Source organism: Sitophilus oryzae, unplaced genomic scaffold (assembly GCF_002938485.1).
Source record: "Sitophilus oryzae breed Bouriz unplaced genomic scaffold, Soryzae_2.0 scaffold_926_pilon_pilon, whole genome shotgun sequence".
Lineage (NCBI taxonomy): Eukaryota > Metazoa > Arthropoda > Insecta > Coleoptera > Curculionidae > Sitophilus > Sitophilus oryzae.
Genome location: NW_022147557.1, coordinates 1399588 through 1652811, shown reverse-complemented (window position 1 = coordinate 1652811; position 253224 = coordinate 1399588). Strand labels below are relative to the sequence as shown.

Here is a 253224-nt window from a genome sequence, read left to right as displayed (position 1 = left end):
AAGCTTTTCGTTAAATGAAAGTTATATTAAAAAATCTATTTTTAAACCAAATTTTCGCATGATTGAAATGATTATTCATGCTTAAAGTTTTTTGGTCATAAAGGCTAATGGAAATGTTTTTTGTAAATAATTATAAAAAATTACCCCCTACGAAGACTTTATTGTGTATTGACTGCAAGTATTTTTTCTCTATGCGGTGGTATTAATATATCGATTTTTGATGATAGTGCCCTCTTACCCGGTCTAATTTTTTGTACTTTCGGAATCAGGGTCCCCATATCATGTACTGTACTTCCATCCCTGAAAATTCAGCTTGTGACAACGGTATGATTGTGCAGTAATTAATTTGTTATCCGATAAGTAGTTGTCGTTATATAAGTTTAATCATCTTATACCTCTATAACGGTAGGTTTTGGATTTGTCCCCGATTGGTTTGTTAAACAAAAATATACTGGGAATATAAATGTCTGTTACAGGTTAATTCGTTAAAGAAATATGTTACACACATATTATTTTAATAATAATAGTATAATAGTAATGGCTATATTATGTTATAACACATACATATGTATTGAATGTACTTATTTTAACCAACGCATTGTTTTGTTTTTTTAATCAAAAACAGTGATTCTGTAAGGGGTGTAACCAGGAGTATATTTCGTAACCTCTTACGATATAAGAGGGGGGACACCAAAGTGTTTTATTACTTAATGCTTAAAATTTAATAATATATTTGTACATAAAATAAAAATAGACTAGAAAGTCAATTAATTAATATTGACGTAATTGCTAAATAAGTACAAGATTTTTTTCTAATTATTTTAGTGTATTTTTAGACACCTAATTATAAAGGAGAGATATCCAACCATTGCATTATTTTACTCACAAATAAATGTTTTATGGTTTTTATTATAAAACAACGATTAATTTATTATACACCCCTTAACCAAACACTCCAAGGAGGATATTTCATGACCCCTTATTTAAAGTGAACAAGCTTTATTAGTCAATGTTTTAATTACCCAGCGTCTTTAATAAAAATCTAATGTACTTTTTCATAGAAATGATCTGACATAAAAGCAAATTTTATCAAAAAACTTTTGATTATCTACAAGGAGTAAACCGCTAACAAATGTCTGTATACTAATGCCAAAGTAATGCCAAAAATACAAATTAAATACCTAAATTTCTCATATAATGCCTCACTAATGCCAAGCTGATTCCAATATAATACCACTAATACCACGAATAATATGTAACACATTTGTTTCACGAATTAACCTGTAACAATACTGGTTGGTACATGCACAGATTTTTTCCTAGGTAACTTAAAAGTCGTTAAAAAGTCTAATTATATTTAAAGAAGATATAATTCCAACAAATTACATTATAAGGCCAATAATGCACAAGTAATACCATTAAAATTTTAGCGCTTTTAACTTGTGTAACATATTTCTTTAACGAATTAACCTGTAACAATAGTGGTAGGTACGCGCACAGATTTTTTTCGCTAGGTAACTTATTAAGTCGATAAACAGGCCTATAAAAGCTATAACATAGGTAACTAATATTTATAATTTAATTCGAGTTTTAATCTCAAATAATAAATGTTTTTACTGGTGTATTTCTCAAGTGTTCATTATTAAAAAGTAGATATTCTTCAAATTATGCGAAGTAATAAGTAAAGTTTCCGGTGAGACCGCGTATATGTCACCGGATTCTGATTAGTATAACGACTAACGACTTTTTCTATAGAAACAGTTTTTCTATATTTTCCTTAAAAAAGCACTAATTTTTTCTTATTCTTTAAATATTACAGTGTTTCTTTTTCCTAAAAATGTTACTTAATTTTCGCTTAAATTATAAAATCACAAATGGAGGAAAATATACGTTATTGAATAAAGTTTATACAAATCACTTTACCATAACAAAAAAGTTAAAACATGTCATGGCGGAAGATATTCAGGTGGCATTTCACACATTTATCTATTAAAATCGAGATTAAAATAATAAACTTGCGTAACATGTTATACACGAGATACAAAGTTTCAGAATCGATTAATACGCAATACGCTACGCAGTCAACTTATTCCTATGCGCGATGAGCGTCTTCAAGACTCTTCCTTCGGCCAGGGTCACGACGCCGCCGAAGAGGAATCGGCCTACGTTTGGCTAAACAGGCTGGACACGGTGGAGTACGATATTGGCGAGTCTGAATATTTATAAAAAATTTGCAAAGTAAAATATGTTGAAAAAAATAATTAATCCATACATATATAAAAGCTCAAAGGGTTTTTTGTTGCATCCATTCCGCCGAAACCGCTTTACAATCTTGATGATTCTTTTTTTAAATGAAAGGTACATATGTGTAGATTTGTTATGAAGTATTTTATAGTGCTTAATGGCTATTTTTTTGTGTAAAACTACTAAATACTAAAACATACCTGAAAACACCTACACACAATACTCCAGAAATAAATTATTTGTCATTGTCAGTGGTGTGTCAGTTAGATTTATATTACGTTTTTAGATATTTTAGAGTGAGTTCATGCCGCCAGCTTTAGATACATAAATATTAGCACAAAGGTTCGTTTAAACGACATTAGTGAATTAGCTACACAAAGCGATTTTAGGGAATTCATCCTCTTAGAGAGTAAAATTATCTCGGAACAGTTTGTTGTATGAAAATTCCTTACTATTTGGTCTAGAAGAATGGAATCCTACAAAAAGAATTAAGAAATTTTGCAATTATAAACTAAAAGTTAGTAAAAAATTTTTATAGAGAAAAAAAAAAAAAAAAAACACATAAAAATTGGCACAAAGTAAAGCGAATTTATGAAATTTATACACTTAGGGAGTAGAATAGAGAATGAAAATTTGTTGCAATGAAAATGTAATACTATAACATTATAAACCAGACAGTATAAAATTCTATACAAGGGTTTATTTAGTGACATCATAACGAAATATCTCTTCCTCAATTATCCTTTTCAAAGAATAAAAATAACCTATAAAGAGAGTATTAGTGCTCTATTTTAAATAAAAAAAGATGAAAATAAAAACATCTATATGCTCACTAGCTCTCTATAAAAGAAGTAAAATCATTTAAATCAATGCATGAACGATTCGAGGTGCAACGCGAACGTAGTCGCGAGAAAAAGCTGGTAATTTATTAAATTATTTTATTTAACTGATTAATTTTCATTGAAAAGTGAATTTTTGTAATTCGCCACTATATTAGTTAAAAAACTAAGAAACTCATATCATCAATTTAAGTTTTTGCGATTTTGACTTATACTTTTTACAAAATCTGAACACATTTTAAAAGAAAAAAAAAAGTTTTTGATAATATTTGTGTAGATTGGCTACAAGTTGTATAACATAAATTTCTACGACCGGTCTACCTAGTGGTCTGCAGCATCGCCTTATGGTGCAAACGTGGGCCTGTTAATCTGTGATGTGACGCACAACAGCTAAGAAAAACAGAAGCGTGGCTAAGAATTTAGTAATTTAAAAAAGTCTTTAGATACAGTAGTAGGTATTAAAAAGTTTTGTGTTTAAATGGGTTTGCTCTTAACAGTTAAAAATTATATCGTAAAGTGTAACTTTTCGTAAGAATTCTTTATCTGTCATTGATCATGATCTGTCATCATGTTAACCTGATGTTTGTATGTTATTTTGTTTTTTCTTTCGAGGTTTTTTTGCTTGCTTGTTTTACGGATAGGTGCGATCGCATACCATATTGGATAAATGTTTTTATTTAATGTTAACACTACTACATTTTCAGTGAATCTAAATCTGTTGTTTTTTGTTGCTCCGCTATTTAAACATATGTATGTAATACACTCATATTAACACTAATCATATTTTTACGTTTTTATTCATCATTTTCAATGCCCCCCCGGTTGCATCTTTGTAAAGGACTGTGAATTTTTTTCAAATGGGAAGGCGGGTCAAATGGCGCCGCAATGAAAAGAGCTTTCTATTCTCTATATTTCCCCGCCTCGTTTTTGAAAATCGGTCGAGTCATTGAGAAAATATGAAGGATTGAAATTTGAAAAGTTCATTTAAACAGAGTAAATGATAAGGATAAATTCCTTCGACCAATTTGAGTTTTTTTCTTATTATTTCTAGATGTTTACGCATTTTCTCACTTGCCACAAAGTTGAACGATCAGGTGCGGTAATTGCTAGATTGCTGTTCTGTGACTGGTGCGTTGAAGTTCTTCTAAATATCGTTAAACTGATCCACAATAGAATTTCCAAAAATACCAGCCCACACGTTCAATTTTTGAGGGTTTTGTGTGTGCACCTCGTGAAAAACCTTGGGGTTGTCCTCAGCCCAGTACCGACAGTTGTGCGGATTAACTACATCGTTCAAAAAGAAAGTACACTCATCCGAAAGACACACATTAAATAGGAAATTATTATCATTCTCCACTCGTTCACTCATAGTTTCACAAAATTGCAAGCGACGATCAAAATTGTGTTCGTTGGGTTCTTGTACCAACTGAATTTTGTAAGGGTGGAACTTGTGTTTTTTAATATTCTCTGGACATTTGTTCGATTCACGTCGGTCTTATTGGCTAATTTTCTTGTACTCAGCGTACTATCCATCGCAACTTGGCCCAATACGAATACCTCCATAGCTTCCTTTACTACAGGATTTACACTCTGCCTCTTTTTATTCATAACGGAACCAGTTTCGCGATTTTGCTACTAACTCGCGAACAATTTTGCCATAAAGGTGTTTGTCAGGATGGCGTTCATTGAATATCTGCGCAACTCGATTGCCACATTCATGATTTTTAAAATAAAGTTCGATTATTTCCACTTTTTCTGCAAGTGAGTATACCATAATAATTGTTAAAAAAATTAACGATATTAAGAAGAACTTCAACGCATAAGTCACAGAACAGTTATCTAGCAATTACGGCACCTGATCGTTCAAACTTGTGGTAAGTGAAAACATGCGTAAACATCTAGAAATAATAAGAAAAAACAGCAAATTGGTCGAAGGAATTTATCCTTGTCATTTACTCTAATAAACGTTTATATAAACTTTTCAAATTTCAATCCTTCATATTTTCTCAATGACTCGACCGATTTTCAAAAACGAAAAAGCCGGGAAGTATAGAAAATAGAAAGCCCTTTTCATTGCGGTACTACTTGGGGGTCAAGTAGTACTTTGTGGCAAGTGAGAAAATGCGTAAACATCTAGAAATAATAAGAAAAAAACTCAAATTGGTCGAAGGAATTTATCCTTATCATTTACTCTGTTTAAATGAACTTTTCAAATTTCAATCCTTCATATTTTCTCAATGACTCGACCGATTTTCAAAAACGAGGCGGGGAAATATAGAGAATAGAAAGCTCTTTTCATTGCGGCGCCATTTGACCCGCCTTCCCATTTGAAAAAAAACTGGGGGATGACACTCCCGCTTAGAGGGTTGAAGATTTTGCAATCATTTTTAGGGTAAAAGTTGTCCCCGTCACAAACAAAATTGACGTGTTTTTGAATTTTCTGAAAACAAATTACTCTGGCCGTTATGCTTTGCAGAACGTTTTCGATGGGCCACCCTGTATATCATCAAAAATATAAAATGTGCAAATATGCAAGTCTCGCAACGAAATTCTACTACAAAAAGAGAGAGAGATATCATTTGAGATCTCAAGTAAACCCAATCTAGTTATTTTGGTTAGTATCTATGAAAGCACCTATTCAATATACCTATATTCAATATACCTATAGTTCAATATACCTACAGTTCATATATTTCTAAAAAAACATCCTTGGAAAATACAGCTTGGGAGAGAGGAATGAAAGAGGAGACCGTTTAATCGAATTTGCCATCAATAACAGCTATTCTATAATGAACACTAGATTTAAACACCACATGCGGAAACTCTATACTTGGAGAAGCCCTGGAGACAGAACACGGAATCAAATACACTACATATTGACCAACACCCGCTGGAAATCCTCCATTCAAACAGCACGTACATTACCAGGGGCAATATGTGGATCAGACCATCAGCTCCTATTTGCCAAAATAAAACTCAAACTCAAAACACCCTTCAACCACATAACACCAACAAGATTAATAAAAAGAAACAGCGAAGAAATTCTCCAAGGAACCCAGGCTTTCCTGACTACCTCAACAGAAAATACAACAGCCCAAGAAATATGGGAAGCTTTCAAAAAATGCACAACTGCACCAGGGTCAGAAAAAGAAGATCAACCGATAAAACGAAAACACTGGTTATCGAACGAGACATTCCAGAAGACAGAACACTTCTCCACCGGAAAGGCATACATACAGAAGAAGAGAAAGAAGAACTAAAATACCTGAATAAGACAATAAAGCAAGGAGCAAGAAGAGACAAACAACAATTTTACTCTGATATATGCAAAGAAATCGAGGGACACAGTCTAAATAACCAACCAAGAGACCTCTTCAAAAAAATAAAATATGTTACCAGGGACTTTAAAGCCAGAAATTGGGCAATCGAAGATCAAAATGGAACTTTAAGAACCAAAAAAGAAGACATTATTGAGGTGCGGAGATCATATTGCGAAGATTTATACAAAGACAGTGAAGAATATAACTATGTCGACCACCACGAAAATTCAGAGAAAGAACCGGACATCCTTAAAAGTGAAGTTGAATTGGCCATAAACAAATTAAAATACCATAAGGCACCAGGTTCAGATCTAATGACAGCAGAAATAATAAAAGCCGTTAAAGAACCTTGATTAGAAATGCTTCATCTGATCTGTAATAAAATATGGCACACAGGAGAATGACCCGACGACTGGACACACTCCACCATTGTCACTCTCCACAAGAAAGGGAGCATAAGTGCAGCAACTATCGTACAATTTCCCTCATCTCACATGCCAGTAAAGTAATGTTGCAAATTATAAATGAAAGACTGAAAGCTTTTCTAGAAAGAGAAAGTCCAGCAGAACAAGCAGATTTCACCAAGGGCAGAGGTACTCGGGAACATCTTCTGAATATGCGCCAAATCATAGAGAAAGCAAGGGAATTCAACATCTCTCTTTATATTTGTTTCGTAGACTATAAAAAAGCTTTCGATAAAGTTAGATGGCATCACCTGTGGAAAATCTTAAAGGAAGTGGGGGTACCGCAACACCTTATTTCACTTATCATTCAGTTGTATCAGCACATTACAGGATCAGTTAGAATACTGGATTCAGCTTCAAAGGAATTTTCCCTCGAACAAGGAGTCAGACAGGGGTGTATATTGTCTCCTCAACTATTTAACATATACGGAGAATACATAATGAGAAGGTCGCTAGAAACATGGGTAGGAGGCATTTCAATAAATGGCCAAAAAATAAAAAATCTACGCTTTGCAGATGATACAGCACTACTCGCTAACAGTCATAAAGAGTTAATCAATTTAGTAAATAGAGTAGAAAACGAAAGCAATCGGCTCGGTCTGGAACTAAATACGCAAAAAAACAAAATTATGATAGTTGATAGGCAACATAACAACCATCCAAATATAAGTCATATCGACCGTTTTGAAGTCGTTAAGTCATACATATACCTAGGATCACTATTGACAAATACAGGCACATCGGAAGAAGAGGTGAAGCGTAGATGCAACATGGCAAAGCATAGCTGTTGGGAGACTGACCAAGATCTGGAAAGACCGCCAGATTTCAGGAGCCACCAAAAACCGGCTAGTCAACTGTTTGGTACTCCCAATATTGACGTATGGCTGCGAATCGTGGACTCTCAGGCAGGCGGAACGTAAGAAGATCGATGCTACCGAGATGTATTGTTATAGACGTATGCTCCGTATCCCATGGACTGAACGCCGTACAAACGTTTCCATTATAAATGAACTTAATATTACTAACAGGCTTTCCTGTAAAATCCGACTAAAACAACTAAAATATTTTGGACATATAATGAGGAAAAGTCCGGACAATATGGAAAGACTCATAATTGAAGGCAAGGTGGAGGGACGTAGACCACGTGGCCGCTCTCCAACTCGATGGATAGACCAGATCACGACTACCTGTAGCAAGCCAATGCACGATGTCATCGAGATGACAAAAGACAGAGGCGCATGGAGAAAAATAATCCATGATGTTACGCTGACCACTACACTCCCTAATAGGGGTCAGGACTGAAGAGAGAGATAGTTCATATCCAATAAACTTTTAGTCACGTGATTAAGCTTGATTGGCACAGCGTACTTTTACATTATTTCTTTTAATCAACATATTTTAGGAAAGAAACGTAAATTAATTATAAATATATAAACAGTTATTATTTACATCAACAAAACTTACCTCCTTAACAGCACTCAAGGGGCATAAAGGGCCATTACTACCGCTTTCGCGTTCAAACTGTTCTAATAAAGTTGCGATGCGTTTTTTACGGCTATTAAGCTTACTATTAAGCTATACTTTGCACTAAAAGTGGTTCTAAAAAGAAACTGGAAGAATTAACAATCACTGTTCGACTGCAAGGTCTGCTAGTATTTTTTTTGGCATAAGGTATAACAACACAATTCATTTAAACCAAAAACTCATAACTCAAAACTAAAGGGTCAAAACGAATGACAATGTCAGGAAATAAATAAATAAATATGACAACTTGACATTTTTTACAGCAGAGCTACCACCTGAATCCCCAGCGGGAAATTTAAATTTCAGTTGGTCAGCCTGGTGCTGAATATGTCCATGGTTGGCAACAATGAATTTAAACATCGCGCCCTCCCTCGATTACGTAACTAAAAGTTTAATTGGTATCGAAGATAGATACAGTGACTATAAATCTTGATTGAGGTAATTGATTAGCTAACTATTTATAACAAAGTTGTTAAATACACTAACTAAAATAAATGATTTGAAAATAACTTTTCGTAGTGGAAGAGAACTGCGTTGCGAGACTTTTTGAATTTTATGTTTTTGATGGGATTTTATTTTCAGCCAAATAAAAATAATTATATTAACTATTCCTCTTTACTTAAAATATACCTACATAGTAATAGGCTCAATAGGTACAATCAATAAATGCAGTCTTCATTTGTGTACTTTTATAATTAAAAAAAATCTCAATCCTATTAGTGAGTGTGGCGACCTTTGATTTTTCGTCGGACGCAAAGTGTAGGTCAAAAACGTGTTCGTACGTACTACATTTGTGCACGTGTATTTGACACGTGTTTGTGAAAATGAACGCTATCCTGCATTGAATTCGCGATTATTCGGGTTTGTAAAAGTCAGTATTGCACATTAATTATTTTCGTTGGTAGTCACAAAACTAATTTAATATAAAATAAAATATAAATATAAAAAAACACAAATATTTTATTGATCCTCATTTAAAAATTAACTAGGGACGGACTGTGGTAAATACGTATAGTATAGTTTTGATTTCGATACATTTCTTGCAAGTATTTTTAATATATTTTTTAAATTAAGCAAAATATATTTTATTTAGTTATTTCTCTTCAAATTCAAATTTTACTCGTGTTAAATTACCATTAAGGTTTACAATCATTAATATTATCCAAGCATTTCAAGATACAAAGTAAAATGAAATAAATATGTAGCCATTATACAAATAAAAATAGAACATTACAGATAAAATACCCACGTTAACAAGTTCTCCACAACACAAAACAATTAAAAGATATTTGATTAAGAGAAATTGAAAGAAAAATGCTCATCTTGCAGGTAAGGCCATTTTCGGTAAAAAGAATGGCTGTTAATTTGAAATCTCTGTTTGTGTAAATTCTTAAAACATTCAGGCAGTTCATTATAAAAATTTTACAGACCCCGGATCATTCTGACACCTTCTTAGACGCCAGTAGTAGTTACAATATTATTCTTGTTTTGTGTATTATAGTCATAAACTGCGCTGTGAATTGTGCATGAGTCTATTTTATTCCTTAAATCTAATAGGTTATGATAAATATAAAGAGAACTCTTGAACTAAAGCGTAATTTACACGTGTCAAAGCAAGTTACTAAATTAATTTAAAACTAAACAAAGTGTAGACCTAAAATAAACTAAACAAAGTGTAAGACTAAACAAGTGTAGACCAGCCAATTTAGTCAAGTTCATTAGTAAAGACTATTAGCGTTGAATTATTAATAGTTAATTTTGTCTCTTGAATAAGTTTGTAGAAAAATATCGTGAAAGACGATGCTTATGGGATACAAGGGCTGTCGTTTATAAAAAATAAACAAGCTCGCAACTCGGGACATAGCGTACAAGGAAATTGAGGAGATCATGGGTATAGAAGGATTCCGGATTTCATGAATTAAAAAACAAGTACAGACGTGAGATTCGCTAGTTGTCAAGAAAAAACAGAAAATAAAGCATTTATTAAATCGGTAGTAGGTTCGAAGGATATTTATGTCCCAAGTGTAAAATCCCGTTTAAATCAACAACTAAGCAACAATAAAAATTAAAATAGACGTCCACTAAAATGAACGGGCTAAATTTTAGCTACTTGATTTAGTAGCTTGCTTTAGCTACATAATAGGTGTAACTGGGGCTTAATAACAAATTAAATAATAATCCGGAATTATTTAAATTGATATAGAAGATCAAACAAAATGCAATAATATAGAGGTTGTTGTTAAAAAATTGGTCAAGTGCGAGTCGGACTCATGCACGAAGGGTTCCGTACCTACCATTCATTCTATACAACGGTGAACTTTATTAATATACTTTTTCCGATTGCTTCAAATTTTGGAATGCCATTATAAGTAATTTAAAATGAAAACTTACATTACTAAAAATTGTATTAATCATTAATAAATATGTAAAAGTAAAAAATAAATGTAAAATTAAAATTAAAAACGATTAAAAAAAGTCGCCTTGGCTAGGATTCGATCCTGCCTTACTACGGCTCAACGTTATAGCAGTGTAAAGTCCTAACGCTTTTAACCACGCGGCCACCGAGGACTTGAAGATTCTATGTAAGGCACTGAGAAGGATCGCTTCAAAGGAGGGCACCGCGCTACCGATCGGAACCGACCAACGGTAGCAGTACTTAAGTGGAATAATAATAACCTCTTGAGGTTATGAATACGATCTTGAATTGTATAGACTGCTTGTTCTTTAAAGATATTTCTCTCTGGGCCGTATTATAAATTTTTAGTAATTTGAAGGTAGATTTTTGCAAATAACTTTGAGATATTCTCTCTTTCTCTTCAGTCCTGACCCCCATTAGGGAGTGTAGTGGTCAGCGTAACATCATGGATGATTTTTCTCCATTCTCTGTCTTTTGTCATCTCGATGACATCGTGCATTGGCTTGCTACAGCTAGTCATGATCTGGTATATCTGAATCCAGTATTCTTACTGATCCAGTAGTGTGCTGATACAACTGGATGATAAGTGAAATAAAGTGTTGCGGGACCCCCAGTTCCTTTTAGATTTTCCAAGGGTGATGCCATCTAACTTTATCGAAAGCTTTTTTATAGTCTACGAAACAAATAGAAAGGGATGTTGAATTCCCTTGTTTTCTCTATGATTTGGCGCATATTCAGAAGATGTTCCCGAGTGCCTCAGCCCTTGGTGAAACCTGCTTGTTCTGCTGGAATTTCTCTTTCTAGAAAAGCTTTCAGTCTTTCATTTATAATTTGCAACATTACTTTACTGGCATGTGAGATGAGGGAAATTGTACGATAATTGCTGCACTTATGTATGCTCCCTTTCTTGTGGAGAGTGACAATGGTGGAGTGTGTCCAGTCGTCGGGCCATTCTCATGTGTGCCATATTTTATTACAGATCAGATGAAGCATTTTTAATCCAGGTTCTTTAACGAATTTTATTATTTCTGCTGTCATTAGGTCTGAACCTGGTGCTTTATGGTATTTTAATTTGTTTATGGCCAATTCAACGTCACTTTTAAGGTGTTCACTTTTCGGTTCTTTCTCTGAATTTTGGTGGTGGTCGACATAGTTATATTCTTCACTGTCCTTGTATAATTCTTCGCAATATGATCTCCACACCTCAATAATACAATTTTATATATTAACCTATTCCAAATAAAATGAAATTCTAGACGACATCGGCAGTACGACTTTAACGACTCTTTAAAAATATCTAAAACAATATTGGCATAATAAAATCATCTGAGGAGATAATATTTGACCTTTTCAAAATTTCCAGGGGATTTCCTATGTATCGTGTTCCGATGTACCACACGGTATATTAAAATAGAGTTAAAAAATTAATATAAAACCTCGAATATATTTTTTTTTCTTCGTCAAGTCTTTGGAAGTAGGTATCCCTATTAAAACGGCCTAGAGAAAAAAAAAGTCAGTAATTTGTTAAGATACAGCCCTTATATTTCCATTATACATTAATTAGGAAAACTCCACCTTACACATTTATTTTCTCTATTATTAACAGTGGTCGGACATAGCGCAAGCAGTAGTATGTCGATCTGCGGTGCGGGAGATGGGATGGTACTTGGTTCGATCCTCAGCCAGTACGGTCGCTTTATTTATTTAAATAAAAGTGATGATTTATATAAATAGAGCGACCAGCGAGCCTCCACCTTAAGGAAGGCAATGGCAAAACACCTTGAGTATATTTGCCTTGTACAGCCTCTCAAATAGTGTCGTTCAGATTCGGCGATAAACTGTAGGTCCCATGTACTTGTGAAACACTAATGACACACATCACAAGTACATGCTAGAGGTAGCTGACGCGCGACGCTCTGTATAGAGTATGGCACTGTAAGAAGTAAGATTATTAACAGTTCCCAAGTTACAGTTGATGTAGTCAAAGATAAAAAAATAATTTTTAGTATAAACATAATATGGCATCACGCTGGACGTGAATATGTTGATAAACTCGTAATTAGTAAACTGATTTAATGATAATCTAAAACGTCGTTAACTTAGCGACTTCCTCGATTTTATGACATATCATCAACCAAGATATTTTTTGTCATCCTCTGTTCGTTTTTAACGGTATATAAAATCCATCAAACAAAAACTTCCTACAGGATGGATTTAAAGAAATAATGTTTTTTCTTCTTTTACAGGTGATTAGAAGACAACTAGAAAATTACTTTGGTCGAATGGATTAAAATATGGGTAAGTTTGCATGCAAGTAAAATGATTCAAATAAAATAAATTTCATGAATAAATATTTATTATATATTTTTTTATAAAAGTTTGTACAAGTCTGATAATTTTTGAGCCAAGGAATATTTGTCCGGATATTTTATTATTAAAAAATGACAAAATTCTAGTAAATTACAGAATGTGATAGCTGTTGATTCTACCTTTTATATGAACTTTGAATCATCAAGAAATATTAAATTTTAGCAGAGTTGTTAAACAATTTGTCCTATCAATCAATGATACGCTTATAAAATCTATCTCCGGAGCTTTAAGATTTGTAGAGAAAATTCAGAGTTGGATCGGTATGTTCTTCAGGTTACCATTATCGTAACGTCACATTACACTGCATTGGATACTCTATACTATACTAAAAAAAGTTAAATAAATGTTAAAAAGTTAACGATAAAGTCCTGGTTTTAATAAACATTCATAACGATAACCGAACTAACGATATTAAAGAAACATCTGTAATAATCAAGTATACAAACAGAAAAAAAAAACCCTAATATTTTGTATTGCTTCCCTTGGCTACTACAACTGCCTGTATACGTCCGTTTATACTGTCATTGAGGCTGTATACCGGGTGCGTCTCAAAGGTGGCTCACCCCTATAACTTTTTTATTTCTTTAGATAAAAAACGAGATTTGGTAGGTTAGTATATGACGTAAATTAGGATTGATTGATATATTCAATTGTTTTTGGTCACTTCCTGTTTCACCGGAAATGACTACAACTTTTGATTTTTAAATGGTACTCTCGGCATTTTTTTACTTTATTCGATAGAAAATGACATTCTGGATATAATGACATATTTTATCGTATGTCAACTTTTGACATTTTCGCTTAAAACGAAATTGAATTTTAAATTTCAATTCAGAGTGCCATGGCTATGTTAAAAACACTAATTCTTAATAAGGAGCCTTGAAAAATAGATTTGATAGTCTAATGTTTTTAGTGCCTTGTCCTGGCCAGTTAGAAAAAGCTCAAATCGTATTTTAATAATATCTCAATTTTTCAAATGGAACGAGGATGGCTCGTTAGCATATTTGGGAAAAGCATTTTTTTACGAATAATTTGACACCACATACTTGGTATTTCGAGTCAAATTGTTGTTACGAACCGCAAGTTATAATTTCAAATACACCAGATGCCAAAATGTCAAAAGTTGACATATGATAAGTCATTCTATTCAGAGTGTTATTTTCTTTCGAATAAAGTAAAAAAATACCGAGAATGCCATTCAAAAATCATAAGTTATAGTCATTTCCGGTGAAACAGGAAGTGACCAAAAACAATTGAATACGTCAATCAATCCTAATTTATGTTACATACTAACTTACCAAATCTCGTTTTTTTTAACTGTAAAAATAAAAAAGGTCTTGGGGTGAGCCACTTTTGAGACGCACCTGGAATATCATATTGCGTTATGCTTTCCCATTCTGCTTTAAGTACCAAACGAAGTTCATTTAATGAAGTTGGTACCACTTCGCGACCTCTAAACTTCCTGCCAAGCATTTCCCAAACGTCGAACACGATGGACTGTTCATAGTGGTATTATAGTTCACAATAATCATCAAAGCCGCCTTGTAATATTGGAAAATAACTTCAAAAAGAAATGGTTATTGAAAAAATTGCAAATTGTTGGTGGCAAGTTCATTTAGATCTTAAAAAGTAACCAGAGCATGTATTCACATGCTCCAAAAGACAAAATACTCCTAAAATTATATTTTATGAAAATTTACACAGGAAATTATTGGGCAGGGTGTCTTAAAATTAAGGTAAAAAAACAACCCCTCTGGCAACCCTGTATAATATGCCAAATGCTAAAGTTTATAAAAAAAATGAGTTTACGAATTAAAGTTGATATATTTATATACAGCTTGCTAAAAAATTCATGAAAAGAAAGCTAAAAATAACAAAAATATAGCACTTTAAATTTGACCAAAAATCTCTCCGTTGCGTTTTTTTTGAATCTAAGTATATAATCGATAAAAATCGAATACATATAAATGGGTACAAAAACATACATTGGAATATTTGATATGATCACGTGAGAACGAATGAAATAATCAGGAAGAAAGAAAAAAGGATTGTCGTTTTTCTCCATTGTCACGACAAATAGATTTAAAAAGCCATTTTCACGGCGCAAAATAAGGAAGCAGACAATGTGTTGCATTTATGGATGCGCCACAGATGGCGTGATAGGCGTTTGTATATTTATTAGTAAATTATCCGCGTACGTCAAACCGAATTTATGGCCTATGGCGAATTCATCGGACTTTCGCCCAAGATGGGCCGATCTCTTCTACAAATACAGTGTCGATCGATTCGCGATGCATGCGAATACAAATGAACCGCAGTATTTCAAGGTGAATTAATTGCTGATGTAAAAATATACGTGTAATATCGTCGAAGAAAAAATGTTTATTGTTAATTGTATAAACAGGCCTTTTTATTACTTTACATAAATGAAAATTGAAATAGCATATTAAACAACGAGTTTTGAAAACGACGTTTTGCACACGAGTTCGACAGTTTGTTGGCTCGAGGCGCAGGCAAGAGCCACAAGTCGAACGAGTGTAGAAAGGAGTTTTCGAACGAGTTTTTTACGCTATTTTTTCTACGACGACAACTTAGCAGCAGACTCACTCAGTTTTTGCCAGTTTTGTGAAATAATTTGCGATGTAATGATGACACTTTTCTGACGGCTGCGTTGTGTTTGGCGTTTCAGCTAAATATTGGAGGTTAAAAATGTTAAAATTGACACATGTCGTGTGCAAAATGACACATGTCGTGCGCTAAATTCTTAGCAGACAACAGTTTGCAAAACGCCAATTTCAGATCGAGTTTGCCGTGTATCAAACTGCATTTTCGAGGCTAGTCGTAGAAAAAACTATGTGTTGGTATCGAAGTTTATGTCACCTGTAAACGGTTAAACTGACTTGAATGACTTTTATTTTGAAACTGGCTCATTCAAATGAAGTGAGAGTTTATAATCGTGGTATGAATGACTGATTGGCCGAATCCTCTGCAATGATTAAGACTAATCGATGTGATAGTTGTTGCCAGTTGTCGTATCGACTTTGTGATAGATTGTTTTACGGTCTTTATGGTTATTCCCAGCATATTTCATTCCATTAAGCGTTGTGCGACCTCCATTTTTTTAAAATGTCCGTTTTAAGAGTTCAGGCTTCACATAGATCATGAATGGTAGGACACATTGGTCGAATGTTTTCTTCTTTAGATAAAGTGGTATTCTATAATTGAATATCATTAAGTTTCTTCCATAAGTACTCCATGCTAACTTAATCTTTCGGTTGATTTCTTATAGTAGAGATTTTTATCTGTGTATTAGTTGTCTCAAATATATACACATGGCCGAAATTATTGCCTATATCGTTTAAAAATATACGGAAATGAATTTAAAGGATCTTTTTTTATACATAGCTTTGATAATCTGTAATAAACATTTTTTTGTTAAAATGGATATGGTAGAGAATGTTTATCGTTCAGACCCAATATTATTACAAATTCTTGCGCATTTCGAATTGTGGTCTCTTGGGAATCAGAAGAAATTTGGCCATTGTTTTGGCCTTAAAATGCCTAGAAACATTATTTCACAGTTTAATAGAGTCAGAATAGTAACACTGTCTCAACCGGGCTACCGGTAAGTTGCAATAGCTGAAATTGTAGGAGTTAACCATAGCGCTGTTTCGTTTCGATATTAAAAAAAATCAGGGAGACAAACGAGGTTACAGACCGGCCTGGAAGAGGTAGAAAGAGTGTGCCAGACCATCAAATATCCCTAATTGCACGACGCAATCCCCTGCTTTCTAGTACTGCTATTAAAAATGAGTTAGCTCGCCTTAAAGGAGTAAATATTTCAAGAAAGACTATAGCAAGAAGACTCCATGTCAGAGGATTACATTTAAGGAGGCGTCTACGTTCCGAAGCTGTTTACACCACAGAATTACGGGATTACAATGGGCTGAGGAGATGAGAGCAAATAAACCTAATCGGAATTTCGTCTCGTTTAGTCATGAAACAAGAATAGGCCTATTGTCAGACTCGCGACGAACTTTGATCTGGAGAGCATCTAGAAGACAAGCACGCTTGAATGCAGCTCAACCCCGTGTCCCGTTTCAACGGGGAAGCATTATGATATTGGCATGTATAATGCACGGAACTCGAACTTTTCTTGTTTTTATTGATGGCACAATGACAGGTTCCTCATATTTTAGAGACGTTTTAGAGCCTATTGTGCTTCTATTTCGAGGGGCAGTGGGGATGGATTTGTTTACATGGACGATAATGCTCCTCCCCATTGCACTTTAGCGGTTCGCGAATTTAGTGAGGAAGAGGGTATAAGAAAACTGTGATGGCCACCGATGTCTCCAGATATGAATGTGGTCGGGCATGCTTGGGACATGCTAAAACGCCAATTGCCAAAAGGAATGATGCCCCCCGTACCTTAAATGAATTGAAAATTGCTGCGCACGAAACATGGGTAGCCATTCCTCAACATCTTCTGGACAACTTAATTTCCTCAACATCTTCTGGACAACTTCTTCTGGACAACTTATTCTTATTTTCAACTTAATGAGCATGCCACGTCGTCTCACAGCTTGCATTGAGGCCCGAGGAGGCAATACAGACTATTAGTTATGAGAAATAATTAAAATTGTTTTCAATATTTTCTATTTAAAATGAAATTTGTTTTTGTTGATTTTTACTCATTATGAAATAAAATTATAATAACAGCCTAGTTGCACTTCGATTTTGAATTTTATATTAGTTAGTAGTGTAGAAAGCCAATATGTCCAAAAATATACTGCTTTCTTCTACTATTTCTAGATTGTATTATTTATTAGAATGTCTTTCCTGTCTACTAGTTTGTTGTACATTACTTTAGTTTTTGTTAAATGCACTTTGAAACCTACTTGATTGCTTGTATTTAGTTCGTTAATATGTGTTTGTAGTTCTTCAGGACTATTGGCTATTAGGACTATGTCAACAGCGAATCTTAGATGGTTAAGATATTCTTCATCTATTTTTAGTCCTTTGTTGGTTTAGTCTAATTGACGGAAGATTTCTTCTAATGTTGCTGTAAACAGATTTGGGGATCTTGGCGTCTCCATGTCGTACTCCTTTGCCAGTTGGGAACTCTGGGTTTGTTTTATATATCATTACTCTTGCTTTGGCTTCCTTGTATATATTGGCGAGAATTTCTATGTTAAGCCTGTCAATAGCTTGTTTCGCTAGGGCTTCTATTATTGCTTTAGCATATATCGAGTCGAAAGCCTCCTCAAAGTCTATAAAGGCTATGGCTAGTGGAAGTTCATATACTTTTCTTCGGCCGATAGTTTCTCTTAGCGTGTGTATGTGTTCAATCGTGCTGAAGCCGCTTCTAAATTCTTCTATTTCTTTGTTTTATTTATTAAGATTAATCTTGATCATTATGCACAGTAAAATATACAATGTTTAGAAGGGGAGCGAGGAGGGGTGTTAATCACAGCGACCTCTACAGATCTATTGTGTGTTCCCCTTTCTTGAGTTATAACGAGTTATAACTCATCATAGTCTCAGGGCTTTAACAAAAGCCAGTATCTGAGACGGCTCCACAGAGGCCAGCTCTCCATCCTCGACATCAGCATTATGCACAGTAACACGCAAAGAAGTTTTTTCACAATTTGGAAATGCCTGTAAGTTTTAAAGTTTTTTACAGTGTAGAGAATTCTTCTAAAGGCTTTTAAAATACAACGACTAATGTTGAACTTATTTTTACAGCTTCTTTTAATTTAACGATATCGCTATTTAAAATATGTAACTGTAAATGCATAAATTATAAAATTTTGATCTATATTTAAGAAGAACGAGGATTATATAGAACTGACTGCAAAAGATTTCGAGGAATCTTTAAACGAAAGTACTTAAAATTCAAGACAGCCCGTCGGTAAAAAAAGAGAATCAATTTCGGCCTGATCCGCCGTTGTTTTCATGGCAACGGTTGATTTCGGGTTACGTCTCGACGAATTTTACCTCAGGCGAATGTTTTAAATTGCTACAAGACAAGGCGCTGGCTAATGGCAATTGTCTGAACTCTGTTTCTTCACTGGAATTATTTCAATGTTGTTTGGATTAGTATTTTCCGTTGATATAATCCTTGTTATATGAAATATTTAAACCTAAGCAGTACCATTTAACATCTTTACTATAACAAAAAAAATTAGCCAAAATGTGAAATCAAAACTCTAAGCAGTACTTTATTTATTGCAGTTTAAAGTTGTCCTAAAATAACCCCAGCTGTCGGGGTAACTTTGGGACAGATAAATTTTACAGAAAAATTACGTAAATAGCCGTACTGAGGCATTTTGTACCAAAGAAGGATATACAGCTATATAAACTACCCGTCAAAAAAAAACCTCCAAACAAAAAGGGCACAAAAAACTAGTACCAATTTCAAAGTTGGATTTCTCGCGAACCACTCATTAGATTTTGATGATTTTTTTTTAAATTGTAAATTAATTCCTTCTTAACGGATGCTACGTCAGAAATTTTTATTCCGAATTTATTTTGAGCATATACAGGGCACAACAATAAGACGAAGTTTTTTACCTGAACTTTGGAACACACTGTAGGGTGCAGCACCTATAGTAGCTATTGCTAAATCAAATCACATTGTAGCCTCATCTTTTGTGAGCATTTTTTTTTTTTAATCACGACATTATCTCGACACTCTCTTATTGGAGATACACTGTTTTAAAACGAACGTCTCGGAAAAATGCTTCGCAGGCAGAAAGTTTTATATATAAATAATCAAGGCTACATAGGCGAAAACGGTATTTGCAATATGAAAACGACTATTTGCAATATGACAACAACGGTTGTCAAATTAAAAAATACCATTATTATCAATACGAGCAAAATCCATATACGGATTTTGCTCGTATTGTGGCTTTAATTGAGGGTGGCCGAAGTCAACGTTATGTGTCCGATACCCCGGGCATACCTCAAACAGCAGTCCAGGATGCCTGGAATCGGTATATGGAAACGGGAAATTTCACCAGGCGAATGGGTTCCGGAAGAAAACGGAAGACAAATGCATTGACGACCGCTTTATTGTCCTGAATACTTTACGAAATCGTAGAATTACAGCGTTTCAGAATCAATATTTGCTACAAGCCGTTCGTAGAACTCGAGGTAGAACTCAAGTCAGTGAGAGAACTTTTACAACGAATACGAAAAGAAAACAGCTTGTCTGCAAGGAGGCCTGCCACAGGACCCCAGCAGCTGGGCCAGTAGCTGTCACTTCCAAGACATCGTCGAGCATGTCTTCAGTTTGCACGTTTACATGATGTGAACTGGTTTGGTCGCGGTTTTGCCTGCAAAGCACTTTTACGAGACGTTCGTTTTAAAGCAGCGTATAAAACAAAATGCCCACAAAAGATGAGACTACAATGCGATTTGATTTAGCAATAGCTACTACAGCTGCTGCACCCTACAGGGTGTCACAAACTTCGAGCAAAAAACTTCGTTTTATTGTTGTGCCCTGTATATGCTCAAAATAAATTCGGAATAAAAATTTCTGACGTAGCATCCGTTAAGAATATATTATAGGAATTAATTTAAAAAAAATCATCAAAATCTAATGAGTGGTTCGCGAGAAATTCTATCTCTGAAATTGCGACTAGTTTTTAGTGGCCGGTTTTTTTTTTGCCGGTGAGTGTATAATACTAAAATAAGAAGACTAGCTGCTTTTACTAAAAGAACTAACATAAATAGATTAGTTACACAGAATCTAATTATTAAATATCCATCATAAAAATAAACAATATTTTTCTAGATAGGAACAACGAATGTTAGGACTTATGGTCTAAAACAACATTAAAGCAAAAAATGTATTATTCTTAAATAAAAGGTCAATGTATGTGCACCCTAATTTTGGGGATCGAATAACTCCATCAAAAATATCCTTGTTTCATCTTTTAATCTCTGTAATTCCGTGATCTGGATAAACGCCAATATTTACGAGACATATTTCTTTTCTAAAAACATCCTATTACTGACATTAGGTGTACTTTTTCACAGTACTAGCCTTAATAATTAAAATTCACACATACAATAATAGACTAAATAACTACTTTAAAAAGAACACTTTAATTGTCATGTCCAACTTTAATACAGAATGATATTCAGGCTAGGATACATACTAAATAATTCGAAGGGCGACTTTGAAACAGTACAAAAATTGGAGCGCAAAAATAGAATTTTGTCTCGAAGCAAATATATTTTCCAGTAAATAAAAACTACAAACTACAAAACAAAACAAAAAAAAAAAAAAAAAAAAAAAAAAAAAAAAAAAAATATGATTAGTGTTAATATGAGTATTACATACCTATGTTTAAATAACGAACTTAACAAAAAACAATGATTTAAAGATTCACTGAAAAGTAGTAATGTTAACAGTAAAAAACATTATCAATAATAAGTATGCGATGGCACCTATCCAAAACAAACAAGCAAAACAAAATAACATACAAAACAGCAGGTTAACATGATGACAGAACATGATCGATGACAGATAAAGAATTCTTACGGAGTTACACTTTACGATATAATTTTTGCACTGTTAAAGGTAAACCCCATTTAAACACAAAACTTTTTAATACCTACTATCTAAAAGACATTTTTTTAAATTACTACAAATTCTACACGCTTCTATTTTCTTGGCTGTTGTCACGTCACGTCACAGATTAAAAGGCCCACGTTTGCACCAAAAGGCGATGCTGCAGACCACTAGGTAGACTGGTCGTAGAAATTTATGTTATACAACTTGTAGTCAATCTACAACATTATCAAAACTTTTTTCTTTAAAATGTGATCAGATTTTGTAAAAAGTACAAGTCAAAATAGCAAACTAAATTTGATATGAGTTTCTCAGTTTTTAACTAACATAGTGGCGAATTACAAAAATTCCTTTTCAACAATGAAAAATTAATCAGCAACAAAATAATTCCTCCTAATAACAAATTACTAGCTTTTTTCCACGACTACGTTCGCGTTACACCTCGAGTCGTTCATGCATTGATTTAGATAATTTTAGAACTCTTTATAGAGATCTAGTGAGCATATAGATGTTTTTATTTTCATCTTTTTTTTATTTATTAAGAGCGCTAATTATAGGTTATGATTCTTGAAGGATAATTGAGAAAGATACATTTCGTTATGATGTCACTAAACAAACCCTTGTATAAAAATTCTATACTGTCTGGTTTATACTGTTATAGTATTGCATTTCGTACAGCAAACTTTCATTCCTCATTCTACTCCCTTAAGGGTATAACACCTCATAAATTCGCTTTATCTTTGTGCCAATTTTAATGTGTATAATCCAGAGGTCACCAAGTTTTATATAAATTTTACTAACTTTACCCATTTGGTTGATGAATTTCAAAAATTCTTTCTACCTTTTTTGTAGGATTTCATTCTTCTAGACCAAATAGTAAGGAATTTACACCAAACTGTTCTAACATAATTTTACTCTCTAAGAGGATACAATTAAAAACGTTTTGTGTAGTTAATTCACTAATGTCGTTCAAACGAACCTTTGTGCTATAATATTTATGTATCCTTTTACATAAATATTTTAAAAAAAAAAAAACTAAAATATTCAAAACTTAATAGGACCAACTGACACACCACCGACAATGACAAATAATTTATTTCGAGGTATGTGTAGGTGTTTTTCTGTTTTAGTATTTAGTCGATTTACACACAAAGAAATAGCCATTAAGCACTATAAAAATACTTCATAACAAATTAATATATCACCTTTTCATTTAAAAAAAGAATCAACATTTGGTAAAGAGGTTTCGGCGGGATGGATAACAAAACCCTTTAGCTTTAAGGTGGCTGATTAATTATTTTTTAACATATTTTACTTCTGCACTTTATAAATATTTAGACTCGCCAATAACGTACTCCACCGTGTCCAGCCTCTTTAACCAAACGTAGGCCGATTCCTCTTCGGCGGCGTCGTGACCCCGGCCGATGGAAGAGTCTTGAAGACGCTCATCCGCGCATAGAAACAACTTGACTGCGTAGCGTATTAATCGATTCTGAAACTTTCTATCTCATGTATAACATGTTACGCAAGTTTTATTATTTTAATCTCGATTTTAATAGATAAATGTGTGAAATGTCACCTGAATATCTTTCGCCATGACATGTTTTTTTTGGTAAAGTGATTTGTATAAACTTTATTCAATAACGTATATTTTCCTCCACTTGTGATTTTTAATTTTAAACGAAATTAAGTATAACATTTTAGGAAAAGAAACACTGTAATATTTAAAAGAATAGAAGAAATTAGTCTTATTTTGAAAGGAAATATAGAAAAACTTTTCTATAAAAAAAAGTCTTTATACTAACCAGAATCCGGTGACATATACGCGGTCTCAGCGGAAACATTACTTATTATTTTGCATAACTTGAAGAATATCTACTTTTATTAATGAACACTTCAGAAATACACCAGTAAAACATTTATTATTTGAGATTAAAACTTGAATTAAATTATAAATATTAGTTACCTATGCTGTTATAGCTTTTATAGGCCTGTTTAAAGACTTAATAAGTTACCTAGCGAAAAAATCTATGCGCGTACGAACCACATATTACAAGGTTAATTGTTAAAAATATAGCCTCAAATTAAAAACGCCAAAAATTTTAATGGCATTAGGTACTTGTGCATTATTGGCCTTATAACGCAATTAGTTGGAATTATATCTTTAACAGGCACTAGACTTTTTAATGAGACTTTTTAAGTTGCATAAAAATCTGCACGTACCTACCACTGTTGTTACACACTGTTAAACAAAATGTTACATATTTATCAGAATAGTCAGTGGCATTATATTGGAATCAGCTTGGCCTTAGTGGGGCATTAGAGAAATTTAGACTAGAAAAATCCAAACCTACCGTTATAGGAGGTATGAGATAATTAAACTCTATATAATGACAACTACTTATGGGATAACAAATTAATTACTCAGCTAGTTCAGCTACTGTCAGGTAGAATATACCTAGAGACCTACACCTACCTATGAAGTAGGTAGATTAAAGCTTATTTTGACTTTACCTCTCAATTCGGTGTCACAAGCTGAATTTTTTCAGGGATGGAAGTACAGTACATGATATGGGGACCCTTATTCCGAAAGTAGTACAAAATTAGACTGGGTAAAAAGGCACTATCATCAAAATCGATATATTAATACCACCATGGTGGTAGACAACAATACTTATTTTTGGTCCAGTACACAATAAAGTCTTCGTAGGGAGGTATTTTTATAATTATTTAAAAAAAAAAAAAAAAAAAAAAAAAAAAAAAAAAAAAAAACATGAATAACTCATTTCAATCATGCGAAAATTTGGTTTAATATTCTTTTTTTAATATAACTTTCATTTAACGAAAACGAAGGCCTAAAATGAAAAAAAGAAACAATTTAAAATTTTCGCTTATGTCTTGACAAGGTATCAAAGCAAACCCATATTTTTTGCTTTTAAACCAAAGATATATCAATAACAATTAGCGATGTAATGGTATTTGCGCGCGCTGGCCGAACTGCCGCCGCTGCGCCGAGATTTCCTATACACTTGTATATATGACGTCATGGTGTGGCAATGTAGCATTTTAATTCGATTTGGGTTCCCTTATATAGGATGTATGAACATTAATGTTAAAACGTTTTTTACGTAAAATAAGGAAATAACAGTGTTCTAAAATATACTAACTAGTTTTCATAGAACTTTACAATTTGTATAGCGTAAATGACCTGTAAATACCGTATTTTGTAGTTGAACTTTTGAAACGTTAATAAACATTATTTATCGTTATTTGTCGCATTTTATACCATTTAATAGCATATTAGAGATAATCCAGAGCTTTGAAAATGATGAACTATACCGGTGTCTCAAAAGTGCTCACCCCTATAACCTTTTTTATATTTTATCAGATAAAAAACAAGATTTGGTATGTGTTAATATGACATAAATTAGAATTGATTAACGCACTTTTACACTTTTGATTTTTTAAATGGCACCCTAGGGATATTTTATGCCGGCTGTGTTAAAAATACTAATTTTTAATCAAGGAGCTTGGAAAAGTAGATTTGATCGTCTAATGTTTTTTTTTTTATTTGATTTATGAAAAATGTCTGAAATTTCCACTTTTTTCAAAATGGAACGAGGGTGGCTAATTAGCTTATTTGAAAAAGCATTTTTTGTGGAATAATTTGGTACCACACCACTTGGTATTTCGGTCAATTGTCGTTATGAATCGCATGTTGCAATTTCAAATAAACCATATTCAAAATTGTCAAAAGTTGACATATGATATGTCATTCTATTCAGAGTATCGTTACCTGAATAGCAACAAACACCGAGCACCATTTAAAACAAAGTTATAGCTTCCGGTGAAACAGAGAGTCACTTTTGAGAGGTGCACCCGGTATATTATACAATGTGAAAATATGAGATGTACGAAAGTTATGCTGCAGTCACAAAGATACACAGTTTGTTTGTGTACCTACCATCAGTTTCTATAAAAAATAAAAATAATCACAATATATTTAATTTTTAAAAATTTCTAAAATATTCGGAATTTTTAAACTTTGGCATGGCATTTTGATCAGCATCAAGCTTTGAAAATTTACCTCCATTTAGCCGACGTCGTCGTATTTCATTTACTTGCTATGCTCCGATGATGAGGCCTGTGTTTGTGGACGCCCGGTACCCGGTACACAACAATGTTATTTAGTGTCAGTAGCGGCGAGGGTTTAATAATTTTGAGTACACAATTTAGAAAATAAATTACATAACCACGCCCAAAAAAAAAAAAAATTTTTCTGCTATGAAATGACAAAAGCCAGAAAAGAGTGATGATATTTTCCGCAATTAGAAAAACATTCAGTCAAAATATTAAAATAATATAAAATATGTAACTGATTTTTAATGAAACTGATTGTAAAAATTATAAGGGGTAAAAAATAAAGAATACAAAGAAGCAGCTTTTTATAGGACTCTGCACTGTGCATCTTCTGAAGAAATATATCACTATGAAGTTGTAGTATGACCATGTTTAATAAATCATCACATGGATTTTAATTATTTTTTGAACCTGTATATCTTATCCAACATCCTGAAGAAATAAGATAAAAACCAGACTCAACAGAGACTCTTTCAGTTGCAATTTAAGTTTATTAGTTTTCTTTATATATTTAAAATTATAATTGTGATGAATGATGTGCATTAAAATGCATAATACTATTTTAAAATAAATTTGTATCAAATTATAAAAAAATATTATTAATCGTTTTATTGCATAAACAAAAATGAACTGTCTTAATTGTTGTTGTGATTATTGTTAATGAAAAGCATGCTCTAGGAAGACGTAAAATATTCCTTTTCCCAATGCCAAGTTGCATTAGTTATGCATTTATGCAGGATTGTTTGTGCGTCATTTTTAATTACTCAATTGTCAGATGATCTTTTATAGCTGCATTTCTTACCATATCAGATTCAATTAGTTATTGATACTGAGTAAGCCAAAAATGAAAACAAAAAAAGATAATATTGATACTATCAATAAGTACTACTTTTGTATCCACCCAGCTTGAAACTAAAAGAATGACAGACTTTTATTTATTTTGTTTATACAACGTTTCGCTGGCTCGTAGGTATCACTGAACGTTATCAAGTGTGAACTAATCTAAATTCTGAAACTACTGAGCTTAAAAACTAGAGTCGAGCACTCACCCGCGAAGAAGTTATGTGCAGTCAAGCATGAGGTTGTTCACTGAGAATACCCGCATTGGTTTTATGAGTTGTTGTCGTATTGTTGAAATTTCCATACTTTCAAAGATTTTATTATTGCTAGATATGAATACCGCTTTTAAATTTGCGCTTTTTCCAGTGATGTACCCTGTGGACAACCGTAAGCCCAAAGGGACCATTTTGTTATGCTGCTTGACCACACACATGATCTGTAATGCCTGACTTCATTGTTTTACCCCTTTACGTATGTTTTTTGTTTGTCGTCGCATGTAGAGGACGTTTGTTTCTCCGCAACATACGACTATCTCAATCTGCAAGGTACTGGTAGATGCACTCTTCTCTTTGGTTTGATGATTCCGGATTTGTTAGGATACTTCTTAGAGTATCTCCAGACTTAAAAACAGAACACAGAGAGAGAGAGAGAGAGATCTTCCCAAGTTGAGCACCTATGAAATAAAATAGACTTGCAATCTTGTCGAGGGATTTTGCAGAGTAACCATTCTGAAGAAAATAGGGTTTTTACTACCTATTTCATAATTCAGAGATTGTTGGTCACTGCATATAGTGATTGGCAGACAGAATTTTTTCTTTGATTTAGTTACTTCGTGAATTGAGATGACTGAGGAAGGACTTGTGACCGAAACGTTTTGTGAGCAAAAATAAATAAAGACAATGGAAGTCTTTGACGAAATTTTTAGTTTAAATTGTATTAAATATCATATGTATATTAAATTCAAAAACTTTTCCTTTGGTTTTATCTTTGAACCAATACAGTTTAAGTCGAATTCTTGAAGGAACAGAAATCGTTGGTAATCTCTCAATGATTATTTTAGTAACACTATTTACAAAGAGACAATTATTTTTCATTAGGAAACTGTAATAAATAGCAGTGATTCTTTGGTATTAAAAATATACTATATTTGCATACATACTGCCATTACTCGCTGACGAGTGTTTGACACGCATCAGAAGATGGTCACGCAAGGCTTTTTTGTGACTGAAAAGCCGGATACGTGATTTTATTTGCCTACCGCACTCTGGACATTCAAAAATTTCATTACTTTGTTGCCACTTTACCTTTTGGTTGTCGCTGAGTTTACAATATTTCTCCATTGAGTTCTAATATTGTTTCCTTTCCCACCTATATTCTGCATGCTGTTACCTCTTTAAGTTTTCGTGAAATGTCCGTATCTTTTGAGTTGTCCACCTCTTGCCGTCTACAAGCTCACCGTAAAGCGGAGACTTTATATGGTTTTCTTGCATTCTGCATACAGCCCATCTTAAACGGGATTTTACAACCATGTTTAAAACAATGGGGAGCCATCGGATTCTTAAGACTTGTCTAAGGTGTCTCTGCAACTTGGCACGCTCGTCGGCAGCCGGCACCGTTTGTGTTAGGTTTCGTTCTGCTATAACACAGGTCATGATTGTAAAACCTTAATTTTCAGAATGCTCTGGAGGCGCTGCTAATCCTGTGAATTTCAGAGTCGATATTGGCCTTTTCCGAAATGAAACTGCCGAGGTAATTGAATTCGCTACATATTCCAATAGTTCCTCCGGATTTTTTTAGCATTGTTATGATCTTTCGGGGGAGTGCCATTTGGTTTTTCTGATGTTTAGCTTGGTCTAAAGCTTCGTATTAAGGTATATTGTCGCGACCCCGTTTTAGAGGGTTGCGGCTAGGGACGTTTTAGGTATCGAAGATCATTAAAACAATCAATATAAAACAAAATATAAATTTATATTAAAGAATTAAATACATTAATTTAGGTAGGAGAAATGTCAAACAGAATACCTTTTGACCAATAAAATATACTTAGAGAAAAATATATAAAAAATATAAACTTACTTACTGTCATTATGATACTTTGAGAACTCAACTCAACTGAACAGCATGACTTCTTCATTCGTTCTCCCAGAGAGAGCCCTCGACTCTCCTCTGATTTGCATTTTTTTAATTATTCTCCCATATTGATATTACAACAATAAGAATTAAACAAAGTTCACCTTCAGATTTTAGTCTGACATCAACTTGTTTTAGCGCTTAATTTTCATTGTGCAATGGTTTATGTTTATAGAAATATATTTTATTTAATATACTGGGTGATTTATTTTAATGATAAATACTTAAATTCTTGCTCTTGACATTTCCTCCGGTCCTGAAAAAGCTGGTCCCCAGCGTTAAATATAAAGAAAAGGATATTAAAAATAAATTACCTGTATAATACAATAATGCAATAAAATAAAAAAAAAAATTGTGTTGTGTTATTTTATACATATAAATAATAAAACTTAATAACAAATAGACTACATAGAATAATATTTCTTAGAGGCAATGTAATATAGTGATATAAAAACAATGAAATATAAAAAAAAAAAAAAAAAAAAAAACATTAATTAAATTAATTTTTTTTTTTTTTTTTTTTTTTATTAAAAAAATCTTGATACCATTTTGTACTGTTGGGAGCAAATTTTCTGCTGGGATCTTCCAATGAACTTTCTTGGGGTGCTTCTATCAGCTAAGCAATGCACACACCAGCTTCTACCCTTACCTATAATGCATGTGTTCCTAGTTGCATGGGTTTTTCTGTTTTCATGGTTGGTGGTATACCTCTTATACCACTGTATGGCAGGACCTTCCAAGAAATTTCCGAGGTATGCTATTTTCGTCTGACCAGCCACACAAAGTTTGTTCTTTTCGTATTTGAAGGAATAGTATTAATGTTGTTGAATCTGTTCTAGGATCGAAGGTAGGTGGCTGGACAAATTTTGGTGTTGCCGGGTTCTTGGCTTCCGCAAAAGTATTTGCTATAGTAGAATTAGCGTCCAACATTTTTGTAAATATTGTAATGTGTTTGCAACTAGAGCCCAGTCATCAGCGTATTGAAATTCTGTGATGAATTTTGTACGTGTTTTTGCCCTGAGCCTTTTATGTTGAACAGATCACACGTATCTGTATATAACGCCCAATCCTCCTGCAGTTTCAAGATTATTATAGTACTCTTTGTCAGTAAATAGCATGCATGCAGATTTGTGTTAAAATAGAAAAATGAAGTTAATAAATACTATTAAAAATTAAAAGATTGTTTTAGTGAATGCAAGATTTAGTAAAATCATGTTTTGTTATTACTGCGTATTTAAAATTATTCAGGATCGTGAAGCAGCCAACCGAACATGTTCAAATAAAAGCAAATTATCCAAGAAGCTCTTCATATTTCCCTTTGCTCTATCCGCATCGCCTTTTTGATTTATTACCACCTGCACAAAATAGGGATATGTTAAAATCCGAGGCACTCTCTTAAGAATCCGTGGCATCTCGCGATGCGTATATACACCTTGAAATATATATCTTGCAGCCATCTGGCATGTCTTGGTACTGCCCATTTTGCCGCGAAGTTACCAGCGCGTAATTATAAAAGTTATTCGCCTTGTGTTTCGAAGAACGCACCAGTTTAGAGAAAATATGTTCTCTTTTAGGTTATTATAATAATTTGATTTATTGTAACAGTTTTGATAAAGCTAGTAGGAATAGTCCTCAAATTTACATATTTTTAATATGATATGATTAAAAAAATATTAAATTGATTAATTTATAGTCTAATTAGAGGTATACCAACTATCCAAGTATATTTGATATCAATTAAACTTTTAGTTACGTAATCGAGGGCGAGATTTTTAAATCCATTGTTACCGATCATAGTTCTGCTGTAAAAAATGTCAAATTGCTACATTTTTTTATTTATTTCCTGACATTATCATTCGTTTTGACATTTTAGTTTTTGGTTTAAATAAATAGTATTAGTGTTGTGATACTTTAAGCTTAAAAATGTTTACTACCAGGCCTTGCACTGACTAATTAATAAGAGGTCTAATTAATATGATCCTAGTATTCAAACTGCATTAATTAACTGTGATTGATTAATAATAATTTCTCCAAATAGTAAAACTCTGAATTTTGTATGTGTATTAGACAGTGTGGTAAAAAGTAACACCTTATAAATTTTATTTCGTTTTTTTTATTTCAACAGAGACGTTCATTTTCATAACTTATTATGGTCACAGTTTACAGTTATGGTATTGATTTTTGAGTCAACTTCACATTTATTTAGAATAATTCATTAACTAAAACAATTAAGTAATTAACTAAATTTTGGGCGGAAATAATGGTGGTATATTAATAATTAGTAATAATTGGTACACTCTTTTACAAAGATTTGAATAGTTTTCTTTTTGTAAACAAATAGGTTTGCAATATTATTATTTTTGCTACCAGTAGATTTTCTATATATGTTGCTTTGTTGTTTACTTGTTGTACGAAAAAATCCTCGAAAAAATCTAAAATGTCAATATTCCATAGGTATAGTAATAAATGAGGTCTAAATTATGAAAATTAATTTTCTACAAAAACTTGAAGAGATAGGTAAAGAATAGTATAATACAATTTGATATACAATTATATTGTGCATCTGATTCACAGAAAATATACAGGGTATTCTATTTAAATTAAACAAGTTGTTGCTGTTTAAAGCTAGTAATTATTTAAAATAAATTTGTTGACACTCTGTATAAGGTACTATAATTTTTATTATTGCAACACAATATCTGATGAATAAATAATATTCAGTAAATATTTAGTATTAAAAACTTTAATACCCTTGGGGAAACGAAACCTTAAAATTTTTACTGCAATTTAACAAAATCGAAAATATTTCAAAAATTTTAAGTTTCATAAACCTTGATCAAATTTACCTTTATTTTACTCGTATAATCTAAAAATAGAATAACGTACAGGGTGTTCTATTTAAACAAATACAACTATAATATTTTTTACTTATTTGGGAGACTTTGTATCTTGTAAAATTAGTTTTAAATTGTAGCTCTAATAGTCCTTCAACGACCCCAAAACCCAAACTTACAATTTGTAAAAAATCTAATCGATTAGCTACAATACCTGTGTCGTGGTGAACAACCCTGTATAAATCACTAAACAATTATAACATATTTTCTAAAAAATATTAATTTGAAAAAACAATACGCTTGAATTCCCTGACTTACAGTTTTAATTAGTTTGATACTGGAAGGGAAATTCGAAACAATAATCCTACGCATTGACCTGTAATTTTCAGTTGGCTTGACTATTTAGCAAAAAGTGAAAACAATTTATACTTATTGAGCCGATCGGTCGACTATTTGATTGCATGTGAGCGCGGCTCCATAGGAATATATTGTTTACAAATATGCAACTAAATGATCGGCCGATTATAAATTGCCTGCAATCAAATATTGGGCCGATCAGCTCCATAAAAATGTATTGTTTTTACTTTTGCAACTAAATAGTCGACCGACTAAAAATTACATGTCAGTGCGTAAAATAATTATCCTAAAAAACTTGCAAGAGAAAGGCAGAAAAATGCATGCTTCATTTAGAAATATGTAATAATTACTTTTATTTTAACCACATATATGTAATACTGACATTACTGACTTTTAAAAAATTTGAAAGTGTCAAATTATCTACATTTCTTCCCTCTTCCATTTCCCTCACCCATTTCCCTCACTCGGTTTTTCTTATTTCTCGCCTCATCTAATTAAGCAAAATATTCTTGTAATATCTTTATATACTTATCTAACATCAACAAAAATAAACAAGAAGATTAACAATAATAATTGAAGATTTTAATACATTTATTTGTTGAAAATGCTAGACTTCTTTGGCTTAAAACCTACATTCTGGCGTTTTAAAAAAGCGACGAGTTTGTGATAGTTTGATATGTCAGTCTTTAATTCTAGCATTATTACTTAATTCTAGCATTGTCCGTATCATGCTGTACGTAGCCCAAAGTGTAGATGGCTTTTTCTGCATTGCTGATGGCTTTTATTGTCTCGCTAAAATATGCCATCAAGACTGTCTCCGAACTGGCAACTCTTTCGGCACAGCATTTTTCATATACTTTCAATGCATTTCATATCGCCTCCTACTTTTCTCTGGAAGTAAGCTTCTGCTCTCTTGCAGCTTCTGCAAGTTCTGGTGGAGTATCAATATTAAAGTACTCTTCATTATCAGAACTTTGCGACAACATTCTGGCTTTCTATGTTATATAAATTCTAAAAAGCGAACGAGAAATTCAAAACTGTCACTTAGTTATTTGTTTTGCTGTTGTAAGTTTGCGCCATAACAACCACTGCCACTGGTACCGGTAACTAAAGATATGGAAATGCCAAAAGAGAAAACGACAAATTTTCGCATTTTTTTCAAAATAAAATACTGTCCCTATAATTTAATTAATGATGTGGTTGTAAATAAAATAGTATACAAACCTCGGAGGAAAGTTTTCATTATTGTCTCGAGATTTAGTTAATCTCTCGACAGTAATGAAACACTTCCCCTCATCCGGTATGTAATATACTATTATTCAAATATGCTATAGTTGTTTTCAGTAGTGTATTTTATCTTCTCTCTAGATAAGATAGAAAGATTTTAACCGTAATACCATACAAAAAAATATTTTTTTTGTATGTAAATTTTATTTTTTAGTATGTAGTGATTTTTATTTTACTTCAATTTCTTTTTCAAAAAATCTTTTACGCATTAAAAAACAAATCCCACAATCTGTCACGAATCACAAATTTCTGTTTTATTTCAATGTAATTTAATTCAACTACTGTTGATTCCGAGCGAAAACCAGTAGAAAAGAATGGACAATATAAAAGACACGATCTACGGTCATCGATCAACTTCACTCCCTTGCGTTGAATCGTTTTGGTACGGTTGCAGTCTACTCTTACTTTATCCATCATGGGCTTATCTGAGTTTTTCTGATCTCGAAGAGTTCACTTACTTTAGTACCCACACAATACGAGTAAATCAGTTGGTGGGCATGGGCGGAGAAAAAAACATTTTTGCCTTGGGAAGATTTATTTTCTCTGTCCAATGATTCCATTAATTAAATAATTCTTTTTTAGGAAGGTAATGTATTTTTATTTAACATTGTCTTAAAATATATATTTTACATGCTTGATTTCAGTCTGGAATTTTACACTAATTTAACTAAAAGTTTTACACTTAATAAGTCTGGTATTTCCTTTTATTCCTTACTAGGTCTATTTTCTTCATTGTAGAATGTAGATTGTATAGGAGGAAGTAAGTTAACCACCGTGACCTTATAGATCTATTGTGTCCCCCTTTCTTGAGTTATAACTCATCATACAGTCAGTAATTTTACAGAGGTTAGTTCTCCATCTCCGATATTAGTCGTTATGGCAAAGGTTATGGCACAAAATGGTTGTCACCTGGGCGTACTCAGATGGGGTGTTCTGGTGTTTCCCAATTTTCTACTCCGAATCCACATTCGCCGATTTTCTTAGCTTCCATCTACTGAGGTGTTCGTTGAGGAGATAGTGTCCTGTTAGAAGCCCCATGACGATCCGAAGATTGTTCTTACTTAAATCACGGAGAATCTTTGATTTTTCTCGGTTGTAAATCCTGAGAAATTTCATCAAGTGTCTTAGATCGTTGGACGATTTCCATTCCAGGTTACTAATGGAGTCTTCCAGGTTGAACGCCTCGTTAGATTTCTCCGTAACTTCTTTTGGAATCATATTTTTATTATTTATCGACACTATATCATCATTTTTTTAGTAAATTCCTTTAATAGCACTGACTTTTAAGTGACTCGTAGACTTTGACATAATAAAAGTAGAACAATTGCCGTTTCGTGGATATCCCAAAGATGTGTTACATTTTATGTCAGGACTGATAATGTTTGCACCTTTGGCTTCTATATTTTCTCCTTAAATATAAAGTACTTTCTACCCATCAATTTGGATTTCTAAGTAACAGTTGCACAAATGATGCTATGTTCGACCTTTTTAATAATGTATACTCTAGCCTGAATAACCATCACTCTACAGCTACAATTTTCTGTGATTTCTCTAAGGCTTTCGACTGTGTAAATCATAATATCTTAATTAACAAATGGCAATACTATGTATTCAGGGGAGTGGCGATCGAATGACTCGAAGTCATATCTTGGCAACAGAAGGCAGCTCGTGAGGATTGATACGTCTATGTCTTCTTGTAAGCCTATAGAATGTGGTATCCCTCAGGGTTCAGTACTTGGCCCTATTTTGTTTCTGGTGTTTATCAACGACACTGCAAATCTAGATATTAGCGGTAAAATCTGCCTCTTTGCGGACGATACAAATTTCACTTGGACCGGCCCGGATGTTACGGCACTATATAATACTATATCCGGTGACTTGCGCACCATTAAATCTTGGTGCAATTCTAATCTCCTATGCCTCCACCTTTCAAAAACTAAAGTTTTGTCATATAAAAGTGCTATACAACCTTTTGTAATTAATAACACCACTATTGACGTCGTGAACTCTTAGGACTTGTAGACATTGAATTCTTAGGACTTGTAGACCACTCGTTAAAATGAGACTTGTACATCGAAGTTTTATGAAAGAAACTAAGCGCTGCCGGTTTTGCACTAAAATCAGTTTCTAAGGAACTTAACTCATCAACCTCTAGAATGGTCTATTATGCCCTTTTTGAGTCGCATCTCGTTATGCCCTTCCATTCTGGGGTACTTGCTGCGCGACAAAATTTGATCGTATTTTTATACTTCAAAAAGAGAGCAGTTCGATACTTATTGGGACTAAATAGTAGAACTCACTGCCAGAATTTCTTTAAAAATTTCAAAATACTGACTCTTCCTTCCTTATTCATTTGTGTGTGTGTGTGAACCGTTTGCCTAATCCGCAAGCACATATCTGCTATTCCGGAAAGGCCTTCTCTCACAACTATCCACTTAGGAATGCGGAGCACGATATGTATCTGCCAACCTCGAGCTCAGAACTAGTTAAGGGCTCAATACTGTACAATGCCAAGAAAATGTACAATCATTTGCCTTTGAATATAAAGTCACTTTCATTCTTTCCCGCATTTCGCAAAGCTCTGAAATCATACTTACTGGAGCTCCCGTATATAGCGTTTAACGCCTTAGCAGTAGCAAGGTACAGTTTGTCATGCTAGAGCCGTTGGGTATACAAGGAAGATAATGTGGCTAGCACTACGCTTCAACCTCCTATTATTACCTCAGGATTGTGAATCCCAAGTACTCATTTAAGGCTGAGTCGACCTAGGTACCCAAACTATTTTTATTTTAATAAAAATAGTCGGCTGATAAATGCCGGGTGTAGGATTCGAACCCACTACCTTGAGATTGGTAGACGAGAGCCTCTACTTCTACGCCACCGGGCACCTACGTTATATATGATTTTCGAAATAAAAAATCCACGTATGCATATAGGATATTAAACCAATAAAAAAGTAAAAGTTTTTTTTTTATCAAACGAAGAGAAAAAATATAGAAGATAAATATATTGCTTCTTCTTTCTTAAGACGTTTGCTTTCTACTAAACCATTATTTATATCATTAAACATTGCGTAGCTGCTACAAAGACATAAACGAATCCCTTATAGACTTTTTATGTAATTCTATATGTGTTGATCTAACCCAGAAATCTAAAAAAAAAATATAGGAAAATACGGCATCGAATCTAAATCTCACAGTTAACTTAGTAGTGGGCGATTCCTCTTAACTGTAATTTTTATGTCCAGTCATATTTCCCCTCATTTTTCAATATTGCCTACTCTTAATGAAATGTTTGTATCAATACAATTCTTAGGACCATATTTGAAGCAAACTTATATTGAAAAACAATATCTCACTTATATTCAATTTAAATGTGGACAATACGTGTCATGTCACTTAAAAGTTTTTTTTTTCCAGTACCTATACCTATTTAACATTGAATTAATGCTTTGATGATAATTGTGTCATCGTTTTTAGTCACTTTTTGAATGGCAAGAATTAGGTTTCAAACGCACATTACTGAACCAATGTATGTTTGAAAATCGGTCCACTGTGCAAAGACACACCAAAAACATTAGTCAGTTCTGAAATTGATTTAGTACACCTACTTTTGCAAACTATGTAGTTATTTGCTGTAAGAAATGAACCTCTTCTTAAAGGTACATCTACATGTTTTAAATCTAGTACCACATCAAATTGACGACGGTGTACAGGGTGAGTCAAATTCGACGCTTTTAAAGGGAAACACCCTTTTCTATAGGAGATAGACGAAAACCAATATCTGTGTCTGGAGTTCAATTTTTATCAAAAACATGGTGGTGAAAACCGCACATTGATATATGTTACCGTTTATGAGTTACGGGGTGTTTTTCAAAAATGTGCATTTTTAACAAATCGCTGTAACTTTTTTTCTATGGAAAATTTTGTATTTTTGTGAAAACTTATTTCTAAAGCACTTTTTTTGCGTAGAATTTAATGGTTTAAGTATATTTTTTTTAAAGTTAATAATTTAAGAGTTATCAACAGAAAAATTGATTTTTTATTTGGGACACCCTGTATATTTTTAATCAAGTGAAAAGATGTTAAAATTGCCTTTCCAAAAATATAGCACACTTGATATTTTGTTATAGTTCTCTTCGAAATACAGAATTCTTATAAGTTCGCCACTTTTGACTAGTAGGCTTTGAACCCATTATTGATGACCTGCCCCTAATGGAACTCGAAAATATATTTTTCCAGCAAGACGAGGCACCGCCTCAGAAAGCTGAAATTATTAGCAAATTTTTACAGCCAATTTCGAGAATAATTGAATAGCTAACTAAGATCTCAGCCGTTGGCCGTCGAGGCCACCGGACTTAGTGCCTCTTATCCTTAGTTGATTTTTTATCTTTGCGGAAGAATAAAGGTCCTTATTTTAAAATTGCCCGAATAATCTGAACAAGAATTAGAAGTACTTAGCGGTTATGCGAAGGTATCTTTCACCCTCACTAAATTAATGAATTCCGCGAGAAATGTTCAAAAACTGCCCCGTCTGTCCATAAGAGAAGACGGTCGATATGTCGAACACCTGTAGCAAAATCTCATGTTTTGGTTTGCTATTTATTTTTATAGTTATTAGATATGGTTTAAATGTGTTGATGTTGGTTAAATATATTTTAAATTGTTATAAAATTCTGCATCTCTCATAGCAAATATTATTTTCGTTTTAATTGATGCTCACAGCTAGAATTTTTTTGCATTATAGCCGGTGCCGTTCAAAGCCTACTTATTTAAAGCGGGCGAATTTTTATATACTCTATATCTCGAAGAGGAATCGAGCAAAATATCTAGTGTGTTATATTTTTGGAAAGGTAATTTTAAATTCTTTTCAATAAAGTAAAAATATATAGGGTGTCCCATATAAAAAATCAAATTTTCTGTTGATAATTCTTAAATTATTAATTTTAAAAAAATTATACTTAAACCATTAAATTCTACGTAAAAAGGCGCTTTGAAAATGTTTTCATAAAAATACAAAATTTTCCATAGCAAAAAAGTTACAGCGATTTGTTAAAAATGCATATTTTTGAAAAACACCCCGTAACTCCGAAACGGTAACAGATATCGATATGCGGTTTTCACCATTTTGTTTTTGACAAAAAATTGAGCTCCAGACACCCATATTAGTTTTTGTCTATCTCCTATAGAAAAGGGTGTTTCCATTTAAAAGCGTCGAATTTGACCCACCCTGTACATATATGCCTATTTAATTTTTTTGGTTATGTAACGAGTGCTTTGTTTAGTCACTTGTATCGTCGAACTGCTTTTTAATCCATTTCTGCTTTTGATTAAATCGGTGTGAGAAACTAGCTATGAAGCTATAAAATTTTTGTTTCGGGAGAGTTGAATAACTGGGAAAGTTGAGTTATTGAATGTTATTGCACTCCCAACAACGCGTTCTTCTTTACGCGTTAACATTTTTTTCAGCAATTTTATTATCATTTGAAATTGTCACAACAATTGATTCTTTTATCACTTATTTTTTAAACAGCGTTACATCACACAAACCTCGTACCTGAGTGTTTTAAAGTACATTCAGGCTGAGAGCGTCGAGCGTCGCGTCGCGTTTGCGTCGCGTCCGCGTGTCGAAATGGGATCAAATCACTTAACTTAAATTAGACCGTTCAGGCAGACAGAGTCGCGTTTGGCGTTACGCTAGCGTCCGCTGAGCGCCGGGGTTCGAGTACAATGGGGCGGACGCGATGCTACGCTCGACGCTCTCAGTCTGAATGTACCTTTATAGTTCCAACAAATGCACTAGCAAAAAAATTAAATACTTAATTATTATGACAAAGCCACGATTTCAATATTATTTTAATGCGATCAACATGAACAGAGACGGCGCGCGGCGTGAAAAACAGCGAAAATTTCTGATTTCTGTCGTATGACCGCTGAGGTCGGAATTTTTAAATCAACTGAAATGTACCAAGCCTATAGTTGCACTAAAGTCATCTTGAACTTTAATTTTTGTTAAAAATAGAGTTATAACTTAAAAAACTTAGTTTTTAAAAAGTTATAACTTTAACAGTAAGAAATTCATAAAGTTTCTCTGTAAAATTAAATAAAATTGACCAAAAATGTAACAGTTGAAATATAATCACCCTACAATACCTACTTACCGTTTCACGAATCTCTCGAAGATCTCGATAAGCCACTACAGCGCAAAACTTGTTTTGTTTATCAACAACACAGATACGTTGTTCTGAATTTTTTTCTACGCCTAATAACATTCCAGCACGTTAGATAACCAACGGGCCGATGTAATAGACGAACTCAGTTCTTGGTTCTTCCGAGAACTGGGGCCTACTTAATTATATACCCTTTCGTTTTTTTACTCTACACCTTGATAAAAAATGTTGTTCTGGTTAATTAGTTTTTGAGGATTGCGTGTTGAAAAACCTTAAAGTCAGCTTGGAAGTAATTTTTAGAGACAGGGGCGGGGTTCTTCGGTTTATTTATGCGAAGGTAATTGTTGGAGTTAACGTCAAAACTAGTCAGAGTTCCTGCCCTGAAACCCTAGATCATATTATTCACATTGGCTTTATATAAAGCCTGTGGTCAATAGCTACCTACGCAAATTTTTATTTTCTTTTGTCTCATTATACAGGGTGTTTCAAACTGTATATTTTTAACTGAATTACTATATCACATGGCCAAAATTATTGTATATATCGTTTAAAAATATACGGAAAGGAATTTAAAGAATTTTTTTATGCATAGCTTTGATAATCTGTAATAAACATTTTTTTGTTAAAATGGATATGATAAACAATGTTTATCGTTCAGACCCAATATTATTACAAATTCTTGCACATCTCCATTTGTGGTCTCTTGTGTTTCAGAAGAAATTTGACCACTGGTTTGGCTCTAAATTCCCAGAAACATTATTTCACAGTTTAATAGAATCAGAAGAGTAATATTATCTCAACAGGGCTACATATCTTAGAGACGTTTTAGAGCCTAAATTGTACGTCGATTTCGAGAGGCAGTGGGGGATGAATTTGTTTACATGGACGATATTGCTTTTCCCCATCGCACTTTAGCGGTTCGCGAATTTTGTGACGAAGAGGGTATAAGAAAACTGTGGTGGTCACCGATGTCTCCAGATATGAATGTGATCGAGCATGCTTGGGACATACTAAAACGCCATATTGCCAAAATGAATGAATCCCCCCCCCCGTACCTTAAATGAATTGAAAATTGCTGCGAGAGAAACATGGGAAGCCATTCCTCAACATCTTCTGGACAACTTAATCGAGAGCATGACACGTCGATGTCGTCTCACAGCTTGCATTGAGGCTCGAGGAGGCAATCCAGACTATTAGTTGTGAGAAATAATTAAAATTGTTTTCAATATTTTCTGTTTAACATGAAATTTGTTTTTGTTGATTTTCACTCATTATGAAATAAAATTATAATAACAGCCTAGTTGCACTTAGAATAAGTTTAATAATCATTATTAAACTGAAAAGCAATATATATATATCATCGATTTTGGATGGAGTTGGATGGAGAAATAGGCCGAAATATGTAAATTTGGATAAATACCACGTTAATTTATGACATAAAATATAGGGTAATCCCTTTGAAAAACTGGAAAAAAAAATAACATGAACTTGTTACCTTTTTTCGTTGTTTGTTTTGATTTGCTTCACTTTTTTAGCCAGCCCTTGATCCGATCTTTCAAATTTAAAATCAAACAACAGCAAAATAAAACACTAGTTCATCATTCATCACAATGCACCAAAACACGTTATTTCTAACACTGTATGGGCGTCTCGCTAACCATCTTAGCATTATCATGCATATCATTATCAGATGATTAGATCCTTTTAGATAAGTAAAACTGTGTTTTTTTGTATTATGAAAAAAAAGTTTCAATACTTACCATCTGCCTTATAACATATTTTTTGTTTAGTTTATAGCTTTATTCATTCAGATATTAACCAATAATAATGAAGTTGCTTTCTTAACAACAGACGAACAGAAGAAAACGAGAATCATTCAGTTCTATCATTTTGAGATCTCCATTCAAAACAAGGTGAATATTCAACGAACCGAAGAATCAGTGCTGACGAACAGTTTCAGTTACAACATATGACTTATCAGGAACTAAGGATCGAAACGCAATTTAAAATTAAAATGAGATTATAAGAATGACTTGAAACTTTTGAAACTTTTTGAAGCATACTTATTATGTTCCTACTGATCAAAAACTACATTTTTTGTTCTTTCATGAAACAGTTGCTTTCAATTTAAGTAATTTCCTCTAATGAATATAAAAGACATAACTTTATAACTAATCCCTTTTCATTATTGCATATTTATTCATTTTACTATAGTTTTACATATTAGTATTACGTACATTTTAGTATTAGTACATCAAAAGACCTATTTTAAGATAGTAGAGAAGACATGTCAGACTTAAAGACAGAAACAGGCCCATCAGTTTTAAAATCTGAAGTGGAAAAGCCATACATCAAACCAAAACAATAAAGCAAGTGGACCACATCAAATATATAATGAATGGCTAAAATTGTTAAACAATGAAAATATAAATGAATTTAGTGTGTTGTTTAATCAGGTATACGATACTGGTCATATTCCAGCAGACTGGCTAAAATATGTCTTCATTCCTTTGCCTAAAACAACAAATGCTAAAGAATGTTCAGACTGTAGACTTATCATTCTAATGAGTCATGTGCTCAAACTACTTCTACACATTCTCTAAAAAAGAATTAGCAACAAGTGCGAAGAAGCTCTGAGTTCAGAGCAATATGGTTTCAGACGATGCATGGGAACCAGGAAAGCACTATTTATCATGGAAACGTTTCTGCAGAGGTGTTGGGAAGTAAGAAGACCGGTATACCTATACTTTATTGATTTTAAAAAGCCTTCGATCGTCTCCAGCACAATGAGCTAATATCAAGTCTGCAGAACATCCAGCTAGACGACAAAGATATTACACTGATTTCGCATTTGTACTGGAACAAAACAGCTACTATTACTGTGAATAACAGAATCTAGACCTATTAATATTAAACGGGGCGTGAGACAGGGGTGCATACTCTCTCCCACCCTCTTCAATGTTTTTTTCAGAAAACATATAAAAGGAATTAAAGGCCTAAAAGGAATTGCAATAGGAGGAGAAATAGTCAATAATATCACATATGCCGACGATACCGTAATTATAGCAGAAAATCTCGTAAATCTACAAGAATTGGTAAATAGAGTAAATGACGCTTGTAAGAATTGGGGGCTATCTATTAATCTAAATAAAACTAAATATATGGTTGTGAGTAAAGTAGATGTCGACGAGACCTCATTATTGTAGAATGGGGAAACGTTGAAGAGAGTGGCGAAGTTTAAGTACCTAGGCTGTTGGATTAACCAAAATATCGATTCTTCATGTGAAATCAGATGTCGTATAGAACAAGCAAGAAATACATTTAAGAAGTTTAAGTCGCTGGTCTTAAATAGTTCACTAAACATCAAAATACGGGAGAAGTTTACAAAGTGTTATTTGTGGTCGATCTTTTGTATGGATGTGAGACGTGGACACTTAATAAAAAGGATAAATCAAATCGAAGCATTTGAAATGTGGACATATAGAATTAAATCTGAATATATTCTAAGCATGCTTAGAATATCTTGGACCACCCGAACCAGAAATAAAGAAATTCTTTTACAGCACGACAGACTACTTCTGAATATTATCAAGCGACGGAAACTTGAATACCTTGACCATATAACCAGAGGACCTCGATATGAATTTCTCCAACTAATCCTTAACGGAAAAATCGAAGGAAACAAGTGGATTGGGCGCAAGAGGCTTTCGTGGTTGAGGAACATGCGGCAATGGACAGGCGTGAGAGCGGATGAATTACTCCATGTAGCGCAAGATCGAGAGCGATACAGAGATATTATTAGCATGACAGTCGTCAACGTTCACTAAGAACATGTCACTTGAAGAAGAAGTATATTAATGTATTTTGGATGTAATGGCAACTCTTCAATTCAAATAATCCTTAAAGAAGAAAGCATTCGACCAATGTGTACTACCAGTCATCACCTATGCATGCGAAATCTGGACACTTAAAACGGACATCATAAGGAAACTGCAGATCGCACAACGCTCAGTGGAACGAAATAGGCTGGGAGTAACCAAGAGGGACCGTAAAAGAATAGAGCGGATACCCCAAAAGACCCAGATAATAGATGTCATTCACAGAGATAAATCCGTCAAATGGCAATGGGCATGACGTATTAGATTAGTACCCACGTGGAAGTAACCTTTCGGAGGTTAGGTTAGGCATGCTAAATTCTAGTTTGCATGCTAAATTCAAGAGGTTTTAAGAGTTCCTACTGGTGTAAAGACATAAAATAATATGATAATCAAAATAACATTTATTTATTGACTTGCTTCATTACAAATACCAAACATAAACATAAAATATATAACATGAAAAAAACATAAAACACGCAAAAAACAAATTAATAAAATTTATTAATATTTATTATTATTCAATTCTAAAAATAATTAATAATAATGAAAAAAAAAACAGTACGTATAACAGTGATTACAGAATATTTGTGTGTGCTCAAAACATACAAAATTGGGTGACTGTACAAAGAGTAACGAGTTAGTCTGTTTTCCCGCCTTCACTTTCCGGCGCATCACAATTCAGTAGTGTATTTTCATCTGGTAATACTGTGTTCAGTGCTTCAGAATCTGAAATATATTTTTTAGTATCAGAATTTGTTTTGGGCCCTTGTCTTTCGATAATATCCACTTATCGTTCTTCCTTTTCATCGTCATGTTCAGTAGTTAATTCGTTATCTTCGTTCAAACAGTCTTGCATGAGCTGTTAAGTCGTTAAGTCAATTATTCACTTTTTATCACAATTCCTCATTTTCAAGTCAAACAAATCAGTAAAATAACTTAACCTTGTTCGACATTATAAAATTATTGATGTAAAAATAGTATCACCAACGGTCGCGCGCGGACTGACACTCCGCATATGAGTATAAAAAGATACTAACTACCCTAAACGATGTGCAAACGTACACTTCTCATAAAATCTTCAGAGACAGGGAGATACTAAGCGGCGCAGCATCTGATGTTTCCAGATTTTCGAATTATCGTACCTGCGGACTGTGAGTCCACGCGCGACCTCCGGAGGGTTAAGAGACCTAGAGGAAGACCAAACTTGAGGTGGGACCATGATATTAGGAAATTAGCAGGGATAACTGGTTTAATAACGCATAGCCAACAATAGACAAAGTATGCTACACTATAATTGGTAATGGTTGAATAAGATGAGAGTGGAAATGATGATGATGATAATCCTAATACCGCATATTATATTTTCTCTACTTACAACAGCTACATGTTCTAAATTTTTCAAAAATTAAAAGAAAAATTAAATTATATATGAGATATTCTAGTAGCTAGCAGAATAATTCTTAAATCTAATATCACCAAGATTATTGAAATAAATCAACTGTTTCTATTAATTAATCATTTCATACAACTTACACGCTGTGATTAATTGCGGCATTTTCAAGCAAATCAAATTTAATACATCATTACGTAATGCTAGATAGATCAATCCATCTTAAATAACCCGGTGTAATAGCACTTTATCATTACAGCAGCGAACAAAACCATACAGTTTTCATTAATTATAGGAAATAATTAAAAAATTAAGAATAGAATGAGAGCAAATTAATTTTACATCCAGTTATATAAGGCGTGTAATTTGTTAATTGTTCAGAGTGAGATTTTTAGAAAACGTTATGTTGTTCGATGGTGTTGCTTTGAAACAATACAAGATGTTTTAGAAAATTATTTTAATAACATTTTTACTCTTGTGATCAATTAGTAAATTAGTGGAAAAAAACTGTACAAGTAGAGCATGAGATTTTTTAATATTATCTATTTTAGATATACAAGGTGAGCCTTAAATAATTATAAATATTTTTAGGGATGGTATATTTCGATCCCAAGAACACGTTTTTGAGATTTTCTTTCGCAAAAAAAATTGTTGAAATTAGTATTTTTTTTTTAATTTTCCTGTATATTTTAGAAAACTTTTTAGAACCGCCTGTTCACCGTAAATTTTCCCACGGTATAATTTCTTAATCTCTGATATTATCATGGTTACGGCGTTACCCTATGATTACGGCACCAAAACGCATGAAAATACAGAAATAATTCTGTGGCTCTCATTTTTCTGACATTAATATTTTTTTTAAGTTTAAAAATTGAATAACTCGTTTATTTTGGACTTATTTGAAAAAACGGCGAAGAGGAAATATATTTCTTTTATATATTTCTTCTAACAGCCCTGAAAATATTTAGACTCGCCCTGTATTATATATCTACAGAGAAAAATAATATTTCCGATATAATATAAATCTAATATTATTGCCGATTGTATTCGTAAAATGCCATACAATCCAAAACATTGCAGACAAAGTTGGCTTCGAAATCGTCATTTTATAAAATATGTCATTAGTAAATGGTGAACCTGAAAGAACTAATGACAAGATATATAAACGGTGAGCCAATACCACTAGCTTGGAAAGAAGCGTGGATAACACCAATCCACAAAAAGGAAAAAAGAGATGAATGCTCCAATTATAGAGTAGACTATATGGAAAGATACTGCGAAATATAATTGAAAGGAAGTATGCACCGTATGAGGTAGAAGAACAGACAGAGTTCCGTACGGGACGATCGTGTATGGACCATATATTCACTCTGGTATATATAAATGAAAAAAAGTAGCAACCAATAGAAATGTGCATCTGCTCTTTGTTGACCTCACAAAAGCGTATGACATCGTTCCGATGCAAAAGCTCTGGAAAATTTTCGAAAAATCCTCTATAAACAACAGCGATAGAAGCAGTTAAACAGCAATATAATGAAGCAACATCAAGAATAATTAATATTTAAGATCTACCTGAATGAAGCCCTAGAAAAATGGAGAAGATCCTGCAGAGGAATGGGAATACCACGTAACGAACAAACAATTCTATATAACCTTCATTTTGCAGATGATCAAGTGATAGTGGCTCAAGATAAGGAAGACTAGATCTACAATTTATGACAACAAGACTTTTAAACGAGTATGAAAATTGGGGGCTGTTGGTAAGTACGTCGAAGACTAAGTACTTATGTATGTATAGGCCAAGCAGCCGAAACTTTCAAATAAATAAATTATTAAATAAATGCCTTTATTGTCAAAAAATTTTACAATTTGTAGACAAAGGTAAACTAAACAAACAAAGTAAACAAACAAACAAACAAAAGAGAATACAAAACATTATACAAATAACATTGTCAGTCTTATTGTTTAAAATAAACATTTATAAATGTTTACAATGTCATTGTCATGATTTGTAGACAAAGGTAAACTAAACAAAGTAAACAATCAAACAAACAAAAGAGAATACAAAACATTATACCAATAACATTGTCAGTCTTATTGTTTAAAATAAACATTTATAAATGTTTACAATGTCATTGTCATGATTTGTAGAGAAAGGTAAACTAAACAAAGTAAACAAAAAACGAACAAAAGAGAATACAAAACATTATACAAATAACATTGTCAGTCTTATTGTTTAAAATAAACATTTATAAATATTTACAATGTCAAAGACTAAAAATAAAACAAAATAAAAATAATATTCAAAAATAGTTTTTAGTAAATATCAATGACTTCTAAATAAATTTATTTCGATGTCATTGGTAAATATAGCAATAGCAAACATTAGACCAGTGTTTATAAGATCAAATTCGATTATCAAAATATAAGTCATTTGCGGCGTAGAAAGCCTTGTCTAGTAAATAAGATTTCAATGCTTTGCGAAATGAAGAAAATGATGTTATGGATTTGTTTTTTTTTTCAAATGGCAGGTGCATTTTTTTCGAGTTGTATAATATTGAACTTTTAACTAACTCTGAGCGTGGGGTAGGTAGATAAAGATCTTGCTCCGCGTTCCTGAGAGGACAAGGGTGAGATGGCCTTTCTTGAGAAGCTGATACATGCTTACGTATTAGGCAAACGGAAGGCAACAAAGGAAGAGTTAATATTTTTATTTTTTTCAAGCTTTCTTTTGGAGCTTGAAAATGCGGTCAAATTGAGTCGCACAACACGTATCCCAGAATGGAAGGGCATATCTGAGGTGCGACTCAAAAAGTGCATAATAAACAGTTCTAGCCACTGACGAGTTAAGCTACTTAGAAACAGATCTTAATGCAAAACAGGCAGAGCTTAATTTTTTGGACAAAGCATCGATATGCATGTCCCATTTCAGAGAATTGTCTACAACAAGACCTAAGAATTTTACAGATTTTACGAGATCAATGGTGGTGCTGTTAAGTACAGGTACTTAACAACACCACCATTCAAGAATACTGAAAGGTAAAAAAGTCATCGGGTGCCTAAACTCAGTATTATGGTCCAAACACATCTAATATGAGAAAAAACATACTATTTATAATTCCATCTTAAAAAGTATATGTAGTTTTATATAGATGTGAAACATGGCAGCTCACTAATAGAATGGAACAAAGACTATTAGCACTCGAGATGGACTTCTGGCGAAGATCTTCGGGAATATAAAAAATGGAAAGGGTACCGAATAAAAAGATAAGGGAAAGTATGTATGTCCAGCAAACCATAATAGATGAAATAGAGAGAAGACAGCTGGTATGGTATGGGTATGTAGAAAGAATGAGTGAGGACCGAATACCGAAGAAAGTATTGAAATGGATACCATCATAAAGGAGAAAAAAGGGAAGGCCAAAAGTAATATGGATCGGAGGAATACATAGAGCTATATTGGAGAGGAATCTTCATCCAGTGGATTGGGATGTATTTTAATATTTTATAAAGGAAATGTCCTTGTATTCCAATGTCATACGATGCTAGTTTTTAAGGCCTTTTTGTGCAGAGGATGTTTTTTAGTTAATTGACTCAGTCGTAAGTTGTTTTTTTCTGTTATACAATTTTAAAATGTTAATGCCTTTTTTATTTATACATTTTAGAAACTGTCCTGCTGATGGGAAGAAAATTCTCGAAAGCTTGACAAATTTGAAAAAGTAGTTTTATTAGCCTATGTGGTGATTATTGACTGCATCCTCACTTAAATTTTGAGTTTTTCTATATAGTAGTGAATAGTATTGATCGTCACTTCCAAATTCATCTTAATGCCGGCCGTTTTCGATTATACGATACATTTGAATGCCAATATATATTGATATTATTAAGTCAAAAGTCCTTTGATACTTTCTAACCGTCGAAATAAAACTCTTCAAAATATGCAGTGATGCTATATCTTATTGTTCTTGCTTCTTTTCTCTTTTGAAGTTCCTAAAACGTTTATTAGCAATTATTGAAGTTTAAATATGTCATTTTATTATTTAGTATAATGTTGTTCGTTGTATTAGTTTTTTGTATTATGTTTTAATAGATATTTGCGTTTTTAATTAATTATTTTAAGTTTTTTTTTCACAAATTTAGTTAAGGTGATTTATGTTGTTTGATGTGAATTTTAAGTTATCTATACTTTTTTCTTTGCTTGTAGAATGTCGAATATTTAGCAGGGGGCTTAATCACCGCGGCCTTACAGATCTATTTCGTGTTCCCCTTTCTTGAGTTATAGCGAGTTTTTGTTTGCTTGTGTTCATGTTAATTTTCTCGTGACTGATTACTTAATAATTTCATATTATTTTCATTAAAAAGTCCAATTTTTTATAGATTTTACTTGATATTCTTTAACCCATGAGTGTTGGCTAACTTTTGATTACCAATATTTTTTTTAAAGAAAGGAATTTTCATTTCATCTCAAAACCTTTTATCTTTTTTTTTGTTTCGTTTCTTTGACTTGTATACTATATATTTTTTGTTTTTACCTTGGCTTTAGGTCGTTGGGGTTGCAAAGATGTTTCTAGATTTTGTTCATTATTTTTTTATTTTATGACGACGTTTCGACAGTATATGTCTTTTTCAAGCCTCTTTAAGTACATAAAAACAGTCAGTTAAAATCAATAAGATAAAATGTCAAACTAAAAGGTCTTACCTTGAACGTAGATTCTTACAGAGTTAAAATTTGTTAAAACTGGACAACACAATAACACATATTAACTATTGTTTTAATTGTTTTTGGACATCACACTTTACTATAGAGCACGTACGTATTTCCTAGCAGATCGCTCTGTATAAAACACATTTATCATTTCAAAACCCGATGTCTACTGTTTTTAGTGCGTAGAGGATCGACAGATATATTTTGCTTAGATTTTTTAGGTCTTTTTTATCATTTACCGCGTTTTTGTAGCGTTTTTTTGTATCTCCACCATTTCATAAAATCCTCTCTTTTTTTGGTGATTTTCTGTTTTTAAAATTTTAGTTTTATTAAAATCGAATGTATGATTTTCTGTTGACACATGATTTGTGAGGGCGGTTACATTTTTTTATCATACTTGTGCCCTTTCAGTCTATTTTCTAACCATTGAGAAGTTTGTCCTATGTAAACTTGGGCGCAGTTCGAACATGGAATTTCATATATAACATTGCTTCGTTTGTTTAACGGTGTTACAGATTTTAGTTTAGAGAAATTATTAGCTAACAAGTTATGTGCTTTATGACAAATCGTTATATTATACTTTTTGTGTAACCCTTGTAATTGTTGAGACAACCCATTTACGAAGGGGAGCGCAATATATCGTGTATCTTTTTTAATCTTTTTATTTTCTATTTGATTTTGATTGTTTTTTGTGTTTAAGAATTTTTGGAGTCTATCTTTGAATATTTTGTTTATTAGTTTTTGTGGATGGTTATTTTCTTTTAATGCATTTTTTGCTTTTTTTATTGCAGCATCTCTATATTCTGGGTCGGATAGCCGAATTGATCTGTCCGCCAAGCCAATTATCACCGATCTTTTTTGGTTAGCTGGATGGTTAGATAAAAAATTGAGATATCTTGAGGACAAAGTTTTCTTTGTATACCATTCGGTTTTTATGGTTTGATTGGTATGATGTAAAGTAATATCTAAGAAGTTAATTTTTTTATCGTTCTCTATTTCTGGCGTAAATTGAATATGTTTATTATAGGCATTAAATTTTTCTTCTATATACCTAATTTTTCCTTTTGGTATAGCTGTTAGACAGTCATCAACATACCGATAAAAAAAGGGTATTTCAAAATCGATATCAGATAGAACCTTACTCTCCAAGTGTTCCATAACCATTTGCGCTGCAACACTAGAAATTGACGCCCCCATTGCACAACCCTCAATCTGCTTATAAATTTGGTCTTTATACATAAAGTAAGTTGAATTAAGTGTAAGTTCAGTAGCTTCAATAAATTCGTTCATCGGGATATCAGTGTATTGCTTAATTTCGTCCCATTTTTCTTCGATTACCTTTGTTACTAATTTAATTGGGATACTTTAACAAATTTTAACTCTGTAGGAATCTACGTTCAACGTAAGACCTTTTAGTTTGACATTTTATCTTATTGATTTTAACTGACTGTTTTTATGTACTTAAAGAGGCTTGAAAAAGACATATACATACATAAACGCCGTCATAAAATAAAATAATTAACAAAATCTAGAAACAGCTTTGCAACCCCAACGACCTAAAGCCAAGAGTAAAAACAAAAAAAAAAACTTTTATCTTCTCTGTCTACAATATAAGAGCAATATGTAATATTAGAGAAATACATTAAAATTACTTTGTCATAAAACGGTACGTGAATATATTCGAGATTTGTGCAAAAAAGCGAGAAAAAGAACAGCGTATTTTACTATTCAAGGAAGAAGAATTATAGATAGGTTTACGGTGTCACATAAAGTAACTGCAATTTTTACAATAGGTCAGTTGGCATCCTTGTAAGTCTATTTGGATGAATTATTTATTAGAGAGAACCGTGTAAGAGTTCATCAATAGGCAATAAAACTTGCTGCTACTTTAAGTTACTTTCGTGAATACGAATTGAGTAAGAGTTTTTGTCAGATACTAAATAGGATACTTATTTATTATAATTTTGACCACAAAACTAAATTATATATTTTATGCTCTACCGATATTTATTATACAGGGTGTCAAAAAATGGTGTATCTAACTTCGGTGGGTAATTCTACAGATAAAAATAAAACAAAAAGTTCTTATAAACATATCCCTTAAAATGCCACCCGAAGAAGTTATAGCCCTCGAAATGTTAAATAAAAATAATATATTTTGTTTATTTTTAAGAACATTGGTAAACCGTTTTTCGTAATATTTGGTACTCTTTTAAATGACACCCTTGGAATTTTTTTACTTAATCCATAGAATATGACACTATGAATAGAATGACATATCATATGTCAACTTTTGACATTTTCGCATATGGTTTATTTGACATTGTAACATGCGGTTTATAACGACAATTTGAGTCGAAATAGCAAGTGTGTGATACCAAATTATTCGTAAAAAAATGCTTCTTCCAAATATGCTAATGAGCCACCCTTATTCCATTTGAAAAAAAAATGAGATATTAAAAATAGGATTTGGGCATCTTTTAACCGGCCAAGACAAGACACTAAAAACATTAGACGATCAAAACTATTTTTCCAAGGCTCTTTGATTAAAAATTTGTGTTTTTAACACAGTCATGGCACTCTAGATTGAAATTTAAAATTCGTTTTTAAGCGAAATTCTGTATGTGATATGTCATTCTATTCAGAGGGTCATTTTCTATCGAATAAAGTAAAAATATACCGAGTCTCTTGGTAAAAATCGCTATGAGCAACCGTTCTCAAGATAATATTTAGAATGGAAATGGGCAATACATATCATTATTGACAAAAATAAACATGTCGAGTAGAGATAGTTATTTGACTGAAATAATTTGGGAAACTTTTTATTTTATTAAATTAATCATATTTTTTTCGAAAAAATGATGATAAAACAGTTTCTCTTGAACTTTTGGCACAAAAACATTTCAAATTTTTGATTTCAGTCTAATAACCATTTAGTCAACATGTTTAATTTATGTCAATGACAATATCTCGAGATTCATTACTTGTAGCGATTTTTATCAAAAGACATTTTTTACGTCAAAAATGTGGTAAATGTACATTTTTTACTCGGTAGTTTTATACAGGGACGGACGAAAAGTTATATTACTTTTCAAACCAGATAAAAAATGTGTAGCTGGCGCCTTCTACCAGTAGGAGTCATATTCACATCAAAATCAAATTTCTCATGTGAAAAAACTCCCAGTCACTAATTTTCATTCAAATATTGACGTTACTTCAGAAATTATTTAGAAAAAATCGAATTAAAAATAAAATTTCTACACCCTGTATCTCTGAAACTAAACATTTTAGGACATACATTTATACGAACTTTCTTACTTATTTTTATCTGCAAAATATACTGTCGAAGTTTCCGGAATACAGTTCGGACCACCCTGTATATTATTTTTAATATTTAATTATATTTAACCTTTCGAGAGATGGTTTGGTTTGGGAAGCATTTTAGGGCATATAGTCATAGGAACTTTTTGTTTTATTTTTATCTGTAGAGTCACCCATCAAAGTTAGATACACTATTTTTTGACACCCTGCATAGTTCAGATAATACACATTTATATGACACAAACCTTTAGTAAATACATTTCTTTTAAATTACCGCAGAAAATACCAAGCATACATCAAGCCACAGCTACGACAAATAATTTACATAAATACTTTTTCTCTCGGTCATAAACATATCTTGTGTTGCTTTAAATAAACAGATAAAAAATGTGTAGCTGGCGCCTTCTACCAGTAGGAGTCATATTCACATCAAAATCAAATTTCTCATGTGAAAAAACTCCCAGTCACTAATTTTCATTCAAATATTGACGTTACTTCAGAAATTATTTAGAAAAAATCGAATTAAAAATAAAATTTCTACACCCTGTATCTCTGAAACTAAACATTTTAGGACATACATTTATACGAACTTTCTTACTTATTTTTATCTGCAAAATATACTGTCGAAGTTTCCGGAATACAGTTCGGACCACCCTGTATATTATTTTTTTAATATTTAATTATATTTAACCTTTCGAGAGATGGTTTGGTTTGGGAAGCATTTTAGGGCATATAGTCATAGGAACTTTTTGTTTTATTTTTATCTGTAGAGTCACCCATCAAAGTTAGATACACTATTTTTTGACACCCTGCATAGTTCAGATAATACACATTTATATGACACAAACCTTTAGTAAATACATTTCTTTTAAATTACCGCAGAAAATACCAAGCATACATCAAGCCACAGCTACGACAAATAATTTACATAAATACTTTTTCTCTCGGTCATAAACATATCTTGTGTTGCTTTAAATAAACCGCAAGCTGAGTAGCAGCACCGTTAGAGCTTTATTTTAATTATATTATACAGTGGTAAACCCGCAATCTAATTTGTTAACTTATAATTATTATACATACCCAGGTATTATACGATACTATAATACGGAGTAATACATTAGCGGTTGTACGGAAAAACAGAAGAAAAATAGAGTGAAAATATGCAATTTACAGTTTTATTGCTTACAGCTCGAGATTTAAATGTGTTTTTATTAGTTAAAGGATATTACAGTAACAAAAAATGATGAGGAAACTTGGACAGAACAATGCTGGGACAGGATGTGCGGGTTAAAGAATGACTTAGGAAATGATTAGTCTTTCTCGAGGTTTTAACATTGAGTCAATTAACCGTGTTTTTACGCATATTACCTTAAGCTCGTTTGCTTCTTTAAGTAATTTTGTAATCTGTTCTTTAAATACTTGATAATTACTTTTTTTTAACCGTTTCTAATAATCAGACATTCAAATTTTATATTTAGTTTAACCGAAAGAATTATCGCAAAATAAAACACTAAATCACCAAAATACACCAAAACACCTTTACTTTTACACTGGACGCGAGTTTCGCTAACCATGTTAGCATCAGCAGCAGATGATTATAAACTAAAATACAATCTACAATTGGAGCGTTTATATACTCGCTCAGTGGGCACAGAGCGGGCGTGGCAAGATCTAGCCAACCGAGTCAGAACCCACCGAGCGTAACAGTTAGATTTCCGCCACTAGAGTAGCAGGAACAAAGAACTTGAAGGAATTGGACCGTTGTCTCTGTTCATACTATCTTTACATTTATTAATTCTGATGCTTTCATATGCATCTAATTGCCTGTAATTTGAGACTTGTTTAAGTAATTTTAAGTTATTAAGATCTATACAATCTTCTTTATCAATAATAGGTTCGGCAACGCAAGATTTATCAGGTCTATTATATCTTATCTGAGGTAAATGTTCTTTAAATCTAGTTAATATTGATCTTCTAGTTTGCCCAACATATTTTTGATTACAATCTTTACAAGAAATTTCATAAATACCCGACCTTTCCAGTAGAGGTGTTTTATCCTTTGGATTACCTAATAATTGTTGTAATTTATTATTAGCACTGTACACAAGTTTATAATTGACATTCTTAAAAATTCCTTTTAGACCACGGGATAACTGTCTATCAAACGGTATTGAAAAATATTTTGACGTATCTTTCTATTTTTTTTTCCTTTTTTTCTTTATATAGAAAAAAATCCAAATTCATGTTTCCGGGGTTAAAATATATTATCCTAAAAAATATTGGCACTTATTTAAGACTCACCCTGTATAATAATTTAATCCACAAAAATTGTTAAATTATGCATTATGCGTTCTCAAAGGAAAATCTGCAGAACACCAATTTGACACAAATTAAAATAACAAATATATAACCAGAACGGAATTATATTACAGTTTCTCTGAGAATACCTCCCAGCTATAAGGAAAGGCTTAAGGCCTCAATAATTAAAGGTCTGAACACAAGGAAGTGGCGTTCGGTTTCCATGTTTTTCTATCATATTCCGCCGAGAATTCTCAGGCGAAAGCTTTTTAAAAGCCTGTTTTTACCTGTAGTGCATCCTGGTAGGTAAAGCAGGTATTACGTTACATAGGTAGGTCATTGTTATGCGTGCTTTATATTCCTCTGTTATTAATAAATATTTCAAGTTGCGAAGTGGGTGGCGATAAAATGCTGTAATAAATCAAGATTAAATATCGTATATGGTTAATGGAAGTGTGTGCTAGACAAATTTATATATGTTTTAGTAAATTCTGAATTCAGAACGGTTTACGAGACTTGTATTATGTCTATTATGTTAGTTAGACCTTTATGGCGAGTTCATTTATGGAATTAAAGGGAGTATGTTGCCACTGAAACACAAATCCGAAAAATTAAAATGATAGGTTTTTAGGATTAATAAAAAACGATATAAAATATGATACATCGTAGATTGTATGGGAGGGAGGAATTTAGCACCTTATAGATCTATTTTGTCCCTCTTTATTGAGTTATAATTTATCATACAGTCTCAGGGTTTTAACAGAAGCCAGTATCTTTGACAAAGTTATACAAAAGTTAGTTCACCAAAGGTAGTTAGGTACCAAAGGTTATGGGACGAATGGTTGTCATCTCGCCGCACGCAGTGATGAGGTGTTATGGTCTTTCCCCATTTTCCCCCCATGTCTTTGTATATGATATCTATGATGTCTGGCGTATCGTCACCGTATTCCGTATCGTTCAGGCCGGATAATTTATTTGACGCGCTTGGTGTAATTTTTACGTTCTCTAGTCAGCAACGCTGTTATCGTTTCACTGCTTCTGTGGAGGGCTGTCAAGATCGTTTCAAGGCGCCTCTCTGCGCTGTGGGTCACTTTTGGTTTGCCCGTCTGGCCTGTCGGACGCCATTAGTCCCAGTTTTTAGAAATGGTAATTTAAATCTTGCTGTATAATTTGAATCAGCTGCCATTTCGAAGCTACAGGTAAAGATCAGTTATTATCTTTTATAGATTCGATATTATTATTGAATATTTTTAGGGTAGAGTTTTGGATTGGCCCACCTTAACTCGTATTTGTATTTTGCTGGCACATTGGTATTCTTTCGTTTTGTTCTCCAGAATGTTACATGGAAGAAAGGACAGTTTCTTTGTTTATTATTGAGCCTTCGGAAGTATTTCGAGGTAGGTTTACTGTGTATATTATACCTGGGCAGGTTTTAAACACGAGTTTCATGTTTTTAGGGTCCAAGGTTATGGTCCAAGTTACGGACATTATTCTATGGTTGGATGTCCAAGTTACGGACTGTATCTTATGGTTGGATGTCCAAGGTACGGGCATTATCCAAGGCCCTAGTAGTATCCAAGGTACGGGTAGTGTTCCCATGTATAGTTCTCCTATGGACAGGTGTCCGATATACGAGTGCCCACTGTATGGATAGTTTATCCTATGTTCAGAGTGTCCCAGCGTGGATGTGGTGTAGGCCCCATGCTGCTTCGTCGCCTAATCGATAGTTACGGCTGTATTAGTTCATGGTGTCCTCATCCTGGCCTCTTTTGTTGCATTGACCGAGAGACAGTACAGAGATACGAGTCCCACCTCATGCTGTTACTGTTTGAAGCAGGATTGCCTCAAGAACAATCAGCTAAGTTTAAATTTAAGTTCTGGTTTTATGTTTTACATTTAGATTTTCAGTCTCAAAACAGTAAAGTACACCTTAAATATAAAGTACACCTTAAATAATATCGTACAAACTTTACGTTTAGTGGTTAACCTGTTTATGTCAGATTAGTATTTAAAATATAATTTAGATCTTAGTTTCTTTGCGAATATTACGTTTTGTAATAGTATTACTTTCTATATATATTATTATTGTGACATTTTGACAGATGATTTCTAGAATCTACGGCTTGAAACATCTCAGATTTAATATCGTATAAAATATAACAAATTAAATAAAGTAATGCTATCTTTCATATATTTTCTATAACTTTACATGTATTGTATTTTATCATAGTCAGTTTTCATAGAACATATTTAGTACTATTTTTAACATAACTTTCTTCGACATTATAACCACTATAGTTGCTAGAATTCTACAATGTTATTTACCATCAAAGAACATCATGAATAAATATAGTCATTAGTTTTAAGTATTATACAACTGTGTTTTCTTTCTCTGTTCATGCCTGGCGCCCAATATTTTTTTTTTCTTATTGTTATTAATTAGTTTTCTTTCCAGTGAAATACCTTATCCACGACTGCTCTCCGATGAAAAGCTGCCGTTGGCAGTGGTAGTTGTTTAAAAAACGCTATACTACCTTATTATTATTACTTAAAACAATCCAGAAATTTCTTCGAGGGTTTCAGACCGTTGGAGGATTCGTATTCCTGGAATCTTCCAGGTTTTTGAGTTTTGCTTTAAGTTGGTTTTCACTTGGTAAGCAACGTTTCCGCTTGCAAACCGGGGTTTACACTATAACTCTTTTATTGAAATGTATATTTTATTATTTATTTTAATATATTACTACACATAATTGAGTTAAACTTTAAGTATTTATCTACTTCCCTAAAAACTCCGTAAATTAAATAGTATTCAGATTATCTAAAAGCATTTTATGGTAAAATAATTTAACTTTTCGACTATTGAAGCATTGCTTGGTTTAAAATTTCATCCAAAACTCGGGAAAGAGGTTACCTAATTTAAATACACTATGCAATTAATTGAAAAAATAATTATGAACAAATAAGTAACTATTCATTCTAGAATCATTGTCTTTAATATTCTCCATATTTATATTCGTCAACTCATCACACCTGCATGCTCCTGCGATTCCCATAATAAGTGGTGTTTTAATCAACAAAAACTCACCGTGCGGGGCTTCTTCCAAGAATTTGTTGATGTCGTTACGTTCCAGGGTTTTTGATTTCTTTAGCTTATGATCTTCTTTCTTGATTTTGGGAAAATTTATAAGTTTTGGAAATTTGGAAATATTAATATTTTTATAATTGTATTAACTTGTTGCCTTCAACTTAATATTGTATTAACTTGTTGACTTGAGCATTATTGTAATTACATTGTATTGTTATTTTGAGCATTTATTTAGTCCATAAGGATGATGGAACAAATTTCTTCTGTAGTTCAAAGAAGTAAGCAAGCAAGATAGTTTCGTTTATACCTTTGATATGTTTTACTTTCATCCACTCATAGATAAAGGAAATACATTTAGATTGGAATGCCCGTCAAAATTTTAGGTCGCGACCGCTGTGCGCGATCTGGCGCTGCTATAGCGGTTGCTAAGAACAACCGCAAACAAAAACAGAAATAATTTTCTCTTGTCCATATTTCTTGTCAAAGTGAGAATCTTCAAAAACTATAAAGTCTTTCAAAATCTAAACCGCTCTCATTCCGAAAACTGTGTAAAGCGTCCCATTTTCAAAGTAATTATTGCTATCTTGTGAGTTTAATTTAAGTTTTATTTACTCAAACCCGTGATAATTGTGAAAAAGTGGCATTAAAAACTTAAACGCAAACTTAGCACAAACCATCGTGCAACGTGGATAACGTCGGCTCCCAATGTTTCATAGGTACTTCATACATCTCCCTATATCAAATAAAGTTTCTTGCATGCAACACACTGTATTTTATTTATAAAATTAAAAGAAAATAATAATAAATTTGAATAAATAATATTTGGCGATATAATTCCGGAAAAAGCCGAACCGCTAAAAGCCGTTGCAAGAATAGCGCCAAATAGTGTTTACATTGTCCTTATGGGCACTTTTCAATCTAAACTTGTTTCATTTATCTATGCATCCACTATTCAAACGCCTTGAAGTCCCTATCATATACGCCACGAGACTTTTCTGGCAGTATTTGTACTATAGCCGCCTCCGCCTGGTTAATAATTTCTTGTGGAAGACCTTCCTGGAATTATTTTTCTCTAAAATCTGACTTGCTAGTTGATAATTAACTATATTATCGTTAAAAATCGCGATTTATCTAAATTACGTCTTAATATCAGTACTATTTATTATTTACAAAAAAAAACAAAACGCACATCTATATTGCATAGTAACATAAACGCACCCTGATAATTTATTAATTCGCAAGAATGAGAGTAGAACTGGTAGATCCTTTTAGATCAATTATTCTTTAGTGATTGGACATGAAAGAGTTCTGCTGTTGGATAAATTTTGTGAAGCACTCACGTGTTAAGAAAATTAATATTAATCAAAATTAAAATAGTTATCTATGGTACTAGTATGTTATCTTATATATAAGTCACTTGAGAAAATTAGGCCAGCTAAACATTTCCCAGCGTGACTTATATGTAACATAATACACTAATACCAAAAATAACTATTTCAATTCTGATTAATATTAAATTCTCGAATTTCCCGCGAAGCTACATTATAGGTTAGAGTTAACGTAACAAAAACACCTAAAAAATGACGGTAATACAGAAGACGAACAGATAAAACAATGTAACATCTGCCTGTTGGTTTTGGTCACGGTCTACCGGACAAGAGCGACCGTTAGAGCGAGACCGCATACGTCAGACGGTGAACGAACACCGAACAGAAACAACAGTCAGTTATGATTGTCATAAATCAGACGACGAGTCTTTTGGACGAGGACATGACGGGACAAAAAGGGAGAGCACATCCGAAGGGATGGCGAATGAATAGAAGAAAAGACAGTTATCAATAAACATCGCAAGCAATTGAAAGCATTGTTCGGTTTTATTAAAGTAATACGTCAAAACCGTACGAGGTGAAGTAAAGTTTTTTGTTATTGTACTGGTTTTGTTAAATTTCTGTAGAATTTTTCATAACTTTTTCTGGCAGTTAATATAGTTAAATTCTGCGTTAAAATTGATCACTTTCAAATATATTATAACGTTTTTTAAACATTACCACTGCGAACGGCAGCTTTTCATCGGCAGAGCAGTCGTGGATAAGGTTTTCACTGGAGAAAAAACTAACTAAAAATAATAACAGAGAAAGAAAACACAGTTGTCTATTACTTAAGATTAATGACTATATTTATTCATGATGGTCTTTGATGGTAAATAATATTGTAAAATTTTAATAATTATAGTGGTTATATGTCGAGGAAAGTTATGTTAAAAGTAGTATCAAATATGTTCCATGAAAAAGACTATGGAAAAATACAATACATGTAAAATTATAGAAAATATAAGAAAAGTAGCATTACTTTATTTAATTTGTTAAATCTTATACGATGTTGAATCTGAGATGTTACCAGCCGTAGATTCTAGAATCGGTTCGGTTATTCATCTGTCAAAATGACGCAATAATATATACAGAAAGTAATACTATTACAAGATTTGTAATGAAACCTAAGATCTAAATCATATTTTAAATACTAAACGGACATAAAAAGGTTAACCACCAGACGTAAAGTCTGTACGATATTATTCAAGACTGAAAATGTAAAAGTAAGATCTGAACATAAAATTAAACTTAGCTGCTTGTTCGTTAGACAATCCTTCTCCAAACAGTACATCATGAGTTGGGCTAGTATCTCTGCACTCCCTCTCGGCTTCACCGTTGGCCAATACAAGGAAAGGGGTCATACTGGGAACACCATGAACCAATATAGCCGCAACTATCGACTAAGCTTAAAGATAGGAGCAAAGCAGCATGGGGCTTACGCTACATCCATACTTGGGCAATCTATACATAAGACAAACTATGCGTACTTACCGTACATAGGAAAACTATCGGTACCTTGGACCCTAAAAATACGAAACTCGTGTTTAAAACCTACCAAGGTGTAATAAACACAATAAACCTACCTCGAAATTCTTCCGAGGGCTCTATAATAAACAAAGGCACACTGTCCTTTCTTCCATTCAACATTCTGGAGGACAAAAGCAAAAGAACACCAACGTGCCAGCAAAATACAAATACTAGTTTAGTTGGGCCGATCCAAAACTCTACCCTAAAAATACGCAGTAATAATATCTCATCTTTACCTGTAGCTTCGAAATAGCTGATTTAGATTATGCAGCAAGATTTATATAATTGCAATTTCTCTAAGCCGGGTTGCTGATGGCGACAGACCGGCAAAACCAAAAGTGAGGTTCAAGCGCAGAGAGACGCCTTGAAACGATGTTGACATACCTCCACAGAAGCAGTGAAACGATAACAGGGTTGTCGACTAGAGAACGTTAAAACTACACAGAGCGTGTCAAATAAATAATAGGGCCGATACTGAATCCGGTGACGATACGCCAGATATCATATATCATATATAAAAAGACATGTGTAACGAAACAACATTTACACAATGAGTGGAAAGTGAAGCAAAACAAAAGAAATAGGAATATCAATCTTGCATAAGTCTATCCTGTAACGTTTTTCATAAACATTACCACTGCGAACGGCAGCTTTTCATCGGAGAGCAGTCGTGGATAAGGTATTTCACTAGAGAGAAAACTAACCAGTAACAATAAACAAAAAAATTTAGATATTGGGCGCCAGGTATGTACAGAGAAAGAAAACACAGTTGTATATTACTTAAAACTAATGACTATATTTATTCAAGATGGACTGTGATGGTAAATAGCATTGTACAATTTTAATAATTATTATAGTGGTTATATGTCAACGAAAGTGGTGTTAAGAATTGTACTAAATATCTATGAAAACAACTATGATAAAATACAAGACATGTAAAGTTTAAGAAAATATATGAAATGTAGCATTACTTTAATTAATTTGATATATTTTATATGATGTTAGTGCAATAATAATATCTATAAAAAAGTATTACTATTACAAGGCGTAATGTAATGAAACCTAAAATCTAAATCATATTGTAACTACTAAATCGACATAAATGTTCTTAATAATCTAACCACTAAATATAGTCTGTACGATCTTATTTAAAATGTACGTTATTTAGTTAAGACTGAAAATCGACTGAAAACCAGAACCTAAATCTACACTTAGCTGTTCTTAATAATGTAATCTTGCTTCAAACAGTAACAGCGTGAGGTGGTCTTGCATCTCTGTACTCGGCCACCCAATACAACAAAAGGGGCCAGAATGAGGACACCATGAATTGGAACAGCCGTAACTACTAACCAGCTTATGGATGGGAACGAAACAGCATGGAGCTCAAGCTACATCCACGCTGGGGCACTTTATATGCAAGAAAAATCATTCCTACTGGGGACACTCGTCCACAGGACATCCGTACTTAGGATAATGGTACAAGGGAACACTACCCGTACCTTGGACCATAACCTAGAACTATAACTTTGGAAATAGACCGTCCATAAGATAACGGTACAGGGAAACACTACCCGTACCTTGGATACTACTAGGACCTTGGATAATGCCCGTACCTTGTAAATAGTCCGTACCTTGGACCCTAAAAATATGAGACTCTTGTTTAAAACCAAACAAGATCTAATAAATAAAATAAACCTACCTCGAATTACTTCCGAGGGCTCAATAAAAAACAAAGAAACTGTCCTTTCTTCTATGTAACATTGTGGAGGACAAAAGAAAAGTACACCAACGTGTCAGCAAAATACAAATACGAGTTAAAGGTGGGTCAATCCAAAACTCTACCTTAAAAATATTCAATAATAATATCGAATCTATAAAGATAATAACTCTAATCTTTACCTGTAGCCTCGAAATGGCAGCTGATTCAGATTTTGCAGCAAGATTTAAATTGCCATTTCTAAAAGCAGGATTTGCAACCGTGCCGCAACCGGCCAAAAACAAAGTGAGGTTAAAACGCAGAGAGGGGCCTTGACATATAACAAGGATCTTGACAGCGCGCGCCTTCACAGGAGAGTGAAACGATAGCAGGGTTGGCGACTAGGAAACGTAAAAATTACGCCAACGTGTCAAATAAATTATCAGGCCTGAACGATACGGAATCCGGTGATGATACGCCAGACATCATATAAATCATATATAAAAAAAACATGTAACGAACTAAAAACGTTACAATCCTTTTCGTTCAACATGATTTCATGCGCACGCACCAAATAAAACGATCTGATTCGTCTACTTCATTGCTGAACGCCTGCGCACTATTTTAAACTCTAAATATATTAATAACGTATAATATTTATTTTTTTTATCGGTAATGGCATTATTTCAACCTGTTATTTTAGATATTCATCATATTTTATAGATATTCATCATGTTTCTTGTTTTTGTTTAAATATGTCAGAGTAAAGGCGCGAATAGTCAGACGCCAAATTGATTTACGTAGTAGATAGAAACTTATTCAAATAAGTTATTGCCGTTTGAAGCTAATAATTATTTAAAATAAATTTTTAGTGTCCCATTTAAAAAAATACAACTTTGATATTTTTTACTTATTTGGGACACTCTGTATCTTGTAAAATTATTTTTAAATTGTACCTCTAATAGTCCTTCATTGAACCCAAAACTTACAATTTGTAAAAATCTCATCGTTTAGCTACAATACTCCGTGTCGTATGTGGTGAACAACCCTGTATATATATGATCACTTTAGAGTAATAAGCAATTATGATACAGAATGATGACTACTTAAAGTGGTAAAGGAAAAAACTAAAGTCGGTAATGACTTCTGGAGAAAGAAGCTTATATAATACGAAAGAAGTTTTCATATTACTGAATAGAACATTTACCATACGATGGAAAAAAATGGCGTCTAAAGCGGCTACTGAATGACAAGCGATGGTAATTTTGGCGAGGGCAAGCCCTAGACGCAATTTACTTCGCCCGTACTCTTCTTTATTTTTCAGTGGCGATGGCGCTTACTGCCAAACATTAAGAGTCTATTACATTAGTCCGAAAAAGTAACAAAATAAGCGTTCGGCATTTAACGTTTTATGTAAAATTGGCTAGGTATTTTTACAAAAATGAAGAAGGAAATTGAAGATAAAGGATTATACTATATCCGTATTGTAGGACATTTTTAGACAACTTCTTTATTTCTAATATTTTGATGGTCAAACATCAACCAAATATTCCTTATGTTTGGACTAAATTTCCTCGAAAATAAAGATATAATTTAAAATTCCGTGACAATACGGAAATTGATTGAAGTTTTGTGATTGCAGTGATATATAATCTTTAATCTTAATCAAGCTTTAATTAAAACACGTGTGTTTGGATATTGGGTGTGGCTTAACACGACAGGAACGGGCTAAGCCTTAGGCAGATTTCTGAAATATAATATATTATATTTCCTTCGGCCACACACCCGCTTTACTCGACTCCTGAGAGCGACCCGAAAGTACAGCGTAATATATTCTTAATAGTCCATTACCCAACCTTCGACATTCCCGACATTTATTCATCTTTAACTAAAGACCACTAGTTCACAGGAGACAAATCGGGATTCACTACATACTACCGACACAACCTCCTTTTCGGTCTCTCAGAAAATATAAAGATCCATAGAAAGAGTTTTAGTACTTCTTCGTGCCAAAGCACGCGGTTAGTAACCGTGCGATCGCTGGCGGTTGCTGTTTTTAGACGCGTCGAAGATGGCTCGCATAGTTCGGACGAATCTCAGTGACTCGTTTTTATTGTTACACGGTGCCCGTTTTATTGATATTGCCACGGTTTTATATATGGACATGGTTTTTGCACGACATTATCGTCTAGAAGATACTGTTTTGGCACAGAAACGCATTGTTGGGTAATTGCATTACATTTAATAACTGCTATTAACATTGTTCAATTAACTACAAACCTTACGCGGTTTTGTTTTATTGCGATTGACATTTAATATTATCACTTATACAGGATGTTGTGCCATCAAACATGTACCATTTTTTTTATATCAATATACCGGGTGCGTCTCAAAAGTGGCTCACCACTATAACTTTTTTATTTTTTCAGTTACAAAAATGAGATTTGGTTTGTTAGTATATGACATAAATTAGGACTGATTGACGTATTCAATTGTTTTCGGTCACTTTCTGTTTCACCGGAAATGACTACAACTTTTGATTTTTAAATGGCACCTTCAGTATTTTTTTACTTTATTCGATAGAAAGTAACACTCTGAATAGAATGACATATCATATGTCAATTTTTGACATTTTCGCATATGATTTATTTGAACAGGGGATTTGTAGCTACAGGGGATTAAAGTTTTTATAAAGCTAAGTCCTTTTAGAGATCCGAATGAAATTTTGAAGATAACATTTAATATAAGATAGAAAACAAATTTCTTGCAGTATAGGTATATAATAAAATTATATTATTGCCACTTAACTGCTTATATAGAAATTTAATTCTACGCTGTGTTTGTCATAATGTGGATCAACCTGCTCTCACTACCGGTTTCGGAGCCCTACTCCATCATCAGGTGAGCTTGGGCAGATCCACAAAATGACAACCACAGCGCAGAGCTAGTTAATTCGGACTTGTCGGAAAGTGTCGGTTAGATGCGTGCAATGGTAGTACTTTCGTACTACCGGGGCGCAACTATCGATAGTAAAAGGATGGTAAAACGCTTTTTTTCAGGCAAGCCAAATTATAAAATAGAAAACAAATTTCTTGCAGTATAGGTATATAAAAAAATTATATAAGGATTCTTGCCACTTAACTGCTTATATAGAAATTTAATTCTACGCTGTGGTTGTCATAATATGGCTGCTTATAATGTGACCTGCTCTCACTACCGGTTTCGGAGCACTAAAAAAAATGCGCCACTGATTTTTTTTCTAGTTAATTGTTTTTGTTTAATTAAACAATTAAATTAAATTATTCTAATAGCAACCTTTAAAAATTTTTAACAAAATGAACACTGCAAAATGTTAAATGTGTATTCATTGATTCCTCATAAAAAAAATATGCGAAAAAGTTCATATAAACATGGGTACGAAAATACTTACTTTTAAAGTCATTTATTATATTTTATAATTAATTTTGTTAATTTTAAGTAGCACTAAACATCAGTGTACACAAATACATACAATTTAAGAATATATAAATAAGAATAAATAATTTTTTAATTTTATTAATTGAAATTAATAAAATTGCATTTATGTCATTCAGGAGACCGAAATCGACAAAATAGCAAGAGATATCTTTTATCGGCATTATACGGTCTACACAATTTTGCTACCAAGAGAAAAAAACGTCAGTGGCGCACATATCTTTTTAGAAAATCATTCCAATGATAACCCACATGCACGCCCCTGGTGAATATGTCGACACTTTTTTAGCATTAAATTATGGTTCTTGGTATTAAGCGGTTATAGGTCATTGACAAGGAGCTATATGGAAAGTTCAGTTGTCAATTGTTAGATTTTTTTTAAAAGGTAGAAATGAAGAATGTAACCTAGGAATAAGAAGAGGACCACAATATATTGTGGTAAGGAATCCTCTTCTGATTCCTAGGTTACATACTTCATTTCATAGTGAAAATGTCGTAGTGGAACAGGCTGATAGTCACCTCAAAAATCTAATCTAATCTAATCCCAATTATACAGGGTGAGTCCAAAATAACCGAGTTATTTTACTTTGAAAATTATAAAAAATTATTTTTTTTTTAAATTTTGAAAAAGATCACCACTGGATCTTTTATGGGATTTCTTCCATGTAAATTTAATCTCTACCTATGTTGCCACATTATCAAGATATTATGTTTTTAAGAGAAAATGAAAAAAAAATCAAAAACTTCAAAATTTTCAATTTTTTTTTTGCGAAAAAATCCTTATAGACGTGTTTTTAGGGTTGAAAGGCAGCAAAGTCATCCCCTTAAAAATATTTGCACTTATTTAAGAATAATTAACCTGTCTAATTTTTCAATTAATGATATAGGTGAGGATGTGTTCATTATTTCCGTTTAATAATGGTATAACACATTTTATTAGGATCAATTAGATTTGTTATCTATAGCGTTAGTTTGTAATCCGATTAAGATTATTTTAGATTGATTCTAGAATATACAGCTATGATTAGGTTCCCTAGTTATACCACTCACAATAATTTTTTGAAGTGTATAGATAATAATTTCTAAAGTTTTACTAGTACGCAAAAATAATAATTTTTAAACAAATATTTGACTTCCACTAAAGGTTATAACAATTTAGTGGCTGATATTTATTCATTAACAATTTGATAGATGTTAAAGAACTGATGATATGTGATCGCTGAATGAAAATACATAATTAGTTACCGCTTTGTACTTATTGGTCTTTGTGTAGTCTATGGGTGATGATAATAGTTCAAATATAAGAAATTTGAAGGAAAATTGAAAAATGCTGTTAATAAAAATGACGATTTTAGTGAATATAGTGACATTAAAAAATGACAAATGTTTAAATCGTATCTAATCAAAGTAATTTATATAAAACATTGACAGTATTGGTCACATATGGAGTAAGAAATAACCAAATTAAAATTATTTTTTTTTTATTTTTACGATTATATTTCCATAACATTCCTTTTGTAATAAATTGAGTCTTTTTTCAGATTGTATCGACTTTGGTGTCATATGGTGATACACACGACAGTACAATGACGTCATGACGTCACCAGCGCCATCCAGGAGCCCCATCAGATCTCGAAGTCAAGCCAGTAGACGTACTAGAGCATCTATTCAATCGGATTGTCCTCCAGAAGCAGATCCAGATCCACCTGGTGAATCTGGTCCTGGATTAGGACAAAGAAGTGCATCTCTTGTAAGCTGAATTTAGCTAAATAGATATAAACGATACGGATATAGGCAAATATGTTTATTAAGTATTAATTTTAAAACTGATCAAATTAAAATTTCTAAATCATACTTAAAATCAATATCGTAGAAAAGAAAAAAACGTACTGAATTTTTCTTTAGCTATGAAATACTTAGATCAAGGGGAAATTTTTTACAAGTGTATATTGGACAATCCATGAATGACTTGTAGTTTATTATGTTATGCCAATTTTACTCAATTGACAAAAAATATTCTCTTAAGTTCCTCAAATGGCTTGTCTATTTGATGATATTTTTTTTACTTAATAAGAATCTAAGGAACACTCAAATCACACTCAAATACTTATACTTACATCTAGATAGAGTTAAAGTGTGTAAAACTTCAGCTTCAGGTATAAAACAGTCTTTATTGTTTTTTAATCTCATTGATATTGTAATGTCATATTTATATTGTTTTTTGGCAGTTATTCTAGCAGAGATGGTTTTAATGGTAGAAATCAATTTCTGGACTTAAAACCATTTCTGCTAGAGTAACTACCAACAAACACGCAAACAATAACAACATTACTCTTCAATGACAGCCAAAAACAAATATTTTACCAACTACAAATCTATAATAATGTATGTTATCAAAGAAAAATGTCTAAAATTAAGATAGAAAAACAATAATCCTATCGTAGGATTATTTTTCCAATGACAAAACCTTAATATTTTGACACTCTTCGTTATGTAGGTTAAGTTATTATGATATGTTGTTATGATACATAATAATAGTGCTAATAGGCCTAGCACTACGACAGTGTCAAAATAAAACTGTGAATTAGTATTTAAAAGCATGTAGGAAACTACCTTGTTATATCAAGTGGATAAATAAACAAACAAAACAAATCTAATTTGACAAAAGAAAGCGTTTGCTTTTCCTAATAGCAACGTGTAAACAAACGATATTTCTTGTTTACAACAGATGGCAAAGGTACGCTACTGTAGGTACATTAACCATAAGGAAGTTAAAGATAGGAAGTTGGAAAAAAATATGGAAGCATTCATATATGTTAACATGTAATAAATTTAATAATTATCTATAATCAATGATGTTTACAATGATAAATTAATAAAAGGTTCAATTAAAGTGTAATAATTGATGTAGGATTAATGATAGTTATACAATATCGCAATTAATTCAATATATTTTTACAAGCATATAGTCGAATCACTGGGAAATTTGGATTTATCAATAATTATTAAAAAGTTATATAAAATACATGATTTGTTATTCTTTGTATCATTAGAGAGGTACAAAACCATTCCAGTATACTTTAATTTTCTAAAAGAAAATATTATTTATTACTATTTATATTACATTAACAATGATTGAAATAGGTATAGATCTGATTTTGCTAATTTGGTTGCAATAAACTTAAGAAATTCAAATATTTATCGGCTGATATTACTAGCCTCAAAACAAGCATCAAATTAAATAATAGAATTAGTTTTTAGTATATATTATATATAAATCCGTTTTCCATAATGATGTGAGAGTATTCACAAGGAGATGAGAAATAGTTGGATGGATTTATCTCTTCAAAAAAGTCTACAAAATAAAATAGTTATTTTTTGTAAACACTGCTGCGTCAATCCAAAGGAGCCTAATTATTGTCAGCAGTGGTTTACTAATAAACAAATTTGCCTAGCGGTCAAAAAAATGTTTAACGTTTCAGGAAGTATATTTCTTCCCGTCGTCGGAAGCAAAACCACACAAAGAACAAAAAAAAACATTTAAAATGTCTAAATAAGAACTATTCAAGAACACTTTAGTATTTTTTCAAACAGATACGTCTAAAAAAACTAGTGATGGGAAAAACCGATTAATTTCAATAATCGAATATTCAAGTTTCAAGCGATTGCAATAACCGAGTGGTTAAAAATACGGTTTTTCACCCATCGCATTTTCGCTCAAGTTATCCCATTACTAATAAAAACCGTCGACGTTCGGTTAAAATGACATTATACCAAGTTAAACTTCAAAATTTACAAATACTACCTGATAACAATAATTAATAAGGTAAAACCAAAAAGCTTCAAACTTTCGGTATGATTATTTTCAAGTTATTTTAATTTTTACTTATGTTTATTTATGTTATGTTCTTTAAAATCAAAAAAACGATTGCCAGACATTACTAACCTCTATAGATGCATGAGCAATTTATTTATTTTTGTTACATTGCATTAAAAAAGCCTCTTTTCTTTTTATTTTAGAAGCTAACGCTTTTTTCATTATAATTTTTGCGTTGTTATAATCCACTGGCCCGTGTCCAATGTATGTATTTCAGTTATCGATGATAGTTCCGTATATGTATATATATAATAACTTGTAAAATATTTAATACAATTAAGTTTCGACACAATGTAAATATCTTCAGTTTTGTTTATCTATGTATAAAAGAAATAAATAAATTGCTCTTTGGTTATATATGTAATTATGAAATTGAAGTTTAGTCAGTGATACTTATTAATCTGAATATTAGTTCAACCGTGTCTTAATGAATATATTAAAAAATATAATATTGCAATATGTAAAAAACACGAAATACACACGCTTGTGCGAAAAAAGTATTGCTCATTTTATAATCATAACAAAAAAGAAACAAGGCGTACGTTGCAAAAACATCAAAATTGAAACAATTAAAAACATCAATATCCTTTCTACAAGAAGATTCCTTCCTAAGGATCTAGATTTGTGGAGGTTCTCCGTAATTAACTTTATGATTGTTCATCAGTGGCGTACTTAGTTGAAGAGCTTAGAGTATCTGATCATCATAAGGAACATTAATTGGTTTTAATAAATATATTTAAAGTGAAATTAAAACAACTTTTGTTACACGTCATCAATGATACCATGCATCGTCTTACGGAGTTTGCTGGTGGTCGTATTATGATGTGCAACAAAAGTTATTTTAATTTCCCCATATATATATTTTTTTAAACAGCAGGTTTAGTTATAATTTCAACTAAGCTAAGAAAAAACCTCAAATTTAACTCTCTCAGTTACTGTTTGATCGAGCTCAAAACAACAATGTAGCAATTTATTTTCGATGTATATATTATGTATTTTGAATATTTTTATAAAGGAAATTCTTTGTGATTACAAAATTAAATGTCAAATGATGTTAGTTTGTAAGGCCTTATTGTGCAAAGGATGATTGTTGTTTTGTTAATTTACTCATTCAAACTGTCCTGATGATGGGAATAAATTTCTCGAAAGCTTGATAAATTGAAAAGTAGTTTTATTAGGATTTTATAGGCTATAGATTATTGACTGCATCCTCACTAAAATTTGATTTTTTTTAATTAAAAAGCAAAATATTTGATACCTCATATTCGTAGGTAAATTATTAATTGCACACATTCAGTATGGTTTTAAGAATTAAATAACAATATAGGATACAAAATCAAAATTTTAAAAATGTTTAAAACAAAAATTAGATAAGATAGTATTTTTCGAGGTGGCTTTTCAAGGTTTTTAGGTCCTCTTTAGTCATTATGTAACATTCTCCAGTCCTATACTTTTCAGAAAGTATAGTAACTTGGAGACTGAACCCTCCATATAAATCTTTGCCAATGGCCAGTCATTGCCTAGTACAAACAACCGCATATTTGACAGGCTGTCGCAGCGAGATAAGATGTGTTCTGTCTTCTTCATACTGACACAACTTGCACATGGCTTTGTCTGTCAATCCCATCATCACAGATGCATCTTTGATGATGGCATCTTTAGATGCCTATTCAGCTTTGTTATTAGGCTCACTACAGCTTTGTCTGTTTTTATGTCTTTGCTTATCACTATTGCCGTGAATTCTGGCGTCTATGACACTATCTTCCATAATTTTAGAGATTTGTTGGCCACCCATCATATTGCGGCCATTCTTGTGACTGTTTTTGCAGCGCCGCAGAAGGTTTCTGGGCTGGGGAATAATATTTATGAGTCTTATTGTTTAGCCATTTCATCTGCATTTTCCTTACTCTTGTGACCCGTCCACCCTGATACCCAGGATAACTTAATATTGCTATGCTCACCCAGTGCATTTAGAGCACACACACACAATTCCACACCTCCGATTGTGAAATGTGACCTCCGGTTCCAAATTTTTTTAAAGTTTAGATATTTGATAAAAAATACATATTTTAAATAAAAATAGCAAGTAGTTATATGTCTGCACATTACTGATTGAATAACACTCAATTTTGAGGTTATTTTTAATAATGAGACAATTCATGCTTATAAAAAAAATTATGTCCAATATATATTGTAGAATTTTTGTAGAACAAATCAGGACAATATAATGCGGTTCGATTTCCTAAAGTATATATCATCTAAAATAGACTAGTATCCAAATATGGGATAGTTGTATTAACATAAACCACATAAAACCGTCACGAACATCTGGTTGCGTCTCGATACACACGGAAGGATAATTAAGAAAGTTTTATTGTAATATCTCGTGTTTTACGTTGTTTAACTATTTTGCAGATACCTATACGTATTTTTCACTATAAATTTATGTGAAATCCACTGCATTAAAGCTATAATTCATTCATAGACTCTGGGTATTGACTAAGAGGAACGAATATAATTTTGTCTTCTATAGACTTATCTATATGTATTTTGCAATTGTTTTCCCTGATTCGTGGGATCTAATGATAATGATAATCATCATCATTTTCAGCTTATTCAACCATTTCCAATTATATGTAGCGTCCCTTATATTCAGGTATTTTTTTTGTAATTGTTGTCTGGCTAAGGGGGCTTAGTTATCCCTGCTAATCTCATCATAGTTCCATCTTAGGTTTGATCTTGATCTATTAATTCTTGCCAGGTATCATGACCATTACCACTTGAGGGATTTGATTCTGTGGATGACTCTTGCCTGGGTCTTTTTTCGTATTCGCTCTATTTCTTTAAGGTTTCGTTTGTTATTTCCAGCATATTTTCTTCCATCCAGTTTTGTGCGACTTCCAATACTTACCTTATAATGTCTTTTTAAGTATTCAGGTTTTGCATGCATAGGTCATATGACTAGTAGTAAACATTGATCAATTTTTTTCTTCTTTAGATAAAGTGGCATTCTAGATTCGAAAATGATCTAGTTTTTATGTACTTCATTCTAATTTAATTGTTTTGTTGATTTCATGTAGCAGATATCCCGAGCTTTGTATTAGGTAGTTGTCCCAAATATTCTTCTACGATTTCCTGTAGTATGTTATTTATTAGAATGTCTTTTCTCTCTATCAGTTCGTTGTACAGGGTGTCCCATTTTGGTTGAAATCATACGGTATCTCCGTTATTAGTGAAGATAGAAGGGTGCGGTTTGCACAAACCTGTCTCACTTTTTTTCAAACGGAAGATGCCGTAAACAAAATTTTCATAGCCCTCTTCGTTTCCGAGCTACAGGGTCTTTTTGAAAATTTTGCAATTTGAGACACCTCCTGTATCTCTGTTATTGTTAAAGCTATCGAGAAGGTGAAAACTGTTTATTGTAGAACTTTTTACGTAGAATACAGTGCCGTAGTCTGTTTTTCTACAAAAAAAGTATTTTTGAAAATATGAACTAAAGTTAGCGATGGGAACTATCGAATGAATTAGACTATCGAATGGTTAATGAATGAATGATTTCAACTATCGAATGGTTTTATTCGAATAAAATCATTCATTCATTTGTATACTAAAGCATATGTGACAACCTCGCCGTGCGACTAAATGGTTATCGTTGAGCCACGACTATCGAATGCTTTTGATAAATGAAATGTAGTATTCGTTTGATTTTTGTATGCGTCGGTGCATTATTAGTTCTTCCAAATGTTTATAACTTCGCCGTATAAATACTGTGCTATTTTTGCGTTTATTAAAATAGTTAAAATACTAAAATAGTAGTTATTTTTTAATTTTATTTATTGACGATTGTGTGCATGTGCAGGTGGTCAAAATTTTTCCGAAAATTTGTGTGGTTTTCCGTAGTCCGATCTTTCAATTATTTAATTTTATATGGTATATGGTCTATTTTTTAATGGGAAATTTTGAGAAGTAGCAATTTTTAAGAGAGATGAGATGAACTTACAATTAATTTTAAAAATACATATTTGTATTTTAGATGTTTTAATAATATGAATTACTTGAACTTAATAATCAAATTTAAGTAATGTGGTTGTATAATCATATTTAAGTAAATGGTTATCGAACTCAAACTATGGGGTGAGAAAATTAAAATGAAAGTTTTACACGTGCCAATTTAAAAAAAAAGTTAACGATGTTTATATTTTGTTTATGCTAATTCTCTTACATGTAGTTTTTTGCGAAGAAAAAATATTTCATTTATTTTTTATAGTAAATGCCAGTAAAAGTAAATATAATTTTTAAATAGTAATATAAAGCACTTAATATAAATAATTTTGATTTCTAATTTTTTATTTATATTTTCCTTCCATTACACTGCATGCTTAGAAAATTAATAAATGTTTATATTTCATAATTTTAAAATTTGTTGTTAATATAACAAATTAGTTTTGTAATTATTATTATTTAATAAACCAACGTTGCCAAAAAATTTAGAGACTATATTATTTTTAAATAGGATCTAATATAAATAATTTTGACATCTAATTTGTTGTTTATATTTTGCTACTTCTTAAAAGAAAATATTTATATTAAATGATTTTAAATTTTGTTGTTAATAGGTATAACAAATTATTACTGTTATTATTATTTATTAAACCAGTCTTTGCTAAAAAACATTAAAAATAATTTTCCTACATCCAAAATAACAAGTATTATTGCAGTGTAACAACAGAATATTAATAAAAAAATGCAGAACATATAGTATGTCTATATATTCCCTAATTAACTAAAGCCAAACAATAATATTCTTTGCTAATATCAACTAATACCAAAATATGGCAACAGCGCCTTTCATAATGTATTTTCTGTGTAAATACTAGCACCTCAATAAAAAAAATAATGTGTCCTTATCTATATCTGACTCCGCAAAAAATCAAAATCTTCTTTCATAGCATTGCCTGGCATTGCCACCGACCGCTGTCGGGTTTCTCGGAAAGAAACCTACGTCGCCGAGCGACAACTAAAATTCAGTTAATATTTTATTATAATCGATCCTGACGAATGAATGAATTTCATAAATGAATGAATTTTATAAATGAATGGTTTTTGCTGCCGAATTACTAGAATACAATATTTCAAGGCAGATGACGGATCTATTCGATAATTTTTATTCGAATAGTTTTCAACGAATGTTTTCTTACTAACTATCGAATTATTCGAATGAATTGCAACTATCGAATGTTTCGATAGTATTCATTCGATAGTTCCCACTACTAACTAAAGTTATGTTTTTTTAAATGGAGCACCCTGTATATTTATAAATCATATGATCTGTCTTGCCATAAGCTTCTCAAAAATATATGTCACTCTATATTTATTTTCACTATTTACTGCAATATTTAAAAGTTTTTATTAAAAGATCATATTTATTAGTAGGCCATGATTGATAATAAAAGAAACTAAAGAATTATTAAAAAAGTATACTGCTATCTGTCTCTTATTTTATTTTGGGAGCCGCTAATAAATTCTTTATATATTAGGGAAACTTAACTCTCTACCGCTATTTGTAAATCTTGGAATACGTGTATACGTAAGAATAATCTATCGTATCGGAAATTTTGGATATTCCTTGAGCCAATTTACGTGAAATATACTTCAGCAAGATGGGAAACATTCCCCCTCATAACTATGGAAATATTAGAATACTGTTAAATTATTATTTTTCAAATCAATGAATTGGAACCAATGAACGCATATTGATAGCTTCCTCGATTCCCGGATTTCGCCGTTCTCGATTTCTGATTTTGGGGATTTTTGAAATACGAAATATATCGTGGGCACTACAACAATGTCGAACACCTGAAAAATGCTTTAATAATTCAAGATTTATATATTTGCAAACCCATCCCGTTATAAAAAAAAAGAAAAATATATTCACAGTTTCAGTGGTAACAGTTATTTCAAAAGTAAAATATATTAATCCCAAATAAATTTTAATATGTGTATGACTATTTTAGTAAATACCATTTTGATTTTTGTTATTTATCACGGCGTACTAATAAGAAAATGATATATTTTAAATATTGCAGTAAATAGTGAAAATAAATATAGAGTGATATATATTTTTGAGAAGCTCATAGCAAGACAGATCATATGATTTATAAATATACAGGGTGTTCCATTTGAAAAAACATAACTTTAGTTCATATTTTCAAAAATATTTTTTTGGTAGAAAAACAGACTACGCCACTGTATTCTACGTAAAAAGTTCTACAAAGGAGTTTTCGCCTTCTCGATACCTTTAACAATAACAGAGATACAGGGGGTGTCCCAAATTGTAAAACTTTCGAAAAGACCCTGTAGCTCAGAAATGAAGAGGGCTATGAAAATTTTGTTTGCAGCATCTTCCGTTTGACGAAAAAGTGGGACAGGTTTGTGCAAAACGCACCCTTCTATCTTCACTAATAACGGAGATACCCTATGATTTCAACTAAAATGGGACACACTGTACATTACTTTAATTTTTACTTAATACATTTTGAGACCTACCTTATTGCTGGTTGTATTTAGTTCCTTGATTTGTGCTTAGATGGTTAAGATATATTCTCCACCTATATTTCAATGCTTTGGTAGTTCAATTCTTTTGAAGGAAAATTCGTATTCCTGCATGAATAATGATCTAAGGTTATAACCTGATTAATATATACAGTTCATACCAAATAAACTTTTAGTCACGTGATTAAGCTTGACTGACACAGCGTTGCCCACTTTTATATATTTTCTTTTATTCAAAATATTTTTGAAAACAAAAATAAATTAATTAACAGTTAAACAATCAACAAAACTCACCTTCTTAACAGCACTTGCGGAAAATAAAGGGCTATTACTACCGCTTTCCCGCTCAAAATATTCTAATAAAATTGCGATGAGTTTTTTGCGGTTATTAAGCTGTATTGCACATTTTGCACTAATGTAGGTTTTAAAAAGAACAATGTTCAACTGCAATGTCTGCAAGTAAACATTTTCAAGCTTAAAGTATCACAACACTATTTATTTAAACCAAAGACTCGTAATACAAAACTAAAGAGTCAAAACGAATGACAATGTCAAGAAATAAATAAATGCAGTAACGTGACATTTTTTACAGCAGAGCTACTATCTGAATCCCCAGCGCGAAATGGTTGGCAACAATGAATTTAAAAATCGCTCCCCCGATTACGTAACTAAAAGTTTAATGGTTATGAAATATAGTTATAGAATTAGTTGAAATTTATTATAAGTAAACGTTTACAATCTAAAAATTAAGACAGAAATGCTAATAATCTTCGCTACGCTACTGATTCTACAAGACCCGACAATAGGAGCCAGCTAATAAGAAGAACGTATTTAAAACTTTAACTAGTTAAGGATTTAATTTAGATTTTAAGCTGCGTGTTAATACCGTCTTTTGTACCTGTGTGACTTGCATCTCTCTCGGGCTGTTACGTGGAATGAGGATGGCGATAAAAATACGGCCCCGGCCAGTCTTTTATCTAAATTGAATGGGTTGCTTGGGTGGTGTTTATAATGTGCCTCGTCGCTTATCGAGAAAAATAGGGGATTGGTAATGTAACGAGACGGGAGTGACGTATTGAACTGATTGGCAGATAACATTGTCCTAAAGGGACACGAGAAATTTGGTTTTGCTTTTTATATATAATAGACACGATATACGATGTGGCTTTTCTGTATTTTATTCTTCTATAAGGGAACATAGACTATAGTCTGTCCAACGACAAGATCATTGACAGTGATAGATGTGTCTGTAATTTTAATTTCAAAGTAGTTTATTTTATTTTACAAAGAAATAAGTTGGTACAATTGGAAAGCATAGCAGGAAATTAATATATTTAAAATTTGACTGACAAGTGATCGCTTCAAAATATTGTGAAAAAAACTGTATAAAACTGAAAAAATGCAAACGAGTTATTTTATTTAAAAAAAAACGGTATGTGTTAATACAAAACAAACAAGAACAAAACACCAAATACCAAACCAAACCAAACCAAACTATTTCTTACTTTCAAGCTTCAAGAAACTTCCCGCATTTATTATTATATTTATCAATATAACTTTTGTACAAATACAAATTTGTAATATTCCACAGGAATAAATAAAACAACACAAATAAAACAAACTATTTTATTAATAATAACACGAAATATTATACCTTAAAGGTTGATTAATTAAAAAAAAATTAAATCATTTTTAAATCATCTTTTGACATTATTTTTCTGCAGTACTAAAATCCATTATTTACCTATCGTGTGATGTCGATATTTTACAGTTACTCCAGTTTTTAATATATGTTTAGTACCATCCTTGCACCATATACGAGATGCACTTATCTACGACGAGATGGTATACAAACTATATTGATGGTAACTTTATTGGTGTATAAGACTTTCTGCCTGGGCAGCGAGTATTAACTATAAACTGTGCTCTGGGTCTACAGTTAATTTTCCTTCGATTTTTCCTCCACTTGACTTCAAAAGACACAAAACATACGTAATAACACGAATCAAAATGCATCATCTTCCAAAACGCAGGGTATTTAACATAAGTTGACAAAAAATTATAACCTATAATTTGGCAAGACATTGACAAGCCTCAAAAATCTAAAGGCGAGTTCATACGCATCGGCGTCCGTTTGTCGTTCATCGTTCCGTCAAACCAATAAAATTGAAATATGATCTGCCATTTTTGAAATAAACCAATAAAACTGGTTAATTAACTGGTTAACTCGTTGATTATTGGTTTGAAATAATTATGACAGTGTCCTCCAATGAAAATGCGAGTTACTAACTCTAAATTATAATTCTGAGCTGGCAAATGAGCTAGAAGTTTCACCTAGGCCGTTATTCAGAAGCTATCGATGAAAATATGCATGAAATCAAGGATGGTACAGTTTCAAGTATATTATAGTGATCTTTTTAGTTGCGTATGGCAACAGATCGTTCCCTAGTGTTGCCACAAGCTTATTTTTCATCGGAGTAGATTATCACGAGATAACAGGGTGAAATTGTTTCACAGAGGGGTAGATCTACCCTGAACGGGGTAGCTGTGGCAATACTGCCGCTATCACTTTTCCTCTCGCTAGCTCGCGCGTCACGGCCGTTTCGCATGCAACGCGCGGCCGTCACGGCCGTCTCGCGATCGTCGTTCAGGGCAGTCTGTCACGGCCTTGAATTTTTACTCCCATCGCGCGTAAAGAAGTTTCCCTTCAAAAACCCGGCAAACATTCCTTGGCCCAAAAATTTTCAGATTTTTACAAACTTTTAAAATTTTCAGTTGTTCTTAGACTCTCTTTAAGCAACTCAGAAAGTTTAGAGAACTTGTTTAATCACATTTTAATAAAAAAAAAACAACTATTTGTGAGTGGCCATTTTTGCTTTTCTGAGATTTACGGAAAGTGTCGTAAACAAAAGAAAATTCTATAATAACTTTATAAGTAACAAACAACAATGAGGAGTTGGAAATCAATGATAAAAGTTCAAAATTACCTGCAATATCTCTTGCAATTCTTTCAGAGTATATTGTTCTTTGTCCATTTTCCTCGATATAATGAACTACCTTTACCATTAAATCTGAAATATCGGCATCTGCACCAAAAAATCTTGAGAAATAAGCCAATCAGTGAAAATATAAATGTATATAGGGTGTCCCAGGCTGAGCGTGCATTAGAAGTTCCTGGAGAACTACAACATCTAGCTCGGAGATTTTTTGCACATCATAGTTTCACAACGGGATCTATCGAATAAAAATATTTTCAATATGGCTGCACTTCCAGAAATACCGGAAGTTGACAGCAACTTTCTTATTTTAAATGGGTACCCTCATTTTTTATTACATACTTAAATTCTCTGTAAAATTTTATGAATTTTAATATTAAACACTCTATATCTGACATTGACTGTTTTTGAGAAAAAAAATATTTAAAATTTTTGAACGAAGAAAACTGCCTGTCAGAAATTTGTGTATAGCCTAAACGTCAAATTTAGTCATTGCCACAGTCACTGTGCCATAAAGAGAACACATGTGGCTATCTATTTCAAAAATTAAATTTTTCGAATGTCATATAATAATGGCCGCAGCTGTCATAGAATTGAGCGATTTAAAAATTATCATAAGTAATTTTTTTCCAAAATTTTTTTTTGTCAATACAAAACAAACAAGAACAAAACACCAAATACCAAACCAAACCAAACCAAACAATTTCTTACTTTCAAGCTTCAAGAAACTTCCCGCATTTATTATTATATTTATCAATATAACTTATGTACAAATACAAATTTGTAATATTCCACAGGAATAAATAAAACAACACAAATAAAACAAACTATTTTATTAATAGTAACACGAAATATTATACCTTAAAGGTTGATTAATTAAAAAAATTTTAAATCATTTTTAAATCATCTTTTGACATTATTTTTCTGCAGTACTAGACTTTCTGCCTGGGCAGCGAGTATTAACTATAAACTGTGCTCTGGGTCTACAGTTAATTTTCCTTCGATTTTTCCTCCACTTGACTTCAAAAGACACAAAACATACGTAATAACACGAATCAAAATGCATCATCTTCCAAAACGCAGGGTATTTAACATAAGTTGACAAAAAATTATAACCTATAATTTGGCAAGACATTGACAAGCCTTAAAAATCTAAAGGCGAGTTCATACGCATCGGCGTCCGTTTGTCGTTCATCGTTCCGTCAAACCAATAAAATTGAAATATAATCTGCCATTTTTGAAATAAACCAATAAAACTGGTTAATTAACTGGTTAACTCGTTGATTATTGGTTTGAAATAATTATGACAGTGTTCTCCAATGAAAATGCGAGTTACTAACTCTAAATTCTAATTCTGAGCTGGCAAATGAGCTAGAAGTTTCACCTAGGCCGTTATTCAGAAGCTATCGATGAAAATATGCATGAAATCAAGGATGGTACAGTTTCAAGTATATTATAGTGATCTTTTTAGTTGCGTATGGCAACAGATCGTTCCCTAGTGTTGCCACAAGTTTATTTTTCATCGGAGTAGATTATCACGAGATAACAGGGTTAAATTGTTTCACAGAGGGGTAGATCTACCCTGAACGGGGTAGCTGTGGCAATACTGCCGCTATCACTTTTCCTCTCGCTAGCTCGCGCGTCACGGCCGTTTCGCATGCAACGCGCGACCGTCTCGCGATCGTCGTTCGAGGCAGTCTGTCACGGCCTTGAATTTTTACTCCCATCGCGCGTAAAAAAGTTTCCCTTCAAAAACCCGGCAAACATTCCTTGGCCCAAAAATTTTCAGACTTTTACAAACTTATTCATTTTTTCAATTGTTCTTAGAGTCTCTTTAAGCAACTCAGAAAGTTTAGAGAACTTGTTTAATCACATTTTAATAAAAAAAAACAACTATTTGTGAGTAGCCATTTTTGCTTTTCTGAGATTTACGGAAAGTGTCGTAAACAAAAGAAAATTCTATAATAACTTTATAAGTAACAAACAACAATGAGGAGTTGGAAATCAATGATAAAAGTTCAAAATTACCTGCAATATCTTGCAATTCTTTCAGAGTATATTGTTCTTTGTCCATTTTCCTCGATATAATGAACTACCTTTACCATTAAATCTGAAATATCGGCATCTGCACCAAAAAATCTTGAGAAATAAGCCAATCAGTGAAAATATAAATGTATATAGGGTGTCCCAGGCTGAGCGTGCATTAGAAGTTTCTGGAGAACTACAACATCTAGCTCGGAGATTATTTGCACATCATACTTTCACAACGGGATCTATCGAATAAAAATATTTTCAATATGGCGGCACTTCCGGAAATACCGGAAGTTGACAGCAACTGTCTTATTTTAAATGGGTACCCCCATTTTTTATTACATACTTAAATTCTCTGTAAAATTCTATGAATTTTGATACAAAAAACACTCTATATCTGACATTGACTGTTTTTGAGAAAAAAAATATTTAAAATTTTTGAACGAAGAAAAATGCCTGTCAGAAATTTGTGTATAGCCTAAACGTCAAATTTAGTCATTGCCACAGTCACTGTGCCACAAAGAGAACACATGTGGCTATCTATTTCAAAAATTAAATTTTTCGAATGTCATATAATAATGGCCGCAGCTGTCATAGAATTGAGCGATTTAAAAATTATCAAAAGTCATTTTTTTCAAATGGAAATCCACTTTTTATTTCGCTAGTGAAAAGGCTTTTCAATTCGTTACTTTTTGACTATACATGTTCCTATACCTAAAATAAATTGTTTTTAAGTTATTTAAGATTTAGTTTTAAAGCGTATATTTTCTTGATTTTAACCTTAGATTAACAATAAAAAAATTTAACCAGTTGCCTATGACTTTAAACGTTAAGTGATGTAAAAGAATAGATCTGGCCATTTCATATTGTGACGCTTTGTTCAAAAAGCAGCATCATTTCCGAGACAACTTTGCGCTATTTTTTTTTCGATCATACGGAATATTATGATAATAATATCAACTATTAGATATCACTAAAAACAAAGCTAAAGAGGGAAAATACGAGATATATTTTTATAAATACACTTTTTAAACTTTTAAGAAGTATTAATTAATATAGCATTAATAATTAAGTATTTATGACATAGGAAATTAAAATAACTCGTTTTCTGACAGATGGAAATACATTTTCTGACCGTTTGACACTTAATGTCAAAGGAAGCTAGATAAAATCAAGAAAAATATACGTTTTTAAATTAAATCTTAAATAACTTAAAAACGATTTGTTTTAGGTATAGGAACATATATAGCTAGAAAGTAACGAATTAAAAAACCTTTTCATTAGTGAAATAAAAAAAGTGGATTTCCATTTGAAAAAAATGATTTATAATAATTTTTTAATCGCTCAATTCCATGACAGCTACCGCCATTATTATATGACATTTGAACAATTTAATTTTTGAAATAGATAGCCACATGTCTTCTCTTTATGTCATAGTGGCTGTGGTAATCACAAGTTTGACTTTTAGGCTATACAATTTTTTTTGATAGGTAATTTTTTTCATCCAAAAATTTTAAATATTTTTTTTCTCAAAAACGGTTAATAGTAGGTATAGAGTGTTTAACATCAGAAACTTCTAATGCACGCTCAGCCTGGGACACCCTGTATATAAAAAAAGTTTGTAAAAATCTGCAAATTTTTGGATCAAGGAATGTTTGTCGGTTTTTTTAAGATTTGGAGAGAAAATTCAGGGTTCTTGAAGCCGAATATCTCGAAAACTACTAATTCTATGTAAAAAATGACAAGGTCTATTTTTGTAGGTAATAATTATCTAAGCTTAATTTTTTGTTCCAAGAAAACTTTTTTAAATTGCATATTTTGCCAGATATTTGCGAAAAACTGATTTTTCAGCCATTTGGGGTGATTTTCGCGGCTAAAGCTGGCCGAATACGGTGTTACAATTTTTTCCCTAAAATTACTCCCCAAAAGGTACACAATCCGCCTGAAAAGTCCAGGTCGATGAATTAGGCCATGGTTTCAACCTTCATTCACTATATCTGAAATTTTATAAAAGAGCAGCTCACAATAGAACTCAATGGAGAAGAATTGTAAACTCAGTTAACAGCGACAACCAAAAAGTAAAGAGGCAACAAAGCAATAAGATTTTTGAATATCCGGAGTTCGGTAGGCATATAACATGACGTATCGGGCTTTTCGTGACCATCTTCTGATGTGTGTCGAATACTCGTAATGGCTGTATGTATGTATGTATATCTGAAATTTTATAAAATAGATCTAAAAACCTAAAAGGGTGTGCTTGAATAGTTATATTTTTCCAATTATATTGATTCGGATTGCGAAGGACTGGTTGATTAGTTTTATTTTTAGCTTGCATTTCAGCTCAAGAATTGTTGTTACCATTAAGATGAAGAAGTCACAAAATAATAATTCGTATGTTGTCAAGCTGCAGAATTATTCATAATAAACTGCAATAAACTGTTGCCAAATTGAATCTGATTTCTTCGACATTGAAAAAGCTGAATATTTCCGCGATGCGTGGATTAACTAATCCGACTCGATTATCCAAAGAATGCGAAAACGAGGTTAAAGCAATTATATTACGCAATCACTAACTTTTCGTGATTTAATAATCGTTTATAATGATAGTAATTTAGTAGTTTCTCAATGTAGGAGCGAGCAAATGAGTTTTATAATACATTTTATTGTTCGATGAAATGATACTAAAATAGTTATTATCCTGTAATAATATCTTCGTTCCTGCTTAGTTTTCTTTACTGTTTTAGGTGGCTAATGGTTAGCCTTATAGTTCCGCTAATACACTTAGATGCAAAAAAACGCAAGAAAGAAAATTTTGGTCAAATTTAAAGTGTTAAGTATATTTTTTTTAATTTTTAGCCCTTTTTCATGATTTTTTTAGCAAAGCTGTATATAATTATATAACCTTTTATTCGTAAATTCAGTTTTTTATAAACTTTAGCATTGGGCATATTATACAGGGTTAATCGAGGGGTTGTTTTTTTACCTTAAATTTGAAACACCCTGTGCAATAATTTCGTGTGTAAATTTTCATAAAATATAATTGTATGGTCAGAACCATATCTTCTGAGCATTTTGTTTTTCGGATGATGTCAATACATGCCTTGGTTAATTTTTAAGAGCAATCTTTTCAGTTATCATTTTTTTAAAGCTATTTTTCAGTGTGACAAGGCGGCTGTGACTATGAACTGCCCATCACATTAGACGTTTGACAAATGCTTCTAGAGGTCGCGAAGCAGTACTAGCTTCATTAAATGAACTTCGTTTGGTCCTTAAACAAGAATGGGAAAACTTAACGCAATATGGTATATGCAGCCTCAATGACAGTATGAACGGACGTATACAGGCAGTTGTAGCAGCCAAGGGCGGTACACAAAGTATTAGAGTATTTTGACAATTTTTTTTCTGTTTGTATACTTGAGTATTACAGATGTTTTCTTTAATATCCTTAGTTCTGTTATCGTTATTAATATTTATTAAAACCCGGACTGTATCGTTAGTTTTTAACGATTTTTTTTACAGTGTAATATGACGTTACGACAATAGCCACCAAAACCATCTCGTCGTATTAAAAATTCAATCAAAAAGTCATGATAATTAAAAAAAATGCAAATTGATCGTTTTCAGTTAATTTCGCTCTTAAAAATTAACCAAAGCATGTATTGACTTGAATCAAAAACAAAATGCTACAAAGTTACAGATGATTGTTTTAAATTTAACAAGATATTTCGTTTGTTACAAAATACCGTAAAATTTACAATTGGGAGTATTTGCCACATTGCATTATATGGTTAGTATTCTAAGGTCACCTGAATATTACCCTGTATATGTAGCCTGGCAGATTAAGACTGAGCAATGCAAATACGCCCAAATAAAAGATTCAAATTACGAGCCAACGAACTGAGAACATTTTTCATGAAAATAGCACCGTGTACAATAGAATTACGCGAAGGAAATGCGCTGGGAAACGGAGAAAAATACAAGCTCGAGAAGCAGAGAAACGTCACGTTGAAACCGTTGTTAAATCGGTAAACCAATATTTTACTACGAAGATTAAGTACGGAAAGCAGATAGTAAAATTGCAGAGAAGCCTTTGTTGGGGTGAGGCAAGGGGACTTGTACAGTTTAAGTGCATGATACGGTACCGGTCTCCATACTTTGTTATCGCGATGGTGCTATGGAGATCTACTTATTACGGAGGCAGTATATTTTACTTAAGTAGGTAGTATTCGTTGGTATTGAAAATTTATCGAAGATTACAGTAGGAGGAGTATCAATAAATTTGTCTTATACAAATATGCGACAATATATTGTTACAATAATGACCAAAATAATATTAATCAAGTAAGTCAGACACAAACTTGGAAAACTAACAATTTTGTACAATAAACATATTTTCTAAATGTCAATTTGCTCAATAAATAACATTGCTACTACAAATAACATTGTTGGAAAATACGGGCTAGGAGCGAGAAAGGAGTGTGGAGAAAGATTGATAGAATTTTGCCAAGACCACAACATGACAATTACAAACACTCTATTTAAGTTGCCTAAAAGAGGATTATATACCTGGAGATCCCCTCAAGACAATGGCATCAGAATAATTCGGAACCAGATAGATTTCATTTTTATAAAGCAGCGATTTAAATCATCTGTGAAAAGCGCAAAGACGTTTCCAGGCGCAGGTATTAACTCAGATCATAATCCTGTTGTTGCAAATATAAGACTAAAATTAAAACTTACTGGAAAAAAATCATTCATATAAAAAAATAGACATCAAGATGTTGAAGAACGAACACGTAAAAAACAGAGTAGCCCAAGAAGTTAATGATGCTTTTCAGGAAGTGAGGAACAGCGAAGAAGATATAAACACTACCTGGAACGCATTAAAAACATCCTTAGTTAAAGCCACACAAACACATTTAACTAGCCTAAAAACAAAGAAGAACCAATGGATGACGGACGAAATTCTCCAACTTATGTACCAGCGCAGAGAACACAAAGGTCGAGATGCTATAGCGTATAAACGTTGCAATAAGGGAATTAATAAAGCACTAATCACAGCTGAAGAAAAGTGGATATTAGAGAAGTGCGTGGAATTAGAGGAGTTGCAAAAGAAACACGACTCATTTACATTACACAAAAAAATAAAAGAATTAACTGGACCAGCACAGCGTTTTTGTCCTCTAACAATCAGTAACTCAGATGGTACACTATGTTCAACCGTACAAGAAAAAATACAAGTATGGGAACAATATATGAAATAACTTTATAATGACTATAGAGAAGAACCAACAGTAAGACCAACGGTTGATCAAGGACCAGAAATTCTCAATAGTGAAGTATTGCAGGCAATTAAACAACTTAAAAACAACAAAAGTCCAGGCTCTGACAATATATATCCAGAAAAACTTAAATTAATATCAGAAGAGAACGTAGATATACTGACTAGGCTTTTTAAGAAAATCTATGATAGAGGAAAAGTAACTGATGACTGGCTCCACTCAACTTTTGTACCGCTTCCGAAAAAACCATCAGCTCGACATCTCAGTGACTAAAGACTTATTAGTTTAATGAGTCACGCACTGAAAGTATTACTTAAAATAATACATAGCAGAATTTATAAGAAGTATGAGCAAGAAAGCGGCTATGAACAGTTTAGGTTTAAGAGTGGATTGGGAACACGGGAGGCCTTATTCTCTTTACAATTGATGGCGCAGAAGTGTACAGACCAACAAAAACCAATGTATGTGTGTTTCGTAGATTTCAAAACAGCATTCGATAGAGTCAAACATACGAGACTTGTTGAATGAGTTGGGAGTTGACAGCAAAGATGTAACACTTCTGAAAATATATATTGGCAACAAACAGCCCACATGAAAGTTGAAAATGACAATTCCAATCCAGCCAATATACAGAGAGGAGTAAGACAGGGATGATCTGCTCTTTCCTTCGTTATTTAATGTTTATTATGAGGCGGGAAGCTTTCTCTTCAACAGATTGTGGTATTAAAGTCAACGGCGAAGTCATTAACAACATTAGATTTGCCGATGACAGAGTTTTTATTGCCGACTCTGATACTGGTCTCCAGAGTTTAGTGGAACGACTTGAAGGCTCCTGTAAGAAATACGGGATGAAGATCAATTCCTCTAAAACTAAAGTCATGGTAATTGGAAAGAACCAAAATGTACCAATTCTTATTAAAATAGAGGGCAATACCTAAGAACAGGTCTACAAGTTCAAATATTTGGGGTTCTGGATAGTTAACACCTTGAACAACGACGTGGAAATAAAAACCAGAATAGAACAAGCGAGAAATTCTTTTATAAAAATGAAGAACGTCTTGAAGGTGCCCGGTCGGCGTAAAGGTACAGGCTCTCATCTACCAATCTCAAGGTAGTGGGTTTGAATCCTACACCCGGCATTTCATCAGCCGACTATTTTTATTAAAACAAAAACTTTTCTTTGCCAAAATCGGCGAAGACATGTCGTTCATAAGACCAAACGTATCACGAGTAGGATTAATTATATTTTATGAAATGTTTGTTACTTACTTACTCTCTTTGACTTTCTAAAATTAGTTGTGATCTTATGCTTTCTAAATTACATTTTCAGTTTTTACAAGTCATACTATCCTCAAAGTTTATTGGCTTTGAGACCAAACCTTTCATATGTGTAATTGCCAATGATTGTGTGGTGGATGCAGTCTACAAGATCCATTGCTTGCTGCGATCAGACATGAACTCGGTAGCTATATTTAGCTCAAAAATGGTTATAACATAACCACAGGAATGTCATCAAGTATTCATTGACGTCATATACGTCTTCTTCTCATGAAAATAATATCAAATTAAACTGACTCGAAGGACACGCATGGTGCGGTAGTAAAAAAACTGATATGTTGGTTAAGACGGTTGTAGGCTGATTATTAAACCAGCTTCTGCCTTAATAGTCTGTAAAGATGGCAGACTTATATATTGCAGTCCTGATTTTAATAAACTTTAATAACGATAACAGAACTAACGATAATAAAGAAAATGACAGACAGAAAAAAAAAATTGTAAAAAATACTTTAGTATTTTGTATTGCCTCCCTTTGCTGCTATAATGTCGTATACGTCCGTTCATACCATCATTGAGGCTGCATATACCGTTATGCTTTCCCATTCTTCTTTAAGAACCAAGCGAAATTCATTTAATGTAGCTGGTACCGCTTCGCGTCATCTGGAAAATGGAAAAAAAAAAATTAAAAAAGAATACATTCTTCTATATAGACTGGTGGTAGCAAGGCGGCTGCGACTTCAAGAATAAAGTGCCTGAGAAAGCCCACCATGATGAGACGAAACGTCGCATAATAAAAAAAAGTTTCCATTTTCAATTAATAAAAAAAAACCTCATACCCAAGAAAGGAGAAAAAAAATATATATATAAGTTTATAAGAAACTGAGTTTACGAATTAAAGTTGATATTAAAAGCTTGCTAAAAAAGACATGAAAACTGGGCTAAAAATAGCAAAAATATAACACTTTAAATTTGACCAAAAATTGTCTCTCTCATTTTTTTTGCACCCGAGTGTAGTCGCAAAAACCCAGAAGTCCGTTGGAGAAACAAAACCTTGTAATTTTCCGTAATTCTGGTTTCCCTATCACTATCTATAGAAAAAAATGTTACCCTTGTTAAATAAACGATTGCTTTATATTCTAAGGCCTGTTCCCCATAAGGCTTTATTTTCTATAACACAAAGCAAAAAGTATCTAAGATGCCCGGACCAAACTGAGAAAGTAATACCAACCATATACGGCGTATATACCGTAAGGATACCGTATACATTTGGGCTCGTTACAACTGGCAACCGTGACTAGTGTAGTGACCGGTCCCCTCGACGACTCTATTAGTCGTGGGGTTGAATGAATCAGTCTGAACAATGGGGTGATAAATTCTATAGAGAGTGTCACCACAATGCAAGGCTGGCCGATGGGTTTTACCTTATAACGTTTGCTGTGAATAGATCGTAAGCCTAAAGTAGTTTATATTGGCTTAACAGGCCTATTTTATTTAAGTCTATAGAATATAATAAATATAGATTTTTCTATGGAACAGTTCTGGTTGTAGTATCCTTATTATTTAAAAAAAAAATCTAGTAATAGCTCTGCGTCAGCTATGTTATGAAATGAGAGTTTTTATCGATATTGTCAAGGTGTATTACTGGTTGCATAACTGCATACTGCTAAAAAATCGCAACATGCCTTGAGGAACCTGGCGCATTCGCCAGAAAGTAAAGAAAATTATAGAATTCTTTAGAAAAATCTAGAAACAACCGCCAGGGGGTATATAAGGCCCGCGCTTTGACAGTTTGAAGTTTTAAAGTTTGAAGTCTGAAGTCTGAAGATAGTCTGAAGTTTGATAATACCGCGAAATACCGTTAGAGTAATAGTAGTTGCATAAGTTGTGTTGTAAATAGTATAAGTTGTGTGTACAGAGTGAAACAAATAAATTCGTTAAGTATTTTATCGTGAGTTTAAATAGTGGACCCACGGAATCCGTAACAATTGGTGTCGGAAGTGCGATTTAAGTGGATTTTGAAGATTTTACACCGAATTTGGGAATTTTTATGGTTGGTACGAGACAGCAAGCGAAGAAAATGGAAGAAGTAAGCAAATTATTGGGAGATTTTATGGAGAAATTAGAGAGAGAAAAGGAAGAGGAAAAATTACGAAGTCAAGAAGAACAGGACCGGCTTGAGAAAATGTTGGGTAATTTGGAAATTCGTTTCGAGGAGCGACATCGTAGAGAAAAACAAGAAGAACAGGACCGGCTTGAGAAAATTTTCGAAGATTTGAAAATTCAACGACAACAAGACAAACAAGAAGAACAGGACCGGCTTGAGAAAATTTTAGAAGATTTAAAAATTCAGCGACAACAAGACAAACAAGAAGAGCAGGACCGTATTCAACAGAGTATCGAAAATTCGGAACGAAGACAAGAGACCCACTCCAAGAAGTCGAAGAAGATCTGGAGGAGCGCCTTCAGCAGAAAATGGAAAAATTAGAGATGGACCTACAGAAGACCAAGGTACAAGTAAGGACACCTGGCGTTTCTGGAACTGCGAACCTCAAGGCACCGACCTACGATGGACAAACGACCTGGACAATGTACCACCGTCAGTTTGAAGCAGCCGCCGCTGCCAACGGATGGACCGACCAGGAGAAAGCAGCGGCACTTGTCATCGCGCTGCGTGGCCCTGCTCTGGAACTGCTGCAAACTATTCCTGCAGCGCAACAGCAGGAATACGAAACTTTGATTGCTGCACTGGACAGAAGATATGGCGACCAACATCGACGTCAACTTTACCAGGCCCAGATCAAGACACGCCTGCAGAGGTCCGGAGAGAGTCTGCAGGAATTTGAAGCAGACTTACGTCGGCTGGTACACCTAGCGTATCCTGAAGCACCGGAAGGATTTAGGGAGGAACTCGCTGCTCAGTGCTTTATCAGCGGACTGAGGGACAATGAATTACAGAGGGCGCTGCAAATATCGCGATTTTCTACCAGCAGCGAAGTACTCGTCAGGGCGCTGGAAATAGAAGCTGCATTTAGCGCCATTCCTAAACCGAAGATAGGCTCGGTAACGGTTGAGGAACAGCCAAAGAGTTCTCACATACGTTTGGAGGAGATGTTTAATAAACTATGTGAATTACTAGTGAACAAGAGAGTCAACAACACCCAGACAGAGAACCAAAGAAGATTCCAGGATATGAGGTGCTATGGATGCGGCAGGAATGGCCACATCAAACGAGATTGTCGCATCCAAATGCGATTCCATTCACCATCCAGAGAACATCGGCACATCGGAAGATCCCAGGACATAAGTTGCTATAGATGTGGCAGGAATGGCCACATCAAACGGGATTGTCGCATCCAAATGCGATTCCATTCACCATCCAGAGAACATCGGCACATCGGAAGATCCCAGGACATAAGTTGCTATAGATGTGGCAGGAATGGCCACATCAAACGGGATTGCCGCGTCCAAATGCGATTCCGTTTACCATCGAGAGAACATAGGCACCAGGAAATCAACACTAATGAGCGAGTATTGGCTGAAGAAAACAGAGCCCCTAGGATGTTTTCCGTTAGGAGTCTAGGAAAAACCGCTGACAGTTTGGTGATCAACGGGAAGGTCAATGGTAGAAGAATTCGAATGACTGTGGACACAGGCGCTATGGTATCGTTGGTGCGGATTAACTCAGTGCAAGGATTGAAGATGATGCCTCTTAGAAGAAGAGTGTATTTACGTACAGTTACGGGGGAAATGGCCGTTGTACGGGGAGAGGCTTTCATGGAATTGGAGTTAGGGAATTTGAAGTTTCGGCATAGCATTTTAGTGGCAGACATTGAAGATGATTTTATCATGGGTATGGATGTGATCAGTCAACATGGTTTTTCGTTTGATCACCATAGAAACATCCTGAAAATCGGAAATGAGGAATTTTCTGTATCTAAAGACAAGAGACCAGGAAATATGGAAGAAAGATCATCGAAAATTGTGATGATACCTGGTGATACCAAGAAGACTGTGTTCGGGAAACTAGAGAAAACTGCTGGGTGCCGTGTAGGACGGGTACAAATTATCGACAACGACCTAGATCGACGACGAGCTACCTTGGACAAGAAAATGAAACATCGCGAAAGCACTATCAGAATAAGGAATTTTAAGCTTAGAACTGACGAACCATGGACGACGATACAATTGAGGAAAGATCAAATGGAAGATCCAGACATCGGAGCAATACTACGGCTCAAGGAAGGTAACGGCGAGAGACCACCGTGGCAGGATATTGCGGACAGAGGGCTGGTTTTCAAAGCTCTCTGGGCTCAGTGGAATTCACTGGTGATTGAGAATGGATTGTTAAAGCGCACGTGGGAAAGTGCGGATGGCAGGACAGTAACAACTCAGTTACTGGTACCAAGGAAGAAAGTTACCCAGGTATTGAAAGAAATTCACGGTGGTAGAACTGGAGCCCACCTTGGGGTAAACAAGACCTTGAGCAAGCTGAGAGATCGCTTTTACTGGGTGGATTATGGCGAAGATGTCAAGAAATGGTGTCGACAATGTAAAATTTGTGCAGCCAGCCAAGGACCAAGCACTCGATCTGGAGGAAAAATGGAACAAGATAACGTTGGACTGTTGTTCGAAAGAATCGTTAGGAAGGAAAGATTATTGGGAATTCATAAGGCCGTGAGAAGTAAGATTACGCTAGCCAGTGACCGGATGAAAGCTCGTTACGACCTCAGAGCTAATTCTACGGGATTTCAACAAGACGATAGGGTATGGTTGTATAACCCACAGCGCAAGAAAGGAAGGTCCCCAAAGTTAACTCCAGCATGGGAAGGTCCTTATACAGTCATCAAGAGGATAAATGATGTTGTGTACCGGATTCAACGCAGCCCTAGAAGTAAGATGAAAGTAGTTCATCTGGATCGATTGAAGAGATACCAGACAGGAAACCTTGATCGGGACGATCAAATTTGAGAAGGGGGCAATATCAAGGTGTATTACTGGTTGCATAACTGCATACTGCTAAAAAATCGCAACATGCCTTGAGGAACCTGGCGCATTCGCCAGAAAGTAAAGAAAATTATAGAATTCTTTAGAAAAATCTAGAAACAACCGCCAGGGGTATATAAGGCCCGCGCTTTGACAGTTTGAAGTTTTAAAGTTTGAAGTCTGAAGTCTGAAGATAGTCTGAAGTTTGATAATACCGCGAAATACCGTTAGAGTAATAGTAGTTGCATAAGTTGTGTTGTAAATAGTATAAGTTGTGTGTACAGAGTGAAACAAATAAATTCGTTAAGTATTTTATCGTGAGTTTAAATAGTGGACCCACGGAATCCGTAACAATATTTTCTACCGCGGAGAGTTGTTATTAGTAACTTCTTATTTCTAAAACTACAATGAATTGCGTGCCACTCACTCTTAGGCTCTATCCCTATACTATTACAATTGTTGTATAGCGTTTTAGTTTGTTTCGGTGGCATTCAGTAAACATTCGGTGGCATTCAGTAAACGGATGACTATATATTCTGCTATACTCTTCCCGGCGATACCTTCAAGATTGACGAAGCTGTAACTTCCGAGGGAACAATTCCGGATGCCATAGAAAGCTGAACAGCGGTATAATGGGAATACTTTAGATTTTTTGCTGAAAATACATAGTGTACAAAAAAACGGCGTTAGTGGTGGCTTAGGGATTATGATTGATAACACTTGAAAAATGATATTGCAAAAGTCATTGATCGGAATTTCCCAGTTAACTTGACCCTTTTTTGGTTACGTAGTACATATATTTTAAGTAATTTTTTATAAAGCCAAATTTACCAGAAAAATAATTTTCTGAGCAATATCTGTTTGATTTTGTAAATCTATACGCTTTATTTTAATTCCGAAAATATTCTAGACACGCTTGAAATGTAGGTGATCGTAATAATTTGCAATAAATCACCAAGAAATTATTCTGCAACAGAACCAGTTCGTAATACAATCTTGCGTTTAAGTGATAAAGGTTAATAAATTATTCTTTCAGCCAATAACGATAAAAAAAAACAAGAAAAACATTAGCCTACGCTGCTAACAAGGCGCCATATTATTACCGCCATTGTGTTACCAACACGCTGACCCCAAATGTAAATAAGATTTATTAATACCTCGCCATTTTACATGTTCTCTTTTTCCGCTGCGAATTGTTTCCTCTGTGTCGATAGCCTGATGATGTATGTTCTTATAATATGATGGATGCGAAGTAAAGAATATAAGAATAATATGTATGGAGATAGTTTATAAGGAAAAATAGATACGGTTCTTGAGAGTGTTGTTTTAAAAGATGTGTTTCCGTAAATCTGAATGCATTTTAGAATATAAACAACCAAAACAAAGGAAGGAAGGACCTGATTCTCAAGCTCCTCAATAATATAAAGTCGTTTATTATTTACTAGTTTCGGACTAGATTTTTGACGTAGCTTAATAGGCCTGCCCAACAGATCGGGGAAGTTAGCAACTCATTGAAAGCAGGAATTGTAAAATATGATTCTGCTTGGGCTGCTACAATCCTGCTTTACCCTGCTTCAAATTCCAACCCAGCCACACCTACCAATTTTGAGCTATAGTTGCTTTTATTTTGGTTGCTGACTTCCCAGTTGGCAACACATGAGAAGCAGGATCGCCAAAACTGGTTCCCGCTTGCGCTGCTATACCCCTGTTGCATCCTGCTTTAAATTTCATCCCAGCAACACTTGCTGTTTTCAAGATACAGCAAGTTTAAGTCTGATAGGTGACGTCACACGTAGCAACATAATAAAAGCAGGATGACTGAGACTGCCAGAGGATTACGTAAGAATACCCATGGGCTCATTGGGGATGTGAACTAGAAAAAAAAAACATTAAACAAATATATCTATGAAAAATGAAACTTTTATTAAACAAAAAACTAAAAAAAAACTAAATCACGAAAGATGACCATCACGTGACAATTTTACTGTTTATCAAGAACAATCGATACCGCCAATTCAAATGTGTTAGACAGTGACAAAAACAAACAATCCAAAAGCGGCGTCAAAAATACTTACGTTTCTTTAAAAAAATACAAAATAACACTAATCACACTTGTGAGAACTATGAATTCAAATTCATAGTAGAAAACTGGGAAATTTGAGGTTATTGTTCGCTGGTACGTTAAGGCGCTTTCGAATGTCACACTAAAAACTCTAAAGTTACTCCTGCGAACACTGAACCTGCCTTATTTTGTTCAACTGTTCGGAATAATTATTTATGGCTTGGAAGCTTATACATATTTAGGCAAATAAAGCAAAAAAATATCAGCCTAAGCTGAAACTTATCAAGTTAAAAAAAATCATTCGTAATTTTAATGTGCGACTGTTCCTAATGTTTTCAAAATTGGTAGGTGGGGCTGGGTTGGGATTTGAAGCAGGATAAAGCAGGATTGTAGCAGCCCAAACAGGATCGTATTTTATAATTCCAGCTTTCAATGAGTTGCTAACTTCCCCGATCTCTGCTCAACTGCGACTTTTTCAGATCTATTAGTTAAAGATTAAATATTTTGTAATTAGTTGCAAAATGAATCATTTTGCATTTGAGCTTTAGTTTTTGCATTCTGTTTTAATGGCTGAGACGCGTTTAATGGCGTAAACCGCCTGTTGATATTTTCACTGCCAACTGAGATACGGGGTCTTTTTGAATTTTTTATTATTTTGAAAATTGCCCATAACATTTTATTTTGCGGAATAATAAAATTCTGTAAAAACATTCTTAAGTCAGATTTTTAAGCACAATCCAGTGGCGTAGTCAGTTTTTTTCTATGCGTGCTCTTTTTGTTAGAAAAAATAAAAAATAATTTTTTTTAAATGGAAATCATAGTTGGCTATGAACTTTAAAAAATGCTGGCGTTTAACCCTTCCGAACGGTATCAAGTTATGGGTATTTATTTCTAAGAATGAGAGCAATATTTGGTTTTTTATCTTTATATCGAAGCGGGCCTTGATTTTGTGTTGACCTATTTGCCTAATTATTTTTTATCACAATTTAATATTCTACATTATTATTTATCTGCCTAGAGCCCCTCCTTGTTGAATACACAATAAACATATTTTGCGCACAGTTACAACAATTTACTAGACAAACTCTCTCGTCCCAATGGCTCTTCCCTTATATATAAGGTTTTTTAATTGTCCACATAAATAAAAGCGAAAGGTGTTAAATCACAGGACCACGATATGGGGCCCCTTGTTCCAATCCATTTCTCTCTAAATTTCTCATTTAATAGATCAGTTATAATCTTGGCTTTTTAATTGTAAACGGTAATACTAATATAGAATGTTGATTTACCTTTTCAGAAGTCTTTAATTATGCAGATAAATAATAATATAGAATATTAAATTGCGATAAAAAATAATTAGGCAACTAGGTCAACACAAAATCAATATTATATACTATTTTTTTTTCATTCTTAGATAAAAATACACATAACTTTATATCGTTGGAAAGGGTTAAACAAAAGCATTTTTTTAAATTCATAGCCAACTATGATTTCCATTTAAAAAATTATATTTTTTATTATTTCTGACAAAAAGAGCAAGTATAGAAACAGGCTACGCCACTGGATTGTGCTTAAAAAAGTGCCCTAAGAAGGTTTTTATACAAAATACAAAAGTTATGGGCAATTCTCCAAATGGTAAAAAATTCAAAAAGACCCCGTATCTCAGTTGGCAGTGAAAATATCAACAGGCGGTTTAACATACGTTTAAACGTGTCTCAGAAATCGAGCCCATGACATCTATGTCGGTTTTGCTCTATCTAGTCAGGAAATAGGTTTTCTCTGTTAAAACAGACTAATTTCGACCACCCTGTACATGTTGTAATTAGTGACTTAAAGAAAATTTGCTTCGTTTTTATTGACTAGTGATCATCATCACCAGTTGCGAAATGAAATCTTTCAAGACGTCAAAGAATTATGAAAACATGACTTTAAATGTGAAAAATAAAAAATATATTTTTACAGCACTCATATTCCATATCGACAATGAACTTTCGATTCTATAATTGGTAAACCAAAAAGTTTAATTAGAATTGGCAGCCCATTCTATATAAACAGTAAAGAATAGTAAGTAATTCGAGTTAATATTCATTTAATGAGTACACATCCAACAAGCAGATGATTATAATTTTCGCACTTCTCACACACGAAAGACACCAAAAACGAACAGGAGAAACTAGACTACAACAATCGTTAGCTTCGTTTTCACTCGACTTTATTTGTTTAATTGAAACGAATATGGTTCTGAGCGACGATCTCAAAAGGAAATCTCGCCGATACGCCACTTATTTTTACGCTATGGAAAGCGAAATTATTTGCTAAATTATGTCGCGCAGATCGGCGACGGATTTTTAATTTGTTTTCACTTTTTATTTATTTTCAGACGACTCTTCAGCCAGCCGTTAGACCGCCGAGAATGGCACAGTTGGAGACGCTAGAAGCGAAGGTAAATACTTACAGACTAATTTATTTAAGTATCGTTAACGGTTATTGGATACTAAAAGTGTAAAATATAAAATATGGATACAGGAACAGATAATTTTAAATATATCACTATCGGTAATCCAATATCTCCCACAAACTTATGATTCGAAATAATAAAAAAACATGAGCGCCTTCACTTATCTGAAATTCGGTATGTTTTGTAAAAAAGCTATTACCACCGCTATTACATTATAAAGGGTTGTTCACCACATACGACACGGGGTATTGTAGCTAAACGGTTAGATTTTTACAAATTGTAAGTGTAAGACCCTGTATATTTTACCTCATAATATTCAGATATATTTTAAACGCCGTAACAAAATCACACCAATTTTGTCAAGCGAGGCTTCAAAGCTTATCGCTCCAGATTGTTTAGACTACGTAAGGGCAAGCGGCGATAATATAAAGAGAACGCTGGTCACGGCACTTAAAAAAATATATCTTAAGGCTCATAGTTTTTTATGAAAGACGCACACAATATCGGAGAGGTTCAGTTTAATATTTAGGTGGGCATTTAGTTGCTTTTGAATCTTTTGAAGAAGTGGAGTGTCGGTAAATGTTAATTTAAATACGATTTAATAATTAATTTAAATAGTTAAAAAATTGTGACAGTGTTGAGGCAGTGTTAAAGATCCATTAAAAGGTGAGTTGATTCACTGAGTATGCATTCTCTACATGTTCTGTTTTAATTTTATAATTGATTTATTTAAGAGTTATTAGTTAAAAGAGTCATCTTCTTTATAATGATTTGTTTGTATCTGTAACTGAAACAGACCTTTGCGTTTGGTGTCATTGCACGTCTCAGTACAGGGTAAATATATTGTTTTTAAGTTATTATTAGTATTGGCAAGGGTTCACTATTTGGGTGGCAAGGGTTCACCAGTTGTTTATAGAGCTAGTGGCAAGGGTTCACTAGGCTGGTGGCAAGGATTCACCAGTTATTTAAAGAGTTAGTGGCAAGGGTTCACTAGGCTGGTGGCAAGGGTTCGCCAGTTATTTAAAGAGTTAGTGGCAAGGGTTCACCAGTTGTTTAAAGAGCTAGTGGCAAGGGTTCACTAGACTGGTGGCAAGTTTTCACCAGTTGTTTATAGAGCTAGTGGCAAGGGTTCACTAGACTGGTGGCAAGGGTTCACCAGTTGTTTAAAGAGCTAGTGGCAAGGGTTCACTAGGCTGGTGGCAAGGGTTCACCAGTTGTTTAGACAGCTAGTGGCAAGGGTTCACTAGGCTGGTGGCAAGGGTTCACCAGTTGTTTAGAGAGGGCTCTTCGCGTTTAGTGCCGTAAGATATGTTTTTGGACATTTGTGAAGGGGTGTTTTGCGTTTATTACCCGTTGTAACATTTGAACTGTGATATTTTACCTTAATAATAAATATCAGAATTTTGTAGGACCGGCATACTCACAAAGATTTTTCTTTTCAGGCAAGTCTATGTCATGAACCATCCTGAACAAGAACCTGCCTTACCCATAGCCGTTCGAATTAAAGTTTGGTTTCTTTTAAGTTTTTGTTTATTTACCAATGAATATTTTATATTTTTTTTAGATTTATTAAATTCGATTAAAATTTAATATGCTCAGGCTTTTTGGTACCATAGAATTTTTCAGAAGTGGGATAATAAAAGGTAGATCCTAGGTTCTGGATGGTCGTGACATTTTTTTTACAAATTTAGTTTCTTGATATTTAAAGATATACCGACACATGTGGTAAAACTGGCCACATTGCCAAAGAGTGTACGGCACAGAATCTTTGTGTGCACATTTACAGTGTACGACACAGAGTAAACTTAATGAGCGAAAGTGTAACTATTGTAAACTAAGTGGGCACATTGAGGCAAATTGTTATAAAAAGGAAAGGGAAAATACTAAGCCGATTGCATGACTAGGCACAACAGATGACTTATAAGAAGTATTTTAAGGGTATTTTAATCAATGATAATAGGACAAATTTATTGCTTATATATATTTAGGAAGTTCGTGTACGACAATAAGATTAAGTAATTTAAATACTTTAGGAATTAGATATGATATATGTGCACGTAAATGTTTTGGACAAGAAGTTGCAACCACTTTGGGTTCTATTCAATTGAAAATTAAAATTGACCAACTAGAGGCAGAAGTAAAGATTAAGATAGTAAAAGATGATTTACAAGAATTTCCTATTTCAGTTTGGTAGACATTTTACAGAACTACCTCACGTAATAATTGTTAAAGATAGGACTTGAATTAAATTTCTTAAATCAAAAATTACAGACGAACTTCAAAACATCGACCCAGCTTTTCAATTAAAGAAAGTTAAATTGCATGTACATCAGACACAAATGTTCCTGCAAGCCATGCTGCGAATATTCAAGTTTATTGTAAAAATATTAAAGGTGACCGTTTTATTGAAACAGTAGTATTGTATACAAGAAAACAGAGAGTATAATATAATACCTAATATTATTATACGGTTTTTTCCTGGAAAGCTAAAAGTTTTATCGTGTATTAATCTTTCTGACCAAGACATCATTTTCCGCAATAACAAGGTGTTAGCAAGAACATACCTAAGATTTGTATTTCTGAGAGATTCTTGAACAGGTATATTTATAATACTGATATGTATATTTTGTGTAGGTGATAAATATAAAATGAGTTTATCACTCTTCTTTGGGATTATCAATTAAAAATATAGCTAGAAATTAGCAATATAACACCAAAAATATAGGTGCTCTTGTCAAATATAAATAAGCAGATGAAAAGGTTAGCTTTCAGTTTACTGATATTTAAAATAGCAACTGTGTGCGATAGCTTCGAAACGGTTGTTTTACTGCTTTCATATAGTATGGATTATTTTTAAATATTGAATTAAGTTAAATTAAAAAAAAAAATATTTTTGTTATTTGACTAAACATGTGAAGTAAATCTAGATTATTATCCTTAATTGAGCAGTCTGTGTGTGTGACCTCAAATAAGCCAACGATTAAGAATAACCTAAAATACTGAAATAATAACTTTATTTTCTACTACATGAAAAAAATAATGCGAAAACTCTATATCGGTTATATTTATATGTGGAAACTGTGTTTTACATTTAGTCAATTGTTACATCCACTCGTATGTAGTGTAAAGTTATCCACTACATATTTTGTTTAAATCAGAACTTTATTAAAGGCTAGCAAAACTAATATTTTTATTTTCAGAGTCGTTTCTGATTATTTTTTTTGTGAAATTTAAAATATTGAAAGTAATTTTTCTAGAAATATAGCAATGATAATTTGTATAGATAAGTTTAGTTTCTTTTTAAATAAATAAATAAATCTTCTCTTGAGCTGGTCGAAATAGAAATGGTTTACCAATAAAATAATTTTATAACAGTAAACGAGAAGAACAATCTCAACCAGAAATTATTACCTAGTAACTAGTGTTTTTCTTGACTTTTATCCAACAAATTTGTCAGATAAATACTTAGTAGAGTTAAACTAAACTTACTCTAAAACGTGTTCAAATTTATATTTATTAATAGTTAAATTTAAACATTTTTTTCGAAACTGCGAAGTCTAATAATTCAGAATTATGAATTTGTGGCATATCATGTTATTACAATAAGTCCTTCAATTGTATAAGTGCAAACAAGGCAATAACATCTATGCAAGCAAAGTTTTAGTTTCAAAGTTAAACTTGCCGGAGGTACTACAGCGACAGTCAAATGACAGATTACGCCATCCGATTTCTAACAAAAATATCATTCGTTTAAGCTTGGAACATTAGCTGTTGTTGAAAGTCTAAGAAAATTTATAATTTACCTATTGGATATATATTTTTTTACTCCTGTAGCATATTGTAATTCGTTAGAGACAGCCAAAACAAAGAAGGATATGATTTCTCGAATTGCTATATGGTGGCTGGAGTTTCAAGAATTTTTATGGTAGTGTACACACTTTGTAAAAGAATGAAACACATAGACGTCTTAAGTCGCAATCCTTGTGATTCACATGCCTGTGAGAAAGTAATGCGTAGAGAACAAGCTGACTGGGTTTTGTCAGGGCAATTAACAAATACCAAGATATCCGCCATTAAGAATATACTTCTGTAGCCTTCTGAAACCGAACACGAACACCAAGTTTATAAAAATTATTGTTTACGTAACGAACGGATCTATCGAATTACGGCACATGGTTTAAAATGGGCAGTCCCAAAGGGAATGCGTCACCAAATTGTCCAAGTAGCTCATGACGAGTTTGAGCTGAACCTATGATGTAGTACATATCGATCATCTGGGTCCATTTCCGAAAAGTAAACATTCTAATTTATATTTAATAGTTGCCATTGATGGTTTTATTAAATTTTGATTTCTAAAACAAGTAAAGTCTACAAAAACAAAACATGGTATAGTTTACCTTAAAGATATTTGTTCGACCTATGGCATTCCCAAGACTAATCATAGATCGAGGAAGTTGTTTTACATCCAAAGTTTCCAAAAATGTCTGTCAACAAAATAATATTAAGCATGTTCTTAATGCTGTCGCTACTCCACGTGCTAATGGACAGGTCGAACGTTTAAACCGAACAATCCTTGACGTTCTCCTTGCCTCAACATCCGAATAAGGGCTTTGGGACGAAAAGGTAAGAGATATTTAATTTGGTCTCAATACTGTCGTTAATAAACCGACTGGCAAAACACCAAGCCAATTACTATTGTCTTAGTCCCCAAAAGGTAGTACTGAAGGCACTGACAGCATCTTAACTAATGATATTAAGCAGATACCATTAGTCGTTGAAAACCTAATCGAAGCAAGACGCGAGGCAGCTGAAAATTTTATAGTCGCACAAAATAAACAAAATTAGCCTTAAGCTATTTTAAAGCCTTAAGCTATGAGATTAGCCTTAAGCTATGAGAAACCGATTAAAGAACCAGCAAAAAAAAACCGATTAAAGAATCAGCAAGCAACAGGTATTAATCGAAAATTGACATCTCCATATGATGGTTCAATGGTTATACAAGTAGTACTACCGAATGACAGATATGTAGTAGCAGACATGTCAGGGTCGTATAACTCGTAGGGTAACCTACGAGAATGTGTTCGCAGTGGGTCGAATGTGTTCTTGGGTTCCAGTTGGTGGAGGTTTCTCTGGCGAATCCGATGAAGCTAGTGATGAAGAAGGGTTGGTTTTGTTAGATCCAGATGAAGCTGCTACTAGCCAACTCGAGACGAGTTGATAGCAGGATGGCCGAATGTAAGACCCTGTATATTTTACCTCATAATATTCAGATATATTTTAAACGCCGTAACAAAATCACACCAATTTTTCAAGCGAGGCTTCAAAGCTTATCGCTCCAGATTGTTTAGACTACGTAAGGGCAAGCGGCGATAATATAAAGAGAACGCTGGTCACGGCACTTAAAAAAATATATCTTAAGGCTCATAGTTTTTTATGAAAGACGCACACAATATCGGAGAGGTTCAGTTTAATATTTAGGTGGGCATTTAGTTGCTTTTGAATCTTTTGAAGAAGTGGAGTGTCGGTAAATGTTAATTTAAATACGATTTAATAATTAATTTAAATAGTTAAAAAATTGTGACAGTGTTGAGGCAGTGTTAAAGATCCATTAAAGGGTGAGTTGATTCACTGAGTATGCATTCTCTACATGTTCTGTTTTAATTTTATAATTGATTTATTTAAGAGTTATTAGTTTAAAGAGTCATCTTCTTTATAATGATTTGTTTGTATCTGTAACTGAAACAGACCTTTGCGTTTGGTGTCATTGCACGTCTCAGTACAGGGTAAATATATTGTTTTTAAGTTATTATTAGTATTGGCAAGGGTTCACTATTTGGGTGGCAAGGGTTTACCAGTTGTTTATAGAGCTAGTGGCAAGGGTTCACTAGGCTGGTGGCAAGGGTTCGCCAGTTATTTAAAGAGTTAGTGGCAAGGGTTCACCAGTTGTTTAAAGAGCTAGTGGCAAGGGTTCACTAGACTGGTGGCAAGTTTTCACCAGTTGTTTATAGAGCTAGTGGCAAGGGTTCACTAGACTGGTGGCAAGGGTTCACCAGTTGTTTAAAGAGCTAGTGGCAAGGGTTCACTAGGCTGGTGGCAAGGGTTCACCAGTTGTTTAGAGAGCTAGTGGCAAGGGTTCACTAGGCTGGTGGCAAGGGTTCACCAGTTGTTTAGAGAGGGCTCTTCGCGTTTAGTGCCGTAAGATATGTTTTTGGACATTTGTGAAGGGTGTTTTGCGTTTATTACCCGTTGTAACATTTGAACTGTGATATTTTACCTTAATAATAAATATCAGGAATTTTGTAGGACCGGCATACTCACAAAGATTTTTCTTTTCAGGCAAGTCTATGTCATGAACCATCCTGAACAAGAACCTGCCTTACCCATAGCCGTTCGAATTAAAGTTTGGTTTCTTTTAAGTTTTTGTTTATTTACCAATGAATATTTTATATTTTTTTTAGATTTATTAAATTCGATTAAAATTTAATATGCTCAGGCTTTTTGGTACCATATAAGTTTGGGGTTCATCGAAGGACTATTAGAGCTACAATTTAAAAATATTTTTACAAGATACAGAGGGTCCCAACACCCTATATATTGTTCTATTTTCAGATTCTACGATTGAAATAAAGGTAAATTTGAATAAGGTTTATCACACTTAAACCTTGCCGTTTTTGAAATATTCTCAATTTTATGAAATTGCAAATTAAGGCTTTGTTTCTCCAACGGTATCATAGTTTTTAATACTAAATATTTACTGAAGTTTATTTATCGATCAGATATTTTATTGCAATAATAAACAAAATACTACCTTATACAGAGTGTCTACAAATTTATATTAAATAATTACCTTCTTTAAACGGCAATAACTTGTTTAAGTTAAATGGAACACCCTGTATATTTTACGTGAATCAGATACACAATTTAATTGTCTATCAAATTATATAATACAATTTTGTACCTATCTCTTTAAGTCTTCGTAGAAAATGCAGTTTCTTATAATTTAGACCTTATTTATAACTATACCCATGGAATAATGACATTTTAGATTATTTTTACAGATGTAACAAATTTTCAAAGGGTACAGATACTAATATTGTCGATATAGCTTATTTCATTAAAAAGTAAAAAAAAAACTGTTTAAATATTTTTTATTAAAGAGGACTAAAATGATCCCAGTATTCAAACTACATTAATTGACTGTTTACGTTTATTAATAAAAATTGTTCCAAAACTGAAAAACTGAATTTTGTATGTGTAAGACAGTGTGGTAAAAAGTAACACTTTATAAGTTTTATTTCATTTTTTGACGAATGATTATTTATAACAACACAGACGTTCAATTTCACGACTTATTATTATATTGACTCCTGAGTCAAATCCACATTTATTTAGATTAATTTAATAATTAAAACAATTAAGTATGTAATTAACTAACTTTTAGGCGGAAATAATGGTGGTATATTTAATTGGTATACTCTTTTACAAATATTTAAATAGTTTTCTTTTTGAAACTAAATTATAAGAAAATGCATTTTCTGCGAAAACTTGAAGAGATAGGTAAAAAATGGTATAATACAATTTGATAGACAATTAAATTGTGCATCTGATTCACGTAAAATATACAAGATGTTCGATTTAAATTAAACAAGTTATTGTCGATTAAAGCTAGTAATTATTTAATATAAATTTTTAGACACTCTGTATAAGGTAGTATAATTTTTATTATTGCAACACAATATCTGATCAATAAATAATCTTCAGTAAATATTTAGTATTAAAAACTTTGATATACTTGGAGAAATAAAGATTTAATTTTTTTTACTGCAATTTCACAAAATTGAAAATATTTCAAAAAAGGTAAGGTTTAAGTGTACTAAACCTTAATCAAATTTACCTTTATTTTTATCGTAGAATCTAAAAATAGAATAATATACAGAGTGTTCCATTTAAAAAAAATACAACTATAATATTTTTTACTTATTTGGGACACTCTATATCTTGTAAAAATATGTAGATTGTAGCTCTACTAGTCCTTCAACGAACCCAAAACTTACAATTTGTAAAAATCTAATCGTTTAGATACAAAACTCCGTGTCGTATGTGGTGAACAACCCTGTATACGTATTATAGTATACGAATATGACTGATTGTTGACGGCTACTATAAATCACATATTCACTAACAATAGAAACCTCTTTGTATGATTTTTTATTTAATACAGGGTTATTTTATACAGGGTGAGTCTTAAATAAGTGCAAATATTTTTAGGGCTGGTAGATCTCGATAAAAGAAACATATTTTATCTTTGTCGTTTGTCAAATTAGTGACTGACTGTGAATTTTCAGTTTGAAAATTAAAAAAAGTAATTTTTTAAATCTTGAGAACCACCGGATTTTTTCTGTAATTTGTTCTTCTAATTTTAATCTACTATCGATGTTGTCACGTTTTTAAGATATATTTTTTCACTGAAAATTTAAAAATTTCAGTTATTGTTATTTATCATTACCCACCGCCACCCAAAGGCTTCTAATATTTTAAATGTAAATAAAAAAAGCTTACCTCTGATATTTAAATAATGATGGGAAAAACCGATTAATTTTAATAATCGAGTATTCGGATTTCAAGCGATTGCCGATTGATCGCTCGAGCGAAATATCACTCGTATTTAAAAATACGGTTTTTCGCCCGTCGCTTGTTGTAGGTACTCTTTAACGCTAAGCGCCAAGCAGTAAGTTGCGTGCGTAGGGCACATATTCTTTCGGTGATGAATGGCAAGTAGCAAGCGACGAGCGATTCGCTTGATCGCTTGATTTAGTTTATTTCAAAGCATTGTCGATGTAGGTCGTAAAATTTTGTCCCTCAGATACGCAACGGATAAATATATATACGGCGTCGTATAAATTTGCTATGTATGTAGAAAATTCGCTCGGCTTTTTATTGAGTATGTCACATTAAAATCGGATTTCAATTTATTTCACTCTAGGATCGCTTGCGTTTGTCGCTTGTAACCCGTCACTTACATCGCTCGTTGATAATCGATGTCGGTTATTTCAATAATCGAGTACTCGAGCGAATTTCGCTCGCCTAACCTGACACCAAAGGTTTTAACCCTCAACTGTAATATAAAATAGGTACGAAGAGTACGACACTTAAAATCGGGTAATAACAATTTATTATACTCAAAACACACGTTTTAGATATTCGTTATTACAGGTAGAGTTGTAATAATGTATGCTATAGTACCGAAAAGTGTAATTGTATACGATAGCATGTTTTGGTGTGATGAATTTTAAGATGACTAGGGATACTGCAATGAAGTAAAAGTTGATGAGAATATATTTATTTTTGTAAAAATTATTTTTTTTTTTCATATCAACATAGGTCCGATTCTGCTTTATTTCGTAGCTACAGGGTGTGAAAATCTTAATAATGTTTCTCTTTTTTATAATTTTCTTCCAAGTACTTTTAGTAATGCGAACGAAATTTTGAGGGTAAAAGTTACCATTCGTGTTACATATTTTAATGCTAAAAAAGTGTCGATAAATTCATCAGGGACGTGCATATGGGTTATCACTGGAATATTTAAAAAAAAAGCATATGCGCCACTGACTTTTTTCTTTTGATATTAAAATAATGTAGACCGTTTAATGCCAATTAAAAGTTATCCTTTGATATTTTGTCGAATTCGGCCTCCTTGATAAGATAAACGCAATTTTATTAATCACAATTATTAAAATTAAAATAAGATTAATAAATTATATATTTTACCTAATTTATTACAAAATATTATTACTATTAGTTATTAATACTATTAGTCCACCCAACAACAATTTCAAATAAAACAATAATGGTATTTAAGATAATTACAAAAAACAAGTTTTAAAAAGTTTTACCATCCTGTAACTCTAAAACTATGCATTTCCATAGCCATGTTTATAGGAACTTTTTTTATATTTTTTTGTTGACGAATCAATGTGTACTAAAACTTTCGCAAGTTAATGATATTTTTTTAAGATTATTAGAAGACTTGGATCAAAGCAAATTAATAAAATTGCGTTTATCTCATTAAGGAGGCCGAAATGAACAAAATATCAAGAGACAACTTTTAATCGGTATTAAACTGCTGACATTATTTCGCTAACGAGAGAAAGAAAGCCAGTGGCGTACAGCTGGTTCCAATAAAATTGAATACAATTTAAAACATATTTTTATTATTTCGGGCAGTATATTCTATGATATCAGTTCCCCATTTCTCTACTCATGTCATGCTGACGTTCTGAAAAATGTATTTGCCACTTTGTCAAAAGCAAAGTTGTTTTATACAATGTCACAATAACCTTAACATGTCAAAATACGGTATGATCGAATAAAGACGGCGTCAGCGATGGCTATGAAATGACAATCGATGACATTTCCCATATAAATTTACATATAAAATGACAGCGATCTTCATTTCATAGCCATCGCTGAGGCCGTTTTTATTCGATCATACGGTACTTGACACATAAATATACACTGCCCAAATATTCGAAAAAAATGTGTAAAGAGCCGTATTCATTTTTTTTGGAACCAGCTGTACATGCTTTTTTTAAAACAAAATTCCAGTGATAACCCATATGCACGTCCCTGGTGAATATGTCGACACTTTTTTAGCTTTAAAATATGTCGCATTTATAGTAACTTTTACCCTCAAAATTTCATTCAAAACGCTAAAGGTACTTGGAAGAAAATTATAATAAATCCAAAGATTATCAAGACTTTAACACCCTGTAGCTACGAAGCAAAGCAGATCGGATCTATGTTAAATATATATGATGATAAGTCTTACTTTTACGTGAGAATCTCCCCACGAGAGATGGCACATATTTTTGAAACACCCTGTATAATACTATTGTGTATATCAGAAAGAAAAAAAAGCTGTATACTTTATAACAGAGATCGATAATTACACAAGATTTGCAGCCCGACCCTGACCACGACTACGTCCAAGGTTAAACACATACTCACGCTCATCCCCATTAAATGTATGGTACTCCAGCTCCATAAATTAAATTTATCGAACGTACCGAACAAAACGTGCACGTTTTCAAATTAGCATGTCGTATTTAACTTATCGTAAAACCGTAAAAGCTGTTAAATCGAGACTTTTTTGTCTTTCTGGGTGTTTTTCTGGTATTATTTCTGTGTTATAGTGTCTGTTTTGTAGTAATCTTACAAAATGTAGGTGGTACTAATTTAAGGAATTAATATAATTAATTCAATTAATAGTTCATAAAATCACAGAAATTATTTTGGTATTAGATTATTCAATTATTATCTGATGAATTAAAGTCTTAGAATCTAAGATAGGATAGTTTGAGGATTTAAATATTATGTATCTTTGAATAATTCCAACAGACAGTTCTAGATTGGTCTGTCATTATTATCAATAATTAGTGATGAGCTGTTTTAGTCTTGGACCTACATAAAAACAGGGCAAATATTCCTTGACCCAAATTTTTTCAGATTTTTACAAAATCCGGTGTTTAACCATAGTAATTTGTTGTTATTGTTAATATAAAATTCAATAAAGTACTCCTACAATACAAAAAAATGCGACGAAGTTACAATTAAGGAATAAATAATAAATCAAATTCAATACAAATTTCACTGGTTTGAAATGACGTGTAGAAAATTGTGACGTCACCTATCAGCATTTGACTGAATAGTTGACAGAGGGCGCGAGCCTCTGAAGAATAATATTATGGCGTGTCTAGTTCTCTGCTACCGTATTTACACCATATATAATAACTATGGTTGAACTCCGGATTATTCATATTTTGTCTCAAGATTTTTTCAACAGTTGTTCTTAAAGGGTCTCTTTAAGCAAAAAATCTTGACAAATAAGCTATTAATAGTGGAAATTTGGAAAGTTAGATAGAAATGGCTAGAGTTGAGGGAGGCTTTTGTTCAGCAGTGCACAGAATAAGCTAAATGATGATGATGATCAGTGGAAATATGAATAAGTTTGTAAAAAATTGACAATTTTTGGGTTAAGGAACGTTTGCCCGGTTTTTTTAATATCATAAAATATGACAAACTTCAAACAAGTTCCAAAATTTGATAGCTGTTGAATCTACCTTTTAAATGAACTTTGAATCATCAAAAAATATTAAATTTTAGCAGGGTTCCTATCAATCAATGATACGCTTATGAAGTCTACCTTCGGAGCTTTAAGACTTCAGAAAAAATGAGAGAAAATTCAGGGATCTCCGGAGCGGAATATTTTGAAAACTACTAATTCTACGTAAAAAATTATAAGGACCATTTTTCATTCCAAGAAAATTTTTGTAAATTGCATGTTTTGCATAAATTGCATTGCATTTTTGCGGCCAATGCTAGCACGGCGTTACAACCCCCCCTAAAACTACTCCCTTAAAGATACACGATCCGCCTAAAGAGTGCCGGTCGACGAATTAGGTCGAGGATTCAACCTTTATTTACTGGACTATAATGATTTAAAGATTGTTTAAAAAAACGCAAGCCTATAAGAGTCTTGCAACAAGACCAAGACGAAGACTAAGAATACTTATTAGATTTCAAGACCAAGACCAAGCCTGTCTTAATTTTGGTTTTGCATTTGCTTGATACTTGCTTGATATTTTCTTGTAATTTTAAAATCTGACATCTATTGATGTTTTTTTTTTGGTCTCAACAGTTACTATTACAGCTTTATTTATTATATATTATATTGATCAGCTAAAGTTCTACCGGTTCATAAAAAGGATGACCTCCAGAGAGTTGACAATTATCGGCCTATTTCCATACTCTGTAACTTTTCCAAGTTGTTTGAAATTATCGTTTATAAGTCCTTGTTCTCGCAGTGTAGTTCCAGAATATCTAATGACCAACATGGTTTCTATTCTAAAAGATCATGTATTACTAATCTCTGTGCCTTGTCACACTTTGTTAGTTCAGTTCTTGATGAAAGGGGTCAGGTTGATGTGGTGTATGTACTGACTTCAGCAAAGCATTTGATCAAATCGATCATCAGATCTTGCTAGCGAAGTTAAGTGGTCAATTCAATTTTCTGACAGACTGACAGCACTCATGTCCTCATATCTCATTGATCGTCTTCAGTTTGTTGAGGTCGAGGGTTACCGCTCGGACACATTTACTCCAACTTCCGGAGTTCCCCAGGGGTCCAATCTCGGCCCACTACTATTCAATTTATTCATAAATGACCTCTTAACAAGCATTTCCAGCTTAAAACTGGCTTATGCCGATGATCTGAAGATCTACTGGCAGATTGACGGGCATGAGGACTGTCTTTTCTTGCAAAGCAATATTGATAGAATTAACCAGTGGTGTACTCAGAATCGATTGAACCTCAACGTCTCGAAATGCTGTGTCATGTCATATCATAGAACCCAGGTTCCCGTGCAGTTTGATTACAGTATTGCCAACATATACTGTCTAGAAGGACAACGTTTAGGGATCTGGGTGTCGTATTTGACGACCGACTAACCTTTATAAGTCATATTGATCAAATTGTTGCGAGTTCGTCAAGACTTCTTGGCTTTATTATTCGTAACTGTAAACTCTTCGTAGGTTCTGAACCTCTCAAGCTGCTCTATTTTTCGTTGGTCAGGTCAAGGCTGGAGTATGGATCTTTGGTATGGTGTCCAATCTATGAGTGTCATGTTGCATCCCTTGAATCAGTACAGAGGCGTTTCTTAAAGCAACTGGTGTTCAGGGAGGAGGGGGTTTACCCTGTTAGAGGTGTGGATCACATTGAGCTGTTGTCTCGGTTCGATGTGCAACCACTTTCCTTGAGAAGGATCATTCACTCAGTAACTTTCCTGTGGAAACTGCTGAATGGTCTTATAGATTCCCCAACTCTTTTGGAAACGATACCATTCCGGGTGCCACGACCTGCCTCCAGAGCGAATACCACTTTTGCGCTTCCTCGAGCCAGAACTAACGTTAGGTTTCAGGATCCGATTTTCACCATGTGTAGCAACCTTAACTCTGTCTCCGTTGACTGTGATGTGTTTGACTGCTCTGTGGGTCATTTGGTCTCACTGGTGGGTGGGGGGCATTAATGGTTAACTATTGTTTATAATAGTAATTTATAATTAATAATTTGTTATTGTTGTTATTATTATGATTGATTCATTTAGGTTTAGTTTTCTCTTTTTGTATTTTTTTTCTTGGTTTTTGTAAATTTGATATTTAATGTTTAGTAACAACCTATTGTTTAGATTGTATTTCCTGTAAGTGGGCTCTAATTGCCTGTTGGAAATAAAGGCTATTATTATTATTATTATTATTATATTATCTATTTACAGCAGAAGACTAAGAATACTTATTAGACTTCAAGACCAAGACCAAGCCTGTCTTAATTTTGGTTTTGCATTTGCTTGATACTTGCTTGATATTTTCTTGTAATTTTAAAATCTGACATCTATTGATGTTTTTTTTTTGGTCTCAACAATTACTATTACAGCTTAACAACTTCTTAAACGGTTGACAATACAAAAACGGAAAAAGGTTTGGTTTTAGGCAGTGTAGTCAGCTTAGTTTTAGAGCTCATGATTTCCAAACTATTAATGATGCAAATATGCCTCTTAGTGAAAAGAAAGTGTTACATGAGAACATTTAAACCGCAAATTACCTCATTTTTAAATTTTGCCAGCTGAGTTTGTTCGTGAGAAGGGCGACCAAGTGATCTAATGAGACCAAAAATACACAGTCAATCCCAATATCGATACCTTACTTTGAAAAACTCGTGGCTAAAAGGTACTGTGGCTAAACGTTTTCGCAGGAGAAACAAAGAACCTTATTCCTATAACCTATATAACCAAAAGATTTCGATAAGGTCTTTATCGAAATAGGCTATACTTAAGTATAATTTTTGCCAAAAATTGAATTTTTGCCCTATTGAAATAATAATACTATACGCCTATTACATAGTCCTTGCGTATTTTCTTATCCGTAACCACCTCTAATTCGATTAGGCGCCCAATCCACTCATCCGTATAATCTTGAACAAACACGATCCGAATCAGTGCACGATTCCAATTTTTACGATTCAATAAATATTACACTTCCCTTTCTATTTGTGTCTCTTAAATCTATAAAGCAATAAGTATATAAATAGATTTTATCGATTTCTCGGTTATTACATTACATTAATTTACCGACTACATGAAAACAGATAGTTAACGTAAAATTAAGCAATTCAATGGTAGTTTAAAATTATTTTCAGTTAAAATTGGTAAATTATGGACAATTTGCAAGAGATAAATAGAATACGTGTTTCAATGGAGTTGTCATGTTCAGGAATTCGCCAGCTTGTTTCTGTTCAATTGAGAATGCCAATGTTTCGGATTTTAGGTGTTACGTTTCAAATTAGATTTTCTATATAACGATTCTTTAGTTTAGAAGTATTTATACTCTGTTTTTTTTCTCAGGTAAGATTTCGACAGACGATGACAGAAGGAAAGCAGATGACGTCCTATACCAATCTATTTATTTTACGAAAAAAAGTTTCTAATAATTTTTAAGTTATCTATGGATGGGTTTAAATATAAATCCGTCATGCGTCGTGTCTTGTTGTTTTTAACCAGTTTTATTGGTTTATTTAAAAAATGACAGCTCGTATTTCAATTTTATTGGTTTGACGGAACGATGAACGACAAACGGAGGCCGATGCGTATGAACTCGCCTTTAGATTTTTGTCATTTTTGACGCTTGTCAAAGTCTTGCCAAATTATAGGTTATAATTTTGTGTCAACTTTGTTAAATACCCTGCGTTTTGGAAGATGATGCATTTTGATTCGTATTATTACGTGTGTTTTGTGTCTTTTGAAGTCAAGTGGAGGAAAAATCGAGTGAAAATTAACTGTTGACCCAGAGCACAGTTTATGGTTAATACTCGCTGCCCAGGCAGAAAGTCTTATACACCAATGAAGTTGCCATCGATAAAGTTTGTATACCATCTCGTCGTAGATAAGTGCATCTCGTATGGTAGAAGGATCAAACTAAACACATACTAAAAACTGGAGTAGCTGTAAAATATCGAGATCACACGATAGGTAAATAATGGATTTTAGTACTGCAGAAAAATAATGTCAAAAGGTACTGGTTTAAAAAAATTAAGATTAAAGTTAATTAATCAACCTTTAAGGTATAAAATTTGGTAGGTGTTATTAATAAAATAGTTTGTTTTATTTACCTATGTTTGGTTTGGTTTGGTTGTTATTTATTCCTGTGGAATATTACAAATTTGTATTTGAACATAAGTTATATTGATAAATATAAATCATAAATGCGGGTAGTTTCATAAAGCTTGAAAGTAAGAAATAGTTCTTTTTTATATTTTTTGGTATGTAGTGTCTTGTTCTTGTTTGTTTTGTAGTAACACATACCGTTTTTATTAAATAAAATAACTCGATTACATTTTTTCAGTTTTATACAGTTTTTTTCACAATATTTTGAAGTAATCACTTGTCATCTTGTCAATCAAATTTTAAATATTTCCTGCTATGCGTTCCAGTTGTACCAACTTATTTCTTTGTAAAATAAAATAAACTACTTTGAAATTAAAATGACAGACACATCTATCATTGTCAAGGATCTTCTCGTTGGACAGACTATAGTGTTAATTATATATTGATGATGCTGCGATTCAATGCATTGAGAAGTTATACTGGAACCAAACAGCACAAATAAAATTGTCCAATACCATGTCCAATTCCATACAAGTTAGAAGGGGGGTGCGACAGGGTTGCATGCTATCTGCACTCCTATTTAATTTATACTCAGAAGCTATTTTCCAAGAGGCTCTGGAGGACGTGGAAATAGTCAAAGTTAATGGAGTGTGGATTAATAATATTCGCTATGCCGACGATACCGTCTTAATTTCAGACAATATACACGACCTACAACAACCGGTCAACAAGGTAGGAGAACAGAGCAAAGCAATGGGTTTAAACATCAACATTAAGAAAACCAAATTTATGATAATATCCAGAAACCCTCTATCTCGAACATTTAACTCTAGGCCCATAGAAAGGAGTAGATAAATTTAAGTACTTGGGTATCTGGCTCTCCGAAGATTGGACATCAGACAAGGAAATTATATGTTGCATCGAACAAGCTCGGCAGGTATTCTTGAGATTTCGAAAAGTACTTGTCTGTTCTGATTTAGAGCTTAGCCTTAGATTAAGATTCGTAAAGTGTTATGTGTGGTCGGTGCTCCTTTATAGTATGGAAGGTTGGACATTAAAAGCAGCTACCATCAACAAGTTGGGGGCTTTCGAGATGTGACTATATCGCAGAATCCTGAAGATACCTTGGACGGCTAGATTGACAAATGAAGAAGTTCTCAGACGTGTTGACAAAGAGCGTGAATTGTTTGAATTGATTAAAAAGAAAAAAAAACGCATACCTGGGGCATATAATGCGAAACCCCAAATATCAATTCTTGCATTTGTTGATCGAAGGCAAGATCGAAGGCCGGACGGGTATTGGAAGGAAGAAAATGTATTGGCTGAGGAATATTAGACAGTGGACAGGGCTACTCGATGTTCAGTCGTTTATACACACCGCCCGGAACAGAGAATCAATGGAAAATGTTATCGCAAACATCAATTAATGGATCTGCACTAGAAGAAGAAGAGCATTCTACGTTACGTTAATTCTAACATAGTAATAAATTTATTCATGAGCAATATGTACACTGCCCTTTTTATTCGTAACTGTATATATTTTGGGGTGGCTATCTGCCTAATACACTGCAAACTTTTCAAATCAATAGTGATCCTTTTCTGATATCTATGTTGCGTTCTCCAATCCTGTCCTATTCAAATAGTCTAACAACTTGCATGAAGACTGAAACCTCCATATAGCTCATTATCAATAACTTATCATTATCCAATACAAAGAATCGCACATTGGCCAGGTTGTCGCACTCACAAAAAAATTGTTCTGTAGTTTCTTCTTCAGATTGAAAAAATCTGCACATGGCTTTTTCTGCCAATTCCATGTCTTTAGATGCCTTTTAAGTTTAAAATGCCTTGTTAGTAGACCCACTACAGCTTTGATAGTCTCCTGTCTTCGCTTCTGAGGTCTGTCGTAAATTTTGGAGATTGTTCTTCTATAAACGTTATCGCCTATTTCTGCCTTGATCATTTCTTTCTTCATTCTATAGATTTGTTACCTACCCACTATTTAGTAGTCATTCTCATACACCTTTTGCAATGCCGCAGAAGGGTTCTGGGCCTGTGAGTGGGAATGACCTTGTTTAACCATTTCATCTGCCTTTTTGTTACCTTGGTGAATCCTCGTGCTCCGGAACCCTTTGTTAATAACTGATTTTATTGTTTTTTTTAACTAATACCTTAAATTATATTAATTTAACAACTGACTGTTAGTTAAATTAAACAATTCAATGGTGGTTTGAGTGATTTGCAATTGAAATTTATAAAATATTAAATTTGCAAAAATGGGTCATGTATATTTGTAGAATGTAGAATGTTTAGGAGGGGAGTTAATCACCGGGACCTTACAGATCTATTGTATGTTCCCCTTTCTTGAGTTATAACGAGTTATAACTCATCATACAGTCTCAGGGGTTTATCAAAAGCCAGTATCTGAGACGGATCCACAGAGGCGAGCTCTCCATCCTCGACATCAGCCGTACCAAAGTTCATGGCACGAATGGTCGTCGTTTCCGCGCGCCCAGTGATAAGGTGTTCTGGTGTTTGCCAATTTTCCCCACACGAACGGCATTTGCCGTTGTTCGCCGTGTTCTTTGCTTAAGTCAAGGAAAACCTTTGATTTTTCTCGGTCGTAAGTTCTTTGGAACTTTTTCGATTGTTTTAGACCGTTCGAGGATACTCATTTCAAGTTACGGATGGAGTCTGCCAGATTCTACAGTTCCGCTTTCAGTTGGTTCCCGTTTGGAAAACAGAACGGTTCTGCTCCAGTTTGTGGAGTGTTCGCTCCTTTTCTTGCTATATCATTTGCTTTTTTATTGCCTACTATCTCTTGGTGAGCAGGCACCCAGAGTAGGAGGACTTTATTTTCTTTGTCTAATTTGCCGTGCTTCTCTAGGCATTATTTGGCTAACTTTAAATAGACGGTTACTGAGTTGATCGCATTTAGTGCTGCTTGACTATCGGATAGGATGGCAATTTTCTGTTTTTGATAGTTCCTATCTAAGAATCTTTGGATAGCGTAAATTTCTGCCTGAATTATACTGGGATAGGTGGGTAAGTGCCCATTGGTTCTGTGTATTTAGTTTTCGGCCCAAATACTCCTATCCCTGTCCCTGCTCTGGTTTTGGAAGCATTAGTATACCACGTTATGGTATGGTCTTTTAAATGCTGAGTAAGCCATGTATATTTACTGCTACAATAGAATATTTCAATAAAATTTTTATTTCAGAAATTCGTAAATTTGTTTTTTCTATTGTGAACATATTTCTTATGTCTTAATTTAATTTGTAGTATTTTTAGCAACGCAAACATGCCCATGTGTGTACTGATTAAATAGTTCATTATTTTAGAATTATTTGGTTTTATTAATATACTGACTATTACGGCTATATTATTTAATTCTACAACATTTAGAAAAATAATACTATAAGTAATAATATTTCTTTAACTTCCTCTAACTTAGTATAAACCAAAATAATTATAAACTGTACAGATATTTAATTTATATATAAATAAACTGATAAAGACTGAAGCATTAATAACTAATTGCAAGACAAATTGTAATTCTTAGTGTTTCATTTTGATTACTTCTAACTCAGGTTGTTTTACTTCGATGTGTAAAAACTTTGTGAATTCTTCTTACAAAATAACTTTAAAAATTAAATTTTCGTTTTCTCTTAGTATTATAAATAGGAAAATTGCTAAGTATTTATATATTTCAGTTTTTTTTATTATAAGGTTAACATGTTTGAGACCGTGAACAATCAAGTCGTAATTAAAAAATGGGAAGTCTTGGGGTTATTGTATTTAGAGTACTTCCATATGCACCCTCCTTAATTTATAACAGCCCCATCATCTGACAAGTTCATGACAAATAAATAGAACCACGTCACCTTTTTTCGTATGGTCTGATTTAGTGCATAGAAATTTTAAAACACGTTTAAATTAAGGGTGCCTTTCAGTAGTGAAAGGGGTGAGGATTTTTTACACACTCGCACCAAGGGTCTGTAATTCGATATGTTTGCTTATATGTATTAGAAAATATTACAAGAGAAAATAAAAATATTTTTTGTGAATCGAAATTGACAGTTTTTGATATTTATTTGAGATTTGAAATAACATTCTTTTGGGCACTAGTATCTAAAAGTGACACTTGTTTAGGCACTAGTGCCTAAAAGTAAAAAATGAAACGTTAGAAACAATGAAAATATTTATTTATTGGTAAAATTATTTAAATTATTAAAGTGAATAGATAAGGGGCATCCAACTTTTCGTCTCTAAGACAAATGCAAGTTGTAGGAGTCGGAATAAGTAAATTTCTTCAGGAAATAGGCTAGCAATACCTTTTCTCTGAAATTCTCAACATGTTTTTCTTTGACCCAGGTTTCAAAGTTGTTGTAGGTGGTCTCGTATAAGCTTTTCGACTTCTCGGGCACTATAACGTGGATAGCGCAGTTTTCATTTCATATAGTTTCAGCAGCTTGTTGAATATCCAAGGACTCGTCATTATCACTCATTTTTTCACAAAACTTTGTAGAAAATACGGCGACGTTTGAACCTGACAAAACTTTGTCGTTAAACAATGCATAAACAATGCCTTAGAAACCGATTACCAGAACATTTTAAAAAATGTTTAAAAATAAATAATAATAATCGCATGAAAATCTCAAATTATCCGCTTTCACAAAAAATCTTGTATGGAATTCGTTGCGAAAAGAGTGTTTTAAGCACTTGACGCATTGTCCAATTTTGCGTCCCGTGCTTAAAACACATTCATTTTACAATTTGTTGCATAAATAGCTATTTCGGATTTTTTTCTGATATTCTATCTATTATGCAGAGTTTTAATCAGGTTTTATGATAAAAATTTATCTAAATTTAACTTACCAATTCATAATATATCTAATTTAATTTATTAATCTCGGATACTTTTAAAAGTGTCATGAAGAAAGGTATAACATAACCATAGTTTAATAATTCCTTAAACTGTGATATAACCAATGTAAATATTATAATAAGGCAAATATGTTACTAGTATGGAGATCATCTTTAAAATTATATCGGGTGGTGCATTTTTCTTGAAACAGAAAATGCCATGCAATTTTTGAATTGTCCAAATATTGGCTCTCCTGTTGGTTTGATGACTAAGTCGTAAATAGATATTTTAAAGGTCTGGGTATACCAAATTTGAACAATTTTGGACAAGGCGATTTTATCTAGTTTAAAATGCATCTATTTTTAAATTAAAACTGAATAGGTAAAACTAGGCAGATCTTAATATGCCAGCCTAGTGTTTCTACTCCACCCGGTATACTTTGTTAAACACCACGTTGTCTTCTAGCAAGCCAATAGAATGTGCAGTACTAGGCCCTAGTACTATGGCTAGTATGGCTCAGTACTAGGCCCTATTTTGTTTCTTCTTTTTATTAACGACATTGCTAACATAAACATCAGTTGTAGAATATCTCTTTTTGCGGACTACACTAGCTTCACTTGGAGCAACAAGGACGTCACGGCACTTCATAGGATTATATCAAATGACTTAATCACCATTATATCTTGGTGCGATTCGAACCTCCTGAGTCTCAACATTTCTAAAACTAAAGCTTTGTCGTAAAAAAACTCGCTGCAGCCTTTTGTACTTAACAACACCACCATTGACGTCGTAAAATCTGTAAAATTCTTAGGGCTTGTTGTAGACAATTCTCTGAAATGGGACATGAATATTAACGCTTTGTGGAAAAAATTAAGCTCTGCCTGTTTTGCATTAAGATCTGTTTCTAAGGAGCTTAACTTGTCAGTGGCTAGAACTGTATATTATGCACTTTTTGAGTCGCACCTCAGATATAGGTATATGCCCTTCCATTCGGGGGTATATGTTGTGCGACTCTATTTGACCGCACTTTCAAGCCCCGAAAGAGAGCTGTTCGTGTGAATATTCACTGGGACTAAAAAGCAGAACTCATTGCCAGGACTTTTCTAAAAAATTGAAAATATTAACTCTTCCTTACTTATTTATATTTGAATCCGTTTGCCTAATACGTAAGCATGTATCAGCTCCTCAAGAAAGGCCATCTCATACTTATCCACTCAGGAACGCGAAGCAAGATCTTTATCTATCTACCCCTCGAAAAACTCGAAAGAAAAATACACAATCACCAGCCATTTGAAATCAAATCCATAACATCATTTTCTTCATTGCGCAAAGTATTGAAATCGTATTTACTAGACAAGGCTTTCTGCGCCGTAAATGACTTATATTTTGATAAGCGAATTTGATCTTGTAAACACTGGTCTAATGTTTGCTATTGCTAATTGATATATTTATTTGTATTATATTTACCAATGACATCCAAATAAATTTATTTAAAGGTCATTGATATTTACTATAAACTAACTAAATATTTTTGAATATTATTTTTATTTTTTTATTCTTTGACATTGTAAACATTTATAAATGTTTATTTTAAACAATACGACTGACAATGTTATTTGTATAATGTTTTGTATTCTCTATTGTTTGTTTATTTGTTTACTTTGTGTTTAGTTTACCTTTGTCTACAAATTGTAACATTTTTTGACAATAAAGGCATTTATTTACTTCATTTGTTCTAGGTTGTAATAGAGTAAAATGTTTTATTGTGTAGAGCAAGGACTATCTCTGCCATCTACTACGAAAAATTTTTGCAATAATCGCTGCAACCTTGACACTATAAAACTTACGTAAAAGTAATTCCATGACACTTTGTATTAAAGACAATGTAGCGACATATTTTTTTTATAAAAGGCAACCATCAGAGAGAGAACAACAAAAAAAAACACGAAAATATGTATGTATGACCTATGTAAAACATTTCCAAAGCACCTTTTTACGTAGAATTTAATGGTTTAAGTATAATTTTTCTAAAATTAATAATTTAAGAATTATCAACAGAAAATTTGATTTTTTATATAGGACACCCTGTATATTTTTAATTTATTGAAAAGAATTTAAAATTACCTTTTCAAAAATATAACACACTTGATATTTTGCTCGATTCCTCTTTGAGATATAGAGTATATAAAAATTCGCCCGCTTTAAATGAGTAGGCTTTGAACGGCACCAGCTGTAAACCGGCAAAAAAATCTAGCTGTGCGCATCAATTAAAACGAAAATAATATTTGCTATGAGAGATGCAAAATTTTATAACTATCTAAAATATATTTAACCAACATCAACACATTTAAATTATATCTAATAACAATAAAAATAAATAGCAAACCAAGACATAAGACTTTGCTACAGGTGTTCGACATATCGACCTGGATATTCTGTTATGGACAGACGGGGCAGTTTTTGAACATTTCTCGCAGAATTCATTAACTCAGTAGGGGTGAAAGATACCCTCTCATAACTGCTAAGTATTTCTAATTCTTGTCTAGATTATACGGAAGAATAATGAACCTTTATTTTTCCGCAAATATATCCATAGGATTAGATCCATGGGCACTAAGTCAGGCGGCTTCGACGGCCAACGGCTGGAATCTTGGTTAGCTATTCAATTATTCTTGAAATTGGATGCAAAAATTTTCTGATAACTTCAGTGTTCAGAGGCGGTGCGTCGTCTTGCTGGAAAAATATGTTTTCGAGTTCCATTAAGGGATATCATCAATAAGGGGTCCAAAGCCTACTAGTTAAAAGTGGCGAACTTTTAAAAATTCTGTATTTCGAAGGGGATTATAACAAAATATCAAGTGTGCTATATTTTTGGAAAGGTAATCTTAAATTCTTTCAGTTAATTAAAAATATAGAGGGTGTCCCAAATAAAAAATCAATTTTTTTGTTGATAACTCTTAAATTATTAATTTTAAAAAAAAATATACTTAAACCATTAAATTCCACGTAAAAAGGTGCTTTGGAAATGTTTTCATAGAAATACAAAATTTTCCATAGCAAAAAAGTTACAGCGATTTGTTAAAAATGCACATTTTTGAAAAACACTCCGTAACTCCGAAACGGTAACAGATATTGATGTGCGGTTTTCACTATCATGTTTTTGATGAAAATTGGGCTCCAGACACCGATATTAGTTTTCGTCTATCTCCTATAGAAAACCGTGTTTCCATATAAAAGCGTCGAATTTGACCCACCCTGTACTTAAATGATGGCAAAAATAAAAGACTTACATTATATTTTTAGGGCCACAAACAAAAGGAATTGTCTAATTAAAACACATATAACAAAATGATAACAAATTATAGTTTGAAAAACGTTTTGATAATAATTTGATAATATTATGATTGGCGCTATGACAACGACAATATTTTTTGAGAATTTGACAATAGTATGCAATGGCCGTTGGTAACTATGGAAACTACAAAAATTCTGATTTAACGCCATCTGGCAATAACTAGTAGCAACTTCTTAACCTAAAAATTAATTGCACTACCACCTAACGCCTGAGGCTGGAATTATTTTATTTGAAATTTCCGTGGAAACGGTGGAACCGCTTTTGCTATTTCACCCTGGATGACGGTTAATTTTGACATTCGATTTATGTTTACAGGCGCCTACTATGTTTCTATATGCAAAATATAAAAGACAACCCTCATGGTTTTTGATGATATTTCTTTTCATTTTATTGACAAATAAATATTTCGTTTCCGTAAAAAAACTTCATATAACGTAGATTACACAATATTTCCTAAAGAAATGGTACACATTTAATTTTATAACATCCTGCACTGGAACTCACAACGCTACGTAATGGTTTCCGTTATCATTTACCTTTCTCAGTGCTACTAATTTCTCACCTTTACCTGTCGAGTAAATGGTAACTACTGTTAATAAAACCCAGTTAATTAACTAGAATAAAAACACACTTAGACTGCTAATTTGAATGGAGTTAAAGAAGATTGTTAATAAGTATTTTATCTAGTGATTATACAGCTGTCGGTTTCTAATGGAAAATCTTAATTAATTAATATTAATACGGTGGTGATTGGTAAATATATTTTTTTTCAAGGCAATTTAGTAGCAAATTTTTGATAAAAAATGGCTACTAAAAAGGCTTTTTGTCAAAATTACTTACCATAAACTAAAATAAGGAGAGCAAATTATAATAAGAGGTATGATATGCTTATAAATATTTATTTATGACAGAAAATGTAAAGTATGAGACAAAAAATTAAAACTATATTTATGATTTTTTTGGGGTAATCATGGGATTATGGAGAAAATAGGATTGAAAACTACACTCAGATGCAAAAATAACGCAACGGAGAAAATTTTAGTCAAATTTAAAGTGTTATATTTGTGTTATTTTTATCCCTATTTTTATGAATTTTTTAGCAAGCTGTACAGGGTGTCCCATTTTGGTTGATATCATACGGTATCTCCGTTATTAGTGAAGATAGAAGGGTGCGGTTTGCACAAACCTATCTCACTTTTTTGTCAAACGGAAGATGCCGTAAACAAAATTTTCATAGCCCTCTTCGTTTCCGAGCTACAGGGTCTTTTTGAAAATTTTGCAATTTGGGACACCTCCTGTATCTCTGATATTTTTAAAGCTATCGAGAAGGTGAAAACTGTTTATTGTAGAACTTTTTACGTAGAATACAGGCGTAGTCTCTTTTTCTACCAAAAAAATATTTTTGAAAATATGAACTAAAGTTATGTTTTTTTAAATGGAACACCCTGTATATTTATAAATCATATGATCTGTCTTGCCATAAGCTTCTCAAAAATATATATCACTCTATATTTATTTTCACTATTTACTGCAATATTTAAAAGTTTTTATTAAAAGATCATATTTATTAGTAGGCCATGATTGATAATAAAAGAAACTAAAGAATTATTAAAAGTATACTGCTATCTGTCTCTTGTTTTATTTTGGGAGCCGCTAATAAATTCTTTATATGTTAGGGAAACTTAACTCTCTACCGCTATTTGTAAATCTTGGAATACGTGTATACGTAAGAATAATCTATCGTATCGGAAATTTTAGATATTCCTTTAGCTAATTTACGTGAAATATACTTTCAGCAAGATGGGGAACATTCCCCCTCATAACTATGGAAATATTAGAATCTGTTAAATTATTATTTTTCAAATCAATGAATTGGAACCAATGAACGCATATTGATAGCCTCCTCGATTCACGGATTTCGCCGTTCTCGATTTCTGATTTTGGCGATTTTTGAAATACGAAATATATCGTGGGCACTACAACAATGTCGAACACCTGAAAAATGCTTTAATAATTCAAGATTTAGATATTTGCAAACCCATCCCGTTATAAAAAAAAAGAAAAATATATTCACAGTTTCAGTGGTAACAGTTATTTCAAAAATAAAATATATCAATCCCAAATAAATTTTAATATGTGTATGACTATTTTAGTAAATACCATTTTGATTTTTTGTTATTTATCACGGACTAATAAGAAAATGATATATTTTAAATATTGCAGTAAATAGTGAAAATATATATAAAGTGATATATATTTTTGAGAAGCTCGTAGCAAGACAGATCATACGATTTATAAATATACAGGGTGTTCCATTTGAAAAAACATAACTTTGGTTCATATTTTCAAAAATATTTTTTTGGTAGAAAAACAGACTAAGCCACTGTATTCTACGTAAAAAGTTCTACAATAAGCAGTTTTTGCCTTCTCGATACCTTTAACAATAACAGAGATACAGGGGGTGTCCCAAATTGCAAAATTTTTGAAAAGACCCTGTAGCTCAGAAATGAAGAGGGCTATGAAAATTTTGTTTGCAGCATCTTTCGTTTGACGAAAAAGTGGGACATGTTTGTGCAAACCGCACCCTTCTATCTTCACTAATAACGGAGATACCCTATGATTTCAGCCAAAATGGGACACACTGTACATAATTATATCAACTTTAATTCTTGTACTCAGTTTTTTTAATTTTTTTTAAGTTTAGTATTTGGCATATTATACAGGGTTACTTGAGGGGTTGTTTTTTTACCCTAACTTTAAAACACCCTGTGCAATAATTTCGGGTGTCAATTTTCCTAAATTATAATTTTACGGTCAGAACCATGAGTCCTGAGCATTCTGTTTTTTGGATCATGTCAATACATACTTTGGTTAATTTTTAAGAGCGAAATGAACTTGCCACCAACAATTTCCAATTTTTTTCAATTATCATTTTTTTTGAAATTATTTTTGAATATGACAAGACGGCTTTGGTGATTATTGTGAACTATACACTATACTATGAACTGCCCATCATGTTCGACGTTTGGGAAATGCTTGGCAAAAGGGTTAAAGGTCGCGAAGCGTTACCAGCTTCATTAAATGAACTTTACTTGGTTCTTAAAAAAGAATTGGAAAACATAAAGCAATATGATATATGCAGCCTCAATGACAGTACGAACGGACATATACAAGCAGTTATATCAACCAGGGGAAGTAATACAAAGTATTAGGGTATTTTTTACAATTTCTGTTTTCTATTTGAGTACTTGGGTATTACAGATTTTTTCTTTATTATCCTTAGATTTGTTATCGTTATTAATGTTTATTAAAACCTAGACTGTATCGTTTTTAACGTTTTTTAAATTTAGTATAGAGTATCTAATGCAATGCAATATCACGTTAGGACAATAGTCACCAAAACCATCCCGTCATATTAAAAAGTTACATCAAAAAGTAATGATAATTGAAAAATTGTAAATTGATCGTGATCAATTCATTTCTCTTAAAAATTAACCAAAGCATTTATTGACATGAATCAAAAAACAAAATTTTCTGGACTCATGGTTTTGACCGTAAAATTATATTTAAATTTAAACACGAAATTATTGCACAGGGTGTTTTAAATTTAAGCTAAAAAAACAACATCTCGATTAAACCTGTGTATTATGCCAAATATTAAAGATTATAAAAAACTGAGTTTACGAATTAAAGTTGATATAATTATATACAGCTTGCTAAAAAAATCATGAAAATAGGGGTAAAAATAACAAAAATATAACACTTTAAATTTGACCAAAAATTTCTCCGTTGCGTTTTTTTTTCATCTAAGTGTATACTCTGTTTTTTTTTCTCTGGTAAGATTTCGACAGACGATGACAGATAAAAAGCAGATGTCCCATACCAATCTATTTATTTTACTAAAAAAAGTTTCTAATAATTTTTAAGTTAACTATGGAAGGGTTTAAATATAAATCCGTCATGCGTCGTCTCTTTTTGTGTTTAACCAGTTTTATTGGTTTATTTCAAAAATGACAGATCGTATTTCAATTTTATTGGTTTGGCGGAACGATGAACGACAAACGGACGCCGATGCGTATGAACTCGCCTTTAGATTTTTGACGCTTGTCAAAGTCTTGCCAAATTAAAGGTTATAATTTTGTGTCAACTTTTGTCAAATACCCTGCGTTTTGGAAGACGATGCATTTTGATTCGTGTTATTACGTGTGTTTTGTGTCTTTTGAAGTCAAGTGGAGGAAAAATCGAGTGAAAATTAACTGTAGACCCAGAGCACAGTCTATGGTTAATACTCGCTGCCCAGGCAGAAATTCTTATACACCAATAAAGTTACCATCAATAAAGTTTGTATACCATTTCGTCGTAGATAAGTGCATCTCGTATATGGTAGAAGGATCATACTAAACACATACTACAAACTGGAATAGCTGTAAAATATCGATATCACACGATAGGTAAATAATGAATTTTAGTACTGCAGAAAAATAATGTCAAAAGGTAAGTGTTATTATTAATAAAATAGTTTGTTTTATTTATGTTGTTCTATTTATTCCTGTGGAATATTACAAAGTCCAAATTTGTATTTGTACATAAGTTATATTGATAAATATAATCATAAATGCCGGAAGTTTCATGAAGCTTCGAAGAAATAGTTGGATATCTCTTCAACTAAAAGACATTTTGGGATGCGGTTTGGACCAAGTTTTAGACGAATCTATTGTGATTAAGATGCTGATGTGGTTTTCGAAAATATATTTAGCGAATTCTCGTATACAGGGCGTTTTATAGCAGCGTGAAAATTTGATCAAGAATCTTTTTTACCGCAAATTTATAATTATTAAAAAATCGAAATTTTTATCAAGTACGACGAGTCTGTATTGAAATTAGAAAAAACAAGTTGATCGTTTTTTTATTTTTTTTTGGTCTAAGGAAAATACGAAGTTTTTTCGAAAAATATGCATTTTTAGTCATACGTATGGCCCTAAATGGTACAAAAAGCTTTGTACATGCTGCATATGCCAAACAATTATTGATATAGAGTATATCTAAAAGCAGATAACTAACACAAGTTAAAACAAAACTTCAATCAGAATAATATTTTTATTTATAAAATAAGTAGATAAATTATAATAAAATTTAACTTTATTTAATATTAAATATATTTTTTGAACACCCTGTATACCTCGGTGTCCTAATTTCTGTACAGCTAGTTTAAGATACACGCTATATCAATATATTGTGGGCCTATGCAAACTGTACAATGCGTTTAGGACCCGATGTATGACTATTGTTTACAATCCGGCAATTTTGCGGATCCGCGGGATTGATTGCTTTAATCCCGCGGGGTTGCGGGATTGACATTTTGGTGCGGGATTGCATACCCTAATTACACCATATCTGCAAACCTTCAACTACCGAAAAGAAACAAATCACGGACTAAAAAATTTAACAGGGGTGATCAAAATATCGTCTCTTCTATACTATTTGCTCTGTCTAAAAGAATAATTAAATTCATAGTAAATAGTCATATTTTGATTGAATAAGTTTTTCAGCATTTTTAGGGTTCCGTATCCAAAAGGTAAAAACGGGAACCCTATTACTAAGACTTCGCTGTCCGTACGTCTGTCACAAAAGTCTATCTTATGAACTAGACAGTTGAAATTTTCACAGATAATGTATCTATGTTGCCGCTATAAGAACAGGTACTAAAACAGAATTAAATAAATGTTTATAAAAAAGTACTTTCACTAAACATTATATTTTAAGAAAGAATTTTACATAGAATCTCAATCAAGTCCTCGGTGTCCGCGTGGTTAAAGCGTTAGGACTTTACGCTGCTATGACGTTGGAACCGTAGTAAGGCAGGTTCGAATCCTAGTCACGGCGACTTTTTTTTAATCGTTTTTTTTTAATTTTTATGTATTTTTACATATTTATTTTTACTTTTTACATATTTATTATTGATTAATACAATTTTTAGTAATGTGTTTCTTCGTTTTTTTTTAATTACTTATACGCGCATTCAAAATTTCAGCTAAATCGAAAAAAAAGTTTATAATAATATAGTGTCTAATGTTGTATATAGATAATGAATGGTGCGGAACCCTTCGTGCGCGAGTCCGACTCGCACTTGACCATTTTTTTTATATATCAAACGATGAAGTTACTTGTACAGTTTTAGTGAATAATGAAAAACTTGAAAAAAATATGTGTAAGAACGAAATATCAAAAAATATACATTTAACAGAGATAAAAATCAAAATGTCTGCATTGTTGATATAAAACCACACTGAAACTACAACTAATATACTATATAATGTGATATATCCGACGATTTATTAGTACGATACATCGAACAATACACGCAAGTTATCTCCTACAACAGTCCATTTCACACCGGCTTATCCCGAGGCGTCGTGTTCAGTGCCCGGTACCACTTTTCCGTTCGCGATGCAAACAGACAGAAAGAAAACAAAACCACCCACCCGCAAAACCGTATCTCCTCGTAAACCGTGGAACCCCCGCCTGGGTACCCATCGGATGGTATCCGAGACACTCTAATCTATTCCATAAATCTTCTCTGTACGGTACATACGGTACAGCTGAAGATCTGCGCGGATTGTATCGAAATGTTGGTGTACCGAATGCTATGTCTACGAATTTCTGATTTTTGGGAATGCTATTCAGCAATATAACTGAAACTTCTGCTAATGTTGTCAGTTAAACTCTAAGAATATACCTAGCTAGAAATAAAAATGGACTCTGCCATACTGAAAAATGGTCCTACAGAAGTAGCGCCATCTATTGGGCTTGTTTTAAATGGATCGAAGCGCGGGCTTTTTAAATGAGCGTATTTATTGAATTTTACTCTAAAATATATATATATATATATATATATATATATATATATATATATATATATATATATATATATATATATATATAAGCTATATAAACCGCTTATAGGTTATATATATATATATATATATATATATATATATATATATATATATATATATATATATATATATATATATATATATATATTTAAAAATATAATTAAATTTAATTATTAAATCTTATTTTTTTACACAAATTCAACAATACTAATAACAAGTATCGTTGGGATGTGTAAAAAATAAAAAAAAACTAATTGTATAAAATTAAAGTATTTCACAACCAAACCAAACCAAACCAAACCAAACCAAACAGTTTACTTTTATTTAATTTACCTACACTAGTTTAATAAGTAAGTATTTATTATTTCATCAAGAAAAATAAAGAAGTAGTTCTTTGGTTTATATTACGATGACTTGTGGATATATTTGATTTTCTGAAAAGAACCAATTAAGGCAAATTCATTTTCTTCACTTCCAACGACAGGTTTTTAGGTTTTTGTCTAATAGGTTTTTCATATACCACACTATCAGCTCTGCGAAATAGGAAAAGTAGCTTTTCAAAGGAACGCTTGTCAAAAAAATTCTTATTTGGATAACTTTGAGCATAAACTCTTCAGGCCGGCAACCAATTGTCCTCACAAAATAAAATCACTAAGTTCTAGTAAAATATCCATTCCTTCCGCTAGCAGATACTGCTTCATTTTTCTTGATAAAATAATAAATACGTACTAATTAACCTTATTGTAAGCAAATTAAACAAAAATAACCTGTTATAAATTTAAATAAAGTCTATAAACTAATGTCGATTTTGAAAATAGCTACTAACTGTCACTAGAAAATTGTCATGGTGACACCAGCCATCTTGAATACAATTTTATTGGAAAATCGCTTTTTATTCAAAATCTGAGCCAGATAGGTATAGGAACCACTAACATAGTTTGAAAGAGCATTAAAATCTGCTTCGACTTATTTAAAAAAATACATAGTGTTGCCTTTGAAATAACAAAGTTTTTATATAAAATATATCCTTAAAATAAATCAGTAATTTTTGGTACCACTGTATAAATTTAAGGAAGCAATAATAATTTTCATTTTTATTCAGCATGCATATTTAAGTATCTTTAAATATCTCAAAAACCAAAGATTTTAAACATATTTAATCCCTATTATAAATTCCTTTTTTTGGTCCCATGAATCCAAAAATTAAATAAAATACCGGGTGTTTCATAAGAAAAAATATAACATTGGTATGGATCTTAGTTCTGAAACACCCTGTATATTTCAAATTAATTTTAAATTGTGCACATTACCTCCCCACATACAGCCATAAAATATTTTGTTTCTGCATCTTTCCGTTTTCGTATAATCAACCGAAGCGAATGAGGTGCGCCACCCTGTATTACCCGAGAAAAAAAAAATAGGAGGATAACCTCCAAAGAGAAATGAGATCCCCCCATCAATAACATAAAATGTAAAAAAATGCCTCGCAACACAATTCTTCCACTATAAAAAGTTGTGAGATCTCTGTAAGGCACCTATTCAACAATTTTCTTATAAATTGTTAGTATCAATATTAGTCATCTTTATTTTTGTAATAATTATAATGACTCGGCAATTGCACAACACTATAATTATAAAAGAATAATCTATAAGCGAAATAAAACTAAAAATCACCACAATACACAAAAACATTTTACTTTTGCATTGGACGTGCATTTTGCTAACCAAGTGTCTTGGTGTATTGTGGTGATTTAGTGTTTTATTTTGCTGTTGTAACACCAAAAGTTCTAACCCCTAACTGTAATAATCTATCATTTCGATTACTAAGTAAATCTAAACAGTGCCCTTAAGAATAAAGTTTTTTAATTAGTAGAGAATTGCAATTGCCAAGTCATTATAATAATTACAGAAATAAAGATGACTAATATGGAAACTAACAATTTGTAACAAAATTGTTGAATATGTGCATAAAGAGAGACTAAATAAAACAAACTGACTTGGTTTTACATGAGATCTCATAACTTTTTATAGTGGAAGAGTTGTGTTGCGAGACTTGGCATTTTTTTACATTCTATGTTTTTCATGGGATTAGAGGTATTTCTTTACAAAGTATCACTAATTTATTACCAACAGATCTATAAATTGTCACACTCGTTCAGAGAAGAAGACGTAGGTAAAATCTTCAGACCACAAGTCTGCTTTAATCCTACGATCACCCGAACTCGTTTCAGGGCAAGGTGCTATCAAATTTCCAATTTACATATGCATATAGCTTTATACGCATCCAGATATCGTTATATTCTTTACAACATAATAAACGAAGCATTTACGATTGGAATCTTCGAAACAAGTATATTGCATTTCTCGTAATGAATTTTCTTTAATAATATCCGGAGGATTTTTAGAAATTTTAATTGAGTAGGTGTGTTTTTATGTCTTTATCCGAATATAGGTCTTACGTGTATTTTTAGTTCTAAATATTAATTCTGTAAGCTCATTCAGAACGAAATTAGTGGTTCAATTATACGTTATGCTTAGAAATTTACGATCATTCGCAATGTCTAAAAAAATACAGCTAATGGTGCGTTTATAGGTTGCTTAGAAATTTAGGGCATTCGTTCGCGCTTTCGGATCCGTTCAAATTAAAAACTTATTTTTCGGCGAATGAATTGATCCATTTGTGCGCGCACAGCAGAGTTGTGTTGGCGAAAATAATGGACGATCAAGAAATAGTCGAGGCTGCAGTCATTGTTATGCACAGCTTAATTATTAAAAAGGAGAAAAATCGAAAACATCGTCGCTGGTGGCAAACCCAAATTTTTAGAAATCGATATAATTTACTGCAACAACTTAGTATCTGAGGAGGGCTATGATCAGTTCAAAAATTTTACAAGAATGACCAGACCCGACTTAGAGTATTTACAAAATTTAATAACACCAAAAATTACGAACAAAAGATACAAATTTTAAAATAGCAATTTCATTAATATCGACATATTCAATATTAATTTTATTTACAAGATCTTGCCATGCGTTTTTTTTTTTTTGATTTTTTAATAATACAAAGAATGTTTAACATGCCATAATATAGGCAACTTTTCATATTCTTCAATTAATGATAACGAAGAATCATTGATCCTCTCGATAATTTTAATAAAGAAAACGAAAAAAAATCACACACGCACGCACGAATGCAGACAAAACAAATTGCCGGTGCAAACTGAGCGTTCGCGCACACATAAAATCCCTTTGAGCACCCACCAAAAACCGACACCAGACGGCTCACGTTCGCGGCTGCTCGCGCACAGACAGATCCAGAGTGAGCGTGCGCGCACAGCCGTTTACACTTGAGCATTCGCAGAGGATCAGTGCGTGCGTGCTCAAGTCTAAACGCACCATTAAATTAATAGAATATTCCAGCAACAGCTTGCGATAGTCAGTGTATCCATTTAGAAAACCTAATAATTAGCTTATAAAAGAATAAATTTTTTGTTTCCAAACACAATTTCTCTTGGCGGAAGATAATTAAAGACCAAAATATCATTTCTCGCAAATTTTGACATATAATTGATGGCAAAATTTAAAAGTTTGTTAACTTTTTCTTCTAATTGAGAATTACTACCAATAATTTTGACGTTCTGAACTTTTTGGTTAATTGAAACCACTAATTTTAAGGTTTTGAATGAAGCTTTATATATTATGCAGAGTCCTACAACAGTGCGTCTAATCATCTATTGGTATAGTAATAAGCTTACCTATTTAAACATACACACAACCAAACTTATACGGAATCACTCTTTATTTCTGACTAAATTTCTTGCAAATATAAAAAATGGTATACAACTTTAAGATAAGGCTTTTTGTTGTAAATAGACATTATAATAAAGAATAAACGACTGCTGCGATTTATTTTCTTTTGAATTTTGTGTTCAGTAGTAAAATCACGATTGTCCGGTAATTTTCATTTAATGTAAAAAAAAAATAAAAAATGCCATATGTTGGATTAACAGCTGTACAGAGGGGAAGAATTATTCCTCTCACCGAACAAAGAATGCTCCAGAAAGACGTAGCAGAGATAGTAGGCGTTACCCAGGGTGTTGTATCGAAAACATATGGCAGATACTTGGAATTAGGAATACACAAGGATAGGCTACAAAGTCATCAAAGAGTCACGACTGAACAACAATGTTTCTCATCCAGAGCTACAAAGACAACTTCTGGCAGCTACAAGTGTGAACGTTTCAGTTGAAACCATAAGAAAAAGGCTTCGTGCACGAGGGTTTTACAGTAGGAGAGAGTTACGGATCCCACAGTTATCTCGGCAAAATAAAATTTACCGGCTAAATTGACGCCTTCAACATCAAAACTGGACAACTGAGAATTGGAAAAATGTTCTTTTTTCAGATGAGACCAGAATTGGCCTAAGATCAGATAACCATCGAATTCGGGTTCTCAGAGCTCCAGGAAGACGAGCGAGACTTCAGGCTGCCAAATCTGTACCAAGATATAAAGGAGGAACTGTAATGTTCTGGGGAGGTATTATAATGGGAGCAAAAACTCCACTGTTACCGCTTCAACAAATTTTAACGGGTCGGAGATATGTTGATTTGGTGCTAGAACCAATCGTTAGTCTTTGGAGAGCTGCAATTGGGGATAATTTTAACTTCATGCACGATAGTGCACCTCTCCATACCAACATAGTGACGAGATAATATCTTGAAAAGGAAGGTGTCATAGTTTTGGACTGGCCTGCCTATTTACCAGATCTAAACCCTATCGAACACTTGTGGGACTAGCTCAAAAGAAGGGTTAGAGCTCGTCGAAACAATCCAGGAAATCTCGTACAGCTTATTGATGCAGGATTAGCAGAATACATACCCCAAGACAACGTGGATAATTTAATAAGAAGCATGCCAGTGCGGATAGAAACTTGCATAAGAGCTAGACGTGGCAACAAGGAATATTAAAATTATCAGTTTTCTTGTTTTTTATGCTTTTTGGCCATTAAAATTTTAAATCTTAATTTCGTTTCAGGAACCAAAAAATACCATTTTGTTTATTTCTGCAACTGATTAATTTTTTTATTGCTATATGGATTATTTTTCATTAAAAGTCATTGGTAAGGGCTGAGTTTTATTCATAAACACAAAATTTTCATACATCTCAAAAATTATGAACAATAATAGATGATTCTATATAAGTTTGGTTGTTTGTAAATTGTAATCGAAAATTGTTTTGGTGGATCAAAATATCAAAATTGTTAATATAAATTTTCTTTTGTTTTCTTTAACGGAACACCCTGTATATAGAGCTTTTGCAGATATTTGAACTACTCTATTATATACGGCCTCTTCAACTACAAATTTTTATCTAAATCTTTGTTAAATTTTAGCTTTGTAATATCTGCGAAACTGTTAAAAAATTTCAAAAACCCCCCGTAATAAAAAAATGTTAATTTTTTATTTCTTCATGTGTCCTACAACGTCCTTTATGTTTCCGAACAGTAAAGAATAGTAGTGTTCTATATAAAATAAGCAACTAAGTTGCCCGTATATATTATGAAGGTTCAGTATTAATTTTGACTCATCCTGTAAAAATTTTCGTGTAAATTTTAAATTAAGTTTAAGCTTCTATAATAGTTAATTTAATTGTGCAAAATGCTATATAAAATCTGTTTTTGACATATGCAAGAAACATGTTTTAATGAAACTATTTAATATGTCTGGTGTCTCATTTAATAGGCTGCAAATTTGATAAACAGGGTTAGTCCTAAATAAGGACAAATATTTTCATGATTAGTAGATCTCGATAAAAGAAATTATTTTCACTTTACGGTTTTTTAAATAAGTCCAAATTAACGAGATATTTTACTTTAAAAATTAAAAAGAATATTTTTTTCGCTTAAATTTTAACCACTGGTTCTTTTTTGGGCTTTCTTTCTTGTAAATTTAATCTACTATAGTCTGTCCAACGACAAGATCCTTGATAGTGATAGATATGTCTGTCATTTTATTTTCAAAGTAGTTTATTTTATTTTACAAAGAAATAAGTTGGTACAATTGGAATGTATAGCAGAAAATATATTTAAAGTTTGAGTGACAAGTGATTACTTCAAAATATTTTGAAAAAAACTATAAAATTAAAAAAATCTAATCGAGTTATTTTATTAAAAACAATTACAGTATCTGTTAATACAAAACAAGCAAGGGTGTATTTTACAAAACACCACAGCAAAAAAAGATATAAAATAAATTCCTGCTCTCAAGCCGTGTTTCAAGCTCAAGCAACTTTCTGCATTTATTGTTACATTTATATATGTATAATTACTCAATATTATGATTATTATTTACCTATCGTGTGCTGCTATTTTAGGTACTCCAGTTTTTGATATCATATACAAGATGGTATACAGATTTTATTTGTGGGTAATACAACTTTCTGTCTCTGGGCACCGAATATTAACTCTAAACTATGGTCTAATTAAGTGTTGAATTTCCCCTTTAAGTTTTTCTCCACTTAATTTTAAAAAAACACGTAACACACGTAATAACACAGTCCAAAATTCAAAATATTTATCATTTCTATTTGACATAATTTGACACAAAATTATAACCTATAATTTGGCAAGAGTTTGACAACTCTCAAAAATCTTAAGTCGAGTTCATACGCATCGGCGTCCATTTGTCGTTTATCGTTCCGTTAAACCAATAATATTGAAATATGATCTGTCATTTTTGAAATAAACCAATAAAACTGGTTAAAAACAACAAGAGATGACGCATGACGGATTTATATATAAACCCATCCATAGTTAACTTAAAAAATATTAGAAACTTTTTTTAGTAAAATAAATGGATTGGTATGGAGGTCATCTGCTTTTTTTCTGTCATCGTCTGTCGAAATCTTACCTGAGAAAAAAACAGAGTATACCTATATTGCTATATTATGAAGATATTATGTTTTTTAACTAAATATTAAAAAAAAAATCCGTAAATTTTCAATTTTTTTGGCGAAAAAAAAGCATAGACATGTTTCTGGGGTCGAAATATACTACCCCTAAAAATATTTGCACGTATTGGAGACTCACCCTGTATTCCCCCTTATGGACACCCTATAGGTAATATCTAAGTAGGTATATGTATTAGATCATCTAAACATTCAATAGCTATAATTCAGTTTAACAATTGTTTAATATTTTCCGGAAATATGTATAATATAAGTAAACAATTTGTTAGTCATAAATTAGTACATTATTTATAAATAATATTAATAGCAATTTTTATTTTCAGATGGCCAGTATAGAAGTGTCCCTTTCCAGTACACCGCGCAGAAAAAAAGTTAGTCCGATATCTTTAAATTCTTCAATACGATCTATACCAAAAGAAATGGCCGCCAAAGAACTGGAGAATTTAAGAAACGCGCTTAGGGATAAGGAGAATATAATTCAAAGCTTAAAAGGTCAGCTTACCGTGCCAGGATTAAGACTAAATGCCATTTTGAATGGTAAGTCCCCTAAATTAATATTAAGTACCACAGATATTATACATTAGCCTATTTCTTTGAAAGGGATCACACTAAATCAACTTAAATAAATAAACAAAATACAGTTATATTTTAATTGAAAAAGTGATGACTATAAATCCTATGAGAACAAAAACGTTTATAGTAGCATTATACAGGGTAAGTCTTAAATAAGTTCAAATATTTTCAGGGCTAGTACATTCCAAAATAACTGTGTTATTTTACTTTAAAAATAACAAAAAATGAAATCTTGCTTAAAAAATGATAGGTACTTAATAGCTCGGTCAATTTAGACATTCGACGGTACAGAAATTTACAACAAGCTCAAAATGCGTGTAATTGTTTAAAACATAACTAAAAATAACATTTTAAAATTCCGAATCATTCAGGTGCCTGGAAAACAATTTATGCGAGGTCAAAATCAAAAATCTCGAAAATAACAATTTTTTCGCGATTTTCAGCAAAACGGTAAGTTTTATCATAAAATTACCCAGACAAAAATTATAGATCATAAAATTCTCTATAAAAATGTATCAACAGTTTTTTTCCATAGAGCCACTGTTTCTGAGATATAACAAGTCAAAGAGTTGTAATAGTCATAATATGCACATGTTTCCACGCCACCTATGAGGTAGTGTACTTTATATTGTGTATATACATTTTTTTAACGTCGGTTCCCCAGTAGGCCTATTCCACATGTCTATTGTGATTTTGTTTAATTGAAAACCTGAAAATTATTGCAGAATAAAAGATATTAGTAAGGATTAGAAATTATAAAAGGAATGGAAATACCTATTAAAATTAGAACTTTACTAGTCTGATCTTCTTGTTGTTGTTGTTCTTCTTCTTGATCTTCATCTTGTTCGTTTTCTTCATCCTGGATGTAAGTAAATATTGTCAATAGTAATATATCGCATGTTTCTTCGTTGATATCAAACGAATCCTCTACTATTGGTGATTCAACATTAGAAGATGACGGGCCTTGACAATTTGTATTGTAAACTAACTTCCAACCCCAGTCTTTTGGGTCTAGCTGATAACTTGGTAACATATCCGGAAAAGATGTTCATGAGCAGCAACTGAGGTTGAAGGAAGACAAGCTAATTGCAACTGTTTTTTATTTCGAGTGTTTTAAACGAAACATGCATATCGATACTTATCTAAGCAGGTTTTTTTTGGGAGCTCCGTACGTAGAAAGAAGAAATCGAATCCAGGAGGTGGTAATATCTTGTTGACTTGAATTACTTTTGTTGAAAACTCCAGCACATTGAACTAAGTCTTGTTTTCAAACATTTTAAAGATTGTTGTTTTACCCCTCCTGTAAAATGCAGACGTCATATCACAGCCAGTTATTGCGTGTAAAATAGTACATGATTTTGACTCTTTGCGAAACTGCTTGGACTGTTTTGTTCTTTGGTATGTACAAATTGTCAAGGCCGGTCATGTTCTAATGTTGAATCACCAATAGTAGAGGATTCGTTTGATACCAACGAAGAAACATGCGATACAGCACTATTGACGCAATTTACTTACATCTAGGATGAAGAAAACGAACAAGACAAAGATCAAGAAGAACAACAAGAAGAAGTATTTGAAGGTTATGAATCAGACTAGTAAATTTCTATTTTTTATTTATATATATTAGTCGGTTTAGAACGTTTTTCTACGTTGTCCGATACCCAATTTCCAGCCTGTTCTATTTTGTTAGCCTGTTCTATTTATTATTGTTTTCTTCTGCCCTTTGGTTGCCAATTGATTATTTTCTTGGGCCATCTAGTGTCCTTCATTCACTCTACATGTCCGTACCAGATCAGCTGCTTTTTCTCTATATCCTGTGTTATCGTACCTTCTATACCCATTTGTTGTTTTATGGTATTATTTCTTATTCGTTGTTGTCTTGAAATTCCCATTGATCTTCGAATGACATCCATTTCTACGGCCTCTATCCTCTTCTTGTATCTCTCAGTTATTCTCCATGTTTCTGCTCCATACAGGAGGTTGCTCTTTATCATGGTTTCATATATATTGAATTTTCTTCGCTTTGTTATTGATTTGCTCCATAAGATTCCATTTAGACATCCGATTATTTTTTTCGCGTTGATAATCCTTTTCTCTATTTCTCTGCCGTCAGTTCCAGTGTTAGCAAATGTAATTCCCAGGTACTCATACTCTTGACACTGCTTAATTTCGTGTCCTTTGTCCAAGTTCAAGTTTCCTTCTTGTGCGCCTATACATAGATATTTTGTTTTGGCTATGTTAACTGTCAAGCCCCATTCTCCGTATTCTTCAATAAGTTTTCTTAGCATATATTGCATATCGTCTTTGTCATTGGCAACTATTAGTTGATCGTCTGCGAATTGAAGTGTGAACAAACATTCATTGTCAAACTCTATGCCCATACCACGGATCTTTCTTTTCCAATTTTTTAAAGCGACTGCAACGTATATTTTAAAGAGAGTAGGGGAGATGCAACAACCTTGGCGCAAGCCTTTGTGTGTTGCAATTTTTTTATTTAAATCGCTTTTATAATTTTCAATACTTATTATATCTTTTATTCTGCAATAGTTCTCAATTAAACAGAATCATAATAGACATGTGGAATAGGCCTACTGATACTGGAAAAACCATGTTAAAAAAACGCGCTAAGTACACAACCTCATATGTGGCGTGGAAACGTGTTCATATTGTGACGATTATAACTCTTTGACTCGTTATATCTCAGAAACAGTGATTCTAAGGAAAAAAAGTATTGATACATTTTTTATAGAGAATTTTATTTTTTGATCTATAATTTTTGTCTAAGGTAATTTTATAATAAAACTTACCGTTTTGCTGAAAATCGCGAAAAAACATTTTTTTTTTAGATTTTTGACTTTTGACCTCGCATAATTTTTTTTTCAAGCACCGGAATGAATCGGAATTTTAAACTGTTATTTTTAATTTCAGCTTGTTGTAAATTGAAGTACCTTTACACTTATTTTTTGGTCTAATTTGACCGGACTATCAATTTTGAGAACCAGAGGATTTTTTCTGGGTTTTCTTTGTTGTAAATTTAATCTATATTATAATTTATTTAATAGACGTGTTTCTGGGGTGGAAGTATACTATCCCTAAAAATATTTGCACTTATTTAAGACTCATCCTGTATAGCACATTATACAGGGTGTTTCAAAATAAATGCAAAAAAAATAAGGGGCGATTCATTGATAAATAAAAGGTAGTTTGTTACTAAAGCTTTAACTATTTTTCTGACTTGGTATTTTTTACTTCTTTTACTAGGCTTATAAAAGTTTTCTTCAGTGCATGCACTATTTATTTGATAAATGCACCCAAAAAATGAATGAGTAATTAGTTTATTATCTTACAGCATGTCCCCGGATTGCCTTTACAAAAGGAAAAGTTTTTTATTATTGAAATTTTATCGATGAAAAATGCATTCTTCATAAAAAAATTTGCTTGTTCTAAAATGGCTAATCCCCAATAATGTCATATTATTGTAAGTATCATATTTTCCAATAACTATCATCACCCCTTCCGTAGCATTGAACTAAATAAATGTTGTGCTTCTTTATCATTTTAAAACAACAAAAAAACTTTAGGTTCATTAAAATTCTGTGAATAACAATCTATCAAAGAACGAAAACGAAGTTATATTACCATTTACCCATTTATATTATAGGTATTACCATTATTTTTTTATTATTTTGATTTTTAGAACTGGAATTCAATCATATATTCAAAAAATTTCAACCATATTTTCAGGTTTTCCTTAATTTTCTCTAAAACTGTATAGAAATTTAGAAAAAAAACTGAAAAAAAATTCTAAAATGGTTAAAACAAGCAAAATTTTTATGAAGAATGCCTATTTCTTAAAATGTCAATAATAAAAAAGTTTTTCCTCTTGTAAAGGCAATCCTGTTTATAATTTAGTGGAAATATAAAGATTAATTATGTCTAGACACTACAGACTTGATTTAATTATTATTGCTTTACGATAAAATCTTTTCAAGTAGTAAAAAATAATATAACTATGTGGTAAATATGTGAATGAATATTTGCTTAATTGTTTAGTCTATAAATTTATTGAACTATGATATTAAGTTGAGGCGCTTTTCCAAAGATTGTAACCGATAATAAACCTGCTAAGAAGACACAAAAAATTAAAAGATATATAAAGTTAATAAATAAACATTATAAAGGATTTCAAATTGTTTTGTCTCAGAGGATTCTAAATACAGCATGCATATTCACTGCAAATCTCTTCATATATTAAACAACTTTATTTCTAAATTACATAATAATATTTCCTTACTTATTAAAAGGTTATACGATATCTGTAAATATTTTAAGTACATAACTACAGACTTTCTCTGAAATTGATAGCCTGAAATTAATTTACAGGTGCATATTATCACATACAATGTTTTAATAATTTTGTCTTGCGTTATCTTTTGCTATAATTTCAAGTATTCTGAATGTACTAGCGAATAATATACAGTATGTTCCCGGATAGTTTTTACAAAGGAAAAAAAAACATTTTGTTAACTTTTGGGAGAATTTGCATTATACATAAAAGTTTTTGCTGCTAGTAAAGTGTACTTACTACTACTAAATTCCTTTTATACTTTTCTGGAGCATTCCGTACTAGTCCTATTACTAGTTTACACAGCTTATAATACCTTTTAAATACGGGGTATAATGCCTCTTAAGTACCATCGGCTCAATTTGCTATTTCAATAAGCTATGTCACTTAAATTCAAACCATTTATCCCAACGTATAGTTCCTTTTTTCGACCACTTGTTTCTCCAAACATTATACTTAATTCTAGATCCGATAGTCCAGGGCAAATTTTTTCCAATTTTTGCAAAGATCACATCACTATTCCTGAATGCATGCCACTTCGAAATGTCACCACTCCTCCCTGGGAATTAATTGCCCCATCAATGAATAATGCACTCATCAAACTAGACAAAAAAGCACCCCTCCATCTTTAATAAAATCGTCATTTTACGGTATTATTCAAGATCTATCTCCAGATAATATAATATACACGGACGGTTCCAAATTCTCCCAGGCAGCAGGATGCGCCGTATTACATAACAATATGTTTTATAAATATCGGTTACTTCCTACCACCAGCATCCTTTCTGCCGAACTTTTTGCTATTAAGGAATCACTAAGAATAATCTCCAACCTACCTCCTTCCAAATGGGTAATATGTTCAGATTCCCTAAATGCATTACAAAGCCTAAACGAATTATCACCAAAACATCCTCTAGCCGTTAAATCGCTCGACTTGCATCACTTTTCAATATCTAAAGGTTCAACTATGGATCTAGTATGGATTTCTAGCCATGTGGGTATAAGAGGTAATGAAGATGCTGATAAGATTGCTAAGACTGCGGCAAATAATGGAGATTTTATACCGCTTGCATTTTCTATCTCTGAACTTAAATTTCTACGTATGTCCACAATAAAAAGTGGTATCCAGGCAGAGTGGGAAGTAACAGGAGATTCAAATAAGCTATATGAATGTAAACCTCAATTCTTTCAAGATTCTGTAGCTCGGTCTCTGTCCAGAAGTGAGGAAGTCATTTGGAATCGGCTCAGGTTGGGTCACTGCCATTTCTCCCATTCTTTCTTTTTAAAGGGCGACCCCCCGCCTAACTGCTCTCATTGTGGCAACCAATTAACAGTGTATCACCTCCTAATAGAATGTCCCTCCTTCAATAACTTAAGACAATCATTTGGTCTGAATGGCGATCTGGCTTCCGTTATTGATGCTAATAACCTACATTCTTTGTTCCAATTTATTAGGGCATCGGGTTTGGGTTCATTAATATAGTTTAATTTAACTTTAATTTGATCAATGCCGCTAAATGGCCCAGCAGCTAATGCGGCTTATATAAAATCGTTATTCTTCTGCTTCCTTTTATAGTTTTTCAATTTTTCCTACTGTTTGCCAAAATAAAATAAAAATATGATTGTACTTTTTATAAGACCAAATAATCAAAACGACTATTCTTGGTAAAATCAATTCGTTTCCATTATTACTAAGTAATATTTTTGGTACAATGTTTGTTGTAACGGCCATTAACTCTATAAGACTACGTTTTGTAATAAGCAGGTATTATGAGGGTAATTAATGACACAAGCATTAATACACATTTGATTAATAATAAACAAAACCAAGAAAAACTTATTCAATTCTTTATTCTCACGGTCAAAAAACCAGACTATCGGTGTATCATAATTAGTTTTATTTGTTTTATATATTTACCATATAAAACTCTTCAATAATTTTTAGGTAACAACAACAATAATAATAGTAACTGTACAAATAATAGGGAACTAACAGAAGTAGAAAAGAAACAGGCTGAAGATAGACTAGGAAGATTAAAGACTGATATCGACAACAAAAGATTAGCAATTAAGAATTTAAAAATGGCTTTAGAAAGACTGGACATTACAGAGTACGTTTCTTTATATTTTTGTTGGTATTTTCTAAAATATAATCGTTTTGTAGCAACATTGATGTTCGAATTCAGCAGGCTGAACTAGAATATCAACTAGGCAGAGAAGAACTTAATCTACTAACATTACTGGAAGAGACGAGAGCTCTTCAGTTATGTATAGAAGAATCTAATAGGAATTCAGCTGAGGCGAACACTTTGTACAGGTATTTAAATTTATATTAATAAAAATAGTAGGTACACTTTTACTACACTACTCTGAAACGCATAACCTACAAAGTTTTTTTTGTCATAATGCATAGGTAATAAAAAATTAGTATAAATAGTCTATTGATCGTGGTCAAGCAATTATTGTTCACTTCTTTTACAAGCTGACGTACTCTCCATGTTGCCAGGTTCATGAGCAATACTAAATTTATGTTAATGTATTACACCAGTGCAAATGAAGCAATATATATCTCTTCATTTTTCCAATTACAGAAATAAAATTTTAATAATCAAATTAGATTGTATTCCTACTTATTAAATGGAAAGTTTCTTTGTTATATATACTATGAATATTAAAATTTTTGATTCAAGTGTTATTCTAACGAAATGTGGCAACATTACGACATGTAAATGTAACAGTCAAAAATGTAACGGTCTAATCGGTGTATATTAATATCAATTTTATATTTTAAATAAAAGATTTGTCTCAATAGCACTCTTTTGATATTATAGCTGCGTGGATGGTGACCAATATGTGATAATAAAGGCTATTAGACTAGATTACGACGTCAAGAGTCCTAAGTTTGCTTTTGGGCCTAAGGAGAAAGTACCTGGACTTTGGATAGAATGGGCTTTGGAGGAAACTGACTTACATAAAGATGACAGGTAAGGCAGAAGTTATGTTTGTTTATATTGTTTTGTTTTATTTGGATTATTTAAACAAACGGAAATGTCAATAAAGACTCGATATCTCTATAAAATAAGTTTCAATTAATTGAAGTAAATAAAAAATACATTAATTTATTGAAAATGGGCATATTTTTTTGGAAATTTTTCTTTTTACGATGAGTAACCAAAAGCGAATTATAGTGAAACATTTTTGACACATGAAAGAATATTTTCTTACAATTTTTCAGTATTTGTACGTGCTTAAATTTTACAAAAACGCACCTAACTTTTTTATAATCTATATTTTGTAGTAGAGGAGGTGAAGGTATTTCGGAATAGTAGTTTCAAAAGAAATTGCAAAAAATTAAATGTGCCTTAGATCTACACCATGTCATAGGAAAATTTCAAAGTATTTAAAACAATTTAAATGGATTTTATCGCTCATGAAAAAAGTTCCAAAAATCTTAATATTAAAAGGGGTAAATAAAACAGTGGAATAAACAGCTCAAATGAAAAATTAAATGCATTAAAGAGATATAAAAGTTAGGTTAATACATTTCTCCTCTATGGATTATTGACGGCATATTTTGCATCAAAACTTGAAACCGCAAAAGTAGGTGTTTACGAAAAATGTTGCATCTAAGGTTGGAACTTAATTTACTCATGAGTAAGAGGGGGGTTAATCACTGCGACCTTAAAGATCTATTGCGCCCCCCTTCCTTGAATCATCACACAGTCTATAACCCATCATACCCCTGTTGTAGAGGGGACAGCTCTGACAACAGTTCTCCTCCGACAACAGACTCCTCTGACAACAGTTTTTCCTCCGAGGGTACACACCCTTCCACGGTTGGAGTTTGGCCCTCCGTGCCACTCTTCACAGTCGACGAGCTTGCCTCCAGCTGAGGAACCAGTGAGGTGGAGGCTGGAGGATCTGTCTCCATTTTCTCCACCTCTTTAACTTGGTCTCTCCTTAGACCGGATACTGGTGTTGTCCCGTATCTATAATAGAGGATATGTCTCTCTTTCCCTATTGCCTACTTGGATTTGAGGCCAATTCCTATTATGAAAACCTGACCATGACCCTCCTCCCTCGAGTTGATGACTCGCCAACTCGATGTCCTTACATTGAAGTTCTGACCTGGATAAGGTTCAGTAGGTAGGTGGTGTCTTTCCCCTTGCTCCTCGGCAGAAAGACCGTGATAGCCGCCCCTTTAGAGATGTTTTCTCCCTTCACTGCAACCAGTTCCGGCCCATGCCAATTTTTAAGCTTAGGTGCGATATCCACCAACCAATTCGCCGATTCTTGAGATACACAATCTATGAGGATCATGCCCAGCCAAAAGTGTATCCCCGAAAAACGCAGCTGACCCACATTTTGTAGATCGTTGTGTTGCGATCCGATCGCCACCACTTCGTCCAGTACAGCCTCTTCTAGAGACGTTTGCTGGTCGGTGGTCAGAGCAACCTCTGGCAAATACTTTGGCAGCACCGCCATTTTCACTTTTCCAGCAATAGCGGCAAAGCTGGTGATACGTCCCTGCTTCCCTCCCGGTGTTGAACGGCTTTCCATCCTGGCTTTTTTCTCTCCCTGTCGGAGAAGAGGTGAGAGGTTCTCGCTCCCTCTCTTGCCCTTTGATGGAGATGAGTCAGGTTGTTTCTTGGTTTCCTTACTCTCTCCTTTTCAGAGAAGTGTTTCCGGTTTTACTTCCTCTGGAGTAAGTTCTTCGTGGAGCAGTCAGAGTGGAAAGAACTGTCTAACAGAAATGAGCATGATCGAATAGCATAGAAATATTATCTTCATTTATTATTTTAATTCTCGTAGGAACGGGCAACACTGTATGCAACTTTTTATTTTGTCTCTCTGTCTGTCACTCGGTCTGTCAGCTGGTCGTATATATTTATCTCTTTTTTATGCATTACAGTACAGACCATGGAAATAAAGTGACCAGAGCTAGTGTATGTTCAGGCGTCATATCTGGCACAATAACAGTGCAATCTTGATTCACATGTGAGGCACTAAACTCTCTATTCTGCCCTTGTATATTCACTAAATTATCCTGCGCAGAAAAGACATACAGTTCCCTGATCTTCTGGCTCTCTATTTAATTCAAATTTTCCTTTAGATTCATTTGATCTTTTCTTCTGATTTTTGCTTCATAGTTATCATCACCATCATAATTTTCGGCTTATTCAACCATTTACAGTTATGGTGTAGCATCCCTCACATATTTAGATACCCTCTTTGTAGTTGGGCCCATTGTTGTATATTGATGGCTATGCGGGCCCAAGTTATCCCTGATAATTTTCTAATATCATGGTCCCATCCCAGGTTTGGTCTTCTTCTAGGGTTTTTAATTCCTCGTGGGTATCATTCTGTAATTTTTAATGTCGTTCTTGCCAGGTGTCCTGCCCATTGCCACTTGATGGATTTGATTCTGTGGATGACATCAATTACCTGGCTTTTTTGTCGTATCCACTCTATTCTTATACGATCTTTTTTCATTATTTTGGGCGTACTTCGTTCTACTGGGTGTTTTGCGACTTGCAGTTTTCTTATGATGTCCGTTTTAAGTGTCCAGGTTTTGCATACATAGGTCATGACTGGTAGTCACATTGGTCGAATGTTTTCTTCTTTAGATAAATTGGCATACTGGATTTGAGTTTGATGATTGAGTTTCTTCCATAGGTATTAAATAAATAAACAAGCTGATTGAATTGGAGCCAGAAGCCAGAACTGGCTCAAAACGAAATAAGTTAATTACCAACAGATATTTAGGCTGAGGCAACAAACGCCATATCCAAACTACTTCCATTTAAATCCCAAATAACTAAAAGGAATACAAAAATTTTCAAAAATGGAAGCAATTAAAAAACGTGCGAGAAGAAATAGAGGTTTTAACTTATCTTTTCTGTTTAATAGAAATTAAATTTCTTGCAGTTTTTAGGTATATAATAAAATTATATAAGAGATTCTTGCCTTGAACTGCTAATATAGAAATTAATTCCACGCTGTGTTCGACATAATGTGGATCAACCTGCTCTCACTACCGGTTTCGGGGCCCTACCTCATCATCAGGTGAGCTTGGGTCGTTTCCACAATATGTCGAGCACAGCGCAGAGTATATAAACACGACTTGTCGTAAAGTAGCGGTAAGATATTAAGTCCCGCACGCAGGCCGTTATCTTGCGATGCGAGACTATTTATTAGAATGTCTTTTCTGTCTACTTGTTCGTTGTACGTTACTTTAGTGTTTGAGATCTACTGATTTTTGCTTATACTGCTCTATTAGTTCCCTCCTACAATTAAGGCAAATTACCAACAGTATTTCAAATTACCCTCACTTCCTCTGCCAGATTCTAACTTCTACGCATAACTCATTGTTAAGCAACCTCGATCTGAATTTCCCGACTAGCGGTACTTACGCAAACGATTCTAATCGCACACAAGACAAATTAATTATTGCTAAAGAAAGATTAAGCGGCGAGGTTTATTGTTCTAACAGTTCTCTACAAAACTTTTTTGTGGGCTAAAACAATGACTTGTAAAATTCGCATGTTCGAAATAATCGGCGTGGGAGTGCTTTTTCAGATTTGTTCTGCCGGTACGATTATAAAATATATAGTACTACGGCGATGATTGTGTGAGAGCGATAATTGAAAGCATTGTAATAAGAATTTGAATATAACAACTGTTCTCTACTTTTTTTTATAAATGGTTTCCTATTTATATTTTCTTTTTATCTTTTAAGTTTATTTTTTTCGAAGCTTTTTCAAAGAAACTAAGCGCTGCCTGTTTTGCTCTAAGGCCAGTTTCTAAGGAACTTAACTTATCAACCTCTAGAATAGTCATTATGCCCTTTTTGGAGTCGCATCTCCGTTATGCCCTTCCATTCTGGGGTACTTGCTGCGCGACAAAATTTGATCGTATTTTCAAACTTCAAAAGAGAGCAGTTCGATATTTAATGGGACTGAACAGTAGAACTCACTGCCAGAATTTCTTTAAAAATTTCAAAATACTGACTCTTCCTTCTTTATTCATTTTTGAATCCGTTTGCTTAATCCGCAAGCACATATCTGCTATTCCCGAAAGGCCATATCACAACTACCCACCTAGGAATGCGGAGCACGATCTTTATCTGCCAACCCCGAGCTCAGAACTAGTTAAAGGCTCAATACTGTACAATGCCAAAAATGTACAATCATCTTGCCTTGGAATATCCTGCTTTTGAATATCAAGTCGCTTTTATTCTTTCCCGTATTTTGCTCTGAAATCATACTTACTGAAGAGAGCCCTAAATGCGGTAAACGACCTTTTTGTTGATGGTTAATCATGAACAATTTTGAATTTTAAATTTTTGATCATCTCACACACTGGTTAAGAGTCTAGTATTTAATATTTTATGACTCTTCAATGATTATATCCATTTACAATCTTCCTATTGTAAAATTTTATTTATACGCCTTTTTTGTGTTCTGTATGTCCATGTATTAATATAGTAATTTTAATGACGTAATTTTTTTTGAATTGTGTCAATGTGTCATTTATTATTATTATTATTTATTTGTTCAGTGGATTTTTCCTAGTAATAGTGGTGGTAGACTATAACTAAAATTATTAAAAATACATTTTATTTCAAATAACTAAATTAGTATCAAGTATCGTCAAAATCCGGAAATAAGTATAATACAATCTTAAAAAATATTTTAGCCGATCGCTATCAATATTACAAATCTCCCAAATTTTGAGAATTCAGTTAAGAATACCTACACCATTAGCCCATTCCCTTTAAAAGAATGTATTATCCCCTACGTTGTAATCTTATTTTAACTCATAGATATCGTTAGCGTAGGTACCATTATGCTTTTTTAATGGCAGTTGGGTTTAATAGTCGTACCTTCTCACCCATATATCCGGTGTCCACCTGTAATGTGTACCCGCCGTGACCGTTCTTTGTTAGGTCTGATCAAAAAGAATTTATTTTAAAATGTTAGGGGCACATCGTCAATTTTAGTTAGTTCTGGGAGTTAAGATCACGTAAAAAATGCCTTGCAAGATTAAGATTTTTATTAATTAAATTCATTATCATTATGTCTATATTAGAAAGGTATTCTTATCTCTTTTCTCTAATTCAGCGGTAATAAAATAAATAGAAGAAGTAATAATAATAAAAATAAATGCTAATTCGTACTAAAGAAATCTAAATCGTCAGATTAAATTACAAAAGCTACTTTAAAGAAACCCGCTTTTTTTAAGACTGAAATATATTGAAGCGTTATTAGAAAGCTTCTTCAAATTATAACTCAACATGCAAATGGGGGTTTCTTAATGGATACATTTCATGATTGTCGGGACCTAAAAAACAAGATTATAGAATATGTTTGAGTAAAGGATTGGTTGCATATATTTGAATATTAATATTACAATTTAAGTACTCCGTTAGATATAAAAGTTAAATAATTTATTTTATGTAAAAACTAGATACATAAAAATAAACAAATACAAAGTGATTTACTGTAACAAAAACGCTTCATATCAGTTTTTGTTAAGTAGTAATTCTTAAAAAAAATATCCTAAAATTGGTTATTACGTATATTTTTCATTACTATATTGAAGTTAATAAACATATTCTAATGGCATTTTAATGTTTTTTTGTATTCAGATTGATTGAAGTTAATGGAAAAATTGTTTTAACCAAAACACGCGACGAACTTGCCAGACTACTAGCTGCAGCTCCCGATCCAGCTCAGTTAGTAATTTTAAGGAAAATCACCGAAAATGGCAACCCTAGTCCTCCAGTATCCAATACGGCATCTCAAGAAGTGGCAGCGTTGCGATCAGAACTTGAGCACGTCAAAGAACGAGCCGACGAGGCTCAAAGAATGAAGGACGGCCTGAAATCTGACAACATTCGATTGACTCATCGGATATCATACCTGGAAGAACAGGTTAGTCTTAAAAATTTAAGTATATAATAGGCTTTATTAAATGGAATGCAGTTTGGTTTTACTACGGTTACCAGCATAGATTTGTTTATTAATGTTTATTAACCCCTACAATGTGAAACTCCCCCCAATCTTAATATCGTCAGCTTCACATGAAAATTGCAAAAGTCTAACTTGATACAGGACGAATAGAAATACGATTTAAAGGAATGCTACAAATCAGAATAGCGCGGACTCAGGGGTGGATACAGAAATTTATTTTAGGGGGGGCCAAATAAAAAGTAACGTAGAATATGCTTTTTAGTGCGCCATTTTTAGCCCAATTTATAGATACATATTAGGGGGGCCGGGCACCATGTTTTACTGTCGTCTATCAGTAGGTAAATACCTAATCATGGCACAAAATGGCGAACTTCTAAAAGAGGAAGAGCAAATTAGAAACAGCTGGAAAGAGCATTACACCCATATCCTTAACCAAGAAAACAACCCCAATATAGAAGCACTAAACACAATACCTCAGTATAACAGCCTCGATGTATTAGACCTACCCCAATAACAGCACAGGAAATACTGGCATCCATAAAACAGCTCAAAAACAACAAATCAGCTGGCTGTGACGCGATCCCGGCGGAAATCTATAAGTGTACAAGTAAAGAACTTATTCGCCACCTTAAGGCTCTCTTCGATGTCATATGGGAAAGCGGAGAGGTACCTCAGGACTTTTGCAACGCGAATATAGTGAATATATTTAAGAACAAAGGAAGTGTATCAGACTACGGAAATTACCGGGGAATTTCAATATTGGCTATTGGAGGAAAAATTCTTGCAAAAATTATGTCAAATCGCCTGCACCCACATATAGAAAAAAATCCTTCCAGAATCGCAAACGGGTTTTCGCACCAACCGTGGCACCATCGATTCCATATTTTCCATCCGCCAACTACAGGAAAAAGATCTAACAAAAACCTTCGACTCTGTGAACAGAGATGCACTTTGGACAATTATGAACAAGTTCGGAGGTTCAATTTCTTACAGTGTGTAAAAGCCTCCATAACAACAACCAGTCAAGAGTGTCACATCATGGATCACTGAGCGATCCCTTCCTGACAAATACAGGAGTTAGGCAGGGATGTGTCTTAGCGCCTCTCCTATTCAACATATTCATGGCATCGCTCTCCATTATAGCGGACAGCAAACTGCAGGAGAGAGGATTGGGCATTAGATACAGATATGATGGCGGTCTGTTCAACATAAAAAGACTTGGGGCAAAAACACGTACAAAATTCATCACAGAACTTCAATACGCTGATAACTGCGCTCTAGTTGCAAACACGTTACAACAATTACAAGAAATGATGAACAAATATACCTGGGCATACAGGGTTTTGAGCCTTAAGCTAAACATCGACAAAACCAAAATCGTGCGCACTCCCCCGGAAGATCATAAAACTGCTATAAAAATCGGGGAAGAACTATTGGAATATATAGCGGAATTTAATTACATCGGCAGTTTGATTTCGGAAAAGGCCAATATCGACTCTGAAATTCAGCACAGGATTAGCAGCGCCTCAAGAGCATTCTGGAAGTTAAAAGACAGGGTTTACTACAATCATGACTTGAATACAAAAACGAAACTCGCAGTGTACCGAGCAATTATAATCCCCACCATGTTATATGGGAGCGAAACATGGGTGCCGTACCGCCGACACATGAACGCATTAAACAAGTTGCAACAGAGACACCTTAGACAGCTTTTAAGAATCCGGTGGTGGTTTCATCATGTCTCAAATGTATCGATCCTTGAAAAAGCTGACTGCGAGAATATTGAAGTCATGGTTACAAAATCCCGCTTAAGATGGGCTGGTCACGTAAGCAGAATGCAAGAAAACCGCATACCAAAATCCCTGCTTTACGATGAGCTTGTAGACGGTAAGAGGAGACCGGGTGGACAACTCAAAAGGTACAAAGACATTTTCCACGAAAACTTAAAGGGGATTAACATGCATATGCAGAATTATTGGGAAGAAGCAGTTCACAATGGTATGAGTGTTACTATAAGTTCATATAGTAACACTCAATGGAGAAGAATTGTAAACTCAGTTAACAGCGACAACCAAAAAGTACAGAGGCAACAAAGCAATGAGGTTTTTGAATGTCCGGAGTGCCGTAGGCAAATAACATCACGTATCGGGCTTTTCAGTCACAGAAAAGCTCATGAAAGAAAACGCCTTGAGTGACCATCTTTTGATGCGTGTCGAATACTCGTCAGCGAGTAATGGCAGTATGTAGCAAAGTAAAAACACTAAATCACCACAATGTAGTAGTAGTAATGTAGCAGTATGTATGTATGTAAATACCTAAACTAAATTTTATAATAATAATATTTAATATAGAAAGAATTTTTTAGTTAGATGGCGGAAAGAAACACGAAATAGAATTGTTTGGCAATTTTCATGTGAAATGGGCGATATAACAGCTCTGCTTGATACTATACCGGATGCGTCTCAAAAGTGGCTCACCTCTATAACTTTTTATTTTTTTAGATAAAAAAAATCGAGATTCTGGACTTATACAAATGTTTTCGATCACTTCCTGTTTCACCGGAAATGACTAGAACTTTTGATTTTTAAATGTCACCCTCGGTATTTTTTTACTTTATTCGGTTAAAAATGGCATTCTGAATAGAATGACATATATCATATGTCAACTTTTGATTTTTGTCTCACCCGGTATATGCTTGATATGACTAGTAAAAATAGCATCATTCACTGCATTAACCTATTTTTAAGAATGTAATATTTCATATATATGTAAAATAATTTGTACTGTTTGTATTTTTATTGCATGCTCATCTATATTTTATCTGCCACTACTAAATCGTTCATGTATACATGGTGTCCCAGGATGAGCATGCTCCATAAATTTCTAGAGAACTACAATATCTAGATGGGAGATTTTTTTGCACATCATTGTTTCACAACGAGATCTACCGATTAAAAATATTTTCAATATGGCGGCACTTTCGGAAATACCGGAAGTTGACAGCAACTTTCTTATTTTAAATGGGTGCCTCCATTTTTTTATTAGATAGTTAAATTCTTTGTAAAACTTTATGAATTTTGATATCAAACACTCTATACCCAAAATTAACCCTTTTTGAGAAAAAAAGTATTTAAAATTTTTGGACAAAAAAAAACTGCCTGTCAAAAATGTGTATAGCCTAAACGTCAAATTTAGTGATTACCACAGCCACTGTGACATAAAGAGAAGACATGTGGCTATCTATTTCAAAAATGAAATTGTTCGAATGTCGAATGTCATATAATAATGGCCGCAGCTGTCATGGAATTGAGCGATAAAGAAATGATAACAAATATTTTTTTTCAAATGGAAACATACTTTTTTTATGTCGCTAGTGAAAAGATTTTCCAATTTCCAAAAAGTAACGAAATTTTTTTATTTCACTAGTAAAATAAAAAAGTGGGTTTCAATTTTTTCCCATTTGAAAAAAGTGATTATTTTTATGTTTAGCCAATATTATCAATACTTGTTTGAGCCTTGTTTAGAGAAAATACAGTGAGCGCTAGCCAATAGAGAGTATTGCAATTATGCAAGACAAAGCTGAAGATTCGCTTAATCTAAGAAGAACAAATGCAAGCGCCTTTATATTGGTACCAATACTAAATACTCTTGAATTACAATGAAGCTTTTATTATAAACTTTTTATCAAAGAACCATAAATAGCAATGCTCATTATCTGTTAGACATTAGCTCGTTGGAGGCAAAATAAAAGAAAACAGACAAATATTAACAGAAATATGATAAACCAACCCAGTAAACATATTTTGCAATATTGTACATGATTCAAAAACATCTTCGTACCTGTGTTTGAAGATACCAAGCACAGTAAGCCGTAAGGCCCCGGTGCTGTATGATATTATGAGAACAATATTAGGAGAATCAGGTGGCCCATATTTTTAGTAACACATTTATTGTAGATGCACGGTGTGATGCTCTTATAAAGGACGGTCCACACTTGCTATATAACACTGCTATATAGCAAAGTTATATAACATGTTACATATTTTTTAGTCATATTTAGCAAATTTCGATGCTATATAACTTGCTAGATGTTATCCATTTGTAGTCGGTAAAGATCAAAAGATGTTGTACAACACTGTTATTGTAACATGAAACAACGCGTCCACACTTGCTAAATTTTTTGTTTAGCCGCTCATATTTTCAGGGACGTGCGCGACAGAATCTTAGTGTGGTGAACTGATATTGGTTTTTTTATTTACTGGTCAATAATACCGTATGATCGAAAAAAAATGCGTCCAGTCGGCCTCCCGTCCAGTAGGCTTAGACATGACGATCGATATGACATTCCCCATATAATTTTCCATATAAAATGACAGCGAACTTCATTTCATAGTATATTATGTATTTAGAAAGAGAAAAAGTTGAGAAAAAAATGCGTTATCTAATAGGCCAGTTCCAGAGGGAACAAAAGAAATTCAAATCAGGTCATGGTTTAGATGAAGTGGATAATTCAAAATGGTTTACTTTTAAGTTATTAATGTTTTTAAAAGACAGAAACACACCACGAGAAACAGTCGAAGCAAGTATTGAAAAGATAAGCTAATCGAGTTCAACTGTATCTAGATCTTGCTGGTAGGCTATGGCGGACTCAAAACCGCTTTTTTTCTCGACTTTCTTTCTCTTTGTTCAGAAATAATTACGCACACCGCTGCTGCGAGCTGAACCTCTTTCTTGCCAAAACGATTCATGATTACAAAAACTAGAATGTGGACGGCTCCCGTTATTTTAACATGTGATATGTAGCTTGTTAAATAGCAATGTTATATAACATGTTACTAAATGTAGACCCTCCTTAATAGTGAATGCATGTCTGGTGTTGGTAAAGTGCACAACTTCATTGCTGTCTTCATCTTTCATTGGATTTTATAAAGAAAATTTAGTTATTTAAAAAATGTATATATTTATTTTAGGTTTCTGACCTCTTGAACAGGAAATCTGAGCCAGAATCTCGCATTACTTCACCCAATCCATCCATTTCCAAGTCGAATCAAAATGTAACGAACATCAGTATAACCTCTCAACATTCACCAGTCTCCACGCATTCATCAAATCACTCAAACGATGTCCAAGTATTCCAAAAAGGTCCACAAGTCACAACTTTAGTTTCCAACGTACCTAACATCGAATGTAAAGACAATATCATGATGAGATCAAAAAGTAGTCTTTCCAATGTATCCAGTACACATATCCCGGCACCAAGTCCACAACCTGACTACCATTGTCATAGAAATCATCGCCATAAGTCACCAAGGAAAACTTCAGCAAGTCGAGATGGTCTGGACCAAATGGACAAGATCACGTTCAGAAAACACCATCATCATAGGGATAAAGATTATAATTCTGAAACAAACTCCAATGCTGACCGTAGATATAACAGAAGAAACCACGAAAACAGGTATTCGGCTGACTTCTCTAGAACCACTTCTGAAAAAGAATATGTTTCTAACGACGTAGTAGATCAGAGTTACAAAAAAGCTACCAAGATCGTTCACGAGCTGACCAGAGGAAATAAAGAGCTAAGTTTGTACGAGAAACACCGTCAAAAATGTATTACTGCTTCGGAAAAGTACGATGCAGACATTTTGAAGCATTATAACGCCAGGAAATCTACTTCAGTGCTAGACTTCCGATCAGAAGTCCATATCGGCCCGAAATATTACGATTCTCGAAGTGTTGAAGACTTGGATGCACCAGAAAGCCCTTCAAAAGGATTGAATAGATTGTTTAAGAAGATTCAGAACACTCGCAGTGTGAAATCTTTGGATTTTGACAGTGATTGCAACTCTACTTCCACAAGAAACGGATACAAAAGTACTGATTATGGTTCGGAAATAGATAAGAGAAAACCTCCCCATATTCATAGTTATTATGAAAACTCTAAGCCCAGACCAACACCACCCAAGAAACCACTCAGGTTGTCCTTGCACAAAACTCACAGTTTACAATCAGTTGATTCGTCAAACACCACACCTGGTGATCCGTATGGGAAAAACGAGTCACGAAAAAGAAATCACAAAGGCCAAACGCAGATATATATTCAGGAAAAAGGTTTAGAGAACGGTGATATGAACGGTTTTAAGGAACAGATTAAGTGGAACAATTACAAACGTGCTATAGAGAATGGTATTGATCAAGGAACTTGGTGTTGAAATCTATTTTATTTTAAGTTTATATTGCTGTAAAAATGTTACTTTTTAATGATAAATAATGTTTATATTGCTTTAAAAGCATAGTTTTGTGACTGAAGAAATTGTAACAGTATTCTAGAGTTAATAAGTGTTTTATTTTTAATTCCTCTGAACCTAATGAGAAGATTTTCAAGGGTTGTGGCATTTATTATTAATTTCAAGCCCCAAAATTCTTAATTACTTCTTTAAGCTGAGTTTTATACAGGGTTGTTCCTACAACCACATACGACACGGAGTATTGTAGCTAAACGATTAGATTTTCAGACATTGTATGTTTTGGGTTCGCCGAAGGACTATTAGAGCTACAATTTAAAAATATTTTTACAAGATACAGAGTGTCCTAAATAAGTCAAAAATATTATAGTTCTCTTTTTTAAATGAAACATTCTATATATTATTCTATTTTTAGATTCTACGATGGAAATAAAGGAAACTTTGAGTAAGGTTTATTACACTTAAACATTACCGTTTTTGAAATATTTTCAAATTTATGAAATTGCAGTAAAAATTTTCAGGCTAATTTCATGTCTAAAAAATTATATTAAATAATTACTAGCTTTAAACAGCAATAACTTGTTTAATTTAAATGGAACGCCCTGTATATTTTACGAGTCAGATGGAAAATTTAATTGTCTATCAAATTGCACCATTTTTTACCTATCTCTTCAAGTTTTCGTGGAAAATGATTTTTTTATAAATTAGATCTCATTTATCGTTATACTGATGGGATATTGACATTTTAGATTATTTTTTATTTTAAAGATGTAATAAATTTTCAAAGAGTACCAAATACTAAAATTGTCGATATAGTTCATTAGTCTTTAAACACTAAAAAAAACTGTGTAAATATTTTTTGTTAAAGAGGATCAGTTAATATGATGCCAGTATTCAAACTACATTATTTGACTGTTTACGTTGATTAATAATAATTGCTCCAAATACTAAAAAACTGAATTTTGTATAAGTATTAGACAGTGTGGTAAAAAGTAACACCTTATCATTTTTGGCGAATGTTTATTTATAACAACCACTTACCTATTATTATATTGATTTCTGATTCAAATACACATTTATTTAGAATAATATATTAATTACAACAATTAAGTATATAATTAACTAATTTTTGTGCGGAAATAATGGTGGTCTATTTAATTGGTCTACTCTTTTACAAATATTCAAATATTTTTCTTTTTGTAAACAAATGGGCTGGCAATATTTTTATTTTTACCAACTATACATTTTGTACATATATGTTCCTTTAAAAAAATCTAAAATGTCAATATTCCAGAGATAAATGAGGTCTAAATTAAAATGAAAATTCAACGAAAACTTAAAGAGATAGGTAAAAAATGGTATAATACAATTTCATAGACAATTAAATTGTGCATCTCATTCCCGTAAAATATAGAGGGTGTTCTATTTAAATTAAACAATTTATTGCCATTTAAAGCTAGTAATTATTTAATATAAATTTTTGGACACTCTGTATAAAGTAGTATAATTTTTATTATTGCAACACAATATCTGATCAATAAATAATCTTCAGTAAATATTTAGTATTAAAAACTTTAATACCTTGGAGAAACGAAGCCTTAATTTTTTTAATGCAATTTCACAAAATTGAAAATATTTAAAAAACTGTAAGGTTTAAGTGTGATAAACCTTAATCAAATCTACCTTTATTTATAGTAGAATCTAAAAATAGAATAATATACAGGGTGTTCCATTTAAAAAAATAAAACTGTATTTTTTACTTATTTGGGACACTCTGTATCTTGTAAAATGATTTTTAAATTGTAGCCCTAATAGTCCTTCAACGAACCTAAAACTTACAATTTGTAAAAATCTAATCGTTTAGCTACAATACTCCGTGTCGTATGTGGTGAACAACCCTGTATATGTTAAATATTTTGTCTTCATATTAGAAATTAGTCCTCATACAATTTTGAATATATTATCTTTTAATTTAAAAAAAAACAAACTAATAAAGTCTCATTTCATTTTACTTTATTAAATAATTTTTGTTGAATATTTAATATGGGCTTTGGCTTTGAGTTTGGCTCTGCTGTGAGATTACTGATTGTTGACGGTATCGATATTGTTCAGACTTTTCAGAAAATTTTTAAAGGCGATCGAACTGCTGACCAGTCTTTTCGGTACTCTTTCATCAGATTGGCTGCTGTCTTCTTCAAGTGTGCTGTCACCTTCTGATAGCTTTATGCTGCCAAATTGTTTTGCTTTTTCTTGGACTCGACTGGCCAACGCGTGAATCTAAAAATAAAGTTTGAAATTGATTATTGTTTTTAAAATGTTATTCGAATAACGTTGTATTCTCTGCAGTTTATTAAAGATTGTTTTATTTTTTTTTGAGTAGTTGTCTTTGAATCAAGGTAATAAAAAGTTGTCATAACACAGTTTTATCAAATATAAACGATATATTTTAAAGACTTTTAAAATCAGAATATAGAATAGAATAAAGAGATCAGAGCCACAAAATGTAGTTTTTACACAATATCAAAAACAAAGTTTTAGAGTGTTCAAAATTATGGTGTAAAATTTAATGTATGTATATAATGTACACATACATATATAACCAGATTTTATTTACCATTATACTAAAAAAATATTAATATTTTTTAGTATAAAATAAAAAGGCGGAATTCATATTTTATAGATTATCATCATACTATACAGGGTTGTTCACCACATACGACACGGAGTATTGTAACTAAATGATTAGATTTTTACAAATTGTAAATTTTGGGTTCGTTGAAGGACTATTAGAGCTATAATTTAAAAATATTTTTACAAGATACAGAGTGTCCCAAATAAATAAAAAATATCAAAGTTGTATTTTTTTTTAAATGGAACACCCTGTATATTATTACATTTTTAGTTTCTACGATTAATATAAAGGTAAATTCGATTAAGGTTTATTACACTCAAACCTTACCGTTTTTGAAATATTTTCAATTTTGTGAAATTGCAGTAAACATTTTAAGGCTTCATTTCTCCAAGGGTATTAAAGTTTTTAATACTAAATATTTACTGAAGTTAAACGGCAATAACTTGTTTAATTTAAACGGAACGCCCTGTATATTTTCGGAGAATCAGATGCACAATTTAATTATCTATCAAATTGTATTATACCACTTTTTACCTATCCCTTCAAGTTTTCGTAGAAAATGCATTTTTCTATAATCTAGACCTCATTTATCAATATACCCATGGAATATTGACATTTTAGATTGTTTTTAAAGCAACAAATGTACAAAATGTACAGGCTAGTAATATTATCGTTTTTAGCAAAATGATAATATTACTGGCCCATTTGTATGCAAAAAAAACTATTTAAATCTTTATAAAAGTGTAAGAGCGAGTAAGAAAAATATAATATTTTTTTTTGTTTATATAGCATAATATATGAATGGTGTTAATATCAATTTAATAAGCGACAAGGCGTCTGTCCTAGACGCAAAAGGGATGGCCACAAAGCGACATAGCTTAATGTTGTTGTTCCGTAGCTAAGCGACAAGGCGTCTGTCCCACACGCAAAAGGGATGGCCACAAAGCGACATAGCATAATGTTGTTGTTCCGCAGCTAAGCGACAAGGCGTCTGTCCCACACGCAAAAGGGATGGCCACAAAGCGACATAGCATAATGTTGTTGTTCCGTAGCTAAGCGACAAGGCGTCTGTCCCACACGCAAAAGGGATGGCCACAAAGCGACATAGCATAATGTTGTTGTTCCGCAGCTAAGCGACAAGGCGTCTGTCCCACACACAAAAGGGATGGCCACAAAGCGACATAGCTTATTATTGTTGTTAAACAATTTGAGTCATACGTAAAAATATAAAACACTCCAAAATAATAATACTAAATACCATTTGATAATTTGCCAGGTATTATAAATCACACCCAATAAATATTACTAAAATACTCTTTGATAAATAGCTGTCCATTACGTATCTATAATAAATAACGCTAAAACACTCTTTGATAAACATCTATCTTTTAACTAAACTATATTAAAATGCCCTTTGATAAATACTTGTCTACTATAAAACACACACACACAAAAGTAATACTAAAATACCCTTCTCTATCTACTACTAAAGCTCAATAACTGTTACTAAATAATATTAAACTACTCTCATACAAATCCCAGTAATGCCCGTGAGTGAACAAAATACACTCACCTGTATAATACTTCATTCCTTCTATTCAGTCCCAGAAATATTTTCCACACAATTATAATCTGAATTTAATATTTTTTGATAAATGGCGACGTCAGTCTAAATAATCATCAACAATGCAAACCGCATCGTCTAGGAAACGACATTTTTATACATGCGGTCAAGAAAAGTCAATTAGAGATTCAAATAAAATATTATTTCTTAAAATGACACAATTTAATATAAACAATTTTTAACGGAAAACAAGACTCTTACAAAAGAGTATACCATTAATTAAATATAGCACCATTATTTCCGCCCAAATTCTAATTAATTACATACTTAATTATGTTCGTTAATAAATTATTCTAAATAAATGGATTTGAATCGGAAATCAATATAATAATAAGTTATGAAAATGAATGTCTCTGTTGTTATAAATAAGATTTTGTCAAAAAGTGAAATATCATTTTTAAGGTGTTACTTTTGACCACACTGTCTAATACACATACAAAATTCAGTTTTTTAGTATTTGGAGGAATTATTATTAATCAACGCAAACAGTTAATTAATGTAGTTTGAATACTGGAATCATATTAATTGGTCCTCTTTAACCAATATTTAAAGTTTCTTTTTATTTTTTAATGAAATAAACAAACTATATCGACAATATTAGTATCTGTACTCTTTAAAAATTTGGAATTTGGTACATCTTTAAAAATAATTTAAAATGTCAGTATTCCATGGGTATATTGATAAATGAGTTTTAAATTACAAGAAAATGCATCTTCTACGGAAACTTGAAGAGATAGGTAAAAAATGGTATAATACAATTTGATAGACAATTAAATTGTGCATCTGATTCTCATAAGGTTAAGTTATTGCCGTTTAAAGCTAGTAATTATTTAAAATAAAATTTTAGACACTCTGTATAAGGTAGTATAATTTTATTATTGCAGCACAATAACTGATCAATAAATAAACTTCAGTAAATATAAAAACTTTGAAATCCTTGGAGAAATGAAGCCTTAAAATGTTGACTGCAATTTCACAAAATTGAAAATATTTCGAAAACGGTAAGGTTCAAGTGTAATAAACCTTTATCAAATTTACCTTTATTTTAATCGTAGAAACTAAAAATGTAATAGTATACAGGGTGTTCCATTTAAAAAAATACAACTTTGATATTTTTTATTTATTTGGGACACTATGTATCTTGTAAAAATATTTTTAAATTGTAGCTCTAATAGTCCTTCAACGAACACGAAACTTACAATTGGTAAAAATCTAATCGTTTAGCTACAATACTCCGTATCGTATGTAATGAACAACCCTGTATTATAGCATTTCTCATCTAGACCACTGACAAACCTTAGAAAATTGATTGTGACTGTTTCCAATCAGTCCAGAAACTTTTTCGGACCAATATTTTAGTCTTGGACTATTATTACTGGAATATCCGCTAAATGTGGATCTGGATCCTTCTACTCTGTTTAGGGAATCTGTGGTGGGTTCTATGATTGACTCGCTCAAATCTGACTAAAATTAAGTAAAACAGACACATTTAAATTTAATACTAATCATTAAATAAAAGCGGTGGTATAGGAGTTGTATAAATATTTAAATTCCAACGTCATTTGAATTTTACTTCTCATTTTCAGTAAAATAGTAGTAACTGGAGAGAAAAATTATATAAAAATAATGTAGATTGTTGATTAAAATGAATCTGGGAATGATGTCACCTGGATATATTATACAGGGTGTCTCAAAAATAAGTGCAAGTATTTTAACTGGTAGTATATTTCAACCCCACAAATACGTCTATGAGGTTTTTTCGCGCAAAAAACATTTTGAAAATTCGAAATTTTTAAAAAAAAAATTTGGATTTTTTTTTAGTTTTTAGTTAAAAAACATAATTTCTTGATAGTATGGCAACATAGATATTAGATTAAATTTATGAGAAGGAAAATCCAGAAAAGATCCAGTGGTTCTTAAAACTTTAGCAAAAAATATTTTTTTTTGGAAATTTTCAAAGTAAAATAACTCCGTTATTTTGGACTTATTTGAAAAACGATAAAGAGAAAATTGTTTCTTTTATCGAGATCTACCACCCCTTAAAATACTTGTACTTATTTCCGGGACACCCTGTATATAAGTTTGGTCATTTTTGAACACGAATTTGAACTTCTCTTTAAAATCTATTAATTACAAACAGATTCAGGTTACCATCAGTTATTTTTGCGCCAACTTCGAAAAACAGTGGCTATTGTTAAAAAAGACAAACAAATATTTCCCATAGATAGCTGAAAGTGGAGATGGCGCTCTTAAAAATTAACCAATGCCTGTATTGACATGATCCAAAAAGCAAAATGCTAAGGAGTCATGATTCTGGCCGTAGAATTATATTTTAGGAAAATTAACACACGAAATTATTTGTTTTAAGGTTAGGGTAAAAAAACAACCCAAAAACAATACTAATGTTTAAAAAAACTGAGTTTACTAATTAAAGTTGATATAATTATATACGGATGGCTAAAAAATTCATAAAAATAAGTCTAAAAATAACAAAAATATAAGACTTTAAATTTAACCAAAAATTTCTCCGTTACGTTTTTTTCAGTGATGGGATAACTCGAGCGAAAATTCGCTCGAGTACTCAATTATTGAAGTAACCGATATTGCTCGATTATAAACGAGCGAAGAAATAAATTGAAATCCGATTTTAACGTGACATACACGATAAAAAGCCGAGCGAATTGTTTATATACATTGCAGGTAGCAAATTTATGCGACGCCGTATATATACAGAGTGTTTCAAAACAAATGCGAAAAACTTTAGGAGGTGATTCCTTGTTCAAATAATCCTTGTTGCTTTATAAACGTTGGGTCAAAAGTCAACCATTAGGGAGTTATCGCGGTACAAAGATGGCGGAAAAATAATGTTTTTATTTTCTATCTTGAAAACGAAAAGAGATTTTATGGAAGCATTACTGTTATGAAAACACACATTCAGGTAATTTTTTTACTTTTTTAAAATGAGTGGAAGGGGTTGAAATAAACTACCCCTATCATTCTTGTTAACGAAATTTAAAGAAAAATCTTACATGCAAATGCTTTAATTTGGATAGTTTAGTTTGTTTAGAAACTTTTTTACCTCTTGTGTTTTTTTGATAAAACTCACCGATTGGAAATTAAAAAATAAAATGTAAAGCATTACATGTCAGGACAAAAAACATTTTTAGATTAAGAATCTATTGATAATAACGATAATAATAATCATCTAGATAATAACGTATTGCAGTAGAGTAATGTCAAATAAAATAATATTAGGAACATTCTAAAAAGTAACAGCGGCCGACTAGATTTTTTTCAAAAAAAATTATAGCAGCCCACTAGATTCTTTATCAGAAAAAGTTTTTTGTCCTGACATGTAATGCTTTACATTTTATTTTTTAATTTCAAATCGGTGAGTTTTATCAAAAAAATAAAAGAGATAAAAAAGTTTCTAAATAAACTGATCTATCGAAATTAATTTTTTTGCATTTGTTTGATAAGATTTTTCTTTAAATTTCGTTAACAAGAATGATAGGGGTAGTTTATTTCAACCCCTTCCACTCATTTTAAAAAAGTGAAAAAATTACCAGAAAGTGTGTTTTCATAACAGTAATGCTTCCATAAAATTTTATTAGTCTATCTCTTTTCGTTTTCAAGATAAAAAATAAAAACATTATTTTTCCGCCATCTTTGTACCGCAATATCTCCCTAATGGTTGACTTTTGACCCAACGTTTATGAAGCAAACTACCCTTTATTTTGAACAAGGAATGAAGTTTTCGCATTTGTTTTGAAACACCCTGTATATTTATCCATTGCGTATCTGGGGGACAAAATTTTACGACCTACATCGACAATGCTTTGAAATAGACTAAATCAAGGGATCAAGCGAATCGCTCGCTACTTGCCATTCGTCACCGAAAGAATATGTACCCTGCGCACCCAACTTACTGCTTATCGCTTGGCGTTAACGAGTACTTACAAGCGACGGGCGAAAAACCGTATTTTTAAATTCGAGTGATGTTTCGCTCGAGCGACCACTCGGTTATTGCAATCGCTTCGAACTCGAGTACTCGATTATTGAAATTAATCGGTTTTTCCCATCACCATTTTTTTTATCTGAGTGTAGTGAGTCTTATATAAATTCAAAGTGAAAATATTCAGAGCTGGTATATATCAATAAAAGAAAGATATTTTCTCTCTACCGTTTTTCAAATTACTCCAAAATAACAGAGTTATTTTGCTATGAAAAAAAAATGCTTAAACTTTGAAATCCTCTGGATTTTTGTGGACTTTATTTCTTGTAAATTTAACTTACTACCTACGTTGCCATATTATCAAGATATGTTTTTTGACTAAAAATTAAAAAAAAAATCAAAATTTTTTAACTTTTTTGCGAAAAATATTTCATAGACGTGTTGCTAGGATGGCATAATATGCATAGTGTAATTAAACTGGAATATCATGTCCTCGCTTATTACAACATCAATTTCAGTTAAAGAATATATATATTTAAAAATTTTCATACTTCAAGCTGGTCCGGTCCTCTATAATTCTCGAAATTATCGCATCCAACGTTCAGATTCTCTAAATTTCTCTCCAATTGCTTTATTTTCTCCTGAATTATTTTCATATCGAATTCCGTTTGCGATACTGAAGCAAGCACATTTACAGTTTTCTACAAATAGGTATTTTTAATAGGAAAAGCAAAAACGCATTGTACAGGGTGTCCCAAATTCGAGCCTCATCATTGGGATCTTGGCTGTTCTAGCCGTCTAAACTAGTCGGTTACATAAAGGCAAAATTTCTGCAACAAAAAAATAAATATTCTCGATCTCAATTTTATTTCTTATAACTCTATTTGAATAGATATGGCAAAATAATTTTTTTATTACCATGTTTTTTGTTCTACAGGATAGCAGTTATCAGATTTTTAAACGTCGTTTTCTTTTTGAGCTGCAATCATCAACTTCCTTTTTTGAAATACGGTATTTTTACGAATTTTAAGATCTTCCAAAGTCCCAAAACCAATAATGTATCGCACTCGAAAAATTCATATAGTAATGATTTTCTGGCAAGGTTTTAAAAAACTATTCTCTGTCTCTCTCTAAAGGAGAGACATAAGTAACACGTGAGTTCTTATGGAAAATGTCATTAATGTGATTTTTTAGAATAAGTGCGATACGTTATTTCTTGAATAAAAATACAGGGCCGTATTTAAAAAAGAGAAGTTGATAATTGCAGCGCAAAACAAAACATGGGTTTTAAAATCTGCTAAAGCCATCTTCTAGCAACAAAATGCAACAATGACGATGTAATAGTACGAGAGCTAGCAACGTCGGAAAAACAAGGATTTTAAGACGTTGATATATCTTTTACTATGCTCTCTAGAACAGCATGCGGCCCGTCTGGCTGCCAGTAAACGTTTCGTTCCCTACTGCGCATTGAAAGAAGATCCTATATTTTTATTAGTCCTCTAAATTCTAGTATTGAATATAAACCGACCGAGTCTCCACAGCTCAACGCGTAGAGGTTCCGACTATCAAGCGAGGAGTCAGAGTTCGAATCCGGGTCACGGCAAAAACTTTTTTATTTTATTTTAATTTATATTCTGATAGTAAAGTATTAAAATATTTAGTAAGTAATTAAAAAAAAAAGTCTTTGCCCTGACCCGGATTCGAACTCTGAATCGTCGGTTCGTAGTCAGAAACTCTACGCACTGCGCTATGGAGACATGTTCGATTTATATTCAATATTAGAATTTATAGGACTAAATTAAAAAAAAATATAGGATCTTCTTCCGATGCGCAGTAGTGAACGCAACGGGTATCGGCAGCCAGACGGGCCGCATGCTGTTCCACAGAGCATAGTAAAAGATATATCAAAGACCCAGCTATCTTAAAATAAAAACGTTGCTAGCTCTACTATAAAATTAACATTTCCCTATCTCTTCAAATACTATCATAAAAAAATTGAAATAAAATCATAAATATTTTTTATTCAAAAATTTTCGAGTTTTTGGTTTCTTCTTTCAACAATGCAACTTCTTTGTTGATATTTTGATCAGTATCAAACTGCGTAAGTTTGCCTCTTTTTAATCCAAATTGTGTATCTCCTAGTTTCTCCTAGTTTCCGAGATCCCTATAATGAGGCTCGAATTTGAGACACCCCGTATATTATATACTTGTACGGTTGGAGGAATGCTATTATCCGCGCAAAAACTTAATTTTTCTATAACAGTGGTTTGGGCTTTTGAACCACTTTCGTCTCTTTCTGGTAGATTATCGTCGTGTGATCTTCTATAGGAATTCTGTTGGGCTTGTATGTAACGTTCGTGAAGTTTGTTGTATTCTGTTTCAAGCAGCCTCAATTTCTTCTCCAAAATTTCTTTGTCTCTCGTCACTTGTTCTAGTTGTTGCCTACGAAATTCAATATTACTATGATTGTTGCATGGTATCTGAGAGCTTTTTTTGAATTTTTTTTATCTAAAGCCTCATTCACAATATCGAGATTAGTGGATTAAATTTTGGTTTAAATAAACTTTATACTTATGAGTTATGAGTTTACGAGAGTGGTGGGCAAAACCATTATTTTTAAATATCTTGCATTAAAAAAGGACAGTAAATCATTTCTATATCAAGTAGAAACGGTAAATAAGTTCTACAGGGTGAGTTTCCTTTGATGTTCTCTATGGGTGTCTCGGGAACTACTGGAGATAGAGAGTCGGTTAAATGGGGAAAGAATTGCAGTTTTGTGGGGTCATAAATATGCGCCTTTCAGATTTTTGAAAAAGTTCGTGGCTTACTAGATATTTCGAAAAAAAAATTCGTCTATTTTAAAAACTGTCCCTAATTCCATTATAATCTATTTTAGACAAAAAGTTTTTAGATAAAATTTGTAGATAATCACATTCTTAATGAGACTGTCATCGGTTTTTTTCTAAAGCCTGTCATTTTTGACATATGACACAAACATATGTTTTTTTAAATGGAAACCATAGTTGGCCGTGACTTTATAAAAAGCGCCATTTTGTAAGCTTTTCAGCGATATAAGCTATAATATGTTTTCTTCGAAAAATTATCGAGTTATAGCCACTTCTTATCATTATTAAATAATTTCACTTAGTTAGCCATGGAAACATGTTTAATTGCTCTAATAAATGTGAAGCTGCCACATCAAAACTTTGTAAATTAAAATAAACAAAAATTGTAAATATGAATTTTTCATATGAAGAAAAGCGTGTAAGATTATTGGTTTAACTTTTCTTGACAATACATTTTCGAGTATAAGTTGACCGGTGAATGTTATGTTTTTTAGAGAACGATTTTCAAGGCTTGTTAGAAAAAATAAATTTAAATTATAGTCAATTCTTATCTTTCTTGACTAATTTCACTTAGATTTCATGGCATACCGCAAAAAAACCATACCGCAAAAAAAATTCTATAATGGATAGGTCAGGTCATCCATGCAATTAGTCCACCTCTCCCTATCCCTGAGTTTATATTATTATAATATAAATAATTTTTAACATTTCTTTCATTAGAGGGGGGGGGTCATAATGAAAGTCATGTTGGAAACACTCTATTGATGCGCGGGTATCTACACGCTTTTCTTCATTTGATAAAAAAAAGTTTTGATGTGGCAGCTTCACATTTATTAGAGCAATTAAACATGTTTCCATGGCTAACTAAGTGAAATTATTTAATAATGATAAGAAGTAGCTATAACTCGATAATTTTTCGAAGAAAACATATTATAGCTTATATCGCTAAAAAATGGCGTTTTTTATGAAGTGATGGCCAACTATGGTTTCCATTTAAAAAAACATATGTTTGTGTCATATGTCAAAAATTACAGGCTTTAGAAAAAAAACCGGGGACACTATCTCATTAAGGATGTGATTATCTACAACTTTTATCCGAAAACTTTTTGTCTAAAATAGCTTATAATGGAATTAGGGGCAATTTTTAAAATAGCTGAAATTTGTTTTTTTTTCGAAATATCTAGTAAGCCATGAACTTTTTCAAAAATCTGAAAGGCGCATATTTATGACCTCACAAAACTGCAGTTCTTTCCCCATTTAACCGACTCTCTATCTCCAGTAGTTTCCGAGATACCCATAGAGTAACAGTAGTAATCAGTAGTAACATCGTAGGAAACTCACCCTGTATATCAAGATCTATATCATTACCTAAGGTCCTCTATGTTATTGTTAACCTCTTCCAACTTGGCTAGAGCGAGCTTCTTAGTTTTCGTATTAGTCTTGAAGTCTTTCGCTGCTGTTTCTAACTTCTTCAACAACGTTGCCTTCTCTTCAATTAGTTCTTCCAATTGCTGCGTAGCTGCCCTATTCTCCTTCTGTACCACAGTTAGCTGTTTGGTCATCTCCCTCTTATCTTTCGTCAATGCGTCAATCTTTCTTGACAACACCGCGTGCTCTTTTAAGGAGCTGGCCTGCAGACGGTGCAGGTCATCTTTCAACTTTAGACATTGACTGTGCAGTTGCTGTTCAGTACTAAATATATAAAAGATATTATGGAAGGTGATTAGAGATTAAAATAAATTAACTTATGACTGAAATAAAAAGAGATAACATTATGAGTTGTATGAAGATTCTAAGAAATAACCTTTTTTTCTTGAACCTCTCAATAAAATAATTATCATTCGTCATCATCGTATACGGGCAATATAAAATTATTATATAAGAATTCTTGCCATTCATCTGCTGATATATAAATTTAATTCTAAACTGTGGAATCGACCCAAGCTCCCCTGATGAAGGAGTAGTAGTATCCATGAAATTACCATTCAAGTTGGCGAGATCACAGTGTGTAATATTTACAAACCTCCCGCTGCACCATGGCCACAGCATGTTATCCAGCCTTTCCTTCACCCAGCTGTATACATAGGAGATTTCAACAGCCACTACACCAAATGGAAATACAGGGAAAATGATTTGAAGGGCGAAAGCCCCATGGACTGGCCAGACGGGCACAACCTATACCTCGTATTTAACGCCAAAGATCCCGGTCCTTTTAAGTCTGCAGCATGGAGACAGGATTATAACCCAGATTTGTGTTTCGTTTCTTCAGACAGCAATGAACATCCGCTTCCAACTACACGAACTGTCCTGGACGATTTTCCACATAACCAACATCGCCCGGTGTTAATAGAAATTGGGTTGAGTATCCCTTTAGTAAAATCTTTTCCCCGCCCGAGATGGAACTTCAATAAAGCAAACTGGAAACATTCTCCAATAATCTCGACAAATGCTTAGGTTGGATTCACCTCTAGGGAGAAATTATGAAAGGTTTGTTGGTGCTATCATTAGCACCGCCAAGAAAACCATACCTAGGGGTTATAGAAAGGAGTACATCCCGGGATGGGGCGAGACTAGCGAAGGGCTATACAGGGAATTTCTAGAATTAGGTGACCGCGAAATAGCTGACGAACTTCTGCACTGTTTAAACTCTGCGAACCGCCAGAAGTGGACGGAAACTGTTGAAAATTTAGACTTTACAAAATCCAGCTGAAAAGCTTGGGCATTATTACGAAAACTGGGGGGAGATAATCAAAGAACAAGAGTGGACATTCCTGTGAATCCAAACGAAATCGCCTCTAATATTGTTGATACCTCAAGAGTACCAAGCTCGGCACCAACGGACCGTGCACACACGATCGAAATCAAGCGACAATTAAAACAGCTGAAATCATCTTGTGCTGAGGAGACAGCATACTCCCAGCCTTTTACCTTCGAAGAAATACTATCTGCATTAAGGCCAACATATAAAGGAACATATTAAGGCCGGCAAATCTCCAGGATTTGACGGCATCCACTCGGAATTCCTTCTGAATTGTGGTGAATTTACAAAGCGATAATTGATGCACTTTTTCATCGACATAATTAAAACAGGCACTATTCCACAGCCACTAAAAAGCACTAAAATCATTATCATCCTAAAGCCTGGTAAGCCTAACGACAAGCCACAAAGTTATCGCCCAATCGCACTGCTGAGCACAATCTACAAACTTCTGGAGAGACTAATCTACAACAGAATGAATCCAAAGATAATGGAGAGTATACCGATTGAACAAGCTGGCTTTCGTCCTGGACGTAGCTGCGTAGATCAGGTTCTGTCCCTAACAAGTTACATCGAAGCAGGATTTCAACGGCAAGAAAAAACATCAGTTGCTTTTATTGCCTTAACCGAGGCGTACGATACAGTTTGGAGACAGGGCTGAGCCATTGGCTGAGCCATATGACATCTATAAGCTAGCTAGAGGCATTCCCTGCCAGAAAACCGTCAACTTAATCGACGATATGCTCCGAAATAGACTCTTTCAGGTAAAAGTGGGAGAGAAAGAAAGCAAAAAGATGAAACTTAACGGATTGCCTCAAGGTTCTCTCTTAGCTCCATTGCTGTTTAATTTATATATCGCTGATATGCCTGCTACTTCAGCTAGAAAATTTGGGTATGCGGATGATTGGGAGATAGCTACGAGACATAAAAACCTAAAGGAGACAGAGGCTGTTCTTGCGGAAGACCTGTCTTCCCTGGGAAACTACTTCCGCAAGTGGAGGTTGCAACCGAGCGCGGTAAAGACGGAAGTTAGTTGTTTCCATCTTAATAATAAATTAGCAAACCGAGAACTTAAAATAAGGTTTGAAGGTAACTGGCTCTCCCACAACAACACCCAAAAATATTTAGGCATTACACTAGATAGGACCTTGTCCTTTAAGAAGCACCTCACACAAACTGCAGTTAAGCACAACACTCGGAATAATATCCTCCTATAATAAATTATGCGGCACCACGTGGGGGTCATCCGCGAGTACCTTGCGCTCCTCTGCGATGGGTTTGGTTTACCCTACTGCTGAGTACCGGGGCACAGCCGGTGTGGCTTCTTATTCTAAGTAATATTCCTCCACCACATATACGCAGGCAGTATGCACTTTTTAGAGAATATACTAAAATTACTAACATGCTGGCAACTGCCGATACATTTGGATGTCCATGACCTGGATAGGAACAGGCTTCGCTCAAGACGTCCAACATTAAAAACAGCAAGCAGCTTACATCGGGACGGTTTTAAATTAACGGAGTCATGGAGTAGGGAATGGGAATCAGAGTTGCCAGACCACGCCGGGAATATGCCGGCTATAACTCAGATCCCGCCAGGCTTTGACATGCCACGTAAGACATGGTCTGCGTTGCACCGGATAAGGACAAATCATGGGAGGTGTGCTGATTCTATGTTTAAATGGGGAAAGTCAGCTTTCCCAGAATGCGACTGCAACACCGGCAGACTCACTATCCGGCACATAGTAGAAGCACGGCATATAAATCACACGGCAGGCCGACTCGCTTTGGCGGGAACGCTATGCGCATACCCTTGCGCACGCCGCCATTATGAGTGCCAGCGACAGAAATTAACCAGTGTCGTAGTCAGTCGTAGTCTTTGTCATCGACAACATACAGTTACGGCAGCTTTGAGTCAGTAGCGTGCGGCTTAATTTATTTCATTCTTTTCTTGAGTGATATATTTTGTTTTTATTGTGTGATATATTCGGTTTTTGTAGTTTAGTAGTAGAAAGGAAGTCCGAAAACTAAAAAGTTTTAATACTCAATCATTGTCTACGGCATTCAAAGTAATTTTTATTATTAGGTATCCTGCAAAATGACAAACAAGATTCATTTCTAAATTACTGTTTTTCTGATTATCCGTATCTATTTTTAATTTTTATGGATAGCTCATGACAATTCAGAGAGAAAAGAACAGAGGTCTCGTTGTTTTTTATAAGGTCTGCCGTTGTTAATAAGATGTTTGCCAGATCATTTTGGCAATTTTCAGTACCCGTATGTAATATTCGGACACAAAGTTTTTTAAATGTTCTTCTAAACTGGATGAATTTATTCTGGATGGGAATAATGATAGGTTTACAAGATATTGGAATTACAAGATAAAGTTGTACCAGATTTTTATGAGTGCAACTGTATACTCAAATCTCGCGACAAGCTTTTATATAATATAAAATTGTGTAATGACATTATAAGTTCATAATAAAAGTTTTAAAGAAAAAGTTTATTTTTTCTTTTTAATGTATTTAAATAAAAGCTTGTTTTTAAAAAGTTTTTTTTCTTAAATTTATTTTTTACTTTTTAAGTTATGCTGGTTTCTCAGTGCCACACACTTAAACTCAATTCTTTTTCTTAATAATTCAGTGCCACACACTTAAACTCAATTCTTAATATGGGCATCCTAATAATATGTGTATCGATTTTCATAAAAAAGGAGAACTTAAAAAAAACGACAACTGTCAAATTTGACAGTTCAAATGTGAGACAAATAAAATGAAAACCGACTATGGGGTAGGGAGCATCCAATATATCGATATTTTCAAAATCGGACAACTTTGAGATTTTGAACAGAGTTGACAGTTCAATTTTTTTTCTTTCCTTTTAACCCATGGCCATCCTATATATAGATTTTTATCAAAATCGATCAACATTGAAATTTTTGACAGCTGTTAAATTTGACAGCGTAATTTTTTTTTCTTTCATTTTAGCGCATGGCCATCCTATATATCGATTTTTATCAAAATCGGACAACTGAGAAATTTTTTTGACAGCTGTCAAATTTGACGGCTCAAATTTTTTTTTGACGGCCTGGCTTTAAAAATATAGCCAAACATTTATATTTAAATTCGTCAGTTACTTTTCTTCCATTAGCTGATTTGTTATTTTGTGCAATTTGAATATTAACAAAATTTGCTATGTCCATTGATGGACATAATTTGTACGTAGCCTCTTTAGATTGTTCAATAGATATTTTATATTGCGTATTTCATTAATTCTTGTTTGTAACTCCTGGCATGTTTTTTAATTTTAATTGTTTATTCTCTAAAGTTAAATGTTTAATTGATTTTTCATTTTTACTTTTTGAGGAGTATGCGCGGTTAACGATTCATTTGTTTTGATAAAAGTATTGTGTCAATAAAATTTAGTTTCAGTCATTTACAGTATTTTTTTAATACGACCCTGTCTATCAATAGTTAATTTTCTTGGAAATTTTATGATACGTTTTAATCCGGCCCTGACCGGCACTCATAATGGTGTTTTCAAGGTCAAATTTTATAGAAATTTTAAACAATGGGATCTGGGCAGAGTTAGCTTGCCGTGTGATTTATATTAGTAGTGGGAACTATCGAATGAATACTATCGAAACATTCGATAGTTGCAATTCATTCGAATAATTCGATAGTTAGTAAAAAACATCCGTTGAAAACTATTCGAATAAAAATTATCGAATAGATGCGTCATCTGCCTTGAAATATTGTATTCTAGTAATTCGGCAGCAAAAACCATTCATTTATAAAATTCATTCATTTATGAAATTCATTTATTCGTCAGGATCGATTATAATAAAATATTAACTGAATTTTAGTTGTAGCCCGGCGACGTAGGTTTCTTTCCGAGAAACCCGACAGCGGTCGGTGGCAATGCTGTGAAAGAAGCCGGCATCTTTGATTTTTTGTCGAGTCAGATATAGATAAGGACACATTATTTTTTTTATTGAGGTGCTAGTATTTACACAGAAAATACATTATGAAGGGCGCTGTTGCCATATTTTGGTATTAGTTGATATTAGCAAAGAATATTATTGTTTGGCTTTAGTTAGTTAGGGATAGTATGTCTATATATTCTGCATTTTTTTTATTAATATTCTGTTGTTACACTGCAATAATACTTGTTATTTTGGATGTAAGAAAATTATTTTTAATGTTTTTAAGCAAAGACTGGTTTAATAAATAATAATAACAATAATAATTTGTTATACCTATTAACAACAAAATTTAAAATGATTTAATATAAATATTTTTTTAAGTAGTAGCAAAATATAAACAACAAATTAGATGTCAAAATTATTTATATTAGATCCTATTTAAAAATAATATAGTCTCTAATTTTTTTGGCAACGTTGGTTTATTAAATAATAATAATGACAGAACTAATTTGTTATATTAACAACAAATTTTAAAATCATGAAATATAAACATTTATTAATTTTCTAAGCATGCAGTGTAATGGAACGAAAATATAAATAAAAATTAGAAATCAAAATTATTTATATTAGGTGCTTTATATTACTATTTAAAAATTATATTTACTTTTACTGGCATTTACTTTAAAAAATAAATGAAATATTTCTTCGCAAAAACTACATGTAAGAGAATTAGCATAAACAAAATACAAACATCGTTAACTTTTTTTTTAAATTGGCACGTGTAAAACTTTCATTTTAATTTTCTCACCCCATAGTTTGAGTTCGATAACCATTTACTTAACCACATTACTTTAATATGATTATTAAGTTCAACTAATTCATATTATTAAAACATCTAAAATACAAATATGTACTTTTAAAATTAATTTAAGTTCATCTCATCTCTCTTAAAAATTGCTACTTCTCAAAATTTCCCATTAAAAAATAGACCATATACCATATAAAATTAAATAATTGAAAGATCGGACTACGGAAAACCACACAACTTTTCGGAAAAATTTTGACCACCTGCACATGCACACAATCGTCAATAAATAAAATTAAAAAATAACTACTATTTTAGTATTTTAACTATTTTAATAAACGCAAAAATAGCACAGTATTTATACGGCAAAGTTATAAAAATTTGGAAGAACTAATAATGCACTGACCCATACAAAAATCAAACGAATACTAAATTTCATTTATCAAAAGCATTCGATAGTCGTGGCTCAACGATAGCCATTTAGTCGCACGGCGAGGTTGTTACATATGCTTTAGTATACAAATGAATGAATGATTTTATTCGAATAAAACCATTCGATAGTTGAAATCATTCATTCATTAACCATTCGATAGTCTAATTCATTCGATAATTCTCATCGCTAATTTATATGCTGTGGTAGAAGCATGCCCATTAAGATCCTATTCCGGTTCCTTTGATGATTTCCTGGAAGCTACAGACAGTGCAGTCGAATACATCCGTAATTTAGATGTTTGTTTGTGATACTTGTTATATGTATATTTGTATATTTTAGACTTTGTCAGACTATTATTATTGTTTGTACATATACTTCTTTCCTGATCTTTACTTGTACAATGATTATGGTTCCGTGTTTTGTTGTGATGTTTGGCTATACGATAGATAGATAGATGGAGTAGGGCTTCGAAACCGGTAGTGAGAGCAGGTTTATCCACATTATGATAAACACAGTGTGGAATTAAATTTTTATATTAGCAATTAATTGGCAATAATTCTTATATAATTTTATTATATACCCTCTGCAAGAAATTTGTTTTCCATTTTATAAAAATTTTTAGTTCCTTAACTCGACATAAGATTTTTGAGGCTTGTCAAACTCTTGCCAAATTATACAATTATACATTTCAAAAAACATGTGCCATCTATTATGAGGAGGCACCTCACGTTAATAATTAAAAATAAGATATATTTTTCATATTAACGTAGGTCCGATTCTGCTTTGTTTCGTAGCTACAGGGTGTTAAAGTCTTATATTGTTTCGATTTATTATAGGTAATTTTCTTTCAAGTACTTTTAGCGTTTCGAATGAAATTTTTGAGGGTAATAGTTACATATTTTAAAGTTAATAAAGTGGTAATCTAAAAATAGCATGTACGACACTGACTTTTTTCTCTTGTTAGTGAAATAGTGTAAGCAGTTTAATGCCAATTAAAAGTTGTATCTTGATATTTTGTCGATTTTGACCTCCTTGATGAGATAAACGCAATTTTATTAAATGCCTTATTATTTGCCTTTATCCAAGTCTAATAGCAACATTTAAAAAAATAATATCATTAACTAATAATAATACTAATAACTAAGTTTCAAATAAATACTCATTGATTCATCATCAAAAAATATGAAAAATGAGTTGTCGGAGGATTGGGCTACAGGGATGATTGCAGGGAAACCTTTAAAATGTTAAATATACTTACTCTCCCAAATCTTTATATATTGGAAAATCTATTATATGTTAAAGCCAATACGGAAAAATATCCCACAAATGTTCAGCACGGCTCTCATGACACTCGTAGGGCGGAGCACCTCAGTATCCCTATACATACATTAGAAAGGTCTCGAGATGGACCTAGATACTGGGGTGTGAAGTTTTACAATAAACTCCCGGATGGGTATAAACTATTGTCCGATAAGGTGTTTAAGGGCAGGGTTCGTGGCTGGTTACTTGAAAATCCACTGTATGACTCGAGGGAGTTTCTTTCAAGTGATATACATATTAATCTCACTTGAAGGAAATTCCTTCTACAACAGAATGTGGGAACTGGAAACTCCCACCCTATATTTATATTACAATGTATTAACTAGAGTATATAATTGTCATTGTATACCCATCTAATATGATGGTCTTAACTTTATGTCTTTTGTGTTAATTTTTAAATTAATTGTGTTTTATATATGTATTTTATTTTATACTTTGACTTATGTACGCCACTATTTGTATGGTACTGACATCAATAAAATTATTCTATTCTATTATTCTATTTTAAAAATTATTCTAAAAAGAATTCCTATAAACATGGGTAATGGGTATGGAAATGCATAGTTTTAGAGTTACAGGATGTTAAAACTTTTTAGAATTAGTTTTTTTTGTAATTATCTCAAATACCATAATTTTTTTAATTGTAATTAATTGTAATTTAATTTTATTAATTGACTAATAGTAATAATAACTAATAGTAATAATATTTAATAATAAATTAGGTAAAAAATATAATTTATTCATTTTATTTTTATTTTATTAATTGTGATTAATAAAATTGTGTTTATCTATCAAGGAGGCCGAAATCGACAAAATATTAAGAGATAACTTTTAAATGGCATTAAACGGCCTACACAATTTTGAAAAAAAAGTCTGTAGCGTACATGTTTTTTTGTTTATTGACAAATATTCCAGTGATAACCCATATGCACGCCCCTGATAACTTTATAGAAACTTTTTTAACATTAAAATATGTAGCACTCATTGTAACGTTTACCCCCCAAATTTCGTTCGAATCGTTAAAAACACTTGGAAGAAACTTATAATAAATTGAAAATAAATTAAGCCTTTAACCTCATGTAGGTACGAAACAAAACAAAATCGGACCCATGTTGATATGAAAATATATCTTATTTTTTACCTAAGGAGTCTCCCCACGAGATATGGCACATGTTTGTTGAAACACTCTGTATACAGTAGTATCAAAATAGATCTCCGATTTGTACTAAAAAGATTATCTAAAAACGGCAAATAGAGGCTTTGCTCTTACTCAACCGTTAGTTTGATATACAGGGTCCGGCAATAGTGCGTCGGGCATCTGTACCTCCTAGAATAAAAAACTTGAGAATTTTGTTTAAGTGCGAACCTAAAGTATGTGCCAGGATGTATTTCAAGAAAATATTTTAACTTCTATAGGGTGGCTCAAAAAAGTGTGAGTGGACCTTGATTTTTTTTTTAAATGGAATACCCTGTATATTATTGCATTTTTGGCTTCCTTTCACATCACTTTACATAACCCTAAGATATGAATAAATATATTTTGATAGTTTCAGAGATATTAAAAAATAAATAAAAAATATATATTTTTCAGCCCTTCTTAAAAAAATTATTAAAAATACAAGAACTGTCCTGAAATCAAAACTATATTAGGTATTTACTTTAGATGATCTGTATTTACTTTGCTATAAATATGAAAATCGTAAATTATACAGAATGTTCAAAATTCTGCGCCAAACTTTCTAAAATATAAAATATTTTTTCCTCGTTTTTTTAAATGGAACACCCTGTATATTATTTTGTCAATAGACGGAGACTTAAAAAATGAACATTTTTTGTATTTAAAGTATTTCAAAATTTTTAACGGTTTCGCAGATAGTTGCGGTTTTATATTTCATATGGCATTTTCCACAGTAAATTTTTATCAAAGCCACCTCATTTTTCTCTCGTATTTTACCATTGAAAGTGCCATATGAAATAATACCGCGCGTATCTACGAAACCGTTCAAAATTTTGAAATACAAAAAATGTTCATTTTTTAACTATCCATCTAATAAAAAAATAATATACAGGGTGTTCCATTTAAAATAACAAAGAAAAATTATTTTATATTTTAGAAAGTTTGGCGTAGAATATTGAACATCCTGTATGATATACGATTACTATATTTATAACAATGTAAGAACAGACTATCTAAAGTAAATACCTAATATAGTTTTGATTTCAGAACAGTTCTTGTATTTTTAATAATTTTTTAAGGGCTGAAAAAAACACATATTTTATTTATTTTAATATCTCTGAAACTATCGAAATATATTTATTCATATCTTAGGGTTATAAAGTGATCTGAAAGGAAGCCAAAAATGCAATTATCTACAGGGTGTTCCATTTAAAAAAAGTCATCCAGGTCCACTCACACTTTTTTGAGCCACCCTATAAAAGTTAAAATATTTTCCTGAAATACATCCTGGTGCATACTTTAGGTTTGCACTTAAACAAAATTCTCAAGTTTCTTATTCTAGGGGCTACAGATGCCTCACGCACTATTGCCGGACCCTGTATTTATTGTGTGAATTGAGATGATTAAGAATCCAACTATTTGTAGGTTTCATTCCAGATTATGAAAGTATTAGCAATATTATCAGTGATCAAGAATACGTCTGATCTCACATAATTTATAATTTAAAATAAATCAACACAACGGAAGTCAAAAATTCTTTTAATTTTAATACTGTACCAATGTTTACCATATTCAAAGATATGTCTTAATAATAACACAGATTATAATCTTTGTTTTTTCTTTATTGTTTTTCGTGGTTCCAATTTTCGGAATCGGGCACTAGTTAGGTGACTAGTTTGCGCACATAGCACGCCCACTTATGGCCTCTAAAATTGTGCACAGCGACTGACCGACACAGTTATTAGAGAGATATCGGAAAACCGAATAGCGTCATCCAGTATTTCAACGCAACACCGGCTAATAACGTTACCGCCTGACGTAATTTGCGGAACAATTACACCAAGAGCTTTTTCTAAATAACCTCTGATAACGTTTAAAAATTGCTTAAATGGGCATGTGCGGGTATTTGACAACCGGAGCCGGCCGGCGAGATCTTTTATTTTAGGTTATGTTTGAATTGTTTTGAATTATTGCTTTAGTTTTATTAGGTAATTTTATATTTAAGTAGCTGGGATTAGTTTTAATTAAATAAGTATGGCCCAAAATATGGATTCCACCTCTTCCAATACTAAAGAACCTATAAAGAGTCTTAGGTTTACAGCAGATGACGACTTAGCCCTTCTAAGAGAATTTGTTGCTTGTTGCCCTAAACCCATTGGCAGACGTTGAACAATAAAGCACTGGAAATAAGCACGTTAGCCCTTTAGTTTTAAAATACCTAGTAAACAAAACAATTTCAAAGTTTTAAATTCAAAGTTAGGTTAAATTTAAATAGCGGACGCGACGCGATCAGAATTCTTTCCGATCCGACTGGATCCGATAACTATAAATGAAGAGAGTTAATACCACCTCACGTAAAGGAAATAACACCTAGCCTTATTAACGTCCATGCACGCTATTCGGTTTAGCGATATCTCTCTATTACGCTGTTTATTATTTTTGCGCGCAGGAGATTTAACTCGTTTGCACATCGTCATAAAAAACAATTTTCGTACCACGAATTAGGCACAAGATTTTTATCTGTATACTTATAGGATACCTAATCTGTGATAATAGTCACCTTAATCCTGAACCACCATTATAGCAGTGGCTATGTCTGAACGAACGATATCCATTCCCAGCAAAGTCAGTGGCAGTTGAGAGATTGCTTCCGCTTCTTCTAATCAACAGATTTGGACAGCTCTTGTCAATTGTCACTTTCGATGATATCTAAATGGATGCAAAGGTAGTTATTATAGGAACTTTTTAATTTTTTATCGGTGTTATACTTCTGACTTTTGCAAAATAGTATCGGATGATCTCATCAGCTGTTGTCTAACTATGATAGGAATTTTGCTGCCAGATGTAACGATTCGGGTGTACTGGGAATTGTTGAACTGTTGTCGGGAATAAATCATCTTGTTTCTAAATAAGAAGTTAAATTATAGGCTTCGGCCGAAGGTGACTAACTGACCGAAATTCAGCTTCGGCTCCGGCTTCGGTTTCGGTCAAATAAATCACATTCAAATGTCGGTCTTTAATTCACACACATTCATAAAAATTATATTTTTTGTGAAATACATGTAAGGATAAAGAGAAACGTTACCAATAATATTTTAGATAGAAGTTTACATATTTCTGTGAAATGTAGAGGGTGGCGCCCCTCATATACGACGGGGAGGCTACAACGCGAACGGAAGTTTATATCGAAATGAAATTTTGGGAGCATATGTAGGTTAATTGGAAGCATTTTATAAAAATAGTTGTTTTTTTTTGTAATGAAACACTCTATATATTAATTGATTTTCGGATTCTAGGAAAAAAATAAAAGTGACTTTCATTAAAAAAGCATATGCCTAAAGTTTAAGGATTATGACATATTTTACATTTTGTGCAAATGAAGAATAAATTTTAAATTTTAATAACAGCTACCTAAAGTGTAATTTACCTGTATAGCCTGATGTTTAACTACAATAACCATTTTATGTTAAACCAAACTAAAATTTGACCCAAAAAGTTACACAGAGTGAGATAAAATTAATACTGAACATTGGCCACTTTTAAAAGCAACTTTTTTTACTCCTTTATTTTAAATGGAACACCTTGTATACAGGGTGTCCCAGAAATAAGTGCAAGTATTTTAACTGGTAGTACAGTTCAGCCCCAGAAACACGCCTATGCGGTTTTTTTCGCGAAATTTAAAAAAAAATTAAATTCGGAATTTTTTAAATTTTTTTTAGGTTATTTTTAGTTTTTAGTTAACCCAAACCAAAAACATAATTTCTTGATAATATGGCAACATAGGTAGTAGATTAAATTAACAAGAAAGATAATCCAGAAAATATCCAGTAGTTCTCAAAATTTTAGCAAAAAATCATTTTTTTTTTTAATTTTCAAAGTAAAATAACTGCGTTATTTTGGACTTATTTGAAAGATGATAAAGAGAAAATATGTTTCTTTTATCGAGATCTGCCACCCCTTAACATACTTGCACATATTTCTGGTACACCCTGTATTATATCGGTACTCAATGGAGAATTTATACCTTTAATAGGTACTAATTATTATCATTCTTTACTTATAATTTAATCTTTATTTATATCTTTAAAGTAATATCTTTAAAATACTACTATTAACGTTGCCTACCCCTCAGACGAACATTTTCCTAGATATTTTCATTTTTATGATTTTGCCTCCGTAGATTTTATTATTTGATGAAAGGTGGCTAGGTGGCTGTGATACACCTTTTGTTAATATAACAAAAATTAAAGGATATAGAGTAGAATACTCAACGGTACTAAAAAGATACACGTTTAAAACATATTTTATTTATTACAGAATTAAAACTAGATATAAGCCTATAATTATGATACAAAAACTAGATAGATGAAATCAAATGCCTAATATGTTTCCTTTCCTGTTCACTGCATAAAATACTTCTCTTTTCAAAAGACCTTTTCATGTTAAAAGGCATATATATGAAGTTCTACTTCGGAAAGCAGTCACAATCATTTCTCTCATGTTGTGGACAATAGTTGGTCGAGTTTTGTAAACACTGTCTTTAACATACCCCAGTATAAAAAGTCAAGACTAGATAAATTAGAAACATTTAAGTATTCTATTAAATGGCGAATGCTCACTGCAGTCACTAACTAATAGAATCATACCAATTTTCCCTGATGTAGGAGAAATTTCTATTTTAGCAAATTAAAAAAAATATATTTTAACTGACACAAAATGATAACTAGTTAATTAAAGTTGAACTAATTTTACAGCTAATGTTGAAGTAAAGTCAGTGGTATCACAGCCACTTAGATTTTATCAAATAATAAAGATCTACTGACATAAATCATAAAAATAAAAATAGCTAGGAAAATCTTTGTTAATGGGTAGACAACCTAATAGTATTTTGAAGACGCATGAATGCCCCATTGAATATGCATATAATATACTGGGTGTTTCATTTAAAATAAAAGAGTTATTTGCTTTTAATGGTGACCAATGTTCAATATTAATTTTGTCTAACTCTGTATCAATTTTTGAGGCAAGTTTTAGTTTGATTTAAAGTACAATCATTATTTTAACTACTTATTAATATATACCGGGTAAATTGGAATTTAGGTAGCGTTTATTGAAATTTAAAAGTTGTACTTCATTTTTAGAAAATATTAGATATGCCAAAAATCTTACATTTTAATCATATTATATACAGGGTGTTTTAAAACAAATGCGAAAAACTTCAGGGGGTGATTTCTTGTTCAAAATAAAGGGTAGTTTGCTTTATAAACGTTGGGTCAAAAGTCAACCATTAGGGAGATATTGCGGTACAAAGATGGCGGAAAAATAATGTTTTCATTTTTTATCTTGAAAACGAATAACGATAGACTAATGAAATTTTATGGAAGCATTACTGTTATGAGAACACACTTTCTGGTAATTTTCTCACTTTTTTAAAATGAGTGGAAGGGGTTGAAATAAACACCAACCTCATCATCAAACATCAAACCTATCATTCTTGTTAAAGAAATTTAAAGAAAAATTTTATCAAACACATGCAAAAATTAATTTGGATAGACTAGTTTGTTTAGAAACTTTTTTATCTCTTGTGTTTTTTTGATAAAACTCACCGATTTGAAATTACAAAATAAAATGTAAGGCATTACATGTCAGGACAAAAAACATTTTTAGATACAGAATCTAGTGGGCTGCTGTAATTTTTTTAGGAAAAAATCTAGTCGGGCGCTGTTACTTTTTAGGATGTTTCTAATATTATTTTATTGTGCTTACTCTACTGCAATACGTTATTATCTAGATTCTTATTATAATCGTTATTATCACTAGATTCTTGATCTAAAAATGTTTTTTTATCCTGACATGTAATGCATTACATTTTATTTTTTAATTTCAAATCGGTGAGTTTTATCAAAGAAACACAAGAGATAAATATCTAAAATATCCAAATTAATTTTTTTGCATGTGTTTGATAAGATTTTTCTTTAAATTTCGTTAACAAGAATGATAGGGGTAGTTTATTTCAACCCCTTCCACTCATTTTAAAAAAGTGAAAAAATTACCAGAAAGTGTGTTTTTATAACAGTAATGCTCCCATAAAATTTAATTAGTCTATCTCTTTTCGTTTTCAAGATAAAAAATAAAAACATTATTTTTCCGCCATCTTTGTACAGCGATATCTCCCTAATGGTTGACTTTTGACCCAACGTTTATGAAGTAAACTACCCTTTATTTTGAACAAGGAATCACTCCCTGAAGTTTTTCGCATTTGATTTGAAACACCCTGTATATACTCTAGTAAAACTCACCTTTATTTTGGTAATTGTTGCATATACGGGTTTCGCCTATTTTTCGACTATATAAGAAAATTTTTATATATTCACATTCTATTGTCCTTAGAGATTGCAAATATGCTGGGGGAGAAGAGAAATTATGTTTTTTTAAGTATTTTTTCAAACAAACAAACTTACGGGACCGGGGAGCGAATAGGGTGCTGGGCGGGGTAAAAACAATATTCTGATTAAATATACTCATAACACATTTTACAATCCTTTAATTAAGCTTTTAATGTAAAATTTCTTCCAAAAAACTATGTAAAACTGTTTTATTCAGATATCATTGGCAGGGTACATTGAAGGATATGCTGACAGTAGTGAAGGTTGAATTTTGACAAACATTGTTAATTGATGCATAGTTGCCAAATCAGCTAGTAAATTGTCCGGAATTTCATGCATCCTTTTTTCCAGCTGTATAGAGAATTGCTTAGCTCTAGCAATGAAAACACACTGAGCGGTTTGGTTGGTTTGGTTTTGGTTGGTTTGGTTTAGATTCGGTTGATCTTGTTTGGTTTGATTCTTTGTTTTTTTCTTCGTATGTTAGAAAAATTTTTCTCTTATTTTACCAAAATTGCATTTTTCTTCAACTCAAGCTCTTTATGTTTGTCTTAACAGCATTAGAATAGGCACTTCATTTTATAGAAAATTTCTTAATTTTAAGGGCCATAAAGTGAAACGGATCCCAAATAGCACCAAAAATATAATAAACTATTTTTTAATCTAGTGAAAAAGAAGAAAACACAAAACATAACAAAACACAAGAGTGAAACGTTATTTTGGTTCTGTTTTTTATATTTTGTTAGTTTAAGGTTTTATTTTTATATATTTCATCAAAATAAAATATATTATTTTCATTGTTCAATGTTTGTTTTATTTAAATTAAATTTGCTTTATTTGGGTTAGTTTGATTTTTGCTACAGATATAAAAATTTTAAAGAAAATTCAGTGGCACTGGCAACATTGCTTTCCCTTCTGTCGGTGTCATGTCAAATCAAATGTTAAAATTCTCATAACGTCAAATATGTGTCAAATATTAAATTAAAATATTTTGAAATTGCATAATCTATATTTTCTCAATTTTTTTAAACGGAAAATGCGATTTTTCTATATTTCTATGTCATGTTTTACCAGTTTGTACGCTTTTACCCCGCCCAGCACCCCTATTAGCTCCCAAGTCCCGTAAGTTTGTTTGATTGACAAAAAAACTTAAAGAAACACAATTTCTCTTCTCCCCCAGCATATTTACTATCTTTAAGGTCAATGGAATGTGAGTATATAAAAATTTTCTTATATAGTCCAAAAATAGCCGAAAACGGTATATGCAATTTTTACCTTTATTTTTCACCTAGAATCCGAAAATCAGTTAATACATAGGGTGTATTTATTTACTGGAATTACAAAAAACACAACTTTGATGTGTAATTTTTTTGGAAACACCATGTAGAACTCTCCATGTTTTTAAAAAATGCTCTAAATTAATCTACATATGCTCACAAAATTCCATTTCAATATACCTTTAACTGGATGTTACACTTACTTGTAATTTCTGAATATTTCCCAGACACTCCATACTACACTCCTTCCTATTGAACATATTACTATAGAAATACAAAAAGTAACCAGATTCCACACCAAGAGTGTCCATCCAAATTTAACGCCTCTAAATTCAACTTTGTTGAGATGAGGCTCAACCGTCTTCTTCAAATTTTGCACTATAAGTGGTTTCTCGTACAGCTCGTCGAATTCTAAAAAAAACATTTAAAACTTATTAAAAAATAACTGTTATATAACTTGAAGAAAACCTTCAACGAGTTTTTGAAAATATTCTGGATGTTGCATAGATCTTCTAAAGGAATATATTTAAAATTAAACGTAGGTAAACAAAAAACGCATAACTGTCAAATCGATGACATATTCCATAAAAATATTTATATTATTTATAGTGTTAATGTTATTTTGTATTAATAGTAATATATTCTTTCAACTGGAGTTCTTACCTTTGCTATACTTGTGGACGTTGGTTATTCCTAATAGATCTGTGATACATAAAACTATCCAGAAGACAAAACCATATCCAACTAATGCCTTCCAACATACCTTCATATTTTATATATAAAAATTTTCCAAATTTCCTTTGCTTAATATTCGAAAATATTTTAAATAATCACAGCGAAGTATACAAAAAAGGAACAAAAAACTTAATACAAATTCGGTGACAACTAAAACATATTTTGATGACGTTTGTTATACTTGATGACAACAACACAAACAACTTTTATATTTATTACCAGTTTAGGGTTTTGCGTTGTTGATTTTGCAAAAATCTGACAAAAAATACTTGGGGAATTGCTTCTGTTGAATAGCTTTTCTGTATTTATCCTTTTCTCTTTTCCATCTATTAATTTTTTCACTGATAGTCAGTTTTCGTTTAGTGCATGCGCAGACATTTAGCATCATTTGTTCCCGTTCTAGCTCTTTGATTGCTTTTATTTTTTCTTCTTCTTCTTTATGCTGTTTATCGTAGATATCTATACCACTAATGACAGAAGCTATGTGTCTGGAAATGCATTCAAATTTTGGATCCCCGTCATCTGAATTGAAGAAAGACTGTCTTAAGTTTGAGATGTGTTCTTTTAAATCGTTAGAAGAGTCGAATATTTTTTGAAATACCCTAAAAGAGGAATATTCATAATTGCTTTGACTAATTGAGTGCATATCCTTGTAGAAATTTAATATATTAGTACTGTGAGTAAATCGTTCGTTATATTTTTGAAGATGTCCTCTTCTACAATCGGTAATTTCAATTAAAGGGTCCGAAGTCAGTTTGTAAGTACGAACTGCACCATTTTCTGTTTCATTTACTTCACTAATATAGCTCTCTACATATTTCTTTGTTAGAAATTCATCTCCATCCAATTTTTCGTTTATAACAAATAATTTTTTATAAACCTTGTCAATCAGGTGGTTACATTCCATCTTATTTATCTGGCCTGTAATATAACTATTATTTCTAGAACAATTTCCAACATAATCACTATAAAATTCTTTATCGTAAGAGTCTTTCACTTGCAAAAATTCTTCGTTCGGTGCCCAATATTTTTTATAAAATGGTCGAACGTTTAATTTGCAAAAGCACTTTTCAGAACATCTCCAACATATTTTTTCAAAAACAATATCTTCTTCTGACAATATTAGAGACTTTTTATCATCGGAGTCGTTGAAGTCTACAAAAAATTTGTCTTGGTACTTTGATTTTTTCAATTTGATTTTATCAGAGACGTCGATTGAAGCGGTCTCGTCGAAATCGTAAGTTACTGATGCATAATTTGGATGTTTATATTCAAAATACAATATGATATAAACAAATCCATCTACCAGTTCAGCAGATACATCTATATTGATGGAAATACAGGTCTCATCTGGGAATAGAAAAATCTGAGATCCATTTTTGCTCAAAGAACTTTTAAATCCGTCATTTCTTTCAAACTCGACTTGATCAGTAGATAAATTCTGCTGAGATGTTACGTAGTATAACTGTTTTTCAGATATTTTATCTCCTTCTATCTTAATTTGTTTTCCATCAAATTTTATGACATTCGTTCGTAAATAGGGAACATCAAATTTTTTAAGTAGATTTACTAGATTTTCGTCAACTATATGACTGTGTCTGGTAGTGATGTGAGCTCTTCTGCTAATATAGAAGTCACAGTTTTCCTCTTTCTTTAATATGTTACTCAATTTGTTTTTGTAGTCTTCCATTGTAGCACATCTGCAAGGTTTCAAGCTTTCGGAACTCTCCAAGCAGTCGTTCGGGTTTTCAAAATTAACAATATCACCCGTTGATCTCAAAATTGTAATGGTACCGTCAATTTTCTTAATCAAAACTAAACCTTGAGGACTGAATAATCTGAATTCTTCATGCTCCAAGGACTTTATTTTTGGTTTGTCGAAAGCGAATTCTTGCTTCACCATTATGTTGCTCGAATCCACAACATCTGAGTGAGCCTGAATGAACAATCCATTTGGAAATGAAATTTTAAAATCTAAAGGGCCTTTAATCTCTAAATCTGATGTGTCATCGCTAACCGACTGATACCTTTTCGAAAATGTTTCATACTGTTTTGGTCGACGGATTGAAATGTCTTGATCTGATAATATTCCTTTCAAGAAATGGTCAATAGGTACGCTAACACTGGAATTTAATCTTTTCAAGTATTTAGTTTTGGGATTTATCTTGTAGATCACACCTGGATTGTCATTGATATTTTCTATCGTCTCTAGAAGGTCTTCTACATCACCTGAAGCAGGCAATTCATCCAAATCTTCAATGTTATTAATCAAATCATTAATGACTGTTTCCTCAACACAATGGACAACTGGAGCATTCTTTATGTCGTGAAACGATTCAGGTTTTTCTTCTTTAATTTCTTCGAATTCTTCTACAACTACTTCCCGTTCTTCAATTTCGTCGTCAATTTTTTCTTTAGTAGATCGGGTGTATTTTGTACTTTTAGTAATTTTAGTGTTTTTATAAAGGAAAGTAATTTTCATATCATCTCCTATAAGTAAATCTACCATGTATGGGCTTTTAGTAAGTGATTTACTTGAGTATGCTATAAGAGTCATAGCGGCACATATAATCTTTACACAGCATTTTGGAGCGGCTTGTAAAAATTTAGTGTTATCTATTACAATTTTAATACCATCGTGACTACAAAAAACAGTTTCGTGTCCCGTTATCTTAAATTGATTGCTTCCCAAATCGTAACTGATTAACTGGTCTGTCTCGATAGCATTTCCACATTCACGCATAATATCTTTGCTAGAAGGAGAACTAAGTAAATCCATTAAAATGTCGTCAAAATTAATTTCTGGTTGCGTGCTTGCTACTATTTTTTGAACCAATTTATGTAAAACCACATTACATGTTTCCTCAATATTTTCTTCAATTTCTTCGTCTAGACTGTCTTCGATATTTTCTTCGTTTAGTAGGTAAAAATATTCTTCATATATTTTTAGCTCTTTTTTAATTTTAAACCCACCAGGACACTTTTCTTTTATATTAAATTTATCTTTAAGACTAAAATCCTCTTTGATAAATACAGTATTTTTATTCACCCATTCTCTTTCTTCTACTGTCACGTATCTACAAAAATCTCTTAGACATATTGGAGTGCGAATACTATTTTCGAAAATTTTTGTGTTTGTACCAAACTCGTCCAACTTGTCCGAGAAAATTACTAGGAGGTTGTGAGTTTCCGGTGAAAATTTGTGATCCATATAGAGATAATCCTGTGAAGCCTTGAATAGTTCTTGAAGCATTATATCACCAGTTAAATTCTCTTTCCACATAAACTCGATAACTGGAGTATTATATAAATTTTCCTCAGTTGTGTCATCCCTGGAACCCGATTCTTTAGGTTGCATAGAACTCCAGAAACGTTTCATATCATATGTTGTAAGATTATTTATTAAGTGGTATTTTTCACACTCAGTTGGTTTTAGGGGTCTGTTTGAGAAAGTATTAAACAAATACAAATACATAAAATGATCAATTTTTTCTTGGTTTTTAATAACAAACTGAGTAGTCGGCTCGACGTCATGTGTATGGGGAAAATCATCTGTGTTCCTTGTTCTTTGATAAATAGCTCTAAGGAATGGCATTTGCTTCAGTAAACTAATTGTTACATCGTATGCTATGGGCCCGACTCCTTTATAACTTTTTAGTATCTTCAATAAATCATTGTTTTCTTGAACTAACATATCTGTACGGTTAGGCTTTATTTTATCTGTATTTTCTCTCTCAAAAGCTTTTACTCCTTGAATGGGATCAGTGCAGTGTATCGTGTGCAAAGACCTATTTGAAACTCTAGTTGAGATGGTACTATTCGACTCAGTATTATGTACATTACTAAGGTCTATGTTAAACATTGTTTGTTCTAATAAAGCATCTAAAACTATAAAAGAACTCTGACATTCAGCCGGCAGGTTTTTTAGAGATCTATTATAGCGCTTCATACAATCAACTGGCGTAAAATAATATTTATTTTGAACAAAGTTTAGTACCAGATGTCTCAGGTACTTGAGATATATTAGTTTTAAATCTACAATTTTTCGTACTACGTAAAGGAACTCTTGAAATATATATGAAGGGTTTTGGTTTGTTGGTGCAAACTCCATTAAAACTGTATCTTCAAGATACTTATAGCAACTAGTATTATCGAAAAATTGTAGTTCTATATTTTTGAAAAGCAAAGTAGCAGCGTCATCAAATTCACCAGAACTATTCTTTTCATTTGTCTTATCAACAACTTTAATAATAGAACAAATAGGTACTTGAAGTTCTTGAATAAGCTGCTGTAGCATGTCGATATCATAATAACCTGTTATGCAATAGAACCAGACATTATCAAAAATATTTTCATCAAACTTGATTTCATTTGCCCGAAGAGGAACTGAAAGGTAATCAGTTGCATCTTTGGTTTCGTTTGGTTCTTTTTTACCTTTCTTTTTAGTGTCTTCTGTTCCCGGGGATTTTACTTTTTCAGGGGACACGTCTTTACCTTTCTTTTTGCATTCCCTGGTTAGAGTGCCAAGCAGATCATCAAGACCTTTTTCTTTTTGGCCTCTTTTTACATCATTTGCATATTGTTCGTACATAGTTTGTATGAGTTTCAATTTAACCAGTTGAGCTTGTTTATCTATGGGAATATCCTCATATGTCTTTATAGTTTCAAATATACTGAATAACAGGGGTTTGAATTGAACTGGAAACTGAATATTTTCAACATTATCTAACAATTCAGTGATCTCATCGCGTGTTATAAATATTAAGGAAGAAATGTCTTCGAAGTTTTTGCTGGTATTGACAATACTCTCCATTAAATTGAGGGAATCTATGCTGTCTTCTTGAACAAGAAATATATAAAAGAACTTTCTGGAGCAAAACTGTGCTAGGTCGACATTTACCAATTGAAAAATAAATGATTCTGAAGACAGTCTTGACGTGGTTTTGGAAATTACATCACTGTCTGCTCTGATGCCGTATCTATCCCGTTTAGTTTTACTTTGATTCTGTAAATTAGAGTTCATTATTTTTCAGTTGAGGGTTTTTCTTGCTAAGAATTATATTTGACTGAATTTTGACAAACTGTCAAATCTACATGACAAGGATATGGTAAATTCAAATATATTTTTGTCTAAAAGTATTTAATTAATGTTCAGTTGAAAAAAATTGTTTATACCGGGTGTTGCATCGTCGAGCGGGACTTAGGAAATCCCAAGTAAATTTTAATGGGGTCAATTATTGGCTTCCCTAATTATTTTAGATACTAATTCTATTTAGGTTTATTGAAGAGCACTAAAACCCACATTTAAAAGAATAACTTTAGATATTTTTGATAAGCCCGTTTACGAGTTAGCGCCGATTTCTTTTTAAATATTTCTTCTTTCTTATGGCCCTGTATTTACTTATGAACACCAGTCAAGGTAAAAGATAGCTGTCAAATGAAATTGTCATTTCAGAAATTTATCTATTTAGTGCTTATTATTATTAAAAACTCATACCTACATCGAAAATATTAGCCATGAATTATACTACCGAAGAAAAAGAATTGATGATTAAATGGTATTATCAAGGAAATAGTTATCAAAAGGTGTCGGACATGTTTGCTGCTCTGTATCCGAATAGACCGATACCTGGAAAATCTACAATCGCAGGGAATATCCAGAGATTTGAGACCAAAGGTACCTTAATAAATAACTGCAGATGTGAAGCAAGGCAGGAACAAAGAGAAGATGCAAGAAATGGCACCGACTTGGAAGTCTTATTGTGCGTGGAAGAGAACAAGGAAACTTGAGGATGAAATAGGAATAGATCACACTACAGCGTTTCGAATTTTGAAACGACATAAATACTATTCCTTCAAATATGAAAAGCACCAAGAGCTACGAGATGGGGACAAAATACGGCGGCAGGCGTTTTGTTTTGATATGATGGAAAGAGCAAACACGGATAGGGGATTTTTAAAAAACATATGTTTCACTGACGAATGCACGTATACCTTAAATAATGAACCCATTGTTCAAAATTATCGATTATGGAACAAAGAAAACCAACACAGGTTTGTCGAAACAAGGACGCAATATCCACAGAAAGTAAATGTTTGGGCAGGGATATTCGGCCACAATATTATCGGGCCATTATTTCTTACGCGATTTTTAAATGCAGAATATTATTTGGAACTACTCGAAAATCATATTTTACCTGCTTTACATGATGCCGCTAGGGAAAATCAGGAAGTTTGCTACGAAACGGATGGCTGCCCGGCACATAGCACCCTAGCTGTTCGGGAATATTTAGACAATAGTTTTAACGGAAACGTTATTGGCTTAAATCATACAGTAAATTGGCCAGCAAGGTCTCCTGATATTTCGCTAAATGATTTCTTTCTCTGGGGTCAATTAAAAAACAGGATATACAAGGATAAAAAAATACCCAAATCTAGACGAGTTAAAAAATACTATTTCTGCCGAATGCAATAGAATTTCAGTTTACCAACTAGCGAATGTAAGAAGAGAATTTTATGATCGCCTGGGTTATTGTCTAGCAGTCGATGGAGGAATATTTGAACATCTTCTTAAATCCTAAAGTTCTAACAATATAATAGTACCTAAATTAATAAGTTATTAAATATTGTAATAATACTATAATTAACCTTGTAATTGATTAGTTTATTTTACTTTAATTCATATTAATTTTTATTTATAAATACATCTTTAAGATTTCCGATGAAGGAATGAGTTTTCAATAATAATAAAGCACTAAATAGGTAAATTTCCTTGACTGGTGCTCATAAGTAAATACAGGGCCATAAGAAAGGAGAAATATTTAAAAAGAAATCGGCGATAACTCGTAAACGAGCGAATCAAAAATATTTAAAGTTATTCTTTTGAATGTGGGTTTTAGTGCTCTTCAATAAACCTAAATATAATTATTCTCTAAAATAATTAGGGAAGCCATTGACCCCATTAAAATTTACATGGAATTTCCTATGTCCCGTCCGAGGATGCAACGCCCGGCATGTTTGTTGCTGTTTAATATTTTAAATTTTATTAATTTATTAAATTTGTTGCTGTTGTTTAATATTGTATATAAACATATTTCTAGTGTGATGTTTAATATTGTTATATGAAAAAGCAAACGATATAGCTAGAAAAGGAACAAACAATCGACTAACTGGACCAGAACAGTTCTGCTTTTCCAAGTGGAAACCAACTTTAAGCGGAACTCAAGAACCTGGAAAACTCCATACGTAACCTGGAATGGAAATCCTCCAACGGTCTAAGACATTCGAAGATATTTTTCAGAACTTACCACCAAGAAAAATCGAAGATTTTCCTTGGTTTAAGAACAATCTTCGGACTGTCACGGGGTTTTTAACAAGACACTGTCTCCTCAACGAATACCTCAGTAGATTGAAGCTAAGAAACAACGGCAAATACAGATTCTGTGAAAAAAATGAGGATACACCAGAACACCTCATCACTGAATGCGCCGAAACGACAACCACTCATGCCATAAACTTTGGAGCGGCTGATGTCGGAGATGGAGAGCTGGCCTCTGTGAAGCCGTCTCAGATACTGGCTTTTGTCAAAGCCCTGTATGTTGTGTTATAACTCGTTATAACTCAAGAAAGGGGGACACACAATAAATAGATCTGTAAGGTCGCGGTGATTAACCCCCCTCCCAAAAAATCTACATACTACATCAAAGAATAAAATACATAATTTTAACTTTAAATATTTATTAACTCTATGTATCTTATCAACTTTTTAACCAGTTAATGACTAGAACTCCACGTTATATATAATTACAACATTATTCAAAAAGTATGTTCTATGCTTTGTAAGTTTAAAGTAACAATAATATAAGAATAACATCACTGATGCACAGCATATATACTGAAACCCCGTTTGGAAAAACTAAATAATAATATTTACCTACATCACTATATCACAGAATCTCTAAACAGTTTGACCTAGAATGTGTAAATTTAAATTAAATCTAGTCTACAGTACTTATTTGACAATATTATATCATAATTTTTATTTTTTTACTTATCAAAATAATTATCAATTATTTTGCGCTGAATAGTTTTTCTTATTTTAACAGAAAGATACTGTTATAAAAAATTGGGAAAAATATAAATTATAAAATTATAATAGTAAAAAGATTTTCAGATTTTGGCTAAGCTCTCTATAATACAGGGTGTTCCTTAATGACATGCTAATATTTAAGGAGGCGATTCTTGGGCCTATTCTAAGAAAAAAACTTCATATGAATATATGTCCTAAAAATCTTAACTCTTCAGATACAGTGTGGTCAAATTTTCAATTCGGACAAAAAAAATCAAGTGATAAAAAATATTTAGAAATGAATATAGATTTTGAAGGTAATTTTTATTTTAAGAGAAGTCAGTGATGTAATAATTTTTTCTCTAAAAATATTCAATATAAAACCCGTAAGGACCGCACTGGTTGAAATAAATAAAATTCTTTGTACACCAAGAAAGGTATTTTGATGCACAGAAGACGTGTATTAAGTTTCATAAAGATATCTATAATAAAATCAGAGTTATTGTGAAATTTTTTTTTTAATATTTTTACCTTGTATATCAGAAATTAAGATATTTAGGACATACATTCATATGCAGTTTTTCTCTTGGAATAGGACCAATAACCACCCCCTTAAATATTAGCATATCCATTAAGAAACATCCTGTATATTTTATATCAAATTTAAATTTACAAATTCTATTTCGCCATCTCTCAAATACATCATAACTACATCTTACTAATAATAAATTGTTTAAAATATATGGTACAAACTTAATAAATACTAGTTTATCGACAATAAAAATTACAGCACCTATACGACCATCAGCTAATAGTTAATATAAAAATACATTCGAAAAAAGTTTAATTTATAAAAATATATATACACAATAACATAATTAAACTAGCTAGAGTATCTTTGGCAGATATTTTCTTTATACAGTGCCACATATTAAATGTTATGAAATCTGTTATTAAGACTACTATACACTTTGAATTCAGTTTAATGCAAAATATTTTCTTCATTATATTATTTAATTTGCATTTTGAGTTTTATGTGATACATTATTATATTTTTCTAAAATATATACAGGGTGAGTTTCCTACGATGTTCTCTATGGGTATCTCGGAATTTACTGGAGATAGAGAGTCGAAAAAAAGTTTTCAGATAAAAGTTCTAGATAATAACATCCTTAATGAGATTGTGTCCTCCTTTTTGTTTCTTAAACCTGTCATTATTGATATATGACACGAACATATGTTTTTTCAAATGGAAACCATAGTTGGCCATGACTTCCTAAAAAGCACCATTTTTTAAGCTTTTCAGTGATATAAGCTATAATATGTTTTCTTCGATAAATTACTGAGTTATAGCCAATTCTAATCATTTTTAAACAATTTCACTTAGTTAGCCATGGAAACTAGTTCAATCGTCTTTTCTCTCAAAAACGTGAAGCTGTCACATCCAACCTTTGTAAATTAAAATAAACAAAAATTTTAAATATGAATTTTTCAAATGAAGAAAAGCGTGTAGGATTTATTAGTTCAACTTTTTATGACCATACATTTTCGAGGATACGTTGACCGGTGAATGTTACGTTTTTTAGAGAATAGTTTTCAAGACATGTTAGAAAAGTTAAATTTAGTTATAGCCAATTTTTATCTTTCTTGGCTAATTTCACTTAGATTGCATGGTATTCTTATTCTGTTATGATTTATAACTTATAAAAGGTCAGAATATATTACTAAACGGTTCTTTACAATTTACATTACACAAACTAAAACTTAAAAAAATAATATCACTACATACACTTTAAGTTATTTTAGAAAATGCTCAAAAAATCCGCCATTATTTTGAGAGTTGCATCTTTTTAAAACTGAATTACTACCTATTCTAACAGAAGGACCGGTCGACTCAATTAAACTTTTCTCGTACTGCCACTTCGAGTGCCTCTCTTAATTCATAAGTTCTTTTGTAAACCTTATTGTTAACCATACTGGATAAAAAAAATTCTAAAATGGATAGATCAGGTGATCGAGGAGGCCCATGCAATTAGTCCACCTCTTCCTATCCCTGCGTTTGCATAATTATGATATAAATAGTTTTTAACATTTCTTTCATTATGATGGTGGGGGGTGGTGTGTCATAATGAAAGTCATGTTTGAACCACTCTATTGATGCGCGAGTATCTACACGATTTTCTTCATTTGAAAAATTCATATTTACAATTTTTGTTTATTTTAATTTACAAAGTTTGGTTGTGACAGCTTCACATTTATGAGAACAAAATTGAACTTGTTTCCATAGCTAACTAAGTGAAATTGTTTAAAAATTATAAGAATTGGCTATAACTCACTAATTTTTTGAAGAAAAGATATAGCTTATATCACCAAAAACTTAAAAAAATGGAGCTTTTTATGAAGTCATGGCCAACTATGGTTTCCATTTAAAAAAAAACATATGTTTGTATCATATGTCAAAAATGACAAGCGTTAGAAGAAAACGGAGGATACAATCTCATTTAGGATGTGATTATCTACAACTTTTATCTCAATTTATTTTTGTCTAAATTAGCTTATAATGGAATTAGGGACAATTTAAAATAGCCGAAATTTGTTTTTTTCGAAATATCTAGTAAGTCATGAATTTTTTCCAAAAATCTGAAAGGCGCATATTTATGGCCCCACAAAACTGCAATTCTTTCCCCATTTAACCGACTCTCTATCTCCAGTAGTTTACGAGATACCCCTAGAGAATATCGTAGGAAACTCACCCTGTATAACTATCTAATTATATATGATGTTATAATAAGATTTTGATAAAATATAATTTAGATATATTTTTATTTCGACAAAATATGTTTTTATGTTCCAGTAATCTTGCCCCAACAGCTTTGTTTTCTTGAAATTGTGACTTTGAATGTGATTTTAATTCGAATTAAGTTTTAATATTTTTTATTTCATCTAATTTTAAAATGAAAAGCTAATTTTATAATGGATATTAATAACAAATAACATATATATTACTTGACTAGAACTAAGACTAGATAAACGTTATCAAATTTTATTATTTAATTTAAACTGAATTAATTATGACAAAAGTGTTATCATAGTTTCTTAAATTATGACAAATAATTTTCTATCTGAATAAAAAATGTATTTAATATCATTGGAAGATAAATTGAAATTGTATAGATACCAAAAGAAAGATATAGCAAACATTATTTGATACTGAAAATTCCATTCGATTGAACTATATGTGTGGCACTGTATGTTGTTTTTTAATTTATTAGACCTAGAGTTTGCTTATGTTTTAATTAGTAGACTAGTAGTCTAAGAATTTAAACTATTTTGGCATAATATTTAAACTAGTTGTTAAGTAATTATTTTTATTTGGCTTATACTCTGGTAGATTTATAATCATTTTATTTATTTAATATTTTAATAATACTTTTAAAATTTCGGTCTAAAAAGGCACAAATGGTTTCCATTTTTTCTAGTTTGAGGTTAAAAAGCAAACAAGACAGGACTGAATAGTTCCTAGTTTGGAGAATTTTTACTTTTTTACCTCAAAACTTTATAAATTAGCTATTCTATTTACATAAAAATGTTTTTTTTATGTATTTCTCCTAAATCTATCGGATATAAGAATTAATTTTAAAAATGCATCTTTTGTAGTTTTATCGATATCTTCTTAATAACACTGAGGTGCGGAAGAAAAAAATGAAGTCTAAAGTAGCCCTAGAATTATTTTATATTTACTTCTTTAATATCTTACTTGCATTTAAATAATAGTTTATTATTTTTATATTTGCGTCAACTATTTTTGTTTCTTCTAAAATAAACAAAATAAATCTCAGTTGGAAAAGAAAGTTTTTTTGCAACGGCTGTTAAGCTGCTTCGGAATCTTGTACACTTCGCACTAAAAACTATTCTAAAATTTTTTCAATTTAACAACTTTTCTCTGCCAGCTTTTTCTCGGTCTTCTAGTAAAAAAATTTAAGCTTAATGTGTCTCAACATAATTTATTTAAACCAAAAACTGGAATACAAAACTAAAGCGTTAAAACGAATAACAATGTCAGGAAATAAATAAATAAATGTGGCAACTGATATTTTTTACGGCTGTGTTCCACCTGAATCGTGAGCGGGAAATTTAAATTCCAATTAGTCAGCCCGGCGCCGAATATGTTCATGGTTGGCAACAATGAATTTAATAATCGCGCCCTCGGTGAACCGAATTTAAAATAACCAAAATTTAAGCAATTTTTTTCTCCCTGTGCGATATTCAATCGGTTGCTTTAGAAAGATCGAATATATCGTCTTACTTTAATCTCTAAACCAAAGTTCAGCTTTCAATATGCCGAATTCACGATTTAACCAATGCTTGTTCAAGATCATGTTTTTTATGTCATGTTATTTCGTTTCACACATGTTTTATTTTTTATCTTTAAAAGTATCAAAGATAATTATAGCATACTAGAATAGAAAACTTGTGGAAAATGGAAGTAGTTTTACAAAATCTATTAATATACTTAGTGTTCCATTCCAAATAACAAAAATGGTACTTCAATTAAAGCGATACGGCAACACTTAAAAAAAACGCTAAAAATAAATATATAATAAACCATAAATCTCTATCTTACCATCGCCGCGAATCACCCAGTATAATAAAAAATGCTTAAGAGTTTTATACTAATAAAGTTTTCCAACTGAGATATACTTTGTTTCATCAACTACATATTTATCGTCCAGATGCACTAAACACAAACAAATATTATTATGAGGTATCCACGTGAACTGTAATACTACAGAATTATTATATACTCAGATGCAAAAAAAACAGAAAAAAATTTGGTGAAGTGGTGAAGAAAATTATATATTTTTTTTTATTTTTAGCCATATTTTCTTGATTTTTTTAGCAACCTGTATATTAGGGTTCATTTCTCTCACGACGCCCTCTAAATTTTTAGTTTATTGTCTAAAAAATAATAACAGACCATTGTAAACCCTTAATATTCACAATAAACCTTGCCCCAAAGACGATTCATTTCTTGTTTTCTACTTCCTGGAGCCATAATAATTACCTACTCTTAAACAGAATTGAACGCTCTACAAAAATGGTCTCTCAAAATTTTTCGATAAACCAACTCCTTCAAAAGTTATTCACGGTTAAAATTAACCACTCGGTAAATTCCTAAATTCTTCAACTTTTTTGGCAAAATTGTGATTATTTTTGAAAAACTTAATATATTACTGTCAAAATATACAATTCTGATGGTGCTAAGGTTGGGAATTAAGAAATCTTCAAGTCTAGTGAAGTTTAAACTATTTAAACTGATTTAAGTATCAGCTATACTAAAATGGTAGGAATTACTTTGAAGGAGTAGGTTTATCGAAAAATTGTAAGATACCTTTTCTGTAGAGCGTTCAATTCTGTACAAGAATGTATGCTGTCATGGCTGCGAGAGAAGAAAATCAAGAGAAAAACAAATATTTGCAAAAAGTGGCAAATTCCCATGTAATTTAAATGAGAAAATTGATCATTTAATGAATCGTCTTTGGGGCTAGGTTTATTGTGAATATTAAGGGTTTAAAATGGTCTGTTATTTTTTTTAGACAATAAGCTAAAAATTTAGAGGTTCGTCGTGAGAGAAATGATCAACTTGGTAAATATCGGACACCCTATTGTATATAAATATATCAATTTTTTAAGAGTTGTTTTTACCCTACCTTTAAAACACCCTGTGCAATAATTCTGTCAGGAAATTTGCTAAAACATAATTTTTCGGTCAGAACCATGCCTTCTGAATATTTTGTTTTTTGACTCATGTCAACACATGTCTTGGTTAATTTTTAAGATCAAAATGCACTTGCCACAACCATTTTGCAATTTTTTCAATTACTTATCGTTACTTTTTGATGTTATTCTTCATAATGACGACGTGGCTTTGGTGACTATTGTTGTGTAGATTGAACATGGTTTTTAGTGTCGTGGATTGTGCAAAAGTCATTGATCTTGTTAACCATGGCCGAAATTATGAATATTCGTTTGGTTCTTGAAGAAGAAAGGGAAAACATAACACAATCTATTTACAGCCATATTAACAGTATGAACCGACGTCTACAGACAGTTATAGCAGCCGGGGAAGGTAATATGCTGTTCTGAAGGCCCGCACGCTGTTCCACCATTCTCTCTCGAAAACGTTGCTAGCACTTATACTATAACACTACAATATTATTATATTATATTTCTGCAATATTATCCTACTAATATGTGATTAATATTATAATGTATTACGACAGTATTACGATCACTTGCATGGTTCATGTATTTGTTTCTGTTTAGTATATCTTGACGTCGAATAAACTTTAGTAAATGTTGTCAAATTACACTCAGATCGAAAAAAAACGCAAATGAGAAATTTTTGGTCAAATTGAAAGGGTTATATTTTCGTTATTTTTAGCCCGATTTTTATGATTTTTTTATCAACCTGTACATAATTATATCAACTTTAATTTGTAAACTCAGTTTTTTATAAACTTTAGTATTTGGCATATTATACAGGGTTAATCGAGGAGTTGGTTTTTTTTTACCTTAACACCCTGTGCAATAATTTCGTGTATAAATTTTCTTAAAATATAATTTTACGGTCAGAACCATGTCTCCTGCGCATTTTGTTTTTTGGATCATGTCAATATTTGTCTTGGTTAAATTTTAAGAGCGAAATGAACTTGACACCGCCCATTTGCAATTTTTTCAATTATAATGTTTTTTGAAGTTATTTTTCAATATGACAAGGGGGCTTCGGTGATTATTGTGAACTATATACTACTATGAACTGCTCATCATGTTCGACGTTTGGGACATGCTTGGCAGGAGGGATAAAGGTCGCCAAGCGTTACCAGCTTTATTAAATGAACTTCGCTTGGTTCTTAAAGAAGAATGGGAAAGCATACGCCAATATGATATATGCAGCCTCAATGACAGGATGAACGGACATATACAGGTAGTTATAGCTCCTCCAGCAAGAGATCGGAAAGAGCTGATATCGGTGACCAAAAGACTAGAAAATCAAGCGGAAAAAGTAGGCTTAGTGTTTAATGAGAAGAAAACGAAATTTATGGAGTGGTCAGATAAAGATTTGAGAAGGGAAGATGTCTACAATTGAAGTCTGAGAGAGGTAAACGATACAAGTTTGAGGAAGTAGATACATTCACATATCTGGGAGCAGTATTTCTAAAGAATCCAAATGTAACTCAAGAAATTATGGCAAGAATAATGGCAGGAAATAGATGTGTCAGCGCATTACAGAAAATCATTAAGAGTAAGAACATTTCTAGAAGTTTAAAAATCAGAACGTACCATACAATGATAAGATCAATAGTGCTGTATGCTTGTGAAACGTGGACGTTCAATGCAACAGAAAGTTCGAGGCTAGAGACTTAGGAAAGAAAAATACTGAGGAAGATTTTTGGAGGAAAGAAGATAGAGAACATATGGACCAGAAGAACAAATGAAGAAGTAAAGCAACTATATCGGGCACCGAGGATAACGGGAGTAGCAAGAACACAAAGACTGAGATGGCTGGGACACATTGAAGGAATGGCAGAAGCAAGAATTCCTAGTATGATAATGAAACGTGAAATAAGTGGAAAGAGAAAGAGGGGTAGACCGAGAATCAGATGGAAAAAGGACGTAGAAGAGGACTTGAGAAGGATAAGAGTGGATGGGTGGAGAATAAAGGCGAAAGACAGAAACAACTGGAGAAAGATAGCCAATCAAGCCATGAGAATTTTAGAGCTATTTTATATATAGCTCCTCCAAGGGAAGCAATGCAATGTATTAGGATCGAGATTAGGATATTTTTTACAATTTTTTTTTCTGTTTGTATACTTAAGTATTACTGATGCTTTCTTTAATATCGTTAGTTCTTTTATCGTTATTAATGATTAATAAAACCAGGACTGTATCGTTACTCTTTAACGTTTTTTTATTTAGTATAAAGTATTCAATGCAGCGTAATATGACATTACGACAATAGTCACCAAAACCATCTCGTCATATTAAAAATTTACATCAAAAGTAATGATAATTGAAAAAATTGCAAATTGATGGTGATCAGTTCATTTCGCTCTTAAAAATTAACCATAGGATGTATTGACATGAATCAAAAAAGAAAATGCTCAGGAGTCGTGGTTCTGACCGCAACATTATATTTTAGGAAAATTTACACACGAAATTATTGCACAGGGTGTTTTAAAGTTAAGGTAAAAAACAACTCCTCGAATAACCCTGTATAATATGCCAAATACTAAAGTTCATAAAAAACTTAGTTTACGAATTAAAGTTGATATATAGTTATACACAGTTTGCTAAAAAATCATAAAAATAGGGTTAAAAATAACAAAAATAAAACACTTTAAATTTGACCAAAATTTTCTCCGTTGCGTTTTTTTTTGCATCTGAGTGTAGATTGAGCACAAATTATACGGAACAAAATAAATAATTATTTTAATATTTCAAATTCAATTCTTACAAAAACAGTACTTTTTCAAATAATCGTCCGAAACACATTTACTGTGAGTATTGTAAAAATCCAACCTACTTATATCACCAAGCGTTAAATTGCTACTCATAATATCACCTTCGTAACTAATCGTGGTTTCGAACACCGCTTTGGGATTCGTCCTGAGGTAAACCAGAGCATAACTGTTCGTTTTGTAAGAAAATTTCTGCGATATCCTTGTGCTGATTGACTCTACCGAATACCGAATACATTTATCATTCCCATCTCTAGACTGTATAATCTTTTGAATTTCTTCTAAAAAGAACTTTTTGAGCTTTTCTTGTTCTTCTGGTTCCAGTTTCTTTTCAACATATCCTGCGCACGTGCACCAATGATCTACTATACCTGCTTCCTCGCAAGACCGTTCAGAAGGAACTTTTTCAAAAAGGGACAAACATTCGGGACAAGCATCACTGTTTTTTATGGTGTAGTTGAATCCAGATAACACTAAGATATGTTGAAGAGTAATGTAAAGGTCGTAGGGGGTAGTTAGTTTGTTGGTGTTGCTTTTAAAGTTCAAGTATTGTTCGGGATATTTTTCTTTAAACCAGTTGGGGAAGGAGAAATAAATGAAGGGTAGGCGTTCTTCTTGCCAGCCGGTGGGGGTGAGACGGATGTCACCAAAACGCATGCCGTGGTCGCTTAGAAAGATGATCAAAGTGTTGTTGTAGACATCGTTGGCCTCTAAGTTCGCTAGGAGTTGTTTCGTTTTAGAGTCCATCATGGATGGAGAGTTAACATTATTGTGACTGAAAATAAAAAGAAATATGAAACATTTATTTTAGGTGTAAATATTTTAGCGCATATTAAGCAGTTGTGTATTTTGCTAATGAAAATTATATATAATCAGTGGCAATCTAAAGGAACCCTCAACGGTTAAATAGACATATTATCTGTGCCAAAAATCTAAAGAGTTCTTGTTGAAGTTTTAATTTAAAATATATTAGTATATATTTTTTATTCCTACAAGAGACACATATACATTCAAGCGTTAAATATTTTTGATGGTCAGTGGTCAAATTTGTTTCCAAGTTAAGGGCTACTGAGATATTTGTCTTTGTAAATTATATATTCAGTGATTTTCTGGATAAAACCTAAAAGTTCGATTTGTGCTGAGATCATTCAAATTTTTATTTGCTTTGAAAATCTGAACATAATTTAAAAAAAAAATAAGTTCCTTACAAAGAAGTCAAAACAAGAGTAATTATATATAAAACAACACCAGAGTTTCCCATTGGGAAAGGAGTACGTTAAGGAGACGCGATATCTCCAAAGCTGTTTACAGCAACACTAAAAGAATTCCTCCGTCAACTGGACTGGACCAACGAAGGATTAAAAATAGATGGAGAATATCCGAGGGGCAAACCGCTGCCAAAAATGGTGTACAATAAATACCAATTTTGGGGAAAAAGTACCAAAAATACCAAATTATTTCCAAAAAATACCAAATTAGAACCAAAAATACCAAATTAGTACCAAAGTCTGTCTTAAGCAACATGTTTAAAAATTTGTTTGCTGGCATTGATTCTGTTATCGTTTCCTTAAGAGCTTTCGATATTTCTCCATTTTCCTTAAGAGTAGAATTTATTTTCTCTAATATCGAAATAAAGTTGGTTATAAGAGGTTGATTATACTGAAACTTTTAAATTTTTCTTTTATTCCTTTGCGAGCGGCTGTATTTTGTAGACTTCCAAATTGGAATTATTCCTTGTTGACGGTAAGGTTGAAGCGGCAGCGGATAATGGTAGTAAATGGGTAACATCGGGGAGATAATTATTATTGCTTGTAGATGGTATGGCTAAAGCGGCGGCTGATAAGGGTAGTTCCGAGGCTCGTTTAGTTGGGGGGATAATTACGCAGTCTAGTATTTTTACATTAGGATTTATTTGATTACAGGGAGCTTCACATACTAGATTAGGGGATAAAATTTTGCTACAAGAGGGTTTGCATGCCTCTGTAATTTCCTCGGTATTTTCCGTAGAAGGCTCGGTAGAAGGCTTTTTTAGAAATGAAGTTATTTTTGGTTGTGCCTCAGAGGTATTTGAAGAATTATTGCCTACCTCTGATTTAACCTCGTATTTAACACTGCGATTATTACTAATTTTTGGTATAAATAATTTATTTGTTTATCAAAATGCTTTATCAAGTGCGTTTGAAAATTTGAGCTTACCCAGCGTGCCTTTGTAACGCTTGTTTTTGTGGTTTTTGTAGAAGTATGGTATTTTATTTGTAAAGTTACTTGCTTTTCACAAAAGCAGGTTATTTTGCATATTAAAGTCGATCCCGAAATCGAGTTTGCCAAGTTTGCAGTAGAATTTGGAAGTAAAATTGATGTGCTAAAAATAATGTTATTAAACAGACTATTGCAGTTTAGAGTGCTCCAGAGTTCATCGCCAATTTTTGACTTTAACCATTGCTTTAGTATTCTAGAAACTATATTATTTTCTTGGGTATAATCAGTTTCCAAAACATGTAGAGTGGTATATTCTGAAAGACTTCCAGAACTAAACGATTTTGTCAAAGCATCTTTAGATTCCAGATATTTTTCAGTATTAGCTTTAGATGTACTTGGGGCTAGAAATATAGATATTTTTCAGTATTAACTTTAAATGCAAATGGGCTAGAAATTATGCAATCAGCTTCCCGGCCGTCGCGCGTCGTCGCCACATGCGTCTAATCCAGCGTTGCCAGATGTCCAACAAAATACCTGTTTAATATCAGTTTAATACCAAACCAAACCAGTTTATTACCAAATAATACCAGTTTATTACCAAATAATACCAAATGAGTACTAAAAATACCAAATTAGTACCAAAAAAAAAACCAGTATTACCAAGTGCTTGTACAATAAATACCACCAGCGGTTTGGCCCTCGAGAATATCTTAACCATCTAAGATTCGCTACTGACATAGTTCTAATTGCCAATAGTCCTGCAGAACTACAAGCACAAATTAATGAACTAAATGCAGCGAGCAATAAAGTGGATCGCAAAATGAATTTACCAAAAACTAAAGTAATGTACAACAAACTAGTAGAAATAAAAGAGATTCTAATAAATAACTCGACATTGGAAATAGTAGAAGAATATATATATTTGGAACAACTAATACACAGCTCGGGATCTCTACTACCAGAAATTAACAGAAGAATTAAGTTAGCATGGAGTACTTGTGGTAGAAACTCAGTCATATTTAAATCTAGAATGCCACTCTATCTAAAGTAGAAAACATTCAACCAATGTGTACTACGAGTCATGACCTATGCATGCCAAACCTGAAGACTTAAAACGGACATTATAAGGAAATTATAGGTGCCGCAACGAAATATCCTGAGAATAACCAAGAGAGACCGTAAGAAATAGAGTGGATACAACAAAAGACCCAGGTAATAGATGCGATCCACAGAGTCAAATCCCTATAATGGCAATGACCACAAAAGTTACAGCGTGGTACCCAAAAGGAATTAAGAGACCTAGAAGAAAACCGAACCTGAGATGGGACCATGATATTAAGAAATTAGCAAGGATAACCTGGGACCGCATAGCCAACAATAGACAACAATGGGCCCAACTACAAAGAGAATATCTAAATATGTGAGGTTATTGGTTAGCGTAACCAAGACGATATGAGCTTATATTAATTCAGTAAGAAATAAAATACGGTTTCAATAGACAGAATTTATCATTAATTAATCATTAATTCGTCTTCTTTTTTACATTCAGATTTAAAGTTTGTGAATATTTTAATTCAAAATATCGATAATATTCTGTATTCTTTTTCCTTATTTTATATACATTTTTTATTATATCTATCCATTTTGTGATTATTTCATCAAAAATGTATTCCATCAAAAAAAATATACTTATTTAAAAATTTAGAATTGCATTATTCGAAAATATGCATCTTTAATTAATAATAATCAATTGTAATTGCAATTTGTAGCCAAGTTCTTACATTCCGAATATGTTGTTTGTTTATCGTTAATATTAGAATCATACATACGTAGTTTTTCTTGTTCTACGTAAGCTTAGTCACCTGAGAGTGATTAGTGTTGGATGTTAATTTTTCCAATTTTAATATGCGTGCAAATTTGTGTTACTCAACAATTAGCTTAAGTTTGGAGATTTAACAAATACGTAATATTTTTTAAAAATCGCATACGATAGATAAATTAAAAATATTAAATGCAATATTTATAATTACATATAAATCTCATATAAGTAATATTTTATTAACATATCTATAAATAATTTATCCACATTAATCACCTGATAATATTAAAATTATATATTTATATGAAATATAAGTTGAAATGTCCCCACTGTCAATTGTCTATTTTAGTTTACCTAAAGCTGTTCATCCAAAAGAATCCAAAATGGGGATTCTGCTTGAAAGTTACTGCAAAATCTTCAACTAAATTCAAAATTCGTTCTCCTGCAGTTTCTGGACCAGTGCAGTACGTCATTCCGTTTATTGTAACTTTTTGTAATTTTTCGCTGGCCATTACATATGGCCGGAAATAATAATCAGCTGGAGGTTGCACAAAACCTAAAAAAAAAATATTAGTATACCGTGAACATATTTTTATTGGATAATAAACTATGTAGTAGTAAAATAAATAATATCAACGAGGTTGGAAATTACTATTTGAAATGATAAAGCTATCTACAGTATTTCTTTAAATTCATACGTTAAGTTATTATTAATAACCTCTGAAAATCATAAAAATATATTTTTACCTTTTTTCTTGTAGTTGAAAGTGCTTATCGAAGCTTCATCTTCAGCGTATCCTGTGACATAGCCAAAATTTCTGTAATCGTACCACAGCATGGGACATTTATCTAGATAGCCGATAGATCTCGGGTTACAGATTTTGTAAGCTGTGGTTTGGTTAAATCCTGAAATATATAAGAACAAAAGTTGAATGTTGCAATATCGAGCTATCAGTGGAATTCTCAACAGCCATAGCAACAAGAAAAAAAATTACAAAAAAATATGTCGAAGAAAATAACAGAATGGAGACCACATGGCAGGACGACTTAAGGCGTATCCACAATAACTGAATGCAAATAGCTCAAGATAGGGAGTTATGAAAGCAAACGAGGGAGGCCTACGTCCAGCAGCGGGCTTTAGTGGCTGGTTGATGATGATCCAAAACAGAAATAACAAATTTTAGGACTAATCTTTTTTGACTAATCTATTCAATTTTGATCCAAAACAGAATTAACAATTCCTGCATCACAGTTAATAACGCTATTCTCTATTATTGGACCTCCCTTAACAACATTTTGTACAGGGTGTCCCATTTTGGTTGAAACCATACGGTATCTCCGTTATTAGTAAAGATATGAGGATGCGGTTTGCATAAACCTGTGCCACTTTTTTGTCAAACGGAATATTGCTGACAACAAAATATTCATAGCTCTCTTCGTTTCTGAGCTACAGGGTCCTTTCGAAAATTTTGCAATTTGGGACAGGCTCCGTATCTCCGTTATAATGGATGCGTTTGCAAATATCTAAAAGCTTGCATTATTAAACCATTTTCTAGGTGTTCGACATTGTATTAGTGCCACGATATATTTCAGATTTCAAAAATCCCCAAAATCAGAAATCGAGAACGGACAAATCCGGGAATCAGGGAAGCCATCATCTGGGTCCATTGGTAATTAATCGGTAATATAATAATAAGGTCCATTAATAATTTAACTACAACCAAACCAAACATTCTAACATTTTCGTTGTAAGTTAAATTGTGAGGGGGAGCTCCATCTTACTGAAAGTATATTTCACGTAAATTAGCTAAAGGAATATTTAAAAATTCCGATACGATAGCTTCCAAGCTTTATAAATAAAGGATTTATTAGTGGCTTTCAAAATAAAAGAAGAGACAGATAGCAGTATACTTTTAATAATTCATTAGTTTCTTTTATTATCAATCATGGCATACTAATAAATATGATCCTTTAATATATTTTTTTAAATATTGCAGTAAATAGTGAAAATAAATATAGAGTTATATATATTTTTGAGAAGCTTATGGCAAGCCAGATCATATAATTTATAAATATAAAGGGTAAATCCTTTTAAGAAAACGTAACTTTAGTACTTATCTTCAAAAATATTCTTTTCGCAGAACAACAGACTACGCCACTGTATTCTACGTAAAAAGTTCTACAATAAACAGTTTTTATTGTGTCGATACCTTTAACAATATGTGTCTCAAATTGCAAAATTTTGAAAAAGACCCTGTAGCTCAGAAATGGAGAGGGCTATGAAAATTTTGTTTACGGCATCTCCCATTTGACAAAAAAAGTGGCACAGGTTTGTGCAAACCGCACCCTTCTATTTTTACGAATAAAGGTTGTCGCCCACTAGACCGCGGCGCGACGCGGCGCTGGGAAGAGAATTTTTTCCGGCCGCGAAGGGACTGCGCCCACTATAGCGCGCTTTTGAAACGCGGAAACGCTACTTAGTTAGTCGAAGTGTTTTTTACTTACTGTAGTTTAGTTTTTAAACCAATGAGTTCAAGTACGGACGAAATCGTATTTTTGTGCTCTTCTAACAGAGGAAGAGGAAGAGCAGGTGAAGAAGAAAAGGAAAGTTTGGACTCATAAGATTAACAAAAAAAAGAAAGAAGTTTGGACAATTTTACCACCTTTTTCCTGATTTAATAAAAGACAAAAGCATTTTTTTCAGTATTACAAAATATAAAGGAAACATTTTACGAACTCCTCAATTGAGGGTTTTAGAAGCAAAACACCGGGTATCTCTTACTCATCATATTTTTTCAGAAGAGACACATTACTAATAATGCAATCATGAATCGCTTATACGTGACGACTTTTGATAATTTTTATTTATTCTGATGTGTATATTAGTTATGTGATGAAAAAAACCTAATCTTTTTTATATATTTAGGTAATTAGAATTTAAAAATTGGAGATTATCACTTTTGTCAAAGAGTGGAGATTGCCGGCTTTGCTTCTACACCCCTCAATTATATTAAATCTTTGATAGAGACATTTCGTCCATCTGCCTCTAGTGAGGGAAGACTAAAAAAATATATTTTTTTATGAAAATCTGTTTGTCTAATTTACCTTTAAAAATACAATTCTACCATTGACACGTATCATCAGTTCCTACTCAAAAAGCCAACTGAAGAGACTCGAATGCAAAATTATTTCCGTTGTGAGCACGCACACTGCAACGCGCCGAAACGCGGAAGGCGGAAAAAAGTTGCTAGAGAAGTATTCCGACTTCTTGACAGAAATTCCGCGGCGCGCTTTGGCGCTGCACGCTCTAATGTGCGTTGGTACATTTAAAACATGACAAGCAGACAAAAGAAATTTCCACATGGCGCCGCGCCGCGGTCTAGTGGGCGATAACCTTAAGGGAGATACCGTATGATTTCAACTAAAATGGGACATCCTGTACAAATCAGTCAAATTAAGGATTCAGACACATTTTAAAACATATTATTCCTTTAATATTACGAATTTGGCTTAGCATGTTGCATCTTCGTTTAATTAAGTTAATGGTTTTAATCCTAGTTTTAACAAAGTATTTATTAGCAAAAGAGTTAAAATTTGAATGCAAATGTTGGCAGTTAATAGAATATAATAAACAGACCAGATAAATAACTTTGTGCCTCAAAATATTTGTCTTTCACTTCTTACCTGTTAATATCGCCATGAGATTGGGAAAAGTATTGTCATCCATTTTATTATAGCCCTTCAAGGAAATCCAATTATTGTCTTCCACGTATTTGTAAGTTTCTGGCATACTCCTCTCGAAATTCAGTCTGGAAATGCTGTCTATACCTATAAAAATAACACTCAAAGGTTTTATTGTCCCGTTGAAATCGTTTATTTTTCTCTGGACGTCATCGCGGATCAGCACGGAGGCATGGACGTTTTCGTATATTTTTTCTTTCGAATGGATTTTGTGGCATTTTATTAAAATAGCATCTTTGGTAATGGTAACGTTGTTCTTGAAATGTTTGCAGTCAGTTATTCTAAAACAAAAAATATAGGCATGCTTTGTATGCACACTCAGATCCAAAAAAAAACGCAACGGAGAAAATTTTAGTCAAATTTAAACTGTTATATTTTTGTTACTTTTAGCCCTATTTTCATGAATTTTTTAGCAAGCTGTATATAATTATATCAGCTTTAATTTGTAAACTCAGTTTTTTATAAACTTTAGTATTTGGCTTATTATACAGGGTTAATCGAGGAGTTGTTTCTTAACCTTACTTTGAAACACCCTGTGTAATAATTTCGTGTGTAAATTTTCCTGAAATATAATTTTAAGGTCAGAACCATGTCTCCTGAGCATTTCATTTTTTGGATCATGTCAATACATGCTTTGGTTAATTTTTAAGAACGAAATGAACTTACCACCAACAATTTGCAATTTTTTCAATTATAATTTATTTTTGAAGTTTTTTTTTCAATATGACAAGGCAGCTTTGGTGATTATTGTGAACTATGTACTACTATGAACTGCCCATCATGTTTGACGTTTGGGAAATGCTTGGCAGGAGGGTTAGAGGTCGCGAACCTTTACCAGCTTCATTAAATGAACTTCGCTCGGTCATTAAAGAAGAGTAGGTGAGGCAAACGCAATAAGATATATCAGCCTTAATGACAGTATGATCAAACTTAAAAAAAAAAATAATATTAAATAAACTTAAATTTTATTATAACTTACCTACTTATTTTATAAATAAAAATGTTATTCTGATGTTGAAGTTTTTTTTAAAGTTGTGTTAGTTATCTGCTTTTAGATACACTCTATATCAATAATTTTTTGGCATATGCAGAATGTACAAAGCTTTTTGTTCCACTTAGGGCCATACGTATGACTAAAAATGCATAATTTTCGAAAAAACGTCGTATTTTCCTTAAAACAAAAAAAAATAAAAAACCGATCAAATTGTTTTTTCTAATTTCAATACAGATTAGTCATATTTGGTAAAAATTTCGATTTTTTAAAAATTGTAAATTTGCAGTAAAAAAGATTCTTGACTAAATTTTCACACTCTCATAAAAAAACCTGTATTCGAGAATTCGCTAAATATATTTTCGAAAACCACATAGCATCTTAATCACAATAGATGCATCTAAAACCTGATCCAAACCGCATCCCAATTTTTTTTTTAGTTCAAGAGATATTCAACTTTAAATTTACCCTAAAATTTTGCTTGTCCCGATAATTATGTCCGGCAGTTTATATTTAAATTGTCCACAAGTACTAGTTAAACGCTTTTCTTCACTTGCGCACATACGCCAGAAAGAAATCTAACCTTTTTGTTTCACTCATTTTTAATTGCTAAGCCGTAAGGGGAATCCCACGGGTTCCGAGTGTCGACGCATCAGCCCGGAACGTAGCGGTTTGACCTTAATCGAGATCGATTCGGTTACCCACTAGTAATCTGTCGATCCCGCGGTTCCCGCAACTTTGATCCCGCGGAATCTCAGAGGGATCCCGCATTTGCGGGATTGCATTCCCTAATCGTGATCCACTTCGCTTTTAAAAATTAACCAAAGCATGCATTGACATATCCAAAAAACAAAATGCTCAGGAGACATGGTTCTTTCCGCAAATTTACTTGTATAATGCTGTCCATGTACTCCTACATAGTAGGTAGAGATGGACCTAGGGTGGGGACCTATGACAGTTCTCTTTATCAATTTATTTGACAGATTTGAATTTAATTTGAAATTTTATGGAGGTATCTGTCTTTACTGAGCTTATTTTATTTTATTTATTATTTATTCTACAACTGGTAGTTGTTTAGAAGTAGTAAATCTAGAAGGCAAGTATGACAGAACTTAAGTTAATAGTGACACTATTATGATTTATTGAAAAATACTAAAATAGTCGGTTGTGTAGTGTGTGGTAGATCTCGGTCAATAATGGAGGGAAATAAGGAGTTTCCACTTCTAAATGTTCAGGGTGTCCCAAAATGGACAGTGGATTTTGTTTACATCTTGGAAACTATAAGATATACAAAGGAGATCAAATTATTGCAAAGTTTTTGTTTAGTTTTAGTTTTGGGATCCCACTGGCCTCCCTTTAATATTGAACACTCTATACTATTTGGTTAGTCTGTTAGTCAAGTTTATCTACAAAAATTGTTGAATATATTTACAATAGGAGATAGCGAATACAAATTTAACATCAATATTCGTAAATGTAATGCCATGGTAATTTCTAAAAAAAGGACACCAGTCAACATAAAAATACAATGCAATGACATAGAACAAGTAGTTAAATTCGGGTATCTTAGATGTTGAATTATTTATTAATGATTTGGAACAGGATGTATTGCAGATCCGTAGCACATTCCTCAAAATGAAACAATTCTTTTTCCGAGTCAATAAAAACTCTGTATGAGCATAAGAAAAACACTTTACCAACCAGTAACAACACTGTATAGTGACCAGATATTGCTAAATACCAAAATACCAAAATAATAATACCAAATGACACTTTATTTAGAACATATAGTTCACATGTTTACAAAAATAAATCCCTTACGAATACTAGATAGAGTTTATAGGATATGATACTAGCGAAAACGCTATGCAGAACTTTGTAACTGTGCATTCGAAAACCATTCACTTTTTGTATAAAAACGATTATAATTTTGAAATATTTTAAACTATAAATACCTAATATTTATAGCCACAGTTATTATAGATACAGTAAGAGCAACAATTACATTAAATATTTAAAAAAAAAAACTATTATATTACTTACTTAATAGAACCGTCAGGATCTTTTTCGTTTTTCTTCCTACTGACGTTCGAATAGCAGCACCTGATGACAGCAGGATCAATAACATTCCCATCTATCTTCACAGTGGCCGTGTTATTTTCCTTCACAACGTACGTCAGTAGTTTGTTCTGGCTACACGCTTTGTATTTTAACTTTTTGTAATACTTGACAGCATCGGGGGAAAAAGTTTCCAAATTGAGGATTTTACATTTGGAACTCGAAACTATGTATCTCGTATCATCTGAAACTTTAAAATAATATACTGTTTAATTTTGTTATTTTTACTTAGAAGTACTTAGTTAGTATTTTAGTCAGAAATGGGGTAAAATATACTAAATTTAATAAAAAATTAAATTATCTACGTAGTACGGGTATAATAAAGTGTTAATAATCTTATTTAATTCTTTTGAACAATTATTGTCCCTCGGGCCATAGGCCCTCGGGACATAAACTTTACTCTCGGTAATTAATAATTTTATAATTCCTTTGATAGATAACTATACAGGGTGGTCCGAATTGTATTCCGGAAACTTCGGCAGCATATTCTACATATAAAGATAAGTAAAAAAGTTTGTATAAATGTATGTCTTAAAATGCTTAGGTTCCAGGGTCTATTTTTCATCTGGTAAAGGCTTAGTGCCCGAAGGCACAAGCAAAAATGCGGGCCCTCTTTTTCAATAAAATTCAAAAATTCAAGAAATTATGAATATTTTACAACCTTTAACGGGTCCCCAAGACTACCGGGCCCAAAACCCGGGCCTTATGGGCCTTATGGTAAAATAGGCCCTGTTAGGTTCAAAGATACAGGGTATAGAAATTTCATTTTTATTTCGATTTTTTCTAAATAATTTTTAAATAACGTCAATATTTAGATGAAAATTGGCGTCTGGGAGTTTTTTGACAAGATAATTTTGGATTTTGGTGCCAATATGACTACTATTTATAGGGGGCGCCATCTACTTTTTTTTACTGTTTTGTAGAGTAATAACTTTTCGTCCGTACCTGTATAAAACTACTGAGCAAAAAAATATAGATTTTCACTACAAGCAACCGTTCTCAAGATATTTAGAATGGAAATAGTCAATACATCTTATTATTTTTTTTTGTTTCGTTTCTTTGACCTGGTTTCTTTTTATTCTTGGCTTTAGGTCGTTGGGGTTGCAAAGATGTTACTAGATTTTGTTCATTATTTTATTTTTATGACGACGTTTCGACAGTATATGTCTTTTTCAATTCCCTTTAAGTACATAAATAACAGTTAAAATCAAAAAGATAAAATGTCAAAATAAAAAGTCTTACCTTGAACGTAGATTCCTACAGAATTAAAATTATTAAAAATTGGACAAAAGCATAATAACACATATTAATTTAATATATAAAACTATACTAAACTGTAATGTCCCTAAACAATTAAAACATATATACTGTCAAAACGTCGTCATAAAAATAAAATAATGAACAAAATTTAGTAACATCTTTGCAACCCCAACGACCTAAAGCCAAGAATAAAAAGAAAAAAATATACATCTTATTATTGATACAAAATAAACACGTTGCGAGATAGTTATTTGATTGAAATAATAAATTTGGGAAACTTTTATTTTTTTAAATTAATAATAAATAATTTGTCTGCCAAAAAATGATGATAAAACAGTTTCTGTTGGACTTTTGGCAAAAAAACGTTTCAAATTTATGATTTCAGGCTAATAACTATTTAGTCAGCATGTTTAATTTATGTCAATGATGACAGGTATTGATAATTTCGATTCCAAATATCTCGACAACCATTACTCGTAGCGTCGCTTTTTACCAAGAGACATTTTTTACTTAAAAAACTCCGTCAATGTACATTTTAGGTACGGACACAAAATTATTACTCTTCAAACCAGTTAAAAAATATGTAGGTGGCTCCCTCTGCATATTGTTCAATCATTTGTATACCTACTATTTACTGGAGGTTGTTTGACGGTTGTAGTAAATAATTGTTCCACACCAGATTTATTTTGGCACTGCGAATTAGTTTCACTTCTATCAGACTGCGTCACATGTCGTTCCTTTAACCTTAGTGCTTCCTTTAACGTTACGAATTCGGTCTTATTGATTAGGAAACTCGCTATAACAAAAATAGAACGTTCCAATAAATAACTTATGATTTCTTAACGTTTAATGACACCCTACCTTGAGTGGAATTGGTTTCTGAAGTAATATTTTCTTTGCCGCCGCTGGTTTCCGTCGTGACTAGAACTTGAAAGGCTAAAAATTTTCCGGTGTCGTAATAAGATATTGTCAGGAAAACTGTTGTGGCGATGAAACATAACAAAATAAATTTCTTCCATTTGCCGTTCGATACATTTTTCAGCATTTCTGTCCTGGAAAAAAATACTGAGATTAATAATTTGATTTAAAAATGTTGATTTGGTTGGTCTTGTTATTTAAAAAAATCTAGTTTGAGAAATACAGAGCATACAGTACCGGTATATTTTTTTTGAATTGCACACTCAGTATTAGTCTTAGCAAAAAGAAATTAGCTCCGGGTAGCCGCCCATATACTAAAATATATTAATATCTCGAAAACTGCGACTTTGACTGATTTTGATGTTATTACAAATTTTGTTGCAAATATTATTCCTAATCTTAATTTGAAAACCGCGTTTCGCTAGCTACTGTAATTTTGGAGTTACGATTTTTTTAAAATTTTAACCCCCTCCCTTACCCCCTTACCAACCCCCCACCCCCACCCCTAAAAAACTCATCGCAACTTTATTAGAATTTTTTGAACGGGAAGTGGTAATAATGGCCCTTTATGTCCCTTGAGTGTTGTTAAGAAGGTAAGATTTGTTGATGTAAATAATAACTGTTTATATATTTATAATTAATTTATTTTTGTTTCCTAAAATATTTTGATTAAAAGAAAATATTATGTAAAAGTGGACAACGCTGTGCCGGTCAAGCTTAATCACGTGACTAAAAGTTTATTTGATATGAACTATACTTGACAACATTTGCTACTGGTATACAGGGTGCGTCAGGCAACTATACCGAACTACTAAGTTATTTATTATCATCGGACCCTGTATATCAATAAAAAATGTTTGTCAAGTACACGAGTTGTCAGAGCCCGGCTTTAGATATTGTATTTAGGTAAAAAAAATAATTAATCAAATTGTAATATGTTTAAATCTAATAATTTTCTTCTAAAGTATTATTTTAGATGTAATATTGTCATTAAAATTAATATACATACATATTTAATAAAAAAATGTTTACATTTTTATAAAATTATGGTAGTCGTTAACATGCATGAATAAATTATTTTTTAAATGTATTTTAATATTGCACATAAAGATTTTCGATGATTTTATAGTACCAACTACATTTCATGAATCAGTGTTTAAATAATTACTTAACAAACAGTTTTGCATAATATGGTGTTGAATTATAACACGGTACACATCGTTTTGACATCGTAAATTTGGCGTTTACTGACTTTTTTTGTTTACACCTAGAAGGTTCTTAAACATGTTGCAAATTTTAGCATACTTACACACTGAAATTTGGCTAATATATTTTATATTAAACAATTTAAAATTATCGTATCTCTTATTATCTTCCACATCTTAAATAAATGCAAATATTTCCAGGGCTGGTAGATCTCGATAAAAGAAACATATTTTTACTTTACCGGTTTTCAGGTCTAAAATAACCGCCTTATTTTACTTCGAAAATTAAATTAAAAAAAAATCCTTAAATTTTGAGAACGACTAGGAATTTTTCTGGGTTTTCTCTCTTATACATTTAATCTACTAGCTTATTATCAAGATAATATGATTTTAGGTTTTTTAACTAAAAATAAAAAAAACCCTAGTTTTCAATTTTCCTTTTAGGAAAAAAGTTAATAGATCTGTTTCTGGGGTGGGAATATACTATATACCATTAAAAATATTTGTACTTATATAATATTACTAAAAAAATTATATTATTAATAATTATAATTTGCACTAACACTCGCCCTGTATTAATTAAAGTTGTTAAAATTTATTATACAGAGTAATTCAAAAGAAAAAAATCATGAGAAAAGGAACATGTCACTAATATACACTCAGATGCAAAAAAAAGCAACGGAGAAATTTTTGATCAAATTTAAAGTGTTATGTTTTTGTTATTTTTAGCCCTATTTGATGATTTTAGCAAACTGTGTATAATGATATCAACTTTAATTCGTAAACTATGTTTTTTATAAACTTTAATATTTGGCATATTGTACAGGGTTAATCGAGGGGTTGTTTTTTTACGTTAACTTTAAAACACCCTGTGCAATAATTTCGTGTGTAAATTTTCCTAAAATATAATTTTACGGTCAGAACTATGACTCCTGAGCATCTTGTTTTTGGATTCATGTCAATACATCCTTTGGTTAATTTTTAAGAACGAAATGAACTAATCACGATCAATTTGCAATTTTTTCAATTATCTTTTTGATGTAATTTTTTAATATGTGGAGATGGTTTTGGTTACTATCGTCGTAATATCATATTACGCCTGCAATGGATACTTTATACTAAATTTATAATTCTATAATTATTTATAATTATATTATAAATAAATAAAAAACATTTAAGGCTAACGATACACTGCAGATTTTAATAAACATTAATAACGATAACAGAACTAACGAAATTAAAGAAAGCATCTGTAATACTTAAGTATACAAACAGAAAAGAAAAATGTAAAAAATACCCTAATACTTTGCATTGCTTCCCTTGGGTGCTATAACTGCCTGTATACGTCCATTGATATTGTCAATGACAATGATATATTATATCGTATTGTGTTATGCTTTCCCATTTTTCTTTAAGGACCAAGCGAAGTTCATTTAATGAAGCTGGTACTGCTTCGCGACCACTAACCCTCCTGCCAAGTAAGTCCCAAACGTCGAACATGATGGGCGGTTCATAGTAGTATATAGTTTACAATAATCACCAAAGCCGGCTTCTCATATTGAAAAATAACTTCAAAAAGAAATGATGATTGAAAAATTTGCAAATTGTTGATGTCAAGTTCATTTCGCTCTTAAAAATTAACCAAGGCATATATTGACATGATCAAAAAAACAAAATGCTGAGGAGACATGGTTCTGACCGTAAAATTATATTTTAAGAAAATTTACACACGAAATTATTGCACAGGATGTTTTAAAGTTAAGGTAAAAAAACAACTCCTCGATTAACCCTGTATAATATGCCAAATACTAAAATTTAGAAAAAACTGAGTTTAGATATTAAAGTCGATGTAATTACTTACAGGTTGCTAAAAATTCATGATAATAGAACTAAAAATAACAAAAATATAACACTTTAAATTTGACCAAAAATTTCCCCGTTGCGTTTTTTGCATATTAAAACATATAGAGGGACATCATTTATGGGCATTATTCAAAATTCAAAATATCTGCATCTGCTTCTGACCAACAGAAAAACTATAGAGAACAAAAATCTTTAAATTTTATAGGTCCTTATTATTACATTAAAAATGATATTTATATTAAAAAAATCCAATTTAATATTTGCTAAATCTTCTGACGCAGGGCTCAGAAAATAATTATAAAACCCTGATAGCCCCATAGCTTAAAAAACAGATAACATCTAATTCAACCAAATATAGATAAATCCTTCATAGTTCTTAGAGTATATTTTAATAAAGTTTTTTATATTCAAATATTAACATATAAATCTATAAGCAAATATTTTTTTTTTATTTTTAATTCAAATAGCAAAGCCACTGAGAAAATTGAGAGTTTTAATCCAGCGGCATTTTACATAAGAAAAATAAACATTTAATTTTCTTCAGTTTATTTAAGTGTTTTAGGAGTAGCCTAAATGATTTTTTTTTCAAAAAGTGGAAGATAATATATATTTAAAAATAAATTAAAATAATATATTTTTCAGTGTGTGAAATAATAAGCTTTTGTACAGGGTAGTTCTAAAAACATGTGCTGAGATTCCTCACGTAAAAATAAGATTTATTTTTCATATCAACATGAAATTTTATTGAAATTTAAAACACTGATACAGTGATAACACTACCTACAGCAAATACTCCAAAAAAATAATGGTATTTAAGGCCATAATGGTAACAAAAGGCATGTTTTTTAAAAGTTTTAATATATTGTAATTTTAAAACTATGTATTTCGGCACCCATGTTGATAGGAACTTTTTTTATATTTTTTGATTAGAAATCAATGAGGTACCTAATTATTTAACAGTTTGGCAAGTTAATGATATTAAAATTTTTTGAATTGGATTAAGGCAAATTAATTAAATTGCGTTATGAGACCGAAATCGATAAAATATCAAAAGGAAACTTTTAATCAGCATTTAACGGTCTATACAAATTTTCCAGCGAAAGAAAAAAAAAATCAGTGGCGCACATATTTTTTAAGAAAAATAATCCAATGATAACCCATATGCACGTCCCTGGTGAATATGTCGATACTTTTGTAGCATTAAAATATGTCCCACTTATAGTATCCTTTACCCTCAAAATTTCATACAAATCACTAAAAACACTTGGTAAAAAAATATAATCAATCGAAAAAAGATGAACATTTTAATCCCCTGTAGTTACGAAACAAAGAAGAATCGGACATATGTTAATTTGAAAATTAATTCATATTTTTACAAGAGGAATCTCCCCATGAGAATTGGCACATGTTTTTTGAAACACCCTGTATACGTTATATGCCCTTGTAATTTCAATGTAATGGTAAATTAAAATTTCAGCAATAATTATTAAAAATATATATTTTATAACATAACTTACATATTAACGAGTATTTTACATAATTCTAAATACCGGTACTACACAATGCACACATGCCACTCGCACAACTAGATGTGGGCAAAAAGAACCCGATAACACGATTATCAACACAGTATGTGCGGTCTATTAAATAGAAACGGTCGCTGCATCTGAAGGAGATAAAAAATTCATTCGACCATATTACTTCAGTACTTAGCGATTAATACCAAATGGTAATCGCTCCACCGCAGTTGATAACTCTATACCAACCGGTTAAATATTTGCACTAGCAATCATTCAATTTTTGTTAGCAATATAAACCAATAGTTAATGAATAATATTTTCTTGCCTTTAGCTATGTATTTTTTCTAATTTCGAAAAATCGAAAGTAGAAGAAAAAAAGTAAAAAGAAAATTGTTTTGCTTATCGTAAAGGGGGAACCAAGCTCCACTCCAGAAACCGGTTGTGGGAGTGGAGCTTGGTACCATCCTTTAGGACAAACAAAACAATTTTCTTTTTATTTTTTCTCAACTTTCGATTTTTCGAAATTAGGAAAAATACACAGCTAAAGGCAAGAAAATATTATTTATTAATATACACTAAAGCTGTAAGAATTTTGTTCATTTCATATATATTTGAGCGGGCCGAAAAACGCTCTATACCATCTTTTGACGGGAGATGCGCTAATATCTCACCGACACTTTACTACATCGTTTGTTGATATTGAAAAGGTTTTGCTTGCCGTATCGGTGAGAACCAGCCCCTGGACAGCCCACCTGATAAAGGGTAAGCCCAGAAACCGGTTGTGGGAGTGGAGCTTGGTTCCCCCCCTTTACGACAAGCAAAACAATTTTCTTTTTACTTTTTATTTTCTCTACTTTCGATTTTTTCGAAATTAGAAAAAATATACAGCTAAAGGCAAGAAAATATTATTTATTAATATACACTAAAACTGTAAGAATTTTGTTCATTTCATAAACCAATAGTTAGATAGTTAGATATAAACCAATAGTTAGATATTTTTTCAACATTTCTTCTCATAAATTGATTGTCGTGTTACAGCTTCTTAATGTATATGTTACAATAAAAGTTGGAAATCAGTGATTGTTAACAATTACTAGTAAAGCTCACATTTACTGATTTGTTAAGACTACGCCAGTAAAAGTTCAACAGCTATTTTTGAAACCAACTTTTACTAGTGAATGCTAGCATTCCCTGGAGGAAAGCAGTGAGTTTAACAGATTCAGTTAGTGCGGTTGCCACATGTTGTCATTGGCGTAGCTACAGGGGTGCCGTCCCCCCCCCCCAGGTACTGCTGGGCACCCCCCAGAGAAATCCTGAATTATGACTCTTGGCTACGTATTAATTTTTATTTGCTTGTGATACAGTAAAAATTACGTTTTCTAGTTTTGTTTAGTCAATATTATTTTGTTGTGTTCTAAAAATGTGTTAATTTTTAATTTTTTTAGAAAATTTATAGGTATTTATAAGTAATCTACGGGAACACGGTTAGGACACGGGAACACGGTTGACTTGGTATCAAAAGTCTATGAAATTTATTGATAGAAAAATTCATGTAAACGCTTTTTTTCAAAAAATGTGGTTTTTAAAATCATTTTTCATTTTTAAAAAACAAAAGCCCTAGCCCCCCCCCCCCCTGGGCTCAACCCAGGCCCCCTAGGCCCACCCAAGGATAAATTGATAGTTACGCTAATGCCTGTTGTAAAATATAAGGATAAATAAGGATAAGTTGAATACCTAATAGGCAATATGAGGATAACGTAGGATAACATTAAATTGTGTAAAACGCTTTGTTTTTCGTAGTTATGTATAATTGTTTTATTATCGTTGTAAAAAGTGCTGTGCGGTATTTTCCCTATGGAACTAATTTTCTGTGAAAATTTAAGGTAAACTAGGCACTCTCAAGAATGTAATAGTGCTTGTTTTTTTATTTTTGCAATATAACGAAATCATAGCAAAGTTAAGCATGCAAGAGAGAAAGATATTAAGGAACCTAGTAACTTATTAAACCTTTTGATATGCTTGAAGTAGCGTTTGAAAAAAAGAATAACTCCCGTTGAAGAAAATTCGGGCATCTTTATTTCGTCCACGATGAAGAACTTTATTGAAAAAATCTTGTACCAATAAGTAATCTGTTTGTGAATGTTTCTTTTTTAATTGTTTTGTACACTTTGAAATCTTTACTATATTTTCCCTTTTAATATTTAGAAGGTTATAATATGACGTTATTTTCTATAATTTTCAATAAATATACTAATGAAGTAAATTCTAATTTTAAGATATGTATATGGATGAGCTTGAATATTGGGGTGAACCAATATTCTTAGAAGTTTTATTTGTTCTAACTTCCATCAATATTCTTCCTCACCACACTCACCCTGTACAGCAGAATAACTTTTACTGGCAACCTTTAGTAAATGTTATTTTCACTAGTGAATGTTAGAAATTACTAGGAAAAGTCGACATATCTCTTTAAAATACCACATTCACTGGTCCAATGCGTAATTGCTAGCATTTCCTAGTGAATGTTAACAATCACTGAATTTCCGACTTTCACTGTAACACAGATACTACAGGGTGTCTTAAATAAGTGCCAATATTTTTAAGGGTAGTATATTTCGACTTCAGAAAAACGTCTATGAAGTTTTTTCCACGAAAAAATTTTTGAAAAGTTAACTTTTCGAAAAAATGTTGAAATTTTTTAAAATTTTTACTTAAAAACATATTTGGATAATACGGCAATATAGGTAGTAGATTAAATTTACAAGAAAGCAAAACCAGAAAACATCCAGTTGTTCTCAAAATTTCAGCAAAAATATTTTTTATTTAATTTTCAAACTAAAATTACCTAAATTCAATTTACCTACATATTAAGTCAAAATGTTCTATCTAATTTTAACTGACCCTGTATAACCCAAGTAATGCAACTTTTCTCTTATTTTAGTAAAATTAGTTATTAAAAAGCTACTACTATATAATATTTAAGATAAACCTCAAAGCAATTTACGATTTTTCAATTTTGTTGAGACCGTAGTTAACTTACTAGAAAATTTAATAAATAATTACTCATATTTAAGAAAAAAAAAAACACTTGGTATAGATTATATAACGTAATTATATTTTTAAAATTAAATTGTATGGTTAAAATTTCATAAATACTTTATAGAAAACTAGCGTGTACCAGCGACTTCGTTCGCGTCGAATACATAATTTGTAATGTAAATAATAATATAATTTGTAATGTAATAATACATAATGTCATTTGTAATGGCGATGATAAAGCAAAGCAAGAATTTCCATTAACATACAAACTGGATAAATTTTTCTCACATTTATGTCAGCATGAGAAAAACAATATGGCGATATTATTATATAACTTGGTAATATTTGAGGGGTAGTTTCATCACGTTGGAATTTGACTTTCGAAAAATCCGTTTGCCAACAATAAGCTTTTTACGTCAAGCACTTTAACCAGAATCGTGGTTAAGAAATTACCCAACTTTTTGGAACACCCTGTATGATTTTTTAAAAAATTTCAAAATATGTACAAAACCAAATAAATTATGCTTGTCCAAGCGTTTTCCCGAAAGACTAACCGTTTTTTAAATAACAAATATTGTAATATTTGAGGGGCGTTTTCAACCTCTTGAAATTTGAGATTCGAGAAACCCCTCCTTATCGAACCTCTACACCCCACAGTTAATCCGTTTGCCAAAAATCAGCTTTAAACGGCAAGCAGTTTAAGCAGAATCGTGATTACTCAATGGTCATATTTTATGAAACACCCTGTATAAATTTATAAAAAATCTTATAATATGTAAAACAACAAAATAAAATATACGTGTTTAAGAGTTTTTCCGAAAAACTCACCGGTTTTTAAATAAAAAAATATTTTCATATTTGAGGGATAGTTTCACCCCCTTAGAATTCGAGTTTCGAAAAAACCCTTCTTATCGCACCTCTACACCCTAAAGTCAATCTGTTTTCGAAAAATTAGCTTTTTAAATCAAGCGCTTTAAGCAGGATCGTGATTAATCAATGTCCAGATTTTTCGAAACACCCTGTATACATTTTTAAAAAATCTTAAAGTATGTAAAAAACAAAATAAAGTATACGTGTTTAAGCGTTTTTTCGGAAACTTGACCGTTTTTTAAATAAAAAATATTGTAATATTTGAGGGGTGGTTTCACCCTCTTGGAACTGGAATTGATGATTAATCAGTATGTCAGTCACTTAAGGATTTTATACAGAGTGTCCGGAAATTAACGCAACAAAATTTGGTCATAGATTCCTGAAAAAAAATAGGTGACCCGTATTTTTTATTTTTGGCGAGTGGCCCCCCTTTTCGGGTTTACAGCCCCCTGAATTTCGCACATAAAAAGATTTTTTTTTAATATCTCAGGGCCCTGTTGGACGAAAATTACTAAATTTGGTACACGTTGTTTTACCATAAAATGACATTTTTTGATGCTATTAACTTTTTTTTATTTTCATCAGTGGCGTCCCTACGGTATTTAAACTGAATGTTATTGAAGAAAAAAATGGTACGCCACTGTTTTTTTCTAAAATAAAAATTATTTTTAAAATCTACATTAAATTTGGAACAAATTTGATCTCTTGACTTTTTTTTGGTACGATGCCCCGATTTTGCGTAAAAAAATAAAAGGCATTTTCATACATGACCAAATCGCTAAAATTTTAATGTAAATTTTCATAGCAAAATTTAAAAAACCGCAATTTAGGTTTTTGGACAGTTTAGTTCGCATTTAGGTAATAAAAACAAGATTAATAGAAGAGTATAAGAATAATGAAAAATTATTTTAAACTTTTTTTAACAAGTTTTCCGTTTTAAAAATTTTGCCATTGAAATTTACGGTAAAATTTTAGCAATTTAGTCATATGTATGAAAATGGTTATTATGTTTTTACGCAAAAACGGTACGTCGTACCAAAAAAAGTCAAGAGATCAAATTTGTTCCAAATTTAAAGTAAATTTTAAAAATAATTTTTATTTTAGAAAAAAAACAGTGGAGTACCATTTTTTTCTTCAATAATATTTAGTTTAAATACCGTAGGGACGCCACTGATGAAAATAAAAAAAGTTAATAGCATCAAAAAATGTAATTTTATGATAAAACAACGTGTACCAAATTTAGTAATTTTCGTCCAACAGGGCCCTGAGATAATAAAAAAAACTCTTTTTAGGGTCGAAATTCAGGGGGCTGCAAATTAAAAAATACGGGTCACCTATTTTTTTTTTTCAAGAATCTATGACCAAATTTTGTTGCATTAATTTCCGGACACCCTGTATATTAGTATTATATATTGGAGTAAAAATATGAATCACAACACAATGTTTTGTAATAAATAATGACAATAAATCTTAAAGGAACTAATTAATACAAATACTTTTTTTTGAAACGTCACAAAAGTTTTAATATTGGCGAGGTGATTGACTATATAAAAAAGTCATTTTAATGCCTAGGTATAAAGGAACGAAAATATATTATTATTATTAAACCGACATAAAGTGTCAAATTCAGCTACCTGTAACTATAGTTTGTCGATATACAGGGTCGCTTTTATGTATGGAAACGGTCGATTATTAGGTAAAATATAGGAGGTACCGCAAAAACTTAAATACAAAAGTTATAGGATTTTTAAATATCTATTAGCGAGTAAAAAATTTAAGTATACAGGGTCGTTCATAAAGCCGTGGCACATCAAAGTTTCATTTTTTTTAAATAGAACCCCTGTATATTATTATTACATATTTCAATTCTTCCTTCAATTCTAAGCAAAAATCGAAATACAAACAATGTACCTCAAAGCAACCGTTTCCGAGTTATTGACTTTTGAAAATACCACTTAAACAATTCGATTTAATTAATTTCGATGTGTTTGGTTTGATTTAATGATGCCATTTTGCCGAAACTGTGAAACTGTTGTAATGGGCTTTTAATTATCTATTAGCTAATAGTAAATTTAAGTATACAGGGTCGGTCATACTTAAATTTATTACTCTCTAATATTTATAAACCCTATAACTTTTATATTTAACTTTTTGCGGTACCTCCTATATTTTACCTAATAATCGACCGTTATCATACATAAAAGCGACCCTGTATAGTTACTTACAAGGTATGACTTTTAAATCTTTTTATATTATTTGGGGACGTTTGAAATTGTTTAATAACTTATTTGTGGTGTTTGAAAAAAATAGCTTGTTCTATAATTGTTTTGTAATATACTATGTTATAATATAATTTGTAATATACTATGTTTGTAATAATTTTATATACTATGTTTTACTAGATCAGAAATTGTATAGAAAAATATTATATATAAAATATTAAAAATAATTTGGGGGCTATTTTATAATTTTGTTTAAAAATTAAATTTCATAAGAAAAAATTCATAATCAAAAATAGAATTTCATTAGTAAGAAATAGTCACATTTAAAAAAAAGGCAGTATTTTTATACAGGGTGAGTCTTAAATAAGTGCAAATATTCTTGGGGATGGTATATTTTGACCCCAGAAACACGTCTATGAGTTTTTCTCGCAATTTTTTTTTTCAAAATTTGGTATTTTTAGAAATACCAAACTTTTTTAGTTCTACGTTAAAAATCATAATATCTGATAATATTGTAGTAGATTAAATTTATAAGCAAACCTAGAAAAAAATCCAGTGTTTCTCAAAATTTATGTATTTTTTTTTTAATTTTCAAAATAAAATAATTTTTTATATTTTGGACATATTTGAAAAACGATGAAGAGAAAATATATTTCTTTCATCGAGATCTACCAACCCTGAAAATATCTGTACTTATTTAAGACTCATCCTGTATTATAATGTTTTGTTTGAGAAAAAATAATAAAAGGGAATATTTTTATAGAATAGTGGATTGTTTTCTATATAATTTAACATTATTTTTAAAATATGAAACATAATAAGAGTATAGATACCTACATTAAATTTTCAATAAACTGATTACTAAAGAGGCTTTACATTTGTTGACTAATTTTTAATTCATACTGTATGGTTCTATTTTCCGTTTGATGTAAGATTATAAATTCTCTAAATAATTATTAATTTTCTATATTTTTATACACTATATTTAATTGCGTGTTTATTTAATATAAAAATGTATAATATAACTTACATATTTTCTACAGAAAATCACATAATTTTATATTCCGGTATAACACAACACTTAAGTACATATCACTCACGCTTGCATCAAGAACACTAAATTATAAAACAAAATAAATTTAATAAAAGAAAATGTGCGTGATTTCTTCAAAAAGGAACGATTTATTTATCTAAACCAAGATAAACAGTACATTCGACCACATCTTTCGGTACTTACTGATTACTACCAAATGGTAAACGAACCACCACAGCTAATACCTCGACGCCAAGCGTTAAAAATTCGCGCCAGCGATTTGATTTCTATTGCCAACATACTTTTATGAAAGAAACAACACCGCTACATGTTTCTACGATATCTAATACAAATTTCAAGTCGTATTTACGTTGGCACAGCGTGATAAAGTACATTTTCTAGCGTTTTTCTTGGCTGTTTCTGTTTGGGAAGCAGGAACGATGCTACATGATGCCTAGGCAGGGTGAAAACGGTGGAAACTTGGGAAATTGGAGGAGTGGGGTGGTTTCGGCGAATATCAATAAAGGGAGTCTGCGCGTAGATTATGCCTTTGATAGGGATTTGATGGGGTTAGCGCTAATGACCACCGCACGCTCTTTAATTCGTTTTTTTTAGTAGAGTATGTTGGCAATAATACTAATTCGTTTTTGATGATCTTTAATTAAGCTTTTTGCGTAAATTTTTGGATGAAAATTTTCTTTTTTTTTCTATTTTATAAAAAATTTTGTAAATTTTGAATATTTGTGGTATTTATAATTTTCCTAATTTCTTTAAGAGTGAGGTATACCTATTTTATACACGGAGAGAAAAATAATTAAATGATATTTATAATTATGTACATACTTTAGTTTGTTACTTTTTTTGAGATAAATAAAAAAATGTATGTTATTCAAGACTTTTGAAGTAGAATAATTCATTTGAAAATGTGTCTGGTTTGTCCAAAAGAATAATTTAGTTACAATTCACAGGTTCTTCAATGTTTACAATTGTTATAATTTAAATACCTTGTATACCAGCTCTGGTATGGCAAGCTATGCCTTGCTACTCCCCAGGCGTTAAACGCTATACCGGGTACCTACGACTCAAAAGTGGCTCACCCCTATAACTTATTTTATTTTTTCAGTTAAAAAAACGAGATTTGGTAAGTTAGTATATGACATAAATTAGGATTGATTGACCTATTCAATTGTTTTCGGTCACATCCTGTTTCACCGGAAATGACTACAACTTTTGATTTTTAATTGGCACCCTGGATATTTTATAACTTTGTTCGATAGAAAATATCACTCTGAATAGAATGACATATCATATGTCAACTTTTGCGGTTCGTAACGAAATTTGACTTGAAATACCAAGTGTGTGGTATCAAATTATTCGTAAAAAATGCTTTTTTCAAATATGCTAATGAGCCACCCTCGTTCTATTTGTAAAAATTGAGATATGATTAAAAATACGATTTGAGCATTTTCTAACTGGCCAGGACAAGACCCTAGAAACATTACACGATCCAATCTATTTTTCCCAGGCTCCTTGATTAAGAATTAGTGTTTTTAACATAACCATGGAACTCTAGATTGAAATTTAAAATACATTTTTTTATTAAGCGAGAATGTCAAAAGTTGGCATATGATATGTCATTCTATTCAGAATGTCATTTTCTATCGAATAAAGTAAAAAAATACCGAGGCCGAGGATGCTATTTAAAAATCAAAAGTTGTAGTAATTTCCGGTGAAATAGGAAGTGACCAAAAACAATAATTGAATATGTCAATCAATCCTGATTTATGTCATATACTAACGTACCAAGTCTCGTTATTTTATCTGAAAAAATAAAAAAGTTAGAGGGGGTGAGCCACTTTTGAGACGCACCTGGTAAACGGAGCTATTATTATTATATAATTTAAATAAATTGATTTTTTTTTACTACTAATATGACATCTATCTTTTTTTATTCTTCTTATTAAAAATTAATTGAGGGGTGGACTTACGTGGAAAAACAAGGTACGATTAACGAAAAGTTAAACTAATAGCATTTATTCTTTTACAGATTTAATATTTTCTTGTTCTGTTTTATTAAAAATAGCATGAAATTTTACTATTGGGTGTATTTATAACTTTAATCCGAACTAAGTTTGGAAAATAACTTGTTCTATTGAATCGAACAAAAATCCTTACAATAATATTTATAGTATTCGTATCTTTGTTGGTTGAATTGAATCTTGAGAAAGCATTATGGATTTCTGAAGTAGAATAATACTTTGACGATAAAATATTAAACTGCAGTTTAAATTGCCTAAATTCTTCATATTGTTGTGCTGTTTTCCAAACTAACTAATTAAAAGCGCTCTGAGTTTGAGGAATTTGTCTAATTTTGTGAAATAGCTGATAACAAGTAGATAAAAAAAGTTTCAAAATAAACTCATTTTAGATGTTTATAGAAAACCTAATACCCACAAATACAGACAGATAAATAAACAACGCTTTATTGTACAAAAAGCCAAAACAGTTTCATCGACAAAGCATTTACAAAACAAATAAAAGCACAAAAAAATATACAAATAATAAAAAATATCATACATTACAAATCAATTCAAAAAATTTACGTCATTAAAATTACAAATAAAACATACATGGACATTGCAGAACACAAAAAAGGCGTATCAATAAAATTTTACAATAGGAAATTTGGGAATGGATATAATCATGTAAGAGTTATAAAATATTAAATATTAAATACTAGACCTTTAACCAGTGTATGAGATAATCAAAATTTTAAAATTCAAAATTGTTCATGATTAAACATCAACAAAAAAGTCGTTTACCGCATATAAGGCTCTCTCCAGTAAGTATGATTTCAGAAATTTGCGAAATGGCGGGATAGAATGAAAGTGACTTCATATTCAAAGGCTGATGATTGTACATTTTTTTGGCATTGTACAGTATTGAGCCTTTAACTAGTTCTGAGCTCGGGGTTGGCAGATGAAGATCGTGCTCCGCATTCCAAAGTGGATACTTGTGAGATGGCCATTCGGGAATAGCAGATACTATGTACTTGCGGATTAAGGAAACGGATTCAAAAATGAATAAGGAAGGCAGAGTCAGTATTTTGAATTTTTTATAAAAATTCTGGCAGTGAGTTCTACTGTTCAGACCCAATAAATATCGAACTGCTCTCTTTTGAAGTTTGAAAATACGATCAAATTTTCGAATGGCTTAAGTCGTATCGTGGCAACAGAAGGCAGCTTGTGAGGATTGATACGTCTATGTCTTCTTGTAAGCCTATAGAATGTGGGTTCAGTACTTGATCCTATTTAGTTTCTGGTGTTTATCAACGACATTGCAAATCTAGACATTAGCGGTAAAATCTGCGGACCTCTTTGCGGACGATACTAGTTTCACTTGCAGCGGCCCAGATGTTACGGCACTATGTAATACTATATCCAGTGACTTACGCACCATTAAATCTTGGTGCGATTCTAATCTCCTATGCCTCAACCTTTCAAAAACTAAAGTTTTGTCATATAAAAGTACTATATAACCTTTTGTACTTAATAACACTACAATTGACGTCGTGTACTCTGTGAGATTCTTAGGACTTGTTGTAGAGAATTCGTTAAAACGGGACTTGCACATCGAAGCTTTATCAAAGAAACTAAGCGCTGCCTGTTTTGCGCTAAGATCAGTTTCTAAGGAACTTAACTTATCAACCTCTAGAATGGTCTATTATGCCCTTTTTGAGTCGCATCTTCGTTATGCCCTTCCATTCTGGGGTACTTGCTGCGCGACAAAATTTGATCGTATTTTCAAACTTCAAAAGAAAGCAGTTCGATACTTATTGGGACTAAACAGTAGAACTCACTGCCAGAATTTCTTTAAATATTTCAAAATACTGACTCTTCCATCCTTATTAATTTTTGAATCCGTTTGCTTAATCCGCAAGCACATCTTCTCTATTCCGGAAAGGCCTTCTCACAACTATCCACTTAGGAATGCGGAGCACGATATTTATCTGCCAACCCCGAGCTCAGAACTAGTTAAGGGCTCAATACTGTACAATGCCAGGAAAATGAACGATCATTTGCCTTCGAATATCAAGTCACATTCATTCTTTCCCGCATTTCGCAAAGCTCTGAAATCATACTTACTGGAGAGAGCCCTATATGCGGTAAACGACTTTTTTGTTGATGTTTATGAACAATTTTGAATTTTAAAATTTTGATCATCTCACACACTGGTTAAAGGTCTAGTATTTAATATTTAATTTTTTATAACTCTTGATTTTAATCATGTTATATGATTTTATCCATTTACAGTTTTCCTTTTGTAAAATTTTCTAGATGCGCCTGTGTTCTGCAATGTCCATATATGTTTTATTTGTAATTTTATGACGTAAATTTTTTTGAATTGATTTGTATTGTTTGACATTTTTTTTTATTATTTCTATATTTGTTTTTGTGCTTTTTTGTTTTGTGATTGCTTTGTCGATGTAGCTGTTTTGGCTTTTTGTACAATAAAGCGTTGTTTTTTTTTTGTCGCGCAGCAAATACCCCAGAATAGAAGGGCATAACGAAGATGCAACTCAAAAAGTGCATAATAGACTATTCTAGAAATTGATAAGTTAAATTCCTTAGAAACTGATCTTAGCGCAAAACAGGCCGCGCTTAGTTTCATTGATATAGCTTCGATATGCAAGTCTCATTTTAGCTAGTTGTCTACAACAAGTCCTAAGAATTTCACAGAGTTTACGACGTCAATAGTGGTGTTATTAAGTACAAAAGGTTTTATAATACTTTTATATGACAAAACTTTAGTTTTTGAAAGGTTGCGGCGTAGAAGATTAGAATCGCACCAAGATTTAATGGTGCGTAAGTTACTGGATATAGTATTATATAGTGCCGTAACATCTGGGCCGCTCCAAGTGAAACTATTATCGTCCGCAAAGAGGCAGATTTTACCGCTAATCTATAGAATTGCAGTATCGTTGATAAAAACAGAACACACCAGAAACAAAATAAGGCCAAGTACTGAACCCTGAGGGACACCACATAATATGGGCTTACAAGAAAAGATATAAGCCTTTAGATGCTTAAATTTCACATCTAATCACAGTATCAGTTTTATATGATAGGGCAAAAATAATATATTCAGACGACAATTCACTAAACATCAGAGATATAAACCACATAAAAAATACATTAATATAAAACGACTATCCACCATCTTTTATTGACAAAACCATTAAATGAAATAAAAAATAAGAAGGATAGGAAAATATAACATACGAACATCTTTCAAAACACAAAATACACTTTTACAAATCTTGAAAGATTTGTCAGCATTCATGGGACACAGGGCACAAAATAGATTTTACCAACGCAAAAATTATAATGAATATACAATAGTCCTTAAAAGAAAAATAAAAGAGGCTTTTTTAATACAATCTAATAAAAATAAACGTATTGTTCATGCATCTCTAGATGCTAGTAATGTATGGCCATCGCTTCTTTGATTTTAAAGAACATAACATAAACAAACATAACATACGTAAAAATTAAAAACAACTTAAAAATAATCATACAGAATGTTTGAAGCTCTTTTGTTTGACCTTATTAAGTAATTGATATCAGGTAGTAATTATTAATTTTGAAGTTTAACTTGATATAATGTCGTTTTAACAAAACGTGAACGGTTTTTGTAGACGTATCTGCCTGACCAAACTAAAGTGTTCTCGAATAGTTGCATTTAGATATTTTAAATAGTTTTTTTTGTTCTTTGTGTTTTTTTTTGCTTTTTACGACGGAAAACTTGACTTTTCCGACGGAAAACTTGACTTTTCCTTTTTTTACGACGGAAAACTTGACTTTTCCGAAATTTTTTTGTCCCTTAGGCAAATTTGTTTATTAGTAAGCCACTGCTGACTATAATTGTCAGCAACGGAGACTAAATATTAGTCTCCGTTGTATTAACGCAGTAGTGTTTACAAAAAATAACTATTTTATTTTGTTGATTTTCTTAAATGGCGAAATACCCATACGACTTTTTAGAGAGATCTTGCTTTATTTTCATTTATGTTTTTTAAACTCCTTTCTTTAATTTTTACTACACCTTCAACTCTTCAAGTTTCATTTTTATTTGAATTATTAAAAATTGTTTCATTTTATTTTCGTTTCTTTTTTCGTCTTGGAAAAATCTTTCATTGAGTTCTGCCTCAGTGATTTCAAAAATTTGTGATTTAAGTGGGTCTTGTACAGGGTGGTCGAAATTAGTCTGTTTTAACAGAGAAAACCTGACTAGATGGAGCAAAACCGACATAGGTAACTAGGTCAAAAAATCAAGGCCCGCTTCGATACAAAGATAAAAAACCTAATATTTCTCTAATTCTTAGAAATAAATACACATAACTTTCTATCGATGGAAAGGGTTAAACGCCAGCATTTTTTTATGTTCATAGCCAAGTATGATTTCCATTTAAAAAACTATATTTTTTATTATTTCTAACAAAAAGAGCATGTATAGAAAAAAACTAACTACGCCACTGGATTGTGCTTAAAAAAATGCCTTAAGAAAGTTTTTTACAGAATTTCATTATTCCGCAAAATACAAAACTTATGGGCAATTTTTCAAATGATAAAAAATTCAAAAAGACCACGTATCTCAGTTGGCAGTGAAAATACCAAGAGGCGGTTTACGCCATTAAAGGTGTCTCAGAAATCGAGTCCATGACATCTATGTCGGTTTTGCTCTATCTAGTCAGGAAATAGATTTTCTCTGTTAAAACAGACCAATTTCGACCACCCTGTACATCTTCATAAAGCTAATCATTAAATTCTTCTCTAGGAAATAACTTTTCTAAATCAGCAATTTCTTAATTTAATCTCTCATACCAAGCATTTTTGAGTGAGATAATTTCCAGCCATATACAGGTTTGGTCACCACATACGACACGAAGTATTGTAGCTAAACGATTAAATTTTTACAAATTGTAAGTTTAGGGTTTGTTGAAGGACTATCAGAGCTACAATTTAAAAATATTTTTACAAGATACAGAGTGTCCCAAATAAATAAAAAATATCAAAGTATTTTTTTAAATGGAACGCCCTGTATATTATTACATTTTTAGTTTCTATGATTAAAATAAAGGTAAATTTGATTAAGGTTTATCACCCTTAAACCTTACCGTTTTTGAAATATTTTCAATTTTGTGAAATTGCAGTAAAAATTTCAAGGCTTCATTTCTCAAAGGGTATCAAAGTTTTTAATACTAAATATTTACTGAAGTTTAATTATTGATCAGTTATTGTGTTGCAATAATATAAATAATACTACCTCATACAGAGTGTCTAAAAATTTATTTTATATAATTTCTAGCTTTAAACGGCAATAACTTGTTTAATTTAAATAGAACACCCTGTATATTTTAGAAGAATCAGATGCACAATTTAATTGTTCGTCAAATTGTATTATACCACTTTTACCTATCCCTTCAAGTTTTCGTAGAAAATGCATTTTCTTATAATTTAGACCTCATTTATCAATATACCCATGGAATATTGACATTTTAGATTATTTTTAAAGATGTAACACATTTTAGATTGTTTTTAAAGCAACAAAGTTACAGGTGCTAAAAACGATAATATTAACAGCCTATTTGTTTACCAAAATAAAACTATTTAAATGTGGATTTGGAATCAGAAATCAATATAATAATAAGTTATAAAAATGAACGTCTCTGTTGTTATAAATAAGCATCCTTCAAAAAATGAAATAAAATTTTTAATGTGTTACTTTTTACCATACTATCTAATACACATGCAAAATGAAGTTTTTTAGTGTTTGGAGCAATTATTATTAATCAACGCAAACAGTCGATTAATGTAGTTTGAATACTGAAATTATTAATTAATCCTCTTTTACAAATATTTAAACAATTTTTTTTTATTTTTTAATGACATAAATGAACTATATAGACAATATTAGTATCTGTACCATTTAAAAATTTGTCACATCTTTAAAAATAATCAAAAATGTCAAAATTTCATGGGTATATTGATAATTGAGGTCTAAATTATAAGAAAATGCATTTTCTACAAAAACCTGAAGACATAGGTAAAAAATGATGTAATACAATTTGATAGGCAACTAAATTGTGCATCTGACTATCATAAAATATACAGGGTGTTCCATTTAAATTAAAGAAGTTATTGCCGTTATTATTATTTGCCGTTATAGCTAGTTATTATTTAAAATAAATTTTTAGACGCTCTGTATAAGGTAGTATAATTTTTATTATTGCAACACAAAATTTACTAAATAGAAATACTTTAGTACAATATTTGGTTTTAAAAACTTAAATACGCTTGGAGAAATAAAGCATTAAAATTATTACTGTATTTTGACAAACACCTAAATATTTCAAAAACCGTAAGATTAAAATGCGGTAAACCTTAATCAAATTTACCTTTATTTTAATCGTAGACACTAAAAATGTAATAATATACAGGGTGTTCCATTTAAAAAAAATACAACTTTGATATTTTTTATTTATTTCGGTCACTCTGTATCTTGTAAAAATATTTTTAAATTGTAGCTCTAATAGTCCTTCAACGAACCCAAAACTTACAATTTGCAAAAATCTAAGAGTTTAGCTACAATACTCCGCGTATGTGGTGAACAACCCTGTATAGCCAAATAAGTATATCATTTCTCATCGTATGTTACAAATCGACATCTCTCGGATTTGTTCACGTATTGAGTTACATTCATAAATATAAACATTTCCTATAAAACATTTCCTAAAATAAGTCAGTGGTGTCAAAGGTTCAAACGAAGGAAAAACAAGGGATGCTTAGTTGTAAATATTTTACTTATAATTTATAACAAGCTTCTTAATAAACCAAAAGAGCTAAATTAATTAATGAAAATATAACAAATCTATAAAACTACAATGTTCATTTTTTCCGACCTCACTAATTTCATAAACAATCAATGAACTGGTTTCACTTACACACACTTCCCTGCCTCTACTATAACAAGATATTGCTAAACGTTGAAATGGATGTAATTTAAACAAATCGTGATGTAGGCATTGTTAACAAACAATAATAAACGATAATATTGTCAGAATTATTACCTCATATTGGTGTAAGCTAATGTACCTATGATTTACACTTACGCTTATTGTTAATAGTTTTTTTTTCTCTATCTGATGCGTCTTCGAATATAATTATATAGTTGATTGTTCATCCTTGTAATACTTATCATTAATCAAATATCAGCCACCTATTAGTTTTTTGTACCTGAAATTCTTCTCCGAGAGATGTTCCTCGTTGTTGTTTTTAATTTGATTTGTTTTTGCTTTGTTACTAATTTTGGTACAATATAATTGACTCCATAGAGAAAAACATTAAAAGATGTTATCAAGGACTTTTATTATTCAGATTTGTATTTATAGTAGGGAATGCGTTTTTTTACAGTAGCGCAGAAATAATACTTTGTATTCAAGAATATGAAACACATTTGAAAAAAAAACATATTTCAGATTTATTAGAACTTCTCAAGATTTCTCTTCATTCTGTCAAACTTCAAATAAACTGATGAATATTGAATGACATAATTTCATATCCGGGGAGGTACAACAATATAACATTGGAGTTCAATCAAGATTTAAGTGGTCTAATAATTTTAGTTACTGAAAAGTTTTTATTAATTACAGGACAGCACCTGATTAATTAAAAGAATGGCTTTCGTAACTGACATTTGCTTGACCTTATCGTCCAGAGTGTGTTATGGAAATCACCGATGCCATAGATGCTCTTAATTAGCTGCGCGGTCATAACTGTTAGATATCTAGATATAGGTTCACTGCACTTTTTGTTAATAGAAATTGATAACAAATGCTAAATAAATGTGTATAAGAAACTTAATGTAATATGTATTAAAAAAATTGGGCCCAGTTCGTGTGATTTGCATTTTAAGTTCTAACTATTCGGAAAGGTATACAGATTATGTTTGCACATATGTACATGTTTGTTCATGTTTAAGAGGTCAAATTTATTTTAAATGTTGAAAAAATAAAAGAGACAGTTGTTTCATTTTATTAATACAATTTTATTGTCAATTAATATACAGATGTGTCGACGAAATAAGTTGGCAGGAAGAGGAGAAAATAAGTTACTTTTATTTTAAGACAAAAAGTCAAATAACCACCCGATATAACCACCCTGTATAAGATCCGGCGGCAATTCGCGGCAGCCCGTGGCAATTAATTTATATGCAATATACTTTAAGCAACAAGTATTATCATGCCGTTTAAGAGGATTTGAAAGGGAAAGTAGTTAAAAGTCTTAAAGAGTGACAAGCAAAAATGAAAAAATACTATTTTTGTTGCCTTCAAATAAATTGCCATAAACTAATAATACCTAGGTTTAATTAAGTGCAAAAAAGAAAAAACAGTTCTTTTTGCCTTCTTTTCGAACGTCCATTACAGAAAAGGCAACAGCTTCTATCAATTTTAATAAAATAAGTAATTAATTGGCGTTATCTGAAAACTGTTTATGTCAGCTTGATACCAGTAACAAAAATGTGATATTTCTAATAAAAAAGCGCTACATTAGGCTTACTTGATTTTGTTATTTATTATGTATCGTTTACAGGGGAAGATAGGAAAAGTATTAGCAACACTTGCACGCAAACATGAAACGTGCGATGGGAGTTAAAACTAAAACCGTTTTAACTATACCGGGTGCATCTCAAAAGTGACTCACCCCTATAACATTTTTATTTTTACTGATAAAAAAACAGATTTGTATGTTAGTGTATGACATAAATTAGGATTTATTGATGTATTCAATTGTTTTCGATCACTTCCTGTTTCACCGGAAATGACTACAACTTTTGATTTTTAAATGACTCCCTCGGTATTTTTTACTTTATTTGATACAAAATGACACTGAATAGAATGACATATCATATGCCAATTTTTGAAATTCTCGTTTAAAAAAATTGTATTTTAAATTTCAATCTAGAGTGCCACGGCTTTGTTACAAACACTAAATTTTAATCAAGGAGCCTTGGAAAAATATATTTGATTGTCTAATGTTTTTAGAGTATTGTCCTGGCCGGTTAAAAGATACCCAAATCGTATTTTTAATCATATCTCAATTTTTTCAAATGGAACAAGGGTATCACACACTTGGTATTTCAATTGTCAATTGTCATTTCAAAGTCAAATTGTCGTTATGAACCGCATGTTACAATTTCAAATAAACCATATGCAAAAATTTCAAAACTTGACATATGATATGTCATTTTATTCAGAGTGTCATTTTCTATCGAATAAAATCGAATAAACTAAAAAAATACCGAGGGTGCCATTTAAAAATCAAAAGTTGTAGTCATTTCCGGTGAAACAGGAAGTGGCCGAAAACCATTAAATACGTCAATCGATCCTAATTTATGTCGTATACTAATATACCAAATCTCGTTTTTTTTATCTGAAAAAATGAAAAACGCACCCAATATAAATGTATATTTTGTAAATTTATCTACATACAGGGTGGCACCTCTCATACGTCGCGGAAGCTCCAAGGAGAACGGTGGTTTATATCGAAATGAAATTTTGGCAGCATATGTAGGTTAACTGAAAGCATTTTATAAAAATATATAGAATTATACAGGGGGTCCCCAAAAAAAGTTACACATCAAAGTTGTGTTTTTTCTAATGGAACACTCTATATATTAATTGATTTTCGGATTTTAATAGAAAAATAAAGGTGAGTTTTATTAAAGAAGCGTATACCTAAAATCTAAGGATATTGGCATATTTCACATTTTGTGAAAATGAAAAGTAAATTTTAACTTTCGATAACAGCCACCTAAATTTTAGTTTACCTTGTATAGCCTGATATTTAATTACAGTAACCATTGTATGTTAAACCAAATTAAAATTTTACCACAGAAAATTATACAGGGTGAGACAAAATTAATATGGAACATTAGTCACTTTTACAAGCAAGTTCCTCCTTTATTTTAAATGGAACACCCAGTATATTATTCCGGTGTTCAATGGGGAATTTATATAATTGTATATAGCAACCTTAATATTATTTTGAAGAGACATGAATTCTCCATTTAATATCGGAATAATATACTGGGCGCGTTCCATTTAAAATACAAGAGTAACATGCTTTTAAAGGTGACCAATGTTCAATATTAATTTTGTCTCACCCTGTATAACTTTTTGGATCAAGTTTTAACTTGATTTAAAGTATAATAGTTAGTTTAACTACATATTAGGCTGTATCAGGTAAATTCCAATTTTATTGTAATTTAAAAAATGTTCTTTATTTCTAGAAAATGTTAAATATATCAAAAACCTTACATTTTAGTCATATACTTCTCTTATAAAACTCACCTTTATTTTTTTACGAGAATTCTAAAATAAATTAATATATAGAGTGTTCCATTACAAAAAACCCAACTTTGATATGTAACTTTTTTTAGGGACACCCTGTAGAACTCTCTATAACTACTCTATGTGCTCACAAAATATCATTTCTATACAAACTGTCGTTCTTCTTGGAACCGCCGCGTTGTATGAGAGGCGCCACCCTGTATAATTTGGCTTCTTTCTACTAATCAATTATTCATTTCTACTAAATTCAATATACAGTAAAAGTACTTTACTGTATATTGAATACCTTCTATTTTTTTTTTTTGGAAAAAGGCTAGTTTATGATCTTTTATTAATGTGTGTTTTATAATTAAAATGTATTACAAGTGCCGTAATCTAACCTATATTTTAATAAACTTATTTAATAATTAAATTACAAAACTCGAATAAATTCATTTATTTCTCATCTCGTTTTGATTAGTGTCACATTATTATGGAAAACGAATTTAGATATCGTCAAAAAATTATTCATATTAGGTATATTTAATTTTTAATTTCGTTTGATGCTAGAGATACCAGCCCTATAAATTTCGATTTTTTTACAGTTTCAATCATTGTGGACTGCTCCGTATGCGAGACACACCTTTAACGTTTCAAGGAATATGTCTATCCCATAAACTACTAGTTAAATATTCATTAAAAAAGTAAAGGGTAAGGGAAAAACAACGATGTCCATTTTATAGAAATTTTTAAGTAATCAACTTAATTAGTTGGGAATACCAAGTCCCAAACACATACTAATTTCTAACTGAATATAGCACACGATGCTTAAAATACCAACGCATTCAGTAATAAATATTTTCTAACTTTAACATATTATTTGACAACATTAAATCATCGTTTTCTCTGTAGGTCAGTTTTGTGACATCGCCTGTTTTTCCCTGGCCCTTCAAGTATCCTTAAGCCTTTTTTCTAGTATTTTTTTGTATCTTTTTATATTTACCCGGCGTCAAATTGTTGTTTTCCTTCTCATATTGGTAAACGATTAACTATGCACCGCGCACACCACTAGCCACTGGCTAGCCACGGTGAAAAATCGTATCACATTGAACTATTTTAGGTGCATTAGAAAGGTTGGCAATGCATTAATTTCGCTTTATATAACACATGCACGGAACTGCAGCTGCAACGTTTTACTTTAAGTACTAATTTCTTTAATTTATTTAACCAGATTTATGATATAATTTTGCGAAATGTTTGTTTTCACTAATTGAAAATGGAAAGTTCTTTGAGATGTTTCTTATGTTATTTTGTGTTAAGCAAAATTAATTGAAATATCTTTTGATTTATTTTCATTTAAAGCGTATCATATGATTCATCTATTTTGGATTATTGATATAAAGAACATAAAATGAAAAAGTAAAATAATTTTTAAAAATTCCTTTTTATATTGTAGGGTTGTTATTAAATAAGAAACATTTTGTTTAAAAGCAACTTTCTTGTTTGAAATAACCCCCATTTTTATTACTTACTTAAATTCTCTGTCAAATTTTATAAATTTTGATGTCAAACACCTTTATCTAACATTAACCGTTTTACAGAAAAAAAAAATATTTAAAATTTTTGGAGGAAAAAACTGCCTGTCAATTAAATTTGTATAGTCTAAACGGCAAATTTAGTGATTACTACAGCTACTGTGACATAAAGAGAAGATATTAAATTAAATTGTTTGAATGTCATATTATATTGGCCGTAGCTATCATGGAATTGGAAAATTAAAAAATTTTCCTAAATCATTTTTTTGAAATGGAAACCCACTACTTTTTGTTTCACAAGTAATTTTTTTTTCAATTTGTTGCTTTTTAATTATACATGTTCCAATACCTAAAATAAATCGTTTATATATGTTATTTATGGTTTAGTTCTATAGCGTAAATGTTTCTTGATTTTATCTAGCTTCTTTTGACATTAAGTGTCAATCAAATAATTTATTTCCTTCTGCCAAAAAAAATAGTTATTTAAATTTTGTAAATTATAAATACTGCTACTAATTATACATATACCTACCATATGAACGAAAAAAAAAAACGGCGCAAAGTTGGCTTCAACGCCAACGGCGCAAAGAGCGGTTCCTGAAAAACATGGGTTTGATACGGAACTTTTTGTAAAACTTGGAAAATAAGTTGGTTATAATAATGGTTTTATAATTCGGAAATTCTCTATTTATTTATCTAGTAATGCTAAAACACTCTATTTTAAAGTCGATTAGAGAAAATAGTATGATTCATTGGCAAGTAATGTAAACATTTACGATCCGGTAAAATTGTGATGTAAGAGGAGGCTTAGCTTGCTTACGGCGGTTCAGTAGTAGACTGGCCAGCCGGCTGTTGTGTTGTGTTTTGTCATAGAGCTGATATTTGGGGGTTGAGAGTCTTTTGAGTATAAACGTTGCAAGTACTGTAAGGCAACGGGTCGTTTGACCGGAAGAAAACCTCTGGTGACGTCTTTCCTTCGAGGTCGGTCTTGAGAGTTTGAGGTCTCCCTTGTCTTCTCGATTGACACGATGCGGTGTTGGGGTAGAGAGACTAGTGAGGTACCCCAATTCTTCAAGGTATCCCAAACTATTCGATTGGGATGCGAATCTGTTTAGCGGCAGAGTTGCGTCCGGGGGAAGCCCCTATACTATTTCAGGTGACACTAGCTAGTTGTTGAAGATTATTAACCAATAGATCCGAATGATATTTGAATTAGATGGAAAATATGGAATGGGACATATTGAACAGAATATATCAGTGGCTAGGGGGCGGAGTACCCCCGGGTGAGTCTTACTATTTAACTATCAATTTTATCCAGATCAGTAAATGTTTGTTTTGTTATTTTCATGTACAATGAGAGAGTGCTTGCCAATGACCAACTAAATGGATATTTGAGGTGAATTTGCATTGTGAGACCCGGTTGAGTAAGCCCCAAAAATAACGATTTTACATGTTTGGTAAAATATTGGAAACGTCAAATGTTGACGTTTTCTAAATTTCAATACCTCCATTATAAAATTTATATTTTATGCATTTTTAATGTACCTATTCTCTGTTTTTGCGTTGCTTCTTCTTTTCAATGGAATTTAATATTGAAAAGTACTTTATTAATAAACTCTTAAACTCGTTAGACAGGTCAAGTGAAGATTTGCAGGTCCAATATTAAAACAGATCAATAATAAATAAACAAATCTAATCAATATTTATATTTTTATAACTTACAAAACATTCACGATTACTTGTTGTCTTGTTTTTCATGTTTTCTTCAAATGTTCCTGGCAAAATAAAACACTAAATCACCACAATACACCAAAACACTTTTACTTTTACTCTGGACGCGCGTTTCGCCACCCACTCGGTACCCACTGAGCGAGTATATAAACGCTCAAATTGTACTTTTTAGATTAGTCTTGGTCATCTGCTGATGATGCTGACATGGTTAGCGAAATGCGCATCCATTGTAAAAGTAAAAATGTTTTGGTGTATTGTTGTGATTTATTGTTTTATTTTGCTGTGTAACACCAAAGGTTCCAACCCCCAACTGTAAAGGTACGCGCACACTGACTAGAGCCGCACGCACCGCATCGACCGAAGAAAAATATTGGTTGTGTTACTTTCAATGAAGGTGCGCACACTAGTCACAGCCGCATGGTTTCATTTAATCTATATTATATTTAGTAAAGCATTTGATACTCTAGACCATTCATTGCTCCTAGCAAAATTACAGTATTTCGGATTTTCAGACGGCTCTTTAGAATTGATAAAAAACCTTTTAAAAGATAGATCACATTGTGTTGTCACGAAACGGGGAAGTTTAAAACAAAAATCTAGTTATATTCCTATGATTTCTGGGGTTCCTCAAGGATCTATTCTGGGGCCATTTTTATTTTCGTTATATATAGCTGATAGTATGGATAAGGAATTACAGTTTTCTAAATTGCAGCAATATGCGGATGATTCTCAAATTTATTGCAGAATAGATACTAATAATTTGGCACAATTTCAGTTAAATTTTAACGACGATCTTAATAAAATTAATAAATATGCTCTAGATCATAATTTGAAATTAAATGCCGGTAAATCTTGTGTTATAGTATTTGGTAGTGATATAAACAAAATTACAAATACGGCTGATAACATGAATATCCATATAGATAATGTAGCGATACCCATTGTTACAGAGACTAAAAATCTTGGAGTCTATTTTCATGCGAAGCTTTCTTTTCAGGCACATATAACTACTAAATTAAAGGCTGCTTATATAGGGTTGAAGAATTGTTCGTCTCTTAAGAAATATATACCATCAAAGACTAAGTATCAATTATGTGACACACTTATTTTATCTTTATTTGATTATGGCGATGTTGTTTATGGTACATCCATAAACGCTAGATTCTCTAGAAAAATCCAAATACTTCAAAGCTCGTGTCTACGGTTTTCTTTTAACATTCCTTTTAGAGATCATATAACGCCACATCTTAAAAATTTATCTATTTTATCCATGACTAACAGACGACAATTTCATTTAATGACATTCATTTTTCGAATTTTAACTACAGAGCAGCCTCCCTATTTGTTCTCATTGTTTCACAACGTTGACCATGATCATTCGACTAGACAAGTGCATTATTTTAAAATTCCTCAACACCGAACAGCTAACTTCCAAAAATCTTTCAGTTTCATAGCGCCACATTTGTGGAATAATATTTCTAATAACTTTAAATTTCAATCCTTTACAGATTATAAAAACAAATTAAAAATCATTTACTAAATTCGTAAATATTATAATTTCTTCGACTGATTTGTGAGATCTTGTTCTTCTGATATGCCCGTCATTGGTTGCTGTTCCGGTTTTTACACTGTTTCATTATGCCTCTCTGCTTATCTCCGCTCATCCCTGATAAAATTATATTTTCACTTTTTTATATAATTTTAATTTTTTTAATTCTGTTTATTTTTGTAATTTAATTTATTTCTATTTTGTATTTGGGGTCGCACCACTCTGGCACTTTGTGCCATTGTATCGGTTTTTTAATCGCGGTGCGATCCCTTTAGACACACATTTATTAATACTAATATTATTCTGTAAAACTTAATGGGGTCTAATAAAGAAATTTGAATTTGAATTTGAATTTGAATTTGAAGTAAGAATGGCTGCATGATTATAAGTTCAAATAGTCCTAAAAATAATTCTATTTAGTTAATGAAATGTATTTACCTTTACTGCCTACCTCCATTGCTTTTAGAGGTAAATACAAAATATCATTACAAATTTTTGAAATTAAATGAGAATTTCACTCGAACTTCCAATATTTGCTTGATTTCTGTCACATAAATTTCATCGATTGAAACCAGAAAAACCAGCCTTCTTGCGCTGGTTAGTTTGGTGACAGTTTATTATTTAGGTGAAAGCAGGTGCTTTCTGTTTTGCTGGGGTTTGGTGTTAGTCTCCATTTGCGATAAAAATCCCCCAAAATCTCCAAATCGTTTGTTAGGATCTGTTTGGTGTAGCTTCCATGCTTTTATTACTTACTACCAAAGCTAAGTCATCAGGGTAAGCAAATTTTTTGGACTGCGATTTAGGTATATAAAAATTCATAAAATTTTATAGAAAATTTAAATATGTAATATAAAATGGGGGTACCCATTTAAAATAAGAAAGGTGCTGTTGGTGTTTCCGAAAGTTCCACCATATTGAAAATATGTTAATCGATAGATCTCATGTGAAACAATGATGTGCAAAAATCTCCGATCTAGATGTTGTAGTTCTCCAGAAACTTCTAATGCATGCTCAGCCTGGGACACACTGTATACTGACAACAAAAATCGTAAATAATTGTAATTTCATACAGCACCAGAAACCTGATATTGTACTTGATAATGTTGTCTTTTATCATAATTATTTATTTATATAAGTTATACTCACACTATTGAACCGCTAACACCAATTTATATGTTGTATAACTTAGATATAATAAATTACTGAATCAATACAAAAACAGAAAAATTATCAACAGAAACAATCAGTCAAATCATGAGGAAGCAGAGAAACTTTCAAATTATAAAAATCAACCAAACTACAAACAACATTCGGACAATGTAAAATAGAAAATCTCTAATAGATTCTGGGTATTCAGGATGCTTTGAAATGTATCTATACAGGGTTGTCCGAACTGTATTCTGGAAACTTCGACAGCACATCCTGCAGATAAAAATAAGTAAAATAGTTCGTATAAATGTATGTCCTAAGATGCTTAGTTTCGGAGATACAGGGTGTAGAAGTTTCATTCTTATTTCGGTTTTTCCAAGTAATTTATGAAGTAACACCATTATTTGGAGGAAAATTTGTGTCTGGGAGTTTTTTGACATGATAAATTTGATTTTGATGTCAATATGACTCCTACTTGTCGAGGGCGCCACCCACATGTGTTTTAACTGTTTTGAAGAGTAATAACTTTTCGTTCATACCTGTATAAAACTATGAAGTGAAAAAATATACATTTCCATGACTTTTTACGTAAAAAATGTCTCTTGGGGAAAATCGCTACGAGCAACCGTTTTCAAGATATTTAGAATGAAAATAGTCAATTCATGTCATTATTGGCAAAAAATAAACACTTTGAGTAGATATAGTTATTTGGCTGAAATAATAAATTTGGGAAATTTTTATATTTTTAAATTAATCATAAACTTTTCTGCGAAAAAAAAAATGATAAAACAGTTTCTGTTGAACTTTTGGCACAAAAACGTTTCAATTTTATGATTTCAGTCTAATAACTATTTAGTCCACATGTTTTATTTCTGTCAATCATGATAGGTTTGGTTTGGTCACAACCTATTAATAATTTCGATTTCAAATATCTCGAGAACCATTACTAGTAGCGATTTTTACCAAGAGACATTTTTTACGTAAAAAACTTCGTACATGTATATTTTTTACTCAGTAGTTTTATACAGGTACGAACGAAAAGTTATTACTTTTCAAACCATTTAAAAAATATGTAGGTAGCGTCCTCTACAAGTAGGAGACATATTGACATCAAAATCAAATTTTTCGTATCAAAAAACTGGCAGGCACCAATTTTAATACAAATATTGACCTTACTTCATAAATTATTTGGAAAAAATCGAAATAAAAATGAAACTTCTACACCTTGTATTTCCGAAACTAAATAAGCATTTTAGGACATACATTTATACGAACTTTTTTAGTTATTTTTATCTGCAGAATATGCTGCCGAATACAATTCGGACCACCCTGTATATCTTTGGTTTTAAGTCTGTACTACAAAATTCCTTGCTTTCTTTTTTTTCTATATCGTCAGGTCACCTTTACATACCCTAACAAAATTGTGAATGCTAATTTTAAAATATATAAAACTGCAAGTTCTAGATAAGATAGCCACCATATTTCGTGCGGCTACGATATTTATGGCCCCTAAAAACTCACTGAAAAGCTCGTGTAAGGCGCTATTAAAACTGTGTAAAAACTTAACTTGCGTGCCCTATAAACCTACTTACAGCACGAATTACGTAAAATTCTATTTTAACCCTTTAGTGGCGTCATGGTTAATAAGGAAAAGATACATTTAATTTGTTCAATATTTTTAGTACAATCGATAGTATTACAGTGCCAGGGAACATTTTGCTTTGTCTTATTTTAGTTTACTATTTAGTTTTTTATTCAGTTTTTTATTTATTTTTTATTAATCTTTCTTTATTATTTTTTTTTAAGTTTTCTTAAACAAATATAGTTTTTTTTAATAAGGATCAACTAGAAATTTGCGCAATTTCCTGCAACCAATTTATATAATCAAATTATATATTTATTTTGTTTATTTTGCAAGTTAAAATTAAATAAATTACTTTGTATATTTCTTCTATACTCAGATTTTATTTTGGCAAATTATATACAAGGTGTCAAAAAAGTGTATCTAACTTCTGTAGATGATTCTACAGATAAAATAAAACAAAAAGTTCCTATGAACATATGTCCCCAAATACTTCCAGAAGAAATTACAGCCCTCGCAAGGTTAAATAAAAATAATATATTTTGTTTTTTTCATAGCAACTGTTTAAATTACCTTATATCTATCAAAAGTAGTAGATAAAATAGTACGTTAACTGCAAGGGTAGATTAAATGATACTTTAACAGCGAGGATAGGTTAAAACTTTATTTCTTCTCGCACGTTTTTTAATTGCTTCCATTTTAGAAAATTTTTGTATTCCTTTTCATAAGTTATTCGGGATTTAAATGGAAGTAGTTTGGATATGGCGTTTGTCGCCTCAGCCTGAATATCTTTTGGTAATTTACTTATTTCGTTTTGAGCCATTTCTGGCTCCAATTCAATCAGCAATCGACACGAAAGAGAATTAAGAAATATCGACTCAAAACTTACAACTAAAGAGACAGCTTTATTTATTTGTCAAATTACATAGAAACCAACGCCAACCCAGCACAATATTTTTTCTACTCGTAATAAATTCCTGGAAATAATAATTTCTGAATATTTTTTAAAACGTAACTCGCTATGGAAAAAAATATTGTTTTATAGACAACGATAAAATTGCATTATCGTCTACCGAAATTAATCTTAAGCCCTTAACATGAAACTTAGTCTTATATGTGTATAAAAAATAACTATTATTTTTAAGAACATTGGTAAACCGTTTTTCTTGAAATTTGGTACTCTTACACACATTAAAAATAAATAAAATATATTATTTTATTAATCTACGACAATGTCATTATGACACATTTAGCATTGTCATTTGGATGTCATTATTGCTTTCATAATAGCACTGGTGCTATTAAGATACAAACAAAAAAAGTTACCTAAATACGTTTATTTATTATAAACATTAATTATAATATCAGTACAATTGGTTAAATTAATTCCAGACGATGACAGGTGAGTTGAATTTTTAGAAAGTAAATTTATTTCCTGAGTGCTTGAACTTGTTGAAGATCCATCATTGCCAGAAATGTTACCCAAAATTAATTATTACCCAAAATATTACATGACACTTTTTTTTATTTTCTTTGGAATTTTCTATATAGCTCTCTGCCACTGTGTTAGAGCGCCAACCACCATGTCTTTTAACAGTTAATAAATCCGCTCCTGAATTTGCAAGCAACGACGCAGACGATCTACGGAAAGAATGTACAGTGTATTGTTGTCGATTTGGAAGACTTGCTAGATTTGGAGACAATGCTATTTTATACGGCATTTTCCCCAAAGTATTAATGCCAACGGGTTGCTTAATACATTTTCCATTTCTGTACCCCACAAAAAATCGAATATGCTCTGTGTTGCTTGGCCGCATAGCTATATATCTTCGAACCATTTCAACCATATTTATTCCTTCAACATTCCATTTCGTTATAAAAAAATCTCGTGATATCTTTGTTTTCGTAAATGGAATAATGACATGAATGCATTGTCCTTCATCTTTAACATTTTGCAGCTGCAAATTTGTCAACTCGATATGCCGGCAGGCTCCCGCAAGTCCAACTATCAATGAAACTTTTGTCAGGAAATAAGTTTTATCATCAGCTTCCAACAAAAAACGAGTTATGTCTTCTTTTTAGAAATGCAATTAAATGGACGTACTTACTAATATCTGTATTTTTCTTTACTGATATAACTGAACGTAGCATGGAATAATATACCCAAAGTGATGAAGCCTTCCTATGTTTTGAAAGATGTTCAAAATATGCCAGGAGAACCTTTTCGTTACTAATTTCCTTAATTCCTTTCCCTTTACACCAATCTTCAAGTTTTACATAGGCTTGCTCGTACGTTTTTCTTGATTTTTCGGGAAGTATATAGGGAATCGACAACGTTTTGCGCAATGCCTTCGATATCCGAAAGGACACTTTCAGTATCAGAATCACCCATATTAATATTATTTTTTGCTTTTTGCTAAAACTGAACGTTTAACACAAAATTGAACATCAATACCTAATTGAGTTATCAAGGTCAAAATGGAAACAATCAACAAGCACGGTTACTACGGCGCCGGCGTCGACTAATAACAATAATTTTGAATTTTAATTTTTATGAGGATATCTCTGATATTTTAAATTAAATCAAATCTCTTTGGATCGTCCCTCGTGTCGCGTCGTAGATTAAATTTTGAATGATACACGTTCGATACGAACTTTTAATGAAACTTGTGTAACTAACAGGGCCGGATCTACCTAAGGGCTGTTTGGGCTGCAGCCCAGGGCCCCGATGTTACAAGGGGCCCCAGACCCCGCTAAAAACAATAGGCGATAATATGAATTTAAAAAAATCTAAAATTAAAAAAAACTACCATAATTTTTAATTACTGCACTCATTACAAAGTATTTACGTATTCAAATGCAACGATTATCTCGTTCACTGTTTATTTATCGGAAAACTATCAATTTCATTGTTTATTTTCAGTAAAAAATCAAAGTTTTAATTTACAATAATGTCTGGTCGAAAGTATAAAAGTGGAGCTGAGAAACGCAAATTACAGCTAGATCGAAAAAAGGAAAGAAAAAAATGTGCAAAAATTGGGACTTTTTTCCAATCAAAACATAAAAACGAACGACGAAATCGCTGAAAATTCATCAACAAGCGACAAGAGAGGATCTTATCTGAAGAGAATCTATTTGAAGGGAGTAGCAAATCGCAACACCAAGAAAAAAACAAACGATGAAAATGTGCAAAGTCTTGACTACCAGCAATCCTCTGATCAAACGGTAAACGATATTGGTGTTCAGCGACAGGATAGTAACACCGAGACGGAAAGAAATTTAGACAATACTAATTTTGAGTTTGAGAAATATGTTGACGTGTGCTTGTGGCCAGAATTGCTAAATAATGATTTTATTAATGACATCCTCTCACATGAAATGACTGACTTTCAAAATAAAAAATCAAAAAAACATATTCAGCTTCTACAAAGAAATACAAGGAACAAAACAGAGCATTTTCAAATATACATTTCACTAAAAAAATTAAAAATGGTCAATCACTGGAAATATCTTGGCTAATATATTCAACCAGTGTTGGTGCTGTTTTTTTTTAAAACCTCTTCTCAATACACGACCGGAATTTCTTATTGGAAACACATAGAAACTTGTTTAGAAACCCACGAAAATTCTAATGAACATAAGAAATCAATGTTAGTGTGGTTGACACGAAAAGAAAATAAGTCTGTTTTAGACAAGCAGCTTCAGGAGTAATTAAGAAAAGAAATAGAATATTATCACAATGTCCTAAAACGGGTAATTGTAGTGGTAAAATTTTTGAGTATAAGAGGCTTAGAATTTAGAGGTTCCGAGGGAGTATTTGGTTATCCACATAATGGTAATTTTATGGGGGGTCTGGAGCTATTGGCAGAGTTCGATCCATTCATTCGTGAACACATTGAACAACGGGAGCTGCGACCAAAACCGATAATATCGTACCGAGTATCGTACTTATCAAAAACACACAAAGACACAAAATATTATTCAACTGTGATGGATTCTACACCAGATCTGTCTCACAATGACCAACTTGCTATTGTATTACGATACTGTTTTCGGGGAAAAATGAAGATGTGTAGCCTTCATTAAAATTAGTAGTCATACTGCCTTACATTTATTTAATATTCTACAAGACTTTATAGAAACAAAGGGATTACACTTAGTAATTGTAGGGGGAAATCTTATGACAATGCTGCCAATATGGCGGATCACTACAATGTTTTTTGGCATGGCTATTAGTTGAGTACTTATGTAGGCACCTAAGTAGTTTCAGCCCAGGGCCCCACAAATTCACGATCCGCCCCTGGTAACTAAGCCACTCGGCTTACGCCTCGTGGCTTAACGTTACACGCGTCGTTTCATTATGATGTTCGTATCGAACTTGTATCATTAATAACTATTAACCTTTCGAAGGCTATTATTTCTTTGGGAAACATTTTATAGCCTATGTTGATAGGAACTTTTTGTTCTATTTTTATCTGTAGATTCATCCACCAAAGTTAGATACACATGTTTTTTGACACCCTGTAGAACTTGCAAAGAACAGCTTCCGTTTCTAATAATGAATGCATTGCAATTATCTTTCATAATAATAAAATCAAGGTAATTTACTTAAAATGACGTTATTGTAATAAAGAAGAAAGAAGTTCTTGAACATACAATTTTTTTATGTCAAATAATGAAAGGATTGATTTTATTTTTTTTGTCTATTATTTCTATATCCGACGACAAAACTACAAAAAAATAGTAAGTAGCATAAATAGATTGTTTTTTCAAAGGAAATTAAATTTTACTTCCTTCAAAATGACTGGCAATTAATCCAGTTTTTTTTACCGTGAATGTCGTAAAATGTTACTTGTACATTTTATTCACAACCTAATTACTATTGAGAAATAACCTTCAGTTCTTTGATTTTCTGCATTATAATAAAATAACTTATTACCACTACTAATATTTTTTCCCTCAGACACCGAAAAGAAAATGATAATTATCTGTCATAGTTATTATTTCTAAGTATGATGCATATAATAATATCTACTTACCTTGCGTGTAATTCAATAAACATATTCTTCGACATTTTAGATAAAAGTGCATATTATAGTCCTACATCACTTCACAGCACTAACATTTTTGAATAATATTAAAGTTTATATTTTTTGTCAGAGTATTTTTTTTCATTTTTTAAGCTTTTAAATAACATGACCTTTCCAATGGCGGTTTTTAAATGTTTTTGTTGCTGTAGGTTTGCTCTATATAAAAAGTGTAACGCATCAATTCTGTTATCAATTACGCCCACAAGCTTATATCAAGTACACTGGAGAATCGTAGAGAATGTTGTTTTTATTTTTGTTTAACGTTGACAATTAACATATATTAATGTAAACAAGAAAAATAGCAACAAATTGTTATTTCCATTTTTACAGAGCCTATACATAAATCTTGTTATTAATGATGTAGGAAACTATAATGAATGAGATTATTTTATCATTTCAGCAGATTAAAATTAAAAATCCCTTTATTAGCCCAGTCAAATACATCAATCGATGGAAAAAATCATTATTTTGAATATGACCGTTGGGAAGGTGATTTTAAGAGTTTTTTTTTGGTCTTTTGAATCAACTTTCTCGATTTCGCAATTTTCTAGAAAGATATTTTCTTATACAGGATGCAACAAAATCACAATACTTGGTAAAGAATGGTACGGCTGTGTTCGACTTAGTTCGGATTTTATTAAGCCTCTGTGTCACCACCTAGTGGGACTACCTACTCGTCAGTAAAAAATAGAGGATGTTTTTATTTAAAACATAAACAATTTAAC

At 32.1% G+C, this 253224-nt stretch overlaps 3 protein-coding genes across 9 annotated transcripts; 1 reads left to right on the top strand and 2 right to left on the bottom strand.

Moving 5' to 3' along the window:
* The first annotated feature begins 13034 nt into the window (after positions 1–13034).
* Positions 13035–156293, top strand: LOC115890795. Its single transcript, XM_030911138.1, has 9 exons — positions 13035–13105; positions 67804–68012; positions 97704–97766; positions 136403–136616; positions 142943–143108; positions 143162–143314; positions 143829–143981; positions 149648–149933; positions 154943–156293. The coding sequence occupies exons 2-9, from the start codon at positions 67857–67859 to the stop codon at positions 156179–156181; spliced, it is 2430 nt and encodes an 809-aa protein (XP_030766998.1). The 5' UTR covers positions 13035–13105; positions 67804–67856; the 3' UTR covers positions 156182–156293.
* A 1912-nt stretch (positions 156294–158205) lies between these two features.
* LOC115890794 (probable kinetochore protein NDC80) lies at positions 158206–186263 on the bottom strand. 3 transcript variants are annotated; one of them, XM_030911134.1, is made up of 9 exons: positions 186013–186263; positions 185553–185760; positions 180458–180593; positions 180250–180398; positions 168640–168963; positions 166633–166867; positions 164977–165126; positions 161767–161934; positions 158206–158491 (listed from the first exon to the last, which is right to left on the bottom strand). In XM_030911134.1, exons 1-9 carry the CDS (start codon positions 186116–186118, stop codon positions 158294–158296), a joined length of 1674 nt encoding a protein of 557 aa, XP_030766994.1. In that variant the 5' UTR covers positions 186119–186263; the 3' UTR covers positions 158206–158293. The 3 variants fall into 3 exon arrangements, with proteins under 3 accessions (XP_030766994.1, XP_030766996.1, XP_030766997.1); XM_030911136.1 differs by having other exon boundaries at positions 166639–166867; XM_030911137.1 differs by lacking the exon at positions 186013–186263 and adding an exon at positions 185818–185923.
* A 16318-nt stretch (positions 186264–202581) lies between these two features.
* Positions 202582–252662, bottom strand: LOC115890804. 5 transcript variants are annotated; one of them, XM_030911150.1, is made up of 8 exons: positions 252449–252662; positions 215664–215854; positions 215431–215598; positions 213468–213732; positions 210377–210714; positions 207440–207598; positions 207047–207248; positions 202582–203449 (listed from the first exon to the last, which is right to left on the bottom strand). In XM_030911150.1, exons 1-8 carry the CDS (start codon positions 252481–252483, stop codon positions 202660–202662), a joined length of 2148 nt encoding a protein of 715 aa, XP_030767010.1. In that variant the 5' UTR covers positions 252484–252662; the 3' UTR covers positions 202582–202659. The 5 variants fall into 5 exon arrangements, with proteins under 5 accessions (XP_030767010.1, XP_030767013.1, XP_030767014.1 ...); XM_030911153.1 differs by lacking the exon at positions 252449–252662 and adding an exon at positions 240867–240943; XM_030911154.1 differs by lacking the exon at positions 252449–252662 and adding an exon at positions 227677–227718.
* Between the last annotated feature and the right edge of the window lie 562 nt (positions 252663–253224).

Bases quoted from the DNA above. Each gene is read 5' to 3' on its own strand.
- LOC115890795 (XM_030911138.1), top strand. From the start codon at position 67,857: ATGACGTCACCAGCGCCATCCAGGAGCCCCATCAGATCTCGAAGTCAA. The intron at 68,013-97,703 runs GTAAGCTGAATT...ATTTATTTTCAG, and splicing joins GACAAAGAAGTGCATCTCTT to ACGACTCTTCAGCCAGCCGT. The intron at 149,934-154,942 runs GTTAGTCTTAAA...TATTTATTTTAG, and splicing joins TATCATACCTGGAAGAACAG to GTTTCTGACCTCTTGAACAG.
- LOC115890794 (XM_030911134.1), bottom strand. From the start codon at position 186,118: ATGAAGGTATGTTGGAAGGCATTAGTTGGATATGGTTTTGTCTTCTGG. The intron at 168,964-180,249 runs GTGACTATTATC...TTATATATTTAG, and splicing joins AATGGTGGTTCAGGATTAAG to TACTGAACAGCAACTGCACA. The intron at 165,127-166,632 runs GTATATAATATA...ACCTATTTGTAG, and splicing joins GCATTCCTCCAACCGTACAA to AAAACTGTAAATGTGCTTGC.
- LOC115890804 (XM_030911150.1), bottom strand. From the start codon at position 252,483: ATGTCGAAGAATATGTTTATTGAATTACACGCAAG. The intron at 215,599-215,663 runs GTAGGGTGTCAT...TTTTTGTTATAG, and splicing joins AGAAACCAATTCCACTCAAG to CGAGTTTCCTAATCAATAAG. The intron at 210,715-213,467 runs GTAAGTAATATA...TTTTTGTTTTAG, and splicing joins GATCCTGACGGTTCTATTAA to AATAACTGACTGCAAACATT.